This window comes from Pelmatolapia mariae, linkage group LG20 (assembly GCF_036321145.2).
Source record: "Pelmatolapia mariae isolate MD_Pm_ZW linkage group LG20, Pm_UMD_F_2, whole genome shotgun sequence".
In the NCBI taxonomy this organism is placed as follows: Eukaryota; Metazoa; Chordata; class Actinopteri; order Cichliformes; family Cichlidae; genus Pelmatolapia; species Pelmatolapia mariae.
In genome coordinates, this window is record NC_086244.1 from 6,802,409 (window position 1) to 7,090,034 (window position 287,626).

General features: G+C 40.1%; 15 protein-coding genes and 1 non-coding gene across 27 annotated transcripts in view; 9 read left to right on the plus strand and 7 right to left on the minus strand.

Annotated features, from left to right (window-relative positions):
- The first annotated feature begins 263 nt into the window (after window positions 1-263).
- marchf9 (membrane-associated ring finger (C3HC4) 9) lies at window positions 264-24,188 on the plus strand. The gene is made up of 4 exons (XM_063465337.1): window positions 264-2,108; window positions 17,006-17,161; window positions 19,787-19,979; window positions 22,613-24,188. The coding sequence occupies exons 1-4, from the start codon at window positions 1,749-1,751 to the stop codon at window positions 22,942-22,944; spliced, it is 1,041 nt and encodes a 346-aa protein (XP_063321407.1). The 5' UTR covers window positions 264-1,748; the 3' UTR covers window positions 22,945-24,188.
- Window positions 24,189-31,753: 7,565 nt separating this feature from the next.
- LOC134618355 (natural resistance-associated macrophage protein 2-like) lies at window positions 31,754-58,560 on the plus strand. The gene is made up of 16 exons (XM_063463721.1): window positions 31,754-32,061; window positions 33,291-33,380; window positions 37,585-37,739; window positions 37,842-37,964; window positions 42,223-42,342; window positions 43,634-43,740; window positions 43,868-43,938; window positions 44,022-44,089; window positions 46,153-46,308; window positions 46,396-46,554; window positions 46,661-46,747; window positions 49,140-49,259; window positions 49,538-49,687; window positions 53,477-53,550; window positions 54,993-55,146; window positions 56,766-58,560. Exons 1-16 carry the CDS (start codon window positions 32,040-32,042, stop codon window positions 56,871-56,873), a joined length of 1,764 nt encoding a protein of 587 aa, XP_063319791.1. The 5' UTR covers window positions 31,754-32,039; the 3' UTR covers window positions 56,874-58,560.
- Window positions 58,561-62,969: 4,409 nt separating this feature from the next.
- ctdsp2 (CTD (carboxy-terminal domain, RNA polymerase II, polypeptide A) small phosphatase 2) lies at window positions 62,970-72,713 on the plus strand. Its single transcript, XM_063464218.1, has 7 exons — window positions 62,970-63,842; window positions 66,793-66,971; window positions 68,191-68,292; window positions 68,663-68,719; window positions 69,896-69,988; window positions 70,323-70,508; window positions 70,898-72,713. Exons 1-7 carry the CDS (start codon window positions 63,782-63,784, stop codon window positions 71,021-71,023), a joined length of 804 nt encoding a protein of 267 aa, XP_063320288.1. The 5' UTR covers window positions 62,970-63,781; the 3' UTR covers window positions 71,024-72,713.
- Window positions 72,714-73,781: 1,068 nt separating this feature from the next.
- tegt (testis enhanced gene transcript (BAX inhibitor 1)) lies at window positions 73,782-86,303 on the plus strand. Its single transcript, XM_063463902.1, has 10 exons — window positions 73,782-73,910; window positions 76,168-76,276; window positions 76,382-76,490; window positions 80,542-80,662; window positions 80,750-80,798; window positions 80,948-81,045; window positions 82,785-82,864; window positions 82,960-83,060; window positions 84,032-84,107; window positions 85,306-86,303. The coding sequence occupies exons 2-10, from the start codon at window positions 76,221-76,223 to the stop codon at window positions 85,327-85,329; spliced, it is 714 nt and encodes a 237-aa protein (XP_063319972.1). The 5' UTR covers window positions 73,782-73,910; window positions 76,168-76,220; the 3' UTR covers window positions 85,330-86,303.
- Window positions 86,304-89,039: 2,736 nt separating this feature from the next.
- On the minus strand, window positions 89,040-147,981 carry nckap5l (NCK-associated protein 5-like). 8 transcript variants are annotated; one of them, XM_063463577.1, is made up of 14 exons: window positions 121,934-121,948; window positions 121,401-121,444; window positions 118,772-118,857; window positions 104,003-104,143; window positions 102,469-102,537; window positions 102,348-102,386; window positions 102,130-102,249; window positions 99,542-99,634; window positions 96,472-99,305; window positions 95,481-95,610; window positions 95,177-95,249; window positions 93,728-94,009; window positions 93,083-93,234; window positions 89,040-90,278 (listed from the first exon to the last, which is right to left on the minus strand). In XM_063463577.1, the coding sequence occupies exons 4-14, from the start codon at window positions 104,141-104,143 to the stop codon at window positions 90,018-90,020; spliced, it is 4,194 nt and encodes a 1,397-aa protein (XP_063319647.1). In that variant the 5' UTR covers window positions 118,772-118,857; window positions 121,401-121,444; window positions 121,934-121,948; the 3' UTR covers window positions 89,040-90,017. The 8 variants fall into 8 exon arrangements, with proteins under 8 accessions (XP_063319647.1, XP_063319646.1, XP_063319649.1 ...); XM_063463576.1 differs by lacking the exons at window positions 121,401-121,444; window positions 121,934-121,948 and adding an exon at window positions 147,870-147,981; XM_063463579.1 differs by lacking the exons at window positions 121,401-121,444; window positions 121,934-121,948 and adding an exon at window positions 147,955-147,974.
- Window positions 147,982-148,757: 776 nt separating this feature from the next.
- On the minus strand, window positions 148,758-163,392 carry kansl2 (KAT8 regulatory NSL complex subunit 2). Of its 2 annotated transcripts, none has more exons than XM_063464812.2 (10): window positions 163,289-163,392; window positions 161,649-161,906; window positions 161,303-161,475; window positions 160,639-160,753; window positions 156,645-156,808; window positions 156,400-156,563; window positions 156,144-156,240; window positions 154,340-154,593; window positions 151,424-151,677; window positions 148,758-149,787 (listed from the first exon to the last, which is right to left on the minus strand). In XM_063464812.2, the coding sequence occupies exons 2-9, from the start codon at window positions 161,897-161,899 to the stop codon at window positions 151,441-151,443; spliced, it is 1,455 nt and encodes a 484-aa protein (XP_063320882.1). In that variant the 5' UTR covers window positions 161,900-161,906; window positions 163,289-163,392; the 3' UTR covers window positions 148,758-149,787; window positions 151,424-151,440. The 2 variants fall into 2 exon arrangements, with proteins under 2 accessions (XP_063320882.1, XP_063320881.1); XM_063464811.1 differs by having other exon boundaries at window positions 148,762-149,787; window positions 151,474-151,677.
- Window positions 155,186-155,321, minus strand: LOC134619629 (small nucleolar RNA SNORA2/SNORA34 family). The gene has a single exon (XR_010092033.1). It is a non-coding gene; the product is annotated as a small nucleolar RNA SNORA2/SNORA34 family (small nucleolar RNA).
- A 542-nt stretch (window positions 163,393-163,934) lies between the features above and the next one.
- ccnt1 (cyclin T1) lies at window positions 163,935-170,302 on the minus strand. 3 transcript variants are annotated; one of them, XM_063464625.1, is made up of 9 exons: window positions 170,105-170,302; window positions 169,334-169,415; window positions 169,119-169,247; window positions 168,621-168,681; window positions 168,023-168,085; window positions 167,884-167,929; window positions 167,519-167,682; window positions 167,363-167,433; window positions 163,935-167,277 (listed from the first exon to the last, which is right to left on the minus strand). In XM_063464625.1, exons 1-9 carry the CDS (start codon window positions 170,275-170,277, stop codon window positions 165,967-165,969), a joined length of 2,100 nt encoding a protein of 699 aa, XP_063320695.1. In that variant the 5' UTR covers window positions 170,278-170,302; the 3' UTR covers window positions 163,935-165,966. The 3 variants fall into 3 exon arrangements, with proteins under 3 accessions (XP_063320695.1, XP_063320694.1, XP_063320693.1); XM_063464624.1 differs by having other exon boundaries at window positions 167,884-167,938; XM_063464623.1 differs by having other exon boundaries at window positions 167,884-168,085.
- Window positions 170,303-176,863: 6,561 nt separating this feature from the next.
- sarnp (SAP domain containing ribonucleoprotein) lies at window positions 176,864-186,515 on the minus strand. Its single transcript, XM_063463949.1, has 11 exons — window positions 186,441-186,515; window positions 184,545-184,644; window positions 182,854-182,897; window positions 182,682-182,752; window positions 182,374-182,425; window positions 182,030-182,103; window positions 181,497-181,531; window positions 180,028-180,053; window positions 179,858-179,926; window positions 177,808-177,894; window positions 176,864-177,696 (listed from the first exon to the last, which is right to left on the minus strand). Exons 1-11 carry the CDS (start codon window positions 186,471-186,473, stop codon window positions 177,655-177,657), a joined length of 633 nt encoding a protein of 210 aa, XP_063320019.1. The 5' UTR covers window positions 186,474-186,515; the 3' UTR covers window positions 176,864-177,654.
- A 6,004-nt stretch (window positions 186,516-192,519) lies between these two features.
- Window positions 192,520-205,492, plus strand: pmelb (premelanosome protein b). The gene is made up of 12 exons (XM_063463903.1): window positions 192,520-192,610; window positions 194,499-194,594; window positions 194,762-194,908; window positions 195,146-195,274; window positions 195,787-195,948; window positions 196,249-196,581; window positions 198,561-198,788; window positions 201,807-201,944; window positions 202,102-202,204; window positions 203,390-203,595; window positions 203,696-203,786; window positions 205,084-205,492. The coding sequence occupies exons 1-12, from the start codon at window positions 192,550-192,552 to the stop codon at window positions 205,244-205,246; spliced, it is 1,857 nt and encodes a 618-aa protein (XP_063319973.1). The 5' UTR covers window positions 192,520-192,549; the 3' UTR covers window positions 205,247-205,492.
- Window positions 205,493-206,053: 561 nt separating this feature from the next.
- On the minus strand, window positions 206,054-208,983 carry tuba1c (tubulin, alpha 1c). The gene is made up of 4 exons (XM_063465314.1): window positions 208,853-208,983; window positions 207,519-207,741; window positions 207,284-207,432; window positions 206,054-207,180 (listed from the first exon to the last, which is right to left on the minus strand). Exons 1-4 carry the CDS (start codon window positions 208,853-208,855, stop codon window positions 206,200-206,202), a joined length of 1,356 nt encoding a protein of 451 aa, XP_063321384.1. The 5' UTR covers window positions 208,856-208,983; the 3' UTR covers window positions 206,054-206,199.
- Window positions 208,984-213,906: 4,923 nt separating this feature from the next.
- On the plus strand, window positions 213,907-216,969 carry LOC134619478 (tubulin alpha-1A chain). The gene is made up of 4 exons (XM_063465313.1): window positions 213,907-214,020; window positions 215,275-215,497; window positions 215,584-215,732; window positions 215,829-216,969. The coding sequence occupies exons 1-4, from the start codon at window positions 214,018-214,020 to the stop codon at window positions 216,807-216,809; spliced, it is 1,356 nt and encodes a 451-aa protein (XP_063321383.1). The 5' UTR covers window positions 213,907-214,017; the 3' UTR covers window positions 216,810-216,969.
- Window positions 216,970-222,618: 5,649 nt separating this feature from the next.
- Window positions 222,619-225,043, plus strand: LOC134619019 (tubulin alpha-1C chain-like). The gene is made up of 4 exons (XM_063464703.1): window positions 222,619-222,725; window positions 223,446-223,668; window positions 223,755-223,903; window positions 224,007-225,043. The coding sequence occupies exons 1-4, from the start codon at window positions 222,723-222,725 to the stop codon at window positions 224,979-224,981; spliced, it is 1,350 nt and encodes a 449-aa protein (XP_063320773.1). The 5' UTR covers window positions 222,619-222,722; the 3' UTR covers window positions 224,982-225,043.
- Window positions 225,044-230,533: 5,490 nt separating this feature from the next.
- LOC134619359 (tubulin alpha-1C chain-like) lies at window positions 230,534-232,060 on the plus strand. Its single transcript, XM_063465149.2, has 3 exons — window positions 230,534-230,751; window positions 230,838-230,986; window positions 231,086-232,060. Exons 1-3 carry the CDS (start codon window positions 230,631-230,633, stop codon window positions 232,058-232,060), a joined length of 1,245 nt encoding a protein of 414 aa, XP_063321219.1. The 5' UTR covers window positions 230,534-230,630.
- Window positions 232,061-233,287: 1,227 nt separating this feature from the next.
- On the minus strand, window positions 233,288-260,449 carry jph2 (junctophilin 2). Of its 2 annotated transcripts, none has more exons than XM_063463978.1 (6): window positions 259,599-260,449; window positions 255,167-255,983; window positions 241,706-241,824; window positions 238,523-239,466; window positions 234,983-235,083; window positions 233,288-234,898 (listed from the first exon to the last, which is right to left on the minus strand). In XM_063463978.1, the coding sequence occupies exons 1-5, from the start codon at window positions 259,975-259,977 to the stop codon at window positions 235,003-235,005; spliced, it is 2,340 nt and encodes a 779-aa protein (XP_063320048.1). In that variant the 5' UTR covers window positions 259,978-260,449; the 3' UTR covers window positions 233,288-234,898; window positions 234,983-235,002. The 2 variants fall into 2 exon arrangements, with proteins under 2 accessions (XP_063320048.1, XP_063320049.1); XM_063463979.1 differs by having other exon boundaries at window positions 233,288-234,908.
- A 6,152-nt stretch (window positions 260,450-266,601) lies between these two features.
- gdap1l1 (ganglioside induced differentiation associated protein 1-like 1) overlaps window positions 266,602-287,626 on the plus strand; it is a 24,346-nt gene continuing 3,321 nt past the window's right edge. Inside the window, exons 1-3 of the mRNA XM_063463624.1 lie at window positions 266,602-267,098; window positions 276,094-276,286; window positions 283,390-283,563. Coding sequence (XP_063319694.1) covers window positions 266,919-267,098; window positions 276,094-276,286; window positions 283,390-283,563 — 547 coding nt within the window. The 5' untranslated portion in view covers window positions 266,602-266,918. The remainder of the gene's footprint in view (window positions 267,099-276,093; window positions 276,287-283,389; window positions 283,564-287,626) is intronic.

The window sequence follows — 287,626 nt, forward strand, 5'->3', positions numbered from 1 at the left end:
AATATGTCCGGAAAAGTGTCCACTGGGGTTAGGGTTACCTAAAACAAAGATACAAATTACTCTAAACAAGTAACGAAACACCTTCGTTACATCCTGCACCTCCTTTAAACTGAGTTTTTCTTCCAAGCTGCTTATTTAAAAAGCTTCCTCTGAACTTGTAGGGTTAACCTTTGCTAGAGTTTTAGTCGGGTGTCCCCAGCAGAGGGGTCCTGGTGCGGGTTTGTACTTCGCGGGCTCCCGGCGCATGTGGCCGCAGCGCGCACGTCAGCAGAGGGAGATCAGCACCCTGGACAGCGGCGCCTGGTCAATAATAAAGCAGCCAGAGCTCCTTCCCTGCCCAGCCGCTGGGAGCACGGGGAGAGGCGTTTCAACCATCGGGAAACGGACGGATGGCTGGAGGAAAAGCAGCGACGTGTTTACGGGATGACAGTCTTTTATTTTTTTCCGCCTCTCTCCCTGTTCCGGAAGTAGCTGCTGCGTTGGTTCAATCTCCAAGCCGACCATTTCGAGGAGGAAAATCAGCGCCAGCAGTATCATCACCACCATCTATCTGATCCAATAATCAATGCCATTACTGCCGTGTAATTGCTGTCGGAAACGAAGACATCTTCACGCGTCTTCCCCGTCTCTCTCTCTAATTAGAAAAATCGCAGGGTGCCTTTATTATTCTGCCTCTCTGGCATTTCAGCGTTGCCTCCCGTGTTCTGGGCTTGCAATGAAATGCTGATGGACATCGAGCGAAGATGGGAAGCACGGGGCTTTCGGGTGTTTTTGTGCTGCCGTGTTTCCAGCTAGGCTGCTGAGAGAGACAAGGGGGAAAGAGAGACGGAAAGAAGAAATGCAAATGCACAGGATTGTGTTTTTGATGTCGACGTGGATTGTCGGGGTGAATGGCACGGATTCTTCGTGGATCAAGCCGGGGCTTTACAAAAAGGAGATGAAATAGAGAGAAAAGGGAGAAAAAAAGGGGGGACCATGATCTGACGCTTGGGATGCTACAGTGAGAGGGACAAAAAAAGACATTATAATCACATCCAGATCAAACTTCCATTTCATCTTCCGCACCCTAATTTTTCTTCTTTTCTATTTTTATTGGATTATGATTCTTGACAAGAGTCTCAGATGTGGCTGTGTGGATGGCATGTCGTTGTATTTTACATCCCATCTTCTATTTCCTGGCTCTGTGTTGCTCTCTCCTCCACTCGTCCACTCTCTCGCGGTCTTCTGCTTCGGGTAGCAAAAAAACATGTAGGCTGTTTTTTTCTTTCTTTCTTTCTTTCGTTCTTTCTTTCTTTGCCGCGAGCCTCGGTGCGTGTGGGAAAACAAAACCAAACAAAGCAAAACAACAACAACAATAACAAAAGGTGTATTTGAGAGCGCAGGAAAATGGACCGTGGAAATCAAAAACCGTGCAAGTTGTAATGTTTTCTGGGGTGCGGTGGAAGACGCAGATAGACGGCGTTTGCTGAGTTGTTTGAGTAATGAATATTGAAAGAGTGTGTCGGCCAGCTGAAAGGGAAAATCTTTCATCCGCATTGGCTTAGACACACATGCCATCAGTGGGGCGAGAGCCTTTATCTCCTCTCTGGATTTTCCAATTAGCAGTTGTGGCATCGTAGAAAATACTACAGTAACCATGAACATATCGGATGTATGAATAATAATAATAATAGTAATAATAATAATAACAATAACAGAGGGAGAGGAGGGGAGACAAAAACACTTAATTTATTTATTTCGGATTCTTTATGTGGCCAAACATGTTCAAGTATCGAATCCGCATGTTTTTTAATGAACTGAAAGTCCTGGTGTTTATGCGATCCGATTCAAGACAGTCCAGCTCAGACACAGATAGACGGTCCAACACTAACACCAACACCACCATGCGAGGTCTGGGGATGGGCGGCTGCGGCTGGCCGCCTTTCGTCGACTGCCATTCCCGGGACGACGAGGAGGAGTACTACGGCAGCGACCCGCGGCCCCGGAGCCTGGCGTTTGAGGAGAAGGAGCCCAAGCTGCAAGTGGGCCTGGACGCCGTGTCCCTGGCCAGCACCGCCAGCAGCCTGCGGACCCCCCAGTGCCGGATCTGCTTCCAAGGCCCAGAGCAGGTAGCAAAAAAAACAAACAAAAAAAAAAAGAAAAAAACAGAGTGAGGTTCCTGATGCTGATGCCACGTCCTACGTGGACGGCGGGCGGGCAGGCAGCGTGTTTGTTTCACATTTCACACTGCTGTGGATGAGCCTTTGTGGGGCTGTGGAGAGCTATTTCACCATGCATGAATTGTTCCAGATCAGGAGGGGATTTAGGAAGTTGCTCCTTTTTTTTCCAAGTGTAATCTGCCATTTTGATATTTGTGTATAAATATATATATATATATGTATATATATATATATATATATATATATATATATATATATATATATATATGGAGTCTCTACTATTACCATCCTGTCCTACATTTGTATCTCTCCCACCCACCTTCCCCTCCAATACATCCTTTGGAAAAAGATCATCTAAGATGAGGCCAAATCATTTTTTTTTCTTTTAAGTTTTATTTTTATAGCCTAAAAATCCCAAATTCGCCTCAAGACATTTTTACAGTCTGTGCATCCAAGCACACTCTCAGTCCTCCCAGCTTCAAATTAGAGGCGACTATTGTCCTTCTTCTCTCCCCCCCCCCCCCCCTCCCTTTTTTTTTTTGGAAGGATGATTGCTCAGTGATCTGGTTATCTAAATAACACTGTTTTCATAAGTAAGCTAATCAGAAAGGCAGCAGTTCCCACACATCTGAAATCCGGCCAGCATAGCAACAAAGAAAGTTAGCCAATTAGGCCTGCAGGATGACAAACAGAGTGAGAGGCACTGAATATGCATGAGTCACAATCATTTTGTAAATGTAAATCAACTGTCCCCCGTCCGCATGTGTCACAGAACACGATGATCAACTATTGATCTTGTGATGATCACAGTTCCTGGTCAGACAATGGTGTCGGCTGTGATGAATTTGTCACACGTTTTCTATTATTGCTTCTATTTTTCTCCTCCTACTTTCTAGTTCTTGAGCCCAAACAAAACAATAAGTAGTGCGTAGCTTTGGTCTGTGGCCAAATGTTGGTCTCACCAGATGTGTGGAAACCTGTGCCGGCTGGATCAGCAGGTAGTCCCGAAGCCTGAGATAATTAGAAACCCTGTAAATCCTGTAGGAGCACAGATGGATATTACCATTTAGTCACTTCCCTAAGATAGGCGTATAGTGTTATTACAGCCCATGTGCTAATTTATGACATCTGCCTGAGAGTTTGTATTGTGAGAGCCACAGGACTGAGTATAAATCACTTCAGCCTTGTTTTGGATACAAGGCAATTTGATGTTACAGACAGGGATCGACCCCAGGTTGTTGTCTTGCCCACTCAAACATCTTCCTTTAATAAAAGGTTCATGTTTTGGGCTCTGGGCTCTCCGGCAAGGTGACTCATCGTGCAGCATGGCTCTGAGCTGCCTCTTTTAGCTCCAGACAAAGAGCAAGCAAACAAAGCACTGAGGGAAAACCCTGAACTACACTACTACATCAGCTCCTCATGCTCATATTTGCTTTTATTTTGCCTCCACAGCACTCAGCTTTCTACTCAAAGGGAAAGTGCCTCATACCTCCATGGGTGCAAGGTGTGTGTGTGTGGGGGGGGGGGGGAGCTCACGTTTGCCATTTCATTGTTATTTCATTATTCAAGCAGGTCACAACAGGGGCCGGGGATCATGTCGCTGTCAGCGGGCCAATTACCTACAGACATAATCACCTTCCTCTGTGGGTTGCATTGAGCACGAATCCTTATTAACTGTCTGTCAAAGGCGTCAGCGGGCGCCGCGGTACAGTCGCTCAGCCACTGATTCCACTTAACGCAGTCTGGATTCACAAAAGTCGTCGCAAAAGGGCTTGTGGGGAATTACTGGCTTGTTGGTGTAAGAGGAGGTGGTGGAGGTGGGTGTTGGTAATCACCCCGGCCTGCCCTTTACTCTGGTAGTGCTCGGTGGCGTGTTTCCACAGGCACACTCAGTCAGGAGCTCGGGGGGGGGGGGGTACTTCCACACCTAAATCTTTTTGTCTAAAGGTTGCAGCTGAGGAGGAAGACCATTTTCTTAGTCATGAAGTGACACACCAAATTAACACCTTCGTGCTCTGTGAAGTGGCCTCGAGGTACAAATGCATGACAGCTCATCCGAGCAGGAGGAGTGTGTGTTTGTGTGGGTGTATTTGTGTGTGTAGCAGGCTGCCTTTATGTTTGTTGGCCCTCTTGTTGTTATGAGGGTAAATCTAGCTAAGTATTAGTGTTAACAAATCCCATGAAAACAAAAACAATCAGCTCATCTGAATTAAAATCATTGTCTGTTTTTCTTAAATGTTCTGCACTCTAGAGCGCCGCTGTTGCTCATTAAAATCATAAATCTTCAAAGTTAATGACAAATGAAGTCCAAAAATGCTCTCCAGACACACGTCTCATCTGACGCCTACTTTGGCAGGAGGTAATCTGGCTGCTGTTGTGGTTCGGTTACGTTTAGGCACAAAGATGACCTGGTTTTTGGAAGAGAAAGGCTGTGGTCGAGGTTAATATTATAAATAAACTATCACACATTTCCTTATTTTCCATCAGGCGTATGCGGCTGCTTATACTCAATTCAGACCGTTTGTTTCTACTCTTCACTCTCTGTGATGTGAGCAATGTTGCTAATATGAACCTGAACTTGGGCAGTCAATCAGAAGAAGGCTGGCTTGAAGGAAGAAGACCTTAAAGACATCACAGCCCAGGAAACATGTTTGTGTGGGGCCCACAGTGGGTGAACTGGGTGGTTGTGCAGGCAGAATTAAACCCACACCTACCCCACACAGGCCCAGAATGGGTGTACCCACACAGGGCCCACAGCATGGGTTTTCTGTGGCCTGCCCACTGTGGGCTACGAGGGAAGAGGCTGTACTGAGGTCCAGTATGAGATAAATAAGGATTATTCTGAACTGTGAATCATGCAAAGCTACCCTAAACGTAATGCTTATGGAGCTATAATTGAGCATTATCCACCTTAAAGTCAATGACAGATTAATGTCTTAGTTCTGGATGGATGGATGGATGGATGGTTGGATGGATGGATGGATGGATGGATGGTTGGATGGTTGGATGGATGGATGGATGGATGGATGGATGGTTGGATGGATGGTTGGATGGATGGATGGATGGATGGATGGATGGATTACCACATTAATCTAATCTAGGTTGCACTTTAAAAGAACAGTTCATGCCCCAAATTAAATGTACACATGTCCCCTCTGGCCTTCAGTGATGTTTATCCATCTCGTTTATTTTGGTGTAGGTTGCCCAGTTTTGGAGATATCAGCTGTAGAGACATCTGCCTTAGTCTTTAATATAAATGTATTAAATGGCACTGGCCTTGTGATGCTCAAGGGCTAAAAACATGCATTTGAAAATCTGTGCTTCTGTGCCTCTTTTAAAAAACAACCTAGTTAAGTGTAGTTTACAATATGCTGTATAAAAAGAGGGAGGTGTAATATGCTAAAGCTTAAGCTTACACATCTTTTAGGCAATAATTTGTATTCTTGCCATTTAATTCAGTTCTTTGCTGTCATTTATTTACATTTATGGGCATTTTATTTGTTGTCGCTGCTCGTCTGAACTATTTTCTACATACCAGAGGAAGTGGACAGCTGGCTAAGGTGAGGGGGGCCGCCATTAATATTTATATCCTGTCCCGCACATGCATGACCCTCTCGTTGCAGGTAGATGGAAGATTCAGTCTGCTTGGTGGGTGTAGATCTGTAGAAACATACATAAAACCGAACAGAACGAGGTTTGTGGATTTTTGTTTTTTAATACCGGGGACCTTAGAGACATTACAGCTGAGTTTTTCATTTTTATTTTGTAATTTTTTCATTTTCCATGCTTTGAGCAGCACAATGCGAGTGCCATTTAGTTCCATTATATTGAAAAAAAGGCAGGCATCTAGTTCAGCAGACGGAAAATAGTAGGTTTGTGGACTGTTTTGAGTAACGGGGTCGTGCTTTCTGGAAAAAGACATTAGTGCTGCGTTTTTCCGTTTTTATTATTATTAGTTGTAGTAGCATTATTAGTAATAGTAGCAGCACTTTGAGCACCACAAGCCAAGAGCCATTAGCTTCATTACAATAAAAAAGAATAGACATCTACACCAGCATCTGCAAAACTGAGCAAGTCCCACCAAAATAAAAGAGATGCACAAACAGCACTAACAGAGGGGAAACATTTAAATGTAAAATTTTGGTAGTAAATGACCTTTTTACCCCTTAAAATGAATTTTTCTTAAACTATTTATTTGTTGGAGGCTGTTGCGCAGCACAAAACGATTCAGCGTGTCTTTTTCTTTTACAGATGACAGAAAATGCAATAAAGTGCCGTTTTATTGGGTGCACATTCTCGCAACAAAATAAGAAGCTATAGCTGCTCTGGTGTCGTCATCTTAAAGCGGTTTAAGCTCTTTGAATCGTGAGATATGGCGCTTTTCATATCAGGTATGGACAGGTTGTCAAGTTTGATCCTTTAAAAACATAAATCTGGCAAATTTTCAGTTAAGGAGTTCATGAGCCACACTGTTGTAGTGGGTGACATGTTCCCTTATTACCATGAACACACAGTTTATTCTGAATCAGTGCCACACACACCTCCTGTCCTAAATACTCGCTAGAGCACCTAATTTGTATTAATCCACTGCTGAAATAGTCCCTAAGAAATTGACTATTTCTTACTGTTGACGTAAGGTTTACGTAAAACTACAGCGCCCACGTGTTTGAAATAATACTGAGCTTTGTATTTTTTTAAAAAGAAACAACATATTTTGGGATCCATTTCTAATTATTTATGTCACGGATTCAGTGCCACAGACAGGTGTTAGTGCTTTGGTTCTTTTGACTATGACAGCACATGGCAGTGCTTTAGAGTCGGTGTCTTTGTGTGCTCAAGCATAGTCTATCACTACATGTTCTGTTTATTTATTTTGGTGTGAGTTCATCCTGCTGGTCCAGATGTGACCTTTTATGTCTCGTTCGGTGTTTTTTACACTGTGTGCTGCCTTCAGGTGCAGGGGGCTGACTCACAAAAGCAGAATATCCTTCAAATAGAAAGCAGGCTTTTCCAAATAAAACAGGGTGTTCAGTACAAAACTATTAATGTAAAAACATATCTCATTAAATAACCTTAACAGCTTATTATTAGTGATATTATCTGTGATGACCTTGGAACCAATTATAGTGATTTTATTTGGATGTTTTTGTTTTTACATGCAGTTGTTTATTCCCCTTAAAATCAGCTATGTGTTCATTCATTATTAGACTTCTGCACGTGACAAACATCCTTTGCAGCCTCACTTTGGTTTCTCCAAACTAAATTCACTCATCTATGTCCTCTGACCCTTGGCAATATTTGCGAACATCAAGCGAGTTTGAGTGTTGAACCTGATTTTGGGCTGAATTCAGGTGACACTTCAGGTGAATGCAAACAACACCAGCCTTTGATTAAAAAGTATGGTTTCTGATTCTTCAGTATTTGAGGGGCCTCATAAAATGAGTCACTTTCTCCTTTAGACAAAACTTGCGATCATTACCTGTATCACAGTTTCTGCTAAAACATCCCTGAGGGAAAGGTCTGAAATGATAATCAGAGCTTTTAAAGGTCTTTGTTTTTAGTTTGCTCTAGTTGATCATGACATTAACTTTCTCCGTCCGGCCTCGTAGCGCAGACACACACAGAGACTCAACGACGGCTTTGACATTTTACAAATGTTTGCTTTCATATTGTTTTTCTTTTATTTAGCTCCTTGTATATTTCTGACCTTCTCTGTGTTATCTTTATAATGTCAGCAGCCAAGTTATTTTAAAGTTTATGAGTGGCATGTGGCTCATCTGCCGAACTCAATCTTTATGCAGCGGGACACTTTTATTATAAGTGGGAAGGTCAAACGAGCCAGATGGGGAAACGACAGAGTGCAGACGGACAGAAATAAAAAAAAATGAAGTGTTATTTGTATAAGCGCAGCTCTCTGGTGCATAAAACCTGTAGTGATGAAACAGGTAGTACTCTGCCAAGTCTGTGAACAGATTCATGTTTCTGAGTCACCGTTTGGAAATGAAAGATTTTTATTAAGTTTACACACAAAAATGAACCTTCTTTATGGGCAGCACAAAAAAAGAAAGAAAAAATGACTAAATACTACTTTATCAGGTTAGTGAGTGAAATTTTTTCAGAAAAATTAATTTTTTCCAGAGAAAAAAAACACATTCTGTCATCTAGGTGCCAGAAATTCAAATTCCTCATTAATACCCGACTGTTTTTTGGTTTTTTGTGCTTCCTACCAATTCCCGTGAACAGTCGTTAACATGAAAGAGCTGAAAATACAGAAGTATGTTGCAAGACATCAAATGTTACCACTTTGGTGTCTCACTGGAGAGCTTTGCCTCCAGTTTTAAATCCAAGGATTTTATATCAACATGATCTAACTTCTTTTTTTCAGTTTGTAGGGTTTAAAGTTTGAGTTTGATTTTTAGGGAAAAAAATCAATCCAGGTAAATTTCACTGTCTAAACTTTCAGGCACTGATGCCAAAGGATACCTGGGATGAGAATCCATTGAAAAGACATTTCTACTGGGCCTTACTGACCAGTACTTTGCCGCAACACACTCACTGGGGCAAACCTGTTGTAGTTTGTCTGTAAGTGTAAAGCCTGAAGCCAAAAAAGATGGATTCTCACTTAGTTGTGATCTCATAATTCAAAATGTTTTGCTCTGTTTTGCAGTGTAGCATCTCACTCGTAGTATTTGTACATGTGGCTGAAATATTATCTATCTTGTTTGGGAGTCATTGTTAATTGGTCTTTTGTGCTCTCTTGGGTCTGAGGTCATGTTTTCGACCTGTGTTAAGTGTTTGAACCTTCAGCCAAGGGCACATTTCAGCTCAAAACTTTTAATTGTAATTACATTTTTTAAATGAAAATATTAATTTATTTCAATTTAACTTGATACAGATACACAATCCTGTCCAAACAACTCATCAAATAAAAAATTAAGAGATAGTTGCACTCAGTAAAATCAGTGATAGCCTACCATGAATGATCAGCTTACTTTAGCTTAGCTTAGTGCAGCACTAAGCTTGGAAGTAAGAGAAAGACAAAATTCACATATAAGTCAAAACTGTACTAGTTAACACATTAAATTCCATTTGATATCTCTCACTTTGGTTTTAATAGGAGTTATTAATGTTCCTTAAAAAAATGTGGAACCCCACCCACCCTCTGAATGTAGTCGTATTTAATCAGGAGACAAAACTATTACCTTGAAGGATGCTTATTATATTAATTTCCAGCTCCGTATTAGGCTAAAGTAGCTTGTGCATGATTCACAGTTGAAAAAAATCCTTGTTTATCTTATGTTGGGTCTTGGTGACTCAGTTAATCCTCTGTCTGAAACAAGCTGTTTTAGCTCCTCCCTCTTTAGGCCGGCTTTCTTCTGATTGGTTCATTAACAGAAGATTTGAACAGCTTCTGTATAAATAGCCAGAATTTTGACTGCAATAAAGACCATTTTTGCAAAAACCCTCTGTAGGATTCAATGCAAACGTTCTCCACAAGGTGGCAGCAATTTACCAGTAAGTTTCAGTATCATTGTTTTACACCAGACAGCTTTTGTCTTGTCTGAAATTCTGGTGGTTGATGGCTTCTTAGAGTAGTGGTTTATATATTTCCTTGGCAATTTAAAGACAGTTGGTTCAGTTCCTGTGTAAAAGGCCCTATTATACCTCGCAAACGGCACCGTACGACACTACTGACAGCAAATTGAAGCCACATGCGCTGTTGCAAGCTGCCATTTGTGTTGGTCTTGCATCTCTTGATTTGTGTGACCTCAAGTGTTGTGGTGCTGTTGCCACAAGTGCGTGATTGTGCTGGTTTTTACTATCATACAGAAGACTTTGTTGAAAAAAAAGATCTTGTTTTGACTTCTTCGGAAGTGAACCAACACTTTTCCACTTCCCAACTGGGAATATCACTACCCGCTCTGGCCAGTCTTTTTGAGAAGGCCTAAAAGTAGCTACTCTGATCTTCGGGCTGTGATAATGAGCCATCTGAATGCGATGGTAATGTTGGGGTGTGCCATGTTGGACTTGGAACAGATTGGACACTCCACCATCTAGTGGTTCAAGGTGGTATTATGTGAGAGTACAGCCCAGCACTACCTCAGCTTCAGTTAATATCTCTCCATTCTTGGCCAAAACGCCACAGTTGATGTTTCTTCACATGCCGTCGATAGTTTCAGTTAATTTTGAAAGGTTTTAGTGTTTTTTTAGCTTAGGTGTTTTTTGTTGTTTACCTTTAGAAATATCTGCTCTCTGATATTCTGTCATATAGAGCCAAGAGTAAATGAGCCCATGTCTTACATTTCGGTCCATCGATCTGACAGTAGGTGTGTTTGGTGTTTTCCAGCTTCGTTTATGTTCACTCTGAGGTGTAGTTTGTTGTGAGGTTAAACTCAGAGTTTTTGTGAATCGGCGTCAGGCTTCAGTGGCTCCTCTCTCCTTCACCTTGCTGCCCTTGAAGCCTCACCGCTCCCCGCTGCTGTTGCAGAGTGCTAACATGGCCCTTCACCAACTGGGCCCCGGATCAAGCTGTGCCCATTCATTGATTTACTAATGATTCGCAGTGATACTCCCCCCTCACCATCTCCATCTCTGCTGCCTTTGCTTCAGTCGAGGCACACGGGCAAGATGAAAACGTGCCATCGAATGCTGAGTTGCCTGACAAAATGGATGTTTGATGATGAACGGTGGTGACAGCCTGAACGCGCTCATCCTTAATGTGGTGAGCATGCCAACAGGCTTCAGGTGCTGCTGCGGTGCTGAAGAGACAGTTGGTCCATAAGCCACTCAAGCCTGCATCTTATGGACTCTATGAATATCATTAGGAGGTGAAGGGATGGGCAGAAAAGTGTCAGTTTTATTTTTGCTGACAGGAGAGGAGTGTGACTTTTGGGGGGAATTATTATTATTATTATTTTATTTTATTTCAGCCTTCCAATGGTTTGAAATAAACTGTGGCTTTGGGGGAAGTCTGCTTTCACTCACCAGGAGGCTTTATTTCAAATCCCCCTGCTGAAACACAACATTTAATTTGCATGAAAGGGAAGGAGAGTTTATTAAGGTCCCCTTTTAATTTAGAGGAAAAAGAGAAAAAGCTGAGCGCTCAGTGAATTTCTTGCTTCATAAGTAAGTTGTTTCATTACACGCTGAAATCTTGCTTTTGTGGTGGGCATAAATGAAAATGTGCACAGCAGAGAGAAAAGAAATGGTATGGTGTAACTAAGTCCATTTTTAAATCACATATTTTTTTTATTTTACACAATGGCTACAAAACCAAAAATAAAAACACTGGGATGAAAAGAAAAGCAACATATTGCTCCTTGTGTTCAACAAACAGCGATACGCATTCTCAAAAGAGAGAAAAAGGACAAACAGAGACAAACTCAATTCAATAAATGCAACAACAAATAACGCACAGCTGAAAAGAAATAACTGTAAGGACTGACTTCTGGTTAGACAAACATCCCCTACAAATTTTTTTTTTTTTTTAAGTTGCCAAACCTTTTTGATCACCTTGTTTTCCAGGAAGATGTTCCTAACATATTTTTAGGAAATGTGTTAGTGAAAAGCACTATTTATCTGTCGGGTTTTGGTTCTTTTACAAATTATATATATACATAGTTCGAAAAGCAGAGAACACAAAGGACTTACAAAATAATAATTTGGAAAAAAATCAAACAGATTCCAGATTTGAAAAAATCCAAAATAACGTGAGTTCTCTTTCAACAATTTTTTAAAAATATAATGTTGAGGTTTGGACTGCTGGTTGCACAAAACATCCATCTATAATTCAGGTTAGGGTGGAGCCTATCCTAGCCGTCAGTGAGTAAGAGGCGGGGACTGGTCGTCTGTGTATTTGCTTGGTTGGTTGCTCCTCCCACAAAACCAGGATTTGGGCATCCAGCTTATGTCCCTAAAACTTCACCTGATCTTGATTTTGACACCATGAGGTTGCCTGGCAACCACCTATCCACAGGCTAAAATGATCTGTTTGCCTGTAGCACCTTATAAAAGAATCGTTTCTGGGGGGGGTTCCATTACAGTAACGTATATTTTATTTTCAAAAACCTTCAGTTACAGCATACATGATAAATTATGATGCAATCAGCCAGGCAACTGCCTAGCTGCAGGCTAGAATGACCTGTTTTTTGCCTTTATGAACCTACACCCCCTCATGCAACCATGTTAAGATCTTAATTTCACAACCAACTGCACAAACAGGCGTAACAGTGTTGCTTGGGCATGTACTAGTTAACCTGACAAATGCCTTTCGACAGTTCATGTGCAGGGTTAATGCTGTGTAGAGGCACATTTATACCTAAATAACACAATTTTCCATAAATCTAACAAGTAAATTTTAGTGCCTAAACCTGAGGCACTGGTGCCGAAGGACGCCTGTAATGAAAACGTGTTGAAATAACAATTTTAACTGAGACCTTGTGGAGAAGTAGTTCCCCATATGTGGCCTCAAGTGCAAAGCTTAAAGGCTAGAAAGATGTATCCTCAAGACTGAGATCTCATCAATGTGTCAGAACTATTTACAAACTGTGGTAATGTCTCACTAGGGGTGTTTGATGTCAATCTAGGACATCCTTAAACTTTTCTCTCCCAAAAAGAACCTCACAACCCAGAATTTTCAGCATTTTCAGTTGATATTTTAAATATCAGCACAATCACTCCAGAAAATTTCTGTTCGCTTAGCAAGATCACATTTTTTCATTTTAGTTTCACTTAATGTTTCTACTGGTTGTTTCACATCCTGCCTACACCTGAGACCAACACACAGTTTGAGTTTTTTTCAGTGATGCACAACCAAATAATCTAAAGTTTCAGAAAACAACAACTTAATGTTAAGAATGACTATTAACACTCCTGAACTACAGAAGCCAAGGAACTGCTTGCCCTTATTTATAAAAGAGAAACTATTTTGCACATTTCCAGATTCATAATTTTATTCTTGATCTCCAGTAAGGGAGCTTTGCATGATTCACTTTTTTCATTTATTTTATATTTACTATATATTAAAAAGAAGAAAATAAATGACTGTACTTTGCTCCTCTTAAACAGAAACCTCTGAAAACATTTATGCTTTTTTCCCTTTGCACTGGTGAGGTGGTGGGCATGTAAAATGCTCAGAATATGCTATTTTTGCAGTGCACTTCATTTTCTGTATCTTTATCATCATGGTTCATGCATAAAATCGGGCTGTTATTGATGTATGATTCATGCAGGAGGGTGATTCATCATTCATTCACTATAATAAAGATAACAACGTGCACGCTACTCTTTCCAAGTTTGCTTTTCCTACCTACCTTTTTTAAAAGAAAATAATATAGTAAACTGAAGTGAGAAGCACAGCACTCTGGAAAACAAAGGTGCACTTATTTTGAGTCTGGGTTAGAATGGTCTCTTCTGTTCTATCAGCAGTAAAGTTTACTACGATTAAACCTGAGACAAGCAGCCTCTATATTCTCATCGCTCTTCATACCTCTGTGGAGAAAGATGTACAACAGAGGCACCTTTGTCTATTCTTAGTAATATAATTAATGATGTAATTTGATTATCTAAACAGATAACGATGTTTATTTTTTACATCACTGTTGACCAAACTGGCAATTAAATGTTGGGTTATTCTGTTAAAACATGAGAAATGGTTCTGGTGGAATAATAGCAGTTACTGATGTGAGTACATGTTTAGACCTTGAACTGGCGTCACTGTCGCTTGCGATGGCTGGTCAGACTTCAGGCAAAGTCAAAAAAAATAAAAAATAAATTATGTAACCTCAGCTGAAGAGGAGTGAGTTATCCTGACCTGTTTGAAAAGACAATTTATGTGAATTTAATACGTTGCACCAATGTCAAAGAGTGCTATTTACTTTCTGTTGAATGCACTTTAGTTTAACAACCCCCTTTAGGAAGAGAACAATGATTACATGATGTGATGTGGTTAGAGACACTGGTTTTATTAATGCTCATTCGCAAACAGTTTCTTATTGATATAGTAGACTTTATGTTCTTGCTCTAAACTAGTGATTGAGCCCATAAAGTCATCAATAAAGTGTTTATTGAGGCCACAGAGACATTAGAGAAGCCAATGTTGCCCCTTGGAATCCATTAAGAAAAATGCAGGCTTAAGGCAATTCTCTGGTTGCGTCACTTTTCAGATCTTCTGTACTGTTTATGTTCTTTGGACTTTCCATTGCAAATGAGTTCCTTACATAGAAAAACCATTCATTCATCCATTTTCTGCTGCTTATACGGTTCTGAGTTGCGTGGGCAGCTGTCTGAGCAGAGATGCCCCGACCTCCCCCTCTGCAGCCACCACCTCCAGCTCTTCCAGGAGGACAGCCAGGCATTCCCAAACCAGCCGAGAGATGTAATCTCTCCATCATGTCTTGGGTCTGCCCCGAGGCACAAAACACCTCGCCTGGGAGGTGCCCAAGAGGCATCCTAATCAGATGCCCAAACCATCTCAGCTGGCTCCTTTTGATGTGAACGAGTAGCAGCTCAACAATGAGTCCCTCCCAAATGGCCGAGATCCTCACTCTGTCTCTAAGGCTTAGCCCAGACACCCTTCAGGGGAAGCTTATTTCCACCACTTGCATCCACAGTCTTGTTCGTGTTGGCTTGTTTGAAGGTGGCGGACCCTCCACCGCACAGATGGTTCAGACTGGACACAATCACTCCAAATCCTTATAAAAACATCACACAACCATGTAACCTCCTCCGACTTGTGTATCGATTGGGACAAATGGTTAATTTGTGTTGAATAGATTAGTTCAGTGAAGTGTTAGTGTGTGGAGGGGGGGTTTCTAGCATGTGGCCTACGTAGCTCTGGGCTATGCACGCCTTCTTTGTTTCCTGACTGTTATTCCTAAAAGCCCACCCTGATATAGAAAGCTAAAACCGTCCTCGGCTTTCATGTGTGACATGAGTCATAAAGACACGTTTTCATTTTATACGGAGATGATTCATGTCACTCTATCAAGATTTTAATTTTCCCTTCAAACAAACCAAAAATTAGCTGATGGGATGAATAATAATCACAAACTGATGGTTTGGTGTTTTTAACTTACACATGAACAGTTTATCCAACTACACACACATAAAACCTTGTTGGCACTTTAAATGTAAAAAAAAAGTGTGCTTTTTAAAAATATGTATTAATTCATTCATAAAAACAAAGCTAAAACAGGTAATGTACAAGTTTAGGAGTGACGATCAACAATTCAGAGAAAATGGTATATTTTTTCCTTAATTATACTGTGGACCTATTCAAATACAGTCTCTTTATGTAATTTAAATATTTATCTATTTATATAAAAACTTCAACTTGAGTTGAAATGTCACTCAGCTTTTCCGAAATCACAGCAAAGCAAGTTTGAAAAACAGAGTAAAATTAGTGTTTCTTTGTTGCCATTTTCTTTGTTTGAACTTTTATATTTAATATTGTTGACGACATACCAATCATCTCTTCTGCACCACAACATATGAGTCAATGTGCGAAATCCTCCTCCGTCCAAACAATAACCACAAACATTAGAATTTTTTTTTTTTTTTCAAAGTCCAGACTGTTTTGTGTGGGCTCCAGCAATCTGTAGCGCTCGCTGTGTGACTGGAATATTTGAATATTTGATTGAAGGGATGAGTATTTGTTTGCTATTCGTTTTTCAGTTTCACTTCTAACGTGCACGTTTCTAAAATAAAAGATAAGAAATACTTTATACAGTGTTTGTGACATACATGTATTCTAGAGAGCACTGTTAAAATTAATGTGCTTAAATGTTTTAAGTGCAGAAAACTTACATTTATTTATAGTTTATCTGTTGTAGATAAAAAAAAAAATATTCAAAGCATATTATCCAAACAACTCACTGTGAAGGTTTCCAACTTTGAAGTCATGAATTTATGAATTCATAAAAACTGGGCAACCCTGAGATTAAAGTAAGGAAGTTAAGAGAAAAATATTATTATTATTATTATTTATTTATTTATTTATTTGATTGTAACTTGTGCATTTATAAGGAAAACAATTCCAAGAGGAACTCTAATGGTTTTCCTTATTTTCTGTATTATAAGCATATATAGTTTTGATGGTGGATCCTCATATTAAACAGATCAGACTTTAGACTGTTTTTTCTACTCTTGGCTCTCTATGATGTCAAAGAGAGTCATTACAGACATGGAAGCCCCGCCCACTTTGTATTTAAACGTTTTGTTTACCAGGATCAGCCAGTCAGAAGAAAGTTGGCTTAAATGAGGAGCTAACACAGCTTGTTTTAAACAGATGGTAAATGGTAAATGGCCTGTACTTGTATAGCGCTTTACTTAGTCCCTATGGACCCCAAAGCACTTTACACTACATTCAGTCATTCACCCATTCACACACACATTCACATACTGGTGATGGCAAGCTACATTGTAGCCACAGGTGCCCTAGGGCGCACTGACAGAGGCGAGGTGAACTGAGGGCCTGCACTGAAGCCCAGTGTAAGACACATAAGGATTACTTCGAACAGTAAATCATGCAAAGCTACACTAGTCCAGAATTTAAGTATGGAGCCAGAAAGGAGCAGAATGTTGCAAATTAATGAGGAAAGTTACGGTTGTTGGCAAAGAAAGTCTCTTCACTCTGCAGTTTTGGATAATCTTCATTGCACCAAAGCTGCACTGCAGTTTGTTTTGTTTGGCTTTAAATGTATTTTTTTTTCTTGTTTTTAACTCCTCCCCAAGCTTCACCTCCACGTCTTTGCTCTATATAATCTCAAATAGCTTTAATAGGTACACAGCTGTGCTGAATAAGATGAGAAAACATTTTGATGTATTTATTTCTTTGTGTCCTGCAGGGTGAGCTGTTGAGCCCCTGCCGCTGTGACGGTTCTGTGCGCTGCACCCATCAGCCCTGCCTCATCCGCTGGATCAGCGAGAGAGGCTCCTGGAGCTGCGAGCTCTGCTACTTCAAGTACCAAGTCCTGGCCATCAGCACCAAGAACCCACTGCAGGTAAACACGAGGGGAGTCTGCAGCACAAACACGCTGAAGTCTGGGAAAAAAACAAAGCCTCACACCCCTTGCTGTGATTATTACTGTTGCACAATTTGATCTAAAAACACTGATAGTGAGTCTGTCCAGATGACTCACAGTGACTGCACAAACAAACCAGCACAGCGTGGATCTGTCCAACGTGCTTTTTGACTAAGATTCAAAGTATTGGATAAACAGCCACATAAACAAGATGATGATGGCGTGTGAATATGGAAATGATGACAAAATGCTCTCTCCTCTCTGAGGTGCTAGCTCCTAAAACACATGAGCGATGGAGGCAGGAAGATTTAATGACGTGGAAAGAGGAGCTGCTGCTGTCAGCTAACCTTTCATAATAAAATATACAAACGCTGCTGCAGCAGACCCAACACTCTTTTGCCTGAACAAATCTCTCAGCCGTCGCTGTGGTGTGAGGACTGTTTGCCATATTGTGCTGACACATTTTCCCTCTGCGTCACTGTCCGTCTGCCCTCCTTTTCAGAGGCAGCCAATCGCTCTAAAACCTATTGAAAAGATGCCATGTGTGTGTTGGTGTGTGTGTTAACTTGTCAAATGTGAGGATTTTTCTCTCTCTGGTGAGATGTAATGTAGAAGATTGGTGCAGTGTGACTAAGTATGCACAACTTGCAGGTACTCTTGCATGTCCACGCTGTGCTGCTTTATTCTGACACTCCAGTGTTGCACTTTCAGCTTCACAAGACTTAATAGACTTAAACTGCTTTGTAAACAGATTACAGGGGAAATCGTGTGATAACGCTAAGGCTCTGTGTTTTTTTGTTTTGGTCCCTCTGCTCGTTCTTTTCATGTTCGTGCTTTCTTGGTTTCCCCAGTGTTTCCTTGTTTTTGTCTCCCTCTGATCTTCTTCCCTTGTCTTTATTGTTTCCGCTTCCTGTTTTGTTATGTTTTGGTAATTGCTTTTCCTCGGGTGTCTCCTGTGCATTTACTTCCTGTGTCTGTGGCTTTCCTCCTTTGTGATGGTCTGCCCTGTCTTTATTGTTTCCACTTGTGTCTTGTCGTGTGTGTGTGTGTGTGTGTGTGTGTGTGTGTGTGTGTGTGTGTGTGTGTGTGTGGTCCTGGTTTCCCCTCTCTTCCTGTTGAGTTGTCCTTTCTTTGTTTCTTTGCATCTCAGTTGAGTTTAGTCTTCTGGGTTCTTTCTTCTTCTTCTTCCTCTTTTGTTATTTTATTTCCTTTTTGTGACCTAATACTTGGTGTCCTCCATTTAGGTCTTATATCCAGCAACCCATTTAACAGATAAGCTTTAAAGCTATAATTCAGTGTGTCTTTCTTTGCTTTTGAGCCCTTATAACAGCAGTAAGTACTTCTGCAGGAGCCATGGGACATATAATTTCAAAAAGGAGGCAAACTATTATTTTATTAAAAGTGTATAGCCACAGAAGGAATATAAACACACCAATCAAGACTCTAAATTAGTGTGAGAGTGATCTTTATTAAATTTATTAACCTCTACTATCTATTGAATCTGCTAATCTTATAACCCGTGAATTTAATAATAAAATAAGACCGGCAAAGGAAAAGCGAAGGTCGATAAAATGAGTAAAAAGTCATAGGTGAAGACAAACACGATGAACCACAGAAACAGAAAAAGGAGAATTCTGGATTCTAGAAAAAGCCGAACTTGTGAAAAAATGACAGCAAACGTGAAGTAAAGCTTAGAGGGAGTGAAGACAAAAATAAATGCTTATAAATTCATAGATGACAAAATTAAACGAGTCCCTGTTGTTTTTATTCATTTATTTATTTAGTTTTAAATCTAATTAAAACCTGTTGACTTAGTTTTTTCTTATTCCTGTATAAATATATATATATATATATTGTTACTATGGTGAATATTAGTTTTTCAGATAATGGGGGTCTGTTGGCATATTTCCATATCCCTTCAACAGCTGGTTCAGGCACACAGTTTTGCTGCGAGCACACACATGACACCCATCTAATGTTCAAACCTTTTGTTTGTGAGGGGCAGCCAATCACAGGCAGGTTTGCTTAAAGGGAAAGGAAGGGAACAAATCATATTCTGTTTCGGACAGAATATGATTTGGGGGGATTAACATGGATTATTTTGATCTTTGAATCATGTAAATCTATTCTATTAGAGTCAGAGATATAAATTCAGTTCAATTCACTTTTACTTATATAGCACCAAATCAAAACAAGAGTTGCCTCAAGGAACTTTATATCGTAATGTAAAGACTCTACAACAATACAAAGAAAACAGAGAAAACCCCAACAGACCCCCTATGAGCAAGCGCTTTAGCGACAGTGGGAAGGAAAACCTCTGTTTTAACAGGAAGAAACCTCCTGCAGAACCAGGCTCAGGGAGGAGCGGCCATCTAACTTCAGTTAGTCTCTGTACTGGGTTTTAATCGGGGGGGGGGGGGGTTATGTTATCACATCATTTTTGTTCACACTTAGGTTTGACATTTAGTTAATCATATAGTTATAAAAGCCATAGCCTTTATTCTGAGTGCAGGAGTATGTTTACACTGTTCCTCTGGTACTTTTGTTCCTGTAAATGACCTGATTTTTTTCCCCACCACTGATTTAAAGTGTTTTCTCCTTCAGTGGCAGGCCATCTCTCTGACCGTCATTGAGAAGGTGCAGATAGCAGCCATTATTCTGGGTTCCCTGTTCCTCATCGCCAGCATTTCCTGGCTCATCTGGTCCTCCCTCAGCCCCTCAGCCAAGTGGCAACGTCAGGACCTGCTCTTCCAAATCTGCTACGGCATGTACGGCTTCATGGATATCGTCTGCATAGGTAAAAAGACAAAGAGACACAAGACTGACACACAAACATAAGATGCTTTCTTAAGTGAACGTTTGGGAAGTGATATAGTTGTTTCTGTCATGTAGCACACAGCAGGAAATAGTCAGCTTCAGATGTGTTTGCACTACTGGAAATTATTTAGGTGAAGAAGCTGCAGGAGGCTGTACACATGAGATCAAAGAAATCGGGTCATTACTCAAAAAAGTCATGCATTACACATATTCTTTACTTTTTTAAATGCAATGCATTATTTTACTTGTTATATCAATTTTCATTACTTCACAGCAGCTTTGTGATTGCCAGAAAAGAATAAAACACCAACATTTTAATCTGCACACATAACTGCTTGAATCCCTCTTAAAAAGGACATTGTCAAGATTAGAGCACGGGAGGACCCAAATCATGACTTAGGAAGCAGAAAGTAAAAAAAAAAAAAAAAGCAACTACAACACAAACTAAGAAGGTCGATGCATGAGATAGGAAGTACAGGTGCAGGGAAAGATGGACCTGAGAGGTAAACGGATGATCTCACAAAGAACAAAGACTACATATACTTACACAAAGAGCTGATAGTAGAACAAAACACAGATGGGAACAATTAAAGGGAAGACAAACAAGAAAGAGGAAAGAAAGAAAACCTACAACAGGAAGTAACCAAAATAAAATGACTAACACTGATCGGTGAACCCAGAATGCAGGATGACATGGAGAAACGCAAAAGTAACATAAGAAAAACAACAAATATTATAATGACCATGACAAACATATAGGAAGTCTTTCTGAGGTTTTCAAACACTTGTTCATGGCTAGCTTTGTGCCAGCATCAAGCATATGCAAGTGCTTGTAGAGGTTTGATTTGTTCTCAGCAGATTCAGGACATCTTGACAGTCTGATCACAGCTGATCTCAGGATCGATAGATGAGCCGGGAGATGAGGACTCTGCGGTGACCACAAGGGTCACAGCGAGTGGGTGTACACTGTTAAGTTTAGTTAGGTGAGAAAAAGGGGAATTAGAGCCAAAAGAAAATTGCTACAGGCTAAACGGGCAGCGAAGCAACAAATTGAAAAGAGGGCGTCCACTGACCCCGAGACCCTCTGCGATCCAGGCCCTTCAGGGATTTAGAAAAACTCCTTCTGGACATAAAGCTGTGTGATCTGTCTAAACTATTATATAGAACATGTGAACATCAGTGTCATTTCAGTGTTCGGTGAATGTTGTTAAATTAAAAAAAAAGACTTTTGACATGCTCTAATTTTGCCAGCCACCTATCCCACATGTCATGTCTGTATCACAGAGATTAAATTTATTGAAATGATATTCATGATACCGATGCTCAAATAATGCTAAACAAAATTAATATTTAAGGTAGTCTTAGATTTAGATCGTGACACTTGGAGTGGATGTAACATTTATTTCGTTGTAGTTTTTAATCCTGTTTTTTTCCTGATCAAAGCGGCATTTAATTTCCTCTTTTAAATTTGTCAGAAGGTTCAATAAACACTCCAGTTTCAAAAGAATTAGAATTTTATGCCAATTATTAAATGGTTCAGGCTTCACGTGGTTAAGAGAGTTTACATGTGTTTTTTAGCACTACAAATATTGTGTGGATTAATGACGAGAGCTCAAAAACACTGTTAAATTGAATGAATTTAAAAAGTGTCAAATTTCATCCCATCCCTGTGTACTTCGAGGGGCTGTAATTCTGAAAATATTCATAGTATGAAGGTGAAATTTTCCATGGCTTGATTAAACATTTCATATTGTTGGTTGATTAACATTAGGTTGAATCATCCTTATTAAGAGGGAGCATATTCAGTTTGTCCAACTAAGATAAATATATAATATTAAGAGTGCAAGGTCAGATTTAGTGGCTTTCTGATGCACTCTGTCACTATAGTCCGTTATTGGTAAGTTGATAAAGGTTACAAACCGGCTAATGTCCAATTCTCACACCCCACCTCCATCTGGTAAATCCTAGAAAAGTTCAAGGCTGGGAATTGACTCTGTTTTTGGAGCCAGCCTCGGTGCAGGTGTGAAAATGTCACACAGGAGTCGTCGACTGCAGGAGCTGAAAACATGAAAAGATGTAGATCGAAGGCTTAGGCTGCATTATGCAACATCAAGAAGAGCAAAGAAAAACAGGATGCACTGTGCAATGACAAAAATATTAATAAACATAAGTTGGATTATGCAAGGACAAACTAGCGCGGGGATGAAAGCTTGTATTCGGCTCACATTTTTCTGGCTTTTAAGGTCATGCACAATTACAACACTAAGCAGGCAGATGGTGCATAGGTAGGAGATAACAACTACACTAAAAGCCAAACAAATTTTTGATGATGTTGCAGACTACAAGAGACTGTTTTTTGGGGGGTTTTTTGGAGCGACTGGCTTGATTGTTCTTGTGTAACTGCGAGCTGCCCGCCTAAGACAACAGTGAGAACAGATGGCATCAGATATCTGTACTGTGATTACTGCCAACTGTCTATTCTCAACCACAGATGAGATGGAAAGTTTCTACCTGTGGTGCTGATGCAGCTCCAGGCTACCTTTCATGAAATATCTCCTGCCTCCATGCACTGTCCTTCACCCTGCCTCTTCTTCTGCTTTCTTCCCCACCCAGGCCTAATCATCCACGAGGGATCGTCGGTGTATCGAATCTTCAAGCGATGGCAGGCTGTCAATCAGCAGTGGAAAGTACTGAACTATGAGAAATCGAAGGACTTGGGCGACCCGGTGAGTTCGAGCGGTAAGACGGGCGCTCGAGGCTCTCGCGGTAACCCTCACGGTCTGGCCAGCAGCAGCAGCGGGCGACCGAGCAGGAGGCTAAGAACTATTCTGAACCACCACTGTGGATACACCATCTTGCACATCCTGAGCCAGCTGAGGCCCAACGACCCGCGGATCAGCGCTGCCGCCAACCGGGAGGTGGTGATGAGGGTCACCACCGTATGAGCGGCACGACAGGATGAGACCCCGTCTTTTGTGTCCCGATGTAAATGAGAGGAGGGACTTGATGTTGAATACTAAAGACTAAGTAACAGGAGCCCCGTGAGGAGCTGAGTGATGCCCGGAGCATCAACAGACAGCACACACGAGGGTTTCTCCTCTTGTTTCATACAACAAAAGAAAGCCAGATGCTCCTTTTCAATAATTAAAGAACTGATGAAAATACAGGATGAAAAAGCATTAAAAGACATCAAACGTGAAACATGTGAACAGGCTTTACAAACCTGATCCAAGATGACGAGACGTTTTTTCCAGTTCAATATCAGGATGCACAGAAGCATTTTTTTTCTTTCTGTTTTTAATCCTCTTGGTTTGATTTGTATCTCTTCTTCTTCTTGTTTTTTTTTTTTTTTTACTCACTTTGATTTTGTACGGATGTATGATTTTAGAGGAAATCATGTAACTCCATACATGCCAAGCATTTCCAGACAGCTATGTATAATGATCTTAAAAAAATTTCTACAAGCTAAACCGATGCTGGTAAACAGACCGAAAACTGAAACTAAACAAACATGTGGGCTCCACAGAGGTGACAACAGGACAATAAGTCATAATGAGTAAAAAAAAAAAAAAAAGAAAAATGAAAAAAAAGAAACAAAAAATTAAAAAAATAAATAAAGAAATCAGTAAGATTTCAGTTACACTTTTAACCTTTCTGCAATAAAGATACGTATGTACATTTCACAGGGAATTTTGCATGGGTATATAATTTTATTCTTGATCACATTACATAAGCACATGACAAAATTTGCTCTATTTCGAATGGTGCTTGCCAAAATAAACACATAAACATCCAATTTCATTGCACCAACTTTTTGTCAGCAGGACAAATGGCAGTGTGTTACAGCTCTTTCAGCTAAAATACAGTTTGTTGCTGCTGTGTGCTGATTCAGATTTGATAATAAGTTAAATTATTGGATTAAAAAAACGGGGATCAGATGATCTCTTACTTCTCAGTCTCACTCAGTCTCTTATTTACCCAACCTGTAGCGTAACGCATGGTTTGGTTGAGTGTGTCATTGTTTTTCTGGTGTGGAAATGTAGTGATGTGCTGGAAATAAAGCGGGACATCCTTCATTTAGAAATTTTTTTTTAAAACTTGATTAACCCTATTTACAGGGGATCAAGTCTGTTTTATTTCTCTCTTTTTCTGTCATATATCTATATACTGTTACTATGGTGAATATTCATATTAAACATGACCAAAGTTTCAAATAATGAGGTCAGCTCATGTGCAAATAATTTCTGTGATTTAAAAGCTCAGACTTCACACTGATCTAAACACTGAATTTCAGGATGTTTTTTCCAACTCTTGGCTCTGTATGATGTCAGAGAAAGAGAGCGTCCCTAACATGGTCATCTCAGACCATTTAACAGGTGACCAATCAGAAGAAAGTTGACTTAATGCAATAATTTTCAGCTTCTTCTCCTAACTTGTTCTTGCCATCAGTGAAGTAAAGGTGTGAAGGAGAATTTATCAGGGGTTAAGAAAAACCCTCTTTATCACACATTCACACTTAGAACCGACTCCTTGTTTCATGAAGGAACCAACAGTGAAAATATCAGTTACAAAAGCTAGACATTTTAAAGGCAAAGCATCATAGAGCCCATATAATGTAATACATCTTATTTTATTTATCTTGTTTTACCTGCTTTTAGAGATGACACAGTTTAACTCCTTCACTCTTCCTTGATTCAGTTTAATGCGAAGCTATAAATCTAATTTTGTCTCATGCGTCACTTATCCCAGCTTCCCCAAAGTAAACACTAATTCACGAAAGGCTGCAATGCAGCAACAGATAACTAATGCAAAGTGAACCTTAAATGCATTTTGATCAATGAATGTAGATCATCATGTGGATTTGGAGAATTTATATAAATCATAGTGTCGTGGTCTCCTAACAAGTGATAAATAGACTTATGCAGCACCTTTAGCTGAGCACTCATAGCTAAATCAAATTCACCGATTTTCTGATTGGTAGCCCCACAACGAGCGAATGATCCCCAGTTTGGTTCTGGGAGGAGACACAAATCCCCTGGTGGTTGTGTCATGAAGGGCATCTGGTGTAAAAATCTGCCAAATCAAACATGCGGAGCGACCCGCTGCGGTGACCCCTGGTGAATAAGGGAGCAGCCCAAAGTAGCTCGGCTATTTAAATCTGTGAGCTTCGTGCGAGGCGGCTCGTCGATAAGCAGCAGATTTTGTTCCAGCAGTGTGATTTTCAGAGTTCAGCTGCGAGTTTAACAGGCTGCTGTTGACAACATTTCAGCAGATTATGGCATGAAATGAAAAACACACTTATAATAACATTTACATGATATTCGCCTCTTTGCCAGTCTTCCTGATCATCTTCATGAACAGTCAGATGGTCGGTCGCTGTGAATAACAGGATGGCATTTCCTCCTCTCTTCTCATAAAGGATGATTAAATCTATCGTCTTTTGAGGGAGGGGAGACAGGAAGCACTGAAGCTCATTTCTTCAGTATTTGGAGACTTCAAAAGGCTCTTATTGTGGCCCCCATGCAGATACTTCAATGCCATTTCACTTAGAAACCTTAGTATTCAAACACACCCCCAATATAGGATGAATAAGGACTAAAAGACTAAAAGGATAAAAATAACATGTTGCAAATGTTGGAGTGTAGTGTACTATTGTAGTTTAAGACTGGTTTGTAAAGCAGACTATTCAGCAAAAGGTGAGAAACAAACTGCATGACTAAGCAACTCCACCAGGAACATAACAGACCATGCAACAAAGCAAAGAGGAGGGCAGGACTATCAGTGTATATAACAAGTGAATATCAACACAGACAGGAAGTGAAACCCAGAGAAAACTATCAAAGAAAACAGGAAACAACCCTACAGAACACTAATAGAGGAAACAGGGGAGGCAATAATAAAAAACTCAAGACAGGAAGCAAAATGAAATGATGAGTCAGTGCAAAGAATTTCACAGCAACAACCAAGATATTTTAAAATAAGAAAAAGAAAAAGAAATGTAAGTCCAACAGTGCGTCTCAGATTTTAAGAAATTCTGCTGTAGAAAAGGAAAGTAGTCTGTCAGACTCTTTGGGTATAAATTGTAAAAGATAAATGTGTAAAATGGCAAAAAAAAAAAAGTTCTGTTAGGTGATTGTGCAGACTGTCCTGTGACTATAAAATATATTTTTTGTTAATTCACAGAATATATCCTTATTTTATTTTTTAGCACTTTTGTAAAAAACAAATTTCCATAGCAGTCGAAAATGTAGTGAAAAAAACAGGAGATTTCTGTCATTTAACTGTTTATCTGCTACTTATGATTTATGTTGGTGCATTACAAATGGCTGCAAAAATACAGTTAAAAGTCTAAAATCTACGTCCTCCTTCACATTTTCCAAAGCCGCCCAGTGGGCCAGACTGGAGTCTTTGTCTGGCAGATTCTGGCCCCCGGGCCTTATTTTTGACACCCTTGGGCTGGAGTCTATGCATACCATCTGAGAGGGTCTGTAAAAAGGAATGGCACTGGCATGAATAATGGGACTGGCTGACTGAAAGCAGCGAGTCGTAGTTTGTATTCCTTACTTGTGATGAGTTAGAGCAATGAGAAGAAGAGCCAGAGGGCAGGCTCGGTTCCAGGAGAGACAAATAGACGGCAACCAGAGAAGATGGATTTCAGTGGAGGGTGCAGGGCTGCGAGCATGGATCTCCACGAGGCAAGGCAGGTAAGTCTTACAGGTAGGTAAACAGTTTCCTTAAACACGACACAGAACAAGAGACTGGAGTTACACGGTGAGAACAGAAGTCATCAATGGGAGCCAAATTACCGCGATAGTGACATAGAAAAACGTTAAACACGAGTCCAAACATAACGAGCCTCAGCGGCCATGGCAGCATAAATGTTCCCCTTTACATTTCAGTTAAAGACCTACAGCAGCCTCATCCAGCCTCACAGGGAACAATCTACTCAAGACCTAAGAACCAAGACCTCATCCAATCCATACCAACCTGTTTCACAAGCTTCAATATCATAGCTTTTCCTACTTTTGGTCATTTAATAAGAATTAATTGAGCCTGGTGTTAAAGAAAAGTAGTTGATCTTTAATTTTGCCCTTGCCCAAGGATGACAACTCAACAGCTGTGCAGGAAGTTTGATAAAGAACCAGCAGAACAAAACTTTAGCTGAAACCTTCTGCCATGCAGCTGGTGGTGCATAAAATTTAAGCCTCTGTTCTCTGTCTTTGAATCCATAATTTTTGTTAATATTTACATTCAAACATCAAAGTGATGAAGCTAATTACTTTATTTTACAACAGAAATAGTCTTGTGGCAAATCAACACACAGTCTTTACACTCGGTAAGGATAAAGGCTGCTCAGTCTTCGACTACCAGTGAAACTGACTTCCTTCAGCTTCAGATTCCCTTTTTGTAGACATTCTGTGTCAGCTAGTCCACAGTTACAGGTGCTGTAGAGCTGCACCTGTGTGTTTAGTTCTAGCTATAAATGGATGAGGCAAAACTTTACACTGACACGAGAGCCAGTTTAAAAACTGCAAAGGACCAGATCTGGCACAGTGTGAGATTAATAAGGATCTTTATTGAACTTTGAGTCATGCAAAGCTGAATTCTGTCTGGTATGATCATTATTTCTGATACATCACTTTTTGCTGAACTGAAACTGAGATTTTGTTAGAACAGGTTCAATAATATCAGTGTTTAATAACTCGGGGTTTTAAGGCTTTTATTTAGCCTCTAATTCCTTTTTGATTAGATGGATGTAAAAAAAAAAAAAAAAAAGTCAATTTTGCAGGAGTTTTTAAAATCTCGCTCACAGATTTGTTGTATTAATAACTGCGTCTGATTCACAGAACCCAGGGTTGTTCAGCTTGGCCTCACAGCTGTTACTGACTAAATCTGACTCTATCTATAAGCTTTTTTATTTTTAAAAAATATCCTTACACTTAAAGGATGACTAAAAGTCTTTCTGTAAGAGCCAAGAAGATCACAGTTAATGTCATAGTTGGTTAAAAAGCTTATTCCTCGAAGAGCAGGGTTCCAAGGTCCTTGAAGCTACAACTAGCTTCCTTCTGCTTTAAATTCAACAATAATAATCATCATCATCACCATCATGATCATATTGGTCACAATTTTCTAAGTAAGCCATTAATCTTAAATCATAACCTTGGAAAAGCTGGGCATCTTATTACTTTCTATAAGTCTATAAAAGAAACATTACCAGTATTGTGGCGACTGTGCTGGGAGCTCTCTGCCTGAGGTTAAAGTATTAACAGGCCAAACATACACAAAAACAGCTAAAAGTATATTTTCATGAGTATTTATGCAGGATTATCTGCACAGACATGTCCGGTGAAGTAATGAGGGCTTCATTAGACGTTCTTTTGTGCCCTGAAGTATGATGCAATACTGGGTTTTACTTAAGAGTTTACATATCCTTAAACTAAAACATCAAACCAGAGCACAACAGTCCCAGCAGACGTCATCCTGAATCAGCTGACAGCCCAGCTGACTCTAAGCATCTATTTAATGAATCGCACACATGCCCTGCTGCTGCTGCACACCTGCAAGCCGCTTTGCAAACCACTTCCATGAGCTCATAACACATATTTCAACACAAACACGTGACCCAGTCATAAAACAAGTCGAGAAATTTGTACCAAAGCCTCCACATGTGTGCTGACAAATGTCGTCAGCTGATCAGTAAACATCTCCTGCACAGTTATTTTAATGTTGTAAGTGAATTGACTAAAACTAAACTAGACTAAAATATCAACACTTTGTTTTATTTTTATTTATTTTATTTATATATATATATATTTTACATTTAATAAACTATAATAGCCTCGACAGGGGCAAATAACAATAATAAAATAAATAATAGGTTCTCTGTGCCAGCGTTGATGTTATTAGTAATTCTTTTTCCCAGCTCTAGTCACTCAGTTTGTCTGTTGTTAAAAAGAACGATGAATCCGGAGTTTCAGAATATAAAACCAGCAGATGAAGCTGATGTTTGATGTTCAAACGTGGAGAGCACCGTGTAACTGAGGCGTCAGTAAAATAAAAGCTCAGCACAGTGAAACATCAGTGCAGTGAGCTCTCAGCAGAGTGGCGCTTCCGGAGTGTAAATCAGTCAGCATTTGTCGCCACCTAGTGGCTGTTCTTATTGTTGTAACTCGATCCAGAGAATGGCTCAAGTCGTTCTTGGACATAAAAACAAATCACAGCTCTTGCTGCTGCTAGAGGGCGTACAGACACCTGCAGCAGGAGGTGACTGCACTCTTTAAAGGTATCCTTGCAACAAGATATCTGATAAGTACAATAATTATGGCTTTGGATTAAATATGTTCATTTTACAAAGCAAACATCTCGATTTTTAATTTTTGCATGAAAGCAATCCTGTTAAATTCACATTACATGTAAATACTGCAACAGCAGCATACCATAATTAAAGGGTTGAGAGCATGGCATCTTTTGTATTTTTTGTTAATAAGTTCAGCATTTTAAAAATTAAAATACAAAATAAACACACATCTTGTCTCCAGCTTCCAGTATGTTTGGACTCTTAGTGTTTTAGAAACCTTATTCAAACCTTTTCACCTGTCTACCTGTCTGAGTAGTTTTATTTCTCAGCTTCGCTCATATTCTTTTTTCACATGTTCTCTTTTTAGTTTATGTGTTTAGGATATTATAGCACAGATTTATAGTGTCACATAACCTTTTAGTGTTTAATGGGATTTGTTGTTTCCTGTTGTATAAAGCTACATAATCACAGGAACTTGTTGTCATGTGCAAGGAAAGATAATTATAGCCCCTAAGTGTCCTCATTAAACTGCACTGTTGATGCAAGCTGCAATTAAATCGTTGTTTGGTCAACAAGACACCAATCTGCAACAGGATTAACAAGGATTTAGAAACATTCTTCTCTTCCACATCCATTTCTTTGTCTTGTCTAATTTTAAATCGAATAATTTTGCACCACAGTGGGTTTAATTAACTGTAAAGCAAACAAAAGACATGTTTTATTGTACTGTGTGAGTACTTGTGGTTAATTTGCACTATTTAAAGTTATAACAAGAGCAAAACACACACAAGTTTGGTATCTTAACCCTGGCTCACAGTGCTTTTAGATTCATTGTCTCACTTTTAACAAGCCAGTACATTTAGCACATTGTTGCTCCTAATAATGACTTCATTATTGATTGATTTGCTAGTTAAACAGCAGTGATAAGTGGCTTGTTTTGCCCACTCTGGTTTCTGGACGGTTTCCGGGTTATAAATTAAGTTTAAAATGAATTATTAATAAGCTAGTGCCCCCAATAAGGACCTGACTCACACTAAGTGTCTTGAAAGATGATTACAGGTTAGTATTAAATGACTAAAAGCTAAATTCTTTAGAGAAATGTATCTAAAGCTACAATTTTACCTGATTAAAAGTAAAAGTAAGTTTCTCGTGGACTCAGACGTGTGTCAACCTCGTTATGGAGGTTGTGGGAACGGCTGCATTAGGTTCCTTTAATTAATGTTTTCATGGTCTTCTGTCAGTGTCTGTATTGCTAATCCAGGCAGTATGGAAATGTGTTGATGTGCTGTGTATTTGTATAGCTGTCATTATTAATTAACCATACTCAGTTATTTTACAAAGCCAATGTCGAGACTCTGAATAAAACCAATAATGTGACATCTTTGTGTATTATAAATTTTACATTTTGGAACATTTAACCAAATGTTAGTGAGTTTGTATGCATAGATTTGAGCCTGTATGTATGATTTTTACCCTGCGTTGGTTAGAGATAATCCAAACTAATTCAGAGTTGTGGACACAATTCTTGTTTTGTTTTTTGTTTTTTAAGCCATTACAGATATATGCTTTATCCTGGGGAGGAGGGAATCAAGGAACTCATTAAAATCCCAATAATATCCATGCTCATGATAAGTGGATGTAAACCTCTGATTACAACTGTAGCATTGCTCTTATTTTTTTATTCAGGTTTTATTCAGGTTTTTAATTGCGCTTATTTTTTTATTCAGGTTTTTAAATGTTAACGTTATACTTAAGTTGTCAGAGATCAATAAAAAGCTGTCAGATAATACAAATATATACAGCGTCCCTAAAAGAACATGAGGTGTGGCGTGAAAGTGAAATTCCTTTCCTTTTTTATTCAGACAGTGAGACACGAGTAAAGCTTTAAATTCACACTATTTATTTCTTTATTTTGCATAATAAGCAGTTAAAGTCTGTCTATTCTAATGAAAGCTAAAATGTGCACAGAAAATTACCATATACGTACAGAGATGTGGTTATTCTTTTACAAAACCAGCTATGTAAGTCAGGCTATAAAGATACATATATTTTTGAATACAAAAAAATAGGTTTTCGTGTAAATTTCGCAGATAAAAAGTTAATAATTGCGTTTAACGTCCAAAGTTTGAAGCGGTAAAGTGAATAATTTCACTTCCCTGTAATTTGAGAGCACTCTAGTCTGTTTATGTACCTGTCACTACCTCATGTGGACTATAGTTTGAAAATTGCAGCTCGGAACGTTTGATGTGACTTTTATTTTGAATTGAAGCCAGCACAAAAAAAAAAAAAAAAAGCTGACGCGTGGATTTCAGCTTCACTCCCACCTGGACGAGTGTGAAAATTAATGTTTCATTAAAATATTAACCAGGTCGTTCGCTTTATTTTGAAATCTCCTGCACAAGATCTCATTTCCTGCTGTTCCGCTCAGGGTGTTCGGGCAAACCTGGTCACGTGTTAGAAAGTGGCAAGAGGACGGGATCATTTATCAAAGTTTAAGGTTATATGTGTGACTTTGTCCTCAGGGAGATTCCCCTTCCTCCTCCTCCTTCTCTTTACCTGCACGATAAGTCAACACCTTCACTCGGGGGGAGGATGTCCAACCTGCCGGATATTCCTGCTCCGCGTAAATTCCACTGGATCCAAGAAGGAAGCGAGGAGACGTTTAGCGGCTTGGAGTTCAGAAGTTTAGTTCTGGTTTCGTCCGATGAGAAGATTTAAGTGTTAAAGACACAAAAAAGAAACATGTTTTCTTTCCTGCGCTCAGGTGAGTTTTCCCTTTGGATTGTTTCCTCGTGCAGCACAGGTGATGATGCCTGTCTGGAGATCTACACAGACACAAATTATAGGATATTATAGCACAGATTTATCGTGTCACAGAGTTCATATTAACCTTGTCGTGTTTATTGGGTTTATCGTTTCCTGTTGTATAAAGTTACACTATCACAGGAACTTGTTGTCACGAGCAGGGCAGGTAATTATACCCCCTTAACTGCCCTCATTAAATTTACAGTATTGATGCAAGCTGCAGTCAAATCAGTAAAGTAACCCGTGTGTTATGTTATAAAATTCTAAATGACTCTATAATAAAGGTAATTCTCCATCTGTGGAAGTTTAATTGTACCAATATTATTTAGAAATGTGTGATGAGCGCTGTAACAGAAAATATGTCCGTAAAATACTGATACTTATAAATGTGTGATTACAGGCTTCTTTTCTGATGTGATTTCAAATAAAATGCTTAATCATTTAAAAAGCATGCTGTTATGAATAAAAACTGTAAATATTGAGCTGAATGAGCGACAAAAACAATGTTACATTGTTTTTGGGGGGCTCAGGCTTTTATTAGAGGTACACAGTGGGTGTCTGCATCTGTAAGCCTGTAAGACTGGAAAGTGTCTGATTGAGAGAAGCTTCATTTTTCAGCATGACAGTGATCCCAAACACACTGTCAGTGCAGTAAAGTCATACCTGCACAGAACAGTATAGAGTGGAAGTCTATCAGTCATGGATTAGCCTCCCCAGAGCCTGGAGCCTGACATTACGGAAGCATTATAGGGACATCTGGACAGAGGACAGAAGAAAAAATGAGCCAACATCCAAAGTAGAGCTTCGAAAGTCCTTCAAGAAGCCTAAAGAACTTACCCCGAAGACTGGTCACACCAAATATCGACTTTCAAGCGTGTTAGAATTGTACAAACTCTGTTTTTATCTTATATTGCACATGTTTCAATAAATCTTTGCACCTTTTTCACATTTTGCAAGCAAAATTTAAAAAATGAGGTGTGACTCAAGACTTTTGCACAGCACCGCACATGTCTTTTGAAGTATTAGAATACATAATACATTCGCATATGAGAGAACTGAGTGGAGGCCCGACTACACATTTTTACATAGTTTCTCATAGTTTTCTGTGTGTGAAGGATTTGATTCTGTGTATGTACTCTGATTACATAAATCACTTTAATCCCAGTATAATTGCCTGTTTGCTTCCAGGCAGAAACCCCGCTCCTGAGCAGATCCACATTTCCTCGCTACCTCCCAGTATTCCCACAGATCAGGAGCCAGAGCAAGCTGAAGGACAAGGTGAGGATGTTTATCCTGTACACAGCATTTTTTTAAGGACTCATCACATTTTTATGAAATACATGAAACCTTTCAGCCAGACTTACTCAGCAACATGGAGCGCTACAGGAAGCGGTTACAGCGTGGTGACAACAAAACACAAATCTGCTCCATGTCGGGGGAAGTGAAGCATCAGCTCCTCTTTTCCCCTAAAAGCAGAACAAACTGTTGACTTTTATCGTATTATTAATTCATCTCTGTTCAACCAAGACTCGAACTTTGCTTTCCCTTTCCAGGCGTTAACAGCGTGCCTCCAAATAGATTTCTCAACAAATTTGTGTACAAGAGAATTAATTAGAGTCCTCTGATTTTTTTATTTTGCATCTTTTTTCAATTAAAATCTCAAGACTATTAAATTACTAGCTTGCTGTATTTCTGTCTCCTTTTGGAGACTCATTTCATAGCTGACCAGGGGTATGGTGGTGCATCTACCAAAGACATGCATCTTAGGTTACCTGATTCTAAATTGGACGTAGGTGTAAATGATGGTTGTCTCTTTGTGCTGTGGAAACCTCTCCTAGATATACCTTTCCTCTTCAGCATGAGATCTGGGATAGGCTCAAACACTCCTGAATAAGCTTAGGAAAAAGGGATGGATGCCTGTATTAGACCACTGATTTCCATAGACTGTATATAAAGATGGGCATAGCCACTGTGACAGTGGTTAGTGGTTCCTGTTATGAAGCACGGAGCTTAACATGTCTGCCATCTGTCGTATTTTGAAAGAAGACGTAACAAGCGAGGGTGGGGTGGATCTGACTGCGACTGACGGCCTGACAGGTTTATCCTCCTTCTTGACTTGAATGGTGACCACAAATTGTCTAAATAACTTTCAAGCAAATGACCAAACACATGAAGTCACCAGTAAAGTATTTACTGAGGTCTGTGTGACCTTTGTTTTCCCCACAGGCATCTATACAACTTAAAGGCTTTTTGCACCCTGCTGGACATTAAAAAGAATACATGTTTAAGGCACCTTCAGATTAGCTTCCCTTTTATTGAACTTTATCTTCGATACTTTGCACACACTCAGCCCCCAGTCCTTCGTGCTGCACCCAGATGGTGGGAATTATGAGACTGTACCAAATCAACAACCCCGACTGACAGCAGGAAGGAAATATGATCACTTTTTTCCTGTGGCACAGACCGCAACTAAACACCGGTGCAGACGACCGTCCACCTAAAGAAGAGAGAGAGTCGGTACAGACCAAAGTGACAGCTCCCTGTCTTCTGGCTCCAGCTGGACTGAGGATGTCAACAGCCTTCAGCTCAAGTGTGTCACCCGTCTGGAAAAGCTGGTTAAAGCTAGCACGATCCCAGGCTAAAGAGACAAACTGCAAACCAAATGTCTGTTCTGAGAGACACCTGGTCTGCTCAGTGTCTCGTGAGGCCGTGAAGGCAAGATGTTCACCGGTTGAGTGGGGACACTTGTCAGATGTCAGGCTAGCTCTGTCAGCGCAGAGGTGCGCACTTTAAAGACGTGAATTAAAACAGTGCTGAATTATGCTAAATATATGTTAGACATAGACAATAACCGGTCCTTGTTTTAAAAACAAGATTTTTTGTAAGGAAAAAGTTGAAAACTTCTGTTTTCTTTACCATTGGAGAAAATTTGTTACAGTTTATAACTAAAAGTTTGTTTGCAAACTCAAGCGGAGCGTCCTAAGTTAAAGTAGACTTAAATCATATATGATGGTCTATGGACCAGTTATGGGCCTGGGGCAGTTTTTCGCCCATGATCTCTATGTTAAAAGAAGAAGACCGTGAACCGAGGATATATCAGCAGACGTACGTTTTTTATTTGTTTTTGTAAAGGTGTGCCTTGAAATTTTGGCTTGCCCTTTGGTGTGCCCTGGGCAAGAACATTTTGAGAAAACTGCTGGATTGGAAGTCTTTAAAAAGTACAAAAAAAATAAAGATGTTGTGATGTGATCAAAAGCTCCTGAGCGGTGATTGTTGGTCACCTGCTGATTGAAGGTAAAGAGAGAAAAACCTGAATCTGAGTGTTTCTTCTGCTTGACTCAGAGAAGTTCCTCAGGCCGTGAAACGCTGCACTGCATTCGTAGTGAATGCACTTCTCAAAGGGCATTTCCACTCATAAACATATATTGGCTGTTGCTTATTTTGGGCTGGACAGTATTGCTTAAAATGCCATCAGGATACACGTCTAAATATCATTCAATATAAATATTTATAGTGATAAATGTCAGCATGTTGTTGATTTTTTTCCTGGCAGTTTCCTGCAGAGGATTAGGCTGATGCTGGTCGACTCGTCAGGATCGGTAATGTTCCACTCGCTGCTGTTACAGGATGTGACAAAGTTTCAGTTTATGCTGTTCTGATGTTTGTCACATTGGAAAAAGCCCCGAAAAACCTCTCCTGAAGTAATGACAAGTTCTTATGAATTATAAGCTCAAAATTGACCAGCTCTTTGCTGAATATTTGAGTTTTTGTTCTTATTTTATTTATTTTAAAACATGATAATTACTTTATACTTTTCTCTTTGATGTTTGAGCTTCACTGTGCACAAGGATTCAGGCAGAAAACTCAGGATCTTCTGCCGAAAGCTTTTCTGAGCTCAAACAAAATTTTACTTTAAGCTGCAAAGCTGTGAGCAGGATTTATGTCACGGCTGGTCTTGGAAGTCACTCCTGGTCCAACGGGCAACTTAAACTGGGTTAATGTGTTTTAGAAGCATTAAGACACTTTAACTTTACACGGTGTTCTTGATATGAAGAAGAAGAAGTTCTGAATGTCGTGTTCTAACTCAAAGTATTCGTCCTCAGCCATAATTGCATCTCATCTGCTCAGATAAGACTGACGCAGCTCATGTTCCTGATAGCAGAGACATTGCTGGCTCAGATTAAACCAGGAGAAACCTGCTGTAAACAAAAGCCTTCACATGACCCGGAGCCCTGAAGGCTTCAAATAACAGGAGGAGCAGGGAGGAGGCATAACCCATCACGTGTTCTGGCTGAAAAGTGAAAAGGCAGAAAGTCATTTTGCTAGAAAGTTGAAAATAGTTCTACAAAAAAAAAAGCAGCAGACTAAGAAGTAAATGTCAGAACGGATTATTTTATCACGAGTTTTATCATTTTTATTGCTTAATTGATGAAAGGATGTTATTAAACAAACTAGAAAGCCCAGGATGGATATCCAGCACGGTGACGCGTCCAACATCAGTTAAATTTGGATTTTCAACCAAGACCAGACATTTAGAAAAGACAGTCAGTTAGCCATATTTTTTTTAATATTAAAAACTTTACACCATTGCGTTCTCTCTACATGTGAAGCATTGTCTCATGGAGTGTTGCATGATGAGCTTATTTGTTTAAGCCTCTAAACCTACTGTTTCCACCTGCTAAGTCAACACAGTGATGCACTGTAACTCCGATGCCTCTGAGCAAGAGATGCCCGTCCTTAAAGTTTGCAGAAGTGTGGAGGAGACGAATCGGCACTTTCCAAGCAGATTTAGACACACGTAATTTATTCTTTGTCTTTTCGTTGACCTTAAAACCCTTTAACCATGTTTGGGATGAGCTGTGTGGAGATCACAGTGACAGTGGAAATGTAGACCTGAGCCTAAACCAAAGACTCTAATGTGGACTTTCCAGCTCATAAAGTCATGTTTTTAAAGGATTTTAAATAAGTGTTTGCTGGGTGTGAAATTACTGTTTAAAGCAGAGTATTTTTTTATTGTATCTTCAGTTATGTGTTTGGGGCCCTGTAATCTCAGCAGACACATGGTTATAGTTAATAGATGTTTGGATGGACGATAGACTTTATCTGTTTAACTCGACCTGTTTACGTTTATCCGGAGGGATTTACAGAAAACGCAGAGGAAACAGAATAAAAGAAAGGAGACAAAACACACGGTTCATCTGACTGAACGTGGCAGCATTATTACCTGCACCTCTGACAGCAGTTAAACTTTGGTTTATATGAAAGTTTAAAACAAAACTGCATTCTCAACAAGCTAAAAGATAAACATGGAGCACATTATGTTATTAAGCTTCGCATAAGCTTCGCATTTTTATGTATATATCAGTTGTTTTCCTACCCGTCTGCCCGCCTAACATGCTGTTTGTGTGTTGTTGACCTGTGTAAAGTTCACTTTCCTACTTTCTTACGATGCTCCTGTCATTATGTTGGTGTTAAATTTCAGCGGATGACGTGGTTGAAGAGAAAGGGGTGATCCAGACCACATACACTCACAGAGTGCACTCCACACCCTCGGTCTTCCTCCAGAATCACAATGATGAGCCTGTTTCCAGCACTTACTTTGATGAGAAAGTCCCTGTCCCTGAGGAGGACGGCGAGGTAAATCAACCCTGGATTACATATGCAAACCTGTGTTAATGTCCCCTATAAATCAAGATTTGATGTTATTAGTGGTGCAACTTTTGTTTCCCCCTGCCACAGAGGTGGATAAGTCTCCGTAAGCTCTGGGCCTTCACCGGCCCGGGGTTTCTGATGAGCATAGCCTACCTGGATCCAGGTAACATCGAGTCTGACCTGCAGTCAGGTGCCAAAGCTGGCTTCAAGGTAACTGAGATCATGCTGGGTTTGTGTTTTGGTTGATTAAGAGTTAGCTTATGTCAGAGAAAGTTAAACTGAGGTCATTTTTATTAGCAATTAATTATTTGGTAATTAACACATTTTCAACTATACTTCACAAATTATTTTGTACAAGCAGCAGTTTAATGTCCCCAAATATCTAAATTATAACAACACAGGACCAAGAAAGGCAACAAATTCAAAAAACGTTGATTACTTGGGTACTAAAATTAAATCCTAATTTTCTGAAAGTTGGAGCATTTTGTCAGATATAACAGAAATGCAGCCTTAGTTAAAAAACAAAGTTAAACATATCTAATATTTACAGTGGGAACCTTTTGTTTTAAAATATCTGCTCATTTTAATTTTTTTGCCAGCAGCAAACTTCAATAAAGTTGAGACAGGGGCTGCTTCACCTCTTCTTCACACTCTGTTAGTGTTATTGAAAGCATGAGTTTCTATCATTTTGAAATAAAAAGTATCTTCCTATTCTTGCTTGAGGTAAAATTTGATTTGCTCGACAGTTTCTGGCCTTGTTTATTGTTTAGTCTTTTACTGTCCTCCAAATGTTTTCAGTGGGTAACAGGTCTGAGTGAGTGTACTGCAAATACAGACTGATGGGTCGCATGGTTTGCTTTTTTAACCTGGCTATATCACCATGGTAACCTATGCTGAACACATCAACTGGTCCAGAGCAGGTTACGTTCGGATTTCGGTTTAAAATTGTCTGGAAGTGCCACATGTTCACTAATTCTTTTCTCTAAATATCTTTTTAACATTTAATCTGTTGAGAAGTGCCTCACAAAGTTAGACCAGCGCCAACTGTGCGTCACATGTATGGATGAGGAATGTGCATAAATATGATTTTCAGCTTGGTCCTAATCAGATGCCCAGTGTTGGAGTTGTAGCAAACACAACAGGCATTAGATTAAAAAAGAATCACTGTGTTTGTAGGCTGTTTATCACCAAGGTGATTTAGTCAATGAAATTCACTCCACACTCATCCGACAACTAAACCAAAGTGATTTTCTCCATCATCGCGCTTTGGGCCAAGTCAAATTTAAAGTTTCTAACTTTGCAGCTGTCGTGTTAGAAATAAACAGCAGCACTGCAGTGAAAGCTTGAGTATTCACGATATTAGTTGCAGATTTATTTGCAGCGCCAGTAGCATGTTTAACCTCTCATATTATTTATAAATTTCTATCTCTTCTTCTGGTGTAGGCAGCAATGAAATAGGTAGCACTCAATGACAACATTTTGTGCAGAAGAAGACTTTAATGACGTGCGGTGTTTCCACTTTTCTGTGAGCGTGCACAGTGACACTGCCTTTGTCTTTCCAAGCTAACACAAAGAATGTCTGGCTATGTTGAACTTCCTTGCAAGAGTGTTAGCAAGCCTGTTTAGCGCTCAGACTCGGATTATGGAGCATTGCTGCTGGTAAATGTGCAGAACAGACAAAGCCTTTACCTAAATCATCATGTGTTGCTCTGCAACCTGCAGATACCTTTCAGCATTAATGGTTCCTCCAGTTATGTCATTTGTTCTTTTGCATTTCAGCAATATTTCTTGAAAGACAAGTCAAACTCACTGTGCTTGAAACTGGCTGTAAATTCACCAGTCCCACAGCACTGCAGGTCAAAGTTTAACAAAGGTGTCCTTTGCCCTTAAACAGGTGGAAACATTCCTGAACTCGGGAGTCGCATCATTTAAACTGAGTGAATGTTTATTGAGACTGGTGTAAGAGTGACTGGGCCCTAAGCCTTAATCCTGACCATCAGTCCGGAGGTATGCAGGGCTTTTCAAGGTTTTGAGCTGCAGCCAATCACAGCGACAAGGCTGCAGCACAGTCACAGAAAAGCAATGCTCAGAAGTCTCGTACCGGCTCAGTAATGGGAGGATTAATTATCGTTAATTAAGACAAAGTTAATGTGTTTAACACTTTTCAACAACAATAAAATTCACATTGCTTCTCATAAAATAACATTAAAAAGCTTTGAGTAAAACTTGTAAATGCAACATAAGACTGTGTAAAAGCACATTAGAAAGAAATTGGTTCAAGAATTATTTGGTTTTAATAAAAGGCAGTGGCAAACAAAAAGTCTTCAGTCTTAGTTTACCAGAACACAGTTACTCCTGGTCTCTGTGAGTTTGTTCCAGACATGTGGAGCAAAAAACCTGAAAGCTGCTGCTTCTATGTTTAGTTTTATCTCTGAGGACAGAAAGCAGACCTGTACTGGGAGACCTGAGGGGTCAATACGCAGCAGATCAGACATGTAAAACATGCTGGTTTATAAACCGTTCTGTGCTTTATAAACCAGCAGCAGCAGTCTTTTCAAACAAACATTGAACACATGTGCTGACAAGAAGTGTTAATTGATTTAATTCAGATAAAGCAATCAAAATATGTTTGTGTGACAGAAAAAAAAGAAAGAAAAGCATAGACAGATTATATTCAGAGTTCTAAAATGAAATAAGAATATAGATGAAGAGTAAAGCATCATCTCCGTCATGGGGGAGGCAGAGGGAGTGCGAGACATGTGAATAGAACTGCATTTCCTTTATCGTTTTTAGGTTTTCCACCAAAGAAAGAAGTATGTCGCAACAGGGGAAGTAGAAGCAGATGGTAAAACAGGGGTACGGGACTCGTGAAAGTTCGCGTCAGGTTAATGTGGCCGCAAAACAACAGTCTCTTATCACAGAAAACCCGCTCACACTGACTGAAAAGCAGAGGCGCTTCATAAAATGCAAAGGTTTGGGCTTAGATGTACTTTATTTATCCCAAAAGGTTGATAACTTCCTTTGTTACAGCAGATAAAACATTGACACAACCAGTAACAACATATAAAAATAGCTCAATAACAGACAGTAGTGCCAAAAAATAGAATTACTTTTAAGTAAAATAAAGTTGACTATAATCTAAAAGAAATGTATATAAGCTGCATCGCTCCAAAAATTAAGTGGGCCCTTGATCATCGGTGTAACACAAAGTCAGTCAGGGCTATTAGTTTGTGCAGTCAGGAAGATAAACCACTGTGAATCAGTTTCACCTGCAGGTACAGTGGAGAGGCAGGACAACCCACCATTCACCAACCCAAACCATTCCCTTTATGGGGGTTGATTCACAGTGGTTTATGCTTCCTAACTGAAGTTTAACCGACTTGGTGCTGAACTGTGATGATCGAGCGTTTTTTTTGAGCAGTGTAAAATGGCTCAATAAAATATAATAAAAGTGTAAAATGGCTCAATAACACACAATAAAACAAAAATAAAGCGGAAATTCTAAAAATAGGATACTTAAGGTAGTAGAAGGAAAGGTATAAGGTTTAGTTTTACAGATAGATTTGAGTAAGCGTAATAGTTAAAAACAGTCTTGGGAATAAATTAATGTCAGTGCTGTCACAAAGACAAAACAAACGTGGTTTTATGTGTGTCTGTGTGCAGGGCGTGCATAACAAAGCAGAACTTTCAGAGCATGTTCACACCTATAGTTCGTTTACTCTGGTCTGAATCAGTCGATGAGTTTGTAAACTTGTTGCTTTTCCTTGTGGTTTAGTTTGTTTTCACACAGAGAAAAATCCAAATGAACTCCAAGCGAACCGAAATGAGTCACGAACAAACCACATAAGAATATTCGGTCCGCTTATCAGCCAGATGTGTCTGGGGCGGGAACAACAAAAGTAAATACAGGAAGCAGGTGCTGTGTTCTGGACTATCAGAGAACACGGAGAATTTATGTTTGTTTCACAGCTAGCTGCTAGCCTGTACAGATCCTTGCACGTCTACCTTGCTGCATCTCTGGATGGTAGTTGGTTCAGATCAAGGTCGCATCAAGTTCGTGTGGAACCGTACCAAGACCCGAGGCGATCTCAGTACGGTTGTTTTGGTGTGCGATTGTTGTGTTCACATCTGCACAAACGAACCGCACCAAGAGGGAAAACAAACCAGTTTGATTTAAACTGATGAAACACGGCAGCTGTGAAAACAGCCTTAGACAAAAGATGAGAACCACTCATTCAAACAACCTCAAACTACACGTACTCGAGCAACAACTCGCTGGGTTTCAAGTTGATCGAAGGGCAAATAACAGACAGAAGGACATGCAGAGATTTCATTATTTACTGGTGGTGTTTTAAGCCACTTCCTGGCTTCAGTTTCTTTTCAGATCTTAGGGCAGCTTCACAATCATGTTACCTATCAGCTCACAGGTTCTGATTAACTGTTCGGCTCTCTGCCCTCGTCCTTTCAGCTGCTCTGGGTGCTGCTGGGTGCCACCATCGTCGGCCTGCTACTGCAGAGGCTGGCGGCTCGGCTAGGCGTGGTCACCGGGATGCACCTGGCTGAAGTCTGCAACCGCCAGTACCACACTGTGAGATACGTTTGCCGTTATTTTTCTATTTTCCGTTGTTGTTGTTGTTGCTGCTTCTGCGCTCTCTGTTCTCATCACAGTTCTAAAACACAAGCAGGATGAAGTCTGACTGAGAGGCTGTGAGCAGAAGCAGTCTTAGTTTACTGAAACTGCCTCCTTGCATTACAAGCACTGCTGTTACAGTAGCTGTAATCCTTGGATTATGCGTCTCAAAACATTAAATCAAACCAGCGTGAGCCGGTGACACTTACAAAACAGTGACAGCATGAATTATTCATGTGGATATATTTTTAAATCCAGCTTATAAGAAATATTTGCATCTGTAAAACATGAAGAGAGAAAATAACTGTTACAAATGTGCCTCTGTTTGCTCTCTTTCTGTCCTCTCAGGCTACACTACCCACTGTTGGAAACATTTTTTAAGCTTCAGTAGGGAAACGTATGCAGAGAGCTGCATGAATGAATTGACTTCTTATCTTTGAATCTGTTAACTTTTCTGTTTCATGAGTTTAGAGGACTAGCGACACAGTTGAAAATGCAAATGCTTTGACTGCCGGCTTGGTTTATTAATTGATTTATTGAATGATGAAAAGCTGAAAAGAAGTCACGGAAAATTAATTTGTGCCTATAAGTCAAAGGTAAATTAAGGCTGTGTCCTCAAGCAGAAATGCATGAACACCTTCTGCCATCGTAAATTCACTTTATATGTTCCTGAAAAGGTTTAAGGCACAACCTGTCCCGGATGGGATGGGAGAAGAGCGGACAGAGAAGGCTTCTGTCCTACTTCAAAGTCCTTGAATTGTGGTGTGACCTATGATTGTTGCACCTCCACGTCGACATGCCTTAAACCAATAATTCTCATTGTGCAGCTTCAGCTTTTCTGTCCTCTGTTCCTCACACCTCGCTCACATTTTTGCAGAGAAGAACTTAGACATAAAAGTAGGCCTTCATTTATCCACGTGAACAGCGTGACGGCAATGACCAACTGAAGCAGCAGAGGGCGAAATGTCCTGACTTTTATTGTCAGGAGATTGCTGGATACTAATTCAATAAAAGTCCAGTAAATACGGCACCATTCATGCTGTTTAGTGCTTTACAGGTGATGGACAAGCTGATAAGACAGCTGAATTCCCAAACACTGTGCGACCAACACACACAAGAAGTAAAAAGCAGTAGTTGTGCCATAGAGTAAAAATCTCCAACAATAAAAGGTTTCCTCACATGCCGGATGTGTTGCAAACTGAATTTTATGTCAGCTCAGACCTTTGTAAACACTGCCTGACTCTGATAGGTGCCTCGTATCATCCTGTGGGTGATGGTGGAGCTGGCGATCATCGGCTCAGACATGCAGGAGGTCATCGGCTGCGCCATCGCTTTCAACCTCCTCTCCTCTGGCAGGTGGTGTAAACAGACTAAGCATCAGTTTAATGGCCACTGGGACTCAGTCGCAGTTTGATGATTGCCATAAAATGAGTCGATTACTTCCTTGGCGATGATCTTTTCCGTTGTTTGTGTTTATCCACAGGATCCCCTTATGGGGGGGTGTCCTCATCACCATCACTGACACGTTTGTCTTCCTCTTCTTGGACAAGTACGGTAGGTTGGAATAATCACTTTCAAACTGTACGTCGGCATATCAGCAATAAATGAAGCACGCCGCTTATTTTTTTTCTCTGCAGGTCTGAGAAAGCTGGAAGCCTTTTTTGGTTTCCTCATTACAATCATGGGGATCACATTTGGATATGAGGTATAAACACTTACACACGATTATCTGGAAATGAGTTTGGGGGTGGGGGGGTCTCTCAATCAGCGGGTCACAACATGTCAGTGGGGAAAAAGTAAGCAAAATATTTTTAATACTACCTGGAAGTCCCTGGATCTGAAATGATGTCTGAATCTCAACCGGAGATTTTTTTTAAGGATATCAAGACAATAGACCTCATTCAATAATATGTGTTCAGAAATGTTCTTACCCCTGTGCAATCACACTCATTCTGAACTGTGGGCTTGTGCCCACTGTGTGAAATCTGCTTATCGCCACTCCTCCATGTCTCTGTATAAATAAACACATTAACTTGAGATGAAACTGAGAAAGTGGTGACTGTGTCGTAAGAGAGAAGTCTGCACAGTAAAGGCAAACGAAGCAAGAGAAGGTCCCACAGAAGACACGGAAACAGTGGTGTCTGAGGAGGAAACTGGAAAAGATGTCGCCCTCCGAATTGTTTCCACAGAAGTGGCAGTGGATCCAAAAAAATGTAATAAAGCGAGGCTGCAGCGGAAATAATGAAGGTTAATGTAAGAAAAAGAAGAAAACAGGTAGAAGACATGGAGCAGCTCATAAGAAGAAAAGAAACTCATGGCAGGTTTTGAAGTACATGCATATTCTCCAGCATCTGTGGCACGGTGCCGAAAATTACAATAAGAAGTGATGCGATCCAAAGATGGGGGTAATTTTAATGATGAGAAGAAATAAGATATCGCGTACAAGAATATGTGTTTTAAAAATGTTCAGATCTTCTAATTCGGTGCCCTTTTGTCTTAGGCCGCTTTGAAAATCTTTTAATAATAACCCAAAAAATAAATTATAATAAATAATTATTATTAGTAGAAGTACTAGCAGTAGAAATAACTTGTGCACATTTTGCAATGTGTTGTATGAATTAAATCGCAGATTTGTGTGTGACATGTTCATGTCTACAGAGATTTGTGAACAAGTGTTTATTTTTGTAAAAATGTGAAATGTCTGATTTTTTTTCCCTTCGTCACAACGATAAAGAATCCTTCTGAAAAATTCCTTCAGATCGATTTCAAAAGTTAGCTGAAGTTAGAGTAAAATTTTAGGTCCTGGATTTTTGGCGTTTGGTGGTGAGATGGCACATTTGAACCTATTCTATCAGCGGCAATTTGGGCTTTGAAGTTGAGTGACTTTAAATCTACACTCACTTCTGATTACAAGCTCTGGGTAGTGACTGAGAGAATGAGATTGCGGATACAAACGGTGGAAATGAGCTTTCTCCAAAGGGTGGTCGAGAGAGGGAAATCAGTCAGACTGAAAGTAGAGCCACTGCTGCCAACATCGAAAGGAGCCAGCTGAGGTGTTCCACACGTCCTTCTAGTAGGAGGTAGGAGGGAAAGGCTCAGGACGCGCGAGAGCGATTATGTCTCTCAGCTGGCTGGGAATGCCTCACTGTTCCCCTGGATGAGCTGGAGGAGGTCCGGGCTTCTCTACCCAGTGGCAGAAGAGGAATTGATGGATGGACTTTCGACTTCCATCGATTATTAAAACAAGAAAATAGAGATATTTATCAAAATGATCATGATTATGATTTTTTTGGCATAATCAGTAGTCGTAGTGGGAAATATTGTTTTGGTCAAATGTCACAACATCCCTGACACCTCGACAAGATGACAGACTCCAGGAAATACAAGAGAAAGGCAGTAATCCCATAGACAAGACACGAACGGAAAGACAGGGAAACACTGGGAATACTAGGAACAGAAGAATGTGGGAAACTCAACAAAAGAGGAACCAAAGTTATATAAATACCAAAAGAAAAACTGGGACCACAACACATGAGCTTCAGGTTGTTAAGACTTCACTGAAAACCACAAATGTCGCATTGAAATCTTTTGATCATCGTGTTAAGATTTTTCCTCTAAACATCACATGAATGTTTGTACCAAGCTTGTAATCTGCCACCCAACACAGGTGGTGCAAAATCACCAAGTGTCTCTGGTCTCTTCAGGTTCGTCCTAATTTATATCTTCTAAATGATTTGCTTTTGAAATCACTCTTTGCTTCCTTTTCAGTATGTAACAGTGGGTCCAGACCAAGGCCAGCTGCTGAAGGGGATGTTTGTGCCGTACTGCGAGGGCTGCGGACCCGTCCAGCTGGGTCAGGCCGTCGGCATCGTGGGCGCCGTCATCATGCCTCACAACATTTACCTCCACTCTGCTCTCGTCAAGGTCAGACAGTATTGAAGTCCCTGCATAATCAGCTGTGTGAAACTTGCTTCGGCATCATCAGTGAGTTTCCAAATCTCTCTCTCTCAGTCTCGAGAAGTGGATCGGTCAAACAAAAAAGAGGTAAAAGAGGCCAACAAATACTTCTTCATCGAGTCGACCGTCGCGCTGTTTGTCTCTTTCCTCATCAATGTGTTTGTGGTGGCCGTCTTTGCTGAGGCTTTCTATCAGCGCACAAATGAAGAGGTGGTAAGTATCTCTGCAGCTGCTTTATGATCTAATAAAAGTTCAGAGTCGAGATGGAAATTCAACAGTCTGTTTTGCTTTCCTCCCTCCCCCCGTTTTCTTTTTTCAGTTCAATGTCTGTAATCAAACAGGCAGTCCACATTTAGACCTGTTCCCTCTGAATAATGAAACTCTCACGGTGGACATCTACAAAGGGGTAAGCTTTTATGCTTTTTACTGAAAAACATGATAAGAAAAGTCTGTGCCCATTTAAATGTATAACAAAACAAATATGATTCGACTCTTATTGGTGTTTACAAATAAACAGGTAAAGATACTGTTGAATGCATGCCTCTCAGCATATTTGCTCATACCACATGTTTAAATTGAGTGCGATTATAAAGTAATAAGACTCAAACTACAGTGGTCCCCCGTTTATAGCGGTAGTTATGTTAAACTGATTTTTTTTTACAATTATTATAGATGTTTTATGGCTGTAAAACCCCTCACTACACATTTTATACACTTTTCTCTGACAGGCTCGAACATTTCCACACTTTTCTCTATGGTTTAAACACTCTAAAAGTTCAAACCTTCGTAGAAAAATAAGTCCAGTATTATAGAATGAAACCAAAGTGACCCGCGGTTGCCTTTGATGGTGCAAAACATTTCATCGAAGTTTTTGTTTGTTGGAGAAAACTTACAAACATACAGTACCTCACTTCAGAGTCACATTGGTAGCGATCGAAGATTTAAGTAAATTTGACAAGCTGAACGCATTCTGATTGAATGACAATCAAAATCAGAAATACTTTATTAATCCAGAAGGAAATGGTCTACAGCCAATCAGAATACAGAACACAATGCGCTGTAAAAAAAAAAAAAAAAAAAGCATGCAAAATTGCACAAAAAAGGTCCGCAAAACAGCGAGACCGCGAAAGGTGAACCACGTTATAGCGAAGGACCACTGTGTACCAAAACTTCACCTAATTTAAAGATTTTTAAGGTCATCTCCTTGTGCATCTCTGAAATGCTATTTTTTTTATGCTTCATGGAATTCCCGTTGAGATCAGTGATGAACATCAGTTAAAAACGAAGTCTGTGCAAAGATGTGAATTGATGCAAACTCAGACCAGGTGACACATTTAGAGGCAAACACGTGTCTGCAAGCTTTGATCCACACAAAATGAGAACTTGTTTTTTTCCTTCAGAACTGGCATCAATTAAAAAAGCTGCTGGGAACGCACTTTAAGATTTTGGCCCATATTCACATGATAGTGTTACACAGTTGATGCAAATCGTCCGTTTAACCACATCTATTCGATTGACATCTACCATCCGAATGTTGCAGCAGAAATAAAGAACACTTTTCTCCTATTGCCCAGTTTTGCTGAGCCTCTGTGAATTGGAGCCTGTTGCCTTCTCTTAGCAGACAGGAGTGGCACTGGTATGGTCTTTTGCATTCAGAGATGCTCTTCTGCATGCTTTGGTTGTAACTTGAGTTGCTTTAGCAAGGATTTTCCCCCCAAGAACAGCTGCTTCCTAGATATTTTTCTCTTTTTCAGGCCACTTTCTATAAACACTAGAGATGGTTGTTAATTATTTATATCACAACGTGTTTAGCAGCTAGTTGTCTTTACCATTCCTGAATGTATTGATCTGCTAACATTTAATTAACTCATTAGAGCTTTGCCTTAATAAGCAGTTGAACTGGTGTATCTAATGAAGTGACCGTATGTAGTGGAATTACAAGAAAAGGAGTGAACGAACTTAAGGGAAAATATTTGTGGCTTTTTTCAGAAACTGTGTGGACACGTTTGGTCTGAGCATACTTATACTTGCATATGCATGTGTGATTTCACCACAGAGCTTTAAATTGCACAAAGAGCTATCATCAGCTTCTGTGTCAAATTGACTCAGAGCGCTTGCTGGGGATCATCACTGATCTCCAGCTACCGCCCAGAAAACGAACAGAAAAGCTCAGGGTCATTTCTTATTTTTAAATTTAAAGGCTCATTCATGCGTGTGTTGCTACATCAGATTATCTATCCAACCAATCACTCATTTATTTGCTGATTATCCAGCTACGGTCGGTCCATCACATTCTATTACCATATATTATGTCGTTTTCCACACTGTTATGAAATATTCCTGTAATAAATCAAAGACACCCATCAGTACAGCTCATTGGGCTACACTGTAGGGAATAAAGGATTCCTATGCCGTAATTAAAAACAGAAGTTATCCGTGAATTCACAGAAAAAAAATCTTTTTCACTATTTAAAAAAAAAAAAGTGGTGTGTTTGACGCCCCTGCTTGCAAACAGAACTCGGGGTGTTTGTAGCCTCCGTGTAGTTTATTCAGTAAAACTTAAAAGCACACAAACAGGTCAAATTTGGAGCACATGATGACAGGATTGTATTTTATATAATATTTCTGAGATCATCTGGATTCAAGCCCTGCAGGAAACGGTGACAATGACATTAACATGCATTTATTCTTAACTCCCTCTCTGGTTTTAGTGGCAGCAAAGTGGGCCTGCGCTGGTTTTGCAGAGCATGTTTTCTGTTTTTTATCCACTGTCATCTGTGTTTGCGTGTCTGTAACAGGGAGTGGTGCTCGGCTGTTTCTTTGGCCCAGCTGCTCTCTACATATGGGCCGTGGGGATCCTTGCAGCTGGTCAGAGCTCCACCATGACTGGAACATACTCCGGCCAGTTTGTCATGGAGGTCAGTGAGAAAGGAAGAACCAGATGTGAACAAAAACCACATGTAAAGCTCAAACAGTGGAAATGTCAGCGCTAACTCTTTCCCTTTAACGCAAATATGTTCTCCCATTCTTTCTTTACTTGAGCCCTTTATTTGGCCTGTTCAAAAGCTCCTGCATGTAATTTACTTATTTACTTATAATCACGTACAGCTGCAGTCGGTTTGCTTCACTAAATCTTTTGTAAACAAGCCCCGTTTTCTTGTAAATGTCACCGACTGATTTGTTCTCCTTCCCTCAGGGCTTCTTAAACTTGCGCTGGTCACGTTTCGCTCGGGTGTTGCTGACCCGCTCGCTTGCCATCACGCCCACCCTGCTCGTGGCCATCTTCCAGGACGTGCAGCACCTGACGGGCATGAATGACTTCCTGAACGTGCTGCAGAGCATGCAGGTCAGACAGAGGTTAAAACCAGTTCAGCTTCATTCAACCATCTGCCAACAGCACCACTTTTCTTTTAGGCTTATTTATCTTTGTAGTGCTGTTCTTATTAAGTGCATTAAGGTCATTAACGTAACTTAAATGCACAAGCAAGCAGGGCTGGTTTTCAGGTTTTGGATCAAGTTCTAGGTTGGTAAAATCAAAACAGGCTGTACTCTTATCGTTAAATGATAAGATAAGACTACCTAAGTGGCAATAAGAATGCCTCGTTGGAAAAAAGAAACAGGGTTGACCCAGTTGCTTCAGACGTAATCATGCAGTATGAAAGAATTTATTGTCTGTACTGAATAAAATGTTGCCAGACTGGGTCCAGTTGCTTCAGAAATATTGAATACATAGCACAAATGAGTTGCAAAACATCTTTGTTACTTAATTTGTGTGTAATTAATGTTCCTGCATACTTAATATACACTGATTCACAGTCCCCAAGGAAAGCAGGCAAACCTTAGGTCCAGGCATTCATGTGGATATTACTTTGATACATAATAACTACTTTATTTTCTTTAAAGGAACCCATTCTGTTCTATTTCAGCTCTGTATAATTATCCCCAGAGTCTACTACAGTAGCTTTAAGCAGCTTAAGCATCTCTCCCTTTAACCTGACTTCCTTCTGATTGGCTGCACCACACAAACAAAAGGTTTGAGCGGTAGATGGACGAGTTTCTGTATTCCTGAGATGACCATGTTAGGGATATTCGCTCCCAGATTCATCATACTGATCCAAGACAAAAAAACCTGTCTGAAACAGTTTATGCCTAATTCTGTGGAGAATCTTTGTAGAGCCTAGGATGTAACTTATGTAAGGGCCCAGTGTCATTGCCCACATGTATGCTTCTCTAGTGTGGTGCATACGTGTTAATCACAGTGCCTGTCCCGAACGTTCAAATGCAGTGGCAGCCGACAGGAAAAAAAGGAAAAGCTGAGATTTTTTTTTCCCTCGTGGGTCTCTGCTCTTTGTTGTGGTCACTCTTTTTTCAGGGGCAAACATATTTGTCCCTCTAGTTTTTGCACTTCTTTCTAAAAAGAAGTGTACAGTTTCATCAATCTTCCTCTGGGAATTTTCTGGCATTTGTGAGTCCTTATATATTATATTGATGCTATGATTATTATTCCTTATACTGAGGCGGTGATTGTTATTCTCTCACTGATAAATTCAAAAACAGCTTTACTCATCGTGGTTTGTGCTGCTCAGTGTGTGAAAACAGTTAAATGTAAATAATGATCATTAATCTTTATTGCTTAAAAACAGTAATATATCATCTGGACATTTTCAGTGGGAGAAACATTTCATCACTCCCACTGAAATTGCTCCATCCAGATGGATCGGCTTTCTGGGATTTCCTTACCTGGATGAGTGAGCGTGCATTAGGACAGATGCATGCTCAGATAAGCTAAGCAAGACAAAAATTGCAGGGGAAAAATTCAGCTGTACCACTGTCTGCATAGTGGGATTGGTCATGTGTAGAACTACATCTTAAAACTGATAAATGAACATAAAAGAGCTTAAAGGCATTAAGCCTCTTCAATTGAAATCACTGTGCATCACTGCAGATTAATTTATACATGAGGTTTCTTGAAGGTGTTGACTGCAGCAGCTACAAACACTGCAGCTATGCATCATTATAGCCTATCATTATAACAGCAAGTGTCCTGCAAACAGGTGTAAAGAAGCATTTTCACTCTTTCCATAACTAGGAAGGGAAAATGTTTGCTTGTGCATACATCGTACAGTTAATTTACTCCTCCATTCCCTCAACTTTACAAGCGCCTAGAATCAAACGAACACCACATCCCTTTGAAATGATAAGTTTGGACACTTATTCCTTCAAGACATTAATACTGAACACATTAAAACCGTGCAATAGCTATTGATAAGGAAAGATTTGTTGGCTGTCAAACAAACTCTGTCAGCTGGGTTTTGGTCAGATGGCTGCAGAGGTCAGCTCACTCCATCACTCTATTTCTTGGTCAAGCAGCTCTTACGGTGCTGCTGGAAAAACAAATTATGGCCCCACTGAGCATGAACCACATGGGATGGCGTGTCGCTGTGGGATGTTGTGGTAGCCGTGCTGTTCGAGGGTTGCCTTGAATTCTCAATAAATCACCAACCGTGTCTCAAGCTTCACAGTGGGAACCACACATGCAGATAACATCCATTCACCTTGACTGTGCCTCACAAAGACACAGAGCTCACATCTGGATTCATCCAGATGTCTAATATTTGTTCCTCCAAGCTTTCTTCTTCTTCTTGGTCTTCCTAAGTCTTGGTTTCTTTGCAGCATTTCTATCATAAAGGAATCATCAGTGCTCTGATGTGAGCTCTAGTCTGAATTATTGATTTCCATTGCTCAAACTTCCAAACTCAACAAGAGAAAATTCCGAGATTTTTTTTAAGCAATGACCATTGCTTAAAAAACTGTTGTTTGTTTTTAATCAAAAACATTTACAACCTCATGAAGCTGTTTAAGAATGTAATGATACTGTGTAAAGTTAAATAAATCTAGTTGTGCCATTTAAGACCACTAAAATCTTCAGTTTTGCTCTACATTGCACAAAATAATGAAAAACCTTTAAATAAGTAGGGATTTTGAAAATATTTTAACAGTAATACTTTACATGATTAATCAGTATGATTAATACAGCTTTAGTTAGTTATTTGCTGTTAACTAACAAATAGTTGATAACTAGTAATATCTCCAGAATTTATGTAAAACTTTCACCACCAGGGGGCAGCAGTTTAGCAGGAAATGTGTTTCATTCCTCTTTGAAGTCACTAATATAAAGCCAGGGACACCTCCACCTCGCTGTTTCTCCTGTGCATGCAAAGTGTTGTAGGACAGTCACCCCGGTGTAAACCACACCTGCTTAAAACCACAAGTTCCTTTCCTAAAGCTAACATAACTGTCTCCTTGGAAGCGGCCTCACTGTGTGGAGTTTACTTGCTTTCTCCAGGTATTACAGCGTCCTCACACAATCCAAAGACATGCATGGGGTTGAGTTAATTGATATAATTCTAAATTTAGTTGTATATCTCTGTGTCAGCCCCTGCAGCAGAAATAAATAAATAAGAAGATCTTTGTAAAATCTCAAAATACACAATTATTTAAAAAGGTAAATCAAGATTACATTCATTTGCAGCACCATCTTGTGATTCAGACTGGTATTACATCAAAGACCAGCTCTAGTTCATCTTCAGTAGATATCACTTCAACACAATGCATTTGAGATGTTTGTTTTTTCACATGCTCCAGTGTTTGGTGACAGGTAATGTGTAGTGTAAAGCCTAAAATAACCAGGCCAAAGCCAATCAACTAAATAACACGCTGCTATGTGAATGGACGGAGTAAGACTGAGAGTTAAATGCTGCCAGTTTCATTGATTAGCTCTGCCAACAAGGAGCCTGCAAGACGACACAGAGGGACAAACAAAGGAAAACATCTGCCAATGAACTCCAACACTTCAAGTGTCCATAAAAACAGGAAAGCAGCTAAATAAGTATCAGAATAGTAAAATGTATCCTTTTTTCACTGATTTGAACTTCCTCATTTCATTACCTGAGTATTCTACCTAAACTTTACTACAAGTACAAGCAGACATAGAGGTAGCTAAAAGGGGAAAAATTTACAAAATCACTCCAGATGTGCCAAAAGACTTCCCTCTGCACCTCCCAGTGGACGAAGAGGTTAACAGTTGGTGTGATCATTTAGTGTAACACTTCATCTTCTTCTTCTTCTCTCCCAGCTGCCATTCGCCCTCATTCCCATCCTCACGTTTACCAGTTTGCCATCTCTCATGAACGAGTTTGCCAATGGACTGTAAGTAAATCAAATCAAACCTGCTTGTTTTTATTATAACCCTGTTCTGTAAACAAAGCAAAATACAAATCATTTATAGCTCATATTTAAATGAAAAGTGATGACACTGAGAAATTGTGGGGGGTTTTTTGTTTTGTTTTTTAACCTCCTAAGACCTGAACTCTTCCACGACATGCATTTTTAATTTCTCTTTGATATTTGGACATATTGGGGCCTGTAGAATGTAAAAACAAAGAATTACCAGATTTTTTTTTTTTACCTTATTTTTGTTTTTAAGAAAAATAAGAGCCACATATGAGGATATTCGTTTAAAGTTTTGATAGAAAAGTAGCAGTATAATGTCCTCGTAAGTGGATATCAGGCCCATGTAGAGCAAAATTGAGTATTTTGGTCTAAATAACCCAAAATGTGATGTCCACATATGTGGACGGCAGGTCCTAGGAGGTTAAAATATAAGCTTCTTTTGAATTTGATACCAGCAACACCCTTGAATGGTAGCAACAAAAGACTGGAAAAAATGAGTAAAAAAAAATGTGATGAATCATCTGAGAACAAATGCAGTTAATTAGTAACATAAGTATAAAATTACACAGAGAGTACCCCAGAGAGGAGGACTTTAGAAGCAAAAATGAGAAGGGGTTCAACACTGTGAGAGATTACAAGGGCAATTTGTTTAATAATTTGGAAATAATGTTCTTCAACATCAAATTGAAAAGAAATAGAGGAATTCATCATCTCAGAGAAATCTCTGTATACAAGGGAAAAGTTTTAAAAGAGATGCTATGAGGCAGTTAAAATCTTTGCATGGGCTCAGGAACACTTGGGAAACCCTCAGTGGTGCATCCACAAATATAAAGTTAAATATCCACCATGCAGGCAAAAAGACAGATCTAAATGCCATCAAGAAACGCCTGTTCAGGGCTCATTTAAGAGGCACTGTGGCCAAGTAGAGAGCCTGACCATCCTGTGTCAAAGTTGGTATCTGCGCATGGAAAATTTGCATATCTTTAAAGGCACCATCAGTGCTTAATGATGTGCGTGGGTTTTGGAGCAACATAAGCTGCCCTGCAAGTCTTTGCCAAACCATGTTCTGCACGTTTCCAGACATGCCAAGCACGAGGACATAAAAAATATGACAAAGGAAGTGCTGAGCAGCTGAAATTTTATACCAGACAAGAATCTGAAAATATTTTGTTTTCAAATATAAAGCAGAAAGTCTCCTTAGTTTCCAAACTGAGATGAAACAAGAGTAAAACCTTACCATTGTCCCGACTTTTTTTTTTTTTTTCCAACTGGGGCATCGGTTTTTCAAAAATCCATAACATCTATTATTTTCATCAGCTGATATGTTGTTTTTGTGCCTTTTTAGCGTTAACCCATCATCTGAGCTTTTATTGGAGCGGGCCTGCCTTTAAACTTCACCCGTTCTTATCTTTTTGCAGGGTATTTAAGATAGGAGGCGGAGTGGTGATCTTGATCGTGTGTGCCATCAACATGTACTTCGTCGTAATCTACGTGAGCACGCTGGGCAGCGTGTGGCTGTACGTGCTGTCGGCTCTCCTGTCCATAGCATACCTGGTGTTTGTGGGATACTTGGTAGGTAACAGCAGGTTGTATGGGAGCTGTTCTTGGCAGAGTATAAATTTGTTTTACTGAGTGAACATTAACTTCTTGGGCATTTAATAGTCAAAGCGTGTTTTCACAAATCTACAGAGAATTATCTCTGAGCTCCCAACTTAGCTTAAAATTATTAAAAAGGAATTCCAGCTTTAGAGTGATTTTGGAGCAACTTTGAACAAAAAAAGGGACCAAAACTTTTACCTCAGTGAGGAGGTGTGGCTGTGGGTATAATGGACCTTTAACTTTTTACATGCCAGAGCCCATTGATGACACGCATATAAAGGCACAATGCAATTTCTGCAGTTAAGCATTGTTATTACAGTGGCATGTTTAAATTGAGTTAAATTAGTTAACTAACCAGCCAATCAAAATGTTGATCATGAGAGAGATACATGAGAATTGCTCTTTGGGTCCATCTTTCACTTTTTTCATCAGCAACTGTACAAAATATAGGAAAAGAAACACTCAAAGGCAGCTAAGATAACTTTTAATTTGTAATGTCCTCTTGTATAAATGAACACTATGAATCAATCACCACATCTTAACCCTGTAACACTGTGTCGTATTTTTAATTTTTGTGTCAAGAAATTGCTCGAAAATGCCAGATATTGTCACATTTGCCAGTTTGGGTCTGTTCTGGGACCTCTCGCATACACGGTGGGAAGAGCAGCACATAACAAAGCAAGATCATTGACAACAGATTTGAGGTTGTTTAAGTCAGAAAGGTCAAATCAAAGAATTGGAGTGGAGGTGTGTTGTAAAGTGGTGTGCAGATACAGGCCAGAGCTATAGCATGACCAGGTGGATGCAAGGATTTCAGCTGACGAGATTTGGAGTTTGGGGCGGAAATGCCACAAATTTGCTGCTTCTAGCCTCATGGCCATCAGTGTTCGCTGTTTTTTTTAACACAAAAAATTATTTTAAGATGTCAGTTTACTAAATAATATCTACTATATCATACTAAGCTTTTTAGACCATTAAAAAGTGATTGTCTGACTAAGTTGTCAGTTGTATGTCGCTCTTGTATGTTTGGGTAATTTTGCTCCTTTTGCATTGCATTCTTTAAATTAAAGTTATGCAGCCACTTTGAGAAGTATTCAGGTCCCTTCACTTTATTAACATTTCTTTTGTTTCAAGTAATAATAAACAAAATAAAAATATTTTATTTTTTTAAATGTTAGAAAGTCTCCGCTCCACTGAGCAGTACATAAACAGCACTGTTTAGCCAGGACTTTGCAGAAGCAGCTGCAGCTTTAAATCTTTTTGCGAGAGTGTCTGCAGGATTTGGACACCTGGATCTGGGCAGTTTTCTTTCCAGCAGATCCTCTTGAACTTTTCAAGGCTGGATGGGAAAGCATCTCTGGACTGCCGTCTTCATCTCCGCAGATGTTCTGTGAGGTTTAAATCTGGTCTTTGGCTAGTCCACTCAAGGACAGTCTTAGACATGTCCTGAAGGCTCTCCAGCGGGTCTGAATGCTTTCTCAAGTGATGCATAACTTGAACAAATTCATTCTGTAAACCTTTTTTTTTTTTTTCCTGTGTGTGTGTGTGTGTGTGCTTTTTTTTTTTTAAATCTGTCTTTTTTTGTGCTGCAGGTGTGGTTATGTCTGATCGCTCTGGGGGTGTCCTGGCTCGATCCGAGCACCAGGAGAGGGAACGACACGACCATCCTGATCCAGCGGCAGCCCGAGTTTGACTCATGACATTCGCGTCAAAGGTGCATCTGTGGACAACCTGACTGACTGTGTTTAGCGTCAGATGAAGTCTTCTTTAGTCCCAAGTTATTTATACGAGACGTTTGTTGACTTTCAGATGAACTTTGACGTTTGGTTGGTGCTGTACAGATTTTTTTTTAGTAATGAAGAAACAAATTTATTTGTCACTGTAACTTTATTAAAAGGTAACATACTGATTGAGAAAAGCTTAGGTGAGTTTTAAAGATTGACAGGTTTACAGACGTCTGATGTTTATAATCATTTTTTTGAAGGACTTAATATGACAGAAAACATGTCAAGACTTTTTTAAGAAACCAAACAGACTGAATCCGAGGTGCACCGAGTCCCTGTGAAGAAGATTTACAAATGATACCCAGGCTTTTAAAATCAGTGGTTTCATGTTCAGGAGGGAGTTTTAAAGTTTTAAAGACAAATTCATGTCTTCAACAATGCCTTTCAACAACAAGGCAGTGACGTGCTGGATTTCAGCAGACATATTTTATTTTTACAGCTCACTATCACACATTTGCTCAAGAAGCTTCAGAATCTCAGCAGCATACAGTATCTTCTGACATGCAGCAGAGATAAGAAGAAACTTCCCCAAATGCAGGAAGTCGCTAAAAAAAAAGAGGTCAGGAAGAGCCGCCGAGGAAGGATCCAGGATGTTATGCTCAGAAAAGCAACAGTGCAGATTTCCAATGTGAACAACTGAGATGATAAAATTAGACCTTAAACGTCTGAAGAAACTGAATTTATCGGAAAGGTGTTAAGACGTGATGAAAAAAAGAAATATAAAAATAAATGAAGTAACAAAATCAGCTAAAAAATGCATTAATATAATTAATAACGTGTAAGTTATTAATAAACGGACTCAATTTTTTTTCTTAAACGGCACTAGAAGTGTGCAAAAACAAAGTTTTTCTGCAAGTTCATTTACAAACACTAAAGATTGCTTCAATCCAAGAAATACAGTAAACAAACGGAGGATCTGAGATTAAATCTCCGAGGAATATGTGTTTTACAGGCCAGCAGTAGTATTTTGAAACAGGACCATTTAAAACCCTCTGAGACATTTTGGGTTTTTTTTTTACATTTTTTGTATTTTGAGCTAATTGAATTCAAACTGCAGTTTCTCTTTCAGCCACAGGGAGGTGTTGCAGGCTTCAGGAGAGACTTCTCATTTACAGTAAACATTTCACTACCACAGCTTACAGCATAACACATTAAAGGACATGCAGCCTTACATCATGCCCATGTGCAGTCACCAAAAGCAGCGTTACTGTGTGAGACAAAACGAATGCTGAGCGCTGAGACTCGCTGCTGCTGCACATGCCTGTGGTGGTATGTCAGAAGAGTTGCAACTTATTGTGCAACTGCGAACCAAACACTGCTTGTTTCACTGTTTGAATTCCAGTGCTGAAGTGCTTCGGCTTTGCGAGCTGAGCTGAGGCGGATGAACAGGTTTTTCTTTGCATTGTGGCGGGGAACTTTTTTTTTTCTCTCTCTCTCTCTCTCTCCCTCTCTCCCTGTCATGGAGGCAGACTTATGTAAGAGGGGAGAGTCTTCCCACCGCCCCTCTCTGTTTTTGTTTTTCTCAATGAGCCAATGTCTCCCTGCCTAGGCCTCACAGCCTGTCCAGTAGGCCCCTTTCCTGGAAACATAGCCTAGCAGAGGCCACTCAGGGGCAGGCCTGTGAGGTGGGAGGGTGGGGTGGGGGGGCTCTTCCAGCAAATCACATGATTTGACCCTACAGTCATAGCTCTACATGAGGCTCAGATGCTGCAAGCACATTTCAGCAGCCAGTTTGTCATCAGCATGATTGGATGCGGCTTTAATGCATGGCAGAGTGCATGAGGCTGTAAGTAGACTCCGTGCATCCCCAGGTGTGACATTTTTGAAGTAGAATCACAACATCTAAAGGACAGTGTGTGTGTGTGTGTGTGTGTGTGTGTGTGTGTTCTTTAAAGACAGTTATGTCATTTATTTTTATGTTGTTGGCCTTAATGCCAAAAAAAACTTGATGAACAGTTTTGCAGAGATTAAAAAATATATATTTTAGTATTTGATTATGCTCACCATGATATTTAAAAATGTAATATTGATAGAGTGTCAATAATGCACATGTGATAATAACTGTTTTTTGTGTGCCATTTCCACAGCGATGGTTACAGACTCTCCTTTTGAAGTCTTTTCACTTATTTTAAGTTAAAGTTATTTGCCATAGTTATTAACATTGTAGCTATTCTTCTCTATATATATATTGCAATAATATTGATTCAGTCTGACAATAATTGTTAATTGAAAATCCAATATTGTGACAGCCCTACTTGATGGAAATTCAGTAATGTGTTTCATCCAATTTAAAGCTGATGCATCGAGCTTCTTTATTGTGTGTTTGTCTTGTATATTTCCAGTTATGTTGCTGTTAGAGCAGTGGTTCTCATTCTCAAAGTGGGGTCTGGGTTCGTAGCCATGAAGCAGTCTTTGCCTTCCCAGTAGATACATCTCTGGTGTTAAACCAAAATCATTAAGTTCTAATGCTGAAAACCTGCATGTAAAAAAGATCAAACTTACACAAAACTTCACAGTTTCATCAATTTATCTCAACTGTTTTAGACAATATTAGAACACAGTTGATGTTACTAAAATAATCATTTGCTTTGAATTAGTTAATTGACCTTCATTATATAATAAAGAACACAAAGATGTGAACATTTACACCATCCAAACAAATATCTTGTGCCCTTTACTCCCACTCATTTCAAATATGAGCCAGCAGAAGCTCTGATATGTTGTGACACATTATGCCACGTGTCTGACGTAGAAAGGCTAAAAATAATTCCCACGTAGTAATTTAAATACTAGGAGGATTAAAAGGGGGTTCTGGGAAATGTTTCCAAGAACCCCCTGGTCCCAGGCCCCCAAAAGTTTGAGAACCAGTGTGTTAGAGGTTAAAAAGTCACTAATTGATTTTTTGTTTTTGGACAAATCTTTTGAATACCCTCGTTATGGTAGAAAGCGCCGTAGTGTTTTTATCACTGTGGCTCACCAGAACTCGCTGTTTTAATGAGTTTCAATTATTAAAATCATTAACTGTGTTATTGAATTGTAAACAAAAAGCTCCACGGGGGGGGGAGAAAATGCAATAAACACTAACATGGCTTCACATGTTGATTTTAAAAAGACTTTTGTTTTGCGATTTAACTTTGATGCACGGGTGCACTTATTGCTCTTAAGTGGTTGCGCTTTGGTCCCGTTAGAGCACTGGAAGATGGGCGGAGGGTTACGCCTGCAGCACCCCCTGAACCCTCAGCCCTTTTAACAGCTGCTGACCCCTCTGCTCTTTTGCTGTCTTGGAGAGGAATACCAGAAGATGAGGGCAGCAGAACGCAGGCACTGATAATGAATTTCAAGTTGATTTAGTAAACAGTGGCATCAGCTTTAAACCGCATGACATTTTCCAGCTGTGCGGCCCGTACTTGTTTTGTATATATTTTTACACCGAGCTGTCAGTGCTGCCTTAAAATGTCCCACACCAGGAATGCAAACAGCGGGGCCATTCTTGTTTATGTCTTGCATTGTGGCCGCTGTGGGCACTGGCTGAGCTCGCGGTATAATGGGCCCACATGTGTTTGGAATGGACCGTCTCAGCTGTGTAGTTATTCCTTTTATTAACAAGCTGCTTCACCGTTTCTTCCTACAGGTTTACGGTCTGTGCCGCGTTCAGTGTGCTTTACATGTGTGTTTCGTGCGGTTAAATATAGCAGATATGTGCTGTTGCTTAATTTCACACCATATTTGCTTACTGTATGCTGCAGGGGAGAGGATCACTTTGATTTACTCAGAGGTCTTTGAGCTTTCAGAGGATGAGGAGGAGGCACTCTGCAGAACCTCCACGCTGTAAATATAAATATCTGGGGACCCGATGGTTGACCACATTGCCTAACATCATGTCAAACCCACTTCTGTTTATTTGAGCAAGGTCAAACAAATGTGTTTTAGTTCCAGCTGCTCAGAAAATCGCTATACTCGGTGTAGTGAAAATGATTATATAACACACAGGATTTGTCTGCAGTTCAGTGCAACTTATTCAAATGAAAAACAACTACAACCACAACTGTTTGTGATCCCCCCCCCCCCCGCCTCCCCCCCCCTCCCTCCCTGATGAATAAGTGGATGTAAAGACAGATAGCTTTATTAAATGCCACGCTGCGCGACTTTATTCCTATATGATGCAACCATCCTGCAATGTTTATGAGCAGCAGCCTCATGCTAAAGTACAGTAACTGCAGCACAGTCTGGGTGCGTTATTGCGCAAATGTTCAGTGATTGCCATAACACAGTGGCTCCCAGGGCTGGAGCCGCACCCCCTCCCCTCCCTCCCTCCACCCCTCCACCCAAGCAGTTTTAGGCAAAAAAAACAAGTTTCATTTTAGTAGGAAGTGAAATGAAAGAGAAAAATGAAAGGAGCTTGGGTCATTGGTTTCACTCTGCCCTCTCTTACCTCCGTACATGAAGCTCTCCCATGTACTCCCGCATGGGGTTATATCTCTACCAGCAAAGCCTTACACGTCTCCATGAAGGAAAAGGTGAAAAGCTCTTCCTGTCACATGGATTAAAGGTGATTATTTCAACTTTTAAAGGAATCTTGTACAATTGTAAAATACTTGTTTTTGAAAAGCGACGCTTGAATCTTCATACAGCCAGGGTTCTTTAAAAACTCTTATGTGCTCACGTTTTACTACTGCTACAAACACAAATTCCCTGTGTATTTGTTTAGTGTTTATCACTTTTATGTCCTTCAGTGAGCCCAGTGCTGAGCTCTTCCTACTCTTTTTCTTCTAATCAGAGGTTATGACATTGGAAAAACCAGGAATTTAGGGAGGTAAAGTAAAAGTTAAGCCAGAGGAAAATGCAAATTAGAGGCAGAAATCCAAGTATTAAAAACACTAAAAATAATGATAAAGCAGTATTTGCGGAGGTGCTGGTGGGTGTGTTTATTATTCTGGGCTATAATTTAAAAAAAGGTAGATGGTCATCTGGTTTAGAGGAATCATTATCTTTTAAAATTCACGGTAAGAGACTGATGAGAAGCCTGGAAGTTAAGTTAGCTCATGCTCGTTTCTCAGGCAGAAACCTATCTTTTGGCAGCAGATTGAAGGTTGTGCACCAGTCCCTGACTCTGCAGATGCCAGCACTCTTAAGCCCTTTGATGTCACCCATCATTGTACCCTCTACAAGAACCATTCAAATAGAAAAATACTTTTTTTTTCTCCCCCCCATTTACAAAGTAATTCTTGTATATATTATCACTTTTAAGGTTTTTAAAGTTTGGGTTAGAGTGCACAGCTATCCATTACCTTAGATATCTCACTAGTGAATAAAAACTGCATTTTCTTGTGACTGTTATTATTATGCGGTCTTGGGTGAGACAAGTATGTCATTGTATGTTTAAGCTTATGTTTTGTGATGTTTTATAAAAATGAATGCTCCTGCTTTTCCTTTTGTGTCACCTTGTTCTTGATTTTTTTTATTATAATTATTCTATATCTTACATATATGTGTGTTTGAATGTAGAAATACATTTCTGCATATATTCACAGCCTTATCTTTACAGACTGCTAGTATCAGAACTGTGCAAAGCCACTTTTAAACACTGATCTGCTCTTTATTTTATCAAATCAAATCAAATCAAATTATTTATATATATATATATATATATATATATATATATGAATAAATAAAACCTTTATTCGGCATTTCTTTAATGTACATTTTATCTCTGTGTCCTTTTCTTGGTTGTATTTCTATCTCTGAGAGATGCCAAACAACATTTCAGAGTACCTGAGCATAGTTACACTATAGATGATTTATATTTTATGTAATTTACATTGATTTCCCCCTGACTAAATAAAGGTTTCTATAATTACTTGGACATAATCACAATTTCAGCCACCTCTGATTTAGTTTTAATTAGAAGAATGCACGTGAACAAACAACAAAATAAATAAATAGCGTCCCTAGTGTTTAGTTTAATAATGAGTGTATATTTTTATTCCTCGTACACTCGCATGTTTCTTGATTAAGTTGTGTTCATCAGCATTCGTTTATTTATTTGTTAATAATTCACAAACAACGTGATCTCATTTGTTGTACGAGCAGCGCTGGAATGTGTTCGCTGCGGCGCGTGCTGGCCGGGGAGGAATGCCTTGACCACGCCCCCCTCCTCCCTGGCGTCCAATCAGGGCGCGGGGACCGTTTCAAGGCGCCCGCGGAGTCCCAACCGTAGAAAAACAAAACCCGGGATAACAACAAAACTCTCGTTTTACACCCAACTACGAACCAGAATTCGTTTTTCCGCGCTAGATCTTCCGTACGCGATCGATTCTCGCTGTTTTCCGTCGCTCCTAGTGGCCTCTCGGGCGATGTTGTTTATCTGTAGTAACGGGGGGCTTGAAACCGCCCTCCCTTGCCCCATTTCCTCGGTTGTTTTCCTTCTCTCGCCTGGATTCTCCATGTTGTTGCTGCAAAAGTGAGGACTCTCAAAAGAGAGGGGGGCTTCTTGGCGATATTACCAGCAATACAGTCGGCACATTCGAGAAGACGGGCCGCACGGAGTCTCAAATAGCGTCCGAAGAACATATCCAAGTGCCTTGCCCCCTCCCCAGGCGGACCCTCCGAGGGAAGAAGAAGAAGAAGAAGAGGCGGCGGACGGGAGAATAATAAAGAAAGCCAGGAACAAGATAAATCCTACTCCCATCGAGGATCGTAACTGAGGCGGATGACAAGTTAACTCGGCGAATAATAACGTCAGCTTGTCAATAAAACCCAATGAGGGATGCCCATCAGTACTCGGGGACAGGATTTGAGGATTTTGAGGGCTCCGTGATTGTCAGATGGAAAGTTCTGTTATCACCCAAGTGCAAAAAGAAGACGTCCAAGTGTCACCGAAAACAGGTGAGATTGGGTGTTGTTTACATCCCAAATATTCACAGTACTCTCTTTTATGTGTACTATTTTCTTATAAGTGATTAGTGCGGTAAGAAATCGCGTAGTGCGCCCATTTATTTGACAGTTGCGCGCTGCGGACGCGCGGTACGAGAGGCGTATTGCCCTTTTTTGACATCCACCACCGAGCAGAGCTCTGTAATCTTTACATCTTATCGCTGGAAAACACAAAGAGATCGTGCCGAAAGCTACCTTAATGTGTATATTCTGTTTTGCCACAAACCTGTTGTTTTCCTCCACGAATCGGCTGCTGTTGAATTTGGAAATAAAACCGTGAATGTGAATAAGTCCCTGTGTTTGTTTTTGTATCGGGGGCCAGATCACCGTGTAGTTCAATCTCCGTCACTATAGCTGAATTAATGCATCGGACGTAGGCTCAGGTACAAGTTCACAGTCTCCATTACGCACCGAGCTTAGTAGCTATTGTTGATCCAGTTTTTGCCTCTCTTTTTCTTTGGCAGTGCGTGTGCTCTTGTTGTGCAAACCCATCTTTCTGGTGTATTTTTTACCCCCCCAAGTTGTTCTCGGTGTTGTTGCCATGCCCAGCTTTTCCAAAATAAAAAACGAGCTGCTGTATTTATATCTATCGGGTTCCAGCTCGTTTGGCAACATCCCATATCCTTCTACTACTACCACCAACACCAGGTCGAGAGAACACGGGGAGCCCTGCCTGACTGTCACCACAGGCAACACTTACAGCTCGGTGTTTTTCAATCTTCACAAACTACTCTTCGCGTTTTTTTTAATTGACCATGGTGGTCACATATCCGTGCGCCGTCTGTGGCTTCACGAAATAACGCTGCGCTGCTCTTTTTTTATTTATTTATTTTTAATCTTATCGTTTCATTTGACAAAACAGCCCGAGTGGGATTTGTATTACACCATGCTGTATATTACAGACCAAGAGGTCTATTATACAGCAGGATTGTATAGAAATACCCGGTGCCGCGGTATTGACAGCGGAATGCACAAACACACCCCTCTGCACACGCCCGTTGTAGCGCCGTTTCAAAGATTTCGTTGTTTGCACACTTTCCTTGCGCTTGAAAGAGGCTTTGCTCGTTGATTCAGCCTCTTGGTTGTAGTTATTACAGGTCTGTGGTGCTCCAGGTCATGTGTTGGTTTTACAAAATAATTCTTCAGCATTATTCTTATTATTATTGTCATTTTGCATTGCGTGTTTTGTGAGATTAAGGGATGTTTTGGATTTTGGATCCGTGTGTGTGTGTGTGCGCCACTCATAAAGCTCTAAAAGATTAATCTCCTTCTTCTCATCTCTCCATCCTTTTACATGCAGAGGAGATCTAATGTATGCTGTTATGTCACACACGGCCAATAATGTCTTCCTGTGGAAATCAATAGGCTGATTTGCATGGCAGGATGCACATTCGTGGGCTATAAATAATGGAGGTTGTAATTTTTCCCAGTGAAAATGCTGTGTGCAGAATTACCAAATCAAGATCCAGTGTCCTTTGTCTCCTAAACATGGAGTTGTGTAACATGCTTGTTGTTGTCTGCATTATGTCTTCAGAGTGTAGAAGTAATAAATATGTAAATCTCTGAGTATGCAGTTGTTTGTCACTCTTTTCCACACTTCCTCTTTCTAGCAGGGACTAGAGAGTGTTTATGAACTATTTTGATGGGTAAAAATTCTGCAAGTCCTCACATGAAATGCACTGGAGGGGAATCGCAGGGATGTTTTTCCTCCCTTTTCTTACACTGGCGGTGGCACAAGTCTTGTTTGAGGCTGGGACGCTGGTGGTCACGGTGGCTGATCAAAGACCTGCACAGAGCACTGAGGTGTGACTGCCTGTCCGGCTCGCTGGCTGCCTGACTGCCCGACCAGCTGCCTGTCTGGCTGTTCTGGCTCGCTTCAGGCAGCCCCGAAAGGTCCCCGAGTTTAAAATGGTTGGAATGTTTTCTGTCTGTCGAAAGGTACTGCTGAAAAGTGTGGGTTTTCCCGCCCTCTGTGATTATATAACATGTACCAGCCATTTCCAGCAGCAGCAACAACAGCAGCAGCGGCAGAGGCATTAAAAACAGATTTCATGTGGAGGCTGTGCCATCCCTGTGGACAGATGGATGGTACCTTCAGGAATTAGAGAAACTCAATCTGTGTGTCACAAGCAGCTCCTGCCTAATTATCTTTTATGGATGGAGAGGAAAAAACAAACAAGAAAACATTTCAATGTGTTTGCATCAAGATTTTATTTTGGTATAAGAAAAAAGATTAGATAACACGTATCTTACCCAAGTTATGGGCTGTAATTCAGGCCTCCACTTACCATGTTTCCCATGTTGACGACACACAGTTTCATAAGATAAGATAACCTTTATTAGTCCCACACGTGGGAAATTTGTTTTGTCAGTGTCCGACATTACTTTTTTTACCAGTAGAGATGGAAATTTTACTAGCCCAACCCCAAAAAAGCAAAATTAGTTATTGCTAGTTTTTAATCTAAATTTGCAAAATAATTAATAAATAAAACTTTAAAATAAATGTTTTGTAGCAAAGGGCACTCCCCTCTTTAAACACACTCACAGGGATGCTTTTTGTCATCTTTTAAGTTTACAAGAAATCTTTGCAAACGAACAGGCAGCCTTCATTTTATCTTCCTCTGGATGTAGTTGTGCCATCGCTGCGTAAAACACATCACGTTAAAACTATCTTTGTGGACATTTTAATGTAAAAACACCAACTGGAAGAAAAAAGTCCCCCTAGTGAGGGTTCATTTTAGCCAATTTGTTTCACAGGTGAACTCAATTTGTGGAAATGCAGTAGCTGGCCAATCAGCTTGCTCCACATACCTTTTTATTGGTCCACAAACATTGGAAGCACTGGTTCTGTTGAGTGCTGCTGTTTCCTCATGAAGCGTGTTTGTGTCTCTGTTCCCGGCAGGCCAGGTGAGCCGGTCTGCCCTGAAACAGCCGCGGAGTTGCAACATCTTCAAAGCGCTCTTCTGTTGCCTCCAAGCTCAGGATGGCCCCAAATTACCAGCACTGCCGCCGCCACCACCGCCGCCATCACCCTCCCAGCAGGGATTGCTGGAGTCACAGGAAAATGGGATGGTTGTCAAGGTAACAGTATTCGCATTTCAGAGATATTTCCGCACAGCTGAAATCAATTTCAAGACCTTAGCTTCAGCCCCTGCCTTTATTTTTGTTTATTGAAGATCTTACTTCCTTGTTGCACCCACCCACACACAGACACACACACACACTGCTTGCCATAAAAGAGGTGTGTGTGAATAGTTTAGCCATCTGTACGGATAAACTTAACACGCTGTTGTAAAACTGCACTTATTGTTGTCGTCTTTTTACAACTAAAACCACCACTGCACCTGCTCTGAACGTCTTGAAAGCTAACCGCAACTGTCTGTGGATATGGAATCACTTTGATGTTCTCGCTTTATCCCCCCACCCCCCAAAGGAAGATAAGAAATGAGAGAGTGACTATCAGTCCTTTAGGCAGGCATGAGCAGGCAGAGAATCGGTGTATTGTGTTCCTCATAATTGCTGAGGTGGAGGGAAAAAAAATAAAGCTCAGAGCGCTTGCTGCACACTGCTGGCCACGCTGGTGAGCGCTGTCAGCTTGATTAGGGCTTCACCACCATGTTAGGGGTATTTTAATGAGATGCCATGTTTGTTCATGTTGAGGAGTGTCCTCCAGCATCAGGAGCAAACAGGAAGCAGCATCTGTAGGACCCTGGTTATTGTCTGGCAGGCTCCTACTGATATGAAACCAAATTAAACATTTGGCACCTCTAGCTTTGTTTCATTTGGTTTCTTTTGTTTAGTTGAACGAAATTGCTTTAGCAGTCACCCCCACCCCCTCCCCAGCAGTCTTTCCTCGATCTTAATTTGCCATCCGTAATAGATAAGCCATTTCTGTTATGTAATAAAATTAATAATTAATTTCACTTTGCCTCTACTCATGAAGAGGCTGGAATGAAACAAAACTGTGTGGGGGGGACTGGCTATCTGAAAATGAGTTTGAATCAAGGTTATTGTTTTCCCCTGCAGGTGAATTCCTGTTGAGTTTGACAAGATGCATTGGAGAAATACTGCAAAAAAGACACACATGCTAATCATAAAGCTATACCACACAGAGGCTGTTACAGTAAATTCTTAAACTTCCACACATGCATGCCTTAACAAAAACCAGTCTAATCTAATTTCCCAGAGGTAAAAATCCAGACCAAGCTTTCAGGTTTTCCATGTAATTCAATGCCCTGTTGGCTACTTTGTGTTTCTCAAGTGTAATGATGAATATGACAGTCTACATGCATTTCTTTAGCTATCTGAACCAAACCTGCTGCCTGAGGTAACGGCCCAGGACCAAGGGAAGATATGCGTGGTCATAGACCTGGATGAGACCCTGGTGCACAGCTCATTCAAGGTACCGCTAACATCGCCCCAACATCTTTATTTCAGCATGTTTACCCATGTCAGTTGGTGATTTGATGTTTCAGCTTTTCCTTCCTGCAGAAATGACAGTTGTATTTGGGTAACATTGATTAAATGACCGCCTGTTTATTGGGCGTGTTTCTGCTGCGATTCTTTGTTTCTCTTACAAAAGTCGTCGCATGTGTTTGAGGAACATCAAAGCGAGTCATATTCTATTTGTGTAGGCTATGTGCTGTGATTTATGGCAGCGATGAAGAGTCTGGTTCTTGCTGTTCAGCTGTTATGTAATGCCATGTGAATGTACACAGCGTGGCTCATGTGAATGAGCATGCCAACCATCTCCCTCTGTGTTCTCCCTCCAGCCTATTAGTAATGCAGACTTCATCGTGCCTGTGGAGATAGAGGGGACCACACACCAGGTAAACTACTCAGTACGAGTGCGTTTTCTGTAAGGGGGGGGGTGGGTGGGTGGGTATGTATGTTGATGTGTTTGCAGTGGTTGCTGAGCTGAAAAGGGATGGGTCAGTTAGGGTTTTTTCTTTTTTTAAAGATGGTTTAACGGAGCCCTCTAGTGGCCAGATTTTGAATAAGACTGCACAAGTCAAAGTGGATGCATCGGCAGGAAAATGAGTCATTTCAGCTAAAATGTCATTAATAATTGATACAGTGCCTCTGCAAGGACGATTTTGAAATAAATGTACAAGTATAGCATTGTGTTGAACTTTGGGGCACAGGGTCTTAAAGTTGGACGTGTGGAAATATAATTAACTAAGAAATGTGATTCGAGCGACCCCATGTGATGGTGAGGAATCCTGTGGGCCTCTGCCTGGTTCAAGTAATCCAGGATAGGCTGGTTAACCCTGCACGGCCTATTCTTGATTACTTGTTTCAGGAACTGGCCATTAACAGCTGACGGCTGGAAATGAATCGTGCAGATGAACGAACAAACATGGAAATCAATATTAAACCTTCACACTTTACAGACTAGTTGATCTTGCAACTGCAAGATAATGGACACGGCACAAAATCTCTTTCAAAAGTGATAGATGCACTTTCTTTTTTGTTTTATTTAAATTGTATGTTGTGTACTTTTATTTCCACTTGAACACTTACAAGATCCCAAAGTAAGCCACCAGTTTAAGAAGTTGGTGCTGCTCTAATCTTAATAATTATCTGTAGTGTCTGGAAGACTAATAACTACTTTCTCTTTAAAGTGTTCTCCATGTATTGGATATCTTTAGGATTGGCATATTTCTCCTTCATCTTGTGCTAAGTCTGCATTTGTTTCAGCTTCCTGTCTTGATAGTGTATTGTTTAAAGGTGACAGCTTCCTTATCCTGTTTTCCCCAGTTTTAAAAACTGGCATGAAATCAAGCTGAGGCATAATTATTTTTATAAGACTTAACATATTCTAAGCTCTACTTTACAAAAAAGCCTTCTCCTAGACCTCTTGAGCACTAAATTTTTTTTTTTATACACTTTAAGCTTCATTGGCAATATTTGGTTGTTGTGACTGAATTAAAATCACACACTCATTTGGTTAAATGACAGTCGTGTTTGCTGAGCTGTTCACCAACTGCTTGCTTCCCTTTCAGGTGTATGTGCTGAAGAGGCCGTATGTGGACGAGTTCCTGCAGAGAATGGGCGAATTGTTTGAATGTGTGCTGTTTACAGCCAGTCTCGCTAAGGTACTTCACATCAGATACCGACAGTGATCCTGAAATTAGATGCCTGAATAAAACATGAAGATCTTTGTTTAGCTGATGTCTGATCTATCAGATCTGCTTTCTCACCTTTTTAGTTCCCTCTCTTACTCTAACGTGCTGGTAGACACCTTAGTGAACACCCTCCATGCTTAAAGGAATAGATGGGTGTCAGTTTATACACAACTCAGCTTAAATTTTAAGTTAGTCTTAGTGCCAGCTGTGTCCCAGCTTAATATTCTGTAGCAGCTTGGGAAAGCTTAGCCCAGCCTTGTACATCCCTGCTATTCCCTCACCTGCTACCCAATCCTCCCACCAGTACGCAGACCCAGTGACGGACCTGCTGGACCAGGGAGGAGTATTCCGGACCCGGTTGTTTCGGGAATCTTGTGTATTCCACCAGGGCTGCTATGTCAAGGATTTAAGCCGCCTAGGCAGAGACCTCCACAAAACCCTCATCCTGGACAACTCTCCTGCCTCCTACATCTTTCACCCAAATAATGCTGTGAGTTTAGACCAGTCTCTGTAAATCTGGTGCACTGTTACTGCCTTTCATAAAGGACTTGGTTGGTTGTATGTGTCAAATTAAGCTGACTGAGGGCCTGAGAACTTGAGCCACAGAAGTGAATTTGCCTTATTTGATAAATCAAGCCAGGAACATAACCAAATTATGAATTTGTCTGTACTAGGAAAATGTTTTCCTGACCACTATGATGATGTAAAACCACCAAACTAAACACTTGTCTTTAGATTTCTTTTTCCTGAAACAAAAGGTAAAAATTTAAGTTATCATAGGTTGCTGTTAACGAAAGGTTGACTTGGCTTTGTGTTTACTTGGTGCACGCTTAGCTAGGCTAGATGCACCTTATATAATCGAGTGTTTCTTTCCCCCAGATTCCGGTGATGTCGTGGTTTGACGACGTGGATGACGCTGAGCTGCTCAACCTTCTTCCTGTGTTTGAAGATCTTAGCCAAGCTGATAACGTTTACACCCGGCTGGACCAGCTTCGTGGACATTAACTTTCAACAGACCTGCTCGACTCCAACGGGAGCTCCAGCTCTAAAGTTGACTAAAATAGCCACGTGTATTCAGAACATAGACATAAGTTTCCAGACTGTTCTCTTTGCCTGCGCACAAAATCCTTCTGTTTAGAAAACTGCATTGGTATGAGGTCAAGGAAATTCTAAGCCTGGGGAAAGATTCTTGGCTCAACTGAAAGTATATGTCACAAAGTGAGGCCTTTCCTCTGATCCACAATGCTGACAATAATCACAAATCACTACTCTTAAGCACCACGACAGAGCTGCAAACAACAACAAAAAAAAAAAAACACCAAAGCACTCCCATCACAATCACTCCAGTTGGTATGAATTTCAAAGGGGTTCTTTTGCCAAAGCAGAAGCCTGCCTGTCCTGACTTGACTTTTGGACATTGTTTTTGTTAATTGTGCCTTTTATGGAACAACAAAAACACCTTTTTTTAATTAAAAAAAAAAAAAAAGATTTTATACTTTTCATTTTAATAGGCTGTTTTATAAGGAAATCTATTTTTAAACGGTCAGCACGGTTCCTCTATGCAACCCAGTTCTGTGATCACATGGACAGTACCTCTTGCGTTGCCAGTCAAGCAGACATTACTGTAGCCTTATTTAACTATAAATGGGTGTCAAAACAAGTGTATTTTTAGTCATTTGTATCATGAAAGTGGTTTCTACATAACATGCAATATAAATCCTAAGTGGTCAAATTGACATTTGATACTATTGGTTATAAAGTTGGGTAAATGGGGTGAAATCTCGTCTTTGATCCTTTTGAAAACAGACACTGGAATTTTTTTTTTAATTTTTTTCATAGGACACGTTTATTTCTAAATGCCACCGTTTTAAGTCATGGTTTAATAGTTCATTTGTTACTATATTCTTCTATTGCTCAGTGGCAAACAACTTGCACTTCTTTTATATTGACAGTGCTGTAAGTAAAAGCTGTGCCTTTTGAAATTGGGACAGAGAATGGTGTTTTGCCTGAACAGAGATTTGTAGGCATACACACTGATGTGTCATGCTGAGCGTGAGAAAACACTGTCAGGAGCAAGTGTAATGCCAGGGGCTGCGGTACTTGCAGTGCAACACTTGAAAATATCAAATTTGATATATTTGGGTTTGTTTTTTGTTTTTTTAAATGTGTCTTTTTCTATATTTATTGGCCAAAAACTTGTGTCCAGTACTTCATAATGCTCAGCCTTGTGTATTGTAATCCGTTTGCCTGTTTTGAGGCTGGCCTTGTGTTTAACTGTTTTATCTGTGCCTAAATAATGCACGTTTTGCTGTCAGAATTAACTATACAAAACCTTACAGTTAAATCGGCGGATGTAAACCGGAGATTCAGTCATTCAAGCAAACATACATTTGAAATCCAGTACAACAGAGATTTTGAAAGGTTACGTTTTTTGGGGGGGTTGAATGGTTTCTTTTTTTTTTTCTATGATGTTTTATGTCTGCATGTCAACTAGTGAAACATGACAATGAGAATATTGAAACCAGTTGTGATGACCAAAAGTATTTGTTTAAAGTCACAATTTGTCTTTGTATGAGAATAAATCCAGAACTTAATTTTTCTCTACCTGGTCTGACCAAAACTCTAAAAGACTGGGTGCTACCAATTTTTATTTTCAAATAAGTTTTACTTTCAAATAAAAATTGGTTCTATTTTACTATCTTTGTGTATGTGTGTTTTATGCCATGTTACAAAGAAAATCACTGTAGTGTATTAAATATCTGATTAAGTTTTTACTTCTAATGAAAGGAAAAATTAGATGTTTGTACAGTATATAGTATTTTTATGACCAACTTTACTAAGGTGCTGTTTTTAGGGAAACATTTGGGAACCAAATTACTCTTTTTGTCTTTTTTTTTTTAGCTTCATTTCAGAGCAGAGAATAATTTGTTTACTCATTTAGAGTTCTAAAAAACTACCATCGTACAATTCGCACTTAAAAAGAAATAACATAATAAAGATGATATAGGCTTTTGTGAACTATTTAATTTATGATTTTTCTTAAATGGATAGCGCCTCCAGAAAGAATTTAAAGCTTAATTGGGAACTAATTTACACGTCAAAACATTTCATTGACCAAAAATGATATTTAGTGGAAGCTACTTCAAGTATTAAATGTAATAAATATTTAAGATGTAACCATAAAGAAACACATTTTTTGCACGTTTTTCTTTTCTTTTGCAGAGCTTAACAATTAAGTAAATTATACAGTACAAAGTGTTATATTTTTGTCATTATAAACTATTATTGCATAGGCTAGTTTTGGTATAATGACTAAAACATAAGTGAAAATATTTCACATGTTGCATGCAGTTGCACCATTCGTCATGACTGATATCTCGGTCATATCATCGAACTTATATTTACACTCTTATATCCTGCTTTTATTTCGGTTTGATTAGAAACCGTTGAGACGGTTAAGTGGTTTCTTTACAGCGTTTATTTTGTGATCAAACAAATGTTGTTTTTATAGCACTAAAGACGCTTTGCTGATGATATCAGTTACATTTTTGTGTCGGCCATTTTAGGTGCGCCGGTGACATTCTTCGATGACACACCAGGAAGTGGAGCATAATATAAATGTTATTCGAAAGTGAAGAGAAAATAACTTGTAACGTTTAATGTTTTTGAAAAAAAAATTCATAATTACAAACAGCTAGTTGGCTCATTAAATCGCACTAGATAGCCGGTGATATGTCGTACTTTCGACCTCGCTGCGCGTGACTGGACTACAATCTTCTGGGCGTTTCCATGGTGACATCAGCAGGCTGCCGTGAGCTGACACGTACGGTTTTGTTTTAGAAAAAAAACTTAACTGTAAAGCAGAGAAAAGGAAACAGCTCGTAAGAGAGAGGTAAGTAATATGCAGGTACAAATGCAACCGTTTTGTGCTTATACCGGTGTGTCGCGTTAACTGGGGCTGAAAATAACCGAAGAAAGAAGGAGACGTCGAACTGTGTCGTTAGCTCGCCAGGCTTCTTGTTATTTGACGCGTACTGGCTAGCAGCGTTAGCTATTAATACATTCCCAGGCGTCTGCTTTTTGGCTGTCTGGTGCTCAACTATCGTGTCGAATGGCTTATTCTCATATTTATGTAAGAACAAGTAGTTCAAGCAGTCACCATGCTTCCCGAATCGGAGGCATGGCGACTACTAAACAGGTTGTTAGCATGTTTGTGTGCTAGTTATGGTACAAAGCTTGACATTTAAAGCTAACCTGTTGTGTAACTTCATCAAAGTAGACTACGCACTTCTAATCTTCTGCGTGAATTTCCTTAATAATGAAAGTAAGAATCACGTTATTTTCATAGCTTAGACTCCCAGTTGCTAAATTAAAGGTTTAGATTTGCTGAAAACTAAAGCGTATGGGGTTCGTAGAAAGGCCCTCGTCATTGTTCTAATGTTACTATTCATGTTATAGTGATAACGAAATCGTCCTATGTATGAAATTTTAGTGTGAGAAGCTTGTATAGCTGTTGAAAGTGCTGCGATGTAAAGGTACATACCTCACTCTGAGTTGCTCAGTCACTTTCATTGAAACTTTGAGTTGTTTCTGTACAACTTTAGACACCGACAACAGCTTCACGGTACACAGCTCTTTTCAAAAGCAAATTACTTTCGTGAAACTGAAAAAAATTATGCTTTTGCACCAATGCATTACACGCAAGCAACCATTTCAATAGAGATATTAAGTTTTATTAAATTAATAAGTTGGCAATACTTAAAAATGCTAATTTGTTGGTTCAAAAAGTTAGGGTAAGCTTTATTTAAGAATGTTGTGCTGTGCTATCTTATACTGATTGTGCATTACTAAAGAGAGAGAAAACACATGAACTTAAGTGTATGAGAATGTAAACATAAAGCAATATTCTGAAGTACTTTTTAATTTTAAAGGATCTTCACGAAACCTTAGTTTAGCAAATTAAACTTATAACTACTAAAACTACTAGAAGAAAATATAAATATGGATATCTGAAGTATTTTTTTAGAAAAGTAAGAGAAATTGTACACAACATATATCTCTCACTTTGTTTTGAGACTGATCAGGTTTTTGTCATGTATCCTATACACTGCACAGTTTGACAGATTTAACATTTTTAAATTTAATTTTACTTGATAGGTGTGATGCACTTTAACACAGTTCCTACACAGAGCATGAAACTGATGTTGAAACTGCAGTTTAGCTATCTCAGCTTTTTTTTTTAGCATATCTGTGCCCCATACACCACAGTTACAGTTAGACTGATTGCACCATTCATGTAGATTACTGCAAAATAACATTTACAGTAGCCTGTAAATGCAGTAAGAGTACATCAAGTGAAACTTGGGAAATGCATGAAATAAGGAAAGGATGGATAAAATGCATTAAAATCTGAGACTAAAATGTACTTTATCCAATAAACTGATCATAATTATGAATAAAAAATGTAACAGTATCACAACTGAAATAATAATGGATAAATTAACCCATGTGAGTCACATTATTTAGAAATATTAAAATTATGTAGTCATTTAAACAAGAGTGCACAATTGTTGGCATTCTTGTGCTTTTACGGTGTAGTAGTAGTTTTGTGTATGAAGGCCCAAGAAGATTGCATTCAAGTTTTTAATTAAAAGAAGAACAAAATGTGGTATTCTGCACCTAAAAATACATTTAAAACTGATCTCAGTACATGCATTCTTAATTTCCTCAAAAAACAAAAGTGCACCTACACAATTGAGCTAAATCTCCCAATCCTTATAGATTTCGGAATAACACATCGCATGCTGTGTTGCCTTGTTGTAGGCAGCGAGAAAAGTACTGGGGTGCTGTGTCTGAGTGTGAAGAAGTAAGTTGCGTTATAAATTTAGAAACTGAGTGTAAAGAGGAGAAGGGTTTGGCACACTTGGTGAATATTTTGGCTGCAAGTGTTAGTGGCATCAGTAATCACCGTTACTGTTTAAACGTTCAGAGCAAACTGCAGAGATATACCCAGTTTCTTTCCACTAATCATTAACAAATGGTTGCACTTGTACTACCTGCTCCAGGCTTACAGTCATCATGATAGAGGAGTTTTTACTCTTACTGTTTTAAGTGGAGCAGAGGTTTAATTTACGTTCATATCTGTTAAGAGGAGACAGCGTTTCATCAGAAGTCTCATCAGATCTCAGTCCCTGATTTCACCATGAACGTGTTTGACCGCAGCATCAACATTGATGCCCTCTTCAAGTTCTCCCAAATGTACGTAAGCAATTTATGTGATAATAAAACGGTCGTCATGGTCTGTTTTTTAACTTGCCTTTTCATCACTGATGCCTCGTTCATGTATTATCCCTCTTCCTGCAGATCTCATTCCACCCAGGTGCACTTGAAGAATGTGTACTCAAGCTTGGCAGTTTGTATGTTTGTGGCCGCTGCCGGCTCCTACGTCCATGTCGTCACACGCCTCTTTCAGGTAAGCATAACGAGATGCAGCTTGGCCTAGCTGTACATGTACCTGTAGATGGTCTCCTACAGCAAAGTTTGTTTTATCCTCCTATGCTAATATAATTTTACTAACATAAATTTTACCTATCTAGGATCTGAAACTATCAATCTCAGATATTCAGTATATCACTATGCAATATCTGTTACATGTCAGATTAATGAAAAATATATTTGGTTACAGCTAAATAGAAGGGTACTCTGTCTTTATGTAAAACAAAGGAAATAAAGTAGTCCTAGTTTACAGTACTGACAGCACTTTTATTTTTTAAATATTTTTTTTTATAAATGTTGCCTTATAAAGGTCTGCAGCACTTCATTATATGGATGCTGATCTCCACAGTGACCCTAAATCAAACACAGTCACACAGCTAAGGTGGTAAGTTAGTCCAACAAAGACCAGCTAAACTTTCATTACTGATATTTATTTATTTCATGTGTTCATTATTATTATTATTATTGATGACAAGCTCACAATTTGTTGCACAAATTTCTCTGGGGATGTTCTGCTGTTCTTCGGGCACATTTAAAGCTCTCTTTTTTTGTTGTTGTTTTTTTTTTTTTTTTTTTGTTCTCTGTTTCTCTTTAAAACACCCCAAAGGTGTTTGCTACTGGATTTGAGTGAGGTAACATTCGTCCATTCTGCTACTGTCTACTTCCTTTGTTAGTTGTCTGCTGCCAGGCAGGCAACTTGTCACCCAGTATTTTTGGTATTTCTAACAGGCATACCTGTAACCATCTATAAATTCAGACTTTTCCAATACTCCTCAGGCTTCTTTTTATATTCATTGCATTTTTTAAATTCTTGGATGTCATCTAAAGCAGCGGTCACCAACTTTTTTTGCGTCCGACAACATTTTCACGGACCGGCCTTTAAGGTGTCGCGGATAAATACAACAAAATAAAACCAGTATCGGTACAAAACAACGGGTTGGGGATCGCTGATCTAAAGAGATTAACATTATGCAGTCACTTTCGTGCACTGTCATAGAAAGTTTTTTTTTTTTTCCCCTCTGATAATCCTCCTGCCAAGCCTGAAGCACAAGGGTCAGATTGTGCAAGTACTCGGTCAGTGACATTGTGGTAGTAGGAAAGACATCAGAGCTCTTGATTAGTGGCCTATTCTGTACCTTGTGATTACTGCTTCAGCTATGTTCTTACTGATTTCTAGTTGTTAACAGAAATTCATGTGTCCCTTTTACCTCTTTTATGAAGAGCTTGCAATCAAGTTTCAATTCCTCAAAGTTCTTTCACATGTGGAGCTGTGATGCAGACAGCCCATGTGTCCAAACCTAGAAAGTTCTGGAACAACCTATTTCATAATCATATTTATTCATTAAGGCTGATTGAGCCCATGATTTTCAGTCAGTTTTGTTTCAATAATCAACAATTTTCTAACTTGTGGGAAGTAATCATAGGTGTAGCCTATTTTGAAGCCTGTATTTCCAGTGTAGTGTGTCTCTCCCTTCACCCTGGATCATGGAGTGGTGTTGGATGACTTTGCGTGATGAGTCTTTCCTTCATCAAAAACAAGCGGCCATGATAGGTACTGATGTGGGCATAACAGAAAGCTACAAATATTTATGTTCTGGCATCAAACTGGTTTAAATGCAGTGAAGATGTTTCAATAGTCCGTCAGAGAGGAAATTCAGTTCCCTCGACTGAGTTAGTAACTCTTTTTATAGAACTATAAAAGAAGTATTTAGAAGTATATAAATCTGTATTTTAGTTTTTGCATTACTGCTTGGTTCACAAACCTAAATCTGTCAAAACAATCATCACTCAGTAAAAAAGAAAAATGGACGTGGCAGTCTCATGAAAACGAGCAAGATCTCAGGTACGACTCAGGCCAAGTTTGTCATTTATAACAGGCACGTCTTCAGAAGGTCTCATACCCAATAGGAATGTCTCAACCATCCACGCTCACACAGGAAGCGGCTTCAAGCAGCCACAGGCAAAATAACCACTGACAATGCAAAGTAGCCGGGTCCCAGGTGAGGTGAGGAATTGAAGCCACTGCTATTAAGAGCACCAGGATTGTAGTGATTTTTTCCCCCCCATTTCCATTCCCTTATTTTGTGAATTCGTGTTGCAAAACAAATTTCCACAAGGAAAGTAAATCTGACCAAAAGGCCTGCGTTTGCATTGTTTTTGGCAGACCTGAGGGAAAGTTATGGAAATCCAGCCTGCTCGGATACTATGGAGCCCAAAAAGCCAGCTGATTGGATGGTTTGAGCAGAAAAAAGGAAGCACAGTTCAACACAAAGAGGACGTTTGGGGGGGAAAATACATCAGACATAAATTAAATAAGTGGGCCAATTTAAAAAGACAAACAGTGACTGCAGTGGACAGTTTTCATTGTTTAAACACTTGGTTTCACTTCGCGAAAAAGTTCTTTCGCTATTATGTCTTCTGTCCACAGCATGACCAAGAATAGCCCACATTACTGGTTGTTCCACATATTTTTATGCCCTCCAAGTCACAGTACACAACTACAATATGTACAATATGTACAACCAACACACTAACATACCAGACATCTTAAGCATGACATCTTTGTTTTTGATTATTCATTTAACTTTACAAGTAACTTCACAAGTTTTGATGCAGTTTCAACCAGTCTGTCATTTAACTGATTATTGCACAGAGATGTACTCACTTGTGTAGTGATTTTACTAGACAGAATAACACCAAATACTGACAGCTTTTCTTCAGCAAGTCTGCTGCTGAGGTGGCTTGTTTGAGATGTAGTTTTCTACTAATAAGATTTTTGTTCTGCTCTTTCTTTGTTTTGATTTGGTTTGTTTTTTCCATTACATTTGAAATTCAGGTAGTTTCCAGAGTAAGTTTGACAGTTTCGGTTTTGTTTTTAATGTTTGAAAAGTTTTACTTTCGATTGTGTTTGTCAAGGGGAAGATTTTATAGCTTCAGAATGAATAAAACGGGACAAACAGATCACATTTTCAAAGTCTCAATAGGTAGACAAGGCTTCTCAAAGTGACAAATACTAAGACTAAAGAAATTTCCTTTATATTTATGTTTTATTAAGTCAGTAAGAACACAATAGTCTTTGTTTGTTTGTTTGTTTGTTTTTTTATCAGGTTTTTATTCCAGTTCAGTTACCTAAAATACTTCTTAAAGCTTGATTTAACTATAATAACCTTGATCCTGACCTTATTCTCACGGTAGCAGATTATGGTTGTTTACACCATCATGTGCTGCTGTAGATGATGGTGTAAACAACAGGTGGTATTTACTGTCTAACAGATCTTTTTCTCCCCTTAAGGTTTAAATACTGTGAGAAACCTTGGTTGTATTTGTTTTTTTTGTGTTTTTTGTTGTTGTGTTTTGTTTTGTTTTTTCCTCTTTGTGAAGTATAGAAGGTCATCGATGGTCATTTACAGTGAGCATTATCACCACTAAGCCACTCAGCACATACTTTGAAGCTTAGTCACCTCTATCCCATGTTTGATGTGATAACAACAACAGCTTTTAGAAGAAAATGGGAGGAAAAAAAGTCTCACCATTCATCAGCCATCTTAGATTAAGTCTGAGCAGGGCTTTTAAGCCACCATTTAAGTTAATTGGGACAGCCAATTTTATTTTCAGTTATTACTGGGAGTCACAAGTCAAATCCAATTTAAAGAGGTAAGTGTCCCTGTAGTTATTTGGTAGCAAGACTTGCGACGTAAAGACTGAAAGACGTAGGTGACAAATTAATTTGGAAGGAGCGCAGACATTTAAAACCATTGGCAATAACCATGAAAGAAAATCATGTACACATGAAGAGACACCATAGAGCAAATGGCCATAACAGAAGCATTTATTGCGCATCACAACTCTGCAGGTGCATTTCAGATAATGCTCGTACAATGGGTCAAAGTACATGTCTGTAATTTGAATCTGAATTTTTATATATGTAGTTTATTAACACCTTGTAGCTTTTTTTTTTTTTTTTTAATGTGAGTATTGTCTTGGCCACAGTACTGGTGCCTGTGTTTACCCTGTACCCCTGTTTTTAGGGTGGTGTGCTGTCTGTGCTTGGATCCCTGGGGTTGATGTTCTGGCTTGCCATGACCCCCCACAACCCTGAGACAGAGAAGAAGAGAGTGGCTATCCTCGCAGGATTTGCCTTCCTCACAGGTAAGTTCACAATGTGTTACTGTTTGTGTGATCAGAGGTGAACGGTCTGTAATCATGCAAAAGCCTAACACAGTGTTTACTCACCAGGTGTTGGCCTTGGACCCACACTGGACTTTGTCATCTCTGTCAATCCGAGGTAAGTGACAGATTAAACTTTAATGTCTGCTAACAGCTCAGTGAATGAAAGTTAGTCACATCAATCTGAACCGCTTTATGCAGCTCTAAACAAACCAAAGAGTCAATAAAGAACATATTATTTATTTGTCCTGGTATTCTTCTCCTCAGTATCATTGTGACTGCCTTCATGGGAACCTCTGTGATTTTCATCTGCTTCACTCTCAGCGCCCTCTACGCCAAACGCAGGAGTTACCTTTTCCTTGGAGGTAATTGTGCTATCTGCCACCCATAACTAAGACAGTTTACATCAGTTTTTGTCCATAAGACAGATTATAATTATTGTAAACTCAGGGTTCATGCTGTAGTTTGTGGATCCAAAAACAGATTTAAAAAAAGATCCCTCTGTATGTTTCATTTAGTCACAAATTAATTCACAAGTTTAAGTATTCGAGTTAAAAACAGCCCAGTGAAAGATAGTTGTTTTTGTTTTTTAATATTCACAAATATACTTGAGAAATAATAAAAAAGCAAAACCAAAGCACAAAAAATACAACTATCATTTTAGGTGGTTTTATTTAATTTTTTTTATATTTAGTCATCTGATATTAGAAAGTGTAAACAAATACTAGATGATACAAAATCCACAAACTCTATACCTGGTAGCTACTGAATGAGCTCAGGCAGAAACAGTGCTTATATATTCCTGGCATACCTTCTTCTCATTACTGCTAAATACCCTCCAAAAATTGTATTTATTTATTTATTTTTAAATCAGCCAATTAAATACAAATGAAACTTCTCAAATGATATTCGCTGGCCTGATCTGGAAAAACCTTTGTACAAGATCTCCAGTTTACTCTCCCCCCCATCCTCCACCCCCCTAAGAACACCATTTGCATTATTTTGAAATACACCAAATTGTTAAAGTGACAAAACTGACGGACTGAGCAGTCAGGAAAATAAAAGCAATCAACCCAGCCTAAATTTATTACAGTTTTAGGCTATGTCTACACTAGCCCAGATAAATTTGAAAACGTTGTATACGTCTGAAAACGCTCCGCGTCCACACTATTGTTTTCATTCGCTTTCACAGAGTTGTTCATCCACATTGAAACGGTCAAAAATTAAAATCTTTAATACGGCTGTCACAATTGAGAGCAAACAAAACAACTGCTGTGTAATGCCCTCCGATATCTTAGTTTAATTGGTCACATGACTGCATCACATGATTAAAATGTGTCATCGTTTTCGAAAAGGCTCCATTTGAAAACGGCGTTTTCAAATGTATCCGCTTTAGAGTGCGTTTTCAAAACGCTCCGTTTTCCTTGACCCCAAACACCGTCTCAGTGTGGACGGGAGGCCAAAACGGAGAGAAAAAGATGCGTTTTCAAGCTAAAACGTATTAGTGTGGACATGGCTTTAATTTCAGTTCAGTTTTGGCTTCCAGTGATTGTGAAAATCAAATCTTCAGGAAAAAACTGAAAGCAGTGAACTTTCCCTAAGAGCACAAATTCACTCACTCGTCAGTGCAGCTGAAACCAAAGTGAGTAAAAGTGCAATAAGAAAGTCTGTCTGGAGCTGATAAAATTTACAGGTTCACTTACAGAAATCTTGTAGGTGTGTTTGTCTCTAGATTTCTCACCTGGGCCACTTTCAGCTTTCCATCCTTTTCAAACTGTTGGAGCATTTACCTCTATAATCCAGAAATCTCTGAGCTCCTGTACATCTGTATTGTTAGCAGTAAAGACTAACATGATTGTACAACAGTGACAACATTGAGCATAAACTAGGTTTTAGACAGGCTTTACACCCAAAACACCCTAATCTGGGCTTAAAACTCTACCAGATGAGGCTGTCGCCCCCTCGCCTGATTTTTGTTTTTGTTCAATTTGCTTTTTCTTTTAAATTATATCTGAAGCTCAACAGAATCCTAAAAGGGTCTGTTTAAGTTCAGGAACTGTGTGATGTTTAAGTTACTTAAGCATATTAACATTTGTCTCCTCAGGCACACTCATGTCCGGCCTTTCCCTCTTGTTCCTGATGTCTCTGATGAACATGTTCTTTGGATCTATGGTTCTGTTTAAGGTAAGTGAACCAAACAGGGCCATCCACCCTCTGCTAGAAGTTTGATCAGCTGTAAGTGAAAATGTGCCGTTTAACATCTTTATCTTCTCTGACAGGCACACATGTACCTGGGGCTGCTCATCATGTGCGGCTTTGTCCTGTTTGACACTCAGCTCATCATCGAGAAAGCAGAAAACGGGGACAAGGACTACGTCTGGTGAGGAAATGTGCTCACTGCTACCAAAGTTCCCATGAGCCCTTTATCTGCTGGCCTACATTTCCTTATAACCAAATGCTGTGCAAATGCATCATCCCACAGTGAGGCATATAACTGAGCATCAGTTCTCATAAAAATAATTTGATGCACCACATTGTATTATCAGACTGAGCTGGCAGCTCGTTCTACTTGATGATGTTCTTCAGTCGGTCTAACTTTATCTCGACTCACTGGTTTCTGTAGCAGAGAGGGAGATTCTCAGTTAGTAGACAACAGTATATTTGACGATGACCCTGAGGCCACGACCAGTTCTGATAAAAGACAGCATAACACTTATTTGGGTAACTGGTGTGTTGAACAACCTGTTATATTTAGTGACAAGAGTTGTGCCTGTGGCAGCTGATTAACTGTGACCACAGCCCTCTCTGAGAGGGTGGAATTTGTTTTTTGGCTGTGCTGACGGAGCTGTTTTGAAGAAACATCATTTGAGGTACTCCATCTTCAGGAGTTTAAGCTGGACTGTTGGATTGGTGATGGATCAGATGTGTAATGTGAAGAGCTGAGCCGGAAGGCAAAGCTTTGGCTTTATTGATCCATCTTGGTAAATCACCTGGCTCACATTTAGACCAGTTCGAGTCATTGCAAAGACTTTGGGTGTAATCACGCTGCCGAAAATGCTGCTTTGTGTTCGCTTTGCATTCATTTTCCAAAAGATTGATGGAGTTTCCTCAGCTTGATAATGGCGATAATGTCCCCCCCCCCCCCCCGCACTGTTCTCCTGCAGTTCATCAGAGCGATTTCTTTTTCAACCAAGAAACCGCCGTATCATGTTATGAGGCCACATATTGATCTACTCGGTGCTGAAGATTATTTGATCGGCCTGGGCCTAGAAAAGCTGCATACTGTATGAAAACGCCCAATATGTTTTTACAGTTCAAAAACCACCTCTGAATATCTGTTTTTATTTTCAGGCACTGTGTGGACTTGTTTCTTGATTTCATCACCATCTTCAGGAAACTGATGGTCATCCTTGCCATGAACGATAAGGTACTGATATTATATGACTGCAAAATACTGTCTTTGAACATTTCCAGGAATGTCTAGTGATGGTTTGTTGTAATAACAAAAGTTGTTTGTGTACATTTTAACAGTTAAAAATACGTAAGGGAGTTTCCCTGCCGGTCTAGTCTATTGCTCTAAAGCTATAAAGAACTACAAAAGCACTTTAGTTGTTTTGACTCAGTCCCAAATATACCATCTTGCTGCTGTACAAAGTCATTAGAGCAACAAATGTGTAGTCTTCAGTGATGTAAATGGTCTCCATCTTGACTAAAATCATCACTGCTCAGCTGGTTTCACGAACTTATTTATAAGACCATTTTTGTGAGCTGTTAATACAGAACTTAAACATAAACTGACTTCAGGCTGAAATCCAGTGAAGTATAAAAAGGCTTATTGTTTTTGGGGGGCCTTTTCATGCTTAACAGTAACAGAAATATAAAATATGTTTCATATTTATTTAAAAAAAATGCTGATGTTCTAAAAGCCAGTTCACTAAAGTCACACAAAGAGCACATTTTCTTATTTGGCCCTCATGAATTTGAGCTATGCAAATATTTGTGGTTTCATTTGCTGAGGTTTTGAGATATCTGAGAAAGCACCACAGTACAATGACAGGAAATTTTATTAGTGGTCCACAAAAACAGTGAAAACTGAAAGTTAGCATTGTGGATTTTCACAAACGGGGTCACAGAGATCTAAGCGTTCGTAGTGTTAACGTTTTAATATCAGGAAAAGTTTGTTTTAAAGCTTTTTTTTTTTTTTTTTAGTATTCTTAATTTTAACTTCAGACAGAAGGTACTTGCTACTTTTAATTTCAGTTAAGTACATCCTTGGACCGTTTTCATTTTGCTTTATACTCCAGACACCTGTCTAATAAACTCTTGAAAAAAATTTTTCTGCATTAAGATTTAAGCACGCACTCATGAAGAAAATCATGTAATGAAGAACTAAATGCCATACTTGTAGCTGTAACTGTAATTTAAAACTGGGACGTCTGATTGTATCTGAGTGATGACGATACTCGGAGACAGGTAACTGAAAATGTTCGGCATCTTCCGTGTGATCAGTGTGGCTCGATATCCTGAGGCTGAAGTGAGACTCTCTGTTTCATAATACATAACTACAGCACTCACAGCAACAGCTCGACCAAACTAACTGTCCCGGTTTGTGTTTTTGTTTTCAGGACAAGAAGAAGGAGAAGAAGTAAAGAGTCTTTGAGTAGCAGGAAAATAAAAACAATCAGAAAAGGCACAATTTGCAACGCACTTGGTGCTTTTCACTTTCTGTCTTCATTTTGAAATTTAACTCCTATGTGGTCTTACATTGTTGAAAATTCTTTGATTTATCATATACTTTTTTCTGAACTTACAAGAAGGGTTGAATGTAAGTTTATGGTACAGTAGTGCTCGTCACATCCTGGCTGTGAATGAATACTTTAACGCTGCAGTGATAACGCTTGGCCTGTAGAGGGGAGCGTTGCCCTATGATGGCTCCCAGAAGCTGAGCGGCACCTAATGAGGATTTTTTCATATTTACTTGTTCTTTAGTGCCATAAATTAACATGATAGGCTCCTTTTTATAGTGGGTCACGTGAGCTTCTGAAACTGATAATTGTAATATTTTATGTAATTTCATTATTTATAGTTTTCCTTGGATCTCTTAAGTGAAATGTTGCCACATATGGTCCCATGGTTTTTGACAGCAGCTCCTCCTTTTCAGAAATTTTCCTCTGATTTGTTTTGTTCCCACGTTTTTTGGTTTTGGGTAAGAGTGAAGAGTGCTAACACTGATTAAAACCCCAGAAGCCTGTCAGACTTGTTATGATCTACACTGAACTCATTCAGAGGGACTTTCAGCCACTTGCTGGTTTGGATTTTGGATTTTGGCCTCATTGAGGAGGAAGAATTGCTGCCATCTGTCCTTTTCTCTTTCATTTTGTTCCTTCAACTTGGATTGACGGGCGAATGATTCAGACCGCTCCCCTTGTAAATCTGTTGTCTAGACAATAGTTTGCCAGATGATGATGTTAACCTGAAAATTTGGCATCAGTATAATTCCCTTTTTCCTATTTTTTTTCCTTTTTTTCTTTTCAAAGTGTATACTGTGAAAAATTTATTTTATTGATGTAAAACTGAAACTAATAATTTGATACATTTGCTCAAATAAATGTGTTGAACGTACTGAGACAAAGTGATTGTGTCTTTATTACAGGCCTCTGTGGTTGTACTCTAATCTATGTAATCTGTACCTGATGTGTTATGGATGTGGGGGCATCTGTGGCTCAGGAGGTAGAGCAGGCCGTCTACTACTCAGATCCCTGTGTCAAAGTATTCTTGGGCAAAATACTGAACCTCGAGTTACCCCTGATGCATCCACCAGAGTGTGTGTGTTTATGGGAATGCTGGGGAAAGCACTGAAGCATAGAAAACAGCAGTTTAGCTTTTAGAAAATATAAGATTTGGCTTTGAAAATTGTTACTCCAAAGCTTTGAATCCCCCCTCCCTAAAGGACTTTTCTACTCAGAAAAAAAAAACAAAAACAAAAAAAAAAAAAAAAAAAAACACTTTATACAGCCTACCTCTTTCTATCTACCATCCACACTCTGGTGGGCACACCAGAGGAGAGCTTGGGGTTAGTTTTTTTTGTTCAAGGGTGTTTGGCATACAGACTGGAATCAAACCAGCAACCTTCTAATCAGTAGGTGACCTGCTCTACCATCTGCGCTACAGCCAATCTGTGAAGCAGAAAGGTTTTGGTGTCCTGAATCTCTCAGTAATAGCACAAGAAACAGCTTTTCATCACTCATAATAAAACTGTAGCTTTTGTATCTTACATGATGTGGTACTGATTATTTATTAATATGTTTTTTTTATTGTGTTATGCATTTGCAAATGTGCATATGAGAATAATGATAATGGAGGGCTCACTAACAGCAGAACAAATGTACTGACAGGTGCACATAAACTGAACTTCACAGTTTCCTGCACAGTCTGGATACTTTAAAATTGATTTAACATGGTTTATGAATTTTAGAGGTTGTTGTTTTTTTGTTTGTTTTTAAAGGCCTCTTCTTGATGTACCCCCAATTCTTCAGCTAAGTAAAAAGTGTCAACTCCCCAGAGGTTTTATTACAATAAAAATTCTCTCTTTTTAAACGCTCAGTAGTTTTGAAGCTCAAATGTTTTTATAATTAATGCTTCAAATATTCAAATATGTCATTTTTCAAATAAAAAATTCTAATTCTAATTTTTTATTATATTTGCATAAAATATTCAGAAATAAATCATTGCCTTGATGGGAACTATAACATTTGTCCTCAAGCCTGTAAGATGTTAGAGAGATGTTAGGCCCTTTATTCTCAGTAAGATTATATCTCACCCTAAGGGGACAGTTTAATTCAAAGAATGTAATTTACATATTTTTCCTCTGCCCTGTAGTGCTGTTTAGCTGTTTATCCATCTAGATTGCTTTGGTGTGACTTACCCAGTTTTGGAGATGTCTGCCTTTTCTTGAGTATAATTTAAATAAATAGTGTTTTCTTTTTGGGGTTCACAGTGTTAAAAATACATTTGAAAGTCAGCAAAAATGTCCAAAATTATTACCCACTTACTGAAAGAAATCTACAAACATTGTTGTGAGCCATGTCATGGAAAATTTTAGTGTTAGCTGTATGGTTCACTAACATGGGAGGATGTACACAGTAGAAAAGATTCCTGGAAGAAACCCGTCGCTTTATCCGTGAGACATAAACATAGTCAAAACATGCGACAGTCACGTGCTGTAAGCAAAATGTACTTTTTTGCATCATTGTTGAATTCTTGGTCAGTGTTGCAGTTACTTCATGAATGTAATCCCTGTGAGCAAAAGGGTCAGGCTGGCTGTAAACAGTTGAGACAGTTTTTTGTACTTTTGGCTCTGTATGATGTCAGTGAGAGTGGGAATTCCTAGTAAGACTATCTGAGGCCCAGAAACCCCATTGACCTGCTGTCAAACATGTCTTCATTGGTCTGATTTTGAAGCCTTAAAATGAATGTTCTCACCGTTACAGTCTTTGTGTTTGGAAACTGGATGCGGTGAATAAGAGGTTGATCTGACTAACTCATAGGTGAACAATTTGTCAATCACAAGTCGTTGATTCAGTTCATTGTCCTGTTGTATGACCCCGTTTGGGCCACGGTTTATTTGTCAGACGGAGAAGAGCATGGCTGACTCGATGACCGCAAGGTGCTGTCCTGTGTCTGCAAAACAGGCCAAAATCATTACCCTCCTCCCACCGTGCAACAGTTAGTATGAGCTGTTTGTGCTACTGTGCTGTGTATGACTCTGTGCATCATTGCCAAACATCTCCACTCCAAAGTATTGTGATTTACTCAAATGCAGCTTTTCAAAGCTAAAGCGTGCTGCCATGCTCTTTTTAGGCTGACGGGGCTTTCCCGTAGCTATCCTTCCAAACAAGCCGTACTTGTTCAGTCTTTTTCTAATTGTCTTGTCATAAACTTTAAAAATGAACACGTTAATTGTGGCCTGTAGAGTCTGAGAAGCAGCTCTTCAGTTTTTTGCAGTTTTGTCTAAATATGGCACTTGGAGAGCGTTTGCTGTGACGTCCACTTCTGGCACGATTGTGGCAACATGTCAACACAAACCTGAATGCTACAGATGAGAAAAACTGCTAGAACTTCTGCTTTCATAGAAGTGCTCACACTCACTGATGATCAGTGAATTTGATTAGCAGAACCTGGCTGGTAATTATCCTCTATAGAAACAGTAAGGGGGTAATTAGTTTTTCACAGGACTCCGCCGAGCCCTACAAAACCTCTTTTTCACAACTGTGCAAATAACACTGCAGATGCACTTTCAATCCAAGTCTGTGAGCTACTACAACCTCATATAATTACTAAAAAAAGACTCAGACAAAACTAAATCAAAACATTTTAATTAGAAAGTTGAAAAACGGCAGTAGGTACATAGGACCTCTATTTTTGCTAGGGAACAAACGGCAATAGAGATGATGAAACACAAAATATGAAGATAACCTACTAAGCGAGGAAATTGCAGTTTTCACAGAAAGATTACAAAAAAAGATGACTGCAAATGATGAACATTTAAAATAAATAAATAATAGAAATACATATTCATTGAATAGTGTAGCCATTTCTCTTATCTATGTTATTATTGCTGGTATATATTACCTTTAAATGTATTATGATTTCAAAACAAACATACTCTGACAACCTTCCTTGGCCGCAAAACAATATCAACATGATCAATAAAATCGTTTATACATTTAAAATCGTGATGCATGAGTTTAGCAATTAAGAGTCACAGACATGAACATTCATTTTTTTTAAAGGCGCTCCATGTTTTTTGTGGGGTTTTTTCTATTTTTTTTAATACATTATGCGGTGAAATGATGCCAAGAATAGAATGGATGTATTGATACAGTACAGTACGCCATCTGCTGAACCCCTCGCCAATTTTTTCTGACGTACGGGACGAAGCTCCGTCTACGAGGATGAGAGAAACGAAAGAGAGGTCACCGAACGACAACTGAGAGTGACAACTTTTTGTGCTGCTCATTAGCTTGGCCATGCGTTTTGTTGTCCTGTACACATGATTTAAAGAGAAGTGTCCACAGTTGAGTCTGATCGTGAAAAAGTGAACAACCTATACGATTTGGGTGGCTTTTGGCTTCACGTTTATTGGAAATCCTGAGGAGATCAATCCATCTTTCCAGTTACAACAGCTGATGAGACGTCAACAGTTTTTTCTTCGCGGATGTCGACAGGAAGCAGTCTTCTTTTCCTCAGCAGCATCTCAGTGCAGCCATCAACCAGGAGACGCGTCCTCCCCGTCGTCCTCCTCCTCCTCCCTCTCCTCCTCCCGTCCTTGGCTGCTTCATCCTTGGCTGCCGCAGGATGACAGACTGTCGTACAGAGAATCGCTCAGAGACTCTGGAGTCTCCAGGACCTGAGGGCGACTTGGGGATAGGGCTTCCTCTGGCCGCTCCCTGAGCAGCTCCAGCCCGGCCTCCCGGCTCATCTCGGGGACGCTGGGTGTGCGCGTCTTTCCCCGGCGGCTCATGCCCGACTGGGCGGGGACAGGCAGGCTGCCTGGATCAACCACCCGGCTGGAGGAGGGGCCGCTGGCCTTCGTGCTCTGAAAGGAAGCAGAAGGGTGGGAAACATTTAAGGTCATGTGCTGTCGTCTTATGTAACGCCTTCAGGTGACACCAAAAAAGTGGGTTACAGGATTCATCCAACTGTAAATTTTTAATATTCAGCTGATGAATAATTTGTAAAGGGAGAATGTGGCTCTGTGTTTTTTTTTTACATTATGTAAGATGTAAGTGCAGATTTAAAAATGTATCCCTTCTTTTACTGCCTGCAAAGGATTTCAGCCTGTAAGTGACCCAGATAAGTCTTTTTCTCATGCTCTTGCTAAGCACTTTTCATTAAGTACAGAATAATATTCTCATTAAACACTCATTAACGAAAGCATAATAACCTTCAAAGCTTTCTCTGGTTGTTCTTCCTAAGGACTAGTCTCTAGTCTCTACATTCTTATTCTTCAGTTTCTTAGTCAAAGCTGGGATTGGTAGTTTGAGTTTCACTGCAGATGAAAAATTGATCTTCTTTGAGTTGTCTTGATCAGCGGCGGATAAGAGCTTGTGTCCACAGGAAGTGTTTTTTGCACAATTTTCTATAAAAAGCTCAGCGTCAGTGACACATGGAGTCCTCAGCTTTTATCTTTCCCCAGTTTATGCCGTCAGTGAAATAGTTTTGGAACGGTGCTACACTTGTTAACGTCACTTCTCTTTCACCTGCTGATCGAAATCAAGGCAGGCTGGGACTTGAAACACCGTCACCTAAGGCTGTCACGATATTCAGGTTGTCATGTTACAAATACGCACTTGACAATACGGTAAAGAATCCAGTGGCAGGACAGTTACAGTTAGACTGCTGTTTATAGCAGGTATTTTAACAGCAGCAGCATTTCTATAAAATGCAAACAGAAATCAGTTTCCCACAACGCCCGCCCCCAAAAAAACAACCCTCAGTATATTAGACTGTTAGTCATACAGGCGCAGTTAAACAGTCATTACTTTGCTGAGTTGTTGTCTCCTCTTGTTGCTCCTCACCTTTTGTGTGCGTTCCAAACATTTGGGTAAACAGTAGCTCCTCTGTGGAACTGTGCTACTGAGCCGTGCACCTTGACTCACAGGAGCCTATTCAGGTTTGTGGATGGTCTGATTGAGTCACTGCAGTTTAGTGCAGTCATGTAGGCTTAGAGACCAGTTATTAGGGGGGAAATGTGTGTGGTGAGTAGTTGTGGAGAATTGCAACTATGGTAGCAGAATCAACTCATAGTATCAATAATAATGCTTAATAATATCAATATAATAATATCAGTATATCAATGTAACCTTGTCAGGTCAGTTACCTCTGAGAAACTTCTGGTCTCTAGGAAAAAATTACTATTCCCCAACTGGTTGACAAGGGGTTACTGGCTGTCATGTATTGTGTCAAAAACCTCATTATGATTGCTTTTGTTGCTAGCAGATTGCCACAGTCATTGTAGTGTGTATAGAAGATGCCAACTTGTCTGCAAACACTTCTAATTTCTCACTAAGTGGTTGTGAGACTGTGTGACACAAACCAGAAACTCAAAGCAAAAGCGGCGTCTTTGGTTTAATCGGTAAGGTACAGCTTTTAATTTGAAGGTGAACAGTCTCCCTTTCTTGTTAGCGTTGCAGTGAGTAGTTAGATACGGTTTGCAGACAAGTCGATGTCTTTCATGAGGATGGGTAACCGCAGCAATCTGCTAGCAACCAAAGCAATCACAAGGTTTTTGTGCAACACTTCTTTGCGACATTTTTCCCTAGAAAGGGGATCGCCTGTGACTGGGGCCTTGTGCGGGATGATAGTAAAGTAATAAAGTTATATGGATAAAATAAAGCTCATAATGATGTTTACTGACAGGAAATAAAAGAACAAAAAACTGCTAATGATATATCACATTATTATTGATAATGTGAATTTTCTTTGCTACAATAATTATAAATTGAAATTAGTGAAATTAATTAAATTAATTTCCAAAGCACTTCCAGGCCCAAAAGTCAGTCGTGGTGGTAGAGGATCGTGGTCGTTACTGACGAGCCAGTTATTTATGATCTACGAACAAAAGCATTTTCTTCATGTGTTGCTTGAATTGAATGTTGCTTCTAACCCTGCAGAGGTGTTCCAAAAACCGGAACTGATATAACTGGCAAAAGATTGAAATTTCTTCACCACAGTAAAAACAGGAAACGATTTCAAACTCCTGACACGTGCACAGCTGCTCTCAAGACACTGCAGGTAGAAGCGAGAAAAAAGTGTTGATTAATTTGATGGCAGAAGAGATTTCTGCGTCGCAAACCAACCAACAGTATAACCTCTTGATTGATCAGCCAAACAGCAGAAGTGCCGTGCCTAACCTTTCCCGTAAAGTGAAATGTCGTTGTGTTTTCTCCTTTGTTGTTGTCTATGCCCCTCAGGGCCACTGTAGTTCTGTAACCTAGCAACAACAAGTGCTCTGAAAATGAGGTCATGGATGCTTCCACTGCAAAAAATAAATAAAAAAATGTCGCTGTGGACTCAGAACCAGACTCTTGTGCAGATGTGATGTGCGCACCAAAACAGAAAAATTAGCTCATCGGTCAGGAGTTTTTCTGACTCAGGAAGGGCTTTTTGTTGGTTTCTGTGGATGGTGTTAAACATACAGTAAAGGCGGTGATTCCCCATGACCTTAGCTCTCAGAAATCTTTGCATTCTTCTGCTATTTCTCACCATTAGTTAATGAAATACGTCCATTATGCCTGAGTACATCAGCAGCTCTTTCTGTGCCACAAAAGAGTCCTCACAACTTCGTTTGAAGACGATAAAAGGTGCATTTGAATAACAGTAAAACCACAGTATGCCTACCCCTCTGAATGGTGATCCAAATGATACCGCCTCCTCCTCTTCCTCCTCCACTGCCAGGTACACCTCCGCAGGTCCTGCTGGAGTCTTCAGGTTGGGGAAAGTCCAAGTCTTGGAGCGAGGCGAAAACATGTTCCCTCCATGTGCCTCTTTGTCTGCAGATGGAACAAATAAAGATGAGTTTGTGTTTCTTGTGCCGAGGATTTTCTCCCGTGGGTTATTACGGAAGTGAATTTAAGAGCACAAGTACTTGTCGAAATTCCCAACATGAGGAAGGTTAAAACTGTTTAAGTGTAAGGCTAAAATGGTTACTACAAAAGGGAATAAATGTGTTTTGTAACCATGCTACTGGAGCTTCATGGCTTTGCAGAGAAAAGGTTTGACCCAAAATGAACCAGCTAAACATTTAAGAGGGATATTGGTGGTTTCTGGAGGATAAAAGTTGTTCTATTCTTTAATACTGTTTCCTTTATAATTCTATATTTCTTAGTGTCCTCTTTATGCTTTTATTTACACTCATACCATCCTAAAACACATGAACGTAGGGCTGGGAATCGGCGTAACAGATCCCATTTAAGTAACACTGTCCAACAACCTGACCTCTTCCATCTGTTATTGTTATGTCTAAGTGGGGCAGAGTGTTGACACCTTCGCGGATGACGCCGGCTGAGCCTCTTCCCTCCAACACGGACCCGTACTGAATGGTGGGAATCAGCTGCTTGTGTGGAGCGTAGCAGTCCTCCTGTGATGTCAGCTCTCTGTCCAGGGTGCGAGCTCGCCGTCCGGCTCTCCCTGGGGAGCCACCGCCGGAGTGGTGCTCGGCTCCGCCCTTCGTCTTAGACAGGCCCCGTGCAGCTGCACCGCTGCTGCAGTCGGGCAGAGGGAACGTACCGATGCCGCTGTCCAGGGTGTACGTGGAAGCACCGGAGCCTGCGGAGGAAAAACACGGGGGAGGGAGATTCAGCAAATCTGAATTAATGAACTGCTTGCATAATTTAAGAATTTAGAAGAAAAAAAAAAGAAAAAAACTTCACAAAGCAAATAAGTAAATTGGTGGCGTCCTCATTTATTTGATCTTTTACTGCAGCCTCAGAATGAGCTCCCCTCAGGGGTGTGCCCTGTTTGTTCACCTTTGATGTGCTAACAAAGGTGTGAGGCAGTTTATTTCCCCTCAGCGTTTCAGTCACGCCCTCATGGAGCATCGCTGATTCTCAGTGCCTGAACGTGTGATCATTTACGCAAATAATACCGCAAAAATACCGAAAGTCCTTAAGGAAAAGTGTGTAATTATTATCTACAAAAAACATGCTTAAATTATAAAAAATAAAAGTACTCAGTGAAAAGTACAGATATTAAATGATTGTGGATTAATAAATTATCTACTGTGGTTTAGAGAGATACCTGTTTCACAGGGGTATTGAAGTTGATCGTAAAATGATATGTCTAATCGCCATATTTCTTTTTTTTAATACTCAAGTTTTCAATGCAATCATCAGCTGCCCTATCCTGTCCTCAGAGAAGGAGAAAGCAACAAACACAGTCCATTTACTGTGAATGTGAAGCCCGGATGACACGAAAAGATAAACAAAATTAATTGACCGTTGAAAGGTGCTAGTTCAAATTCTTTTATTTTGAAAGTCTCTGGACGTGCAGGAGACTACTGTGTAAGTCTTCAATATCCTTCAGCTGGTGTAGAGGATCCCCATTCACCTCTAATGGGACAATATTTATAATTTTTTATTGCATCCTGTTGGTGTGAAGCTAAGCTAGGCCACTGCACACAAGCAAAGTATTTGGTTCTAAAGTAAATGGCAACTTTATATTAAAAGTGCAATATTTTCTCTCTAAAATGTATCAGGGTAGATATATGAAAGATTAAGTAGCAGAAATACTCAAAATAGTTTCACTTTTCATCTGAATGTACACATAGTTTATATTGTTCTCACTTTTCTTTCTTTTTTGCTTTTAATTTACCTACTTCCCTTCCTCTCTGTGAAAATCTTATTAACCTTACTTCCCTGTGACTTCCACATAAGTCTATTTTGATCCTCCACAAAGCCCGCAAACCTTTTTAGACTCCCGGCAGACTTATCTTACCTGCAAAGTGTTGAGAGTGAACTGAATCTGCGAGGTTTTCATCTGATGTGATCTTGCCGATTCTTTCTGATCCCTGCATGAAAGAACAACAGAGATGCAGAGAGAGCGGTGACTGTGCGGAAATCTTCAAATCTCAATGTAGGAGACAAGTCTAACAAATTAGATGCCAGGTTTAGACTTGAAAGTCGGTTCAGTGTAAACAGATTCAACTCGATGAAAGAGAGCTCTGTTTTTAATGTCCTCCCTCGGGTTTCTTTTAAACTCTGTTAGTCTCTGAACTGCAGATTAATAAGTAAAGAAATACCTTCTCCATGTCGTCGTGACTGGTGGTGTGACTGATGATGTCGCTCTGCTGGGTGAACACCGGCTTCGACGTCTTACAGTCGAACGACAGCCGTCGCTGGGGCACGCTGATCATCTCCTTTCCGTCCACTCTACATTTAGAGTCAGAATTGGCTTTATTGGCCAAGTGTTTGCACACATACAAGGAAGTGGGTTCTAGCTGTACATGGTTTACACAGCTTGAATCGCAAGGATTTGTTTGTTTGTTTTTTAAACCACACACAGGCTGATTAAAAAAAAAAAAATGAAGATGTCTTTGATTCCTTTATTTAGACATTGAAGATGTTTTACATAAAAAGCGGCATTCATGTGATATTTGGTGTAGGAGAGGAAGAGCTGTCACTGCTGGAAAACAGTGGGAAAGATTCATGATATATCTCAGTGGAAAGTTTCCTGTTTTCTTCCTGCATTAATTATGGATTTTAAAACTTATTTAATTAATGACCGTCATCAGCATGCAGGAGGACACTTGCACTGTCTGTTTTAATAAATCGATTACTTGTGAATTTCATCATTTATTAGGCAGAAGACTGGGCTACCTTTCATTCATTATTCAAGGTATGTGGTATTAATGAAAGTTAATAAATAAAAGGGACAAGGGGAGCTGGTCAGATTATTACTGATTAACTTTTTTTTGAAAGACTAACATTAAATAAAATCTCCCAGCACTCAGTGCAAGTTGTCGTATTTCAGCAGTTTCTTTTTTTAAAGGATGTTTACAGTGATCTTAATCCCTGGATATATATACATATGCAAAAAGCTGCTCCAGGCTGGTGCTTGTGATAAGTATCCAAATGCTACTTGGCTTCTACAGAAAATAATTCTTGAGTTGAGACCAACATCTAGAATTGATTTTGCATGTACTAAAAGTGGCTTACATCTCTGCCAGGAAGAAAGAAGAAGTGTACTTTCTTAAAATATTACATCTCTGATGTCCTTTCTTGAGTCCTCACCTGTTTAGCAGCTGTTGCATGAAGTTGTCAGAGCGCGCTCCCCTGTACATGACCGCCAGCTGTCCCTGAGCTTGATCCATCACCACCTCACACGAGTGACCCCTGCCTGATCTCTCCACATAGGCCCGCTCCTCCTCCAGGGCTCTCCTCAGCCCCTCAGCCTTCTCCATCAGAGTCGAGATGTTCAGACCTTCCACGCCTTCTTTACACCTGGAGGCCATTTTCACAGAGTCCCTGCCGACCGAGGGAATGTTTATCTTCCACTCCTTCTTCTCCTCCTTTGCTTTAGTGCCGTCGGTCTTGCGGCTCAGCGCGGGGAGTTTGCTCTTCTTCAGGCCAAACCAGCTCGCGATGCCGTTGGAGGCCTTCTGCTTGACCTCTCCGCCCTGCCCTCCTCTGTCCTGTTCCTGAAGCTTCAGCACGTTCTCCTCGATGCCCTTCATCACCTTCTGCTCGATGGCGGATTGCGGGGTGGGGACCGGCAGCGACGGCTTCTCCACCTCAGACGCCGGAGGTCTCGGAGGAGGAGGCGGGAGGCTGTCTCCGTACATTGGATTCTTTTTCCCTTTCCCGCTGATCTTGGTCCTCTCCTCTGACTTGGACGAGTAACGCGGGGCCTCTGCGGACTTGCCCCCTCTGTGGACGGACGGGCCTTGGCAAGGTTTGGACGGTGACTTTGGAGGGATTTTGTTGGGGCTGTTGCTACTGTGAGGAGCGATGCTGGCTTTAACGTTGTAGGCCAGATTCAGGGAGCCAGGACACTTGATGTTGTTGCGTAGTACCTGGGGAGCATCTGTGTTGGGTGACGGCAGGCCCATTTTACTCTTCGGTCCCTCTGGCTTGGTCACACAGAGTTCTTGTTTAACCACTGCAGGACCAGAAGATTTTACTGGCTGCTCATAGAGCTGAGATGACCCCGGATACTTCAAACCACCACCGCTACCTTTAGGCTTACTATCTGAAGAGTCTGTGAACTTTGAATGTCTCTGTTCCTCTTTATGGATCTCTGCGGTCTTGCCTCTTTCTTCTCCGTAGGTGCCTTCATTCACCGCATCGGCGGGCCTGAGGCCGCCTTGTAAATCCTCCGAGCTCCTCAGCTTGCCGAGCGCAGCCAGTCTGTCTTTGAAAGCGTGGTGACTCGAGTCAGCCTGAGATCTCGCCGCCCCAGCTGTAGGCCTCTTGGGAATGGACGAGGAGTCACTCCTCCTGGTTGGAGGTGCAGGCGGACCCTGAGTGACCTCAGAGCTCGCCATGTTCACCTCCCTTGTGTGCCCATCCTGCTTCTCTCTGGTTTGTGAGTAGTTAGTTTTGCTCTGAGCTTTGCTGAGGGCAGAGGAGTTGGGTAGGCTGTGATGATTAACCCACACAGGGCTGTCTGAATCCTCTTCATCATCTGATGTAGACTCTGATGTCGATGAGGACGACTGCTTTCGCTGAGGCGCGGGATTCAGGACGCTTTCTGGTAGCGATTTAACAAGCTTCCTCTCACCAGCGTTTGCCTTAGTTTGAGATGGAAGAGTGGTTCTTTTCTCGTGACCCTGGGTTGGTTCCTCCTCTTTAGAGCCGATGGACATGTCACAGACATTTTCATAATGAGGGACCCTCTGAGAAACTTTGGGTGAGGAGGAGGGAGCGCCGATCTTTGAGCCCGCAGTGGGTTTAGGTGCAGACAGGCTGCTATAGCTTATTTCCTTAGCGGGTGGGGAGCAGGTGTCTTCGGGCTGTGGAGGGGAAGTTGGTGCCGAGTGTGTGGCGGGGTACGACTCGGACCGGGCGGGTGGAGGAGGGGGCTGCCTGCACCTCTCAGTGGTGGTGGCTCTGCGTGTGGGAACAGGCGAGTGGTAAACCTCGTAGTTATTGGTGCGGCAGGGGATCCTGGAGTTGCGAGTGAGCTGAGGACTCAGGCGGACAGAAGAGGTGGGAGCCTGCGACTTCTCCCCCATCGAGGGAATCTTTAAGAACTTGAGCAGTTTGGATGGGGAGTTGATGGCAGCGGCTTTAACGTCACTGAGACAGGAGGGACTGGGGCTGACGGATGCACTGGCTCTTACACAGGAAGCCTCCGGATCTGTGCCGTCTTTCTCAGGGACGGCTGAGGGCTCATCACCAAATGAGAGCGCCAAACCATTGGGAACGCCATCGCTTGTATCCAAGTCACAGTGGGCCTCCTGTGCAGAACTAGGCAGGTGGGAGGTGGCACAGAAACCAGTGAGCTCTTCAGAGGTACTAGCGTTTAGCTCCGAGTTATCCTGCTCTCCTTCCAGATTCTGACTGGCTGCTTCTGCGATGGATGAGTGGGCGGCGGCGCCCGCTGGTTGCTGGTTGGCTTCATTCTTGGTGCTCTGTTTAGACTCTGCCGCTCTGGTCTTACTGTGACATTCACTCATAGCAGCTGCAGGAACTATATGGCTCTGGGTGGCTTTTGAAGGACTACAGACATGGTTGCATGGCTTTGGAGGGCTCTCTGGGCTCCTCTTGCAGTGTAAACAGCAGGTGTTCCCTCCCTCACACTTCACTGCTCCGTCACCATTCACATGCTGGTGTGTGTCTGTGTCCGAGCAGGAGCAGTGGCAGTGTGTGTGGTGGGATTTGCACTGCAGCGGGAGGGGGTCCGCAGAAGCCAAAACAGCCTCTGTGGACATGAGCACCTGGCTGTAGTCGCAGAAAGACAAGCTCGTCGTGGATGGGTGGAACTTGAGGGGGTCCGTCTCCTCCATCTTGCGCAGGACCTCCAGGATGTGTGCTTTCTTCTTGAAGAAGGGAGACAGGGCCTCCATGTTGGCGGCGGGGCCACGAGGGCCCGGCGAGGCATGTTGTGTGCGGTAGCCATTTCCCTGTGGACAGACACAGATTACCATCAGTATACAGTTCACCGAGAGAGCCAAACAGCTTAATTCATCGGGACCTTTGAGTGCATGCGTACAGGAAAGAGTGCGAGGGAGATTAGAAGTGGAGTCTTTTTTTAAAGCACAATAGTTGAAAGCAAAGCAAATGTCAGAGCGGTTCAAACATCACACGCAGATGGGGATTTTTGTCTGATTCAGAGGCTCTTATGGTTTGTAACAGTCACCTTGGCTTGTGCTTCAGTCTGTGCCGGCTCCACCTGTTTGGCCGAGTCATTGTGCAGCTGTGCATTGTAGTCTGGGAGCGGTCCCGCCTGAACCTGTAACAGGAGATTCATGAGGCAATTATGATGAGACTGTATACGCTACAGGCTATTATATACACAGACGACTGAGAGCTACATTGTCCTGGCATCGGCAGAAACTATTTAGAGTACAGGTGAAAAGAGCGAGCTCCGTACAGGCTCACTGGCGTTGGAAAAAAATGAAAAATCAGCAGCTTCAGTGCTGCACTAACACACAGGTTCTTAACATATACTGAGACATTATTGGATACCTTGCATTAAAAAACCCCAATAAAATATAATCAATTATTAAATTCCGTTATTAAGCAGTTAAAGTAGTTCAAATGAGCGCCGCTGTGACAGTTTGCAGACAAATTGCAAACTGACTGAGTCTGCAGTACTGCCTGTTAAGGCTGGTAGAGAAAAGAAAGAAAAGAAATCAAAGTAAAGATATAATTTAAGAACCACACTGAGGAAAGAATGAAGTGCAGGCAAAGAACAGACGTGTTAGAATGACGAGTGAAAAATTCTGACTTTATTCATTATGGATTTGCAATGTGAGAAGCACTGAGAGGGTGGCAAGTGGGGGATAAATATGGAACAAATGCAAAGACGTGTGCCTTTTCTTGACGATAATGGAGCTAAAAAGCACTCGGCGAGTGGCGTTCAGACCACTAAAAATATACTCCGCAACAGTGTCTTTCCAGAAATAATGACCTGGGCTTATAAAAAACTAAACTAAACAATACAAAACTCACTGTGTCTAGGTTTCTAAAGGAACTATTTTCCTTCTATCAAAATAACATCTGCCAACTTTATCGCTGAAGGAAGCGCATTGCTGCTCATCCACCAGCAACAGTGCAACAGGATGTAGGTATCGAGTGCATTTCCCTCAGCTGAGCTGTATTATTAGCTACATGGGTGCTTGTTTTGGTTGGCAAATGGAGACAATAGAAAGAAAAATGAAAGTGTTCACAACAAGGTCTTTTTGATAGATCAGATCATCATAACAAAAAGCATGCATGCTTTTTAACCTCCTAGGACCTGGCGTCCACATATGTGGACATCACATTTTGGGTTATTTAGACCAAAATACTCAATTTTGCTCTACAAGGGCCTGATATCCACTTACGAGGACATTATACTGCTACTGTTCTATCGAAATTTTAAACGAATATTCTCATATGTGGCTCTCATTTTTCTTAGAAATAAAAATTAAGTTTAAAAAAAATCTGGTAATTCTTCGTGTTTACATTCATCAGGTCCCAATCAGCCCAAATATCAAAGAGAAATTAAAAATGCATGCTGTGGAAGAGTTCAGGTCTTAGGAGATTAAATAAATGTATTTTTTGTGCTTTGCTAAACCATCAGCAAAATGCCATTTAGTTCCATTATATTCAAAAGAAAGCAGACATTAAATCTCCACAACTGGCAAACTCATAAAAACGTACTGGATAAAATCCAGTTCAACTGATTCAGGTGTTTGCTTTGTGATTTTACTTCACACACCGTCAATAGTGACACGAACACAGAACCATAACCTTTTCTATGGTTACACGAGGGACATTTGCTTCACTGCAATCTTCTTTTAAGGTGGACCTTTAATGTTTTCCAGGTCTATATTATTATTATTGGACTCTTACACTTCAAGATAATCTTCATTTATTTCATACTGAGCCTTTGGTGCACCTGCTCAACTCATCCTCTGTCTGAAACGAGCCATTTTATCTCCTCTCCCTTTAAGCCAACATTCTCAAACACAAGTCTGAACAATAGGTGGATGTTTAGCCAGAGCTCTGTGCCCGAGATGACCATATCAGGGATTGTATTTCTCACCGACATCATACAGAAAAGAGGAGAAAAAAATGTCTGAAACAGGGAATTACTTGTTGGAATTACTTGTAGATACAATGACCTCATAATTTTCATGTATAAACAGAATATATGAAATGTATACATGACAGAAAATTAGGAACAGTGATGCTTTATAATAGTGTGTGTCGTGACAAATACGTAACACGGGAAGTATGTATATAGAAACACAATGGAGGGTTTCTGTTACAGTCTTTGGTAAAAATGTCTTTTGTTTTCCAACTGATGCAACAATCTGTGCCGCCTGGAAATCCTGCGGCTGTAAAGGTGACTTTAGAGATGGTCCGGCTCAAAGACTCAGTCCTCTATTTTATGTTTACCAGCAGCTCCAAACACAGCAAGTTATGAGTATAGGAGTGGCTGAAGAAAAAAAGATTTTCTTTAGTGTTCTGCAAGTTCTGCACTGGGAATCTGATGCTTTCATACTGGTGGACTGCAGAGATGGCTCTGCACACAGACTCGTGCCTGTAGCTCATTTAATTTGCAATATGCACACCAGCAGAAACAGAACCATCAGTGCACTCACAGCCTGCCGGCTAAGCTTTGTGCAGCCTGCAGCAGAAATAAAGTGCAGCTACAGAGATCTCATAAACTCGGTTATTTCTAGTTACATATTCAGTATTTTTTTGTCCAAATAGAGAAGAAACTGAGTTAGTTACCTGGTAGTGAGCGGTGGGGTGGTTGGGTAGTTTCTGCTGAAAAAGCTCACACAGCGCTCGGTTCTGTCTCTCCAGGTCAAACACCAACATCTTCAGCTTGATGCACTCCTCCCTCAGATCCTGTTCACAGACACAGAGCAGTGAGACATGATGGACAGAGCTGAGTCTATAATCTAAGATAAATCAAACCTAAATATAGAAATTTAGCCTTAAATTACCTTTTGATTCAGCAGAGCTTGGACCACATGGTTGGCAACCTGATAATGTGAGAAAGCATTTACATGAGTTTACGTTTCGTGAGTGACTTTGCAGATTTTATAACTTTCATTGTGGACTCACCTCATCCAAGCATCTCTCGTAAGCTTCTCTCTGACTCTCATTGGCCAGCACGAGAGCTGAATTTTCTGCCTGCGAAGCAAATGATGAATAAAACATGTAAACATGAAAAAAACATTCAAAGATCCCAGTATATGCTTAGTACCCAGCAGACACCAAAACTACCACTGCAGTCCAGTGCAGTAATTTCCCACATATAACATTACAAAGCAAAAAACAGCTGCTGTAACATAAAACACAATTTAGATGTTTTCATTATCATCCAACCAGAAAAACCTGTTAGAAGCAAAGCCTTTAGGAGCCATTTGACATTTGGTGTAATGAGCTTATTACCAAGACTCAAACAGAAGAGGCCTGAGGAAGTTACTGATTCCAGTCAAGAAACAGTATGCAAGATTAGGCACAGTAAAATGTCAATTGGCTGTTTTCACACTGTTTTTTGTGGCTTAAAGTCCCAATGAAAAGCAAATATATATCTTCAAGTTTTAAACGCGTGTGTCTGCGTTCATTCTGCTAATAATGCTCCAGAAACCAAAATATTAGAATTAAATCATTTTGGTCAAACATAGTTAGATTCTTTTATTTGGGAGAAAACAGGAAGTCTGGGTAAAGCCACTGGTTTGTCCGCTGGCTTAACTGAGCAGGATACTAATGAGCACGCTCTACAGTGCGTTAGTTGATGGGTGGCTCCCAGATGCTTTATCATAAAAAGCACGATTTCATCTGGCAAAGCAAAGAACCAAAAACAAACAAACCTGTCTGCACTAACACAGGTGCTTTTGCCACATATTACCTTCCCACCGAGCCAATTACATCTCAACAATTTATTTTAAAATCCACCCACGTATTCCATTTTCACATGTAAATATGTCACATCGATAAACATATAAGGCAAGCTTCCTTGAAGCAGCCTGCTAATCCCCAACAAAAAGATTTTGTTAGCTTTAAGGAGAGCTAGGTGGTGACTAGCTTCCGCAATTCCAGTCAAAGCTAACCAGTTGCTACCTGTAGAGTTATACTGGAGTGTGCAATGTGCTCATCTATCAGCAAGAAATTGAATAACTAACTTTTTCCTTTAGAACATTAGCAAAGAAGTATAAACTTAAATCAATATCAATAAATCATTGCAGTCTTTGTGAGCAGTTTCTTTCCTTTGATATCACCACCTTTAGGTTTATTTTTAGATTTTAAATTTAAATTTGAAGCCTTCACAAAGTCAAAATTCAACATCTGGGTTTATGTGGCCAGAGCTGTGCACCCAAAACGACCGCTTGAATTGTCTCTTATGGAAGGCCCAGATTGTGTAGTCTGAAATAATACCAACATCAATGACAATTTATTGCCTGCAGTTGCTTTTGTATGTAAGAAATCTCCACAGAACTAACGGGAAACTGCAGACAAACGTGTGTCACTGCCACTGGTGGAGGTGGTTTGAGTTGTCAATGATCCAAAGGCAGTAAATAAAGTAACGACAGGTCTTTCGGAAAGAGGACGGCGAGCTCAGCTGTATTTAAAAGCACGTCTTTCGTTTCCTCACCTCCAGCTCTCTCAGTCGGTCCATGAGCTCGCTGCTGTTGTCCTCCAGGTAAGACTCCACGTCTCCCTCCTCGCCCTCCTCGTCCGAACCGAAATCCTCGTCGCACAGTCTCTGTTCTGTCTCATCAGACATTGTTTTCATCTGCAAGAAATGAAGTTTGTTACCACATTACGATTAACCTGAAAGCATGAGACCAAAAACGTCAGTCGCTCGGTGGGGCGTCTACATACGGTTCATCTTATTTGTGGAGAAATCACACAGTGTAGACCAAAATAAGCCATAATGAGGCACCAGCAAGATTGATCCCATCCTGTGTTTTCAGAAATGGAAATATTAAAGTTTGCAGCTCTGAGCTGTCAGAAAATACAGAAAAAAATAAATAAAATGACAAACTGACAGTTGTGATGTTAACTGGCAATCTCTCAGGTGATGATGTGGAGTAATTTGAAAGCAATGAAACAGAGAGTGTTCGATTTACATATATTTTTTTTAAACTAAAGAGTAGTGAAGTAACTGAAGCACTTCTTTTGACTAACAATCCGAACACAGACCAACTCAACAACTTCTGCCCAGCAATAAATACTAAAAATAACCCTTATCGTCCGATTTGTTGTATGTATGGTGAATAAAAAGGAAACAAAAAAAGAAACCATGAAATTGTCACGTCTGACACACTGCTGTTAATCAATCAGTCATTTCGTATTGTCTCAGTTCCTGCTGCCTGCGTCTTATTTGTGCTGTTGCTGTAAACTCCACCCGGCTGGCTCTCCAAGCAAACCAAAACAAACACCGGGGATACCAGTAAACTGCACCGAGGCCTGTTTCACATCAGACCCTGTTTTCATCTCCAGGAGTGACGTTAACGTTATTACCACCATTAAACTCTGTCTGTACTCTGACAGCAGCAGCGTCTCGTTTCAACACCACTTCAGAGTGAAGCCCTCTACACTCCGCGTGTGAGCAGCCTGTTACTGCCTCCGCATCGCAGTACCTACTACATATCGAGGATCGCTCCACAAATACATTAATCCATGGATCCTGCGTTGTTTCAGACACTCTGGACAGAGATAAGCCTTTGTGTCCATATTGCACTGCTTCAGTAAATCCACAGATCGACGTGCAGCTCCACGCTGAGCGCACCGGCTGCCCGAGTCTGCGAGCATGGCACACTGCGGGGCATATGGCTGAGCACCAGTCCATCAGGCACGGCTCCAGGTGTGTCGCAGAGTCACAGAGAGAGAGAGACACAGGAAGTAGGTGTGACAAAGTGGACCCAGATCCAAAAGCCACATCTTAAAGAGTCATTAGAGCGGATGAAACAAGGCTGATTCTGTGGCTGGAGGCCAATCAGGACCTGGCACACTTTCCTGTCTTCCTGACATGGACAGGTGACACACAAACAAACCGCCGTGTGCACTTAACGCATGCAGAGAGGCTCTAATATTCAGGGCACAGCGTCCAACCTCAGTTCTGTTTCCTGAAACACATTTTGAGCCTGAAAACCTGAAGTTGGCATGTAAGGTCGTATTATTTGAAATCTTTCTTTATTATTCAACCAAAACAGTTCAGGTAATATTCACTGTGCTGTCAAGTGCAGTCCATCTGCACTCGAAAAGCTATCAAAACCACTTCATCCTCACTGTTATACAGGGTGACGCCTTTGCTCTCTACCATGAGCCTTATATACACCTTCCTGCTGCCATAAATACTCACCAGAGAAACAAATCTGGATTAATCCAAGGCTGAAAATAGTCCCAAAGAAACACACGATTCACTCCTGATGACTGTGGTTAGGTAAAAGCTATGTCCTTCCACTCCTTTATTAGTGTTTTTAACACAAAGTTACACCTGGCCTGATTCTTCCTTTTAAATCAGTTTTCAATATATATATATACTAACTTATTGGAAGTTACATTTCTACTTTTTAATGCACGGGTACAATACACAATCTGTTCTTTTCCAATTATTCTAAATATTCTTGACTATTTAAACATCTTTCAGCATCCTGCTCTGTTTGCACACTACAACCTGGGTTTGCCACTTATGTGTACTTTAATTTTAATAACTGTACAGTACTCTGTTTTGGTAATTATTGTCCATGATGTAAATATGTAAAAAATATGTGTGTTTCTGTTCTATGCCCTGTGTTCTGTTCTGTTTGTATATGTGTTTTTTTGCTGCTGTTACAACCAAATTTCCCCGTGTGGGACAATTAAAGGATTATTCTATTCTATTCTATTCTATTCTATTCTATTCTAGTTTTGGTTGCCTGGTTTTTCACCTGCTAAATGCAGCAGAGTATCACCAACTAGCTGATAAAGTGACAACTGCCATTTTTTGAAAAAACAAAACATCTGTTAAATCTAAACTGCAACGTCGAGGGCTGAGAAATGAAGCCAGTGCAAGAGTGCAAATGCAGTTCCTCTCATGGCCACTTGAGTGGACCTCAGACTTCCACCGTAGCCTCCATCCTCTATCCAGACCTCTGCAAACTAACACGGCAGTGGCCAAAATCTAAAGTTTGAGACTAGGATTCACCATCTATGGCCTGCTGAGGTAATACAATGATAATGATTAGCCTAAGCTAATGATGAAAGTATTGCAAAGCTTATAAATTTTAAGGATTAACAACCAGTGTTGGTGGCGACATTCCCAGAAAAGCCATCATAGATGCAAACGGAACATTTTCTTCTGCTGCTATCGAAACCCGAGTTGATGCTCATTATAAAGTAGCCACAGGAAATGCGAGGTGCTCGTCAGCAGTGAGCTTACAGCCATCAGTGAATCAGTCTGAGATTTTTGCATTAGTAACAGTCAGGGAAGGAGCCACGGTGAGCTGTTAGATGAAGAGCTCCAGGCAACTGCTGCACGCCTCCAGCTTCGCAGCACTGCACCCTCCTGTTGACAGACTCATGCCGAGTGCAGCATCGTCAAAAAGTGACGGAAAGAGAAAAATTATTACCAAACTTCTTTATTAAAGTGAAAATAATTTAACTTTAGACACCTGCAGTTTGCTGTTCCCACCAGTGACTGAGATGAAGTATTTCCTTGTTTGTGATGAGTAAAAAAAAAGGACGTGGATGGGGTGTAACTTTTTAGTTTTTAAATTTAAAGAGAGGGTATCCCTTTCAATATTCTATAAAATGTGTGTTTGTCACTACAATATTAACAAGGGAAAAATGGGGGACTTTTATTTTGGAAGAAAATGCTATAAAGCTCCAGTTGGTTGCTATAAAGCTGGATTGGTTATCAGTGACAAACAGTGCTCTGCTTTGCAGCAGAGAAACTCATGCAACATGAAGGAAACAGCAAAGGGTCAGCAGTTTAGAGAAATTTAAGCTGCTATATCAACAACTTCTATTTGTATAACTGCAAAAGTTTTCCACTTAACCACAAACTGAGGTCGAGTGAGTTAATGTGGCTGAAAAGATACAAAAACGACCGTTTGTCCCTCTCTCACTTCTTCTTTCATTATATTTGGTTTGACACTTGCTGGGAAGCTTTTACTACACTTACACTAACACGTCGTTATGTTGTCAACTCAGTTATTTTTATTATTGCACTTCACTCGTCTCTTGTCAGCTTCACGTCACACACACAGTGTGTGTGAGGAGCAGCAAAAGGAGGTGCACTCAGACGGAGAGCCGGTAAACAGCAGCAGCATGCAATAATGACCTACACTGAGCTTAAAGGAGACTAGAGTGAAGAATTTAAAGTGAATAACATGAACCTCTAAATACCATCCATCCAGCCCATAAGCAGAGAAGCCCAGTCACCTCCTCCAGTTCCTGTAGCCTCCGCCCAGTAGGACACGCCTGCAACACCTCACCCATGAGGTGCCCAGGAGGTGCCCAGGAGATGCTTGAACCACCTCAGATTGCTGGTTTCTATATGAAGGAGTAGTGGCTCCACTCCTTACCAAATGACTTAACTTCTCACCTCATCTCTAAGGATGAAGCCCACCGACCTTCGGAGAAAGCTAAAATTCGCCGTTTGTGTCAGCGATCTCGTTCTTTTTGGTCATCGCTCGGAGCTCGAGGCCATAGGTGAGGTTAGAGAGGTAGACTGACCTTTAAATCAACAGCTTTACTTTCACACACACACCTCTCTGGACAAGCAGACTGGTATAGCCATCCTCTCTTCCTCCCTAACTCATGAAAAAGATACTTAGACTCCTCCATGTGGTGCAGCAAAGCATCCCTGACCCGGAGTAGCCACTCCACCCTTTCCTAGCTGAGAACAATGGCCTCAGACTTGAAGGTGGTCATGGGAAAAAGCTGTATCGCTGCATTATAAAATAAACGATGAGAAGCCGAAGTCATTTAAAAAAAAAAAACAAACAAACAAACAAAAAAAAACACGCTGAGAATCTGTGAGCTATTTCACAAACGTGTCATCATGTTACTGGTGGATTAGAGCCGTATATTGAGACATTGCAGAGATGTTTGTGGACACCAACTCCAATGTCAAGTGCCAAAAAATGCATCATTTTAATGTCACATTATTGGCCCAAGTATTGAAGTACAACAAGCCTTAAATATGAACTCAACAAATGCACAGAGAATTAAAAGCACTGATTGGAAATGTTCAGTAGCTTCTAATAGTTTAAAAACATAAAAAATAAAAACTCAGCAGAGACCCACCAGGCCTCGTGTAACAGGAGCTGTTTGCAAAGCGTTTACAGGAAGATTATTGAACATCGCTGGGCTGTGAACGCCGACTGACAAACCTGAGCAGCACCATCCAAAGTGTAGGCTGCTTATTGAGCCGCGATCGACTCCACGCGGCCGAATCTACACGTATAATGGAGGGATGATCAATGAACCCCATCTAAGAACGGAAGCAGATATTAGTATCGTTCCTGCATCCAAGGTCAAACGGATGGCTGAGTGGTTATAAATACCAGATCTTCTCTTCACTAATGCACATCAAAGCTCCGGGCAGCAGGATGGAGAAGCATGCACACATCCCTCTGTGTGTGTGTGTGTTTGCGAACATTCACATGGAAATTACAGCGTGCACCAAAAGACAACAAAAGTGATTCTAAATATAACACGAAAATGTGGTTTTGCCTTGGCTGCTGTGGTTTTTCTTTTGAAGTGCACAGATAACGTCACAAGCCTCTCTGGAAAAAAAAGAAAAAAAAAGCCACCAGCAAAGAAGCATCTGTTAGAACAAGTTGCGCTCATTTTTTATCCATTTCTGAATCACCCATGAGATTCTCACACTATTTGCACTGCCTTTCCATCATTATATTATACCTGGTGTATAAAAAAAAAGGCAAAAAGGCTCTGAAATTTTCGATAATCTGCCCATTATGTCAATCCTAATCCCTCAGCAGCAGTTTTCAAACTTACGGCATTCAGCTTCTTGGGACATAAAACAGCAAATCTTCACATCGACAAGCAGCCAGGCTGAGGTTCGATGACCGAATAATTGATTAATAATCAATTTTTTTCCTCAGCAAATATATTTTGTGTTTATTGACTAATTGGCTATAGACTGTACAGAGAGATTATTTACCATAAAGCTAAACACAGAAGCAGCTTTTCCCTAACTTCTGTGCAAAAGTCTCGACCCACCTTCCATTTCATCATATTTTCCTAAGATAATGGGAAACAGGTGCAGGTGACTTATTGAAATATGTGCAAACATACATGGAACTATAGTGTTTAAGGTTTGTACAGTTCTAACAAGCCTAAAACTCAATATTCAGCACAGTCTGACCTCTTTTAGGCAGTTTTCTTGTACTTTAAATAGTTTCCAGGCTTTTTTAAAAGACATTCAAAGCTTTTCTTTGCTTTTTCATCTGCTTTTGTTCAGTGCTCTGTCAGGATGATCCCACACTGCTTCAGTAATGTTGAGGTCCGGGCTCTGGGGAGGCCAATTCACGACTGACAGTCATCCACTGTGTGCTCTTCTATCCAGGTTATTGCCAATCAGACACTTTTTCAAATGTTATTGCACGGTGTAACAAAGTCTGAGGGAGCTTTTACTTTTCTCTGTTCATAAAGTAGAAAAACAACAACAAGTAGAACAATGGTGTTGGGGATTTAGACAGAATCTCTAACACCTCTAGCTGGCATGCATCCCCACGGCTGTAAATGCTGTTGTAGCTCTGTAACTGTAACCTGGATCCACTGTTACAATGGTAGATTCTCATATTAGACATGAAGAAACTTGAATTCTGCTCTAACGCTAATGCCGGTTCAAAATACACGATATCAGCCCATCTAATCTGGACCACATAGGGCGTCTGAGACTGGAACAAAAAGTTTATCATCTCATCTTGCACACTGTGTCATAATGGACAAAAAAAATGATGCTGCAACTGATACGCCTCATAAAGTGTGACAAAACAAAAATACCACAAAGTCTTTCCACAACAGCTCACTCACTGTCGTGACGCTGACCGCTTTTTCTGTGTACGACTGCAAACATCACAAAAGCAGAAGGCGGCTGGTGTAGATGTTGTAGTTTGATGCAGCTATGAAACTAAATTGACCACTGATGTCAGACACGCTGCGTCAGCTGCCATTATCTGTTTACATTCTTTGTTTTAAAAAAAAGAAGCAAACTTTAACTCTTTTTCCCCATAAAGACGAAATTTGACGACCTTTATATTCAATACACATGCGGTCTGATGACCTTCAGAATAAGTTCTGGGATTTTCCAGTTTAGCCCCAGTAAACTGTTTAGGCAGAGATAACTCTCTCTAATAATCGCAGTCATTTTGTTCTGGAAGCAGGCCTGAAATCTGACAAACTATTCAGCTCAGAAAAGAGAAACATTTTACCCGTGGCAGGCATCCAAGGTGGAAAATAGTTAAACTATCAGCCATCATTTAATGACAATTTGGCTTCTATTTTTTTTTAATTTCTGCATTTTTAATCAATGACTAGCAGATAAACAAAGTCCCAGCATTTTGGCTAATGTGTTCACGTCATTTAAAAAAAAGTATCCTTACTAACCGACCTCTTTTAATGCAGTTTTTGAACACACTCAAAAATATCTGGACTACAAAGCGGGATCATATTTCTCCCACATTAGCTTCCCTTCCTTGGCTCCCTGTTAAGAATTGAATTTAAAATCCTTCTTCTCACATACAAAGTCCTGAAGGATCAAACCTCCATCACATCTTAAAAACCTTTTAGTATCATGTTATCCCAGCAGAGTGCTTCGCTCACAGACTGCAGGCTTACTTGCGGTTCTTAGAGTTTCTAAAAGTAGAATGGGAGGCAGAGCCTCCAGCTTTCAGGCTCCTCTCCTGTGGAACCAGTTTGGGAGACAGAAACACTCTCTGCTTTAAAGATCAGATTTAAAACTTCCCTTTTTGATAAAACTTATAGTTAGACCAGGATCAGAAGCATTTCTTAGTTATGCTGCTATAGGATAAAGCTGCTGGGGGGTTTCCCATGATGCCCATTTTCTCTCCACTCCCCTTTCTTTTCACTATTAATGTCTTTAAACACCATCACTCCATGATGCTAACTTTTGGCTTCTTGTTTGTGTTTTCTCCCTTTCTCTCTATGCTCTACATTTTTCTTCCTTCTTGCCAAGCACAAGTTTTCTTTCTCATATTGTAGGCATTTACTGTGCAATTTTAAGGGGGTTTCAGCACGACTACACAAAAACTACTAAAGCCAAAAGGTGGGCAAAGGAAGAATTTGTTACATTTTGAACCAGATCTGCAGCACTGACCTTGGCAGATGATGCACTCACCGACTGCTTTTCTGTTTCATTCATCTGCAGATAAATTGTTTCATCTGCAAAGTGTCTCAAAACTGTGGAATATTTCAGCTGTAGCTGCCTTGTTTTGTCCAACTAACAATCCATAACCCAAAGAAATGCAGTTAGCAGATCATCAATGAAAAGGAAAAGCATCAAAAGCTTCGCAGCTATTCATTTTCGGTCTCGGTGTTGATTTATATCTAAAGTAAGCCACATATTCATTGCCCTGTTGTTGGTACTACAGAGATAAACTTGCTGTAACATCTTTGGGAAACAGAGAGGGGGGAGGTGAACTAACAGGCAGGGAGTGAGGGAAGGAGGGAGTGAGGGAGGGAGGCTACTTCTGGCTGCTTTCTAAACTGCGGTATTGTCACGATGGGGGTGGTATAAGAGGCTGTGACTGGCCTGAAAGTGCACACAGAGGCTCATTGACAGGGCGGAGGAGAGGAGGCTCGGTGGGTCCCGGCGGGGCTGCAGCAGTGCCAGCAAGCTCCTTCCACAGACTCACAGCCGCTGGTGCTGTCAGAGAGAAACCACGAGGGGAATGCAAACAGAGTCGATGCTGCTGCTCTGCTCAGCTCTTTTTTTTTTTAATCCACCTACTACTGAGCGAGGCAATATTCTGAGCACATTTTTATTCATCACAGAGCAATTGACGATAAAAACAAATGTCCTTGCGACGGCATATTCTGATAGGATACTGATGCGACAAGGTCAATGTGGGATGTTCATTTATTCACATCTGAACAGCCTGATCGCTGAATTTATTCTCAGGTGCAAAGAAAAAGACTTAAAGGGATATTCCACTGATTTAAACATGTATTTAACCATCACAGTGGGGAAACTACACAGACTGAGAAATTTAAAAATAATGGAGTTATATCAGCTTCAGGTTGAGATTTTAATTTAGCCATTAGCCCTGTAAGGTGGGGATCATACTCTGCTGCGGACACCGTGGATGAGAAGTCAAGCCTGCTGTAGCCGACTGCAGTGCAGCATTTCTGTGGATGACTCTGTGGAGTCACACATGTCAGCACAGAGCCTCAGTCCTACCCTTCACCAAGATCCGAGCATACTTGTGCACGCAGAAAGTCTAAAACACTTTTATGGTCTAATTATTCTTGCATCCCTTCACAGGCTTCCAGTGAAATTCAGAATCAACTTTTAAATTCTGTTACCAACATATAAAGCTCTACATGGACAGGCCTTTACCAGAACAGCCGGCCTCGCCAATCCTCTGATGTGTGTATGTGTGCATGTCGGGATGAATGCCTGACTGTATGGTCGATTGTGCCTAAATTTTCAGAAGCACTTTGTAACTCTGTGTTCTGAAAAGTGCTACACAAAAAAAGTTGTTATCATTATTATCTGCAATAAAAATGTGCTTCTTTGCTTTTTTAAAATTGCCACGTCCTGGTAATCAGGCGATAAACTTAAATTATTAATTAAACTCCCTGATGCTAAACAGTTTACAAAAAAGAAATCTTTCGCCAAAACACAGAATTACAGTTATGATTGGTTCTCAGCATCCTTCAGCTGGAGGTGTGCCATTTGACAAGAGCGGGCATCCACACTTTCACTCAGTGTGTGTATCTTAATGGAGGATCCACCACATTAAAGGTGCTTTTAAATGAAGTAGACTTATGTGGAAAAGAGTTAAAAGTCCCCCCAACACCAAGTCTGCACCAGTGTGAACTCATAAAGCATCTCATCCACTATCCAAACCTTCTGTTTACCAGGGCCAGCCAATCAAAAGGACGGGCTCTAAGAGATAATGAACTGAGAGGCTACACCAGTATACAGTGGCTTGCAAAAGTATTCGGCCCCCTTGAACTTTTCCACATTTTGTCACATTACAGCCACAAACATGAATCAATTTTATTGAAATTCCACGTGAAAGACCAATACAAAGTGGTGTACACGTGAGAAGTGGAACGAAAATCATACATGATTCCAAACATTTTTTACAAATAAATAACTGAAAAGTGGGGTGTGCGTAATTATTCAGCCCCCTGAGTCAATACTTTGTAGAACCACCTTTTGCTGCAATTACAGCTGCCAGTCTTTTAGGGCATGTCTCTACCAGCTTTGCACATCTAGAGACTGAAATCCTTGTCCATTCTTATTTGCAAAACAGCTCCACAACTGCCCTGTGACGGCCTCAGAGGTTGTCTAAGAGAATATTGGGAGCAACAACACCATGAAGTCCAAAGAACACACCAGACAGGTCAGGGATAAAGTTATTGAGAAATTTAAAGCAGGCTTAGGCTACAAAAAGATTTCCCAAGCCTTGAACATCCCACGGAGCACTGTTCAAGCGATCATTCAGAAATGGAAGGAGTATGGCACAACTGTAAACCTACCAAGACAAGGCCGTCCACCTAAACTCACAGGCCGAACAAGGAGAGCGCTGATCAGAAATGCAGCCAAGAAGCCCATGGTGACTCTGGACGAGCTGTAGAGATCTACAGCTCAGATGGGAGAATCTGTCCATAGGACAACTATTAGTCGTGCACTGCACAAAGTTGGCCTTTATGGAAGAGTGGCAAGAAGAAAGCCATTGTTAACAGCAAACCATAAGAAGTCCCGTTTGCAGTTTGCCACAAGCCATGTGGGGGACACAGCAAACATGTGGAAGAAGGTGCTCTGGTCAGATGAGACCAAAATGGAACTTTTTGGCCAAAATGCAAAACGCTATGTGTGGTGGAAAACTAACACGGCACATCACTCTGAACACACCATCCCCACTGTCAAATATGGTGGTGGCAGCATCATGCTCTGGGGGTGCTTCTCTTCAGCAGGGACAGGGAAGCTGGTCAGAGTTGATGGGAAGATGGATGGAGCCAAATACAGGGCAATCTTGGAAGAAAACCTCTTGGAGTCTGCAAAAGACTTGAGACTGGGGCGGAGGTTCACCTTTCAGCAGGACAACGACCCTAAACATAAAGCCAGGGCAACAATGGAATGGTTTAAAACAAAACATATCCATGTGTTAGAATAGCCCAGTCAAAGTCCAGATCTAAATCCAATGCAGAATCTGTGGCAAGATCTGAAAACTGCTGTTCACAAACGCTGTCCATCTAATCTGACTGAGCTGGAGCTGTTTTGCAAAGAAGAATGGGCAAGGATTTCAGTCTCTAGATGTGCAAAGCTGGTAGAGACATACCCTAAAAGACTGGCAGCTGTAATTGCAGCAAAAGGTGGTTCTACAAAGTATTGACTCAGGGGGCTGAATAATTACGCACACCCCACTTTGCAGTTATTTATTTGTAAAAAATGTTTGGAATCATGTATGATTTTCATTCCACTTCTCACGTGTACACCACTTTGTATTGGTCTTTCACGTGGAATTCCAATAAAATTGATTCATGTTTGTGGCTGTAATGTGACAAAATGTGGAAAAGTTCAAGGGGGCCGAATACTTTTGCAAGCCACTGTAACATAAATAAGGAACTGAACTGGGAATCCCAACAAGCTTATCAGGTATCAGAAACAGATACAGTTTTGAAATAATCGGTCAAAGTATCAGCAGGTTAACCGATAACAAAAATAACAGTTAGGAGAAGGATGTGATGAGTTGCAGTGAATGTAATATTCACTTGTTCCTTTATGCATGAGCAGTAACAAACATCACAGTCACTGTGCACAATATTTGCATTGAGTGGGCAATTGAGTGATCAGGTGACCCTGAACCACTCCTTAGTTACCCTGCGACATGCTCAGGCTGCTGCAGGACTTCCACGATGCACTGAGAAGCTTTCTATGCATCTGTTATTTCCGATTTTATAATCTTTGCATCTTCATGCTCCCTGCACCTTTCAACTCTGGAGCTGTATGTTTCTGATCAACTCCAACCGATAAGACTAGTGCTGTGCAACTCATCATGGCCTCCAACCATGCATGTCACTGTATCCTACATGATAACTGGACAAATATGTCCAATACCAATAATATCACAATAACTCTATAAAGTCTGTTAAAATCATCCATACATTTATTTTTATTTATTTTTAAAACAATACTGGCAACTTTAACTTGTATGAAGACATATTCCTGCAGAACACAGATCAGAGAGCTACAAATCACAGGGCACCGTAACAGCATCTCAGAGGAACCGACGTTAGCCTGAACACTCTGTAAGCAGAGGAGCAGCAGCAAGAGGAGACAACAAAACGGTAATTAAATTAAGAATTAAATTAAGAATAAAATCTTCAACAGTCTCCAGAGCGTCACTCAACAACATAACAGCAGCCTGACTGCACCTGCATGAGTGACTCGGTCTGAGCTGAAGTGTTGTGGGAAAGTGAATCTCTCCAACTGCGAGATAGGATCCAGCCAAAAGAGAAAAGAGCCTAAACTGTGCTGCTGCTGCTGCTGCTGCTGCACGAATTCAAACCACAGTTATCATCAATACCTTTATATACTTCTGTACTTCCAACCAGATTATCAAGATAATCAAGTTTAAAAAATCATCTGTCATTTTTCTCTTTTTCTTCTTTTTATCTGAAGTCAGGTCACAGTGGCAGCAGCTAAACTGGGTATTGCACACATGCTTTCTCCTAGCTACACTTTCCAGTTTCTCCTGTGGGATCCCGAGTTTCTCCCAGGCCAGATGAGGCACATAATCTCTCCAGTGGGTCCTGGATCTACTCTGAAGTCTCCTCCTAGTTTGGCATGCCTGAAAAACCTCCAGGTAGACATCCAGGAATCCTTTGGACATGAAGGAACAGCGACTCTACTCAGAGCTGCCCCTAGGTGTCTGAGCCCAGGCACCCTGCAGGGGAAACCCATTTGACCTCGTTCTTTTGGTCAGCGCACAGCTCACAGGGCTGGCTGAGGCAGATTTGCCTTAGCGTGAACCAAGACGACTGAAAGAGACTTTGGTCATCAAGAAAATTAAACCCTGCTGGGAAACGTTTTAGCTTCGAGGAGTCTGGAGAGGAAGTTCAACAAATGCACGAAGTTGCAAAAGCTGAGGTAGTATGATGAGGATTTTTTTTTTTTTTAAAAAGGAGCAGCCCCAGCTGAAACCAAAGGTTGTCTTCACTGGCTCTGTTTGAGGTTTCTTCCTGTTAACAGGTTTTCTCCCCGTTGCCACCGACAGCTGCTTCGGTTTCATTCTACACTACTTTAAGGTTTTGGCCTTGCTGTGTAAATTCCTAAAATAAACTCGGCCGAAAAAAGTCTTGGTTGTTTTTTTATGTCTATAGAAATAAGGAAGCAAACAAGAGGACACGAGCAAGGATGCACGCATAAAGAAGGGATGAGAAAAAAGAGCAAACAGATAAGAGTGAAGGTCAAAGTGAGCACAAAGTGTTTTGTTTTTGTAAATGCACCCTTCTGGAAAACACAGCCACTCAATCAGACATCGCTAAGTGTAAACAAAGGGCAGCGAGGCGCCGCGTTCGCAGCTAAAAGCTCCAATCAGTGAAGAAAACAGGCAGGATCATGTGTTAGCCTCTGAGCCAAGCGGGCATGTGGTGCTTTTGTTCCTCCTAAAATGACTCAAGCGGATACCTGCGTATGAAAAATGTGAGCTGCGGGGACACTGCTGCACATTCATCAGCAAACAAATAAAGTGCAACTTGACACCAGAGGAATACTAACATGTCTTCTGTTGGAAATAAATAGCTGTGGTGTCCTTTAAACAAATCAGCCAGCAGCGACTGCTGCAAAGGACGGATTAACTTTTCATGGGTGTAAAGCATTGACACAGAAACTACCAACAAGCCTGATGACTAACAAGCAGGGAGACGGAGGAAATGAAACAGAGAAGTAGCACCGAAACCGAGTCAGAGATACATTCTTTTAAAGCTCAGACAATAAAAGAACTGAAGCAAAGGACAGAAAGGAAAGTTAATCTGCAGATACACTCATGATCACCTATTTTTTAATTGAAGATGCAGAACTTTCTTTGTGTTTGCTCCTTCTTAAATGTGAGCATGTGCTATAAAATCTATTAGGGTTATATAATTAATATTTACATATAGAGTATACACATATAGGTTTGAGACTTAGTGATTAGTAACATTTTCATATCAATAGGATGTGGACTTTTGGTTAAACACTGCAAAAAACCTAATTTCCTCACTTATCTGGTTAATGAGGCACATGGATGGTTACAGCTCCTTAAACGTGAGGATGTGGTGCTATTCTCCTTATATTAGATTTACAGTTACTGTATGTGGAATAGTTTGTGGTTTGGTTTCGAGATTTTGTGCACGAAACACCAAAACAAAAAATCAAGAACTCAACAGGTAGCAAATTAATACCGAGCAGAAGATTTTCAGCCCATTTAAAAACAAATATGAACATAACGCAGTTTAGATTGGCTTCATTGCATGACATCTAAAAAAAAAAAAATTAATGCCAGCTGAGTTTTCATTTAAATTTGTTATATGACTATTTTGCATCTTTATTCCGATACTTCCTGCCACGTTGCTAGCTGATTTGAATACGCGCTCCGACACCATCGTAGGACTGGACACGTGCCAAGGAGTTGGAGGGAAACATTAACAGTGAGTCACATTTTCCCTTTCCCCCCCTTTTTCTTTCACAGTAACATCTTCACAATAATGTGCTGTGGGTCTGAGAAAATTGCTAAACTAGCACAGTCTAATCTGAGTAGTCTAACACAGGGTTAACCCAGCTGTGTACTCTGGGATTTTGAGTGAGTATGAGATTTAAATTTAATGGTACACATCAAAGGGTCTGATTAATAGTGAGGAAGTAAAACAGATGGCTTTCTTGTGTGGAAGAAACTGTAATCAACTAAACTGTGGGTGTCACGCTGCAAGTGTGCATTCAAAAGTGCCTTTATTTGACATTGTATAACTAAAAGAATAACTGGCAACATTTAAGACGACATCCGGGCTATTTTCTGCAAATATGAATGAGCGTGTGCCTTGGAATTTCTCATTTTATATGTGACATTTTATAAGCTCAACAATGAATCAATTTGTACACAATAGTAAATAATAATTATTAGCCTTCAGGAAAAGAAAAGAAAAATCACAACATTATGAATCATGTACTCACCTGCGGGGTCAGCTCTTGTAATGATCCTTGAAGAGGAGTCAGTCTCCCATCAGGCACCTCTGTCTCCCAACAACAAAACCACGGAGCTGAGGGCGAGAAAACCGGGACATGTTTTAAAACATAACAGCACCAAGGCTGAAAATCTCCTCGGCACAATGCATGAGCGGAGTCCCAGGAGGACACGCAGAAGGATATCTGAATCTTGGATTAGATCGCGGTATTTAATGGAGAACATCAAGTCTCTGTATTTCTCTCATTTCATAATTTGATACACATTTGTGAAGATATGAAAAGAAAGGTGCAGTTTTAACCCCCCATCAAACAATGGGGAAGAATCCTGGATTCAGATCAAGCCTTTTTTGGAATAATCCTGCTAACAAAGACAAACCAACCAATCACAGAGGCTCCTCGGTGGAGGTAATAAACCCCCGGCCTCATCTTTCCCCCTCCCATCCTCCTCCTCTCTGCATCTTAAATCATAAGAAGAAACCGCAAAATCTGCCCGTGTGTAACCAGATCTCAAAAAGTTTGATAGCTGGAGTTTAAGATGGGGTTTGAGGCCAATGTCACCTCTGCGATGGGCCGCGGGGAAAGGCCGCAGCCTTCCTCGGCTCCACAAGCGAACAGGAAACCGAGAGGAGAGGAAGATGCTCCATTTGCCCTCGGGAGACACTGGCACTCGGCAGACGCCAGCCATGCAAAGACCACAAGCCCCCGCTCCTCTATCTCGCCCTCTTTCCTCAATCTCGTCTTTCCTTTCATCTCTGAGTCATTGTAAAGTGTAATGAAAGAAAGATGGATGAATAATTCAGTAGACAGCATTTAAGAACTCCCCTTTTATGTCTTTCTGAGAATGCAGGACAGTGCCACACAAAGATTTCCTTTAAAGTTTCAGCCTAATGTGGGATTCCCCCATTAATCGAGTTCCCCGTTAATTATGCTCGCTTTCTACAAAGGTTTACAGCGTAAGTGGGGCGCCGCGTCTGCAGTAGGGTCTCCTCAGCCAGTGTCTTTTTTTTTGTCTCGTCAACACAGATATGTTTGGGCGCCGAACTGCAGTATTAACTCTTCATTTCCAAACATGCTCTATAAGGTACCGGTGCCTGATCCTGTTAGATCTTGTCAAACTGAAATGGGATTAGAGGTGTTGAGCATCTGCCCACTCAATCTGGGGTTTTAATAGAGCAAGAGCAGATCCGCTGTTCTGGCCTCGGTATGCCAGGTGCTGAGAAACGGAGACCACAAAGTGGCCAGCAGATCGAGAAAAAGCCCAAAACAAGACTCTTACTTTCAAATCTTTTTTTTTTTTAAATGTGGGATGATAAAAAATTTGAAATATTCAAGGAGGCAAATTTAGGTTTTCAAAGTGGTTTGGTGGGATGCTGGGGATGAGGATGAGGCGATTCATGGAATGAGGGCAGGGATAGGGGGAGAAAATTCAAAGGCGACTCAGCCAAAGCAGAGCGAAGAAATGCACAAAAGCTTCTTAAATCATGTCAGTCTCACTCTTGGGGATTTGGCATAGGCAAGGCCATCTGAGGATACGTCAAACACCACCCTTTCCATCTGCCAATCTGTAAAGGCAAAGACTGAAGTTCTCGCTGTGTACGCAAAGTGTGTAGGCGGGATATGTAAACAATGTGACAAAAACCTCAATCCTCACATGCTGGAATTAAGCAAGACTCGGGAATGGCTGAATCTCTCCCAAAAAATGTAGGCCAGAGTCGGTTTTTTTCCTAATTTTCTGCAGACGCACAGTGGTCGGTATCATTAATACAGATGCAGCTAAATATCAAAGTGGAATTGAGATGTGCGTGAGACAGAATCAGGCTGGCGGGTTCCCTCGGCACTGCTTCCTGTCTGATGTTTGGCTACATGAACCGAGACGAATCGCACACAAGCAATATTTGGGATGAGGAGCGAGAGGAGGTGGGGGAAGGGATGGATGAGGAGAAGGAGGAGGAGGAGAAGGAGGAGGAGGAGGAAGGGAGCTCCCTTCCCAAAAGAGGTCTGAGAGATTGGAAGTGAGCCATGCAGGTCTGAGAGCAATCACACAAAACGCAGGGATCCTTCTTAAATCTGTGCCAGCCAACCTCCACACCCATGGAGGAAGCACATCAAGGGTCCCTTCATCCTCCTGATATCACACATTCAGGCAGCATTCAGGCAGCACACCATCCACCACCTCCACCCACCCTCGTGCACGTTTGGCAGATTTATGGCACTTTGTTAGCGGGAACCAAAACAGGATTTGGAGCTGGTTCAGCCAAACATTTAAATAAAAAGGACACAGAGTGTTAACAGTGCTCAGCCTGCTGCTGTCATAAAATGTAAGCTAACCCACGGATATTAATGCTAACCTAAACAACTCACACACACATATGCACACAGGGAAATGAGCCCTCCTTTAGCAGTCATCTCGTTCCTATTCACGTCAAGTCAACACCACAAAACACGAGTCCCCTCGCTGTCATTTCAGGGAGAAAAATCTGCTTCACTTGGTCACAGAAACAACATCCCAACAGGCAGACAGAGCGCCGGGCGCTGAAGACCATGTCAGCTGTAAAAACTGCATCACCAATACAAATTTACCCCCTCCTCCCAAAGTACACATTTTGGGTCATCTCACCTTTCTCCTTCTGCCTTTTCTGTCATCCAGTCATCTGAGAGCTCCTCACACCAGAATGAAACGTAAGGCACGAGAAGCAAAGAGGGAAAAAAGACATGAAAAGAGGCCACAACCTTACATTTCTGCTTTCCGGCCGCCGAGGAGATTACGTCCCCCCCCTCCCGCACCACCTCCTGTTAAAAGTGCCGTCACTTTGCGAGCGTGGCGAGGAAGCCGGTTTCCTCTATGCTACAGCTAGAAAAGGCCTGTCCTTGGGCATGAGCATTGTGTATGTGTCTGTGCTGTCTGCAGAGGCTGCCATGTCTCCCATTGTTCCAGGGCGAGTGAGGCAGGCTTCCTACCCCAACAGACCCTGCCTACTACAACAGCTGTAGACCAGCCCCCACCTCCCAGTTGCTCTCCTTCTCCCCTCCTCCTACAACTCCTGCCTGTGCTGCTGCTGCTGCTGCTGCTGCTAAACATTAACCCCACAGCTGCCGGCTTTGGTCATAAAGAGGAGGAGAAGAGGGGGTTGGTTTCACAGGAGACCCTACCTTGTACGGACAAAGGGACGTAACAGGGAGAGGATATCCGACATCCCGGCCGAACTGACAGCAGCTCTGCACAGAGCCATTAAGTGCCCTAGAAAGAAAACAGGCTCTGCACTAAGAGGATTGTCCTCTTTCACATTGGCAGTACGTGTTGGACAGAGTCCTGTGCGACGGCACAGAGGGAAAGAAAAGTCACTGGAAATCAGGAGGAATCAGGAGGCTCCAGCTTATGATTACTTTCATTAGAAATTATAGTCTCAATTATTCTCCGCTGTGGCTTAGAGAAAATGGAGCAAACACAGCATTACAGAGTTATCAGAGCCCAAATTATGTGCCGAGATGAGGTGACGGGAGGTTTTTTATTTCTACATATTGTATCTAAAAGATGGGCTTCTTCTGCTATTCGAATGCAGCTCGTTTCTGGACTTTAAAGTTAGAACTGACCGCAGTTAGTTGAAAGGATGTGTACTATGTTACCAGTTAATCCTATCACGCTTGTTTAAACATACAGGTGTAACAATCAGACACATCTACAAAGTCAGTGCTCAGTAAGACACCAATACGCAGCTAGGATTTCACTCACAGGAAGTGAAGCCCAAACTACTTGGATACAGAAAAAGATGCAAACACAGTGGAGAGGTCCAATTCAGGGACTTCAGTTCATGGAGGTGAGACCTAGCAGGCAGCGGGTTCAGTTCAATTCAATTTTATTTATATGGCACCAAATCACAACAACAGTCATCTCAACGTGCTTTATAGTTTAAGCTAAAGACCCTATAATAATAATACAGAACCCCCCCCCAAACTCCGATTACCCTCTATGGGCAAGCACTCGGTGACAGTGAGAAGGACGTCACACTCAAACTAACAATGTTCCACTGTTTACACACACTCCTGCCTTCTTGGATTATGACATCACGGTTAGTGTGGCTAAGTTATAAGTCAAACTTGTGGCGTTCCAGCCAAAAATTCCAACTTTGGGATTTCCTACTTCCCAGTTCATATGGAATCCACCATAACCTTTGACAGTACCCAAAAGGATGGGTTATTGAATAAACACAAATGAAAAAAGCTCAGCGGGTTAAAGAGATAAACCCATGTGGCACAAGGCTGTCGCCCTGGGTTTGATTCTGTCCTCGGTCATTTGCTGCACGTCTTCCTCCTCTTCTCTCTCCCACCTTTCCTGTCTACTCTCAAACTGCCCTTTCATAATAAAGTCTAAAAAGCACAAAAAATATATATGTGAAAAAATAATAATGATAAAAGAGGGGGAAACGATCCACAAATGGCAAAACTGCTTTTTAAAACTGTGAATTTGGATATCTTAACATGGTGAGTCTATAGGGATCGACCGGCCATTAGAGCCAACCAAGTGCCTGTTAGAGGAACTGCAGCTCCTCTAACAGACAGTGTTGCCTTGACATTTCAGTCTCTGAGCCATTTTTTTCAGTACACGCACAATATTTGAAGTGTGGGAGGAAACCTGAGCATCAGCAGGAAGAAAATGCACTACATTCAGGTGTTAGAACACATTCTGTGTCATCAATATTTCCTCATTTGACAGCTCTAATCTGCCCCACTCAGCAGATTTATAAACACACACACACACACACTCTCTCTGTGTCTCTGTTTCCATGCTTGCTTGTTTATTGTTCATCAGTCCTGGAAGTTGCCACTTGTGACCGACCAAAAGAAGAAAGGTTGCACTGATGTTGGTTTAGCCGCAAATAAAATGGAACCTATCGACTTTAGTAGCCGATGTTTATGTGTTGTGTAACATCCGTTTTGTGTTGGCTCGGAGACACTGGGGTGAACCCATGATTTAATAACGGCATCCAGAATTTCACAATCTGTTGATCCCCAAAAAGCAGAGAAAAATGGGGTCCGCTAGCATTACAGCTCATCTGATGTGGATGGCATCACCGTTTGCATCCGGTCACACTGTCACAAGCCTCTCGTATGGGTGGATGAACATATCCTTTTTCTTTTTTGAGTAACTGGGATTGTTGGGGCGAGACACTTTGCTGAGTACTTCAAATAAATTTGTGTTAGCACCTCAAAGTAAGAAAGTACAGTTTATGTTACGTGAAGATATTTGTTACACTTGGACCCGAGGGGACTCTAGCAGACTCATCGATGCGGATATATAATCCCGGGTTTAATGACTAGCCTGGATGATTTACTGCTCCAAGTTCAGCCTGACCCTAGCTCAAAACCAGTCATAGTGGTTGTTTCTTTATCTTCTGTTGATAGCTTTAGTTAAACTTTCAAAGGTTTTAACCTTTTTTCCCCTTTTTTGTTTTAAACACAGGAAGAATTAAAGTTTCCTGAAAAAGGTCTTTAAAGTCTCTCTTTTCTCCAACCCACCATGTAAGAGTCAAATTAAAAATGATACAAGTAAACTAAACTGCAAAATTTCATAAGCGAGTCTTTCTTTTTTTTTGGAAAGCCTCTGATAATTACTTATTAATAAAATATGCTGCTTTATTTTCTCAGTACAACAGTCCCAAATCCAAATGGGTGACACATTTCAAAAGTATGGATGAGAAAATGTTTGGGGGTTTTTTTTGGTTTTAAATAACTGAAACAGTTATTAGTTCCAGATTAATCGCTTCAATCGATTAATGAGTTAACAGTGTGGCTGTTGTGCAGCAATTTTTGTGAATGAGGGTCACGGCTTCCACAATCAGTGTCTTGTGTGAACCGGTCAGCGCCGCGGCAGGTTTCTCGGCACAGCGTCTCCGTGTGGTTTCTCTCCCCAGGTTTTCACCCGGTGTGACTCAGCTGCTGTCCTTATTAACGAGGCCACATCATCCTCACATACCAGACACAATAAACCAAGTCTGATGACAAAATGACTGGGAGCCACGGCAACAGCGAGAGGAAGAAAACACGGGTTTCATGAGCAGAATGTGGGAGGATAATATAATAAAGCAATAATGGATGGCAACACATCCTTGCAGCATCCCTGCCTCCGTAAACAACTCTTTAAATCGCAGATGTGTAGGTTCTGATTTAAAGTAATAATATGACCCTAATTAACCAGACAAAAAAAGACACCTAACCCAAATTGACTTTGCCCCACACCAGACATCCTATAGTGGAAATCAAATGCCCCGGGGCACTTACAATTGTATTCAGATCTCAACAAAACACCCGAGCCCATTTGGCAAGTATAGAGCTGCCCCAGATTCAGTTCCTGGGAAATGAGACGGTTTGTTTTTCCAAGATTAATGCTGACACTCATGAATCCCATATGGAAAAATCACGGGAACCCCCAAAGACAAAAATGCTGCTTTATCAACTCAAATGAGCTGTTTGTCTGCGGAAAATTGCACAGGTCATCATCGAGAATCAACCACAACAAAGAAAAAAAACACACGACAGACGCCGAGCCTCACATCAAAAATCACCCAGATCAAAAGAGCTTGTGTCCACTGAGGATTTATCCTCTTATTGCTGACACATATGGCCGTCCTGCCCAGTCTGTACTCACCGCCAAGCCTCTAATCTGTGTCCACCTAGTGGCTGAAAACTTTAAAGAAGCCGTCTTAATCATCCCACCACCACGTGAACAATTAAACCACTTCTGCTAAACTCCCAGGGTTCTTGAAGGGCATTACATTCATTCACAATTCACATTACACTGCGGTACAGACAAAAATAGTGTTTCTGTTTACTTTCAGCTCCTCTGGAGGGACTAAACTCTTAGCACTAAAAAAATGCACTTAGGGTACAGAAACGCCACCTCTCTAATGGTTAAAAAGCTGTAAACCAGCACCAAAATGACAGTCACAAACCAAAAGCCACCACTCTCTTAACCAATAAAAACTGTTTGATGTGTGTATTCTTCATGTGTGGCCTTCAATCCGGCACTCAGTCATCAAAGCCTTAAAAACCCATGCTATAATCATTGAAGAGCTGCAATAAAAACATGTAATCTGCATTTATTTTGATCAATTCTTAACTTTTTAACTGTAGTTTTGAAAGCAACAACCAGAATATCTTTATATTGTTGTTTGGAGAAAGCAAGAAGTTTGAGGAAGACCTTGTATGTTTTTGTACCATTTAAAAATTACATTAATCTACTAAATAATCAGAAGAGCAAAGAAGTAAACGGTTTGTGTCACTTTGTGATTGCCTAATGTCCTTCAAAAGGATGAGATAAGAGCCATCTGAGTCTATCTAATCAAGCTGGTTTGTTCCTCTTTGTGTTAAAGGGACAGTTCACCCCAAAATCTCTTTTTGCTTTGCCAAACTACACCCGCCAATCACAGCACTTTGCAGAAGGAAGCGATCATTCTGTGATGAGACTGCGAGTCACAGCATGACAGGATGTAAGCTCGCTGCACGCTTCTTTTTGTTGGCGGATGCAGACAGAAAAAAATAGTCCCTACATGTTACTGCTCATGAGGTTTGTGGATTTTGTGAGTAAGCGGATCATAATTTTAATAAAGAGAAATTGAGCAGTATTTAGTTGCATTACGTTAAAACGACTAAACTAGGCAATGCACGCGATACAGATCAATAAACAGCAGTAGAGCTGGCAGGAAAAAAAACATCTGAATTTTATTTTCGGGTAAGCTGTCTCTTTAAAAACTTTTACTGATGCTCGGTGAGGAATCTGCTATTTTTAAATCTTCCATTATTTTCAAATTTAAATTTAAAGAGCTTAGAAGAAGTGCTACAAGTAGGAAAAAGTAAAAGTATGGAAAAACATTTTTAAACTTGGCTGTGGTGGAAAACTTGGTGAAGTAAAGCAAATAGTGACAATGTGCAATAGAAAGAAACCTGTTAAATGAATCATGAAAACCAAAGGAGAGAAGTGCAGCTCTGTGCGGGACATCAAGATACTCAAAGCTTCATCAAATTCAGATGATTTTTCTCATTTTTTCATCATAAAAGGTGATTCATTACACCATCTCAATCTTTTCTTCTCCTTTCAAACTGCATCCAGTGAGAGAATTGGCAAAACAATTCCTCCAATATGCCTCTAACAGTAGGGAATCCATTTCTTTCATCTTCTTTTGCCCATTTTTATAAGACTTGTGAGACAACCGGATAAAAATTGGAAAAAAAAAAATCATGGACACACAAAGGGAGACTTAACTTTAAAAGGCTCTAACCCAATGCTCTGCTTTGTCGCCTCAGCAGGTGGAGAACTTGCGTGGTGTTGCGGTTAGCCAGAAGTGTGGACCTAAAGCTTGAAGATCATCTAAAGAGCAGAACAGTCCTGTCACTAGAGGAGTTTGAGTATGTCCAGCCACAGGAAGAGAAACAGCAGCCCCACCAGTGAGTAAGCTGGTATACTTGACAGGAAGGACTGCATCTAGATGGCTAGAAATGACTGGACTTTCAAAATAAAAGCAAGGCATGAACTGATAAATGTGCAGGTAAATTTGGCACATGCCCACCATCATGGAGCAACTTAAGCCTTAAGATATTTTTAATGTGTAGAGATACTTTTCATCAGCAGCTGTGAGAGTGCTGCAGTCATGCTACCTGTGGAGGTCTGACAGAGCAGTGTTAGCACTACCGTATCGAGCTCAGAGGGAAGTCGGGTACCCTCTTTGATATCTCCGGTGGAGGAAAAAGGAGCGTGATAGGAAATCACAGTCAAATTTTTCCAAACATGCAGTTACGACTACTTGATGCTTCATGTTGCCGACTGAACGACCGTTTTTGCAAATGTTTGAGAAGGCAACTTTAAATGAAGGCAACACAGAGGCGCCTCAACAGGCACTCAAATATAGCTGAACATAAGATATACAGATGTTTTTTTAAACATACTAATGTTAGTAATCCCTTCTTTTTTTCTTGAACGATTCAGATGCTTCCCCTTTCACACTAAGGGTTTCAGGGTTTCTGTATCAGCACTGTTTTATTAATATACTTGATAATAATGCGTCTTTGTGGCACCTGAGCACAAAACAACCTAAGCTTGTCAACCCGCAGCGCAGCGCATCAGCAGTTAACATGTCACTTGAAAAAGCTGAATGAAGGGCTGTCAGGGGTTTGTCATAACGCTGCTGTGTCAGGCATTAACACACACACAGACATCTGTATGGGATGAATGGGACATTGAGGGAGTAGCTTCCCTTCTAAGAGGGTCAAAGACTGAGAGCGCCGACATGACCTGAATGAGGGCTGGTCACATGTTACCCCGAAGCTAACACAAGGGAATGAGGATAACTCACAACATAAAAGGCCTATTGTAACCCCCCTCCGCCATCCACTCTACCCCTCGAGTGAGGATCTTCAGCAGCAGCTCAGAGAAACTCAGTGGTACCAAAAACAGAGCCAAAGGGTGATAGAAATGCATCTTAATGGAAGGAAACTCGAGGGGAAGAACATCTCCTGGAGGCATGCCGGCAACAGTCATGTGACCGACTTCAAATTCAATGCAAACAACACATGAGACGTGACCTGTGACAGTGTCACGGCGCCGTCTGACACCTCTGTCTCAAACACGCCGTTCGCACACTTGCAGCTCTTCATGTGCAGATTACATAAGATGACACAGGAAACCCCCCAACCCCCAAAACAAAGGACAGCAGCAAACAAACCATCCAGACAGGAAGTGAAACAAACGGTCGACTAATCAATGATCCACAGAAACATTTAGGGCATCAGCTAATGATTATTGCTTTAATTACTTAATCTGACAGTTGCTCTCTACACGTTCATAGTTTGAGCTTATAACTGTTGAAATGTCATCAAATGTTTTGTTTTCTCCAGGAAAGACTGAGAGAATTCATTGCAAGAACAAAGAAGAGCAGCTGATGAGATCATTTGGTTTTTATTTGCTCACAAATTACAATTTTGTGCCACCAACACATTTAATCATGATATTTGAATATTAACCACACTATTTTCCAGCATAAAGACTCTTTTGAGCGATAACTGAACAAAAGTTGTCTGTTAAAAGGAAACTTTTTTTTTTCCAAAGCAGAAACATGAAACACTTCCTCATTTTAAGTTGTCACTTGAGAGGATTTGCTGCATGTTTCTAAAACGCAAATATTTTGGACTGTTGGTGGGGAAAAACAAGTGATTTAAACCTTCTTTTATATAACACCAAAATGTGTCTTTAAAGTTTAATCGGAACAAATAATTTTTTCATGCTTTTATACCCTCGGTTTCAGCCCAGTTACAGCCTGAGCTTTTATGTTGGTGCTGATGACGCCCCTCTCAGAACAGTGCAGTCCCTTTCCTTTTGGTCCCCAGGCCACAAATGAAGCTAAGAACCTCTGGTGACTTATCATAACTCTTTGAGTTTGGCGGAGCTCTCTAATAACTGTCAGTTGCTAACAAAAAACTTACACATTGGAACCAGAATCCGAGCCAGAAGACAGAGATACTAATGCAGAAGTATCTACAGTGAGATCTGGTGACCGACGAGGCCATTTTGAGTATAATGAACTCATTCTGCCTTCAAATCAGTTTGTGATGGTCCTGCTGGAAGCAGCCATCAGGAGATGGGCACACTGTGGTGAGAACGGGAATATTCAGGTAGGCTGTGGCACGTAAATAAAGTTCAGTTTGTACTAAGGACGGGACGGATCCATGTTTTCATGCTGTTTCTTACGGTGGCCCTGAGAGGCCAAATGGACTGCAACTTAAGAAAACACCAGCAATGAGAAAAATGCTGCAAAAGCACACAAATAATAATAATAATGGATTGCATTTTTAAAGCCCTTTTCGAGACCCTCAAAGCGCTTTACAATTCCACTATTCATTCACTCTCACATTCACACACTGGTGGAGGCAAGCTACAGTTGTAGCTACAGCTGCCCTGGGGCAGACTGACAGAAGCGAGGCTACCATATCGCGCCATCGGCCCATCACCAGTAGGCAGTAGGTGAAGTGTCTTGCCCAAGGACTCAACGACCGAGACTGTCCGAGCCGGGGCTCGAACCAGCAACCTTCCAATTACAAGACAAACTGCCAACTCCTGAGCCACGATCGCCCCAAAACACAACGGAAATAAGGCAACTGGCACAAGGGAAGGGAACCCGTCGGGTTATTGTCTCCCCAGAGACACTTCCCTTGTGCTTTTGGAAATCTGTTTTTTCCTATTTCTGTTTTCGTTATTCCTATTTCCTTTGTTGTTTTTCCTATTTCCTTTGTGTTTTGTGTGCTTTTGCAGCGTTTTTCTTATTGCCAGTGTTTTCTTAAGTTGCAGTCCGTTTGGCTTCTCAGGGCCACCGTAGTTTCTGCCAAATTCTGACCCAAAGATCAAAATGTTGCAGCAGGAACAAGAGACTCATCAGACCAGGAAACATTTTCCTGATCTTCTATTGGTGTGCGTTGTAAACCGTGGCCTCAGTTTCCTGTTCTTAGCTGATAAGAATGGCCTCGTGTGAGATCCTCTGCTGCTGTAGTCCATCTGCTGCAAGGTTCGACATATTGTTCCTTCATAGGTGCTCTTCTGCGTACTGTGGTTGTAACAAGTGGTTTTATGGATTAACTGTTGCCTTCCTATCAGCTCCAAGCAGTCTGACCATTATCCTCTAACCTCTGACATCAACATGGCATTTTTTTCAAGGAAAATCAGCAGGTTCTGAAATATTCAGACCAACAACTATGGCACACTCAAAGTCACTGAAATCACTTTGATGCCCAGTTTGAACTTCAGCGGGTCGTCTCAACCACATCAACATGCCTAAATGCATTAAATGCTGCCATGTGATTTAAAGACTGTGTTAACAAGCAGTTGAACGAGTCTGTCTGAGCCACAACAAGCTCATTTAATGAGTGGATAATACTTATTTAATCAAGAGCCTCATTAAATTGTACAGTCCATAATTTACTTGTGTACTCTTTGAAAACACAACCAAAAATGCTCATTTATTTTAATAATAATTACACACTTAGCCCTTTTTCAAGCACAGTGTTACAGTGTTTCACAATTTGGATATTTAAACATTTAAACTGTGTGGCTTTCCAAATGTACAGCTATAGCTCAAAAGTAGGGGGTGGGAATTCTTCACATGGGAAGCGTGTCTTCCTACCAGTAACGGGAGGTTTGGTGTACTTTATCGTAGTCGAGATCTTTGAGAGTAAGCAGTGCCTACTGTTGTGACATCACAATGTTATTGAATTCCTGACTGCTGAAATATGAGGCGTGCATTTGTTCCATTGAATGAGTGTTTAAAAAGTTTCACTGTGCTTATAAAGCCACCAGATCTTTTTGATAATAAAAAATCCACGGAAATCTCCCTTCCTATAAAATCAAACCTGTAAATATTTTACCTGTGAAGTTTAAAGAAAAAGTAGTTGAGACTGTTCTCCATTTTGCCATTTACTAGTCCAAAAACAGCTAGATAAAAACATCTTTGCTAAAAAAGCAAAGATGGCATAATTTGTTGGTTCTAACTTTTTTGTTAAGATGACATTTGGTTGTGTAACTGATACCACGGTTCCTGCGGAGAGACTTTTCTTCCTTTACTCAGATTTCTCAGATTTTAAACCAACTGATTGTTTTTGGACTGTTGGTTAAAACAAGCAGTTTCAAGACATCGCCGTGGGCTCTGCTAAATCCTGATTTTCCTTCATGTTCTATTAGATTCATTGAGAAAACATCTGGCACATTTTTTTAGCAGATGGTCCATCACTGCCATTTGTGGTCGGGCAAAAAGAAGCAACTGTCTGAATAAGAGCTGTAAATCAGAGCCGTGGGGTACAAACGCCCATTGAGAGGCAGACAGTTTAATGTAATGTGCGCAGCCCCAAGTGAGGATGGAGTGCTAATCCACCGACATGAAATGTGACACCGGGATGTGCGGAGTCTACAGCTGGGGCTATAAAAAAAACCTTAGTGTTAATTTGCATGAAGCTTCGGCTTAGTCGGACCTCATTAGGAAGTCAGGAGTTGTAACCGGCGAGCCATCATCACCGGCTGGCTCTGGTCTGCCTGGCTGATGGTGCTTAGCTGTGCAGCAGAAATGGCTTACACAGAGCACAGAGTCAGCGGCATCAATCAGTCAGCAACTCTCTATGGAAACAGCTTCAGTAATTTTAAGATCAAACAAAGTAAAATATTCTCTATTTAAGCTTCTCATACGCAAAAATGTGATGCTTTTCTTGGTTAACTAAAAATCGTGCTTTTGAGACAAAATCTAGAAAGCAAGCTGTAAAAGACGCATTTTCTACATGTAATAAAAGAGAGAAATAATTATGCGTATTTAAGGGATGCATTACACCAAGCTGCTGCCAATCAGTGAAACAGGGCGACAGGCCCTAGACCAGACTATCTTTGCATAATTCAAACTTTAAAATAATCCCCGTTCATCTTAAACTGGGCCTTGCTAGAGCTACTCACTTCATCTTCTGCCTGAAACAAGGCGTTTCAGCTCCTCTCGCTTTAGGACAACTTTTTTCTGATTGGCTGCCCCTTATTGGAAACTTTCACCATGTTTAATATCTTCATCCAACACTGAAACAATATAGGAGGTGAGACTGCTCCTACACGATGTAAAAACTGGAAAAAATTTGGCTGCTCCATTGACATTTGGAAGGAGTGTCGGGGAAATCCTTTTTTCTCAGTGCATCAAGCTCCATTAGCACTGGGCACAGGACCACCCACAGTGTGTCAAATGGTAAGCCTTCAAATCGATTTTAACATTTGGGAAGTGGATGAAGGTGCAGGTAGCCAAATATGATGTGATGGTGGTCCCGGTATAAGTTTCAGGTCTACAGTGAAATCGTAGAGCTTACAGCGTAGCGCTGGGTTTATACTCAGCTGCAGACACCACAAGGGAGTTCTTCGTTCCTGTTATAGATATTTGAAATCTGACTAAGGGGGCTTTAAGCGTGCATTGTAGTTTTGTGTGTCTGCAGAAATGTCTGAGTGGTTATAAAACATTAAAAAAATCTGATCCATCTGATGATGAAATTTACATCATCCAGACCCAGGCAGGTTCGTGGACACGGAAATGATAGCACACATTTAAGCGTTCAGAAGTTCCAGAGAGCAAACTAAAAATAGCATCAAGTCAGGAAGCTGCCTTAACATGTCCAACAACAGGACTGTAAACATGAGATTATCCAAATTTTAATCAGAGAAGGTTTGTCGCATTTATTTTTTGATCACTCCTCATATATAAGACAGAAAATAAAGAAAAGGACACAAGAATCTCCCAAATATTCCCTTAAATATGCCTCCACCAAAGCAATGTGCAGGTTTATTTGCCCTGTTGAAAATAATTTTAATATACATAATCTTTAAGAAACATAATTGTGGCTACAATGATTTTTAGTTATACTTTCCTATATTCATTCTCTTTCTCTTGATGAAAACCCTTTTTTTTAAAGTAGTGCTGTCAGCGTCAATCTAATTAAAATGACGTTAACGTCACAACCGCATTAACGCGGCTAATCTCCGTTAGCATGTTAATGCGGATCGCCCCGTGCGTGGGGCTGCAACGTGTTAGCGCGGTTAGCTTGTTAACGCGTTAGCAACGGCGCTAACGCGTTAACAAGCTTGTGACGTTAACATCATTTTAATTAGATTAATGCTGCAGCACTACTTTAAAAATATGAAACACTGTAACATCTGCCTTTGCAAGAACAGCTCTTTATAGCATTATTATCAGTTTGACCTTCAGATCAATCTATTGACAAAACTAAGCAGACAAAAGCCTTTTTTTTATCAGTATTAAAAGCCAGTCAGTAGTAATGTGTTTCAGCTTCTCCAATGCCTTCTCACTTTTAATGAGATCAATGATTACCTTTGCATTTTTAACTTGTTCTTTAAGCAACCGTAATTGTAACAGTTTGCTTTTTTTAAGCTTTTAAAGACCAAATCATGAATATATAACCATCAGAATAATCAATTAAAAGAAAATGTTCTGGTGCAGCCTCGTTTCCCTGTGTAAACTTTAAAGCAGCTTAGTCTCATTCCAGACGGTGACCTTAATAAATCGCTCACATGTGAAAAGATTCAAAGTATGCTCCGCAGTCCATTTCTGCGATCATAAAAGCCCGGTAATGAAAACCATTTGTTGTGGCCCCTGTAAAGGCAGGTTTCGTACCGCTGTAAATACTCCGCAGAGAGGTGCCGTCCTCTGCCAACCAGACGACGAGCTCTGCAGCCAGAGGAACGGCTGCACTTCGTCCACCGCTGCACCACATTTCCATGTGTGTCAGCAAACGCCTTTACTACAGGTCTTCGGTGACTCATTTTCACATCAAACTGCTGAACCCTGACATGCCTGGAAAAAATGTGAAGCTAGAACAAGACATGCTGCTGACGCCAGACGAGCCGATCCAGGACAAAGGCTGCTACAGTGTCCAGTTTAGAGAGCTGCAACGAGGCCACTCTGAAACAGGTGAAACCAGCTCTGGCACAAAGATTAGCGACTTATCCAGCTAAATTTTGGATTAAGTCAGGATTTAGCAAGTCACCTATGTGTGCCATTCCACCACAGGAGCTTTTACGTAAAAGCTTCGAGAAATATCCACGTCTACACTCAGCCAGCTTTTTGTATTGGCATCCATATTACAAGGCCAAAAACAGGTAACTCCTCTTACTGAGTCAAAGACCAAATTTACATCAAGGTAGTTACATTAGTAAAAGTTGCTTCCCCTCAGTTTTTAACCTGTGTTTTCTTTTACTTTACTAAAAACAGCCAAACCTTCTTTCTGATTTTCCAGCAAACAAACCACAGATCAAAATGTTTTACCCCCAGAAGCTTCGGGAACTTTTAGCACTCTGGTGTTTTCCACTTTAGAAGGTTTTCAGCTTGTAGTTTTGACCAACAAGGAGAATATTCAGAGGTAACTTGGATAATCTTTATACTGATTTTGCTGTTTTTAGATTAGATTTGCTTTTTCATTGTATTTTTTAAAAGGAACTCTGTACTGTCATTACATATGTATTACATGTGAAAAAGGAAAACGCTGAATGGTGCTCAGAACAGATTCTCACCACAATTTCTGGATATAATTTGTGAAAATAAGAAATTTCCACAGATTGGTGGAAGCCTGACACATGAATGATGAATTCCCATCGCATTATTCTAAATACTGAATATCTTTTACCTCTTTCTATTGACAAATACAACACTTTGGTCAGAGCCACTGAATTTGTCTTAAGGCAGGCTCTTGACCGTGTTAAAAATGCACATAAAAGCTCTATAAAATGCAGTAATCATGTCAGCTATTTACAACATATTAGTCTGTTCCAGTTGTTTGGGTTCATCTTACATATTTCACGTCGCTCTACGTAAGGTCTTCCTGCTGCAGTATCTATATATCCTCATGGGGATCATCATTTCATCCCCTACCATATTAAATACTCTATCTGATGCTGCAGTTGGGGATTAGCTTGTAATTAACTACTCCGCCTCATTTCAAACAGAGATAGCAGTCATCCAGACGTTTAGCTCGGTGAAGGCTGATAACCCAAAGAAGATCCAGAGTGCGAAAAAACAAACAAACAGCAACACCAGAGAAAAGATGGAGCGCAAGATGGACATTTTCTGCAAATTTGGCCACATCTGCTTGCCAGCCGCAGCAGCTCAAACTCAACCAGGATTCAGCCTTAGTAATCATCATCATCATCATCATCATCCACATCCTTTTCCCAAGTTCTGGCCAGGAAGAAGACCTATTTATGGTACAGACTATATGGAGGGTTACATATGGAGGGAGAGCTTTGTTTGAGCTCCAAAGGGGGAAAAAAAGTGCTCTATATGTCTCTGACAAGCAATCTCGATGGGAAGATGTTTTTAAAGCTGTACGACTGGAGCTGATGGGCGAGGTTTTTGAAACAGGAAGCTCATGAGATTCTGAAAACACTGAAGCTGCAGAAGCGGCTCGCCAAGCACCTTGTGGGAGGCGAGCGGAGGGAAGGGGGGAGAGGGATTGAAGGAGTAAGGTGGGGGTGCATAAATCTCCTCAATAACAACTTATTTTAAGACAAATGAAAATAAACTGCAGCAGTGCACAAAGACACACTGTTCAAGGCAGGCTGAATTAAAAAGAAAATCTCCCTCTGTCGCTATTCTTTAACCGCAGAGTCATCACGGGTCACGACTCCAAGTGTAAATCTGAGAGAGGAATCTTACAAGATTGTTCCTCCGTCCAAAATTAAACAAAATGTGGCCATTTAATCCTCTTGTTTTTTGGCAAGGCAGGACGTGGTGGGGACCCGGTTAGCTCGCGAATTGATTAAAACTTCATTCCAAGCCATATTTTCTCTGGCCGGACGGATGAATCGAATGTTTGTTACAGCTGCGGCGGCTAAAGTGGTGTTTTGCCAGCTTCGATGTTTGCACGACCGCAGATTCCTCTGTAGGGTGGCCTCTGCATTTGGTGGGAGCTCTATTAGCATTCCTCGAGCACGTTCAATCATGCATATTTTAGAGGCCACATTTGACACAGCAGGCTCCGGTGCAGTTTGCGCGAAGATGGAGAACACGAGGTCAGGGCCTCAGGCTGGCTGCTTGTGACTCATTTGGCTGATATTCTCTGTGATGTGCACACAAATAATCAGAATAAGCTTTGTGTTGAGGTGGCGGGGGTTCAGGGGGGAGTAAACAAAGGGCTGTGGGGGAAACAATGCAGGCGGAGATAACTCCTTTGATGTGAGTGTTTGCGCTGTGAGCGTGGAAACAGTTGGGATGAGGATGATGATGCCTTGCAGAGCTCCCCGTCAGTCCCGCCTCCTGCTGTGAGCTCCGTCTTACTGCGCCGACTCTGTGGGGCAGCTGATGAATATTTGCTATGCTAATGCAGGAGTGCCTTTGGTGTATAACCATGGTAACCACACTACCTGCATGCATCAGACAGTGGGGTGATAAATGGCTGAACTGACAGCTGATAAGGAGCAAGGCCCAGCCCCAGCCCAGCCTATCTTCAAAGCACGAAGAGGAGGTGGGGGGGATACCGAGGAGATAGGACGACTGCAGGAGGCTCTGACCTGTCTGCAAACCCCTACCAGACTTCAAATCGATTAAATTATTGTCCCGTTGCTCTTTCCTCCCACTTAAAGCTGCGAACAACCACCTAATAAACTGATATTTCACAGCCTGACTGACCTTGAATGTCTGAAAGGTCTGTTGAACCACATGTTATCTACCAAAGTCATGTCAGCTCTGAGGCGCTGAAAGGATTAGTTCGTTAACGCTCAAACAACCGAGATATTTTAGTGACTTTTAGAAAAAAATAAATCACAGTATGGTCACTTCTGACAATTTAATGGCTGCACTGTTGTTCATCATGTTATTCCATTTCCACTACCCGTGGCAGATATGCAGAATTATAGTTATTAATGGTTTTAAATCTTTTTTTAATGCAAAATCTTCATCATTTGAGTTGTTTTTTCATTATCGGTTTGGTCATTAAGTATCTGCCTCAAGGCTTCTGAGGCAGTAAATCTCGCTGCTCTAGTTCTGTTAGCTGTAAAACATGATAATGCAGAGATCCACACGTTTCTGTGTCACACCTTCTTGCATCTGTTTCTCAGATTTATAAGACACATATTATTTATTAATGCAATTTGCTCCAATCTCTTCCACAACCTCAGTCTAACTTTTCAGTCTTCTTTAACATAACCTCATTTTTATTTACTTTGTTTTACAATTAGTGTTTCATATATAAAAGTTTTGCACTTTCTCACAGTATAAGACCGTCACTATGCACCCGGGATGCTTTTACTTTAACCGTGTTGTTTATTTATTGCGGGCTGTTTTATTTTCACGCTTCATCCCACTGCTGTAACGCAACATTGATCTCACAAGTGAAAATAAAGAGTCTATCTATTAGAAAAGTAGAAGAAAATGCACACCTCAATCTGTAAGGATGCAGAATCTCATACACACACACACACACACACACCTTCATACACCAAGTGACTTTTTGCGCAATACTCAGTCTTTCGCACATTTCTATTGCACTGTTGTGTCTGCACTGTATTGTTCCTGTATCGTTCTGTTCTGTCTGGTGTTGCACTGTCTTTGTTTTGGGGGTTTTTGCAATTTCTGCGCATTGCACTTTATGTAGTCCTGTGTTGATTGTCTGTTATATGTCATACGTAGCATAGGTCTTGGAGGAACGTTGTCTCGCTTCACTGTGTTCTGTACCACTGCACATGGTTGGAATGACAATAAAGCCACTTGATTTGATTGGCAGAAACTGCATTTTTCTGCCCCCTTGATCAACAAAAATATTTTATATACTTAAGTAAATGGGATCCCAACTAGAAATAGTATTTTAAAGAATGACTTCATTAGGATTCTGGTGATTTTTCAGCAGTTGGCTCTATATATAATCACACTAGCATGTATAAATACACAGCTGGGGTCACTCAGTCACTTGAAGGTTTGTACTGCAGATTAGCCAATCAGGAACTGTGTTGCTGTATCCTGTATCAGACACAGGAAATCTTTTATACCTCGTGCAATAATTTTGTACAACACGACACATCTGTCGAGCAGAGGATCCACTGTAAACTCAGCCCGGCTCTGTTTGGCACACGTTGTGTCTGACATTGTGATCCAGTTGTTTTTTTTAACATTTACATGAATACATTTTTAGTTCCATTTTCTCTCATTTTAATTGTTTGACTTTATAGATTAGTAGTGATCACCAAATTCGGAAAGTCCTGACAAACAACGATCAAAAAATTTTCTGCAACCCAACAAACTTTAATACCATCTTTACTTCCAGCTTTACTTCCTCTCCCCGATGGCCACTCACTACATTTGTAAGACAACCTCTGGATCACAAATAAGTCAGAAAATGAAGAATTATGTTGAACCGTTCTCTGTCTTTTAAAAAGAGCTTATTTTTCTTTGTTTATTGTAAACTACTCCTAAAGCTGACCTGCACTTCCTCCTTGCCTCACCAGGCGAGATCCTATTATAGTTTTTCGTGTTATTAGTTATGTTTACAGTATAATATAGTTTTTTTATCTATTGGTTGTTCAGCCAAAATGTAAACAAAAACAAACAAACACATTTCTTTGTTTTTGGTTAACTCGTGTTTGGTGATGTCACTTTTAACCTTGAAAATTGGAAGGAACATTTTTCCTCAACTTTTTTCTCCAACCTTTTAAACACCAGAAAAAAAGCATTACCTTCTCAGGATCCAGTACTGTCATTTTGTCAGTAGCTGAGGTGGCCAGGAGGAATGTTCAACCAGGAGGAGACTCTGAGGCATACCCAGGACACCCCGGGGACTTAATTTCTCCATCTCAGCTAGTTTGGGAATGTCTCTGTATCCTCTGGGGGGCCACAGGGGGTGGCTGGGGAAAGTGAGGTCTCAGCTGCTGCGACCCAGATAAGGCACAAAAGAAAATAGATGGATGGGGGCCTTTTGGAGTCAGTCCCTTGATACCAAGATATATCGGTCCTCTTTTAAACAGCATCAAAGTTTGCATTCTGTGGTCGAAGGCTGGATGGGTGGTGGTGGTGGTGGTGGAGTCAATTTGTTAGCCTCCAGATGACAGTTTTTATCCCAGCAGGGACTTTGTTGCGGTTTGTTTTCACTCACTTCCTGCTTTTACTTTCACTCGCAGCTTTGTCAAGACAAACACAGATTGTGTTTTGGGTTCAAATACACACTTTCACAACATTAATGTTACATATAGGAATGAGTCATGTCCAGTGATTTTAAATGTAATGCCAAGCGGTCCTTTACAAGCTATGTGCTGAGTAGAAAGTGACATCTGATGCTTGTTTTATGTTTGAGCAGGGTTAGCATGAAGGCAGTCTGTGGGCCCGTGTACCTGCAGACAGCGGCTATTGTTAGATTGGGACTCTGTCCCAATCTAACGTGGCTGTAATCGGAAGGTTGCCGGTTCGAGCCCCGGCTCGGACAGTCTCGGTCGTTGTGTCCTTGGGCAAGACACTTCACCCATTGCCTACTGGTGGTGGTCAGAGGGCCCGGTGGCGCCAGTGTCCGGCAGCCTCGCCTCTGTCAGTGCGCCCCAGGGCAGCTATGGCTACAATGTAGTTTGCCATCACCAGTGTGTCAATGGGTGAATGACTGAATGTAGTGTAAAGCCCTTAGGGACTAAGTAAAGCGCTATACAAATACTGGCCATTTACCATTTACAAATATGCGGTACCACCGGTCTGTGGGCTACAAGCGGGAGTAGCCCACAGACAGGTTGTGTCACATGTTGGTCTGTCAGTCAGCCGTGGAGAAGAGCAAAGTTATCAGATACAAAGATCTGAAGTGAAACAGGGTGTTAAAAACAATTTAGTGTCGGCAGACGCTGTCTGTTCTTTTCATGCTTAATGTTTTTGTCACACTTGTCCCATTCCTGGTGAACGCGGCTGTCACACCCTTCCCTGTTTTGGTCCACTCGTCAACCAGTCGGCATTCGAGGGCCGTATACTTAATCCATGTCCAGCGACATGCCGTTGGGATTTTGGAGGACTGCATGGAAACTCATTTGCGGTGGGTGAAAATCTCTCTCAGTTTGCTGTCCAAACGGAAACGCGTACGCAGATGGATACATTTGTGGGGCGATAAATTACGCTTAAGCCGTGCTATAACCCCGAACACCAAAGGACACCGTGTGTGTGTGTGTATCTGCAAGACTCCATTAGTTTTGACAAAACAGCAGTATTTGACATGGGCTAAAAATAAAAAGGTCATATAATTAATCATTCTTGGTGGCTTTACTGCTTGTGCTGAACTTTGAAATCATGAGTAATATTTCTCTTTATAAGTGATCCTTTAATCTCTAGACTACTTTTTGAATTATGAATTGGTAACAGTTTCCCTGGTCTGCTGTGTTTTTATAGGGATTTTTAACCGTAGCTCAGTTGCCATAAGGCACTGGCCTGCCATCAGACACACACTGGCTTGCAGTGACCTGCCCAAAGAACACTTTAGAGGACAATCTGCTGCCACCAGAACCACAAACTCCTTCAAGAGGACGTCTTCAAATGTTTGTCTGACAAATATTTAATTTAGCCTTAATTGAAAATACAAAAAAGCACCAACTCTTCACACCACTGAAACCACTTAAAGCTATTAATAAACAACAAGAAATCCAGACATAGTTACCAGTTGTCAAACCAGAAAGTTCAGTTCCCTCCAAAAATCACAGTACCCAGTCTCAAATGATAAACTTTGTTCTTCAAACTAAATCTGTAGTTTTCTGGTTTCTGTTCCTAGTTTTTTTTTTTTACAGTATGAAATCTTTTGATGAATTATATCTGAGCAGGTTTTAGTTGCGAGACAGTAAAGTCCATGTGGAGAGCAAAGGAGGGTCTGAATGTGACAAAAGTGCAGTTTTGAAACAATCTAATGTCTGGCAGGCTTCTTTAATTTATCTGCTTCAGTAAACAACGACTAGAGGTTGGAAAGCCTAAAAAATAAGTCAGTCACAGTTAGATCAACCTTAACTGCAGCTTCAGCTAAAAACTTAGGCACTCTTTTGGATTCAGAAAAGCATCAGGCAGTGGCCCAAATCACAGACAAATGGGTGCCAACATGGTGGTTGCCTCCATCTTTTATATGCTCTTACCCCCAGAGGCTAAGCTGATGGGTTGCCAGATTATCAAAGTAGCTGCTGATGCAATAATTAACATTTTATTAGTCGCTTACAGTTTGCAGTAAAAAACAAAACAAAACACACATTTGACTCCCTTTCTTGTTGCTTTACTCATTTATCGAAATTGTTGCCGATTAATTTTCTGTCCATAAATGAACAGTTTGGGTCGCCTAATCGTTTCATCTCAGCTTAATCCCAGCGGATTGCAACCGCTAATAAAGTTTTTAATAACTGAAACCAGTTACTAGAACCAGCAGCCAAATTAAACACTTACTCCATGCCACGTTTCCCCCTCTGCAATAAAGCCTGAACAACGTATGTGGCGTCTGCGCGAGGCCGGCTGCAACAAGCTGTGGCACACAAAGGCGTGCAGAACATCTGTGGACAATTAGAGGCGAACAGAGCGGGCGAGCACTTATACTGCCCATTACACTTGAATAAGTCACTGGCTTGGCTTCTCATGATGTAATGCGGCTATCTCAAAGTTGCATCGGGATGGAGCGCTCGCAAAACTTCAATCGAGCTCAAACACAGGCACACAAACCGTAAATGTGATCTTGCGAGCGCAGAGTGGAACCACATTTCTCCGCACAGCAGCCCCATAATACTCTCATGCTCTGAGGTCATTTTATCAGGAAGAACTGCTCGGTGCGCTGCATGTCCCTCACCAAATATTGTTCCAAATGTGACACATTCAGGCCTTCTTGTTCTGAAATCCTCCCAGCCTCGTGTTTAAATTCTTCCAGTTACGTGACTCAAACAAACACATGCCAGTAATTCCACCCAGTTAGCAAAGGTAGACTTCACATTTACAGCTCTGCACGCCTCGCTGCTGTGGTGTGATATAAATCCATCTTCCACACAAACAGAGAGGTGGTTTGCTCACTGTTGTGCAGATGTTTTCCCAAACATCTGCTGAAGTTTCTCTGAGCTCACTTTAAATCTGTACTTAAGATCCTGTGATCCTGCAAGTAGGCCTTTTTGGCATCGGCAGGCAATTATGGTGCAATCTTCAAATTAAAGCAGCAAGAATAGACTTTGCTTGAAAGCAAGAGGCATGATGTATCCTGCAGTTACATTTTTATGATAAATATGTGTATATTTATTGATTTTTAAAGATTTACTTACTATAATGAGACTTATGTTTAGCACCTAAGCTAAACAAATGGAAAATCCATACTGGGAGTTCTCTAATGGTGCTTCAGATGACACAGTGATGACCTGAAACTACAGAAATCTAATACTGTGTTGTAGGGATGGTCATGATTTTTTAAATATTTGACTATTTATTAAATAATAATAATAACAAAAAGCAAACAAGTGGTTACTGACTGTTGCTTTCTGTTGTAATTAGCAGCATCTATAAGTAGTAAATGGGCTTGTACAGTCAGTGGGGGCAGTAATGGACCTCGATGTCAAACCATTAAACATTTGAAGGTGCAGAGAGATTAGATGCTACTCTACAAATCTGTAAAGTCAAAGACGACCGCTGTCAGAAAGTTCTGAAAAACAAACATAAATGTGATCCAGTGTAAACTTCACCAGGTAAAACCTGCAAATAAACCTACAGAAAACGCTCCTTAGACATCCAGATGTTCATGCTGTTTTCACGTACAGTAGAGGTCCAATCAGAACGCCAACTTCAACCATGAAATGTTGATCTGATTATTCCAGTGAATGAATAAAATCCATGCAACAACATCTAACTGACAACTAATAGTGTTAATAAATGTTGGTGAACTCTTTTCCACATACAGCATTACCAAAGCTTTTATTTTGGAAATATTTTTCAAACAAGACTAGATGTCAATCACAACTATGTGCTTTCATATGAGAGGGACTCTATTGAAATGTACCAAATATGAAAAAAATGCCTTTGCTTGTAATGCCCTCGGTCCATTGAGGGACCGGGGACCTCTGGGAGTCTTCTCTGGTGCCTGGCATGGCGACGCTGGCAGATGACTCTTTGCATCATGGTTTGGGCTTGTCTCATCCTGCAGATACTTGATTCGATTGTTATCTAGAGAATTTGGAGGCTTCGGGTTCTTTGTTGTGTTCCTCGAGGCGTTTCTGTCTTTTCTGTTGGTCTTGGCAAGCTTCTGCAGGTGTGGTTGGTTTGCCAAAGCTTACAGTACATGGCTAGTAGACGTTGATAGATTGTACATGAAAGATGGATGTTTTAAATCTGTATTCCTCGTGATGACCTGCAGGGGGCAACTGTTCCGGTTGCAAAAAGATGTCTATGAGAAAATGAGCCCTTCTGCTGCCTTCTATGACCTCAGTAAACACTTTCCTGATGGATTTCATGAAGTCTGTTCCCCATTAGAGTCAGAAAGGACTCGAATGTGATGTTATATGTTATGACATGATAATACTTATAAGCACGCAGAGTCCCACTCCACCCTTTGCTTGTCACTTTCGATTTCAAAATATCGATACGGTGACAGTCAAAATGCTCAAGTCAAGGTTTCAAGATGGAGCTTCACTAAGCAATGGTTGACGTCACCGTGGCAACATACAGTTTATGTACAAGTCAAAGTAACCTTGCAATTAATGAAAGATTTCCCAGCACCGCACTGCAGATGTTCTAAAGTTCACAAAGAGCTCTTAGAAATACATCTTTAGAGTATCAAAAGGTTTAACTGAGTGACCTCAAATCCTTGTCTCAAACAATTTTTCTGGGAACTAATCAGTCACTGTGTTTAAAATATGATGTAATGGTTTCTAGGTCCTTTGTGCCATGCGGTCAGAGCGGATTTCTTACATGATATATGGTGTTTGTCTGCAACTGCCAAAAACAACAAACTACATCATTACAAAAGCAGACAATCTGGACGAGGAACTGAGCGTACGTCATTTCTTCTCAAAGCAAAAATCAGGTAAAAGCAGCCTGCAAACACTAAAAGATTCATCGAGCGTTTCATTGCAGATCTTCAGTGAAACTTTAATATTTTACAGCCTGAATTCCAGCCATCTCTGCAAGCCTATAATTCAGCAGGGTTCAAACAATGCTTGCGTCCTCATTTCTTCTGACCTAAAGCTTGGTCCTTCTTCAGAAAACGATGAGACAAAGGAAACAGCATGAGCGTATATCTGGCCTTGAACCAACAGGCACAGATCATTAAAATGGATGTTTTTCCTCCAACAATGAGGACTCTTTAATAGCTACACAGCAATTTCTAAAATGTTTTAACTCTCGTGTAATCGCAGAACGGCCCTACAACTTGTTAAGATTGCTGGCACATGTTTTATAACCTATAAAATTCCCCACAAGGTGAAAACAAACAAGAAACAATCCACCCCATTCAGAAAATGTGGAAGGTATCACAGTTAGTAAAACGCAGCTTTGTTAACATGAACCAGCAGATGGTGATAAGTTGTTGTTGTGCTGGGTGACATGGATGCATGCAATCTGTTGCTTTCACTGATGAGTTGAACTATCAGAACTTAAACAGGAGAAAAACATTATGAAAAGATATTTTAATAGCCAGCAGAGAAAAGGTCCAAAATTCTCTAGTTTGTGCTTTACTTTGTCTTTTGTGATTGCAACTGAAAATCTGATGTGAATAATCCAATGACATCACATCAGGCTTTAGGAAATCTTAATAGGAATCTCAAAAATAAATCAAGAAATCACTGCATGTCTGTTTGTTTTCCACGAATCTCAATAGTAAAGACTTTCCTGGTCTTAGTCGCTAGTTTCTAGTCTTAAAGAACAACATGATGTTCATATTATAAATTATGGTTCCCATTATAGCCAAAAAGAGCACTAAAAGTAGCCCCAATGTATGTATCATGTCTAGTTCCATAAAGCTAAAACAGTGACAGCCAAAACTCGAAGCTTCACCGATACATCCGATAAAGTCCAGGTGTCCCACTGGGGCATTATCCACTGATTTCATATTAGCTGCATTCACATATCTACCAACTATTGATAAAATACCAGAATTTCACTCACCTAAATCGAATCACAAACTTCTTGGATGTTTTGCATCACAGTGAGCTCCAATGTATGTGAGCACAAACCTAGCAGACACCAGTCATCTCCAAGGAGCCACGCCCCAGACTCCAGTATCCATACAGGTAAGTTATAAAACAGTTCACCCCATGGTGTTGCTACGAAGTGCGAAAAACTGTCCATAGAGACCAACTTTATTTCTTCTATAAGGTTTTAACATGAGAGCATTTTTGAGTGGCAGCTTCAAATAGTGATTTCAGGAACTGCAGTCACTGGCACTCCACAAGTTGCCGTTAGAGTGGCAACAACCTTGTGAAGAGGGAGGAAGTTGTACTGACCAGCTGGTTGCACAGAGGCCACCTGGTGGCTTTGTAGACAACATTTCGACAGATGGAGACACTTGTGATTTTTGCTGATTTGTCACAGTTAATTCCTGTACTATCACTAAAAGACTGCATGCAACTGAAACTTGTCCCCATTCCATCCAAAAAATGAGCTTTATTTAAGATGGCGACTGACTGCGAGGGGCCGCTGACCTGGTCCCCATCTTTGGAGCAACCATTTCAAAGGCAGCAAGATCGTGCCGCGGTCTCTAACCACTGTTATCCCTACTGTAACTGTAGTATAGATTACACGGAAGCTACGTCCAGCTTTAACATATAGTCTGAGTTTATAAATGAGCCTTGAGTGACAGTGACAGCTACTGTTGCTAGTTATACGTCATTTCTAATATTTTCTAAATAAAACTGTTGTAATGAAAATAAACCCTGCACTGGTTTAATGCCATGTTGATGAAAATCAGTTTGTTGACAGTTGGATTATGAAAGCCAACAAGGGCACTGATATTTTCCAGATGACTAGATTAGGTTTCCTTTTAAAAGTTGTAAACAGACAAAGAAACAAAGACAAAAAGCATCAGCGTTCTTCTTATCTATAGCCTAACAAGGCCTGACCAGCCATCCTACAAAATGATCAAAAAGTTTTCACCAAATCTGCAAAATCAAATGCAGATTCATGAAGGTTCCCTTCGACTTCTGCTTTGTGAATGTCATGTATAATTCAGAAAGCAGCAGGCAAACATCAAACGTCAGAAGATCTGATGAAAATATGGCATTTCTGTTTGTTTCATGTGTTAATTAGAGAAAGGTTATCCACCCCTGCGTGACTTTTCATATCTTCATCAGTTTATGACCTGCTTGGTTGCATTTTCTTTTTATCAGCACAACTACCAACTATTGCAATGTTTAACCTGTTTTAAATGCACTTATTCCGAAAATGATCACTTTTAATTCCTCAAAACATTTTCAGACTTCTCCTAGACAAGCAGATCTGCGAGGATTAGTTGACTGATTACAATCACTGAAATGTGGGGATTGTCTTTTTTCCCCCTGGTGTAAAATGAATGATTTAATTATTTTTTAATTAGACACAGCGAGTCCTGAACTTTGGGTAAGTGTTTAAAAATGATAAAATGACCTGTGGAACACAAAGATATCTCCCTATTAAAGACTGACTGCTTGGCATTGCGCATCCTGTTGTTAAGCGGGACTCTGGTGGTTTTCCAAACTCATCATATTCATACATGCACACATATCAATTCAGACTGGAGGTCAGCGCAGACCAGCTGAAGTTAAATTCCTCTAGCCTGCACGGTGAAAGTCACATTTTTAGAGGAATTGGAGCTCAATTCGGCTGGTAAAATAATCAAACCAACACCTCTCCTCCTTAAAAATGATCTGAACTTCACATGATATAAAAAGGGTGGCTCATCCCTCCTCGCATCCATGCTGCAGACACATTAATTCATTCACGAACATCACTGTGAGGCTGATTTATTCTTGATTTAAACCCTCTGGTTTGTGCAGCGTCAGGCTCCACTCACAGCCTGGATCTCTGACAAAGCCCACACTAATGAAGCGCAGTTTATTCCCATCATAAACTGCCTTTTCTCTGCATCGCTGCGAGATGACAAATAAAAAACGAGACGCACTTACAGGACTCGGATGACAGTTCCTTTTCCATGTTCCCTTTTCAGGTTTTCGAGGCTCAAACGGCGACAGGGTGTATTTCAGCTCCCGCGTAACGCAGCTGAACCAAACCGGATCTGAGCTTGGAAAAGCCTCCAGGTTTTTCCTTCTTTTTTTGACCCCTTTTCTTGGGGACAGGCCCTTCAAACCCAAACCCTGCGCCGAAATGGGTCCCCTCCGCTACGGGTAAGCGCGCTGTTACGCCCTTGCGTTTCTCCCACAAACGGAGAAAACGCAGGAAAAACGCCGCAGCGTTTAAGGCTGAAGCAGCCCGCAGCAGCAAATCAACATTTTCAGCTGTGAATCGGCGCAACCTTTACATTCCCAGTGATGTTAAAACAATGAAGCGCATGCAAACGGATCAGTGTCGGTATTCCTGCGAATCCATCGGCCAGCCGAGCATTTCAGCACATGAAACGGCGTTTTTCAAAAACTCACCTCATTTGGATGGAAACTGCCGCTGTGTTGCCATGTCCGGTAAAGATAAAAATATACAATTTTTTCTTTTCTTTAAAATCTCTACCTTGTGCTCATTTTTGCGGCGGTGTCCTGCTCCCCCCGCAGCGGCCGCTCTCCTCCTCTGCCTCGCCGTTTAAGTGTTTGGGTTGGAGGAAAAGTGATGTCATTGTATGAAATTTCATTACCCGCCCCACTTTTTTTTTCTTTCTTTCGGAGGCTGTCCCACGTTGCCAAACATAACTTCACCATATACTTAAAAAATCTGCCCCGTATGTGTGGTTTGCCGTGCCTTAAAATACTCCTGCAGGCACCACCAATATGGACACGACCAAGAAATCCATCAGAAAATAATTTGTGGTTGAAAAGGTGACATTTTTAAAGTTAACACACAAACAGCTGAAAACCTGATACAGCACTCAGGCTTTAAGGCAATTTAACCCAAACAACTAGAAATAATACAACCGCATGACAAACAGAGGTAGGGTGAGTGTATGGAGCTAAAACTGGACTAGAGGCCTCAAACAGCTATTTTTCTGAAGGTGACCTCAGGCTTAAGTGCAAATCTGGACTCGTCTATGTGGAACTGAAACGTGCTCGAACACTTTAAATACAGCCTGTGTTTACTGGTGTTTGAATGGAGGTGCAGAGGAAAAGAACAGCTGGAGAATAAACAAACACGGGTGTGAAATGAAGACTTCAGCTCCAAATTTTCCTCATATACACTTGACAAACATGCACTAAACTGCACCAAATCTTTAGTACTAACAGAGGGAGTAAATTACAGAATCCTTCCAAAGCCAGATGAAGGTTTCTTAACAATGTGTGAAAGCACAAACTACATCTGTTAAAAGTTTGTTGTTGATCATAAGCATAAAACAAGTTTTATAACCATATATTGTCTTTATTCATTTAAGGTTCCTTTTTCTCCCGCAGTAACAGCTGAAGCTATAAACTGCTTTTCTGCAGGAATCATCTTTAAATTTAAGCAGTGAAGCATTTGCAGATCAGCACACGTGTCTTGTACTTTTTATTTATTTGTAACTACAACCAATGAAAATGTGGGAGGTAAATGTGGGTGATGAAAAGGTTTGCTGTCCCACATAAAATGAGATGACTGGTTGTCCCCGAACTTGCTCAAACAAACTGAAACGCAAAACCACCTTAGCAGACATAATAAAAATTACATCAAGTATTTTTGTAAATACTGGCTACAAGGGCATATGCAACAACAGAATGTGTTAAAGTGTAATAATGGGAGAAAGTTTCCAGTTGCTTTGAAGTTTTATGGAAATGTGTTTTCTGCTGCAGTGGTGGAAAACATGCCCATCAGAAACAAAGTTACCTAAAACCCCGTTTCTTTCCTCATCTTTATTTCAAACCAGGCAGTAAGAGCAGAAACAGTGAGGCACATCACAATGTTTATAACTGAAACTGCACAGTGTAACAGTTTACCCTAAACTTCAGTTTTCTCCCTGCATTCCTCTAACATGTCCAGCTGACATTTCTGATCCAAACGTTTCCCTCTCAGCTGACCTTTCCTTGCACCTTCACACGACTCACCTGAAACGGCCTCACACTGGGCGACGTCTCATCTCAGGCTGGATTTTCTATATTATGAAACCAGGAGTCTAGTTCCCCACATGAAGTACAATATGCTGAAAGGTTATTATGGAATTTCTGCCCATTGATTCCAAAAACATGTCGCCTACTCCAGCTTTCAGCCTCAGTAGGAGCCTCTGAGTACTTTAGTACCTAATGTGGGCTGTATTATAAACAAGTAGCAGTGACAGTTCTTTGAAATGCTGGTTCATCTGGGAGTGTCGGCTGCAGCAGAGTCGATGTCTTGGAGCGAATTGTCGGTCGTGTCTTCCTCACCTTCGACTGCCTCTGACACCACCTGAGTGGAAGAACAAAGATAAAGCACATTTACTGCTAGTTCAGATCATCTGTTTGTGTAAAGGGCCGACAGCATGGTATAAAAGCTTCTTTTCAAAGGGTTCAGTGATTCTCTTAACCCCACTGAACATCTCACTTCATATTTTTTTTTTTTTTTTTACACCACAGCTCTCAAAGTTTTGATGACAGAGTGCAAAATCTAGAGTGACAGACTGAGGGGCAGAGAAGAAATACAACATCAAATAAAATAACCAAAACCTAATAATTAAAACTCAAACTTCCCTGGCAGCACAGGACAACCTGCAGAGAGGCTGTTACATTCCTAACCTGATGCATGTGGAAATATTATAAATGCTGCTCTTATTTTCAAACATGTCTATGACAGACTGAGTAGTCAGTCTGACATGAGTTAAGGTCTGAAATTTTGTGTTTTAAAATTTAAGTGTTAGAAAAAAGGTTTTAGTTAAGAGGATTTAATTTAGTCCAGCTGAAAGCGCATTTGTGTTGATGGAAAAAGCACAAATCTCACTGCCTCCACCGTATGCAGATAAGTTGAGCTTAGGCATGTAGTGACTGCACAAAGGCCTATTTTGTAGCAGGAGAAACCCAGCTGCAGGTAAAGCCTGTAATGAGTCTATTCCAAGGACTGTAATTGTTCTGCCTCTATATAGTTTATTCTTTAGTGAGATGGCAGCTATAATTCTTGAATATATTTGCTCTCAGGAAATGTTAGAGGGTACTACTGGAAAATTTGCTATTGGTGTTGTCCTGGACTGCTGCATCTTAGTATGTAAAGTAAATGTTATGGTCTGTGGGCCACTTTGTGAACCACAGCTTTACAGACTGAATGTGACCAGCAGAGGTCTAATGGTCCCTGCAGACCAACATGTACATGTTGTGGCAGTCTATAGCCACTTGGGGGCAGTCACAAATACGCTTGTTTATTGCATGTTTGTTTATACGAAGTTTATTTTTTGTGGTGAATGCCCCCCCCCCCCTTTTCTTAACTGAGGCAAGATTTTATGGATATATTTTTATTTTTTTAAGACTTCTGAATTTCTCTCTCTTTCTTTTGAAGAGAATACAGCTATGACACAACACATGCCAAAGAATACACCTGTAATCATGATTATTTGTTGTTTGTATCATTTGTATTTGTTCAAAGGTGTTCATAAATTAAGTCAAATCATGTCAATTAATAAAAAATCTTAGCACAAGAACAGTGTTTTTCTTCAACACTGTTCACTCATATAAAGACAATGGACATAAAACAGGTTAATTTCATAAAGGAGACTGCATCCTCAATAAAAGCTCCTAAAGGTAGGTCTGAGATAGAGAACAAATAAATAAATAAATTAATTAATTAATTAATTAATAAAATAAAATCAACCCTAACCTTTTTTGAGTTTCATTTAGCCATTCTTATATTTTGCTTTTTTTTACGTTATTGTATTTTTGCACAACTCTGTTGCTTGTGAAGCTCGCACACAAGAATTTCACTCTCATGTACTGTACCAGTGTACCTGCACATGTGACGTGACAATAAAAGTGATTTGATTTGATTTCATTCTTTTTTCCTGTGATCAACCTGAAAATGTTTTCAACAGTACAGTTTGAATTGAGTGCATCAATGTTACCTGCCACAATAAGATATTCACGACGACAAAATCCCTGATTGAGAGTTAACCTGGTTGTTCATGATGGCGTCCACATCTCTCTCTGAGAGTTCCTGCCCTGAGGTGTCAAGGTCCTGGTCTGGGTCCTCGCCAGTCAGGATGTCCATCGGGGCCTCAGCTATGGCTCTGATGGTTTGATCCTCCAGGGCCAGGGCTGTGTCAAACTGCAGAGGGGACGGAGGACCCTGCATACCGTCCCCTTCCACATCCAGGTCCTGCAAAACAGAGATGCCCAACATCTTAACACCAACATTGCTATTGGAGCCATTTTTGATGGTGTGTATTTTTTTTTTTTTTTAAGCTTGCCTTCATAGCCATTTGTTTCATTTGACTCAACCTGAGATCAATCTTAATGGATCTGTTAACAGAAGGAAGCTTATATGTCCTATTATATGCAGACAAACAGTGCCTATGTTGGTAATAACACACAAACGGCCCATTCAAAGTGAGGAAAAACCTGATTGGGCAAACCGTACCAACATTTGGGCCGTAAGGCTGCATTTAAGATGCTGCTTTACTGAATCATTGTAACCTGCTGCACATGCAACAGTCTGTCCACTTGCAGCCTCTGCCCCACTTGAGCCAGACTCCCTCTCCTTTAAAGGGTTAAAATCCAGAACATATAATTAAATATAATTAATATTTGAAATTAGTGCTGGGCGATATGGAAAAAATATTTATCACGATATGAATTATTTTATATCACGATAACGATATATATCACGATATACCACCTGACCTGTGGTGATCTGGAAAGTATGCAGTCTGTAAACAGCGAGTGGAGAGGGTGCAGTCTTTGTTTTGAGTTACTGTAAAGTATGTCGCAAATCCGGGTGCATGTAAAGCAGCACCATGTTGCAAAACCACAAGACAGTTTCTTTGCGAAAAATATCATTTTTTTATACTTTATTTTCTCTTGCATAAAGTTCAGAGTATGTATAGCGAGAAGACAACACTAATATATTTGCACAGGCTATTTAACCCTTTAAGACCTACCATAGAACCAAGTCCGCCAGAGCTTATCTTTACATTTATTTATTTTGAGTGTCTTCATAGTTTTATTTTTGAGATACACAAATTTTTATATATAAATGAAAATAAATAAATGCAAATTTGCAAAAAAACAGCATGTGCATCAAAATAAACTATTTCCAACAGTGTAATTTGACTTCTAAGCATCCCAGAAACGATACAGAAGAGCATAAAGTCAAACATGACTTTTAAAAACACCAACAGACTTTGAAGCTTAAAAAACTACATTTTCCGCGAAAGTGACGTCACTTCCGGTTTCGGAAAGGTAATGGTGGACATGCGATAGTTGCGCTGACTTATATTCCAACTAGGAAGTGTTATGAACAGCTGATCGAATCGGCAAAGCGTGTTTCTGGAATATTATGTTTTTGTTGCTGCAAGTCTGGAATATTATGTTTTTGTTGCTGGAAGTGCTTTTTATGCAATTTTTGCAAAGCTATATGTGGAAGAAAACCGTGACTTAGGACAAGCTAATGGAATAAGATGTAAGTACAACCCCTACGGTTTCATATGCAAAAAAAAAAAACATTATTGCGCTACCTTACGTGGTTACAGTTCTACAGGGATTTAAAAATAGTTAGGGAAAACGGAGTGTGCCTGCTCTGACCGGTTGTAAAGGGTTAATGATATATTTTATGTAATAATTTGTAAAAGTCGGGTTAGAAACGATAGAAACGATAGAAGACAAATGGCACGATAGACACTTTTCTATCGTCCACACGATATATATCGTCATATCGCCCAGCACTATTTGAAATGTATATTTCAGACTGAAGTAGTTCTATAAGAGTCATTAAAGTGGAAGAAATATTCCTATGTAATATTTTTACAGCATTTTTTTGGAGGGGTGATATTTTTTTGTCATTAGGGTAAAATGTGTTAGGATTTTTTAAGGATCTTCCAAGGGTTAAAACTCATAAAAATGTTTCCTACCATAAAGCAACTTACTTCTCAGCTTTAAAAAAAAAAAACAACTTTTTAAAAATTATTAAACAGATATTGTCCCATTGATAATTTGTGGGCTCGCACGGTGACACAGTGGTTAGCACTCTGTCCTGAGTTAAATTCCAATATCAGGCCAGGGAGGTGTCTGTGTGGAGTTTGCATGTTCTCCCCGTGTTTGCGTGGGTTCCCTTTGGATTCCTCCCACAGCCCAAAGACATGCAGTTAGTGGGGTGATTCTTAATTGCCCATAGATACAGACAACCATTTGCTTATGTGGTAGCCCTGCGACAGACTGGTGACCTGTCCTGGATGTACCCTGCCTCTTGCCAAAATTTTAATTTTTTAGAGTGATCACACTTGTCAATTTGCAGGTCATCAGTGACACTGTCACACAATTACGTCCGTATACGCTTGGCATTATGGTGTTACCAAACCCTGCAAGATTCCCCTGAAAGATCAGTCGGCACTCAGAGAAGAGTACAGGTGTCATCACACAGAGATGATAAAGAAAACATAACTGGGTAACTTCAGTTGTTAAAATAACTTGCTCAAATAAAAGCCTTTCGTCTGCTGCAATTTGTAACTTTCTGTAGCTTTTGTTGTTTGTACTTTTCTGCTCAGTAATGCCTTTAAAATAATTGTGAAGACCAGCAACCTCAGGAAACAGGAAACCGAAAAATACTCTACTCCAGGACACAAAGTACAAAAAACAGAGGCCATGGTCAGCCATACTACAGCAGCATGACTCGGCACACTATCCCCTGCTGTGGTGGAAACTTTACAACAGCTTGTGGAAAAATGCAGTCAGACTCATACTCAGCTTTCACAAGAGGAATTATGTGGAACGTGATATGTGTATTAAAGAGAAGAGGTTGGTAGGTGACTGTCATTTCTACGTACATCGCTGAACTCGAGAGGGAGGTTCTCTGTGGGCTGAAGCTCTGCCGCACTCAGGTACATGTCTTTGCTCATAGGGGTGAACTCCTCCTGTGGCGGAGCCTCCTGCTCGGGCTGGTACATGGGCGGAGGCAGGGTGAGGTGCAGCGGGCAGCGGGGGTCGTCTGACTGACCCATGTGCACAGTACGATCACATGGAACATCTTTTAACCCCGGACACATTTTAAAAAGGACCTGGTTGCTGTCCTGGTAGATATCTGAGCATGTGGCTGTCAAGGAAAATTAGATGATCAAAAAGAAAAAAAGAAAAGAGAGAGAATACCAAAAAACGAATTAAAGGGGAAGAGTTGCAGAGAATTAATGCCAAGCTGCACTGATGCTTTTCTGGAGGCCCTCTGTTGTCCAACACTTGCACTTATTTCTAATTGGCTTTCAAATGTCACCCATCAGCATCCAGCATCTACAGTCGGCCCATTTTCATTCTCTAACACCATTTCATTGTAAGTATATGGCAGTGAGACAACTGCCTTCAAAAATCACGGTTTGTATTCATCTGAATTTCTCAAATCTTGTGCCTGATTAAAAAAAACAAAAAAGAAATATCTTAGAAATCTTTAGAAAGCTTGATAAACATCCTTGTTGCATTAAAGTGATGCCTTCATGGTTTTGTAGAGCATGTTAATGATAAAATTCTGATGTCTGGGCTCAGCTTAAACTAAACTGGTTATTGGAAGAACACAAAATTCTTAATACTCAATAAAGGAAATATGTTATTCTCACACAGCGAGAACTAAAATGCAAGACTGAAAAACATGAAACGTTACGCTACTCAAAGTAGGTTAAGAAAGATTTTGTTCCTTCCAACTGAATTGATTAGCTCCTTTGTAATTCTGGGAAACAAATCAACAGACCACAGGAAGGTGTTTATCTAGGCTCCCGTTGAAACGAACAGCTACTACAAGCTGCTGGTCTTGATTGGGGCCAAGGGGAGGAGGGCGGAAATGAGAAACGTAACTGAAGAGTGTAGAAATCAGCAGAGAGCCAGAGCAGATCAGTCTACATCTGGCTCATTCATTCAACAGAACAGAGCCTTAAAACACACTCCATTTAAACTTAGTCAAAGCTAACACCTGTTAGCTTTGACTAACAGCTTACCTTTGTCTCATCAAACCTTTCCTGGTGCATTATGAGGAGCCGAATAAGATCAGCCTAGTGTTAATGTCCAGCACAGAAATAATACAAGCAGAAATTAAGCAAAGAGAGTCTCATTTCATGACACATCTTCAAACACAGCTCCTCTTTTCACTGTGGAGCATCTCTGCACTCAACTCTTTATCTCTGGTAATCATTCTTGAATGAAGCCACAAAGCCACTCCCAGCTGTTAAGAGAATATTACACTAGCTAGCATCACCCAATATGGCCTTTGGCATTAAATTTTGTATCTGAGTAGTTACTAGTATAACAACAATAGCAATAGCTTATTTCACCAATCATATAAAATTGTGTGTTACAATGTTTGCCCTGTTAAATTTGGCTGTGCATCATTTAACATGATCTTATATTAATGTACATTGTTCGTTTGATTAATTGTGAGTGGGAAATGTGTACAGTTGGTACAGTCCCCCTCTCCATACACTATATATTTTACATTTAAACCCACCGATTGGCAATAGAGGGCAGTCTGTTCACCGCTGTTAAACTGGTTTTGAAAAATTCATATCATACGTGATACTATGATGAGTATTCCACCCATCATCTTTCATTCAGTGATTATTTAGTCACACTATTAAAGCCATCAGAGGATACGTGAGACACAGTGTCGGGCCATAGGCAGGCAGGGATTGGTACATCGGGTTCCCTCCATGAAGGAGATGCATTTTTCACTCACTGTTCTTGTGTGTGGCTACAACAGAAATAACAAACAAACATTAGATAATGAAGTGAAACGTAATCATAGACAGTTGACGTTTTTTAATTATCCCTCTATGACACGACTGCCAGAGAATATAAGTAAAGAAAATGTACAGATTTCTTTAAACTCAGTATCAATTCAAGTTAGCACCTGAGGGCCTCCTTCTGTCACAGCCTGCCTCCTTTCCCTCAGCTGCCGATGCAGCAGGGCCTCCACCCCGTAACGGCGGCGGTATCGACGCAGTGCTTTAAGCTTCTTCAGGTTCTCCCTCTCCTTCATGGAAAGACCTTCAGGCCCTGTCAGGAGGCTGGTACCTGTCATCAACATTAAAAGGTTTGTGTCACTCAGAATTAAGAGGAGTGAGCAGTAAAAGCATAAATTTGTCCTATGATTACCTATAGCTTCATGCTCCATTTTGCGGTTGTGCAGGTATCTGCGCTTCTTCTCTTTCAGCAGGTGCTGCAGGCGTTTGAACTGATCGATATAGAGGGACTGGAGTCTGATAAGTTTTTCTCGAGTGATTAGCGCCACTTCTTCTGCAGTGTACACTCCTGCGTGTCTGCCAAAACATAGCATTGAAAATCTAACTTCCATTGAGTTTCAAAACATTAAACTACTCAGTGTCTAACAACTTAAGACTAAGATAAGTAATTTTTAAATTAACATACAACATTATGTTGTGCCATTGGATGATGTGCTCAGGTATTAAGTTATTAAGTCAGAGTGATCACTAACAGCTTGTCAATAAACACGATTCGAACCTTTGTAGGTTCGCATATTAACTACTTTTTTTTTTTTTTAATTTTGTCACTTTTTTAGCAAAAAGAAGAATGAAAAAAGCAAAAGCAAATCAAACTCTGTTAAGAATTTTTATGTTATATCAAAGACAACCAACTAATTTAATCATTATTTATATAGGGTTGGCAAATATTTGACCGGGGGGGCAGAACTTGCCCCTTACTAGGTGTGTGAAAATTGTAGAAAATTCAAAATTTTCAACAAATAACACTTCGAACCCACAAGACATTTATTCATTTCAATTCGACAGGGATGACTTATTTAATTTTACTTATAATTCAAAAACAAAGCATGAAATTGATGTGCTGCACAATAATTGTTGCCAGTTACCAACCCTTGTCAATAGTTGTGCTTTGAAGTAGGGCTGCCACGATTAGTTGACTAGTCACGATTACGTCGACTATCAAAATCGTCGACGACTGATTTAATAGTCGACGCGTCGTTTGAAGCTTTGTAAGACCACAAAAGCCGCAGGAATAAGTAGCAGGATTTAAGAGTGTAATAACGGACTGAAACAGAAGATGGCAGCACTGCATGTACAAGGATGCCAGCTGCCGTTAAACCCCGAAGAAGAAGAAGTAGCTCTATCCCAGAATTCATAGCGCAGCCCAGCTCAGTTTCCAACAATGGCGGCAGCTAGTTAGTTTTAATATTACTCTTATTATTCTTTCTGGGTCACAAAATAAACGTTTAACATATTTTCAGGCGAGAATGTAGCTGTGTAAACCTCAAATATCTGCTCAGTTTATCAAGACACCACATATTTTCAAAAGCACTCCGAAGTTTTCGGAGACGTCTGTTACCCACTAGCTCGATAGCGAGCCGGGGGCAAGGCTCACTAGAGCCTGTGAGAACACCGGACTCCGGCAAATCGTTTTCAAACCCACCGCCGTCTTTCGCTACTCAGGTTAAACGTGATATATAAGTCACTTAGATAACTTAAAAATGTTATTGTTTGGCTTTTTTTAGTATTTTATTTGTTCCTGAGTAAATCGGTTTGGCTGAGATTAAAGTTATAGTTTTTACACAGCTGAATAAACGTCAAGCAGACAACTGATTATCAGAAGTGTGAGATGCTCGAGAATATACTCCGGTGTCCTGTTATATTTTAGATAGCAAGGAGCAGACGGCTGAGTTTATTAAACTCCACCGAAACAATCTGCAAATTTCATTAAAATTTAATAAACTATCATCTTGTCTTTATTTTTAGTTAGCACATACCTGAAACACTTAAAGCTGTAAGCTAATGATAGTTATATAAGAGCAGATGCATGCTGGTGCAATAAGCTGTACGTTTTACGTCCAATGGATGCATGATCTGATTAGTCGACTAATCGCAAAAATAATCGGTGACTAGTCGACTATCAAAATAATCGTTTGTGGCAGCCCTAATTTGAAGTAAACAAAAATGAGCTTGACGCCCCAGTTTAAAAGATACCAATTCAAGGCTTTCGATCATTACAGAATGGGATGTATATCTATGCCGTGTATACTTTACTTCACTTCATATTGCCTGAAGTGAAATCTTAAACTCGTGCTTTACTTCAAGCTGCCACAACCTGTTCTTAAGCATGTCCAATACCAGAAGCCTGGGGAACATCTTTAAAATAAAAGGCTACAAAGCACTCCATATTTTCTTAAAGTGATTACACTTTTAACTCTGTAGCTCACATTCCAGTGAAACTGCTTTTTAATTCAGATAAGAGCTAAGGCTACGTCTACACTAATCCCTAATCACCATAAATTGAAAAACGCGTTTTCGTCTAAAAATGCTGCGCGTCCACACCACCGTTTTCATCCACACTGAAAACGCTACGTTCCTATAGAGATTGAAAATGTGACGTCATTGAGGGGTAAAACCGCAAAGGATTGTGGGAACCCAAGGCAAGAGGTACTAGCGCACGCAGGCTTTCAATTGAAATAAGTTACACAGCGATAAAAAGAAACAAAAAATGGCAAGAAGCTGTTGCATTGTTAATTGCAATAGCCGGTCGCATGACAGTCTCGGGAAGCCGACGGGTAAAGAGATCGGTTGTTATCGGATTACGTCGTTAAGGAGAAATTGTTCAAGCCATGTTTCCGAAGTAAAAAGAGGCGACGGATGGCCTGGATTGCAGCCATTCAAAGACCAAATATAACGTCCAGAACACTCCAGCTCACAGGTTAGTCTGCTCCAAGCATTCCCACAAAGGTCAGTGTTTTGTAGGAGTTAATACGTCATTTTTCATATTTAATTAGTGACGTAGGTTACAAGCAAGTCTGGTGCTAAACAGAAATTGTCGCGCTATGCTCCTTTGTTTATTGTGCATAAATAGTGAATTGTCCTGACACAATATTGCGTTTATTACCACGGTACATTGACAAAAACATATACTTTTATTCACAGGGTAAAACAGTTGTTTTGTATCACTAATTGTCCAGTGCGATTACAGCATACAATATTATTGTCACTGCTACATTTCTGTGATGCGTACCTGAAGTCATTTCCACTACTAATTAATTACTGTTGAGCTCAAAGGTTATATTAATAAACGGTGAATGAGTGTGTATTTATGAGGACGATTTGTGAGACTGGTAAACTTATGATACGTATGATGGTCTTTCGTTCTACACGGTGCATTTCAAGGTCCTGCACCCATCTGTCAGTAAACTGTACCTGGGCTTGTTGCAGTGACCTGAAGTTAAACTTCATGAGTGTATGCACTCACTCCAAGAACCATATAATTATAAATATGATCGTGGTGAAAGTGGGCAGCACACTAACGTCTTTTGTCTACTCTGTGTGCTCGTAAGGGTCTGACCCTTTCACTCCTTTGATTTTTTTCCTCGTATCTTTTCTTTGCCTTTTCGTCGAGTCTGTCTTTGTACGGACCGCCGTTGTTCTCCTTCGTTTTGTACAATCCTTTTTTGTGTGGCAAAGAAAAACCAAGAAGGTATTGGAACCGGAGAATGAACGTTTTGCGGTGCTTCAAATGCTTGCATTTGATGCGGTACTTGGATTGTTTTGCCTTGGGTTACCGGCATGCAATGCGCGAAAGTCACGTGGTCTGTCAATCTCTATACTGCGCATGCGTGAAAAGTAAGACAATTGAACTGCGTCATTTCCGTCTGCCATTTCTTTATTTTCCAGCTCTTTGAAAAGTCGCAGCAAAATGTTGAGGAAAGGTGTCGAGTTTTATCTGGCGCTATCTGGAGCATGTACAGACTGATATTAATCTTTAATAGGGCTGTCAAAATTGAGAGCTAACAAAACAACTGCTGCACAATGTCATCCGTCTTCTTAGTTGAACTGGTCACGTGACTGCATCATATGACTAAAATGCATCATTGTTTTCGAAATCCTCCTTTTTCGCTATCCACACTGTGACGCGCATACGGCGTTATCAAATTTATCCACTTTGGAGAGTGTTTTCAAACCAAAAACGCCGTCTCAGTGTGGACGGAAGGCCAAAACGGAGAGAAAAAGACGCATTTTCAAGCAAAAACGTGTAAGTGTGGACATGGCCTAAGCCTTCTATCTTGAACTACAGATTCTTATTCAAACTACATAACTACACAATATGGGTTGAGACGAAAATCTTAAGAGCTTACTTCAGAGGATCCTCGTGATCACTATCGACGCTGTCAGCCTCGCTGTCCGGATCTCCTCTCCACGTCTGGTCCAATACCAACGGCCCCTGCTCTTCCTCACTCAGACTGTCCTCATCTAGCAAGAGGGAGGAATTAGTGGTATTTTTATCTGACAGTTTAGGTCATGTTTAACATCACCCACACAAACGTGTGCATTCAAGAGTCCTCTGACACTCTTAACATCATTGATGCTAGTTATTTCTCTTGCTACAATTTAAATACGACTTGTTTGGTAATAGGCACTGCTAAAAATGATACAATTTCATAGATAATGTTCATTACTTTTTCTTGACATTTAGCTATGACGGAAATTAAATGACAAGGGAAAAAAATCTAATAAAGCAAAATAACTCTTTCACTGTGACCATTACAGACACACGTTTGCAAAGAGATGGATGTCCTTAGTTTGAACTTAGTGTATTCGTACAACAGGAAATGAATCAGTATTTTACAACATTTGAAGAACAACTAATGAATGAAAGCTACAAACTTTTTAATCTTTTCACAAGCGTACCAAATAACTCAACCAATAAAACTAATAAAACAACAAACAGTCTGTACAACTACGTGAGCTTAACCCACATGCACCCAAATTACTATTTCCAAGTCAAAAAGTGGCCATTACCTAGAATGCGGCTGGCTTCAGAGCGTCCTCCATCAAGGCTGTGTGACTCTGCTCGGCTGTACCCACTAAGTTGAGACAGCAGGGCCTCTGGTGACGGACCAGAAGACGCCTTTCTCATTTGAGCTCGAAGAGCCATGGCATTCCTGCGAGCGTGCTCTGCACAGAAAGTCACTCTACAGAACAGACATTCAAATTGAAATTAGGAGGCTGCGTGGTACTGATGAGTTTATTTACATTCCCCCTTCTCTTGGGATTAAGTTCCCATTAATGAGATTCACAGCAGATAATGATGAGATTTAATTTGTTCTTAACGATTGTTAATGGCTGATTTGGACGTTCCACCCACCCGTCTTTCCTCTCCGCCTTTGGTGCGGCATTGGGACACCGCTTCCCGTTCTTGGCAGAGACGTAGCTGCACTGTTTGTAAGGCGCATTCTTGTCCTCCAAGATGTGTTTGATGCAGAAGTCCAAGCCTTCAAGTCGTGGGTGAGAGCAGGGCCGCTGGGTGAAGGAGCAGGCCTGTGGCTCCTGAGGTCGGGGTGTCTGGGTCACCCGGTTCCGACTTGAGGGCAAAACGTGAATTCGTATCCTGTTCATTTCAAGTCTGCGTGTAAATTTAATAACAAAAATAAATAAATTTTTTCTGTTCACACCAAATGTTTGTATGGCTGCATGCATGAATAACTGCAAGAATTCCCATAAAAACATTTGTTTGAATGTTGGAATAATGTTGGCCTCTTTAATATATTTTTATTCAAACTACTATTTTTGGTGACCAACAGGCTGGTATTTCAGAAACTGCTGATCTAGAGATCAAAGATGGATCACACAGATCCAACTCTAGGGTTTATAGAGAACAGTATGAAAAAGAGAAAACGTCTAGTGAGCAGCAACATGTCAATAGAAAGAAATTAGAAGAGGATGGTCAGACTGCACTGAGCCGATAGGAAGGCAACAGAAACTCAGATAACCACTTATTTAATCAAGGTATGCAGAAGACCACAGCATGTCAAATCTTAAACCAGATGGGCTATAGTAGCAGAAGACTGGATGATGATACTCCTGTAAGCTAAAGCGAGCAGGAAGGTATTGGAAAAGCAATGTCTGGTCAATTTAATATAAATTGAAAGGCCAGGATCTGATGTAAACAACATGAAGCTCCATCCTATGCTGTATGACCAGTTCAGGCTGGTGGTGCCGGTTTAATGGTCGTTCTACCCACACTTTGTTAAAATCCCACAGCATACCCGATTCTGACAATGCTCAACCCTTTATGACCAGAACACTCATCTTCTGATGGCGGCTTCCAGCAGGAAAACATACCGTGTCAGAAAGGTTTAAACTGGTTTTCTGAACAATCACACTGTACTTAAATGGCCAGGATAGATACGCGTGGCTTTTCGCCTTTTGATCCCAAATATAACCAAAATAGAAAAAAAAAGTATACTGAAAATATGCACATAAGGTGTCATAGACCAAATCACTATGAGTACTTAAATCTAAATAAAGCTGTATAAAATAAAACAATGTCTTTATTTTATTGGTTTACTGACGTTTAATTGGGCGATGTCAGTTGGTCGTTATTAACTTCAGTAAAAGCTTATAAATGTTACGCATACAACCTAAAGGCAAATGTAAACGTAATAAAGAGTAATAAGGGCCGCATTAATGTAAGAGCGAACGGCTTTTTCTTTTAACTCAGATATAAATCGAGGAGACAAACTCCTCTCTGCGTTAATGGATAAACTCTAACCGGGCGCCACACCGAGCTTCAGCCCGCCTCTCCTTACTGCGTCACTTTAACAGTTAAGACGGCAGTCGCCATCTTTGATCAATCGCTGCTAACGGCAGCTAAATGCTAATTTTCCCATTTTGCAGCGAAGATAGCACGTCGGTGCCAAAACATTGCCGTATTCCTACATAACGCCAACGTGATTGTATGCCAGAATATGAACATATCGCTAATTTCTATTTGCGGCCCCCTACCTTTGTCTCGGACATCCGAGCTAGTGTGAGCTCCCGAAGAACACTGTTACGTCGATTTTCCTGCATTCCCTGTTAACTGCCACAGCCACCGCTTACGATAAGTAACCCCGCCCACCTAGAGATCCGATTAGCCAGAGCGCCGGAGTGAAGTAGCCCATTGGCCAATCCAGTTGTCATTCAAAGTGGCATCCACCCAATGTATCTACACTTTTATCATAGACCAGGGCCTCGAACTCTTTAGAACACAACTTGACCTCAAGAGGGCTACACTTGTAATACCACTGGATAATATCCCCTATCTTTTAAAAATAGAAGAAAAGAACAGTATATTTTGAAAACATTCAAATGTAAAACTTTGACACACCATGCATTTACAAAATGATGATATATCAAGTAGAGTAAGTGCAATTCCATCAGTTGCTCTACAATGCCTGTATTACCCCTCAAACATAATTTTTTTTTGCTAAATATAATGGGTAAAACTGGATCTTCTTTCAGGGCAGATCAAGCTCCTGGACCACATTTGACACCCCTGGCATAGATTAACATTAACATTATTTGTAGAGTTTGAGGTTCACCTATGAAATGCAATGTTATTGATGAGCCAAAAAGCAGCACTTTCTTAAAATATTTTTATTGACTTTGAGAATAAAGCAACCACATTATATCAAAAAAAGAACAGTGTTCACATATTTTAAACTGGAAAAAAAAATCTCAAAACTTTTTCTTTTTCAGACCTGAGTGTCACTGAAAACACCAAGACATGAAAACATGAAATTTATTGTAGCTATATGATTTTTGCATTGTTAGGTTGCATGAGTGTCGTCCGTTTTTTCTTACATATGGGTTTTAATATGAAATGTGTCCTTTTTGTGGCTTGTTCACAACAAAATGGTAATACTTAAAATGGAAGCTTTGCCCAGATTAAACAAAATGTTTCAAAAACAGTGGCAATTTCACACCAGAAAATCTATTAGTCTAACCATTATACACGTAACACTTTGTCAATTGCATTGTAGGCAAACCTACTGAGATAAATATTCAGTGCATTTACTGTTTCCCTGTTACAACCAAGAATAATAAAACCTCTGCTGCATGAGCAAGAAGCTTCTCTTTTCAAGCACATTTTCAAATATATGAAGGGGGTAAAATATACAGCTGGACGGCTGATTTGCTGTGCTACATTACTGTAAAATAAGAGCACTAATCCTAAACAATTAAAAGTTTTATGAATAGGCAATAACCTGTTTAACTTGCCAACAAAATCTGGGTATTGGCCTTCATGCTCAAGAAGTGGAGGTATATAAATAACCTGCTGGTCACATATGATTCTGTACAACCACAGAAAACATGCAAACATGTTTTTATGATGAATGATGGCATGTGGGCAGATAATAAAACAAACCAAAGTTAAATATCCACCAATTTAGTTTAGAGGAATGCACTCGAAAGACAAGTTTAACATGATTAAATCAGACCAGAGTGAAGTGACAGCTACACTAGGGTTTACACTTTTAAAACATCCCCACAATTAGATAAAAACAGATGAGCTATCAACTTTTATACTGTGTTAAAACTCTGTATACTGTGCTTAATAGGGTCTAGCAAATCTGGGAAAAAGTTTTTCCTGACATAATTTCTTGTCTTCTGAAAATTATACATTTCCATATATGATGCTTATTTCTTTGTCTTTGCATTTACCTGTGATCACCCTAAAAAATGAACTCCTGAGGAAACACAATAAGGAAAGACAAATAGTCTAGACAGATGCTCTTTTTGTTGGCATTTCCTTCATTGTGACCAAAGCGCACAGATGTTTCAACCGTTTGTGAACAGATGAATGTTCTTGCTATGAACTTAGTGTATCCATTCAAGAACCAAATATGAATATTTTACAACCATTTAAAACAATGACTGCAAGACTTAAAAACTTAAAGTGAAAAGTATAAGCTTTTCCTAATTTACATCCTTTTTTTTTTTTTTGCAAATTTGCAAATATAAAGATTCCAATGTTTGTTTTAAACATTTTTTTTTTTACATTTTTTTCATCAAATCACCAAATAGCACAGCAAATATAACATATACATAAGGGATGAAGCCATTTTTATGGCTCACAGAAAAAATAAAAATAAAAAAGGGAAAAATAAAATAAAGTAAAAAATATATCGAAAAGATGGCTTTGGAGACATGCACTCTAACTAGGCTGTACAGTCTTAAAGAAATGACCATCTGTTCCAAAAGAACAGAGGTTTAACCCTAAAAAAAGGTAGAAAAAGGGGAACTTTTTTCTTTTTTAAAATCATTTGATCAATAAATAACACCCTATAAAAACATTATAAAAAGAATCAGTAAGAAGACCAACCAGGTATGTCATGGAAATTTTTCCAAACACATTGACATCCTCTAATTCCCGTCTTCGTGTCACATATCATTTGAATTTTTCAAAAAGAAAAAACAAAACACTATCTACACTTTCCCATGATTCTTTTTGTCTCACATTTTGCAAGTCCCATTATTGCCCCACGAGTACGCCATAAAATCCTTTGTTACCCCCAGTACATTTCTCTGCTGTCACACTGAAGACTATAAAATGTTGGGTGGCTGGAAAATATCATACAACACTTTATGTAACAAGATGTCAAGTAAAATGTACATAATGTGGTTTCCTGATTAGAAACTTATTTGGGCAAAGGTGGCAGTGGGGGAGGCGGCTCCGTGGGCAGGGGAGGGGGCCTAGGGTTGTTTCCTCTGGAGCTGCTCGAGTACCGATAATCACCATACTGAGATCTGTAGTCAAACATAGACTGCTGGGACGGCTGCACGCCCTGTGCACTCAGCAGTGAGTTTAGCATCTCAAAAGTGTCCTGGTACTCATTGGACTGGGCTCCGCCAGCTGAACTGTGACCATTAGTGTCAGTTTTGTCGCTTTTGGAATGCGAATAGCTTCCTTGGTGGTGGGGGAGGCCCAGAGATGGAAGAATGTCAGAACCGTGCCCCAAAATTTGTCCGGAGGAGGAAGACAGGGGAGGTAACTGGTAGGGATTCCTAGACTTGCTCACTTTGGAGGGTGGGTGAGATCCTGCTGAAGGATCTTGGGAGTGTGTCCTCTTGCGTGAGGCAGACGAGGATGAGGACGAGGATGAGGAGCTTGTTCTAGAGGAGTCACTTGGTACTTTTTTGCTGCTTCCCAGCGTGCCGCTGGAACTAGATGAATGTTTGTGTGAAGAAGAAAGTGAGGCACTACTGGAAGAGGAATGGTGGTGGTGAGAGTGATGATAATGGTGGTGGTGGTTAGAACGCTCCCTGTGCTTGTCCCTGCTTTTGCCATCCTCTCCTGAAGTCCCCCTTTGCTTGTCAGGCACTCGGATTTTGACTTTGATGTCTGGATCCTGGCCTCGACCACTGCTGCTGTGTCCACTGCTTCCTCCTGATCCTCCAGCAACTGGGAAGCGCATTTTTAGAGAGTCATGCCTCTCCTTCTCCAAGGGGATTTTAAGAATAATGGGTGATGGGTTGGACATGTCAGAGGAAGCACTGGGTGGATGATGGTGATGCTGCTGCTTCTCCTTCCTCTGTTGCTGGCCAATGAGGGCCTGAGCTGCATTGGCATAATCTCTCTTTACGCTGGCCTCCATGTTCTCCAACTTTCTCTTTTGGGCAGCCAGGACGTCAGCATTCTTGGCACGGTACTCACTCAGCGACACCTTAGCTGGGGCGTGGACCTCATGGTTAGGCTGCTGCTGTGGTTGCTGTGACTGCTGCTCAGATCCACCTTGACCTTTACCACTCCAAGTCTGAGCACTGCCAGAAGCATTTGTGTCCTTGTCGCCCACTGATGAGGAAGAGGAGGCAGAAGGTGGAGCAGAGAGGCTCATCAGGCCTGCCACAGTACTCTCTGATGAAGCCATGGAAATCATGCTGATCATGGTGTCCCTCTGGTCACCCTCCTCCTGGACTTTTGGCTTGGCTTTTGGTGTCTGTCCGCCAGCCTGGAAGAAGAAAAAAGTAAGTCAATGTCCACACTGAATCGGGAATTTTTAATAACAAAAAGGAGCAGCTAAATTTGTGTTGTACCTTCCAGTTGCGAATTCGCTTCAGTCGGCTGGGTGTTTTCTCCAGGATTTGCAGGAACTCGTGTGTAAGTTCTGGAAGAGGGAAAAAAAAAGAGAGTCAAATCAGCCCTTTTATTATCTATACATTTTTTTCTTAAAGAGCATTTATTGCACATACCGTCCAGCAGCTCAAGGGTAACTGTAGGGTCGACATACTCCCACCAGTGTTTGCCATCTGTAGACACGGGGATCTCCCAGTTGGACCATTTGCAGGCGAGGTGGATGCACACACAGGCTACAACAGGCGGACTATACTGCAGGCAGAACGTTGTCAAGTGCAGGCTATATGGCATGATACGTCCAAGAAAAAAGCAAACAGGGAAAGAGAAAACAGAAAATCAGCGTATTGAGCTTTAACAAACCACACACAAACTTTGGTGAAAACCTAGCATTCACATAAGAAAGACACAACCTTGTGTGCGTGTGTGTGCGCGTGTGTGAGAGAGACAGAGAGAGAGAACTATGGGTGAACTCTGAGCATACCTGTTGGTGGCCATAAAGTATGATGTTTGGGCCAAATCCTTGCTTGCTGGAACAACAGCAGAACAAAGAGAGAAAAAATTTATAGACACAGCAAAAACTTGAAGATAAAATTGAGCAAAACCAAAAAAATGATGCTCACCCCTGACAAGCTGAGTGCATTTGACAACATGTGTATGAGGATGATCGATGGTGATTTCAAAAGCTGTAATAGAAAGAGAAGAAAATGTAGGTAGACATTAATAAAAGAAATGCAAAATCAATTTATACTTATAATCCATATGGAATACAAATCCACTTCCCACTGGCAAAGATAACATTAACAAAGCCGCTGAAAACCAGAAAATTAGCATCGTGTTAAAAATCAAGTGGTGGGGAGTCACAGTTGAGTGGAGTGTCACTTTTCATGGGAAAACATCCTGGACAACATGAAAATGTCAACACCTGAATATGAAAAAAAAAATTAATGGCATGTAAGAAGGGGAAAAAAGTTGTTTTGAGGCTCCCTCTTTAAATGTCTTAAAAATACACAGGTGAAAAAGGTAAAATGTCAAAAGTTAGGGCTGATAAAAATGAAAAAGCTGAAACAGGAAATGTAAAAGTGGTGCTTCAGTTGTGAAGCATAAATATCACTTCCAGTGCTGCTTACTGCAAACTGTGAATTGAAATAAAACATGTTAACTATTCTTGTTCTCTGGGGGGGGGAATTCAAGGGACCCAGTTCTTCCTTCCAAACTTACCCAAGGTCTGGAGAATTATGCTCTCAAGAATGACCAGGTCTTGGGCTTGTTGCAGGTAGGCCTGAGGTTGAGAGGACAGGCACGTTACTCACTGGGAGGCCGCCAATTGTTGAAAAACAAGAGCAACTGTACACGTTATGTGGCTGAGAATTTCTGATCATTTGTCTGAAAGGCTTTCTGGCATACATGTTTGTTGAAGAAGCCTCAGATATAAGTGATGAAAAGTGAAAGCTACATAGCAAGTACAGATGCTCGAGTTTTACAACTGCTAGACATCACATTGCCTGCATGACTCAAAACCTACACAGGCTAAGGTGTATTTTGCCTTTTACTCTCTCAACCCATGTAATCAAGCAGCCTTAACAGCTCAGAACAAATACGTGACAGAGTAAATGTTCTCAGATTACATGCAAGACGATTGCCATTTGCCTTACTGTAAGAATTTTTTTTTCTGCTTCAAAAAAAACCTCCCTCGGACAATTGCAGTACAATACTTACATCACTGCGAACATCTGGTGGAGTCTCCTGAGGACTGAGGCAGGCATGGGCCACCTTGATGACATGCTCCAGCTTTCGAGGCTGCTCCTCTACCTTTGCTGCCAGGAACAGAGCAGCGGGTGCGATGACCTGGAACGGGGCAGTGGAGATTTAAAAAGTTGATTCACATTAAGTACAACCATTTCCATGATTCAAGTAAGAAAAGCACTACTTACATTTCTGTGAAATCTGGTGAAGGACTGGATCATGTAGAAGCGATGCATGTACACAATGGCTGTATTAATTGTAAGTTGAGAGCTGATACATGGCAATTAAGGAAAAAGGTAAACAGTGGGAGCAAATTACATAACATCTGTAATGACTGCATACTTTGAAAATGGTCTGGAATCGTCAGTATACGTGTGAAATAAAATAATTATAAAATAGTTATAAGGATAACTATAGGTTTAATACTGCTAATTAGGTATAAAATATAATGTAGATAAGCCTGTTATGGTATCAGCCACAGAATAACAAAGTTAAACAACACTTTAGCCACAGGCTAGCTGGGATAAGACTCTTGATAACACACAAAGCGATGTTTTCTAAAAGTAACACATCTAAAACACTTTTTCTGAAACATTCTACATTACTATATGTCTAAAGGTGGCCCACTGTCCTTCTAATTTGCGTTTATTCGTTGATATTTACCGGTGGTGAAGCTAACGCTAACATGCTAACGTCCTGGAGGCCGCCGACTACACAGGCCTCTGCGGCCCAAGGGTTAGCCCACTACGCCGCTATCGCGCAACGCTTGTAAGCTCACGTACACCTCGTAAAACCAAATTCCAAAGCGTTAAGCAGATGTGGAAGACAAAAACAAACGTAAAACCGTCGAACAAAAGACAACAACAAACTAACAAACACCAGCCACACTCCTTCTCCGAGCCGGCTCGGGAGAGAAGCTAAAGTTAGAGAGCTAACAAGAGCTCACGACAAAAGGATACACATTGAGCCGCTGTCCCATGTCCTGGAGCAGGTTCGCCGCCTGTTGTCTGTATGAGAGCTCCTTGTCGGGATCAAGTCCAGCTCGCCGAGATGGGCTGTTGTCGATCTGCTGCCGGGTGAAGTACCATTTGTTGCTACTGCTTGCGGGGAGAGACCGAAACGAAGCCGCCATCACTGAGAAGGACGAGAGTTTAAAATTTCTGCGCGTCACAGGAACACACGTCACGCCGGGCGCCGACGTCAGCGAGCTACGGTACAGCAGAGGTCTCCAAAGCGCAGAGGGGTCTCAAAACTTAACTTAAAGTTCTTAAAGTCTCATACAATAACGATCTCTCTTGTTATTACACTGTAATAGTCAAAAGCGAAACCTCCGGTAAGCTAGCTACAGCCTCTGTGCTCCATACACCGCACAGCCCCAGAGGTGAATCTCCTTGTCCTGCATCAGTACACACCCACTTTTCTTCCAAGGTACTGACTAAAAGTGCGCATACCTTTACTCATGGTACTACCTTACCACAAGCCCCTTCCCAAACCCCGCCCCCTAGCTGTAAACGTCAAGTAGGAATGGAATCTAATAACAATGTGAAACACAGTCTAAATCAAAATTTTAAAAGTGCTGCATTAATAAACTTGCTATTATCACTGATTTCACAAAACGAGTGCATTAGGCACCTAGGCCCGCCCCCATGGGTGAGAAGTTTAAGCCCACCATCTGGCACATAAGAGGAGAAGACAAGTTGCAACAAATAGCTGAAGTAGGAAGTCTAATATTAAAGTTCTCAGTAAGAATCTTCAACTGAAACTTTAAAGTCAGAGATCCCCCACCAACCCCAACCTAACAGTCCGAGATTGGCAGTGTACATAAGGGTAGTAAAACTGTAAAACCTTTAATCTGTACAGTACAGCATTGACTAGGCTCTATCCTTCAGTGTGTTGCAACTATATTATCTATGCCTTGCTAAGCAGTAAAAGAATCAGGTTTATCCTTGATTTTCAGACTTTAATAAAATGTAAAATGCCCAACTCTGGAGTCACGTTACTCCCAGTTTTGACATTTGACTTCCAAGCCATATGGGACACAGCAAGTCCTTTACTGCATTTGAACTTGCTTAACATACAAGACCAGTGCATTGGTGGGCTTGATGTCTCGATGCATGGTTGGTCATCCAAGCATGCATCAAGGTAATGCCAAAAAGTTGATTCTGAAAATACATCCTGATGAACAGAATGAACTTACTGAGATTTCCCTACCTGCATAATTGCGCATACATTAAGACAATTTAACTAACTCTGGCAAGGACTCCCTAAAGCTCCCACTCAAATTGATCCCCAAGTTTTGAAACATCTGTCCTGACCAGAGTGTGCTATACTGGCAAAGTTCTCTATTATCAAACTTATAATTGTAATTGAACTCAAATCTACAGACACACAATCCCAGTTTCTCCTGGAAGACTCCACACAGCACATCATTTCACCCCAGTACAGGAGAATTTTAAGGCCAATACTGCAGGACATGTGGCAACAAAATCCTTAAGGCCCAGTCAAGCAGGCCTGGAGAACAATAAAACACCCTCTGCCGATTACCAGTTGTTAGGGATAAATGTGTATTCCCCAGCACGTACTATTTTAGTTGGAGGCCACAAGGAGGGGAGTGCATGGGGGGGGGGCTTTACTTGCTTTTGAAAACACGCTAACGCTGGCCAATAAATGTTGGCCAGTTATATGATTAGCCACGCTAAACTCGTCCCGACAGCCATGCTGTCCCAGATTTCTTTTTTCTGGGATTTTCCCTTCAGCACTAAAGACTTCTGCAGTACAAAAATCTGTGTATATGAGATGATGCTGTAGGAGGAATAACAATCTAGTTAATCACCTGACTTGATTAACACTTGATATGATCAAGGCAAATGAGGCAAAAGAGGTTGATCATCTTCCTTGATTAATATGATTAACTACCCTTTAATGGATGATGAGTGAAACTTCTCCTGAATAGGTGCTCAAAAGCTAAACGATACCATATCAGTCCTCCTCAATTTAATCAAAGTTTGCACAACAAAGCAATGATTGTGCTGAGCGATCGATGTTTCAGGAACTGGGTAACCCCTTCTGAGATGAGAGCACCAGTCATGTTCAGCATGACACAAAGGACGTCGTGGGCAATGGCGGACCTAGCCTGATTGGCGCCCTGGGCGAACACTCCCTCTGCCCCCCCCCCCCCCCCCCCCCCCCCACACACACACACACACACAAAACATATTAAGGATTGTACATTAACATAAAACTGTTGTTGGAACCATACTGAATTTCACCAGAGAAACATACACACAGACACACACACATATATGAAGAGAGAGAGAGAGAAAGTATGCATAGTATGCAAACGTTTACCAAAAATGCCATTCTAATTCGTCATACAATGAGAATAGGACAAATCAACTATTGACAATGACTAATTAATATTGTGCTAAACACAGTCCAAAAGATTTAGTAAGCTACATCAGTGTCTACTTTTTAATATCATAGCCAAGTGACACTTCACTATCCCTACTAATTGATGTTATCTTGTTGTATCTCTGTTGTGGTCAGTGCTATCTTCTATGCTGTTGCATGCTGGGGCAGCAGGTTGAGGGTCACAGATGCCAACAGACTAAATAAACTATTACACAAGGCCAGTAATGTTGTGGGGATGGAGCTGGACTCCGTTAGGGTGGTGTCTGAGAGGCAGATGTTGTCCAAGATAAAGACAGTGTTGTATAATACCTCCCACCCACTCCATGACATGCTGGCTAGTCACAGGAGCACGTTCAGTGAGAGACTGAGATTACCAAAAAGCACCACTGACCGACAGGAAATCATTCCTGCCTGTGGCCATCTCCCTGTACAACTCCTCCATCTAACACACTGTAAACCCTGCAATAGTTACACCCTTTTTACACGCGCTCTTTTCTACTCTGGAATATTCTTGTCAATTTTCTTGATATTTATTTATAATCACCTCTGTTAATCCTTGATATTTAGAACTGAGTGATCTGTATATATTAGTGCTATTTCTTAAATGTGTAAAATCTGTAACATAATGTATTGTTTGGAGTTTAGTCTGTTACTGTTACTATTTTTACCATTTCTTCTTGGAGCAACTGTAACCCACATAATTTCCTTAGGGATTAATAAAGTATTCTGAATATGATACTGATTGTTTCAGGATACATGACCTGCCATTATCCAATGACACATCTGCTTTCCGGTATCTTTTGCTCATTTCTCCTCCTCTTCTTTTCTCTTTTTTCTAAACTGAGCACCTGATGGCTTTGAACTTTTCTTGCCCATCTTCCATTGGTTTTAATTTTGCACTCCAGTATGAACACCCATCCCCCAACCCGAGGTTCACCACAACATAACCTAATAGACCTACGCCACAGATTGGCGGTGTATTTCTGTTAACCTAACCCTACCTCGGTTAGGTTAACAAGACCCGGTGGATTCTTATAAGATTATCATTAGTATCCATAATTACAGGGTTATTGTAATAACCTTGTAATGCCATGGTAATGTTGAAATATTGTAAATGTGTGTGTTTTTTTATGACAAACAAGCCATCTTGTTAGATGGCTACAGGAGTTTTGGTTAGAGCATGTGTATTATTTTTAACTGAAAGAATGATAAAAATCTAATAAGCAAGATTTCACAGTTTTTGACATATCTAGTAAGATACAGTTTATGTGTCTACCTGAGCACTAGCCATCTGGAACAAGTCACAAGCAACACTTCATCTGGAAATGAGTGCCATTAATCAAGCAGCCTACTCCCCATCAAACACTGAGAACACTGCATGCTCACTGACTATACAGTTAACAAATAGGCATATTCTGTATAACCCTCCTTTCTGACTCTTAGAAGGATCATAATTTACATTTGATTGTGATTGTTCCTGCTGTAAGTGTGTCTTTCCTATTCTTCAGTCATCTGAGATCGGATTAGTAATGAAAGTCTCTCAGTTTATGTATTTCACTCATTTATTACCCATCACTATAACAGTGATATAAAGGTTAGACCAGTAATAGAGAAAAAGTGACCATTTATAGTAGTAGTTATTTATATTCTACTTATATTTATACTATATAGCCTCTGGAGGCTGATTATTGATCACTGGTGTCAAAGTCAATTATTATAAATTACAATAAAACAACTAACTTAACCCCTTTCTTACACCCCTTGTGCAGTTGATGTTTCTTAAATCATTGCAAACAGACAAATTTCTCAAAAAAATATCAAAGAAGTGTCCAATAAACTGTGGGAGTCACTATTGAGTACCATTTTAAAGTGGGACTGCCTTTTCTAACACAAAAATTAGAAATCATTTTTGAAATTACATTAACTGTAAAAAAAAAAAAAAAAAAAAAAAAAAAATATATATATATATATATATACCCACATCTTTATGTGTGTGTGTGAGTACATATGTTTTAAGGGGTCACATAACAATTTTATTGCACACCACTATTTTGGAGCACATGGATACAAAAAAAGGTTTTATAAAAAAATCCCAAATTGAACCATTAAATGATGTAGATCAGGTTCCATTACAGTGTGTTCAGTCAGTGGTGAAAGATAAAATCGCTCCGTTTTTAATTTAAAATTAAATCTGGCAATTAGGCCAATATTCTCAAGGATTTCACCTTAATATAAAAGGTGAAAAGGTCAATTTTAACATGTCAAAAACAAACCCCATATTTCCTGTTGAGAGGTCATCTGCAGCGTACCACTTTATTTTCTTTCTTTTTATTTTTTGTACCCACTTCTCTGCCAATATCCAGGCAGGGAATGCTGGGACCTCTTCATCCTTTTCATTTTTCTTTCATTTAGCTAGTAGGAGCTTTCACAGTGAAACAGATGTGCTTGGTGACAGACTTAAAAGCCATGCAGGTGTCAAATAATTGACACGTTGTATTGTCACAGAGTAGTAATGGTGAAAGCCCACTTCTGATTGTATTGTATTTGGGTGGTTGAGGCTGTCTCTGTCCCGCAGCAGTTTTTGCTCCATATCAATACAGAGTTGTTCAGACTGATCACCCTCATTGTGTCATGAAACGTCAAGCGGGAGCGGCCTCTTTCTGTAGGTGTGAGGGGGGGTTTCAGTTGGTTAGGGCACATTAGCAGGCGTGATGAGGTGATCATCAGGAAGTTTAAAATACAGATAACTGAGAATGGACATGATTTTTAACAGTGAGCACTAATTTACACAACAAAACGTATCAGTGAACCGCAGATATTGAACTGTTATTTTAAAAGTACATGCTATGAAAGTGTTAACGTTGACCTTGTTCATACTTTTTCTTCTCCTTTTGGTTTGTCGTCTGTAAACAGTTCGAAATGCAGCAGTAAAGCTTCTTGCTGGTTTTAGGGTCGAATCATTCCAATCACAGTTCTCTGCAGTGGCTTTCTGTATGTTTTATAATTGATTTTCAGATTTTTCCGATCACTTTTAAAACTTTTCTTGATTTGTTTGCAAAATACAGCAGAAATGTTGCCCAAATGAGCCTTCGTGTTGTTAAAAATTGTTGATTTCCTTCAAATGTCTGTAAAAATATCTTTTTAAAATCTTCCTTTTTGTTTTTTTATTGTGACTTATTGGGTTTCACTCATCTGGGTATTGATTTTTCGTCATTCCTGTTACAACTGCTTTACTGCTTTTGTTTTTCAGACAGTGTTTATGTTGTTATTTGAGGTTTTACAGTACAACTAAAAACTCTAGAATGTGTTACTGCAGCAACATTTTATCAAAATGGGACAGAAATATTTTTTTTTCATACTGCATCAATTGTAAGCTAGATGTTTCAAACCATTTTCCCTATCATAACATTGTTTGATATTATGGGAAGAAAGAAAATAAAGGATCAAAATGACCCAAACTTCACTGAAACCAAACTTTTAATGAGTAAAGAATTGATCCTTTGCTAATTAAACCTCTCTGGAGCTGTTTTACATTAAAACGAGCTCAGAATGACTGTTTCATTTGTAAGATATCTACATAGTCTGTTTTTAGACTGTAATATGACTAATCACTTAATGTTAGATGAAAAAAAAATAGTCCCTGTAAAGCAGCAGCAGAATGTGCTTGATACAGGAAAGCATACTTGCAAAAAATGTTAAAACAGGAAAAACTCAAGAGACAAACTCAAACTGCTCCTGTAATTCTTACTTGAAAGGTTGTGGTAAATTATTATTACTTGCATTTTGTAGTGCAACCAAAACTCACGAATGTTTTACTTTAGCAAAATTGAAATTAAATACTTTATATCACCCGCGCGTTTAGCACTCAGACAAGGACTGTCGGCTGCTTTCTACGATGTGTGTCAGACACCCCCTTTGGTGAAGCTATCTGACTCCAATCCCTGTGCTTCATCAGTGCCCACCAGGGGGTAATTACACTCACAAAGCTCTTTGTCATTTGAATCAATACTCCAGATACACATTTGCCTTGTTCTGTTATCTCTGTGAAATATGTAGATAAACCTTACAATCATACAACTTCTAACTGGGGTCTCTAACTGGCCTGACTCTGGGTCAAAAATAACATTTCTTAATGTTCACACACTTGGAGAGAAATATGAACACACAACTCCAGCCATATTTAAAGATAATAAACAACTGAGGAAAATACAAACTACACGTCGACAGAATGTGTTCTTTAGTACTAAAATGGTCCACACTGATGATCAAACTCCAGTAACAAGAGTGATGAGACAAGGACGCAGGTATCAAAAAATTGAAAACAATTTATTTTAAATCACAAAATGTTATAAAATGGACAGATAACTGAAGCAGTGTATCAGTGATGCCCCCGTCCCCCTCCAAAAAAACAATCAGACTATCTGATCAATCAAAAGTACAGTTAAACACACAGTGAGAACAAATTACAGTCAGTAATCTTCCTTTTCCTATTTCTACTGTAAACTACTAGATGTTTCAATCGGTTATCACTTCCAAAACAGGTTTCATCATAACTGGAACAGTCTACAAAAACATGTTTATATAAAAAGCATCAATTTTTTTCTTTCACTAATGGAAAACTTTATGCAACGGCTTCAGAACAAAACATTTCAACCACGTCGATGGTTTCATTTGTAAAATGATTGTATTGATTTCACTGAGCAGTTTATCTTAAGATTATATGACGAGTAATTAACCATCTTTTAATGTAAAGTAGCTGCTTGTTGCTGTATTTGCTTGATATACATTAGAAAAATGGACTGTAATGCAGTTGAAACGATGAGCAAAAATCTTAAAACTGAGAAACTTCTGCGTTGTTTACAAGCTCCTGTTTGCACCCCTTCAATTCTGTCATTACAAAAAAATCCAAATATGTGCTTTTCAACTACTTTAAATGTTACAGCTGCCCCATTTGTAATTCTTATTTGCATTTAATTGTACTTTTGATTTTAACAAAGCCCATTCCGGTTCTCATCCTCAGGAATCTCTGATGTACAGTCACAAAAAACCCTTAAAAAAACAACAACAAAAAACCAAAAACCCCTACTTCACACTTTATTTACACTTTTCCAAATCTTTCCGCACGTTTCATCTTCTTTGCCTGCAGAGACAAAAAGAAAGAAAAGATTAATCAGCCTCTTTATTTCATTCACTGTGGTTAAATTACATGGCATTGTGATAAAATATGAATCACACAAAACCAAAATCGTACCTCGATGTCGTCTGCACCAACTGAGCCCGCGCTTGTTAGGACTCCAAACCGCTCCTTCCTCTTCTTAAGCTTCTCATCCTCCTCAATCTGAAAAGTCAGTATAATAATATAGTATTACTTAATATTAGCACAGATTCTCAAGGAAAAGTAAACAAAAACTAAATAAAAGGGCAAACAATAAAGACAAGAAAAAAAGAATCAGAACAACATTTAACCTCCTAAACCCGAACTCTTTCATGGCATGCTTTTTTAATTTCTCTTTGCTATTTGGGCTGATTCGGACCAGATGACTGTAAAAACAAAGAATTATCTGATTTTTTCTTTTCTTTTTTTTTTTTATCCGATTTTTGTTTCTGAGAAAAATGAGATCCACATAAGAGGACATTTGTTTTAAATTTTGATAGAACAGTGGCAGCATAATGTTCTCGTAAGTGGATATCAGGCCCTTGTAGAGCAAAATTTAGTAATTTGGTCTAGACAACCCAAAATGTGATGTCCACATATGTGGACTTCAGGTCCTAGGAGGTTAAAGAGGGTTAATAAATAAAGAAAAAACAAGTACTATTAGGGCTGTTCGATATAATGACATATATTTTATGACGATATGAAAACGTCTATCATTTCATATCACGCTATCGTTTGTTTTGTGGTGTCACAAAATAAACTGTTTACAGCAATATTTTTTCATTGTTTTGATGGTCACTGTAGAATTTCTTAAAGTTCTCTCTTTCTCTTATATTTAATATAACCACACTACGGATGGACAAGCGATTGTTTTTATGCATTGTCGTTAGCAACAACGATGGTAAAACCATCGCGTGCACATAAACCTTTCACAATAAAGCTGAAGATCCTGTTGAGATTTTTCAAAATAAACTGAATCACGTGAAATATTATGCAGAGTGTTTACGGGTGAGAAGCTAAAAAGAGCCGTCAGGTGCTAAAAAATAAAGCTTAGAACAGGCTTTTCCCTGCAGCACGCCGTGTAATAAATACAAAGAAAATTGCGTCCGTTTCAACTTATGTAATGCTCAACTCCAGGTACACGACGCCCAGCTGAAAACACTTCACGCAAGTCGGGTTGCACCAGATTCACAGAATTTACAGAAAATGTAAAATTTTTGTGATATATATATCTATATATATATATAGATATATATATAGTTGTCGGGACGACAAATGTCTTATATCGGGAAATGAGATTTTGGTCATATCGCACAGCCCTAAGTACTATTCTAGAGTAACTTAAAACCTGCAAAGAGCAGTTTATGTCCTTCAGGAATTATCTGATGATAACAGATTTATTCATCAGACTTAACGGCAGATTTAACTACAGCAGTTTGAGCATAACCTCAAATGTTAGGCTTTTAACAAAGAAGAAATCGTGGTGGGGGACTCCTCCGTTTGACAGAATCGAGTTGGTGTCAAAGATAAGATTCAGAAGGTAAAAAAAGTTAAAAATCATCTGTAGTCCATCCATTGTGGTTCCTGAACCATTAAAATAAAAAAAATCAAAGCTTTGTAACACCTCGTTAAAGATGTAGCATACACAAGCTTTTTATAGACAAGCCACAGCTAATAGTTATACAGCTTCTCAGCGGTCTAATAATCTGTGAGTGACAGAAAAGACTTTAGGAGGCAAAACAAGAAACTTTGAAATGTCACTTTGATCTGTAGACTTGAGCATTTTCCACCTGTGGTAAATACTGGCTCAAGTATCGTGAGGTTTTAAAAATGTTATTTTGTGTCAATAATGGCTTTTCTTCATATAAAAACAGCACGAAAGGCATTGAACTATGAAAAAAAAACATGCAAAAAAGAGGCATGAAAATGCAATAATTAAAATAAAGTACAAAAATATAATGACGATGATTTTTCTTCCAACTTTAAACAGATCATCTGCAAAATAAATACATAGAGCAAACTTTACAGGAAATGTAAATTTTTTATTTTGATTTATTGATTCATTTTAATTTCAGGCTTTTTAATGTCCAGCATGAACCCCGATTCATTAGTTTATATACCACACACAAAAAACACTAGAGCTCACCTTTTGAGAAATAGATGAGACGTTCATGCCAAATCTTTCTGCCCTCTTCTTCAGCTGATCAACGTTCACCTTTAACAGAGACAAACATGATGATTCAGCGTCCTTTTTGAGTCAGATGGAACAATAAAGAAATAAATGATCAGAAAAAATAATTTTACTTTGACACTTACCGCAGCTTTACTGTTTACAACAACACCTGTTTGGAAGACAGAAAGTAGAAAACTGTGAGAAAAACCATAATAAACACTGAAATACTTGTAATAACACTATTACTAATACTAATACTACTAATATTGTTGTTAAGGGGTTGGATGCGGCTGATTACAACTGATTAAATCTGTGTTTAGCAATTTTAGTTTAGCACTATTAACTTTTATTGGCTGAACATGAAGTCTCACTTTAAATGAAAACTACTGCAGTAACAATTTCCCAGAAAAAAAACCCAAAAACGTATTTTCCATTTATTTTTAAATTAGTTACATACAGAAATACATTTAAAAAGGTAGTATTGTTCACCATATCTGCACTCATTGCTCTCCACAGGCTACATATGAGTATGAAATGATCAAAAAGTTCTAGGTAACATCTCATGGGGGAAAAAAATTTTCCCAAACAACATTACCTGATTGACTGATCTCCAGTTGAACATCATCTTCTCAAACACGTCCACATGGCTTTCAGCATAACTGTTATTTTTAGATTGCACCATGGAAGTTCCTTTCTGACCAATTTAACTGCTCTGTGATTTAACCTGTCTTGTTCTGTCTTGCATATTACTTGATATTTTTCACTTTTCATGCTGCTTCTGCACTGTGAGTCCTTCAACCACTGTAACAGATCCAGTGCGTAGAGCAGAGGCACAAATCAAGTGGTCAGAATGAGACCTCCATAGAATGATTTCAAAATAAGCTACTGAAAGCTATTTGGAGGTGTGAGAGAAGCTGACATGAAGGAGATGATCTGCTCATTTAAATCAAGCAGATACACAAAAAAACCCCACAATGTTACAGAAAATATTTGTTATATGATATGTTAATGTATTTTACATGAGCTATCACTAACGCGTTGTATTTAATTAAAGGTGAAACAGACTCATTGCCCCATCTTGTGGTTTAAATTGGTACAACAGGAAAGTCCCACCCAACCCTAGTTGAACTTAAGTTGATATCTCTTAAACACAAAATAAATTGTTTGGTTTTTTTGGTTGTTTTAAATTTAGTTGATAGTTTTGATGAATTCTGGGAAATTTTAAATTCTTCTTGACAGAATTCATTTATAACAAATAACATTAATTATAAAATTCTTCTTTTATAAAAAATAGATTTTTTCTAGCAGTAGTATAAGTTAGTACTATCATGTTATTATTATTATTGCACTACAATAATACAGGCATGTATAAAGGTTTACAAAGGCTTATGTTTCTTCTCTATAGTAGATCAGAAAATAAAACATTTTGTAATGTCATCATATAAAATAAATAAATTATGAATAAAATACAAAGACTCAATTAAAAAAAACAAACTATTAATATATAGGACCTGACGTCAAATATTTTGACACATGCCTACGAAGTCAGTCCTTAGCCTCGATACATTTCTTATAAAAAAAAACATTTGTTTAGTAAAGAGTGACAACAGACCTGGAGAGGGACTTGAAGTAGCAGGTAAGCCAAACCTAGAATATAGGAGAACACGTTTCAGTTTTAACACAGATTTACTGAAACATAAATCCGCTTCATGAGCTACATGGGTGCTACTCGAGAAGTCATGACCATCATTTCTGTCATGTATGATGATGTTTCATTCATCTAAGTGATTGCTAACTCAGGGAGGAGTCGCATAAGCTATGCCATTTTTAAGTTATCACATTTTATTGATACAATAAATGTCAATAAAATAAAAACAATATAAAATGATAAACAAATTGAAATAACTCAAAAAGACAAAACATCAAAAAACTAAAATTTAAAAGAGCCTATGAGGAAAAATAAGATCACATCAATAAAATCTGGAGCATTTTTTAAGTACTGAAATAAAATAAAGTAACAGTGGAAAGATGCAATAAAGAGATAAAGATTTGATTCATCGTGTTCTCGGACAAAAAGCCAAATGCAGTGAGCACAGTTATTCTACTGTTATTTTGAAAGAAGAAATAATTGAGACAAGGCCTCACCTTGCTGCACGTATAGCCTTCTTGCTTTCAGATGAAGCCGGCAGGTTGAAACGTTCGGCTCTCTTCTGAAGTCTCTGCTCAACAAATTAGATAAAAAAACTGACATTACTGCTGTACATGAAGTAAAGTCTAAATTCTAAACTTTGTAATACTTCCTATTGAAATCTCTCTTACATTTACACCTATACATTTGATGTATTACCTTTGCTCATGAATCTATATGTTTTGTTCATATACTCCTAAAAATAGACCACTGAACTTTACTATGAGCTAAAATTCCCCTCTGACTCACATTTAACCTGATACATTTAAGTCATTAGTGGATGCAAACAGGTTGTACACACCTCGCTGGCAGATAATGGAGGAGTTATTTTCACCACCTTCTTCTCTGCAGGCCTGAAAGTAAAAAAGTAAAATTTCAAACGTCAAAAAGATGACGCGAATCATAAATTTTAGTTTCTGTTGGCTGCCTAGAAGTGGTAAGGACAAACATATGCTTCATAAATCTGAGAGTAACGTATACTTATTATTTGCTTAGTAAGAACATTTCTACACAGATATTACTGAATGAGACCCAAATGTCACACTGTCCAAAGCCAATAAGTGCTGAAGGAACAAAAAAAAAAAGTAAATTTAACGAAGATAAACTTACGGCTCAGGCTCGATCGTTTCAGAATCCTTGTCGTCTTTTACGTCGTTGGAACTCTCAACTTTAGTGAAGTCCTGAGATAAATAAATACATTTAAAAAAATTACTTCTCCACAATACAGTCTGAGAGGGGGACTTAAAGAGAGCATATTGTGGGAAACATTGTAAAAAATTACCACTGCATCCTCTGCAAGCACGTCATCTACATCCACATCTTCCTCTGTTGTTCAGAAAACAGAAGAAAAAAAAAAGAAAAAAAGAACGAACATATATAAATATACAGAATATTTAAAAACAAAACAAAACATGGAAAACACTTAAAATGCATCCGCATCATCTGTAGAAACAATTTATGTCACACCCATTACATGCACGTGTAACCACCTACAGGGGTTGTCGATCTGTGGGACCAGCACCAGAATACAGGAAGTGTGAATCGGCTCTTTGTTTAACTACCCCTAAACTGAACATATGAATATTACTCAGCAGGCAATGCAGAGTTTAAATGGAGTTGATGGATGAACTATACTCAGATTTTTACCATTACTGTTTCACAAAGTGCTAAAAAGGGAATTTAGATGTTAATTGGAGGATATTTTTTAAAGCAATATAGCAGGAGCAAAGCAAAAGCAGAATCTAATAATAAGAATCACAAAATATTAATCAATCACCTCAATTATACTTATCTAATTAACACACTCTGAGCTAATGTTGATTTTGTTCTAATCTTTGAAAGAGGAGAGATTGGAGAGGAGAACGGGAACATGCAGGCCTGAAGATGCACTTCTCCCTCCCATAAAGGTAGAATGTAAGGAAACATGTCCAGTAGAAAACAATCGAAGTCCAAATCTTCTTGAATTTATAATGTAATACGGCAAAAATGAGCAGAGAAAAAAAATCATGAAACCAATTTGTAGGTTCAAAGTGTTCGTGTGGTGGTGGCTCCTATGGCATTACTTGCTGCACTTTCTAACTGTGGACCCTCAGGACCGAATTTTAAGATGATGTGTTCTGCTCATTGCAAGAACTAGAGGAAAAACCACCCTGAATGTTCCTAGGTGCCTTCTTTTATACTCTCTTGGCTGTTTGCCTCCCCCCCTCTCTCTCCTCCTATCTGGACACCGAATCGCTGTCATTTATATATAATCACCTGATATCTAGCCATACCCTATCGTCTTCTCCATCTTCGACCTTTCAACCATTTTTAACTAAGAAAAAGTTACCTCACTTAAATCACTTCATTACATTTGATTCTTTTCCATGTTATACTTAAAATAATTTGTCAATAATTACACCATATATGAGCCTTCAGTCAAGTATGAATACAAGTCACTTAATGTTTCATTTATTCATGTAATTCTACTTCAATAAGATTTGTCTTTAGCACTTTCTCACACGAGCATTCATTTTAACATAATCCCTTTTTGATTCAAATACAGAAAAATGCTTTTTTTTACGCAATACAACTTTTTTTTTTTTTTACTAAATCATACATTTGAAAAGTCAGAGCGTTGCTCACCGTATACTCTGTTTATTATTAAGCAATTAATGAATGAACTATCAGCAAAATCAGGTATGATAATTATGATTCTGTGTTTAACTATTACAACACTTTACACCATTTCTTTTATTCAAAATCATTATACGTGCATTATTCATGTATAATATTGGGTTGGCAACAAGAATACAGATGATCTAGCAAATATGAAAAAGCTCTGTTTTAGCTAGCTAATTTCAGATATAAATGACTCTTCTCTCACATCTCACATTGGTGGATTTTAAGCCCTTTATTTAGGCAGGTAAATGAAATGTTTTGTGAATGCGTGCGAGTTAAATGAGTGACAGTATGAAAGGTATTGTTCCTCACCGTGTTCCTCCAGATAAGCCTGAAGTCGGGCGATGAGCTCCCCTTTGTTTCCCTTGGTCTCCAAACCTCGGGCATCGCATTCCTGCCTCAGTTCAGCAAGCTACAAATAAAAAACCAGAGTTAATTTACTTAAACCTGACATTTTTGGTCATTAATCCATCTAACACAGACCATTTACTATTTATGTACAGAGACCACTATTACTTCTGTTATGTGGATGTGACAAATTTGCAGGTCAAAGAATATGTAAGGGTCAGCAAAAGATAAATTTCATCATCAGTTGGTGAGCATCAGTCTTAGTGCAGACGTTTGTGTACCTGTCATTTTTTTGTGAGAAACTAGCCTACAGCGCAGCTACTACGAACGTGCCCTTCAGGCAGACTTTAAAGAAGTATAAAGAGGAATGAGTAATTTTCATTCTCCATGTCAGTAATGTAGAATAACCCTTTTTATGTGGACCGATCTTGCTTTCATTAGGGGGATGGGACTCAAGACCAGTTCTGTTGTAGAAAACAAGTCTTGGCTGGGGTGCATCACATTTATATATGACTGCCTGCACAAACAGCAGGTTAATAATTGCTGTGACAACTTTCTTCTTCTTCTTCTTAAAAAAAAAAATCCCAGAAAAACTACAGAAAGAAAACACCCCTAACTATTAGTTAGGATAGTCAAAAACAGATGCCCGCACACAAATATGAAAACGCAACAATCACACATGAAATTCATTGGATTGAATCCCATAAGAAGCCCATTTAGGTAACAAAATCAGTTGCTTTTTAAAGAAATTTCAGTACCAAATTACCCATCGATTTTTTCCCTCTAGCACCTTTTCAGTACCTTTAATGTAATGTAATGCACTCTGGTATGTTTTCTTTCTTTCTTTTCTTTTTTTTTTCCTGAAAGCTACTCTGCATTAGTTATCAGATAATCATTTTCCATCACTGCCCTTGGAGTTTGAATCAAATACACTATTTGGATTCCTCCATCAGCTGACGCATAGAGCATCTAAATGTGTGGACACAGATAACAAACAGACCCAGAACACACTCAGACAGAAAATCTTTACCTTCGTTCATTTATTATATTTTTACTAACTGGCCTCTTTAGTTTCATTTCCCCTCTTCCTGTCGCTCCCCTTGTGTGATGTGAGCTATTTTATTTATCCAATAATTTACGTTATTTCTTTGTTGTAAGTCGTGTTTAATGTTTCGGCTTCTGTGACTCAGGAATCTCCCAACATTTTGGGGACACATTAACTAAACTCCACAAACACACAGAGTTTACACATACTGCTCATTTTTATGTTGTGTGGCCTGAGATGGAGTCAAATTCCCGGCGTGAGTTATCCTTTCACTTATCGAGAGACGCCAAACAAGTGCGGACAGTTAAAAAACAAAGAATACATTTTTAAAATATAACCCTAAATTGCCTGTGAAGCATTTGATATAAGTTTGCATAGGGCAAATAGCCTGGCGGCAGCATTTTAGGACACTTGTGGATGTAAAATCAGAGACCGAGTAAACTGAGCTGCACTTTTAGCTAATGTTGGGCTAGCCTCGGCCAAATTAACTTGCTGTTAACGTTCTTACAGAAGGACAGAGACAGTAGGTGACTTTGTATATATACACGACAGTATTTGTTATTTTACATTAATTTCATATTTAATGTTTTATCTCTCTCCTTAGCCGATGTATTCTAACGTTAGCCCGCCGTTAGCTCTTTGAACACATGCCGGGTGTTCACCTTCTCAGCCGGACGTCATTTTGTTCTTCAAAACGGTTAATTAACGTAACCCCGACCTCCGGTCCTGCATCTAACTCCGGTTAAAAGCTATCTTTATCTTTAAAAACCGACCAAATGCGGGTTATAAAGTGCATATTTTAGGGAAATACCAACCTTAAGCTTCTGCAGCTCTATCACTTCGGCCATCTTTCTTTGTTGATATGTTTACTTCCTCCAATCAAACCGGAGTTGCTCTCCTTCTCAGCTCCTCCACTCTCACTCGGTTTGTCACAGCGCCGCCCACCGCTGCGGCTGACACCCTGCAGGCGTGTGCACGTACAGAGCCCACGGTGTGATGGTTGTATTATTGCAGGGTCTTATACCTTGCGGTATAAATCGCCTTGAGGCAGCTATTGCTGTAATTTAGCACTATATACATACAACCGAATTAATTGAACTTAATTGAAAACCAACTAAATACAACTCATTAGTGATACCTTTTTAGTAGCAGGTTAGACCCCCTTTTGCCCTCAAATCTGCCTTAAATCTTCAAACCAATTTTAATGCAAAGCTAACTGAACCTCGAGCTATATTAATGTAATATTAAAATAATTTTAGTAGATAGGAACACTAACATCCAAAGCAGGTGATTTCAGTCTAAATTTTAATCCTAATGAAGGTAACTCAGCTCAAACTGGTTAAGTAGAACATCAGCAGAGAAAAAATATGAAAATAAAAACAGCTCTATTTTCTGTTGCCTACACTGAAGAGGATGGCTTTGCCTCTAAAGAGGAAAAAGTGTAGGCAAGGGGTTAAAGCGGATTCAGCAGGCGGAGGAGCCCTAAAAGTCAGTTGACTGATTGAGGGCTAACCCTAACCCACTACTGAGAGTTCCACTAGATTTTCATAGTGTACAGGCTGTGATCAGCTGACCTCCTGCTCTTTGTGGATTTACACAACTGAATTCAACAAGATGTCAGCAGATGTCTCAAAAGTTCTCCTGGCTGACTTCCATCCTCTACACTGACAGTACACTGTTTATGCTGTCTTTATATTAGACAGTATAAAGTTGGTATGAAGGTGGAATTCCGTGAATGAATCTCAGGATCATGAGTTTAGCTTCAGATTCATCTCTGCTAAACTTGATGTAACCTAACTGACCATGAAACCACAGCCACTGTGCACCAGTCACACACTGTTCTTTACTTTAAATCCATCACAGTACAGATCCTGCACTAATCTACAGAGGATTTTCATGTCACCTTTAAATAACACAGTTAGTTTACCTCAGTTTGTTTAGCAGCATGTTTCTTAATATAAAAAATCATAATGTCACACGTACAGACCCAATAGTTGATTTAAAAACATGAGGACTTGCATGTAAGCTTTAAATGAGCAGTCCTTACCTTTGAATCTAACCTCTCTTCTTCCTCTCCTGTCCTGTCTTTCTTATTTTTCTCCATCTCTGAGTGAAGTTAGCTCTCTTTTGTTTCTCTCCCTGTGAAATACAGCAGCTGGACCTTTAGCTAGCAACACACTGTGAGACAAACTGCACACAAACAGTTTGTGTGTTTGGTGATGTTTGTTAAGGTGATAGAAATGAAATTTGAGTTTACTATTAGTCAGAATAATTAAATAAATAAAAACCCCTCACTATGGCACAAAGTCATATTTTTCATCTTTCTTCTGTTTTTATGCCACATCTCCTGGTAATTAATACACCAACAGAATTGCCTTTCACGTGTTACAGTTCAGGCTCAGATGTTTGATGTGTGAAGGCTCGCAGTGTCATAATATCTCCCCTCAAATGTGTTAAACCAAAACTAACAAGCCTATTTTGAAAATGTAAGGAGTAAAAGTAAAAAGCTGTCAGAAAAATAATCTAGTCAAGCAAAGCACAGATGCCTTAAAATTCTCCTTACAGTAACAAAGTATTTGTACTTTGTTCCTTCCGACATCTGTCTGGGCCTCTTTAAACTGTAAATCAGCAGAGGCACTAGATTCTTATTATTATAACATCTTATGAAAAGTGTTGATTTTCTGTCAGTTTCTTGGTCTTTGTGGCTGATTTTATTGCCCAACTGGCTTTCGGGAAAGATGAAGAAAGATGAAGGTGGATACTGAGACGGTTCATATTCTTGTTGCTAAGCAACAAGGCACCGAACATAACTCATCTGGCACCGTGTTGCAAATGCACGCAAGAGACAGTCCTCAAATCAAAAATGTGTTTAAGAAAGTCAGTCTCTGTTCACTGCTTAACTGTTCCAACCTGCATTTTGTTGCTTTTTTAAATTTTTAAGTAATTTTTGATTTTGATTGATTTATACATTTCTTTTCTTTATACCCTTCATGTTTTGTCTTTAATAAAGCAACAAATGCTGTTTTCGGTGTGTTAAGTGACAAGTAAGTGGAATAAAAGTGTAAATTTACACATGAAAACAAACTGAAGCCTTGTTTGGGTTATGATTTCTGCTTGGACCAGACCTCCAAACTGAGCAGTGAAGACATGGAATAAAAAAAACCTTCCCACCTTCTGGGAAGGTTTTGGTCTGACCAACCACCCCAGCCATGGGCTAAAGATGACAACCAATACAATTCTAAGAGATAATTTATTAGTAAAATGATCAAAAAAATGAAAGCATAAAACAGTCCAGTGTCGCAGTTGCAAAATGGATAAAACACACAATCCAAGGCCAGAGTCAGCGATGCCTCAAGTCAGTTGCATTTTACATGTCAACGACTTTAACAGGGATCAGCAGTTGTCCTCCAAGACCCACCACCCAGTAAGTAGAAGGCCAGTAATCACTCCAGCCTCAGTGACCCAACTCTGCCTTCAGGCTGCGGCTTATAGTAGGTCCTGGCCTGCACAGAGTCGTCTTAGATCTGGCCATATGACACACCTGCACAGAGAGACAAAATATCAAAGCAGCATTTGTAGTGTGGGCTATTCTTCGACTAGAGTATCAGTGCAATCAAATACACCTGCCTTCAATTAATCCAATCCCATCACAGCCACGGGCTCACAGCAAATGTGACACACAAAACCACTCCCAAACCAGTGCAACTTCCCACAACAAATATGGAGATGAATTAAAGGCAACATTGGTCCACCGTAGTGCACCTTCTTTCTCTGCCGACTTGAGACAGGCTTAAACTGACTCTGTGACAGAAGAAAAGATCTTCCTGTTGGAGTGGCAAAGCCTCCTAACCAGGTCAGTTTTAGAGTTTACACTGAATTTTGACACCAGGAAGTAAAATAAAAGCTTCAAAGCCAAAGCAACAAGTGAAGGTTCATTTTCTTGCAGTTAAATAAGAGGATTGGTCCAGTCTTATATTCATCTGTGATTTTTGCAGATAGCAACAACGTCCCACCATCAATCCCATTTTATGTAACTTGTAGAAACACAATTAAGGGTCCAGTCAAGGTTTTGTTTTGCAGGAGGTTATTTGTTGGTTTTTCATCCTCATTTCCAGTGTTCAGGAGAGGGTTTACATCTCGAATGAAATGTGTGTATAACAGTCTTGAAATCTGGTGTACATTAAGTAATATCAAAAAATCTCTAAAGACAGAACTCTTTCTCCACATCAGTTGGTTTGGATTAGTGTGTTATGCTGGGTTTGGAATCACAGCTTTAATTTTTTTAAAAATTTTAATTAATGTGGTTCTTACCCCTTAGTAACATTTTAGCAGCTCATCAACGAAATCTTTTTAATCTACCACTAATCTACTTTGTTATTTCTTTAAATTTTTGCATTATTTTATCATTATTTTCTTGTAAGGGGCAGTACATGTTGGAGATGAGGCCTGAGGGGTGTTACAGGGTTCACGTTCAGCAGATGAAAAAGGTCTGATCAGGATTTGCTGTGAATGCGGACATTGTTTGAAAAGAGGTTTAAAACGTGTGGCCGTTTGGCATATGATACGGAGACAATAAAACTTTGAGCAGAGTGACTTTAAAGTTGGTGGAAGGACAAAGCCGGATGAATTTAAGGAGTCACAAGCCCTTCAGTAATCCTCATTAAGGTTGCATTCCTCCCATTTCTTTCTGCAGGCCTCGCTTAGCATTGTGTGTGACCTATTGTTAGAATAAAATGTAAAAAAATAAAAACCCTCTCCATTGTGCATTTTGCATAACGTTTCAGATATTATGGTGTATCTCGGTGCCACAGTGAAGCATATAGCTGTTATAACTTCTACAGATTGAGAGCATTTTTAAAAATGCATTTATTTATGTTCAGTTTTTTATGATTTTGATTTGACAGCATTTCAGTGTAAATCAGTACATAATAGAGATGGATCAGGTGACTTTTGGAGAGATTTAGGAGCTTTAAAATTAATTTTAAGACCAACAGAATGCAGTTAGGATCCTCGTCTGTTCCTGGTGTATTGAACTCTGTTGAATCATTAAGTTGTCTTTTGTTATGCTGGCAGATGCTTTACATTAGATCGAAATACAACCAAAAACAAAAAAGTACAAAAAACAAATACAAAAAGCAGAAAACGTATAAAGGTTTGGATAATTACACAAGTAAACAGTTATAAACGTAATAATAATATTTGTGATATTTGAAAAAGTATATAACAAGTAATAATATTCATATGATAACACTTTAAGCTTTATCATATGAATTACTGTCAACAGTCCAGGATCAGTAACATGTAGCAGTTATTTTTGTACACTTTTGTGCTGTTATGGTTACAGAGTCTCTCTCTCTCTTCTTTCATACATTTTCATACAAAAAGGTAAAAGATTAAAACAAACAAACTATTAAACTGTTTAAAAAACAAACCAATAAACAAACTAACCTCACATCATGTACACTAGTCCGTTTAGCTTCACCCTCGTGATTTAAAGGGGATCCTGGTGTATCGTATGGCATTTCATACACACCAATAAATAATCTTATAACAAAGATTTTTATATATTTGTTCGTGTTAATAATGCTTCAGAATAACTACAATAAGTTTAATGTGATGCAAATATGCAGGTACTGACAGTAACCATTACATCTGAATACTATATACTTTATTTTATATCACAATGTTGTCAATAGTGCTGGAATCTCGGTGTGTAACTGATGTTTTTGAACTCTTTTTAACAGTTATGATCAAAGAGTCTCTTTATCTCTGCGTCCATATAAAAACAAACAATAAATAAATCAAATTAAAGATGGATTAGACTGAATATGTGTTTCTTTCAATCTGATGAATATGAACAGATTGAAAGCTTCAGACATGTTTGTTTAAATGTAAACTTTATTTTTAAATTAAAATCTGAAGTTACATGTTAATGCAGAAATATTTTAATTAAAAAGTTATTACAGTAACATAAACTAAATACTGAATCCAGGCTGAAAAATATTTTATTAGATGAAATTTAAAAAAAATGACCATAAATTACTACAAATTATATTATAAGGTTATAAAATCAATTAAAGTAAAATAAATACTGATATGGGAGTCAGTTACCTTCATAAAATGCAAACATTTGTAAAATAACATCAATTGTAATGTTGATGTCGAACTGAAAAGGAAAGATTTTCAAATGATAGAAACTGAACTGAAAGGAGGAAGTCGACTGAAAATTAACTGTAACTGAGCTGAACTGAAAAAACTAACAAAGCCACATTAGCATGGTAATAAAGATCACTAATGTTTATTACTTGGTAATAAAAATTTAAAAGAAAAAAAGTAAAATCAATGCAAAAATGCATTAAGTCCTTAGATGACATGTAGCTTGATGATACTTTAATGCCACTGTATCATTTTAGTATCTAGGTTGGCTAAACTGGAGCCTGAACTGAGTCTGAGTAATTAAGTACATAAATTATATGTTTTATATAGGTTTTAGAATCAAAATAAATACTAATGTCAGCTGTAAAAGTGTATTGTAAAAAGTGAAATGTTTTCCTCTTAAATGTAGCGTAGAATGCGATGTTAGTAGAGTAATGCAAAGTAGGCCTATGCAGAATTTGAGTGAAAATACTTACTAGACTTTCGTACTTGTGAACTTGTGAACCTATGTTAAATGTGGAATTAAACATTCCTTAAGTGATCGTGTGGCTCTTTCCCAGCTGGAGGTGTGACTGTAATCCCTGAGGCGAGCTTTGACTCTATGCACACAAGACCAGTCACTCCAGGCGCCCCGCACTCTGAGTGGAGGAGGAATCATGAGGAAGGAGGCGTTTCTGCTGCTAGTGCATCACGTGAGGTCAAACATCAGACCGTTTATAAAGCCAGTTTTCTGTCGCCTGCTGCTCACTAAAGGGATATTTCACAGAGATGATGTGGACGTCTGCTGTGCTTTTGGTGCTGCTGGCAGCAGCTTCACAAACTGTGGCAAGTGAGTAAAGAAAATGCTTTTTCATTTAAAAATGCTTTAAGCAGTAACAGGAAGATGCAGTCACGCATGATTTAGATTAGAAATCTTCAGATTTAAAGAGAGAGTTTTCAGTATTAGGATGAGATTTTTATTCAGCATCACAAACGTAAAGATGAACAAACAACCTGGAGAAAGCTTTAAAAATCAACTGTGTAAAAGTAGCTGAAGTATGAAGAAATATTAATAATCATAAATATGCCCAAGTTTCATACACTCTATTAATATTTAACTGGCATTTTACTGCCATACCGGAAGACAATTTTTATAATGTTGTGAGTTTTGGGTGTGTTAAAATGTTATTGTGTACTGTTATATGAATCTCTGCAAATAACTGAACCGTTCATTTAAAGTAGTAGAAGTAAAGTAGTAGCATTCTATTACTGAGATTGTTGATATGCAGAAAAAATAAAGTGATTAAAACATTACTGCATGTATTTTACACAGATTTAGTTACATTTTTATGGAATTCATCCACACAACAGTTTTAAATGTCCGAGTACCTTCAGAACCCCGAAGAATACAAATTTGATTTGATTTCTTTCATGTTATCCTTCATATTTGTTTTTTTTTTAACTAGAAAATTGCTCACTGTACAAAGAAAAAATAATACAATCTATTTATTTCTTGTTTCTAAGCCACAACTCTTTAGATTATTTTATGAAACCTCCGAGTTAAAATATGGGGTAAAAATTGAAACATTTAGATGTGGTATTACCATGAAACTTGTGTAGATGATTATTTACACTGAGAATCTTATTTTTATATTACAAGTTTTCTGAAATGCAAATGAAGAATTAGCTCTCTAAAATGGCTCTACTTTGCACACTTCCACAGAAATCTGTGAATATTTGATAAAAGCTTCTTCAGCATGTCTGTTTAATTTTGATCACAGGTTTCCTCAGAGACGGAATTTAAACTTAATGTTTTGTCACTTCACAAATAAGAAATGCAACCTGTGTAGTAACATAAAGAGTGACATGTATATGCAGAGCCACGGTGATAACACGTTACAATGTTGTGGTCTATAAGATGTGAGGCTACTTTTTCCCATGACCTCTTTACTCAACCATGCATGAAAGACATGACACATGAATAACACAGAGTTCAGTCTTTGCAGAACAAGAAGCCAAACACTCACTTTAAAGACATAAAGTAAATAAAAAAGAGCTGGGAGTTATCGATTGCTGTAATAATTCCTCTTGTCCAGCACCGGAAGAACTTTCTTGCTAAATGATGGGAAACAAAACCCAAAACTTGAATAAATAATAAAGTGGAGTGGCTGTCACTAAATTCTGTTTCAGCTCTGGACTAAACTTTTTACACATCTAACGCTCACTCTGGTCGTCAGGTTTTTGCCACGAACTGATTGAAAGAGGAATGTGATTGTTGTTAAATAACTGAGGCTAAATTCATAATTGGAGAGTCTTTATCTGCCAATAGGTTTAATCCAAACTCAACCCTGCATGTGACGCTGTTAATCACACACACTCAGCTGAGCATCACATGAGAGGGATTGAGATCAGAGGTCCATACTGCAAAAACCCCTCATTCATCTATTTATCCATCTTCAGCTACATTTTATAAATCAAATCATAGCTTCAGTAATAAATAAATAAATAACAACAGTGACTTTTGGGCTGCTGTAAGAACCAACAAAGAGGTTTGTGAGAACTATAAAAGTTAGTTTTAATCACTGGGACAACTCCCTTTAATGGCACCAGTTCTGTTTAATTACTACCAGATAACAGAGAATTACAAGACAGCTTTAAACCCACAATAACCAATGAAATCTTTAGTATGGAGGAGAGTTTGTGTTCTGTTTTAAATATATTTATTTCTGATATTTCAGAGCCCAAAAACCGCTTCACTCGTTACCCGTCATGGAACAGCAAGATGTACCCGATCTGGAAAGATGGAGACCCGCGATACAAAGACTCTTGGAAAGGTACATCAGTTGTAAACTATCTAATCTAAATCTAAATCTAAATCTAAATCTAAATCTATCTGTCTGTCTATCTTTAAAGATGTTTATTTTATTCATTTATTTGCCTTTTTATTGTCCTGAATGAAGTATTATACTGACAGATACTTTCATTTCTGTCTTTGGGACAGGTGGAAAAGTGACGTTTAATGTTGGAAATGATTCCCCAACTTTGACTGGAGCCAGAGTTACCTTCACTATTGACCTACAGTTTCCACGCAACCAAAAGGTGCTGCCTGATGGAGACGTGGTTTGGGCTGAAGACTGCGTAATCAACGGTAACGCATGCACGTTTGACCCTCAGTGACTTAATGCATTTATTTAATCAGTGCAATTAAAAGTGTTTTGCAGCGGTCAGTCCCCACAGGAAGAATAGTAATGAACTGTAATAACTTCCCACATTGCACCATCACTTATTTAACACCAGCATGTCAGGGGCTTAGTGCAAGGAATTGCAGTTTTTGCTGGCATGTCTGTGAAATCATAACTTATTAGAATTTCTCTTCTTGTTACAGGAACAAAGCATCTTGAGTCTGAGCCAGTATACCCAACACAGAACACAGACTGGGAGGCTGTGTTCCCTGATGGGACACCAGTGAAAAAAGACAAGAAACCCGCCTACGTGTTTGTGTGGAAGACCTGGGGTGAGAGGAGCTCACTTCTATTAATAAATGAGTAGATGAAGAACAAGATGAAATGCTTCTATGAGGAAAACAAGACAGTGGTGAGGTGTGCAGTGGGAGTGGCAGATGGGCTGAAGGTGGGGCTGTGATTACATTGTGATCTGTAGTGAGAATAGAGAACAAGTGGAGGAGAGCCTGGAGAAGTGGAGATGCTCTGGAGTGAAGAGGAATATATGTGGGTGAATTAGAGGGAAACAGCTGGAAAGGTAAACAAGGAGTAGAGGTAGTGAAGGCAGGTGAGTTTAAATACCTGGGTTTAAACATCCAAAGTAACAGACGATGCTAAAGAGAGGTGAAGAAACTTGAAGCTGAAACTTTTGTTTTCTTGTACTGAGATTTATTATGACTACTTATATGAATCATTTTAACTGTATATCTATATACATGTCAGAAAGCATTGAAAAGCACTACAGTTTCTCTTTAAATGGTCTGTTCAGTGTTATCTCACTGGGCTCCTGCTGCTCATTTGGCAGGTCAGTACTGGCAGGTGGCAGACGGGCCCTCCTCCTCCCTGACTATCGGCACAGATGACATCCCTCTGGGCTCCTACACCATGGACATCGTTATCTACCACTACCGCAGCAAAGAGAAGTTCATTCCTTTGGGATATGCCTCCACACAGTTCTCCATCACTGGTTAGTAACAGACAGAAAACAGAAACATAGCGTTCAGGTCAGGCAAAGGAACAAAATAGTGGAATTATAATTTAGTAGAAATATGCATGAAATAAAATAAGATTGCACTGCATGATAAGATGCTAACTGAAACATTCATCAAAAGCAGCATGGCGCATACATAATAAATCTGTTGCTTAATAAAGCCTAACATAAAGGAGTGAGGGGAAATATTTGCTCCCACGTTCTCTCATAAAGGTCATGAAATGCAAATCTGTTGCCCATTTATTTGTTAACATCATGCTTTGGCGTCCTCCTCAGATCAAATCCCCTTCGCTGTCTCTTTGGACCAAGTCAATGACATCGAGGCGGCCGACATGCGCTTCATCCAGAACAGGGCGATCGCCTTCACCATCACTCTCCACGACCCCAGCGAGTACCTCAGCAACGCAGACATCACCTTCAACTGGGACTTCGGGGATGCAAGCGGGGCCCTGATTTCCAGAGAGCTGACTGTCACTCACACCTACATCAGCTCGGGCTCATTCAAACCTAAAGTGGTGATCCAGGCGGTCATCCCGGACAAGGCCTGTGACCCACCAGTGGATACCCCAACCAAGACCCCTGGTCCACCTAACAGTCAGGGCACCACAGGTAACACACAGTTATTAAAGGATCATACAAATACATTCCACTTAATATATATGTAAAACCTGTGTCCTACAGACCGAACAGAGCACAGTGTGGTAATTCATCTAATACCCACACATATCTCATGCCATCAGAACAAGTGCTTTTTTAGAAAAAACAGCTTTTTTTTAGTCTTAACATAAATTGCTTTCCAAATTTGAGCATCAACTCTGGTCCATAATCACTGGAACACACAAAATACACTTTATGAGACTCATGAGGCACAAAGTCTGTATCAGAGGTTGATAAAGAGTCCTACTAGTAGCCACTGTAGCCGCTGTAGCCTGAGGTGTTTGACAAATGTGCATCTCCAAAGCAGGAAGAAAGCAATACATGGCAGAGCAGCAGCGACCTCAGTAATTACATAATGAGTTATCATTAACACAGATGGCAAATCCCAGTCTACCTTTCTCTGAGACAGGTGAGCTGTAATTCAGTCTTAGTTTCTTAGTTTGATTCAAGAGGCCGTCCTCAACAGTCCTGAACAGCTTCCATACAACCTTCAGATATTTGCTTTTGATTTTAGTCTTAGTGAGTCTGATTCATTTACTAACATGAAAAATATTTTTCTCATTATTCTCTAGATTTAGATTTTTTTCATTTTTTCTTTTCAAATGTCAAGTCAACACTGTATCAGTGTTATTATGCAAATAGATGATTACATTAACTCTCACTCACTGATGAATTCAACATTTGGAGTGAAAATTTGAATTAAATCATAATAAATAGCCAAAATAAAGTGAAATTTGCCAGATCCCACAGCGAGTCACTCCACATGTTTGCTTTGGCAAAGTTTTATGCTGGAGGCTCTTCCTGATACAACCTTGCCCAAAAGGATTTGTGTCTCTACCTGGAATTGAACCAGTGACCTTTGGCTTGCCAAAGTGAAAGTGTAGTTAAAATGTAAAGCACTACACTACATTTTATTTGTTTAATTCTCCTTATTTTACTTGGAAGTCCTATTGAGATAAAAATCTGTTTTACAAGAGAGATGCGGTCATGGTAGCAGTCATTCAGACTCACAGCATGTTAAAAATGTGACAAATACAACAGTGGTATTTACAAATACTCATAATAAAAATAATTTATGTTGCTTCCTTAAAATTCAGCAATAGATACAATAACATGTTTAAACTGAAATCTTTATGCAAAGTATACAATGTCTAAAAACTATCAACAAAACGTGAAAGAACAACCATAATGATTTTATATATAAAATAATAATGTGAGATATCAAATGAAGCTAAACTATGGCCAGGCTGTACCTTTATGTAATACCTATTTGAACCACAAGATGGTGCAGTTAGTTAATCATATCTTTCTTCAGGAGTTGAGTGGGAAAAATATCTTAAGCAAATGGGGCTGAAAAAGAGACCCCCCCCCCCCCCCCCCCCAAACAAAGCAAAACAAACAAACAAACAAAGAAAAAGTGCATCTAAAGCAGTTTAACACAGCAACTTGTAAAACGCTGCTCCCTGGTGACAGGAGCAGCAATAATCAGAAGTTAAGTTCAAGATGAGCACAAGTTTAAAATATTAAAGTTTACTGTGAGCAAATACAGGAAGTGATTGCAAAAAAATAGTTACATTATAATTATATATTGGTTATTAGTCATATAGGAAGCTGAGGCTTCACATGGAAGACAGTTTTAGTTTTATGCATTAAGCACCAATTCACAGCACTGGTTGTCAAAAAGTGTTTTATAATATAAGATAAAGAACTCCAGTGATCCACTATGAGTAAGAAAGTGGTGACGAAAGGGAGGAAGAACGATCTTTTTAGGGGAAGAGACCAACAAGGGAATGAGTCTGAGTGAAGGGCTGCCATCTGCTTTGACTGTTTCAGGAGTGAGGGGAAAGAGGAGAGAGAAATGCAGAGCAGACAGATAGATATGTGTGTAATACTGATCCTGTCTTCATGAACGTAAATAAATATGTTTGCAGTGAAAGCTCCTGTACTGGCGTCTGCTGGGCCTGTACTGGTTTCCACCAAGTCAGTTGGTGTAAATGTTAACACTGCTCCTTCGGACACGGAAGAGGACAACACCGAGTACGAGGCCTCCACTGCCCCCAACACTCAGCTGGCCCAGGAAACACCAACTGTGGAAAAGACTCCGTCTCCCATCAACCAGCTGCTAGCTCACAGAGAGGCGGGGAACAGGCTGACAGCAGGTGAGCAACACTTGCATGAAAATAGTCAAAAGTTTCCTGAAAGATAAATGTTTCAATCTTAGCCACACGTGAGGTCACACGTGCAGGATTCGTACACATAAAACTCACACAGACTTCTCATTAAAGCATTATGTACAGTTGTTTCATACACCTGGTCTCTCCATCATCCTCTTGTCCCTCAACCTCAAATCCAAATCTCAAACGGCAGTCTCTTCCTCTTGAGACGGAGTTCTTTGTTCCCACTGTGGTCAAGTGCTGCTCACAAGTGATCTGATTGGTCTGTTCGTTGGATTCTTTTGCTATATTGTAGCTAAAATTTTAGGGTCTTTTGTTGTGAACTGGTGATTCATTGCATTACATACATTAAAAATAAAATCTGAAATTGAACGGCCTGCTATTACTGAAACTTTAAAAACTCTGGCAGAGATATTAACGCTTATAAAAATGTATTTTAGCATACATTAAGAGTCTAAATGACATTGTTAGATGTAAAAACTTGTAACCTGCACTGGACTTCTGCATTTCACACCAGCAGTTATAGATTCAAAAAGATTATATGTGGATATAGATTTTAGATTCTAAATGTATAATGTTCAACATCAAGTCCAAACTAGACCGTCTGAACCGTCTGTCACTTTTCCTTTTTGTCAAGCCGCTGAATGACTTGAGAGTGACTCAGCAGTCACGCCTTACAGTCATACATCAGTTGAGATTCTTGTTTTGCACAAAGAGACAATTCATGGATTACTTCATGCACACCATGGACTGGCAGCAGCCACGTGCATGCCGCATGTGTCCATCTACAGACGTGGCTAGAGTGGATTAGAAAAATATTTGGGAATCTATTAAATATCTATTACTTTCAGATACTTTCCCTGTTAAATACTGGAGCTTATTAAAACAACAAAGCATCCTGTTAAAGGGCAAACATATCGGCAAGCGAACTGTCAGATGATCAGGATAAGATCATTGAGTGATTTCCTCAAATGTAAATGTTTTTTGAAACACCACCATTGTACACAGCAAGCTGAGCAAATTAAAACTACTCTGTTGGACTTTATCATCTTTACATGCGATTTGCATGCTGGCTTGGATGATCTCAGTTCATTTTTCCTTATTCCATGCGTTCTGATTATGAAGCTACAAAATGCACCAAACTAAGAGGCGACATGTTAAAGAAAATTTATTTAAAACGTGGGAAAAAAGTTGCTAGAGCTAAAACATCGTGAAGTAAGTAAGGAAATCCAGGAATAAACATGCACATAATCTTACTCCATAAATTTGATCTTACTAACCTAACAGCTGCCTGTCTCAGTCTTATCTCTATTCTGTGGTACAGTGTCACCTTTGAAAAAGTGACTTGTGGCTGCATAATTTAGATTATTCCCTTTAAATGTAAACAAAAATGTGTTTTAGTCCTCCTCAGTTTGGTACACTGCTGGCTGTAGAAGATAAATGTTCAGGGACATCAAAACACAACACAGCTCCTGTTGTTTTCTAAGGTTTTGTAAGAGTGGTAAGGCTCTAAATTTAATGTTATCTTTATTCAGTAAAATATGATTATTTTGTATTATCAAAGCTTCATCCCTGTAAGAAGCAGAAGGGACATTTCTCATTGCATTTACTTCCTCCATTCTAGCCCTTATTTGCAGGAAAAATGGTTAATTTATCATATTACTAAGACTGAAATGGCTAATTCAAACTGACTGGATGGATCACATCCTATGGCCTTCACAATAACCAGATCTCCACCCATGACGGATGATGGACTGGTTTGTTAGACAAATGGTCCATCACTTTGATCTAAACACCAAATGTTTCATGAAGAGTGAAGGAAAAAGGATCCAAATACCCAGCACAGACGCAGACAAATTTATTTAACAAATAAGCCTTTTATGTGCAGAATACAGAATAAAATACCAAAAGTGCTGGAGAAAATTACTGGGAGCACAACAAAGGACAGAGAAGACTGATAATGTATGAACACGAAACATGTAACAAGACACAGCTGAACTCAATCTGGATAACGAAAGTAAAACTAACTCAACACAAAACACTTTAATAACAAACTCCATGAAAACTGATCTAAGAACTAAGAAGGCTGAAAATACAAGAACATAAATAAATCAAGAAAAAGCATCAACACTAGAAGAATCTAAACAGACTAGACTAAACTAAAACATAATAAAAATACATCAAGGCACAGGGAAGGTAAAAAATAATTAAGGACAAGCTAACTCAATACAAAAGTAACCAGAACAGAACTCAAATTTTGAAGTAAACAAAGAGGAAAATCCAAAAACTCAAAGCCTTGGATTTGAGATCCAGGTCTGTGACATAATGAGGGAAAATTTTTTGGAAAAATCATTTTCATCCCTCTAGCAGTGTGTCAGAGTCGTGGAAAATCAATGCCAGGGAGCGCTGATGCTGTTCCAGCATCTTACTAACACATTTTATGTTGATTTATCCTTAAATTTGTCTGTAACTCTATATGGTTTCATTTATCAATTCCAAATCTTAAACAATGTCAGATCTGTCTTAAAAAATATATAAACAAAAAGAATACCAATACTAATTGGAAAATCATTATAAAACCAAATAATTTTGTACACACAGAGTCATTCATGAAATCACTGATTGTTGGCTTATTGTCAGCTAAATGTGATCACCATCACCAACAAAAAGTGGATACTGGTATTTTGCTTTTCAGTAAATAAAATCTGATGAAAATATTATAAAATCCAGCAACACTGTTTTTTTTGTTTTATTTTTAATCATGAAATATTCAAAAAAGGATATTTGGAGTCACCAAAGGCACAATAAAAATGTTTTATCTTTTGCATTTTCTTGCTTTTGCATCAGTTTGCGCTCCTGATGCAGTTGTAAAATTAAAGATGTTGCAAATCTTGTTTCACAGCAGCCAAAACAATTTGCAAAAGTTGCTGATGTGTCTTTGGTTCAAATTACAAATGCCAGTATGAATTGTTTGTGTAATAATTCTCTGGCTGTTCTCACCAGACACTAAGCGCACAGTCACACTCACGGGACAAGCTCCAGTTGTTGTGCTGGTTAAGAGGGATGCCGACAAAAAATCCTCTGATGACGACTGTGTGATATATCGTTATGGATCCTTCTGCACCAGCATAGAAATATTTGGTGAGTTTTATTTGTACCCTTTTCCTTAAATGTAAAAAACCACACACACACACACACGCACGCACGCACGCACACACACACACACACACACACACACACAGAGACGAATTAAAAGGTGATTATCAGTGAGATTATTTTTCTGTGTCTTTGTTTTCAGAGGGAATTGAAAAAGTAGAGATTGTACACATGGACAATACAGTGATGGCAACACCCAGGATGAACAAAAATGTTTTGGATGTCACCGTGACCTGCCTGGGAAGGTGAGTGGTCCTGCACCATGTTTTAAGCTGCCACAGAATAAATGAAAGCCTCTAAAGGAAATCTATTCATCTTATTACATTCACAGAGGTGGAACATTTCCAATAATAAGAACGGTTTATACACAGGCTCCTTTGTAAACAGGCTCCAGATGGCTCTAAGCGCTCAGCCTTCCTGATAACATTGACTGTCAAAGTGTTTCGTGTGTGAGTCTGAGGCCAAGGGGAGAGTAGCTGAATGTTTGTCTGCTTCCTCAGGAAGTTTTTAGGGGGATGATAACATAATCGTACAGATGATCTGCTAAGATATGAGCTCTGTCATACTGTAACCAATTCCAACTAATTGAATCAGGAGAAATGAATCCTTTTTTAACATTAAAATCTGTTTTCAGTGTCTATTTTTTATTATAGTCGATTGTAAATGGCTATAAAATAGAGAAATAATAATAACCATGTTAATTAGAAAGCAGCAGATTTTGATCTTATTCGCATAACAGAATGAATTATTTGCACTGTGTTATTATGTGGTGGAAATAACTATATCTAAGACACTATGGATTCACGACTGTCCCTGCTTATATGATTCCAAACAAGAAAGAAAATCCAGACATGCAGAAACAGTTTGACCATGTGAAGTCCAAGCTACTTTGTCCTGCTTACAGGTCTCCTGTTGTACCACAATATGAATGTGCTGAATAATTAATGTCTTCCATATGAGGCCTCAGCTTCCTATATGACTAATATGTGATTTTGGCCTTTATGTATGCCTTTAGTGATAAGAAATTAGGGGGGGAAAAAAAACATTATAACACTCATCAGTACCTACACTATTTCATTTTTTTTGTTTCCAATGCCCCCCCCCCCCCCCCCCCTTTACTTCAGTTCTTGGTTGTTATTATTATTATCAAACCTATTCAAGCCTTTGCTTTGTGAAAAGCATTTTGGCTTTGGAAGAAAGGTACAAGAAGAAAGTTGGCTCAAAGGGAATTGAAAGAAAGTTAAAGCGTTTAAGACAGGTCGTTTAAGACAGTTGAACCAGTATCTGATTAAGAACTGGTTATTTTGAACTCTGGGTAGCGCAAAGCTATTTAGTAGAGTCCAAGAATCAAAGCAAGAACCTCTAAATGAGTAAAATAGGCACACTTTAAAGTGTACAGTTTGATTTTACTCACTTTCTTTCTCCTGCAGCCTTCCCAAAGAGGTCTGCAGTGTGCTTTTGGATTCTGAGTGCTTGAGGCCAATTCACTCAGTGTGCAACATGGTGGAGCCATCAGAAGAGTGCCAGCTGGTACTCCACCACTTCCTCAATGACTCTGGTGTCTACTGCATCAATGTTTCCTTGACCAATGATGTCAGTTTAGCTGTAACAAGTGCCAAAGTCCACGTTGACATGGGTATGCAACATAACCCCCCATACAACAGTAACATGAATTGATTTGGTTTGACAGCATTTGATGTGTCTGCTTTGACCTGACAGTGTGATCCTTGTTTCAGGCTCTGGTTTGTCCTCGTCTGAAATTATCGCCATGCTGCTGGGTGTCCTGGTATTTGTTCTGGCAGTCGGAATAGTGGCATATTCTTACAAGTAAGAACTTCAACTTATTTCTAGATGGCTGTTTTCTTATTACCTCCACCAAGGAGGTTGTTTTTGGTAGTGATTGCATGTGTGTGTGAGTAAAAAGGTTTTCAAGGTCAACTTGATTGAACTTCATGATTTATTGGTTGAAAAATGGACAAAAAGCCTTATAACTTAGACTATTATTCTTACAAGTGTGCTCTGTACTGTCAGCTTTTAGAAAGTACTATATAGAGATTTAAAATATCATACCACACGTGACCTCTTTCCTCTGCTTCAAGGTCAAGAGATTGATGTGAAAGTCAGAGTGATAACAACGTTATATAGATCTGTTTAAAACTCTGTTTCTTACTGCTATTGTTTGTATTAATAACAAAAAGATATGTAGGGAATGATATATGGGGATTCAACATTTAGTAAAAGACACTGGTTATGATTTTATATGTATGTTACAGTAACATGTTATAACCATTTAAATACATATCAACTTGAACACGTGCAAAGTTTCTGAATAAATATTATTTTTTGCAAAACAAAACTTCAAAAATATTTATATAAAAATATAATATATACAACATATAATACTATTCCCTTAAAAGTAAATATTGCCCAGGGAGTGAGCTGCCTTTGTGAAGGGTTGTGCTCTTGAAGTGCTTCTTGTTTCATATACTTTAAGAGGAATACAGAGGAATAGGGTAAAAATAATATGCAGCCAACAGCTGACTTAGATATCATCATTAAGCTCGTTATGAAAGGTCAAAACAAAAACGAGAAATCAAAGTGTTTATTTGTAGCAGGCTGTAAACATGTCCAGTATTTTAACATTTCAGTCTGTGGGGACTGACTCGCTTGAGGAACCAGCCTAAAGCAGCCATAAGAGGAACTGTGGTTTTTCACATGAAGGTGACCACTTGTGCTACGTCACTGTGGTTACATCCATCTTTGATATACAGTCTTTGATGCACAAACATGACATGTTGGTAAAAAGACATACAAATCTGTAGGCCTTTACTTTGGGGCTGAACATGTAGCATAAAGAGGTTTTTTTATTGAGTTTTTCTTTGCTAAACAGAAACCTGCTGCAGCAAAAAAGACACCAAAAGTGTAATGAGAGTGAAAAACACAACATTACAGTCAGTGAACTTAAAATCGTTAAAAAGTTATGCAGAGTGGAGGTGATGTGCATATAAGAATTTGTTGGTTTACTAATGAAGGCAACCCTGTTAACATTATTATTTCATACTTTAACATGAATAAATCATAAATGCTTGAAAACAGCCTGTGAGTGTGCGTGTTTTCTCGACAGGCGCTTTAAGTCCTACCGTCCTCTGAAGGAAGATGTCACTGTGTCTGGAGGCTCACAGCTCCACGGGGCTCAAAGCACCTCTGGACCCTCGTCTTTCTGGAACATCCTGAACCGGCGAGGAGTCGTGGACAACTGCCCTCTGCTGCAGGACAAGCCGGTGTGAATCGTCACAGCCTCACACAGCTATATACAAGTGGTTATGCGTGTCACAAGCACCGGGGATGTTTTTTTAAATACTTTTTTTAAGCATCTGTTGAATTACAGACATCACTGATGTGTTATATTTAGGATGAAATCAAACAATTTCCCAGAATTATACCTTAGACATGCGCTGATCTTTTTTTTGTACCTACTTAAAGCAAGTGTGGTAGATATAAATGCTTAAATCTGGACAAAATTTGAATGTTTTTTCAATAAACATTACTTAAAAGAGTTGTTTTAAGTTGTCTTTCATTTATGTTGACTACACTGATGCTCTGCAGAGCTTATTGGGGGATTAAAGAAGTACTTCCCAATACCTTTCTGTACTCATGTAAAATCTGACCCTGCATTCCATCACATTCTAACTCTTCATTAGTAAAAAGTAGAAAAAAAGAATTACTATGTCGCAACCAGAGGACTGCACAATTAATTCATTTTATTTCTCATCACTGATAAATAACAGCCTTGAGATACTGATATATTCTTTCTAAATTATTGATGATTATTCACGCATGAATTAATGACACCAGGTAGAAAAAAGTACTGGGTTTCTGTTGAAGTAATTGAAATTGAAACCAATTAGTTGTCCAGCTTCTGATTATAATAGATATTGTTAATGTTTAAGAAAACAATATATATCTATGCATATATTCTGCCAAGCTTTGAGTTTTATATACCGAATCTTCAAAATTATAGCTCAAAATTTGGAGTTGCACCATTTTGTTGTTGTAAATATGTATTTGGGCTGAATAAACACAGGGCAAAGGACTTCACATCACAGAGGTTTTATTTAGAAGACAGCCAAACTTGACATTTTCAGGAGTTTTTAGTCTTAACAGCCAAACTGACAAACATTTCTGTTTGGAATGCATTCAAGAACACATTGCAATCAATTATTATCTGTTAATGCCTGTTTTAATACTCCTCTCCTTCCTCCTCTCCCTCGCCCTCAATGGAGTCGACTCCCACCTCCTCATAATCCTTCTCCAGAGCTGCCATGTCCTCTCTGGCCTCGGAGAACTCTCCCTCCTCCATACCCTCACCCACGTACCAGTGAACAAAGGCACGCTTAGCGTACATCAGATCGAACTTGTGGTCGAGCCGAGCCCAGGCCTCTGCAATAGCAGTGGTGTTGCTCAGCATGCACACAGCCCTCTGGACCTTGGCCAGATCTCCACCAGGAACCACAGTGGGGGGCTGGTAGTTGATGCCAACCTTGAAACCAGTGGGGCACCAGTCCACAAACTGGATCGTGCGTTTGGTTTTGATGGTGGCAATGGCAGCGTTGACATCTTTGGGCACCACATCACCACGGAACAGCAGGCAGCAGGCCATGTACTTGCCATGGCGAGGGTCACATTTCACCATCTGATTGGCTGGCTCAAAGCAGGCATTTGTGATCTCAGCCACTGAGAGCTGCTCGTGGTAAGCCTTCTCTGCAGAGATGACTGGAGCATAGGTGGCCAGGGGGAAGTGGATACGGGGGTATGGCACCAAGTTGGTCTGGAACTCTGTCAGATCAACATTGAGGGCACCATCAAAGCGGAGGGAAGCAGTGATGGAGGACACAATCTGACTGATCAGCCTGTTCAGGTTGGTGTAAGTAGGACGCTCGATATCAAGGTTCCTACGACAGATATCGTAGATGGCCTCATTATCTACCATGAAGGCACAGTCAGAGTGCTCTAGGGTGGTGTGGGTGGTCAGGATGGAGTTGTAGGGCTCCACCACAGCGGTGGACACCTGGGGAGCTGGGTAGATGGAGAACTCCAGCTTGGACTTCTTGCCATAATCGACAGACAGACGCTCCATCAGCAGGGAGGTGAAACCAGAGCCGGTGCCACCTCCAAAGCTGTGAAACACCAGGAAGCCCTGAAGACCAGTGCACTGATCAGCCTGAGGACGGAGAGGGAGAGATGACAACCAGGCATGAGTTACTTCATTCAATTATTTCATTTGTATATACACATTTTATACTAGCTGCTTTGAATTCACCCACCAGTTTGCGGATCCTGTCCAGAACCAGGTCAATGATCTCTTTGCCGATGGTGTAATGTCCACGGGCGTAGTTATTGGCAGCATCCTCCTTGCCTGTGATCAGCTGCTCAGGGTGGAACAGCTGACGGTAGGTACCAGTGCGTACCTCATCTATGCAAACAACATTACGTTAGTTTTCCTTTAAAGATGTTTTAATTTTCCTACATTATTGTTTAGCGAGCGGTGATGACACTTACCGATGACAGTGGGCTCCAGGTCCACAAAAACAGCTCTGGGGACGTGCTTTCCAGCTCCAGTCTCGCTGAAGAAGGTGTTGAAGGAATCGTCTCCTCCTCCGAGAGTCTTGTCACTGGGCATCTGTCCGTCCGGCTGGATCCCATGTTCCAGGCAGTAAAGCTCCCAGCAGGCATTGCCGATCTGGACACCAGCCTGACCAACGTGGATGGAGATACACTCACGCTGTGGAGAGAAAAGAAAAAGAAGGAAAAGGTCATCTATCTATATATAATTTGGATTTCATTCCACATTTTGTCACTGCTTTTACATGTAACCTCTCTCAAGACATGCATCTTAAAATTGGACACATTTAGTTGCTCCCTCTATCTGAGATGAGCAGTGCAGCAGGAGGTACCTCCCTGCAGCCCCCGCAGAGGCAGGACGCTCTCCTCTTCCCTCCAGTGTTTTTTGTCCTCTTGTCCTTTTATCCCTCTCTCTTACCTCTCCCCCTCTTTTGCAAGCAAAAGCACACATGCAAATTGATTTCCCTGTGCAAAGGCGCACAGCCTGGAATATTCCACTTGCTTCCATGTCTTGAGGATGCAAAATCACAGTGAAGAAAACATAAAATCAATCTAGCTAATTAGATCTATGTCTTTTTGTAATGCACGAAACCTTAATTTGGTCCTAATTAAATCATCATACAGGTCACATAGCCTTTACGAGAGTGTATGTTTATTGAATATTTCAGGATAAATATAAAAATAGAGGCATTTTGTTGTGTCAATTTATTTTCTTTAACCTTAAAATTAAATTAAATTAAAAACACATTTGCTGCTGCATCCTATGAATTAAAAATGATAGCTGCAATTTAATTTCTCCATCCATCCCCACCCAATCTGCCCCTCCCTGCCTTTAAACAGGGTCGTGCGTTTGTAAGGTGCCAGATTTATGATTTTTACGTGTTAAAATGACAAAAAAAGGTGAATATTTACATAAATAATGCTATTCATTTATATGAAAAGCAGCTCTACTGTCTTTATTGTCAGTCTAAACAACGCCACTCTGTGCATTGTTCTCATCTCTACACAATGCCAATCACATCGTGCCACTGCCGCAGACCAAATCTGTGCATCATCTCTGTAACACGATTTGTTTTCACGCTAAAATATATCTATATCAAGTGTTTCGGTAACAATCTAGCTATTCTATACGTTTATGTGTCTACTGAGTTTTAAAAATGGTTTTCTAGCGATGGGAAACCCGTTCAACAACCGAGACACCGGCGCCTGACTAACCTGAAATTCCACCTTACAAAAACGGTTTCAGAGAGGAACGAAGGGAAATATCTTACCATGATTCCGTCTGAGGCTCAAAGAGGAAGAGGAGAAGGAGAAAATGTGAAGAAAGAGGCTTTTTAAAAAAGGGTCTGTTTGCGTCGCGTGTTGTACCCAACGGGGTCGATGCAACAACTGCTGAATGGGAGGGCGGCGCTACCAGATTTATACAGGCAGGGCAGGGGATTTGCTCCTGTGCACAGAGGAAAAAAACGCGTTTACTACCACCGTTTGGTGGCTAATGCAGTTCTGACATAGCTTCTAAGTGTTTTTGCAATTAAATATGAGAAGTACAATATATTAATATTTTAGAAGCCAGCAATGAAATAAGATAAATATAAATATCGTGATTCTTACTAGTGGATATGTGGGTATGTTACGTTTTTTTGTTGGGGTGAAAAATATTCTCATACATTACATGACAAGAAAGACTGTCCACGAGCTCCTTGCAATGTAAATTTTAATAGCAGCAGCAGAAGAAGAAGTCTGAATTTCATTTCATTTTCACTGAATAAAGGGCTAATTCAAACAAAGCTCATTTATTATGCATAGAGGTTTGAGCATCTATTATTTAGGTGTGGCAAGCTGCAAATCAATACAAAGCTGTCCTCTTTGGTGAGATTTCGACTGTAAATATTTGTGGATTTTATTTTTTATTTTTCCACAAATGTAGTGCATTAATATTGATGCTTTTGCTGCATCCACCCCACTGGTGCTGGTATCATCCAGGCACCCATGTTGCAGGAGTCTGCCATGGTATCTGCCTGCCATGCCAGCTCCTCGGCTCTCCTCCCTCTTTGTCCTAGATTCTCTGCAATGATGTCATTCAGTGGGCCGATCACGTGGCTGCACGTCTGCCTGTGTGTCTGTTGTTCAGCAGCACCCAGTGTGGGTTGAGCTTCTTCTGGTTCTGTCCAGTTTGAGGAACTGAAATTGGCTGAACTGCAGTTTATGTGACATAATGGCTGTGTTAGAGAACCTAAATGCCACTAAGACTTAACAGTCTGCAGTTACAACATTAAAACCCGTCCCTTTAAGCTGTCTGAAAATCCAGTTAAGAATGGGAGTCACCTGAAAAGGCATGTAGCTTAATGCTTTTAAGTAAGGCTGAAAGAAAAAGGAAAAATCCTTGATGCAGTATAAACTAGTAGCCACCTAAATGTGGGTTCTCTCACTAATTATTCAGCAGGGCAGTGAGGATGTATGATTTACAGCCAGCCTTTAGTGGTTGCTACACTCAAAATGAACTGCAGGAGATGAAAGAGAAGGACAGGAAGCAGCAATGGCTGACAGCCAGGACTTCTTGAGAGAACATTCTCCACTCCCCTTCCTCCTCCTCCTCCTCAGCAGCTGTGAGACAGGGAGGGTCTAAGCAGCTGCTCACCAAGAGGAGAGAGGGAGGATGGGAATGCTGTAGAGATGGGAGTGGTCCTTCATGGCGTTGAAACTTACCGCAATGCATCCTGCAAACTGGGAATCTGATACCCGACAAAGTGACCGAGCATGTTTTCCATCTGTCACAGCAGAGCTCGCATGCTGATGGCTTCAACGCAGGTGCAGGCAGATCGACGACATGGATGTGTATTCATCCTCTAAGACAGAAACAGAGAAGCATTTCGAGCTTTTGTCTGTGTGAGGCTGTTAGGGCGGGGCATCGCCTCACAAGAAAACTGGACTGGAAGAAAATTAATAAATAAATATAAAATAAGAAAATCTGAAAAATAAAAGCGATAATAATTTAGCTGAGGATGTAGGCCAGATTTCTGATGTAGGTCAGTATATTGACTGCACATAAATCACAGCATCTCACATAAAGAAACACAGCTAACACACAATCCAAAATCACTGCGACAACTGCTGTCATTTAGTTTTTAGATCTAGATTGCATCCTTGAAATCTGCATTATAAAATATGCACAAAATATAAAATATAAATAATGTGTACGGTAAATGGAAATAGCAAATTTTTGTGGGTACATTAGGGATTGAAAAGTACGAAGGCAACAATAATTTGTTCAACCTCAGATCTGTGGCATTGTATATTGCAAAAATAAATAATATAATGCACTGGTTTCCAAATGTGACATTGTGAGACAACTATATTTGATTAATTAATTATTAATTTAGTGCAGGAGCACTCTGCATGCATTCTTTTCCTCACGCTGCTCACCAGTTCAAGCATTTCACCAACAGCTTCAGCTGGCCCGGGGATGTCAATGGCACTCAGCTGGAGCAGATCATCAATCAAGAAAAGTCGGTGCTAAATACATGGATGACACACTTGAAGTCAAAGAATTTAATCAGAGAACAACACCACAGATTGCTGAACTGTAATAAAGTGTTTGATAAGCACTGAGGTCTGTGCACAGTTACAGGAAGAATGATTTTGTTACCATTTAAACAACAACCTTGAATCAAACACTGCTTGAGCTTCAGTCACGGTGGATTGTTAATAGCTAACCCTTTACACCATTCTTGGTCACATAAATCCTGGAAACCACAAATCCACAAGTACCAAAGTCTAAGCACAACATCACAGCATAACGGAAATAACGATCACGGAACGACTAAATTAAGTATTTGAAGGTAAACATTAACAGTCCCATGAGGGTTTGTACTTCCCTGTACAGGAATGTTCTTTACTTAGAAAAACAAAATAGAAAAACTGAGTACTATTATGCTCCTGTGTATCTGGGCAAAATGTATGGACATCAGTATTATAAAAATGGTAAAGGTGTGTAAAGTTTTTACAGATGTCAAGTCTGAGGGTTTTCCCCATAGGCGTCTATGCGGAGTCCCCCCATGTAACCATTAAAAAGAACGCATGATTCACTTTTCAGACTTGGAAGCTATGTCCGTCTTTTATACAATCTGTATTTTACATACACTGTGTGGCAATACTCTTGCTCAAAAATTCCAGGTGGCATGCTTGGTCCAGATGTTAACCCACAAGAATCGCTGGTGCCCATCCCCAGCTTGGACAAACCGTGAGGGTTGCGTCACGAAGGGTCTCTGGCATAAAATCTTTCTTGCATCAAAAGTGTGGATGACATATAATATTGCTATATGATCAGCTATGTTGTTGTTGGAGATGATGGCACTGATGGAAGGACACAAGGCACAGCTGATGGTAGCAGAGCTATGAGAGGCAAGGTTGAGATGGTTTGGACATGTGCAGAGGAGCAGTAGTAAATATAATGGGAAAAGTTATGTTGAAGAGAGCTGTCTGGCAAGAGGAAATGGGGAAGACCAAAGAGAAGATTCAGGAATGTAGAGGGGTCAGTGTGAGAGGAGAGGATGCAAGGGGATAGGGTGTTTGCACATGCAGTTTATATTGAGCTATAAACAATATTAACTAAGCTATAAAATATAATATACAAGATCTAAGGTACGGGTAATATAATCATATATACTCAAAAGTGTTTAAGCAACCTTCAATTCAATAACCAGACTGTTCCATGTAAGCAGAGGATAAAATCAGGATGATCAAAGGTAAAAAAAAAACGTGGATTTTTTAATGCTGACACAACTGGTTTCTTGGGATCCTTTTTTAGATGATGAGAAAAGACAATAAAATCTATGCTCGTTTTCCATCTGCTGTTACTGTAAACACACATCTCTCGGGTCTGAGTCTCAAAATAAAGCAGCCCCTCGTTCAATGGGATACCACTTCTACCTCTGGGACAACTGTTGTCATAGAGTTTCATTTGTTGTTAGCAACCAAAGTGCTTAACTCCCTGCGAGTTGGCTCATGAAAACCAATTTATGGTCCGTTTCACTGAAATCTGAAGGTTTAAGAAACCAGAAGAGCCGCATTCACAGTCTTAAGAAAGAGTGGTGCTTTGGATGAAGTGCACCATGCATGGAATCAGTCAAGCCCCACCCTGACATCCACATTTTAAAATTTTCACTGGCTCGATAAGACAAGGATGCATGCACATGTAGGGAAGAAAAAGCCTGTTTCTTTACAGACCGAGGCGTGATGATAGATTTTAGGAAAAACGTGGCTTATATCCCACCACAGAGGCAGCTGCAGTGCAGGCCCTAATGCTACTATTTAAGCTGGACCACGTGATCACCAGATAAAGGCGGTCTATGTGGATACTGGTCTGTATCCAGGCAACTCCTTTATTCATTTCCTAGCAACCGTTAAATCTTGGGAGGGGGGCTGGGGGTTGGGCGTCGTTGGCCTACATGTCCCTCATACATGACTGGGCAGTTTGACCTCTTTTATCTGAAGAAGACTGGAAAACAAAGCCAAACGGCTGTTAATCTGGTCAATAAAACACCACATCTATCATGTAGAAGGCAGTAAATTTTGAACAGTACGTAAAAATCTGTATGCATGAAATCCTACAAAGGTCATATCAAAAATACATGTAACAGTGATGGTTTGATAATAACTAAAGTTTTTTTTTGTTGCCAGCCAATGTGGATGGGTGTTTAAACTCCTCTTTAGCTTAACTGCAAATACACATTTTATAATATAGCCTTAAGGAAAAGTAAGACACTAGAAGATCCATATATATCCGGTGAAAGGCTTGAAATTCACTCTGATGGTAACAAATTGGAGGGGCGATTTGAAGAAAGATGAGCTGATTGATTTTGTATTGGAAAATGTGAAATAAAATAAGATGTATTACGGATAAAACCTGATAAAATCAATTATAAATAAAAGTGAATACAGTTTTCAATATCAGATGCAGAGAATAGTCCACTTTTTAAGTGTTTTTGAATTTTATTACAAGCCTTCCTATTAGTTATTCTGTTTTTGTTTATTAGTTTTAGCATGAGGAGCGACATATGGAGAGTTTGTGTAGAGCAGCCCGGGTCTGTCTGGCACAAACATGCTGAAAATTACGCAGCATTTTTCCCATAATCAGAGGCGCCATGCTTGCAGCACAATACGGCAGGATAGTAGGGTGGGGTCTGCTGGGCGGTCCTTGTAGTGAGGAGAACCGCTTATCCAATCGAAAGCCGCGGAATGATTCGAAACGTCAGACTGACGGGAGATTAGCCAATAGGGCGCAGCAGCCACGGGCGCCGGGTCTTCCCTTGCATATATACCCCTGTCCATCCTCATGTGCGCCATTATCTCTTACATCGACCCCATAACAGTCGAATTGTAAGACTGCTTGTCGAGGAGCTTCTGCCAACCTCCACCGCGACTATAACATAACAAAATGGTAAGAACTTTTAAAAAAGCTTTGTTAACAGGCCATACTTGAGGCACACTTAAAAAAAAGAAAGAAGGTGGGTGTGATTTGTAAGTTGAGCTCTTACAAGGGAGGGTTGCTTTACCTTTAAATGAAAAGTGGGATTTAAAACTGTGTGGCTGATTTTGCTATATAGATATTCCATTTCTTGCAGTGTTTTAGTCCCAGCTTGAGATGGGGAGATGCTCTGACGCCTTTCAATTGGGGGACGTGGCGGGCAGACCGAACAAAAGAGGTTTTCAGGGGTGGACAGAGGGAATAATGGAGGCTTCAGTCCAGCCGGTGACTCTGCGGTGTTTTATTCTCTCACTGGCATGACTAAAGCCCCGGTCATCACTAGTCGTGACCGCGACGGGCTGTAAGGGTAATTCACGTCACTGGCAGGGAGAATGGCATTAAGCTGTATCAGCTTAAAAAGAATGCCTCACACCCACAGTAACCCAATCCTTAGGGAAAACTGGATGAAAATGCCCTGTCAGCGCGGCAAGCCATTAAAAATGCATGCGAGTAACGGACTCTCCCGGGCTGATAGTTACCGCACTGATGCACAGCCAGCCACCTAGCAGATGTACAGCCGGCCACCTAGTAGTATTTTCTGTTATAACGGTTTAGTTTCAGTGATGAGACTAAATCAGTGGCATTAACATATAGACAGACCTAACACTGAATTAAAATGATCAATTCTCTGATGGCAAAGATGGCGCTGGAAGCGTAACATGGGGCGGGGGGGGGGGGGGGGGGGGCGCAAAAACCGCATTTTGGGGCTAAACCGCAAACTTTTGAGCCATTTTTCCACATTTGACTGGTGGTTCAACGCATGCAGTTATTATGCTGTAAAATCAATACCCGTGGGCATTACCATTATGGCTGCCTTGCTTCCTTGACTAAACTTTTCTCCTTTAACGGCTCAACCTTTTCTAATATTCACGCTTCCCAACGAATTTCAACGGCCCCGACGTCATCGGTTGCCAGAGTGAAGGGTTTGTCGCATAGCAACGCGGTTCCAGACACAATCCAGTGCACCTGTTGGGCGGGAAAAAAATAAGAGTAGTTGTTGCTAAAAAAACAAGTTTGGATCAGTAAAAGTGACTCTCACCCAAAACAACTGAATGAAGAAAAACACTTTGAACAGTTTTGTACTTTTTTTGTTTGCACTACAAATGAATACATTTACAGCTAAATTACCCCCCCCCCCTTTATCGCTTTGTTTTCTTCTCTCCACAGCGTGAGTGTATCTCCATCCACGTTGGTCAGGCTGGTGTCCAGATCGGCAATGCCTGCTGGGAGCTTTACTGCCTGGAACATGGGATCCAGCCGGACGGACAGATGCCCAGTGACAAGACCATTGGAGGAGGAGACGATTCCTTCAACACCTTCTTCAGCGAGACTGGAGCTGGAAAGCACGTCCCCAGAGCTGTTTTTGTGGACCTGGAGCCCACTGTCATCGGTAAGTGTCATCACCACTCATTGAACAATAATGTAGGAAAATTAAAACATTTTTAAAGGAAAACTAACGTAATGTTGTTTGCATAGATGAGGTGCGCAGTGGTACCTACCGTCAGCTGTTCCACCCTGAGCAGCTGATCACAGGCAAGGAGGATGCTGCCAATAACTACGCCCGTGGACATTACACCATCGGCAAAGAGATCATTGACCTGGTTCTGGACAGGATCCGCAAACTGGTGGGCTAAATTTACAGCAGCTTGTTTCAACTTTATCTTCAGAAAGACAAATTAAATAAAATAATCACTGGTTGTTATCTCCTCTTCTGTCCTCAGGCTGATCAGTGCACTGGTCTTCAGGGCTTCCTGGTGTTCCACAGCTTTGGCGGTGGCACCGGCTCTGGTTTCACCTCCCTGCTGATGGAGCGTCTGTCTGTCGACTATGGCAAGAAGTCCAAGCTGGAGTTCTCCATCTACCCAGCTCCCCAGGTGTCCACCGCTGTGGTGGAGCCCTACAACTCCATCCTGACCACCCACACCACCCTAGAGCACTCTGACTGTGCCTTCATGGTAGATAACGAGGCCATCTACGATATCTGCCGTAGGAACCTCGATATCGAGCGTCCTACTTACACCAACCTGAACAGGCTGATCGGTCAGATTGTGTCCTCCATCACTGCTTCCCTCCGCTTTGATGGTGCCCTCAATGTTGATCTGACAGAGTTCCAGACCAACTTGGTGCCATACCCCCGTATCCACTTCCCCCTGGCCACCTATGCGCCAGTCATCTCTGCAGAGAAGGCTTACCACGAGCAGCTCTCAGTGGCTGAGATCACAAACGCCTGCTTTGAGCCAGCCAATCAGATGGTGAAATGTGACCCTCGCCACGGCAAGTACATGGCCTGCTGCCTTTTGTACCGTGGTGATGTGGTGCCCAAAGATGTCAACGCTGCCATTGCCACCATCAAAACCAAACGCACCATCCAGTTTGTGGACTGGTGCCCCACTGGTTTCAAGGTTGGCATCAACTACCAGCCCCCCACTGTGGTTCCTGGTGGAGATCTGGCCAAGGTCCAGAGGGCTGTGTGCATGCTGAGCAACACCACTGCTATTGCAGAGGCCTGGGCTCGGCTCGACCACAAGTTCGATCTGATGTACGCTAAGCGTGCCTTTGTTCACTGGTACGTGGGTGAGGGTATGGAGGAGGGAGAGTTCTCCGAGGCCAGAGAGGACATGGCAGCTCTGGAGAAGGATTATGAGGAGGTGGGAGTCGACTCCATTGAGGGTGAAGGAGAGGAGGAAGGAGAGGAGTATTGAAAGGGACCTGAAGGCATTAGTTAAAAAGGAAATATTTGACTAATATGTCTCCTTTAAAGCATTCCAAATACAAATGTTTTGTCATTTTGGCTGTTCAGTTCTAAACCCTTGGAAATGTCAAGTTTGGCTATGCTCTAAATAAAACCTCTGTGATGAAAAACTGTTTAACTGTTTGTCTTTTAAATATTCAGTGATATTCAAAACGATTTTTAAATATTCAGAAACTTTATGACATATTAGTCATGAGTAAGTAGCACAGAAATGTTTGAATCATGTAATTTAAGATGTTTAAAAGTCATGTTTTTAAACATGCATGTAAAAAGCTGATTAGTTTTCTCAATAGCGTTCAAATCTTTTTTCTTGTAATCGATACATAAATCCTACAGCCGTGTTTATAAATACTGTTCATAAATACATATTTTAAATATTAGTGTGAACCATTGCTTGAAGTTTCAATGTTTAAAGTCAAGCCAAGAAAATCAGTTTTCAGCAGGTGTTTAAAATTCACCTGCTGAATATCTGACTGATTCAGCCGACCTGAATGACAAAGGAAGACTCTTTCAAAGCTTAGGTACGACAACTGTAACAGCACTTGCCACAAACTTTAATACAAAAGCAGTAAATTTAGGTCGAGTAATGAATAATATCTTAAACTAACCACCTCCTATTACTAGTTTTGATTAAGTTTTTATATAAATAAATATGTTTATGTAAATATATAACTTGGCTGGGGCCCGCCTGCAGTACCTTTATGGTCCACCAGAGGGCCCCAGCCCACAGTTTAGGAATCCTTGCATTGTGACAAATCTTTTGACCGTAATGAGGATCCTGAGGTTTACAATGCGGTCTTCAAAATTAAGCTGTAAAATAGAGCACAATAGAGCCATGGTGTGAGACTGGAAGGAGACACAAACCCAGCCTGATAGTGTCACAGGGTTGTGTCAGGAAGTGCACCCGGTGTAAAGCTTGGGCTAAAGCCAATATGTGGATCCATCTGCTGTGACAACCTCATGGAAAATAAGGCTGCAGCCAAAAGTATTCCACTACAACTAAAATAAAAATACTGAACTGACAGCTGTAGTGAATTACTCTTCAGGTCTGGTAAGTCCACACAGGAACTATAAGATTAAACTATAAGAGGAACCTCAGATGGGAGGCACTCTCACCTGACCTCCTACTTTACTATTGTATCTAACGAAGCCAAGCAACGTCTTATCCTGACCTTATAAAAACATCTGGAGTTACAAAAGGTACAAAGTACATAAATAAGGTTAGGTGAACATTTTTTTTCCAGGATTTTTAGCCCCACAACCTCTGAAGTACAGGAGATATCCACATGAAATGTTCAGGGCTGAAAAACACATTTATGCTCTGTTACAAACTTCAACCAAATACATTTCACACCCACTCCAAGTGGCAAAATCTACAAACAAAATCTTATTTTTGCTCAGAATGATTTTCTATGACTACATTTAAGCATCCGTATCATAAGATATAGTTTCAATATTAAATTTGCGCCAATACCAATGCACTGCTTATGTTTAAAAGTAACAGAAGAAAGCAGTGGTGCCCTGGATGTTTTTGTCTATTTCTGATAATTTGCTTGAGAAAACGTCCGAGTACAATATGTGGGATTAATGGCTGGTCGCATTAAGTTATCATATAAAAGTTCTTCTTTTTACCTAAATTTTGATACCGGGTTTATCTTTTATAGTCTTGAAAAGGAAAGTTTTTCACAGGATTTTCTAGACCTGTAAAAAAAAACTGAGTAAGGGAATATGATTCAGTAACTCAGAGAAGCAGCTTTAGCAGCAATAACTTGGAAGTAATCATTTTCTGTATGACTCGATTGGTGTCTTGATTCAGTGTGGAGGAATTTTGGTCCACTCTTCTTTATTACAGTGCTTCGTTGGTAATTTAGGTTAGCAGGTATTTGTTATTGCACAGCTTTTTAAAAATCCCACCATAGCATTTCCAGTAGGTAGAGACCTTGACTTAAACTGGGCCACTGCAAAATCTGGATTCTTTTCTTCTTCAGCCATTCTCATATAGATTTGCTGCTGTGTTTGGGAACTTTGTTCTGCTGCATGACCCAGTTTCAGTCAAGCCTAGCTGTCAGACAGACGGCCTTACATCTGACTCTAGAATACTTTGATATACTGAGGAGCTCATGGGCGACTCAATGACTGCAAGGCGCTCAGGTCCTGTGGCTGCAAAAAAAGCCCAAATCATCACTCCTCCACTGCAATGCTGACAGTTAATATGAGGTGTTTGTGCTGATTTACTCTTTTTTTTACCAAATACGGTTGTGTGCATTGTAGCCAAACATCTCCACTTTGGTCTTGTTTGTCCAAAGGGCTGTTATAATTCAGATACTAACATAAGCTGTGATGTCGTGTTCTTTTTTAGAGACCATGGCAGCCCTTCCAAACAATCTGTAGTTGTTCAATCTTTGTGTACTGACATGAACTTTAACATTTAACATGTTAACTGAGGTCTGTAGAGTCTAAGATGTAAGGACTCTACAGATTACAGGCATTCCACAGTCAGGATGTGCGTAGTTTTCATACATTGGTTCTGCATTTTTGGCTCAATTTTTGTTAAATAAATGATGTATCGTTGTTCATCTGAGGTTGTATTTACCTGCTATTAAGACCTCGTCTTAACACCTGATATGTAAAGCCTCAAGCATGATTTATGGTCCTAGTAATGTGTCTGTCTGTGTACAGTGGATGAAAGGGGTTTTTACACACCACTAATGTGTTTCCAACTGCACATCACCGAATTGAGTGCTGAATGACTTACAAATGGGCCGGAATGGGGGAGGGAGCGACAGCGGACTGGGAAAGGATGAAGCATAAAACGAACGTTAAAGATAAAAAAATTAAAGCATGAAAAGTACAAACAGTGGCTGCGGTGGACAGTTTTCAATACTTATTTCCTCTTCAGATCCTTGCACGTTATCATGTTGCTGTTCTCAGCAGATGGCTGATGGACCAACAAACAAGAGTAGCCCACAGACCAGCTGTACCACATATTTTTCACACTGCCTCCATCGACAGCAAACACTCTCAGCATTCCATAACTACCTGCCTACCTGCCTTCACGCTATCACAGCTCAAGCACAAAACAAGCATTAGAACTTTCAAGGGTCTATTTTCTTTTTTGGCATGATTGCATTACAGACAAATTGTACATAAAGTAATTATTCTGATGAAAAAGGTTGCCCGTTAGTGTTATAGGGATTAATACTGATGTTAAGATGTCGAGCTCATTTTAAACAGTTTATATTCTGTTTTATCTACAGTGATTTATCATATTCTATAACATAACATGTTTGTAGTGGCTGTCCTGTGAGGAATACATACCTCCAAAACAGCTTTTAATGAGCTCAGAAAAACAGCTCAACTACTTGATTAAAGGATTAAAAAGCATAATAAAATATATCGATAAATAAAAATTACAGCTGAATTAAAAGGCTTGAGCACTGTGTGACATGGTTAACTGTCAGTATTCACAGGAGGATTACAAATATTAATGAAAACGTAAGTTCGAGATACTAATACTAATCTGAAAGTGTTTGTGGAGCCTTCAGCTGTTCAGTTTATTAAACAGCAAGAAGCGACTGTGCCACAAGATGGCAGTAAAATACAGGATAGACGCAAACAGGCCAGAGGTTTTATGACAGAAAGCTGCTTTCACTTTGGTACATTTTAATTTCTGCTTATTTTTTAATTTAACTGAACTGCTGAACTGAACTAACTGAACAAAGCACTGCTTACTTTGCTTTGCTTTGCTTGCTCTGACACAACGCCACTGCTGTAGCTGTGACTTCTTCTGGGTCAAAATAAAATTCTAGCCCTTTTTCACTTGCCTTTAAAATTTGAGATTTGTGGAATGGGGGTTGTAAATGTAATTGTAATTTTAAACAGAACTTAGATGTGATTTTCAGGCTTGAAAATTTTCACATCTTCTCCCTTTAAAAGTAATGAAGACTCACTGAAAAGGCAAAAATGCAACTTAGAAGACATCATCTTAAAATACCTAAATTTAGGCTTGGGACCTAAATATTCATATAGTATAAAAATATTTTGCATGCATTTCATTAAATATGCTAATAGTAAAAATATCAGCTCATTCCTAAAGTGGTCAGATGGGATTTATTTTAGTAGAGTTGTATAATGATTTTCAGTCTTTTAGGCTTGCTATCCTTGACAAAGAAGCAGTGTCTTGGAGTCATTTCAGATAGTAGTTTTCTCTAAACTCAGACATTTTTATTGAGTTTGCCAGTTTTTAAGCATGCTTTTTCTTCTTTTGTCTATCACTTGTCCAGTTCCTATAATTTTTTTACAAACACATTTGCTAAATATTTAGCTAACTCTATGGGAATCACCTGTTGGTGCAAAATACCATATTATATCTGTCTAAGTGGGTTATCATTGGCATTTTCTATAGATTCCCCCACTGAAACTGGAACAAATAATAAGTGAGTTACTTCAATATGCTTGAATCCTCACAGGTCAGTTTTAAGTGGGTTAATAAACAAACAGAAATTCCTCTGAAATTGATCAGGTATTTGTATTTGTTGTAACTGTTGCTCCCCTATTGGCCAACTGGATAAATAAAGGAAAATAAGGTACATGGACTGGACTGAATGTGAGTGAAAAAACAGCCAGTGCCCAAAGAAAAACTTTGAAAGACCTTCAGGAAAGTCTGGAGAATTATTGCTCAAGCTCTAGGAGAACTATTGTTAACTAAAAAAAAAAAACTACAAGAAGGAAACAAAGCATAAAGAAAAAAGAATGGCTCAAGACTTAATATAGACTTAATGTAATATTACCTTCCATGTTTACTTTTTGTGTAAGTCAGTATGTTTGTGTTTTTACTTTGCCAGGCTTCTGGTTTTGTGGAAAGAAGAAAAAGCTGCTGTTTTGAAATGTGCTCTATAAATAAATCTCGCTTGTGACTCTTTGGGCCCCGAGCACCAGGTTGGGAGACATAAATCAACATTGTTTAGAGGTACACAGATATTTAAAAACAAGCCCGCAGCACCAAAATGCATCAGGTCTGGTTAAGTAATAATGTCATATGTGATGACAAGTTTTTTTTTCTTACAAAAGGTTTTTTTTGTTTTAAATTTTGCTGATAATGATACTGCCCTTATTTTTGAGGGAGTCTATTGGAGTGGATTTCTAAGTGTCATTTTCTTTATTTGAATACTTCTCCCAACACTATATTGTGCTCATAATACTCACTGAATGTCATTTAACTAAATAAAGCAGGACTGTGGAACTCAAGGTATATCCCACCCTCCAAGATGCAAGTCTCACCATTCTGTAGCCGGGATGAATCTCCCCCAGGCACTTGTACATAAAACCGGCACGTATAGAATCACCTGTTATATTAAAAACCGCCTAAAAACTTAATTTGCTTCCAAATAGGGGTTAAAAAAGTTTTTTTCCTGGTGAAAACATGTCTTTTTCTCTGTTTACTTTAATTGCCATGTCTTTCTCTTACAATGTATCCTATAATATTTGGTAGATGCTGTAAAGTATGAGTGAAAACAGACAATAAAAACTTAAACGTGAAATCACTGGAGAAAAAAAAGCACACTTCCTGCCTGAAACACGCTGCTGGCAGCTGCGATTGCCTCACCTTCCTGAAAAGTTTGTGCCGTGTCAGGCTGAAAGTGACGCTTACAATCTAACCAATAGGAATAGGGCTCATGTGACGTGACCCAATCAGATTCAGCGGAGCGTTTCCGGCGTGTGAGCGAGTATAAAAGGCCCCGCCCAGACGGGACGCATCAGTTGCCTCTTACACGGGACTCATAAAGGCCTATTTGTGGGAGCTAACGTTTTTCTCGCTTCCTATTCCTCATTTTAATCCTGAAACTTATCAACATAAGGAAACATGGTGAGTGTTAAGTTTTATTGTCTTTTCCTACAATTAAGTTCAAACTGAAGTTATATCACGTGGTAGCCGGTAATTCAAATCAGCTGAAAGGGTCATTAAGTTCAGCCACTGTACTTTAATAGCTAGAAGAAGTTATCATTTCAGGCTGCTAACCAACCCCAGTGTTCAACAGACTTTTAGTGTATTTTTGGTGTAGCGTGACAGGGCACAACCCAAATTCAAGTTCAGCCCCGTCTGTCTGTTTCCGGCTTTTCATGCGCACATTGACCTAGTTGGCAAAGGTCAGCCTGCAGCATTCCTCTGATTAGCACCTCTCTGAAGAGGCCCGGCCTTTGTGAAATTGAAGCCACAGACTCGGCAAACAGAAGCAGCTCACTTAAAGCTTTATGGGTGGTTTTGTGTCTTTTGTTTGGTTTGATGTGAAAATGTTTGTTCTCGACACAAAAGATTTGCTTGTTGCTTTGCTTGATGTACATGTGATATTTCTAAAGGGCTCGGATGTTATCAGCCTCAGGGGAATATAATCATGACTGTGGCATCCCATTGCTAACAAAGAGCCTTATTAATTTTCTTCCTCATGTCTCACATTAGTTCCAGAGCAGACCTCAACATGTGATGAGTAGCTTTCAGCTACTATTGGGATTAAAAAAAAAAATAGAATGGATGCCAAATGAATGACTTTTTTTTTTTTTTTTCTTTTTTTTTCCCCTCTCTCCACAGCGTGAGTGTATCTCAGTGCACGTTGGTCAGGCTGGTGTCCAGATCGGCAATGCCTGCTGGGAGCTTTACTGCCTGGAACATGGGATCCAGCCGGACGGACAGATGCCCAGTGACAAGACCATTGGAGGAGGAGACGATTCCTTCAACACCTTCTTCAGCGAGACTGGAGCTGGAAAGCACGTCCCCAGAGCTGTTTTTGTGGACCTGGAGCCCACTGTCATCGGTAAGTGTCATCACCACTCATTGAACAATAATGTAGGAAAATTAAAACATTTTTAAAGGAAAACTAACGTAATGTTGTTTGCATAGATGAGGTGCGCAGTGGTACCTACCGTCAGCTGTTCCACCCTGAGCAGCTGATCACAGGCAAGGAGGATGCTGCCAATAACTACGCCCGTGGACATTACACCATCGGCAAAGAGATCATTGACCTGGTTCTGGACAGGATCCGCAAACTGGTGGGTGAATTCAAAGCAGCTAGTATAAAATGTGTATATACAAATGAAATAATTGAATGAAGTAACTCATGCCTGGTTGTCATCTCTTCCTCTCCGTCCTCAGGCTGATCAGTGCACTGGTCTTCAGGGCTTCCTGGTGTTCCACAGCTTCGGTGGTGGCACCGGCTCTGGTTTCACCTCCCTGCTGATGGAGCGTCTGTCTGTCGACTACGGCAAGAAGTCCAAGCTGGAGTTCTCCATCTACCCAGCTCCCCAGGTGTCCACCGCTGTGGTGGAGCCCTACAACTCCATCCTGACCACCCACACCACCCTAGAGCACTCTGACTGTGCCTTCATGGTAGATAACGAGGCCATCTACGATATCTGCCGTAGGAACCTCGATATCGAGCGTCCTAGTTACACCAACCTGAACAGGCTGATCAGTCAGATTGTGTCCTCCATCACTGCTTCCCTCCGCTTTGATGGTGCCCTCAATGTTGATCTGACAGAGTTCCAGACCAACTTGGTGCCATACCCCCGTATCCACTTCCCCCTGGCCACCTATGCGCCAGTCATCTCTGCAGAGAAGGCTTACCACGAGCAGCTAACTGTATCTGAGATCACAAATGCCTGCTTTGAGCCAGCCAATCAGATGGTGAAATGTGACCCTCGCCACGGCAAGTACATGGCCTGCTGCCTGCTGTTCCGTGGCGATGTGGTGCCCAAAGATGTCAATGCTGCCATTGCCGCCATCAAAACCAAGCGCACAATCCAGTTTGTGGACTGGTGCCCCACTGGTTTCAAGGTTGGCATCAACTACCAGCCCCCCACTGTGGTTCCTGGTGGAGATCTGGCCAAGGTCCAGAGGGCTGTGTGCATGCTGAGCAATACCACTGCTATTGCAGAGGCCTGGGCTCGGCTCGACCACAAGTTCGATCTGATGTACGCTAAGCGTGCCTTTGTTCACTGGTACGTGGGTGAGGGTATGGAGGAGGGAGAGTTCTCCGAGGCCAGAGAGGACATGGCAGCTCTGGAGAAGGATTATGAGGAGGTGGGAACTGATAGCTTGGGAGAGGATGATGAAGGAGAAGAGTATTAAATGACTTAACGTTCCTGTGCAATTTATTGCTATCATAAATAAAGTTTGTTCAATGACTGCAATTTGTCTTTTTTTTTTTTTCTTTTTAAAATACTATAAAGGGCACTGGATATCAAATTCTCAAATTTAGAATTTCAGTTATTAGATCTTAATCTAACTTGTGTGAAATCAAAGTGCTCACATGATGCTGTAATACTTTCTGGTACGCACCACTTTAGAAGCCAAAAATCTGCAAAGCCCATGCATCACACAAAGGATTGAGCCTTTATTTTAGGTCAGAACAATCATAATGTTAACCTTTCAAAATTGCCCACTTAATAAAGATCTCATAACTTGATTTCACATTTTTCATCTCATCAGCATCCATCTGTAGAGGCTCTACATCCCAAACCCTGCAAGACCCACTGTGGTTTAATATAATCTAACAGGTGTCTTGTGTGGTCACTAACAGTGTTTGAAAGTAAAACTGATGAAAGTCTAGTCACTTGGGGGCAGTGATGCTCCACAGATGTTCTTAATCAACATCTTGAAGCTGATCCACACTCATGTTGTTAGTGCTCCACTTGTTTTATCCATTTCAGTTCATGATTTGGAGGTGTTCATTTCCCAGTGAAGTACAGTGCTTCTCATTACTGAAGTGGCAATCCAGGCTTATGCCCACAAAAGTCACTGTGCACCTCAGCTGAGTTCTACCAATACACCTCAACTATAAGTTATGCCAGTTTCTACAGTTTTGTAATGAAACTTAAACAATCATGTAACTGATAAGTTGTTGCAGTGTGAGCTCAGTTTAATTACAGTTTACAGTGAATCGTGTTAACCACCATGACTGATGAGGACAATGAGCAGATGGGTCAGACTTTGTGAATTACCCCTCACATCTATAAAACAATAAATGTGCCATTCATCAGGTCGTACAGCTATTTTTAAAGCATGACCGTTTGAAAATTGCAAAACAAAATGGAAATGTGTCGAGGATACTGTGAGCACAGTCAAATGTTTTAGCGAGTGGTGTACTCTGGAAAAATGTCTCTCCCATTTGTCTCCAGCTTGGTCTCCGCATGTAATCTGAGACAGATATGTTTGCCCTCTCATAACTTTGCTTACATTTTTCTATGTGTATGCGTATAAGGTTTAAAATATGCATCTTTTTTATGATGATTATTTATTTTTAATGGAATAACAAAGTGACTTCAGCCAAATGCCCCCGTTCATATTGTCTGCTGCCACCTCTGCTCATACCTCCAGTATGCATAGGATGGATGAGAAATAAAAAACAGAAAAGCAGAAAACAGCCCAGATTTCAGAGACTCCAAGTAATAGAAAGGATTTAAAAGATGAATTGCAATGGCAATTTTAGCTTTATGGACTTTAATGTTTTTCTAATAAAATGGTGCATGATTTCCTTTTATACTGTCATGTATATCCCTCACACTGCAATATAAGTTTGTCAGGAACTGTAAGAGATGAAATATTGTCAAGTATAGAAAACTGAATGTCAGCAGCCTCATAGAACTTATTTCTTATTAAACCTGTGAAGTGGACGTGTAACGCCATCAAAAAGAGGCCTAAAGGCAGAATATGGGGTACCCATGATGTAGGTTATACAGTAATTGATTCATCATCATGCAGGAAATGTCATACTGTCAATAATGGCAACAGCACCCTGCCACCTGGCATTCCTTCCCCTCGGTTTACCCCTGCTTGACAAGAGGCCAAAATCTGATTCCACACTGTAGTCTTGATAAGTTAGATCGTCCACCAGCCAAGGACATCTGCGTTGAGAGAAGCCCTTCACGCAGGGGCAGTGCCAGAGCATATGCAGTGGGCGGGAACCCAACTTTCACAGGGGTGGATTTGGCTCACATCAATTTACTGTTTCAAGTCCATTATGTGCAAGAGGTTATTATAGGTACTAAAAGTGAAGTAAAAACTGAAACTAGGTGTTAGAAAAAGAATGAACTGAAACAAAAATACAAACTAAAAAGAAGGTTAACTAAAATGATAAAGCACTTACAAGATTAACTAAAATAAAATAAACACTAAATCTTATTTTTGGTCTTTGATGAGGTCAAATTTGTAAATCAGTTTATTGAGACAAGGATGTCTACATAACCTGAAAATGTTTATATACACATTAAAATATAAAGCTAACAGTGAAACTGAATATTTTCAATTAATAAAAATGAAACTGAATGACTCAATCCGCTGTGGAAACTAAAATCAATTGAAATAAAAATTAATACAAATAAAAGAAACATGTAACTCTGATGTTCAAAGCTATACTTGTAGTCACGTAACAGATCCATAAAAGAAAGGTTATAAACAAAGATGCAAAGCAGAAAAACCCGTTGGATTTACATTACATTTAAAACAGCAGGTCTACTGCAGGAGGCTTTAATAAACTTCTAATTTGGCCACATTTACAGGCTACACAACAAATTCAACTGAAGGATAAATAACTGACTTTAAACTATCTGACAAACAGATATTCTTAACTACAAGCATTCAAGTGGCTAAATTAATTCACCACATACTAGAAAAGTTGGAGTCACACTGCAGAATTTCTCACCCCATTTTTATTTATTTTTTGATTGTCTTGCCAGATCATAAAGCTGCATGAGCTGACGGATGACTGTTTTTACTATAGCTCCAAAGAGAGAGTGTAGGATCAGTGTCTTCAGTCATACTAGTGATCTTTATGACTGTATTAGCACTAAGCCTGAGCTTTGATATTTTTTACTGGAGTGACTTAGTGCAGATGTTTATTTTAAGTTCTTTCAACCGTAAAGCCTATTTATATAGTTTGGAAAGTGTATCGGTAACATTCAGATGATGGGGAACAAAGACCTTTTTAAACGTACCTGAAACAGCAAATGAGGTGATTTCCATAACCTGTTTTCTCACATCCTTGTTGCTGTTTTTCAACCTCATCTAGCTTCTTTTTCAGGCAATAACCCGATTACCCAATCTGCATCATTAGTACCATTAGTTCCAACCTCTTCACATAATCCTGAACAACAGCCACAATAGCAGTATTATTGCCCATCTTTAGTTTCACACATGCGTGCTGTAGGTATCTCTGTTAGAAGAGGAGTGAGAAGGTGGCTGAAGTCAGCCTGGAACAAAAAAATCTGCAAAATTTAAGGATTGGTGACCAATCAACTTCCAACATACTTTTCTCTAGCTCAAGGCTATTATTTAAAACCGCTCTGGATCAGAGCTTTTAGTTGAGGTTTGAGGTAGAGGTGCACACAAACCTGAGAATAGAAGTTCCAGATCCCACTATCAGGACTCCTTTTTTCCCGTTCCTGGCATCTCTTGGACAACTTAGTGCAAAACCTTCTGGTTGGACGAATCAGTGTTCTTTGCAAATAGGTGGCAAGTGACCAGATCCATTAAGCCCAGATGTTAGATCTTCATAATGTTTCTTTATAATTCTGAAGTCGATAAAAGCCAAATGTTCATATGAAAGTGTAACATATCCATTCTTCATATAATGAAAAAGGCCTAACAAGTTGTTAAAACCATTTTGTACTCCACAAATATGTAAGAAATCGTAAGAAAGCACCTGCAGAGATCTCCACCCTACCGTCTCGTCCATTTTAACCAATAGGCACAGGCCTCATGCGACATCAAACCAATCAGATCCAGCAGACCGTTTCCGGAGGCTCTGCGGTTATAAAAACCACCGTGTAGCTGGGGCTGGTCATTTATCTCTTACACAGGATTCATAAAAGCCTGTTTGTAGGAATTAACTAATTTCTCCTCCTTTTCCTCATTTCGGCTCTGAAACTTCTTGACTTCAGGGAACATGGTGAGTAAATTTTTTTTCTCTTATTAAGTGTCGATTTAATCAAAAATCATTACTGAAATAGTCAATAATCAGGTGGCAGACCGTTAACTGAGATTAGCCGGAAGTATCAGCAGGATTTAGTATAACCAATTTAATTTTTAAAAGGATAAATTTCACACTGTTAACCAGACTACGCTGTCCTGACTGTACTTTTGGTGCGATATGACAGGACACATCCAAAATTCAAGTTATTTGCTTGTGTCCGTTTCCGGTTTCTTGTGCGCGCACTGAGCCAGTTATCAACAGGTCATCCTGTTTTCAGGCTGAAGCATTCCCATGACTAACAACTCTTTGAAGGTTCCTGGCTTTTATGAACCTGCGGCCGCAGACTACAAACAAACCAACTCACTTGAAGCTTCATTGTTCTTCTTCTTCTCGTGTCTTTAATGTTTTTGGGTGTGTATGGGCTACTTTTTTGTAAAGAAGTCTTTAATCGTCTACAGCTGTGTTTGCTTTGCTGAACTCTGATGTGCACATGTTTGTTCTTGACACAAAAGATTGTCTTGTCCTGGCTCACATGCGACATATTTCTAAAGGGTTGTTAGTTCAGAGCGTAAAAGGCCTCAGGTGACCACATGAGTAGCGGACAGGCTATGGAGTATTTTCCCACAGCCACCAGTAAATTTGAGTAGCGATTTCGGACTATAAAAAGCGGCAATGAGCGGAAGAATTTTTAAGATCCCACACATCGGTCCCGAATCTGTCACCATCTCCTGTAGATTGCTCTCGCCACAGCGACCATAGCGCGCGGGTGCGCTCCCCAAATGCGCAAAAAGATGCGCACAAGCTGCCATCTATCCGTCTCTCTCCCGTGATCGATGTGATCTCTTTCTACCTGATAATTTATGACGAGAATGTTTCTGATGTAAGAGGGTCTAAAGAAAGTTAAAGCTGAGACAAAACCAAAAACTGATGTCACTACTGAAGAGTGAGAGACGGGAGGATGTACTGCAGACCATGTTCTCCAACCTTTGACTTCGTTGGTTCTACAAAACCTAAAGCCTGAGTCGGAGATGATTATCAGACAGTGGTTATGATCCTTCTGCAGGGTTTGTGAGCGCTTACACAACGGGCAAGTTTGGTGCATCATTTGACTCTTCTGCACCAAAATGGATCAGTTGAGCACCGACTTCTCAAATCAGATGCAAATGATAAAAAAAAAAAATAAAGCTGACTTTCCTGAATACAGGCAAATTTCTGTGACTGGTCCTTTGTTGGTAGGATGTGGTTCAGCAGGTTGCGTATAAAAGGTGTTACTTCAGAAGAAAAATGACATCAGTGATGCATTCAACTTCCCTTAAACCAAAACTCTAAACATAACCTGGCCTGACTTCCGCATAAGTTACCTTTGCGATGGAATTAGGTTAAGAGAGCTATGCAAGTGACAGTGAAAACTCTGACTTCAAGTTCAACTTGGCTCGCTAAAGCATTAACCGTGTTAAGAATTCTCTCAAGTGTGATTCATTTGTTGCAAGGGACAAATTACATAGCTTACTGATGGAACGATTAAATATTTTTAATGTTCTTTACTAAAATTCCAGTATTGCTGGAATCACAGTCCTAAATCATGAAGTCATATTCCCCCGGGTAACTTTACGTTAGTTGAAGAGCAGGTCTAACAATGTGATTTTTGGATAATAAGTCAAAAATGAGGTCACCAAATAAATGGCTTTTCCATCTCACTTCCACAGCGTGAGTGTATCTCAGTGCACGTTGGTCAGGCTGGTGTCCAGATCGGCAATGCCTGCTGGGAGCTTTACTGCCTGGAACATGGGATCCAGCCGGACGGACAGATGCCCAGTGACAAGACCATTGGAGGAGGAGACGATTCCTTCAACACCTTCTTCAGTGAGACTTGTTCTGGAAAGCACGTCCCCAGAGCTGTTTTTGTGGACCTGGAGCCCACTGTCATCGGTAAGTGTCATCAATGCTCACTGAACACTAATGTAGGAAAATTAAAACCTCTTTAAAGCAAAACTAACGTAATGTTGTTTGCATAGATGAGGTGCGCAGTGGTACCTACCGCCAGCTGTTCCACCCTGAGCAGCTGATCACAGGCAAGGAGGATGCTGCCAATAACTACGCCCGTGGACATTACACCATCGGCAAAGAGATCATTGACCTGGTTCTGGACAGGATCCGCAAACTGGTGGGTGAATTCAAAGCAGCTAGTATAAAATGTGTACAAATGAAATAATTGAACGAAGTAACTCATGCCTGGTTGTCATCTCTTCCTCTCTGTCCTCAGGCTGATCAGTGCACTGGTCTTCAGGGCTTCCTGGTGTTCCACAGCTTCGGCGGTGGCACCGGCTCTGGTTTCACCTCCCTGCTGATGGAGCGTCTGTCTGTCGACTACGGCAAGAAGTCCAAGCTGGAGTTCTCCATCTACCCAGCTCCCCAAGTGTCCACCGCTGTGGTGGAGCCCTACAACTCCATCCTGACCACCCACACCACCCTAGAGCACTCTGACTGTGCCTTCATGGTAGATAATGAGGCCATCTACGATATCTGCCGTAGGAACCTCGATATCGAGCGTCCTAGTTACACCAACCTGAACAGGCTGATCGGTCAGATTGTGTCCTCCATCACTGCTTCCCTCCGCTTTGATGGTGCCCTCAATGTTGATCTGACAGAGTTCCAGACCAACTTGGTGCCATACCCCCGTATCCACTTCCCCCTGGCCACCTATGCTCCAGTCATCTCTGCAGAGAAGGCTTACCACGAGCAGCTCTCAGTGGCTGAGATCACAAATACTTGCTTTGAGCCAGCCAATCAGATGGTGAAATGTGACCCTCGCCACGGCAAGTACATGGCCTGCTGCCTGCTGTTCCGTGGTGATGTGGTGCCCAAAGATGTCAATGCTGCCATTGCCGCCATCAAAACCAAGCGCACCATCCAGTTTGTGGACTGGTGCCCCACTGGTTTCAAGGTTGGCATCAACTACCAGCCCCCCACTGTGGTTCCTGGTGGAGATCTGGCCAAGGTCCAGAGGGCTGTGTGCATGCTGAGCAACACCACTGCTATTGCAGAGGCCTGGGCTCGGCTCGACCACAAGTTCGATCTGATGTACGCTAAGCGTGCCTTTGTTCACTGGTACGTGGGTGAGGGTATGGAGGAGGGAGAGTTCTCCGAGGCCAGAGAGGACATGGCAGCTCTGGAGAAGGATTATGAGGAGGTGGGCGCTGACAGCATGGTAGAGGACGATGAGGGAGAAGAGTATTAAGTGCTAGCATATTCCTTCTCTTAATCTCTACCATCTAGTTTCATAAAGTTTAATTGAACGCACCATTTGTGCTAATGAATTACAGGATAGTAGAATTTCTTTATAGTTTTCAGATTATTCAGTTTTAGCAAAAAACAAAATTCTGTCTTGGCTGGAATCAAATACCTTTATCCACTGTGTATTTTTAACATGACCTAATCTATCTTTACGGATGTTGCCAGCATGGGGACTCATACTCCTTTCTAGACACTTGAGGGCAGTGATGCTCCACACATGCTGAATCAACACCATGTTGAAGTGCTTGACACTTCAAACTATTGCAGGTACTTTACCTGACCTGACTTGCAGCATTAGAATGGTGATGTCACAATCAGGAGTGTGACAATTCTCCTTTGATTATGGCTCAATTCACACCTCAGTTTTGGCTCAGATCTTAAGATGGATTATTCAGTCTAGATTCTGTTCATGGTCTGGCATTCAACTATTTTTTAAATTTACCAAAACAGGTGTATTTATAGTTTTATAACAGAACATTGGGAAGAATACAGAAGTCTTTGGTATGAAAGGTGAAGACATCAGCAACCAGACAAAGAGAACCCACCAGAGAGGAGGAGAGGCTGTGTGTATGTGAGAGCACTTACATTACATAAAGCATTATCTTAGTGGAAACCTATTCTGTTTGATTAATTTTCCATTTAATATCACAGAATAAAAGACTTGGTTTGAGTTTTATTTGTCACTTTCCAGTCCAGTGCTCTGTAATCAGGAACTATATGTGAAAGGAATAACAAAAAAAAAAAATGAAAAAAAAAACAAGTCTTTATTACTGGCAGAACCCCCTCTATTCTGATGTTTGTCCATTTTCTCCATACCTGAACAATTTCCAAATAGATAGTACAATGATCTCTTGTGACTGTTTGATTTTTGGTGTAGATTTCAGGATTGTTACACCCATATTTACCATTCGGATGAGGTTTGACATGCCTGACTGAGAACCACCAAGGCCAAACGCTGCCTTGGTTTAAAATTGGGTGTGATATTCACTGTGGCGCAAGGGAGGGACAGAGGGTGTCTCATGCTGGCAGACAGGTGGTGTTTAAAAATACTTTCTTCTGCTGTTACTAGACTGGATTTCTTCAGGGTAATGATTGATGACTAGTAAGTTCAAAATCTCAAAGCTGACAGTGGGAGCTGTTACAGAATCATCAAAAATAAAAGATTCACAAGTGTAAAAGTTTTTATTTGACTTCACCTGTATTTCTGCTCCACATTTGCATTGACACTGGTATGAATCATTGAATGCATTGGTAGATTACAGGTAAACCACAATGGGGAATTTCTTAAACTGGTTTTTACTACTTTCAAAACAGTTTTATATGCTTGTAGACTTTTTCACTAGTGGTCTGTGTGTACATTTGCAAACTCAAAGGCAAAAAAAAAAACAAAAAAACTGCAGCTAAAACTCTGTTCCTTTGAAATCCTAACTGGGTTAAGAAAATAAAAGCACTCTTCTCAATATAAGACATGGAGTTAAGAATCTTTCTATTTTCCTCCATCTCACAAACATGAGGTAATCTGACTCATTTGGGAAACAAATTTTAGGATTACAACTTCAGATTGTACTAATGAGCCCTCCCCCAAAAATCCTACAACAGAATATTTTGAATGCTGTAAAGATGTGCACTTCAAAAAAGGTACAAAAACACAGATGCATACAAAGTGCTCTCATGTGTACAAAAGCTGATCTTACAACAGGCCCTGAAAATAAAGCAGTGGACAGTTTTCTACACTGACACATAAAATAATGAACCCAACCCACTCCCTGCTGCAAGATAATTATGTAGATCCAGCAACCTTACAACAACATACAGTGACAGTTTCAAATTAGATAAACTCCAGCCATCGTTTTCCTCTTGCAAAACTTACACAACTCTGTATTAAAGCTGCCTGGGTGCTAAACAGCATTGCACGACACCACAGGAACCTACGCAGCAGCAGCGGCACTCATAAGCTTCTTATTTTCCCTTCTCTATTTGGTTTATCAGCTTCCCCAAAGCAAAGCAGCAGAATGACAGGAAATGCACATAAATCCCAGTGAAAACTGAAAACTTCACAGTGTAGTACACCACAGTCTCAAAGATTTTGCAGAAACTCACAACGCTTTGAAAATGTTGCCAGTAAATAAAAACCTTTTTTTTGCAGTAGCACTCGGAGAGCTTCTTGATGAGACTCGACACACGCGAGAGCCCTACTCCTGACAGTAACAGTTATCACACCCAAACCCTTCACACATCTGCTGTAGTTTTTGTGTCTAAACAATCAAGTTCAAGGCATTATAGAGAGAATATTCAGTCTGGCGATTACAAACATATCTAGGTGGGTTTGTCTTATGTGCCTGATTCACTCTTGTGAGATCCAGATAGTCTGAATGCAAATTAAGTGTTTATTTAAAAGCCATATTGCAAAAATGTTGACACGCTCATGACACACTGTGAAAAAGTTGAATTCTTGAGTGCCACCCTTCTTTCCTCAGCATCATCACTGGGACATAACCTTCCATTCAGCCACCAAATTTTTATTTTTTATTTTTTCCTTTAAACAAATCATTCTTAGATGCACTGAACAGTGCCAGCCCTTCAATGTCCTTCAGTTTCTCTAACCTCTTGAAAGAGAGGAGCTTCGCAGAGCCTCACAAAGTCATATCAACAAAAACCATCCTAGGAGCTGCAGCGGTCTGCGTGAGGCTTCTGTTCCTCCTCAGTGTTGTCTTTGATCTCTGGTCTTTACTGAGGAGGAGGAGGAGGAGGAACGCCATCTCTCTCTGACACTGCCGTTAACCTGTAGCAAACTGATATTAGTGGATTCATGTTTGTTTTTACTGTATCGCCTCTTCTGAGTAAATTTTGATGGTGTGTTTATTACCTGAGGAGGTGGAAAATGTCTCATGACAAAATGTGAACGAAGAGAATGGCCAGGCCGATGTTGAGCAGGATTACCATGCAGATCATGATGGTGTTTGGGCCCTTAAAAAAAGGAAAAGAACTCAATGCAGAATAAGGACAGCAGATCCAGTCAAACCTGGAGATGAGTGAAAAATTAAAGGAAAAACCTAAACCTTAGCTCCAACAGTAAAGGGACCCAGTGGTCCTGTTATGTAGAAGGGTACATTATGGTGTCCTGATGGGAGGAACGGTTTCCAGGAGTAAAATGCCTCCATGGATGTGCAAGTTAACTTAAAATTATTCCAAATTACTTTTCTTTTTGCCATAAGTCAAAAGCTAAGGAAATATGAGACAAAAATAAAACAACAAATTCAGAAAATTCATAAATTCATACCAATTAAAACCTTAGAACTAAGCCTAACTTAATCACACAATTAAATACAAGGTCCAAAAGAGTGGTTTCGTGGATCAGCTTACCACATGAAAGGGGGACAATGAGTCATCAGAGAAATTAGTTTCTAAGTAGAGCTAAAAAAAATAAAATACTCAAAGAAATATTGATAATTGAACCCTTTATAATGCTGATAATAATGATTTGATTATTAAATAAGTCTTACAACTATGTTCTCTAAAGTTACAAATGATTCTGCAAAGATTTAAGAAACAGATGGAAACTTACTCAGTATTGAGGTGATAAACACCAACATGTAACATAAATGCTACTTAAAATGCAAAACTGCTGGAAATGTTTTGAAAAATTGTATCCTGGTGTCTAAGTGGGGGGGGGGGGGAGGAGGAAGTGGAGCCCCTGCCTCTTCTTCTACTGTCACTTGGAAAAATTTTAAGCGACATATACAACATTGAATAGCATGTCAGTTATTCATTATGATGATGCTACATGAACTTAAACTGTATAACACTGAGTGTACTGACTACAAATTAAAACTTAGATATGCAAATGTACATTTGATTTCCTTAAAAAAAAGTTGTCAGAAGATTCAGAAAACACTATAAAAATAGAATTTGATGGAAATTATTTCATGGTTCAGGCTTTACAGGATTAAGACTACATATTTATCCTGGAATAATATTGTGCCAGCTCAACCCAATGCCGTGGTGAAAATTGCATACTCTACCAAATCAGAGCTCCACTTTCAGTAATGCAGTCACCCGTTTTTGTACAATGGGACTCCATGAACATATGTGATGACATTTAAACCTGAGATAATTAGCTTCTGACATGAAATTGATAATGATACTTGGGATACTCATGAAGATTTTGACAGACTTTAGTTTCTTTCCCACAAAAAAGGAAAATGCCAACTAAATTCAGGGTCAAATGACAAACAGTGTTTGAGATCGCCCAGATAAAGGTCGTGGGTCAGCTTGTCTACTGGCTCATTTTACCCCACTCTCCCCTACAGACATTAAATCTGAACCCACTGAAGCCCTGTGGGAGATTTTGAATTTACGTATTACACAGCACTCCCCACCACCATTGAAACTTTCCCTGCGACAGTTAAAATAAAGTTGGTTATTTCATATGTTTCTGTGATAGATTCATGCTTAATTTAGTTCATTTATTTTTGAGATAAGATGATAAAAGTGTAACATTAATTAAAAAACATGTCTAAAATATGTGATTACAAAATATGGGTTTGTTAAATATGTAAAGTGCTGTAAGGTTTGTATGAGGTAGAGTTTGTAATGGTCACATGACCAGAGTTTGGTTGAGAGCACAACCATGGCATTGTGAAGCTAGCATGGATACATGGCTACAAATGCATCTACAGCCTCAACGTTAATGTTATTCTGCATGTGGTCCAAGAGGCACACACGGTATGGTTTCATGTATATTGTTTGTATAATGTTGCATACGTGTTCTACACTGGTAATAAGAGGACATTTTAGTGATATCCATTATTTTGCATTTTTTCTGTTCTGCTTGCACAAGACTGTTTATGGACACTGATATGAGAGACAGATAAGCTCAAAACATTTATGTTATAAACTTTGTGTTTCTTCAGTTTTCACGGTGTGTGAAGACAATAAGAGCGAGTGAGAGAGAGAGAAATAAATTTCCGAAGACATCAGTATGATGCGTGGCCATTCTTTGTTGGACCCCTGTAGTTACAACCATCAACACACCAAATGAGGCAAAATCCTCTGCATGAATGGTGTTTATAGTTTTCCAGTAGGCTGGAGAATCACAAAGACTCAGAGTGCTCTGAAACCTTTCTAATTGCATCTGATGGCCATAAACCTTATTAAGACACTTTATTTGGGTTTTTTTTCTTTAAGCTTCCTAATCTGCAGATGTTCATGTTGGGTTTTACCTTCTCAATGCAAAGAATTAATAAAGGATTATAAAAATTATTATTTATAGGAGACGTTTCACACACCCACGGTTGTACCCTAAACATATCTTGTACGCGAGTTCAAAATAAGACTGCAGGAGGAGCAAGACTGAAAAAGGGGTTTAACATCTAGAACAGCCTAGTTAAAGGGTAAGAAAATTGTCCTACCAGCACCTTTAAAGATCAGAAATTAACATCCCTTTGTGAGATTTAGGGGTGCAGATGGGAGCAATTTGCTAGCTTTTGTTAGCTCTAGGCTAGCCATTTCTTCCTGTTTCCTGTCTTTATGCTAAGCTATAATCAGCCTCCCACATTCCAGCTTCATATTGGCAGGTACATTGTGTACACTCTCTTCTACCTCCAGAATACAAAGCAAATTTAAGCATATTTCAATAAAAGTTGTTTTAATCCTAGTTTATAACAAATATTTACAATGTAAAAGTGAGCATTTCTTTGTCATGCATGCTATTCCTAAGTGTATTTTTTTAAAATTTATTCCCATCTAGCCAGCAGGGAAACTAAAATAAAGAAAATTGTTTGGACATAACAGATAATTATCGTCCACTGAGATTGGTAAATGTCATCTTATTTGGTGGAGGTTAGTACTGGCTGATACAGATGTTTGGCTGATATATTTATAGCCATAATTATAACTGTTAATGCTGATGCTTAGGGTACATGCTTAGCTAAAACTTTAAAACCAATGTAACACTAATACCTGAAATTGGCAGGCAATATAAAGCAAATGTACATTTAAAATAGAGAAAAAGGAGACATAGCATTCATTTACAACTATTTCCCCCTCCAATAAACCAGAACAGTAGTCTGGCCTTGCCCTTATACGGTAAATAACGTGACTGGATATGGTGTACACTTTTATTTGACTTTATTTGACTATGAAACTAGGACTTATGGCCATTAATGTCAGCAGTAATGCTAGTGTATATTTTTAAGGCTGTACTGAGCTAAATGCTAATATGAGCATCGGTAGGAATTACTCTCTGGGGACACTGAATGTGTGTGGAAAATTTCACAGTAATCCATCTGATAGCTGTTGACCAAAGTCTTGGACTGACAGACTGACACCACCATACATGTTGTGACAATATTGATGTAGCAAAAAATAATGAAGAGTGAGTCATTGTGTATATTTACTGCCTTACCTCCATGTCCAAAGACTCTGGGGTCACCTCGTTACTGAGGCTTGACAGGATGGGCTTGGGTCTGACTTCGGCTTTGGGTTCCACCTTCGCTGCCGGTCTGGCAACTACAGCTTTTGCTTCCACTGGCTTTGGTGCCATTTTAGGTTCAAGACTCGGAGCAGGTTTTGGAGCTGGAGCTGGGCTGGGTTGCCGTTTTGGTAGCGGTTTTGTTTCTGCTTTACTGGGAGGCCTGCTTGGTTCCCTGGACTCCACTTTGTTCTCAAATACAGGCGGCACTCTTTCTTTTGTTGGTGGTACTCTTTCGCTTTTTACTTCGGTGGCTTTAGACTCAGGAGTTACAGATTTGGAAGATGCTTTGGAAGGCGTTTTGGAGGGAGCTTTGGAGACGGGACGTGGTGCTTCTTCTTCTTCTTCTTCTTCATCTGGTGAGATGAGGCTATTCCTTACAGGGGCAGCAGGGGCTGTAGTGGCATCTGATGCTTTTGCCTCAGAGTCAAACTTCTGCAGTGGCTTGATCTCCATGTCAGAACCCTGCTCGTTCTTGTTGCTCTGGCGGCTCGGGGTACGAGATGGGCCACGACTGCTGGTGGCCCCTCCTCCTCCTTCAGATAAAGTTGAAGCAGGAGCTGAGGGAGTAGTGGGACGACTGCCTTGCTTGCCGTTGAGTTTACTACTTCCACCACTTTTACTGGTTTTGTCTTCATTCCAGCTACCTGGACTGAGGAGTTTGGGCTCTTCCTTGCTCATGATGCCTAGGCTTGGAGAAGGCGTGCGACCTGGGGATGAGCTAGGCATGAGGTTGTCCAGTTCATTCATAACCGGGCTTTCAGGTGGTGTAGGCAGTGGCTCCTCCTCAGCTAGCAGGGGTTCATGCATGATGGTCTCTGTGTTCTCACTGCCCTCCACAGCCACCTGTAACGCTCTCTTCTTCAGATACTCAGGACCTGAAAGCCAGTTCAAATACTTTTTAATCACTGGTTTCTACCATCAGTCATTATAAGTCAGAGGAATTATTATTTTTTCCACAATTTAAAATGTATAATAGATATAGAAAGTGAGCTTTCAAACACCTCCTACACAATCAGAAACTGACTAATGAAACTTGGCACACAGGTACATCTTAGACCTGTGTAGGTTCTTATCTAAAAAAACATGTGATGCCATCGTGTTGCCTACAACCATCTACCAACATTTATGCACCTACAATGCCTCATTAAAATAATATTATTTGAATTACATGACAATAACATGTAATTTATAGCCACAAACTTGAATTATGAATGATATATGATGCCATGTTGCCAAGGAACTACCTAACAATGGACCGAAATTAGAGATACTGTAGCATGGGCATGTACTAATCACGATAATTAGAATTAATGATCCATAAAAAGGCCATAGTATTTTTAACACTAACCTATAATGCCTCAATCCATTAGGGATTTACAAACATAAATGATTTATCATGTGAGAGTGTCATGACTTAAAGTTCAAAATAATCCTCTTTTGTTTTTAGTGGTTTCAGTCCTTCACCATCTGAAAGAAGCTGTTTTAGTGCCTCTCACTTTACCCAGCTTTATTCTGATTGGCTGCCATTCACAAACAGAATAATTGAGCAGCAGATGGGTGTGGCTACTGTGCTCACAGCCAGAGGTCATACTTCATGTTGCATAGCTCAGTATTGGGTTGAGTACAAAAGGAGTCTATAGCCCAGTGCTGAGGCCTGAACCTTTAGCTTACAGTGAGTTTATAGGTTAGAATAGTTTGACCTCACAAGGATAAGTTATTTTTGCAGGTAAATATATTTTTTTAGAAATATTCATTTATACTAATATCTTTCTGCTGTTTCATAATTATCATGGAGCACTGCTCTCTGTTTGATAAATTCCTGTTGGCTCGAAAATAGATAAAGGAGCTCAATTTAAAAACTGACATTTTTCCATTAAAAAAAGATTCCTTTGATTAAAATGTTAGCTCCAGTATTGCAGGGCTGAGAGGTCACAGATCGTCTTTATCAGTATCATCCCCTTAAACCTCCTGAGAGCACAGGAAGCAGCTACAGAGGATATTAGAGATCCATTCAGCTGCTGCATCCCCTTCCTAATAAGCTTTCGCTGCAGTAACCATTTTTCCATTAAACACAAATAGATTCTCCGTTTGCTCACATTTCAGAAAAAAATCCAAAAGAGAAAATTTGTCCCAAAATTAAATATACTAAAAACAATCAATATTTTTGATATTGTCAGACAATCCATACCTACAATGCACTGATACGCTTTCTCTTCATATTTGGTTTGAATTGAACAGCTGAACACTGTAGTTTTGACCAAATGTTACCAAAACAGAAGAAATTACCATTTGTTGGGAAACATTTTTTGTTGTGGATGAATACACACGCTGATGATGATTACCAGCTGTAGGACATGTATTATGTAAATATAAACTAAGTAATGTGTTTTAATAGCTGTGGCACAGAGGAATAAGCCTAATCAAATTTCTTCAAGAGCATATGTTTTTAATTAGATTTGCTAAAAATAAGAAAAGTATAGAATATCAAAAGTCCGATCCTTAAATTTGTGAAGTGTTTTGAAGCAGATGTTTCTCAGCCAGAGCCAGTCTAAACCAGACTTTTAGTGAAAGACTAGTCATTTAGAAAGTGAGAGACAAGTCATTTAGAAATTGGACGACTTTCTGTTTGCATCTGACTTCTTTAAGCTCTCTGCTGAGTGAGAGTGCAGGAGTGAAATGCAGGAGGCTCCCAAATAGCCCCTTTGCTTTTGTGTCAATGTGTGTGTCGACAGACTCGCAATGAAACCGATACGATCCCTTCGACCCAATAAGATGGTCCTTTTTTTAGACAGTTAAATGCGACTATCCCTGTGATGGGCCTCAGCAGAAGGATCTACTATCACAGGCTGTGAGGACAGAGACAAAGTAGAGAAGTAGCTCTGCTGCTGGGATTTTACATTTGTTGTTTCCTTCATACAGTATCATACATAAGTAGGTAAAAGAGTCAGAATTAGCTTTAGTGTGCATTCCCGTGATATCTAGTGAAACCCAGAGCTTGCATACAGCTGCAAAGTCCGTGAGTGACATTATGATGCCTTAAAAGGTGGCCCTTTTTGATGCTTTTTTAATTTTGCAGAATTTTTTCTAAAATGTGGTGTGGAGATGTCGACTAACCTGGCTGGTAGAAGGAAGGGGAGAGCTCTTTGGCCACCAGTCTGGCAATGCTGGACTCTCTGTTGGAGGCCTGGGCAGCCTGCTCAGCTGCATCTGCCTTGGCCTTGGCATGGGCTGTCCTGCAGTGGAAAGATGCAACACAAGTCACTCAGCCTTCTTTCATCTTCTCATTTCATTAATGGTCTGAATCATAATCTTTTTTTCCCCCCCTATATGCCAGCAATGAACATGCTGTTTTCAGAAAGCATCTGTTGTTCACTTCAGTGTGTTTTATAAATGACACAATCAGTACCACACTTAGCTTAGCTGTCGGGAGGAAGAGTGGGACATGAGTGTGTTTTCACCATCAAGAAAGCAAAGTCAGAGTGTCTCCCAAATAGAATAATGCTATTAATTTAAATGTGAAACTACAAAACCTGGTTTTGTCCCCACAAGAGGCAACAAAGTCCACTTGTTAACAGCTGTGAATTGGTGAATCAGAATATATAAATCAGAATGTATAAAACCATTCCTTTAATAGCAGGGCAGTTTCACAAATGTCAGTTTATACTGGTCTATAACGTTAAACCAGGCTTAATTTAACTAATAAAAAAATAATTAAAGCCAAAGAAGGAAAAAAGAGATTCCGCTGATATTACCATTTCATCAGCGACACCTCCACTGACGAATAACAGGGAAAGACAAAAACCAAAACACACAAAAACTGGTTATATTTTAAGAACAATACCAAAATCAATTTATTTTGAAGGCTAAGCTATAACTTGCTGATCACATTTCCCCTGGGCTCCATCATTAAATCATCAATCAGTTCATTGTGGACTCACTGTTTAGAAAGGCAAAAATGATATTTTAATTGTCCATCGTTTACGCTCCGAAACAAAAGGGAAATCCCTGCTATTTATCCTCCGTGTCACCTTTTTAAGTAGCTTTAAGCTTTTCTTGTGTGAGGAAACACAGCTGAGGGGTTGTCACTTTCTTGTTTAGCCTCTTTACAGCCACCAGTTATCAGTACGTAGTGCGCATGCGTCAACCAGCATGCAGCCTGTTTCAGTTCTACATAATTTTTCTGCTTTCTATTCATTTACGTCATACTATGCTGGTTTAATGGCTATGAGACATTGACCTCGACCTTCCTACACAAACACTCTCAGAGATGAGGGCCTTAAACAGAGTGACCAAAAATATCGCAGTACAGGGCTTGTTTATAGTATTCAATCATGGTCAAATGGATGCTGGGGTGGGCAGTCGCTGGTCATATGGCTCATAGTATTATTAGCTGTGGAGGAAAGGGGTTGTCCTGTTCTACCGTTTGCCTGGGACAGAAATAAATTACACTTTTGCCACCGTGAGTGAGACAATGAGTTATTGCTGGCAAGCTACTGAGGCCTCCATCACACAAATGTCTGTGTGGGTGACAGGCAGAAAGCACTGCGGCCTGACAGGCGTACATTTGTATATTTATAGTTGTTTTGCTGCACACTGGAAACATTTACTTATCATGCAACACTTTGCAATGCAGAGTTCATGAACTTTCACTCTGGATTTCCCCTTAAAAAAAAAGAAAAAAAGAATCACTGCAGAACAGGTAGCAACCAAGAAAACACACAAGACTAATTCCAGCTGCTAAACCTGAAATGCAGTCTTATTATACCACGAAAATAGGGCAGCACAATTTATTATTATTTTAATACCATTATGCTTCTCTACTCGTGTAAAGACTGTAGCCATGCTGAAGTTTTGTAGAATAAAAGCTGCTTAACTGGTTCAGTGGTTACCATCTCAGTTTAGCGTGTTAGCATGCTAATGTTAGCTCTTTAGCAGCAACCATGCGATATAGCTGTGTGTCAGGCATTTTGACTTTGCACATGTTTTATGATAACTACATTTAACCTAATTTCTACTGCACGATTCAGCTCAGTGTGACTTTACTCTCTGTGTGTTGGGTTTCTATTGTGGAAAGAAACTGGATTTTTTTTTGTAGCCTTAAGTGCTAAACCAATTTTTTGGAATATTTGGTCAGGGAAAATTATCAGTACAAAAGCCACTTGGGGAACGTTACATGGAAAATGAGCCCCAACACATTGCAAAAGAAACCAAACAGTTCCAAAAATCATATCCATCTCAATAAAAAAGTACACATATAATTCATTTAATCTGATACACCTCCTGCCTCTGTAAACATATAGTCAAATTTCAGCTAAGAAGCTCGAGGAACTTTTAATTAAACAATTAAAAACACCTGCTGATATACTGCCTCAAAACCATAAAGTAAAATGTATGGCAATCACAAAAGGATCAGTTAAAAGTTAAGAAAAAAAAATCTAATATTTTCATCATTAGTGATGAAAGATGATGATATTAAATGATGAATTGATGCTATATCCAAAAACTCAAGAGGTAAATGAGTTAAAAGCTGCTGCTGTTTGTCCCCAGTAACTGCAGGTACTGAGTGTGATTACTCTGTAAATACTCAACATGTTGTAACTTTACACTGAGATGAAAATAGCTCCTCTTAGGTGGGGAAGATGCTTCCACCAGGAACAATTAGAGGCTCCTGAGGTCCGGTGATTGATATAAATGAGCTCCACCTGTCCACACAGATTCAGCACCTACTCAGGAAGCTGTTTTTCTCAAAGTTATTCTAACAGCTGATCTTTAACAACATGCTTCCATAGCAATATCAACAATATCTAAACTTAGCACAAAAAGTAAGGAAACTTTGTTTTGGTCGATTACTTCTTTGTTGTAATAATGCTTCTTGGCAATAAATCTTGTACCACTGGAAAGCCTGTTTATTTCCCCTTAGATGATGCCACATTTGCGAGGAAAATGCTTTTGTGTGTTGAGAAGCAGAGTCAAGTATGTGGATTGTGCCCATGAAAAACTGAAAAAAATCCCCTCTGCCAATGCCAAACAGCTTATTCTGCTATCAGCTCTTGTTTGGTATCATTTATTTGACCGGATGATCAAAGTCTATGCGATCGTTGTTATGTTGGAGGATAGAATTTGGTCCAAGACTGTGGAGATATGGGATTACCCTTGGCTGCAGAGACTCATCTTGATATTTCTCTTCATTGAGATGCCTCTAAAGATGACAAGCCAGATTGTCAGCACCAGGGTACCAGAGGCTCAAAACAAGAGTCAATAGCAGAATAAGCTGTTTGGCTTATTCTGAGAAGATTTATAAAGTTTTTTTTAAAGGCACAACCCACATACTTAACTCTGCTGCTCAACCCATGAATGTATTTCCACTGGTATCAAATTTATTGCCAAGAAGCACTTTTGCAACAAAGAAATAACTGATCAACCAAAAATGTCCTTACTACTTAGTTGTTGTGCTAAGTTTATTTTTATAATTTAATTGATAAGTGTTAATGAACACAATATGCAGGCATGTTTATTATAAAAATATACTCTGAAAAGCCTCAACCATCTTCTCCCTTACCTAACAATATACTATTACAATTTAGTTCCTGACTGCCTGCAGACAGAGTGATGTGTGAGGTAGCAGACAAGATGGCAGCCATTCAGTGTGGACGGGTAAACTGCCAGTTGGAAGAGAAAGATGTCGACAGATGGCTTCTTCCTGGAAACTGTCTCTACCTTCCACCTCACAGTGGCTCAGTGTCTTCAGGAGTAGGAAGTAGGAATAGAGTTTCAACTGTTTGTTAACTGCGGAGGCTGCAGTTAGGGGCTTCATTCAGATAACACTGAATGTTTGGTCTGAATGTGGACCACATCTGCAGTTTTCCATTGGCCATAGTTGGCTTTGACTGATGGCATTAACTCAGGGGGAGTCCGGCTGCTTGATTTCACCTCTGATCCACCTAAATGGTCCAGATGTCTGATGTCTTGGACATCTGGCCCAAACAATAATGACTGTAACCCACATCAAGTCCAGCTCATATTATTACTATGATAGCTCGATGTGAGCTTGGGTAGATTAGTGGCTAACAGCTCTTTTCCTTAGAATTACCCTGGTGCCTCTAGGCATACAGAGCTGAGGCAATCAGCAGATTTGACACACCGGGCTCAGTTCAGTTCAGCTTCCTGCCTCTCTCTTGTTCTCCTTCCTGTTGGGAACTCCACAGTTTTCCCACTTAGTTTAGCTTATTACGAACAAAACATGGCATCTCACAATACTCACAGAACCACGTTTACACCACTGATATTACATCTGTACTACTTTTAACATAATAAATGGTTGAATTCAGCATGAAATACTGTGTTCTTTCCATTTCAGTTGTAGCATAGGAGACGGACATTACAGCCAGGAAGATCATTATGAAAGAAAAGGGTAATCTTAAAGTGACTGCATGTATCTTTTATATACAGTCTATGCTTAAATACAGTGGTTAAGTATGAAAACTCACTGTGCACTTTGTTAGAAAACACCTATGAGACCTACATTTTTTATAAAGTGCTATGCATGTAGCAGAGCTACTAGTAAGTACTAAAATGGCTAAAGGCAGCAGACAGATATAAACTGACCCCTGTAGCAGCCTCACATCCATTCACAGCTCACTGAGCGTGTCTGTCACTGAGTATTAGTGACCACACAACTCTCAGTACCATAAATTATGGTGAAATCTTTAGCACAAGCACAGGGTGAAAAGTAGGAACTTAGGCCTGCATGGTTAAATCCAGTTTAATCCTGTAAATTACCAGTCATATAATCAAAATAAATAGATTTGTTCAAATCACTGACTAAAATAATAATAACAAAAAAATAATAATAAACCAGACACTGGCATGAAGGATTAAAGCAGCCAAGCACTGAGCAGTGTTTTCCTGCTGGAACACTATATTTGTTTGGGGCTTTTGGTGTAATTATATATCTTCCAGTGTGGTTACAGTTGCTAAAAATTGTCTACCATAGCTCCTCATAGTGTCAGTGAATGGATGTTCTGATTGATAAATCCCACCTGTGACCTCAACAAACACTTAAATGAATAGTTTTCAAGGCTAACCAATGTGTTACGCCATGACATTAGTCAGTGAGAATACTTTAGCCTTCTTTCTGGCTCAAATCGAAGCCAAATTTTCAAAAATTAACCTTATGTTGTTTTCACCAAGAACAAAAACGATCAAGTCAGCCCATAACATTAAGATTAGTGAGGTCACAGATCAAAAGTTTTCTTGGGCTGTTTCTCTATAGGCTTATATACAAGTCTTTTTGAAACCAGAGGAGCTGCACCCTACTGTTTATTAGAAAACAAACCCCCACAAGTGTAAGAGAATTCTGCACTGAGTTCACTTCTCAGACACAGACAGCTTTTATATACAGTCTGCGAAGGAAGCATTCAGAGACTTCAGCTGCAGAAACAAAAGTACAGTAAAGGTCACTTTACACAAATGTACTCCAAAACTAACTGTGTGTACTTTTTTGAATTAAAAAAAAAAAAAAAAAAAAAAGAGGCACGTGCTAGTGTTAGTACATTAATATACTTTATTTTCTGTGCGTCATAACTCCCCACAGCTATGAGATCATAGATTAATGTACAACTTAAATCTGGCCTAACATATAAGTATAAATACAGTTCTTTAAATAAGTCCTGGTACTCTGCTGTTTTGTATTGTTTGTTTTTTGTCCCGCCACCATCGTCTTGGAGCCTGCTGATGGCGAGAGATATTCTGTCATTTTGGCATGTGCCACTGGATCTTTGTGGAGGGTCCTTTCCAACTCTGCAGCAACTATGTGTGCATACACGAGGGAGTATGCAAGAGTGATTAGCTGTTAAAAAAAGATGACAACATTTTTGAATATAATTGAATCTGTTGGCCAAAATATTCGCACATTAAGTGCTAATGGAAACCTCGTTATTGCAACATTGCTCAGAGGTCACGTCGCAAGAAATAGTAGAGAGCTCATCTATTTTTCTAATTACTGACCAGTTTCTTTTTCTATCAAATTAAATAAGTCACTTGTTAAAAAAAATAGCCCTCAAAGAGTCCTGAGCCGTAGTCTGAACTTTGTTTACAATTTTTATGACCAGTTGATCGCTCACCAGCACAAAATGCTAGTATCAGCAGTACAGTATGTAATCCAAGCCCCACAACCAAAGCTAGGTGTGGTACATATATACACTAACCCTTTATACCCAAGCACTTGCTTATGAGGTGTGCCATATTTATATCCATGGAGGCATTTGACACCACTGCTGACGCAAGATGGATCGAGATCTGTGATCTCGAACTGTTGGCGGCTCTTAGCGGAGCTAAGGCTCGCAGGAGGTGACAGAAAGAGAGAAAAACAGCAAGCAGATTACTGTTTTTGAGCACAGCTGTGTGGTGTATGGGTAAGTATTTGATTTCTGTCTGCAGGGAAAAAAAGAAGAATCTCTGTCTGGGTGTTTGTGACCAGATAGGAAAGACGGGGTCTGACAGCAGCAAGGGGGGAGGGGGACAATCAGCTGTTGCATTCCCCCGCGATTGTGATACAGCAAGAGTATGCCTGTCCATATTTAGTCAGGGCTCCTCCGTGACTACAAGGCCCCTGTGTGTGCGTCATTTACACCCTGTCCTGCCACACAGGTCCTCCTCCAGACGCCCAGCAGCCAGTCCACAAAGCAGAACAATGTCCACAGACTGTCTGAGTGTCAGCAAACACTTTGACTAACTGGGCTTGAAGAGGCCTGGTCTGGGATCGCATGCAGTGTCCTGGTTGTATGTGTATTTTTAAATCCAAGACATCACTGCCAAAGGATCATAGTGTGAGGAAACCACTGCCAGGAACAGATGTGTCATGTCTCCTCTGCTTATATAATATTGGATTTCAGTTTAATATCCAGCACTACAGAAAGGCTGTTTTGTTAGGACCAATGCAACAATATAAAAATACTCCAGTGCAAGAAAAACACAGATTTTAGAGGGTGCAAAGGACTTTAAAATGTCAAAAAGAGAATAAGAAAGATGTCATATTATTCCAGTGGCTGTCTACGTAGGATCAAAAGATAAGTTTGAGGTGCTGTGACATAGTTAAACTCTTAAAAATAAAGAGCATTCCATGCACTTTTGCAAGGAACTCCTCAGTCACTTACACCTGCTCCCCATCAGCCACGGCTGCTGCAGATAATGTGCACTGATACCAATCAGAATTTTAGACTACTGCAAACACAATGAATCCACTTTTTCAGTTCAATTCAAATTCAATTCAGTTTTATTCATGTAGCACCAAATCACAACAACAGATGCTTCAAGGCGCTTTATATTGTAAGGTAAAGCCTCTAAAATAATACATAGAAATCCCCAACAATCATACGACCCCCTATGAGCAAGTGCTTTGGCGACAGTGGGAAGGAAAAACTCCGGCAGAACCAGGCTCAGGGAGGGGTGGCTATCTGCTGCAACCAGTTAGGGGTGAAGAGGAGGAGGAGGGTAGGACAAAGACATGCTGTGGAAGAGAGATTAATAATAACTGATGATTAAATGCAGAGGAGGTGTATAAACACACACTGAGTGAGACAAAAAAGTGGAAGTCTGGAAGTCCCCAGCAGCCTAGAGTTATTGCAGCATAAATAAGGGATGATTCAGGATCACCTGATCCCACCCCAACTATATGCTTTAGCAAAAAGGAAAGTTTTAAGCCTAATCTTAAAAGTAGAGATGGTGTCCGTCTCCTGAATCCAAAGTGGAAGCTGGTCTACAGAAGAAGGGCATTTATAAACAATACTTTACATCTCCTCTGCCATTTGATTTAAATGTTTGGACGCTGAGTGTATAAACCACTGATATGTCAGTGGCATGTACATTGTTTTCTGCTACATCTTGCAATGCATTTTGTCCCACTTTGCAGGTACCAGACTGGCTGTTGATACTGATGTTGATGATGAATCCTCACCCAGTGAGTATTCACCATAAGGACACTGAATAGATGCATGTTTTGCATCACTGAAAAAGGATTGCCATTTATACAGTGCTTATTTGGTCTTACCAGACACTCAAAGTGGTTCAGACTGCACTCGTCAAGGAATTTAAAGTGCTGTGATATGGTTAAAGGAAAATCTCATGCTTGAGCTAGTTGCTGGTAACAAGCTCATTCAACAGAAACTTTTAAATATAAATGATTTATCAGCCCAAGCACATTAGCAAAAAGACTCCACGGTCACTTGGACCTGCTCAGAGTCAGCACTGGCCTCTGCTTTTAATGTGTGCCAGTAAAGAGGATTACAGCCAGAGCTATCTACTGCCCAACCCATGCCCATTTCATTTATTTATTTATCTTTTGGATTGTGCTTCCTACGCAAAAGAATTCCATCTGAAACTTGAATTGACAGAAGGAAAACATCTTTTTGTCGGTTGGAGTCTACTGCTTAGTTTGACCCAGTCTCACCTGGCCTGGACATAAAAAGGACTGACAGTTCTCAGTTCTGTGGATGGTGTTCGATGGAAAATAATGCTGCCCTTATTCTCTGTGGGTCCCACTAACTCTGCAGAAAACTCGCTAAACAAGAACTTGCACCAAACAGGGCTATTCAAAGTTCATTTTAAAAAGTGTAATTTCTCTTGAGACCTTTTAAGTGTTTGTTTTTACCACCTGGAATGACCATGGCTTATGCTTGCTACAAAAAAAGCTCTCCATCAGTGACATCTACGACCTAATTACAGTGCAATTCCACTTTATTAGATAATCTAATGTTTGGTGGAAATGGGAAGTAATCCTAAAGAAGACACTGTGTACACAAGGGACTGTATGAAAGAGTGATTAGATGACAGCATCTTTAAATATAATTGAATTTGCTGGCCAAAATACACACACATTAAGTGCTAATTGAAACCTCATTATTGCAACATTGCTCAGAGGTCACATAACAAGAAATAGTACAGAGAGCTCATCTGTTTTTCTAATTACTGACCCGTTATTTTATTCCCCTCAAATTAAACAAGACAGCCCTCAAAGAGTCCAGAGCTCCAGTCTGAACTTTGTTTACAACCAGTTTACAAAACTGTTTTTATGGACGGTTAATGAGCCAAAAATACTCAGAATCTTAAAGAGTTAATATGTAAATAGTAGAAGTCAATTTTAAACGTAAACAGTAACTCAAACTGCTAAGTAAATGTAATGAAAACAAAAGTTTGCCTGTAAAATGCGGTGCAGCTGAAATTTCAGCACTGACCTTCCAGCACTTTTTTAGGCTCTTCCTGATGACAGTCGTGTTAAATGTGAAATCTGCTTTTCTCTGTTCAGACTTGCCTCAGGTGATCCTAAAGCACTGACACAATGAGTAACTCTCATATACTGCTTATCTTTGCAGTACAATATTTAGATTTCAATCTGCAGGGACGGGGGTCTGCAGTCCATCAGTGCAAGTCTCACTGCTGTAAACACTCAGCCTATTTCAGGTCTTGAAGACGGCAAAAACACCACCGCCTTGTATGGTCAGACAATCTGAAGGTAGATATGTCTGTGCACACATGAATCACATATTAAAAAAGGATTTCCTGCGTTAATTTTAAATCAGATTGTGCTGCAATGTGTGAGAGAAAGGTTTAAATAAATCTATGAAACAAATCGGGGTAGCGATTAATCATGATAAGGACTTAAACATAATCACACTCATGCATTCTGTGCTCATCCAAAAGGTTTTTCACATAGTTAAAGGAATAGTTTGACACTATGGGAAATGCTGCTCTTATACTTGGCAGTTAAATATGAGGGCAAAGCCAGGAGCCACACAGATTCATATAAAGACTGCAAAGTGAATAAGAGGATAACCCACTGAGACATCACCCAGTGGTTCATGAACGTTCTCTTTTTGATTGTGTTTTGGAGCCAGACGGGCTTTTATTTGGAGGAGAGGGTGGAGTGTTATCAGCTATAACCTGTAGGCCTTTACATGCCATATACAGAAGGAAATGCCTGATTAGTGTAAGTAATCTCTCTACCGAATTTTGTGACTTTTGGAGTGTTTTTAATTAATTTATCTGACAGATAATACGGCTTGCTGTGGGGATGTTAGCAAAAACAGACCTTCCAAAAAAATTTGTGGCAGGCATCTTTGTCTGTGCATTGCAGCTGCACTGTTTACAGATGCAGCTTGGTAACCAAGCTTGGTACTGTTGGCTTAACTTAGTACTCCCACCTTTCTCATCTAAATACAACCAGCAGCCAAAAAACTAAAGTTCAGGCTTCAAAAGGCAAAGTGTAGAAACCACTGAGTGCTGGTGTCCATCTTTTATATGCAGTCATACAATTAAATACACCTTCTAATAGGATTCAGCAAAGCCCATTTCTGGCATCACAGGGGGTTATAATAGGGTCAGACTATGTTTGTGTGGGGCAGGTTACAAATGCTCAGAGGAATTTAGCATGTGAAGCACATTTCCTGTGTGAATATATTCCTTGCTAAATAAATACATTGTACATAAAAGGAAGTTGTTTCTTACTCTCATGTGGCCTCTTTTTTTATTTCACTAAACTGTTTTAACTGTTATTTCAGTTTCTTTTTTGATCAAGAAATCCTTTGGGTTTCAGCGGGGATGCATCTATCAACTGAAACATCTCTGAGCTGCAGGTTTCTTGTGAGACTAAAAAACAAAGAAAAACAAATTTTCTGATCTTTGTCATAGCTGAATTAGCCTTTTACTTGTTGTATTTTTTCATGGAAGCCTTCCCAAATTGGCATAGTTTGTTACTTGTAGTTTTCCACCTTGGAAAAGACATTGCCATGTTTTCCTGCAGGACTCCCAGGATGACAGTCCCTGGTGGTTTCCCCACAATCTCTCCATTAAAAATATTCAAATTTAGAAAACTAGACGCAACCAAAATGTGGAACATGATCATTGTAGAACAGGGGAACAAAGGGTAAAAATGCTGTGTTGTCTTGCATAAAATGATACTTCTGGCTACAAATACTCCAAAAGGTCACCTGTTTTACTTCCAGTCTTTGGGTGTAATAAACTAAAATCTGAAGGCTGCAGATTTAGTAGTATGAGGTCAGCATATTACCCAAAGGCACTTGGGCACGATGATGTGGAGTTTCAGAGTCAGGAATTTGAACCACTGGTCAAATAATTATTGGAAACCTCAAACTATTAAAATCAAAAATTCTGAATGACCCGACCTCTTACAATGACACACAAATATAAGATTACAGCATGTACATCCACACATGCTTTAGCGTTTTCACACCAGGAGGAGCATGGCTGTAAGGACCCTGGGATCCCAGCAGGGAGTCATTTCTGAGAAGTCATGTTCAAGGCCAACAGTGGTGAGCTGGAAACTGATACTGTAGAGCTGCTTGCTACATTCCAACTATTGTAAGATACATCAACATTTTGACAACTGCAGGGAGTAAAAGTGTCAGATTGTGAATCATCTGAGATTTTCGCTAAAAGGCCAGCATCGCCATTACTCAAATACCCTGCACGACTCCATGATAAGTACTCTTCTGTTCACAACTCAAATATCATGTTAATTATTCAGCTTTAGAGATTTTGGATTTGTTTCTCTTTCATGGGGATGATGAGACTTATGGGTTCCCCTGTTTCTAGTCTCTGTGTTAAGCCATAAGCAAACTCATTTAGAAAAATCCAGAGATCTTCTGCTCCTCAGTGATTCAACTAAATCCTCTGTTGACTACGATCTGGGCTTGCAGCAGGAAGCACATATAGAGATTTCAGATATGTATTCTCCTCCTAACGTTGAAATCTATCAGAAAGCTATCAGATATTCAGCCACTCCTGTAACTGAGTGCAGTGGAGCTCTAAAGGTCACTCCAGTCTCACTGTTTGAATATGTTGTACACAGTGCCAATTCAGGCAGATAAACTGAGCAACACACACTGAGAGGGAGAAAAGTTGTGCCTGTGAACTTTCCAGTTTCACCACAAAAAACTAAACAGATAACCAGAAGAACCCACATGAATTTTTAACAATGGGTTGTCGAGTTTGTGCTATAATACATTGATTAAAGGTATTTCTGTTATAGGTTTATTTGGACTTGCAGCCAAAGCCATGGATGATTAAAATGACAGATGAAGGCTCTAAATAAATGTTAGTAGTATGTGAACTGTTCCCTTCATTTGCCTTCACACAAACTGACCTTTAGCAAATCCTAGCATGATTTTAAGCCTTTTAACCATTAAATTTACATATAAGTCACAGGGCTAAGCACCTGTTATAAAACCAGTGCTGCTGAAAGGTTCGGAAGGCATTTCCTGGATCATAAAAGACTCTTTCAGCCATCTTAAAAAATAAATATCTCATCGGCTGTACTGCAAAGGTTGCCAAACAATTCAAAATTACACCCAGCATATCCTTATTTACATTACTGAAAATCATAGTAAAAAAGCAGGAAAAGAAAAACTGATTTATAAACTGATCTCAATTTAGGTCAAAATGATCACAAGCTGAAGAAAGAAAGGTGCAGTGTGATACATTGTGAAAAGTGTTCAACATGTAACAAACCTTTTTTCGTCTAGATGACTGGAAAATGTAATAATTCGGGAAATATCTTCAGAAAGCAATAAGTGGTGTCAGGGTTGCCAGGTTTGCATGGCAAAAACAGGTCAGTGCCTGATGAAAAGGTGGACACTGTAGCTAAGACAATTACAGCACATAGTGTGTTTGTGTTTATGTGGATTGCAGTTTGGGGGGGGGGGGGGGGGGTGCCTACATGCTTGTCTTTACTCACTTTTGTAGGATTTTTAAAATAATTGATTTTGTTTTTGATTTATTTATAGATATTTCTGTCTGAACCAGTGCAGTGAAAAAAAGATTGACATTTCAGTCTGCTGTGATTTATATTTGGTGATGTGGGCTCTCATTGCTCTTCCATGTGTATATCGGTAATGGACAAGCTAGTGAGAGCAGCAGAAGGACCCAAGGACAGAACAGAGTGGGCTTCAATCAAAAACAGATCAGATATTAAGTAAAAAACAACATGAAAAGAAGAGAAGGGGTGCAGGTGTAGTGCAAAGCAACATGCTTATGTGCAGCTACTGCAGGGAGGCTGAAGCACCCACATGGGATTTTCCAATTGGACGGCACTGATATCTGCTGATCTGCTGGGTTAGTGCCGAGTTTGACTGAGTTTGATCGGTCAAACTTTGACAAAAAATACACTTGTGCAAACACTTCAAAAGTAGCCAAATTCTACAAAAACAACAGACCTAGTGACCCTCAGTGGTATTTAATAGCTTTCTGGTTATGTTAAAGATCACTGGAGATTTTTCCAGCCATCCATTTTCTTGACAGCTTATCCTCACTGCAGGGGGCTGGAGCTGATCTTAGCTGCAACTGGGCAACAGGCTGGATATACCATAGATAAATTATAAGTCCTTTGTAAGGGAGACAACCACTCACACTCACATTCACACTTAAGGCTAATTTAGAATCACCATTTAACCTAAGAAGCATGCCAAAATCATAGTTTTGCTCTGCGGATAGAAAAAATACCCATAATAGACCAAATATGATTAAAAAAAAGGCATGAGAAGAATGATCTCTCTGGTTTCTTACCTGGAAGCAGCAATCTCTGCCTTCTGCTTGGCGATGGCTGCAGCCCTCTGAGCACCCTCCACCGCCCGCTCCACCTTCTGCTTGATCTTGGTTCCCTTCAGCTGGATCACCCTCTTCTTCATGGCTTTCACCAGCATGTTGTTCATGTACTTGCCTTCTTCCTTCCCTCCCTCAGCGAATGTGGTGCAGCCGTAGCCGTGTCTCTGGTTATTGAGCCACTCACCCTCGTACTTCAGCCCGCTGGACCTCTCGCTTATTCCATATCCTGAGCGCTTGTCATTCTTCCACTCGCCCATGTAGACCTCTGTGGTGGTGGCGTCAATGTCAGCCTCCACTGGGGGGAAATCCTCAGCTCCAGCCAGGCTCTCGTCCCCAATGCTGACTGTGGAGTTGGTGTCGCTGGCGTTGGAGCTGAGAGCTGAATCCGGCCTCAGGAAGCTGATCTTACTCTTCTGACTGGACAGCGATGTGCTTGAGTCGGACTTCTTCAGCTTACCCAGCAGGGAGCTCCTGCGAAATAGGCCCTTCTTCTTGTTTTTAACAGCCTCAGGGTCCACCTGGAGTGTGAGGGCGAAGCCTCCTCGAGACGGTCCCAGCTGGGTAGGAGTGGCGACGGGTGTCTCCTCACCTGAGGCATTGGTGGTGGTGATGATTGGGACGTCTTGCTGCAGGACGGTGCCGTTGCTGTGCTCGCTGCGAAGGGAGGTCAAGGAGGTACGAAGAGGGGAGCGGACAACTGCCGCCATGCCGTAGGGGACGCTCTGTCGAACACCATAGCCGTGCCGCATCCCACCAGTGAACTGACCCTGAAAAGTACCTGGAAACCATTAAGAAAAAAAAGAAAAAAAGATGTAAATATTTTGTTACTACACTGCAGATCTTGAGCACAAGGTATTTAACCCTAGAAACGTGGTTTCACCTTGATCAGGATGAAATCAACACCAAATCATCTACAGTGGGAAAGATTGCACTACATTTTCTATGGACATAGAAGACAGATCCCACTAACACTGGAAATCATAATGACACTTACAATCAGGTCAAAGACTTCCTGATCTTTGTTCTGAGAATGCTTTTAGATCTTAGAAGGAAGTTTTCATAGAACTTCAAGATTTTGAGATGCAGATTTTATTGACTTCCCCATCCTCGCACACTTTTATTTCTGATCAAGCAATTGCAAAACCACTGGAACTGCAAGAAGGTGGTTTGAACAGCTTACTATCATTAAGAACTTTGTCATAGACTTTGGGCAGAAAGCACAGGATTCTTTTGCTTTTATTTTGAAATGATTGCTGTTAAACATTCCAGTCACACGTGACGATGAGACAATCCAGTTAATCAAGACACAGTCGAGAAATTACCAAGAGGGAGAAGCCCTGTGACAGCGTGACTGATGGACGGACAGGGAGAGCAGCAGCATGTGCCGCCTGTTCTTTCTTTTTGTTTATTCTCTCCTGTAGCTTGTGATTCATCCTGTTTACTGTTTGTTGTCTCTCCTTTTCCGTCTTCTCTTTCCACTCACTCACCAGACATTTACAGTAGCTCCCTAATTCTGGGTGTGTATGAGGTCTCTTCCTGTTAAAATGGAGCACTTCCTCCCAGTCACTATCAAGTGCTTGCACACAGCGTGTTCATGTTGATCTTTCATTATAAAGCACCTCGAGATAGCTTGTGTGCTATGTAAATAGCACCTGCAAAAAAAGTATGATTTTTATTTGTTGTGCCGTCTGTATTTTGTGCTAATTACACAAAGGAGGAATGCACTGTGTTAAACCTACATTGTATCTTATACCCTATCCTGATGCTCACTATCTGAGAAATGTTACCTAACATCACAGCTATACAGACTTCAACACCTTCGATAAGTCTGTCTGTTAAGAATATGCGGTATAAACACATTATATTGATTAGCAGAAGGATAATGGCTCAGAAATAATTTAAGAGGCTGCAACTATCTCTAATTTGCTCATTACATTAATGCAAAAGCATGTGATGCTTTCATAGCTCCTGCAATAAATGTACTGACTCAAAGTCAGCTCTTAAGTTTTTGCTTCTTTCTGTGTCTTAGCAGAAGTTACTGTTCAGCAGTGGAAACACACCAGCTCACAGGATGCAAATGGCATCGCCCACTACAGCAGGGATTCAATGCATTACCATAAATTAAAGTGAAGATTGTGAAAATAGTAAACCTTAGCACCTTAGCTTCATTAGTATGTTAATAATGCCATTCTTAACATGTTAGCCTGTTTGAGTCCAGGCTCACAGAGCTGCTATCGCTCCTGGAGACTGTTGTTTAAACGTTCATTTCTGCCAAAATGTCATGGATATCTTTAGAGTGACACATCTCATTCAGTAATACCCTCGCTGACAAGTCATCTTAGTGTCTGTTCTCATGCTAAAATTGATGTGTGTGGATTACAGTGACAGCAAGGCCTCAGCCTGCAAGGCCAAGAGGGCACCAAGTATGTGGGCTATTATTAAATCCTGACATCTGGTGCTCTCACACCCACCCGCCTCCAACCACATCTTCCAACGCACCGCACCTCAAAGCTGATGAGTCAGCGGTTAAGGAGGGAAACCACTGCTGTTGTACAAACACAATTAATTTTATTTGTCTAACTCATTTTGTTAAGTAAGTGAGCTGACGGGCTAAGGAGAACCACCAGAAGCGTCCAGAGAAAGTGTACAAAAAAATGCACACACAAAGTTCAATAATAATGTTTCCTTCCTGATCCACTGTTAACACAGTGGCCGCATTCATAAGTTATATAAAAATGACATAATATACAACATATAACACTTGAGAGGACTAGTACTGCTGCACAACTGCTCACTTTACTACATGTTTTGTATGAGTAGTACTTTTACTTGTGTAAGACGTAGACTTGAGGGCATTTTTTTTTGTGTTTTTATTAATTTTGAGTACTTATTTTGCCACTGTGACGTGTAGTGTAACAAACTGGAAACATCCCTGTAGGGGTTTTTAGCTCCAACAAACTCTGAGCACCTCTTGACTGACAGCAGCAGGGTGGTGTTTTCTTCTTGTTACAGAGGCATCATTAAAGACCACCGAGTTCATCAGGCCGGTCTGTTTTGCACTCACGGATTTGTCTCCAACAATCTTGGCTGGAGTTTGCTTGCGATGTTGCAAGATTTACAAGTAGAACAATAGTAATAAAGTGCTGCACTTCAGGACTTCACAACATTTATTTTATAGCTATAGATAGCAGTTAAAACCATGAAGGTCATGATGTGTTCAATTCAGCTTTTAAAAGCACATTAAGAAGTTGAAACACCTAAACCTCACCAGTTGTTAAGTGCATCAGTAATCTCAGCAATACTGACTGAAAATCCTCAAACTAGTAACTTTCCTTATTGAGAGGCTCAGCCACATGATGACCTCTGACCCTACTGTGGTCTGCTGCTGCAGTTTTAATATATACAGTATATTTCTTAGTTACCATTAGCCATCTTGATTAATATTAAAATAATCTGAATACTCCTAACCCTGCAGATTCCTACAGCAGCAGCATTTTCTTTTTGTAGTAACTATGTACATTTAAATCGGTATTTTACTGAGTACAGTAACAAAAATACTCAAGTAAAGTCCTTCATTTATTTATTATTAGTTTTACTTAAAGATTCAGAAACCCGATTACCCTGCTGAGACATGAATCTGCAGTTTGACCACAAGCATTTGCTCATTTCAGTGCCATGTACTCGAGTACAAATAAGTACATGTACTCAAACATAGTTAAGTAGATGTACTTGAGCATGTGTACTTACTTGCTGTGTAAATGGTAATTTATTTGATTATTTCTATATTTAAGGAGTAATACGTTTATCAGCTCTAGCTTTAGAGGCACATTAGCATTTTCAATGACTATAAGTAACTCTTTTCTGTGGTAACTAAATACATTTACTCAAGTATTTCACAATGGGTTTGAGGTACTGTTTCTATATGTAAAGAGTTCTCCATTTAAAGAATCTGAATCGGCAGTTTTAATGTGCACGTCTTTCTTTAAATAGTAACAAAGTGCATATATGTGAATATTTCACTTTTTCACAGTTATAAGGTCCCCCCCCCCTTTTTTTTTTGCTGTATATTTGTTATCCTCCTGTATAGATTTTTATAGAGGTAATAATTTCGTTTTTCATTGCACTGTTTATATAGCAACTTTAGTGTTTTCTTACATTTATTTACGAATTAAAGTATCGAATCTATCATACAAGTCTTGTAAAGAAGTAGCCTTTACAGACTAATGATAATTATTAGATACATATGGCATACAAAATATGTGATATTCAATTAAAACAACGAATACTTCACATATCAAACTTCTAACAGCACATTATCGAAAAATATAAAAACATCAAAGCGATTTTTTTTCCACTTGTTGGTCCTTGTGGGCATATTTAATGCGACTCTCACCTCCATCCGCATACGTCTCTGTGCCATATCCATCCTGGAGCCCGTTATTCCATGTCCCCTCATACTTTGCTCCGCTGCCAACACTGATCCGGACGCCATATCTCCCTTTGAATCCATGAGTCCATTCCCCTTTGTAAATCCAGTGTCCTTTGGTTTCTACTCCCAGACCGTGACGCTTCCCCTGCGACCAGTATCCCTCGTAGGTGTTCCCGCTGGGCCAGGTGTAGACTCCCACCACCTCGAAGCCGTAGTTCCAGGAGCCCGAGAACTCGCCCTGCCCTTTGGGTCCGGTGCAGATGCCATGGCCGTGGGCTTTGCCCCCCTCCCAGCCTCCGCAGTAAGCTCCACCGTCATCAAACTCAAAGCGACCTCCACTCATTCCTCACCGCAGAAAAAACGCACAGAAAGTAAAGCTGAATTTTTTTTTGTGTTACCTGTCTAAAGAAAAGAGCTCCGTTAGTCTGACTTCACCTTCACCTGACATTAAAACTGGCAGGAGATACCCTCAGTGCTGAACTTGGTTTCTTCTTTGGAAGTTGGTTTGGGGATTTCTGAGCGTGTCCATGAAGCTCCGGGGCGCACTTCACACTTTATTCTGTTTTTCTCCCTTCTTTTCTCCGGATTACTCCACTGTCTTATTGGATTCGTCGATTAAGCTAATTAACTACCCACTCCACGGATTCCCTCCAGGATAAATTACCTCGTTGCAAATTTGGATCCAATTACCGGTTACTGAATCGGAATTGTTTCTGTATTTCTGTCTTGAAAAGCCAGGGATCTTACATGGCTTTACCAGGTGGCCACAGAGAAAAGCCCCTTTCCCCCTGTCCCTGCCACCCAGCTATCTCCCGACAGTCGCTGCTGTTGGAAATATTTTAGCAGACCTAACAAGGCGACCAATCCACACACACACCCTTCCAAAAATACAACCCAATCCTTACTCTGCTGCCTGCAAGGAGCCATGCCAGAGAGTCTTGCCACTTCGGGACAGGACTCTGCTCTCTATAGGTTTTACTGCTGCACACACACTGCCCAGATAATGCAGTTGGAGCGCAATTATTCTCTAATATCCTGTTAAGCTTCAGCAGAGAGATATATGAGCGCACATGCACCACTGTTGCATCCAATTCATCTTCCTGTATGACGGAAAAGCGCCTGTGTTTCTCGTGACATTAAGTCAAGTGCAATATTTCCAGTGCAAATTAGGCTTCAGCATGTGTCTCTGTGGTTTATTTCTCCAGAAATGTAGGCATGCATATAGATCCCTTTTGGTACCATGTGTGCTGCTAGTATGTTATATATTCCTGTTTTACTAGGAACAAGAATGTTTCTCTGTCTAGTTTCTTCTGCTTTCTGTGTCCCCCTGTCTCCATCTTGTCTGTTATTTTTTTGCAGTTTTTTTTCTTCAGTTTTTGAATGTTAGTTTTGCTGTATTATACTTCCTTTTTCCTCCTTTGTGGTTGTATCCCTCATCCTCATCAGTTTCACCTGTTGCCCACCTGACTGTCATCACTAATCACACTTATCTGCTACACTCACTGGCCCCTTTATTAGGTACAGCTTGCTAGTACAGGTTTGAGATGATTGGAGCTTTGTGATATGGTGCATTACCCTGCAGGAAGCAGCCATCAGAAGATGGGAATACTGTTTCCATTATGCCACTACCAACAACTTGACCTGTAAATACAAGGCAGGATGGAGCCGTGCTTTTATGTTGTTTATGGCAAATTCTGACCCTACCATTCAGGTGAGGTAACACAAATGTCATCAGGTTTGATTTTTTCAAATTGCTCTTGTATAATTTAGGTGAACCTGTGCGAAATAATGCCTATCTCCTTCAAGGTTTGACATGTTGTACATCAAAGATTCTCTTCTGTATATAATGAGTTGTTATTTGAGTTACTGGTACCTTCCTATCAGCTCAAAGGAGTCCGATCTCTGGCATCAATAAGGCATTTTCACACAGAGAATTGGTGCTCACAGGATATTTTATCTTCTTCAAACTGTTTTCTGCAAACCCTAGAGAGCACTGTGTGGTAAAATCCCAACAGGTCCTTAAATAATTAAACCAGCACCAGCAACTATCCAAAGTCACTGGAACCACCTTACCCATCCTGATGTTGAATTTGGACTTCAGCAGGTTGTCTTGGCCATGTCTATATTTTTATATGCATTCAGTGTAAATGCAGCCTTGTGGTTGGCTGATTAGTTATTTGGAGTAAAAAGCTGTTAAACAGGTGTGCCTAACAAAGTGGCCAGTGAGCATATATTCCTCTTTCCTTCTGTTTATGTCAGATTGTCTGTTTGTGCTCTGTGTGTTTACCTTGGATTTAATGTACCCCTTTTATGGATTCTTGCTTTAACTCTCAGGCTTTGTGTACTTTGTGAACAACCATGAATTATTTTTCTTAATTTTTTCCCAGTGTCTCTTATTTGGGTCCAAAATCTGAACCAACGTAACAACAGGAGAAAAACAAATCCAACATAAACACTCACACTTATGCCCCTTCCAATGAGACATCAGATCTGCATCAGTTATGTATCACTCTTCAGCCCTCTACTGGAGCGTTTTGGTAACAACAACGTATTTTGCTTGAAAACTTGAGTTGTCAAACTTGGGATGACTCTGTGCCAATTTCAGGAGCCAGCACAAGGAAGTATGCTGTGTTTGTAACTTGTCCCTTTGTAGCGAAAGTTCGTCTAAATCTGAGTCAGTTTATCACTGATTTATATTTCTGAAACATTAGTGAGGTGACATTTCTTGATCAGCTGCATCTATCAGTATTTAGCTTTAGTCAGCTTTGATTACTAAAACAGAACGGTTCAGTCTGAAGGGACGTGCTCCCTTGTTCTCATTCTGTTGTATCATATTACTTAATGAAGAAAATCTACCATGCAGACTGAATTGCTTGCTTATGGCGCCGGACAAAGTTATAGAGGTGCAGATTGTCTTGCAGACTGGACCTAAGAGCATTGGGCTTAAAATATCCTAAATCAAGTGAACCAATGGGTTTTGTAGAAGAGGAATATGTACTCAGCTATTTTACTTGAGTAACAGTGTTTGTGCATTCATGTTAAATATCCTATTACAAGGAAAGGGTTTGCACTTATACTCCTTTGCTTAAGATAAAAAAGGGTAGAAAAATGCCTGTCTAACATACATGTTAAGCTTTTGATAGCTTGACCTTGATATTAATCGATTGCCATTTTAAACTAGTGTTTTTGGTTTATTTTATTTATTTATTTTATTTAATTTTTACTAGTCTAATTAATCCAAAATTGGGCAGTGGGGTCTGTTTTTGTTGTTTCCAAAAGTCAGAACATGAATCTGTGATTTATAGGAAATTATTGTTACCCAATTTTACTGCTTAAAACTGCTTTCAAGTCTTGGTAAGAACAACATCTACTCTTTTTGTGTCTGAAATCTGAAAAATGTTAACTTCTATTATTTGAGGTAGCAAGTCAGAAAGAAAGAATCTGAGCAGGTGTCTTTAGCAGCTCATTGTCTCAGCTGCAGGCTCAGTCATTTACCAGTTGGTTCCCTCAGTCTTGAACAATTACTGAAATAAACCCACGTGAAAGGCCTAGAGGAGGAATCATATGTGGAATTTTTTTTTTTTTATTCTTTAAAAACATGTTTAGTTATACATGTTTAAACTGTAAAGTCTCAAGCTAATAGGTTTAGGGACAGGATTGCTTAGACTTTGTCAGATAAAAATTAAACTATATTCAAATGTGCATAAGTCTTCAGTCCTCACAGGGTGCATTTAGAAAGGCATCTGAGCTACAACAAACAAGTCATGAAAAGAACAAGGAGTCCTGTGAACAGATGGTAAGACCCCTGCAGAGCCCTGATTCTGGCTTCCTGGAGTCTGTCTGGGATTATACAGGAAACCAGCAGAGACTGAGACGGACTAAATCTCTGGTAAATTCTGGACTGGGCTGGCATTTCTATAGCACTATTGCTAGAGTACAAGCCATGTCCCCAGGATATGGAACAACCAGCCCAAACTATGTGCTAGGCTGCCAGTGAGAGCTGCTGTTTTAGAGATTACACTCAATCATTCACCTTATTTTACATGGTTACTCCAGTTTGTTTGCACCTAATTAATAAAAACATTTGCAAAAGTTCTCAAATTTTATTAGAATTTTTGCAGAGAACTGGCCTTTATAGTAAGCTGTTGCATTTATTGCATATGCGGTCAGTTTGGTAGAGCACATATTCATTACTATTATTATTATTTTAAATTACTATAACATCATACAGGAAAGTGTTTGTTGCTTTGCAAATTATTCTTTTTGTTGTGTCTAACGCTGAAATAAACACTGAATAGTATTTTTAAAAATCAGCACACTGACTTAAGGTAGACTTCTGCACATAAACAGAAGTCAACTGTTATTGGATATTACTAAAAAGACGAATATAGTTTACTGTGCTGCAGGATGTGTAACTTTTTTTTTTTTGTAAAACCAAGAATATATTTCTAATCTTGATGCTTATTAAGTCAAAAAGCAAAGGAATTATGTATTTATTTCCATGGTTGGGATTAGTTTCAATTAGTTGTGGTCAAACGTTTACATCCTCTCATGGATGTCATGGTTAGTTTGGCCTTTTAATTTGAACTCTTCTTTTTCCAGGTTTGAATCATCATACAGCATACTTCTTTTATGACTTTAAAAAAGCAAAAATTAGGTGGAAAAGTGTGAATTTGAAACTTTTTATAATTCACACAGGGTCAAAAGTATACATGCACACTCACTGATACTTAAATGTCCTTTAGAACGGGGGTCAAACACAAGGCCCGGGGGCCAGAATTGGCCCAGCAAAGACTCCAGTCCAGCTGACTGGGCAACTTTGGAAGGAAAATTTTTAACTGTTAGTTGGTATGTTTTAGTTTTACTACTGTTTTCTACCATTTATACTACACTACAGTAATGAAGTAACACATAAACATTCTCCTTTGTTTAAAAAAACAAAAAAAACAAAGTCCTGCTGACAGTTCTTTCATTTACTACAGCAGCATTTCTTTATCATTTCTTTATTTATTCTTATCTTAAGACTCGTAGATGAGTTAAACGGCTTTACACTGACAGAAAGTGGAGTTTCACTGGTCTGTATGTGGGGGTAAAAAAACTGATATATACGTGAGCTGTATGTGGCCCTTGATGTAAAAAGAGTTTGACATCCCTGCCTTAGGAAACTGCACCTCAGCTACATGCTTTGGTAGCCATCAACAAGCGTCTGGAATAATTCTAACTGGATATTTCACCACTCTTCTTGACACAATTGATAGAGCTCATTTAAATTGGTTGGTTTCCTGGCACAGGCCTGGCTTTTAAGCATAGTTCACAAATTTTCAATAGATTGTAATTACCAGAAAATTGGCCAGCACTAGTCAACCAAAGGGTTCACTTTGACCTGCAGGATGGCTTTGAAAAGCCTGAAAGCTATACTGAAGTCAATAATTACTTACTTTCATCCATTCATTTTCTTCTGCTTATCCTATTCAGAGTCGTAATGTGGCTGGAACCTGTCCCAACTTTCACGGTGGAAGAGGCAGGGTACAACCTGGACAGGTTGCCAGTCTGTCGCAGGGCTAACGCAAAGAGACAAACATTCATGCTCACACTCACACCTACAGCCAATTTAGAAATGCCAGTTAACTGAAGATGTACTGAGGGGGGATTCTGGAGTACCCACATAGAACCCACACAGGGACAGGGAAAACATGCAAAATGCACACAGAAAGGCCCCAGGGAGCCAGTGGGTTCAAACCCAGGATCTTCTTACTATGAAGTGACAGTGCTAACCACTATGCTGCCTAATTACTTCATTCTGTTTCCATAAAATGCATTTCTATTCTTGGTGTGTCGAGGCCAGTTTTATTCCACAGGAGACAAAATGGATGGAAATTGAAGTGTTTCTAGATCTAGGCACATTGTTTCATAAAGAAATAACACTGCTGTGTTTAATTACAAAACCCTCTGCATGTGAAGCTTTTGTGCTTTTTCACTTTGATCTGACTCACAAATGTGGGGAAAAAACAATTTGGAAATATTCTTGGAGCATGACTTATTTTATGCAAAAGATGAATCGCCCATTAAGTGAGGAAAAATATTAACAAGAAGTAATAACTTCTGTTGTTGTAGTAAGTTTTATCTTCTTATTGGACAGATGGTTTTAGATTAAAAAATAAATAAAATAAAATTAGGATCTGGTCAACGTATTTACTGTGAACTTCTACGTTACTTTTTCAAAAATGCTCGCTGTATATTTTAACAAAAACTGTCCTCACCAGTGTCCAGTTCTTTAAGTTGGGGTGTGTTGAAATATTTTGGGATGTATGTTGTTTTTATCTGGGCATTTAATTTTAGCTTTACCTCAGTTTACTTAGCAACTGCAAATAAGGTATTTTTAATGTCTTGACTGATGGAGGGGAAGATTGATTATCCCAGTGCGTCATCTTGTGGTGTAAATTGGTATTACATGAAAGTGCAGCACGGCTCTACTTCAACTTCAGTTGATAATTTTTATTTTTTTATTTTTTTCAAATTAAAACAAATGTTTTGGCTATTGTGTTACGTCCCTTGTTTCTTCACAGTTTGCCGATATCTCAGTTAATTTCGGAAGACTTTAAACGATTTTAGAGTCACGGGGAATTAGGCCCTACGTACCTTTTTAAGAGAGTAAATCAGGAGTTCGGAATATTAAAAGTTATTATGTAATCGTTTTACTGGTGTGGCTCGAGATTGAGCTGCACGTCACCCATGGACTAAAGTGAGTTTGACACCATGGCCTAGTCCAAATAGTTTCGCGGTAACGGAAAGAAAAGCACTTGAAGTCCTCTGATTATTTAATGAGCTGCTCTTATAGGCAGACTACGCTCCACACTATGGAAATTTGCGTGCGCACTGTGGCCCACAGCCTCCATTGTCCTTACAGGAGCCGATTGACCTTCCACTGAAGCGCTCCCTGCTAGGGGTTTCCACGGCGCATGTTTGTGCGTAACGCATCATGTGATGTAATACGGTTACCCATCGATTTAATTACAAGTGCAGCGGCATGCTCGAGTAAGTCGGTATTTGCATATGGATTAGGGTGTGCGTGTTTTTCCCTGGGAAGCGCGGAGCTGTCCCAAACTGATGGATGCTGTCGCTGCTGCCGCGTGAACCGGTGATGCTGCTGCGCTCGAGCCGCTGAGCTTTCTCTCTCTCTCTCGCTCGTTCGCTTGCTCGCTCTCTTTCCCTTTCACAAACACTCTCTCTCCATCCTCTCCCTCCTCCTCGCTCCTCTCCTCCACACGCACAAAACGCTCTGTCATGGCGTCTTCCAACCATGTTACCCCTACCAACTGTAGCTGGTGGCCCATCTCAGCCATGGATGAAGACGGCAAAATCACAGACGGGGAGGAGTGCGAAGAACCGGCGGCAGAGCCCAAACCCTTCAACAAAGACAGGCTCGTTTTGTACCACTGGACGCAATCTTTCACCTCCCAAAAGGTAAAAAAAAAAAAAAAAAAGAGCAGAGCTTGAAAATGGAGGTGGCTCCACGTCTCTTTGCATGACATGATGCTACAGCTTGGAGCTGCCTCTGTTTGTCTGCTGTGACCAAAGCGTGTTTGCATCAGTGCATGTTTGTCCTGCACATATACCTCCGGAATATGAATATCATCCTGCAGCTGGGCAGAGCTCCCGTTTGAGACGTCAACGCTGCAGCACGGGGGTCTCATTTCTTCGACAGAGAGTAGTGTGTTTGATCAATATTCTATCATTAGTCACCGCATAGATCACCTTTCACATCTTATCTGCTTCCATCCTCGATTGACGCGTTGGGGCTATTATCTGCCCATAATGCTAGTGAACGTGGTTAGGCTACTATGGGCTTTGACACATGACATCCTAAATAATTGATCAAAATGCTGTACAAAACAAACTCCAAAGGCCATCTCCCACCTTCTGCAGCTGAATCACACCATATGTTCTTATTTTCATGCCTTCCTTCAGTCTACCTGTGATTTATTAACATGCATGCTCCCACGAAATGAGCATGTGGTTATAAAATGTTGCAGTGAAGCCACACAAATAACTCTGAAAACATAAATGATTATCATATAGAGAATTCAGTACCATGAAGCTTTAAATTAAAGAGACACTCCAACAATTAAACATGAAACCGCTTTGCATTTAAAAATCATAGACTGTATGTAAAAGATGAACTCAGCCATCATGGTATGTTTTGTCCTCATTTTGAAAGCCACGCTTCAGTGTTGCTTAGGCTGGTCGTGCACCTCTCGTAACCCTGTGCGGGTGGCGCGGCTGGCATGGTTCGGTTGAAGACGTGAGTGTATCATCATGTCAGGTTTTACCATATTGCAATGACATATCAGTGCAAAAAGCTCAGATATTCTCAGATTATACAAAAATCCTACACCATTTTTAAAAAGATAAAACTTTCTTGAGAAAACTTCATTTTGACTTCTACTCCTTTGCTAGCACTGATGCGGCGGTTTTGTAATCGCGACACCTATTGTTCAGGAGAACACTGCAGTGAGTATGATGCACAGCACTGGTATAACTGTGAAACAGTTGTAGAGATGTCACTGTTGACTTGTGACACAACCAATCAACTTCACAGGTCCAATGCAAAGAAATCGTTATCATTTAATTAGTGCTAAACAACAGGCTAATAATATACTGGAATTTCACACACCAGAATTGAACCATAGACTTTCTGGACAGTAGGTAACATGCAGTATTTGTCAAATAGTGCATCTGTGATGCACCAATAGCATAAACATGGTAGAGAGGTTCAGTTCTGTCTATGGGGACTGACTCACTTTTAAAGCCAGCCTCATATGGACATTAGAAGAACTGTACTAATTAGACAACAATAGTGGTTTGGCCCACTAAGGAGGAGAATGGTACCAGTGCTACAGCTGTAAAACCATAATATTCACCTTTAGGCTCAAACTGTCTATGTGCTGGAAGAGGTTCAACCAATGTCAACTGGATATGCTCTGAAGTACAGTCATTACACTCAAAGGTGAATGCACAGCAGGGTGCATGGCCTCTGGACAATATAACCAACACACAGAAGCTATTTGCAAAGCGTTGTTTATTTTATGGAAAGGGTGCTTAAAGAGTTACTTTTCTCACTAGATAAAGCTGTAGCATAACAGATGGTGGTAATTAGACATTTTTAAAAGACTTTGAGATGTTGAGTGACAGGTGGTGCCTACCTGCCACTCAAAGGAGCCATTTAATGCTTAACTGCTACAATTTAAAGCAATTAATCTGATGTCATGAAGGGCAATTAGCTGTAGTCGTAAACTGCAATCTGTACCAGGCTGCAAATATGTTTATTTAAAGTGTATTTTAACATGGAAGTGGAGCTGGCCTAGGAGGCCACCAAAGCAAGACGTCGTGAGAGTTATTCAAGCTTGGACTTGGACACCAGATGATTTTGAATGATGTGGATACTTTTGTGTTTCATTACTCATTATTGCATATCTGTCACACAAATGTGCAAGAAAACCCCTTTTAGAGTTTTTATGATACTTGAAGTTTAATTTTGGATAACAAACAACTTCTTTCACATGTAAACAAACCGGAGGTGACAGCATGCAAACGCTGTAGAAAAGGTGAAGGTCACTACATAGTCACTTGTGATTGCATTTCTGTGTTAACACTATGAGGATATTGTTCAGTGCGAGATTTAATATGAGGACACAGAGAGGGAAAATGCTAAAAGAACAAGCGGAGCTTTCCCTTTCTACTATCATGCTGCTTTATAGGCCGTATCTATGAGATCCAGTAGTTTGAGATTTGACCCACATAAGTCATTAAACATTTGGATTGTGCTGCTCAACTTGTCACACCTGTAAATTGATGTAAATGAAAAGGTAAATTGCTAAACTGCCCCTTTAAAAAGTGGACTCAGCTATGAAATGGCAACTGGCATTTCATCCTTTGTCCTCATCAGCCACCATCTGTGCCTAATGTGTGCACATGGATTACATGACTATGACTAGTATCTTTGTACAGTCAGTAAGTTTTATGGATGAGTTGATGCACATAAAAGTAAAACTGCAACTATTTTTTTTTTTTTAAATTTTTAAATTATTCATTGGGAAAAATGAGCATTCTGATGACAACCCCTTACTGTCTGATAAATAGCGATGGCCATTTTCACTACAAGATTAATTTATTGTGAAAAATGCTTCAGTCTCTTAGGATTCTTTAAAAATTCAAGTCTCAAGATGTGATTCAACACATAGATCTACCTTTCTGTCATCATTGCATATTACTGAGGACGAAGTCAGAAATGTTGTTTAGAAACACTGTAGCACATCAGCTTTGAGTTCATGCTCAGTCTCAGGTTTGTACGTTAGTTATAAAGCTCAGGATCTCTGGCTCATGGCCACTCGAGTCTGAGCTGCTGATTGAGCTGATTGTCACTCAGCAGAGGGTAAACACCAAGCTCACTGTCATGATTATCGCCTCAGTCCTGGAGCTGGAGGAGCTGGAGTGACTCCTCGATCATGTGTGACTGTGCTGTCAGTGAACTCGCTGCCTCTTTCACAAGTAACACATGGGTTTCAGCTCAGATGCTGAAAGGAATTCGAGCAACAAACCTGCTAATGTTTACGTGTACGATGTTGTATTATTGTTATGTGAGCTGAAGCATGGGATGATGGGAAGGGCCTTTATGAGATTAAGAGGCCGCGCACCTGGTTATCTGCTCCACTAGAAGTTTACTGAAAATGTTACACATTAATATAACACCAGTGCCTGCAACACAATTGGTCAAAATCAGTTTGTTGCACCTTTGAAAGATGTGTTATATTTAGTCAATCTTTTGTGAATTGCCAAATATGTTTTTCCACTGTATGAAAAGACAGAAATGAATCCTTTCGTAAACACACTGGCAGTGCGAGACAGGCGAGCAGCCTTTGATAAAGGAGTCACATTTTCAGCTGATCAACATTTCTCTGTGCTGACTCCATTGTCGTCAATGTGCAGGGGATTATTTACAAGCTTGTGTATACCTCAGCAAGTTTATGAGGAAGGAGACAACGTACTGTCGAACTTCTCTTGCACCACACTTTAACTTTATTGTCTTACTTTAATACAGCTTCATATCTAGCTGTATTAACTTTGATCCTGTGGCCCTGCACTATAATTATCTACCTTACACCAGGGATGAATTTTGAGCACAACAAATATGGTAATGATAGATACAGAAAAGGCGCAGTGACACAGAGGCCAGATGCACAGATCAATACAGCTCTGGCAACCTCAGAGTCTGCAGGGTAGAAATTTACACCTTTAGTGATGAGGCTTTAACAAACTGCTGTTTTCTTTCAGTGTGGGGGGCAGTATATCATGACATCAGTGAGTATCTGGACACTTTCTTTGAAACCTTTGGCAGACACAATGCCATATTTTGCTGTGCTCTCTATTCAAGTGTAACTGTTACAACTAGGAAGCGAACACTGTCAAAGCTTATTTGATTTTATCTACCATGTTTGCTATATATACATTTTTCTTATGTTTTTTTATGGTATTGTTTATGTGTTACTGTAAGGTGACCTTGAGAGTCTGAAAGGCACCTATAAATAAAATGTATTATTATTATTATTATTATTATTATTATTATTATTATTGTCTGTTTACTACCATCAAACAGATAATCAGACGAAGGGAAACTGAAGCTATATGTACACATGATGTACTAAAATAGGATAATACAGGTGGGCAACAAGAAACAGCTAAATCTGATCAAGACAAATGACACAAAGGAAGTCAATCTAAATACAAGACATGAGAGACTTACAAAACAGGAAACAACTAAGCAGGGAATCACTAACAGAGATGACGACTTAAGAATCAAGTCAACACTCTTCTATTCAACTCAGTTTTATTTATACAGCGCCAAATCACAACAAAAGTTGTCTCGAGGTGCTTTATATTGTAAAGTAAAAACCCTACATAATACAGAGAAAGCAACAACAGTCAGACAGCTGTCTATGAGCTAGCACTTGGCGACATTGGGAAGGAAGAGCTTCCTTTTAAAAGCAAGAAACCTGCAGTATGACCAGGCTCAGGAACTGGGTGAGTGCTGAGGGAGAGGACAAAAAAGTTTAATAATAACTAATAACTAAATGCAAAGTGGTGAATAAACACACAGACTGAAAAGAGGTGAGTGAAGAAAAAACACTCAGTGCATCATGGGAAGCCCCCAGCATCCCAGGCCTATTGCAGTGTAAGTAAGGGAAGGTTCAGGGTCACCTGATCCAGCCTCGGCTCTAAGATTTCTTAAAAAGGAAAGTCTAATTGTATTTGGACTGTATTGATTTATTAGAAACTCTTTTATTTATTTATTTTTAGATAGATTAAAAGTTTAAGATAGTTTGCTTTCTTTGCATTTTAACCCTTTCATGCATGAATTATGACAACCTCAATCAGGATTTTTTATTTTTATTCGTCTTCAGGCATGAAAAAAGATTTTTGAACTTCATTTTTTTTAAACATGTACTTTTCAAAGACTTTTCAAAACGTATGTTGTCAGACAACATAAGTTTTGACTTATGAATTTGACAAACGAATAAATAATATACACTGTGTGTTGTGTTTATGTGCAAGTATACCATCAACACTGACACAAATACAAGAAAACAGCCTTTGAATAGCTGTGCACTGTAGTGACCACTATGCGTGAAAGGGATATAGGGAAGCATATAATTTAGTTGTGCTTTTGGCACAATAACAAAAAAAGATTCTAATTTTGATTCTGATATAAACACCAAACATAAACTCATGTTAAGGCTGTAATCAGACGTAAGGCTCAAGAGTAACAGTGAAACTTCCATGGAAGTTTATGTCTAGACCAGTTGTTGTAAACTTACATTACTCAAAGGTTTGTCTTGTGTTGGAGAGTACCTACCCCTGAAGTAGGAGCTAAAAGAAACACCAAACCTCATACGATACAAGAAACGTAAATAGTTCCTGCCAAAATAACACTAAAGATTTAAAAACAAACACAACAAAGCAAGTGCCACCTGGTTATAATGTGTTAAACGAAAGAAACTTTTCTTAAAACTTTTTAACTCACACACACGCGCGCGCGCACACACACACACACACACACACACACACACACACACACACACACACACACACACATGTCTGGTTTGCTATCCTCGTGGGGACAAAATGAATGCCTAACCCTAACCCTTACCCTAAACCTAACCATAACCTAATTGTAACCCTGACAGTAAAACCGCATTTTGAGTGTGAAAATTGCTTTCAACCCCGAGGGGACCTGGATTTTGGTCCCCACGGTGCAGAAAGTCCCCACCAGGATAGTAAAAGTCAGATTTTGGTCCCCACCAGGATAGTACGAACCCGTACACACACACACACACACACACACACACACACACACACACACACACACACACACACATGTCTGGTTTGCTATCATCGTGGGGACATCCCATTGACATAATGCTTTCCCTAGCCCCTTACCCTAACCCTAACCATTAAAAATGAATGCCTAACCCTAACCCTTACCCTAAACCTAACCATAACCTAATTGTAACCCTGACAGTAAAACCGCATTTTGAGTGTGAAAATTGCTTTCAACCCCGAGGGGACCTGAATTTTGGTCCCCACGGTGCAGAAAGTCCCCACCAGGATAGTAAAAGTCAGATTTTGGTCCCCACCAAGATAGTACGAACCCGTACACACATACACACACACACACACACACACACACACACACAGCTGGTCGAACTGGAGCTATTTAGTTATTTTTTGAAATCTCATCCTTGAGGGTTTTGATAGGATTAATGCAATGAGACAAAATATAAAAATATATAAAGGGAAATAAATTATTTTCTGGGATCTTTCTTTACCTGTTCCCAGTAGAATCCTCTGTTCTGGGACCAGGCCATATCATTTATTAAAATGCAAACTGCTGCCATTTTGAGAACGTCAAACTTGGCTTACTTGGCCTAGCCCTACTATGATTAAATTGGTTGCAGCTTTGCTTTATACATTTGATCAAGTTTGGTGCATTTCAGAATGATCAAGAACAGGTTTAGTAAAATAAATGTCAGAGTATCATTTCTGTAAGGCTGATTCCCCGCCCCCAATTTAAAGTTTGATTAGATGGATTATATCTCTTTATTACTCAGTCTGTCCTGATGGGGACAGACATCTCTCAACAGAGCCATAGAACCTCATGTTTGTTCAGTTTGGCTCGTTAGTTGTGGAGGTTTTACTGACAGAAGAAAGATAGGACTTAAGAACTTGAGGGAGGGATTTACTGAAACAATAGTAAGACCCGGAATTTGATAAAATGTAGTCCACTATGTTCAGCCAGACAGCTGCTGTTGTGTCTCCTGAATTAATGGGTACCAGACTACTTAATTTGTCCACTTTGTTTGTATAAGAGGGGTTTTTCACATTACAAAATACAGAAACCTAAAAACCTGTGACTTACCAACCAGTGACTTATCTATTTAAATACTGAGATTTTAAGGAAGATATGCTATGGCTAAATGGACCTGCAAAGGCTCACCAAGAAATCATATGCAGTCATAGTGTAAAGGTGCACATAAAATAATTAGCCTGTCTCTGGCTTATATGAGACACAGGGGTAGCACAGTTTTTACATGGTTATTGCTACATTCAAGAACCCAAAAAACTTCAGACAACACACATTTAGTGAAACTGAACAAAAGCTAAAACTGTGTAAAAATGCTATTTCTATGTTTTAGCTAATGTTTTTCACTCACCTGGTTCCTGACTCTGACTTCTCAGTTTTTTCCTTTAGTGTCTCACTTTCTCCTGCACCTTTCATTTTTGCCTCATGATCCATTTTGACTAGTATAACTATCATCTTTAGGAAGCAGGTAGATGTGTGTTTTCTGAGGTTGGCATTAATCTCAGTTGGGAATGGGCACTCAGACAGCTGTGGTCACTGTGGAAAAGCAGTCCCTGTTACTTTATTCGCGCTTTCTGGAATTTAGGTGGTGCATTTTTAAGCCTCAGTGTTAGCTGCTGTGATGTCAGTTGTAAGAGAGAGTGAAGTGCTACGCTGTCAACTAAAGCTAGCAAGCTTTGTTAGTAGGTTTCATCAATAAACTGTACAGGTGTGGTGCACAGACACAAAGGTAATAGTAACTGACAGGCTAATAAAATACCAGAAAGTGAGTTTTGAAGACTGAAACTGAGCTTGCAGTGCCTCTCAAGCAACAATCAGTAGTGTTGAAGGGGTAAATGGCTGCAAACATTCTTTTAGAGGGTGTAAAATAGTGTTAAATTTTAACATAGGATTCTATGGGCCCCAGGTGCCATCAGAAGAGCAGTTTTGCATTAATCACTGCGTCATTTCATGCTGCATTCCTCTAGCAAAATATTATATATAAAAATGTTATATCTGGCGCTAAGATGATACATGAAATTATAAGAGAAGGTGATGGAAACGCTAATAACTAAGATCTGATTAGTGCCACAACTAGACTTTTTTAATAATACATAGTGTGTTTAAAAAAAGTGTACTTAGATGTATTACGTAGCATCATATCTTTGCAGTACTAACTGCTTTTCGTCCCTAATAACAGCAAACATGCACATGAGACTAAGCTGCAGATGAAGTTCACTTATTGTATAGTTTAAGAGGAGTGAATTTTATGCTTCCCAAGCAGCTGAACCACTTGGCATCATTGCTAAGAAGTGACTAATAATATTATGTAACTCTCGATGCAACGGTGACTGTGTTATTGTGGGTATCAACCAGGGACAGCTCAGCAGTATAACACAGGGACCTGAAATATTTGGCGGTTTTATATAGAAGTCCCTGATTTAGTGTTTCTTTTCCACGCTGATGGAGATATAAAAGGCTTAGTTTTTTTTCTTTTTCTTTGACATTTCAGTTGCATGCATCGATTTGTTCCTGGTGTCCAAAACCACTGGTCCTGCTGTAATTACTATGCTTATGTTACTATATCCTTTAGGTTTATTTCATTACACCATGTCTGGCCGTGTTCAGCAAAATTCCCATTTTGTCGTTCCGCCAAATGTAGCACTTTATGCCCCAAGTGTCATCTTCTTTCATTAATCTTATTCCCAGTAATAGCTCTCCATGGACCTTGGCTTATCCTTCATGCCGTTAGTAATGTATCCTGATTGTCCTGGATTTCTTTTCTCAAACTCTAGCACCCTGTGTATCTCATTAGCTTGGCAGACCACACAAACAACCAGCTCTCTCTACAGTACAGCAATTTGTAATGTAATGAACTGAGCGGAAGCTATTAGTGACTTTAATTTTTACATTTTTTCAAAATTTGTTGTGCGTTTTTTTTTTTTTTTTTTTTTTTATTAAACCGAAAATGGATGAAATGTCCTCTTATTTTGTTTTCATAGTCTAGTAACAAATTGGAAATAGGGGGTGTGTTTGGACTAATCACGTCCTTTGTAATTTCAGGTACGGCTCGTCATTAATGAGAAAGGTCTGGTCTGTGAGGAGAGGGATGTGAGCTTGCCACTGCAGGAGCACAAGGAGCCCTGGTTCATGAGGCTGAACCTGGGCGAGGAGGTGCCCGTCTTCCTCCACGGAGACACCATCATTAGTGATTACAACCAGATTATAGATTACATGGAGAAAACCTTTGTGGGAGGTAGGACAATGCTGTCTTTCTTTTCTCTTGTTTAAAGATGGCAGAGTCATTTCTATTTGCATATTTTCATTATTTTCATTCATGCTTCACTAGAAAAGCGTTGCATAATTCATAGTTCAAAATAATCCCTATTTATCATGTATTATTTATCTGGTGCTTGGTCAGTTCTCCTGCTTACTGTTTGAAAAACACTGTTTTAGCTCCCTTTGCTCTCACTTTAAGACCGCTTTCTTTTTATTGGCTTCCCTTCATAAACAAAAACAAAAGATTTTGGCAGTAGGTTGGTTGGGCTTCTGTAGTCACTGCTAAAGCTTGAAGAAACATCCCCTCTCTCTGATGTCACACAGAGCTATGAGTAGAAAAAATGCTTTTTCTCTCAGTGATAATCACTTACAAAGACCTTGTTATTTAAAACTGGCCATATGAGCATCCACCATGATAACAGTAACTATATAATAAAGGAATAAGGAAAAGCTGAATAGGTCCCACTTAACTTACAAGCATCCTTTCTATAGCAGGAAAAATCATATTTACGCTGCACTGCAAAAACAAAGCAGTTCTTTTCATTTCCATATCTTCCTCATGGATCATTAATGGGTCCAGATGCTGTTTGTCTGGACATAGCTTTAGCCTCTCTATTTTATCTTGACATATTTATGCAGCCATCAAGTGCATGTTTGAGGCCCTTTTACAGAGATCTACTTTTTAAAGAGTCCACCAGAGAGAGAGTTGTTAACCAGTAAAACTCGTTATGTTTACTAGCTAATTGTACCAAGTTAGACTATAAAAATTGGTACTGTAGTATTCAAAGCCGGCTCATTGCATGTGTGCTGCACTCCTCGTTTTTGCGTTAGTCCACCTACACCAGACTAATTCCTCTCTCTAGCCCCCAGTCACCGCCTCGTGCTCTGCCAAAGGTTTGTGATCTGTAATCACCAATAAAGATGAAGATGAGTATTTTTAATTCTGATGTAAGCCACCTCTGTGAATTACCAGCTGCACAGGTTAAGTGGGTGTAAAAACTGAAGGCAGCAAAAATTCCAGCAGAAGTTTAACCTAGCAGACGGAGATTGATTACACCTGTGGCACCTCAATCAGTGCTGCCACACCACTAACTGCAGTACTAAGATGAATCTGGTATAAAAATTTGACCCAGTTTAGAGCTTTTACAAAACTATTCATAGAGGCCAAAACTGCTTTTTGTATCGATCTATAAACATATTTTAAAATGCTGTAAAGTCAGGCCTTTTAACATGAGAGTCTATTACGAAGAATTTGCATTTGGGGTCAACTTAAGGTGGACATTTTAGAATCTTTAACTTTTGGCACTTGTATGTTGGCTTCATTTTTCACTCCTAGAGGCTGTTTGTTTGTTATAAACACAACCCAACCAGTCGTGGCAGATGGTTGATACTCCCTGAGGTCTTCAGCTGGAGGTTTGTTCCTGTTAAAAGGGAGTTTTTCCTCCCTACTGTCACCGCCTGCTTGCTCATAGGAGGGTTGTCTGATTGTTGGGTTTTTTTCTGAATTATTGTAGGGTCTTTAACGTACAATAGAAAGCGCCTTGAGGCAATTGATGTTGTGATTTGGCACTATATAAAGAAAATGTAATAAAATTCACTTGAAATTAAAGCATATCGGTCCTATAAGGGGACGGGATTTTCAACACAGGGAATCTTCTTCTTCATCTCTCTCTTATATCTCTGTCTAGAGCTACAGAAAATTTGAGGCCTCATTCGCCCAGTTTGTGAAGCTGGAGTGACAAAGACTGTTGGAAGCCATTGGAGGCCATCTGTTTTCTTTGTGCAGACTGTGTCAGTGCATATTATAATGTGAAACTGTAACTCATTGCATCAACGTCTTTGCACCAATGTCACTGAGACGATCCTCGCTGATTAGATTAGACAAAATTGGAGTGACCCCTTGGGGAACATTTGTGGCACTCACAAACGAGACACAGATATAAACACAAGAGACATAATTTAATGATTGAAACAAAAGTCCATCAAAGCTATATTTAGTAAAGCAGCATCTGTAGCTATGAAGTTGTGATGGGTATGGAGGAACGTACGCTGTGAGGCAATGACTGAGATTCAGACTCTTGAGCTTGAAAAGGAGGCAACAGGATTTCTTTACGTGTTTGAAGACATTTTGAAAACATCTAAAAAGTTTCTTCAGTTCTAGAACAAGTGGCAGAGAGTCCCAGGTAATAAACCCTTAACGGGTGTCCTGACCCTCTTGGATAAGAGGTTAAATGTGTTCAAAAACCTAGAGAAGGGCAGTTGCTTTCTTTTTAGGCTCTCAAGACTGCCATGACCTCGATTACTGAGAGCCTACACAGACATTCAGGTTTAGCAAACATGCAGCTCAAAGAATAACCAAATGTTAAGAAGCATACACTGAATCCTGTTATCTGTGTTGTGCTGTAGTATCTGTAGGTGGCACGTTCTATAGGATTATCAGCTGAGAGATTATGTAACAATCTGGAAGCCTCAGATCAGAAAATGCCTGGGGACATAGGCCTGTAAATGAAAAACTCCAGGGCCTTCCTGTTTAGTTAGTGCTCACATGTCTAGAGCAGTGCCTAGAGCTTTAAATTCAACAGCAGAAGATCTGGTTCACTGCTTGCTCAGTAATAAAAGGCTAGAGTGCATAAGCTGACCCCAGGGTCTGATGATCTCATTCAGCTAACTTCATTTTAGTCTTTTGACAGTGTGCTAATAACTCGTTTTGGAGCACATTAGTCACAGAGATATAAAATCATTCATCAGTCTCCAGTTATACTCTAATAATTGAGTTACGCTGTTATTGTTGCATTTTTTGGTTTTGTTTATTTTGTCTACTGAATGTCAAACAAATCTGATGCATGTTTTATCCAGAAGCTTTCATCCACGAGTCAATTTGAGGGGATGAGTTACAGGCATGCTTTTTCTCTGCCTTTAAATCCCTAATGAATCCTGGCAACGTGGGCTGCAGCTGGTCTGCAAAGTGCAGATTTCTCAGAAACGGGAGGCATATGCAGTGTGGAGCAGTGCCAATGGTTTTACAGTGTTGTTGAGGCACAGCAAAGGGCAAAAGCTGTTTGCAAAAAGATGTCAATCATCGCCCAAGTTGTTCTTATATATTTGCCACGCTCATTGTGAACATACAGTCAGGTCCATAAATATTGGGACATCGACACAATTCTAACATTTTTGGCTCTATACACAACCACAATGGATTCCAAATGAAACGAACAAGACATGCTTTAACTGCAGACTGTCAGCTTTTATTTGAGGGTATTTACATCCAAATCAGGTAAACAGTATAGGAATTATGACAGCTTGTATATGTGCCTCCCACTTCTTAAGGGACCAAAAGTAATGGGACAATTGGCTTCTCAGCTGTTCCATGGCCAGGTGTGTGTTATTCCATCATTACCCCAATTACAATGAACAAATAAAAGGTCCAGAGTTCATTTCAAGTGTGCTGTTTGCTTTTTGAACCTGTTGCTGTCAACTGCCAGGATGAGATCCAAAGAGCTGTCACTACCAGTGAAGCAAGCCATCATTAGGCTGAAAAAACAAAACAAACCCATCAGAGAGATTGCAAAAACATCAGGCGTGGCCAAAACAACTGTTTAGAACATTCCCAAAAAGAAGGAACGCACTGGTGAGCTCAGCAACACCAAAAGACCCGGAAGACCACGGGACACAACTGTGGTGGATGACCAAAGAATCCTTTCCCTGGTGAAGAAAACAACCTTCACAACAGTTGGCCAGATCAAGAACACTCTCTAGGAGGCAGGTGTATGTGCGTCAGAGTCAACAATCAAGAGAAGACTCCACCAGTGTGAATACAGAGGGTTCACCACAAGATGTAAACCTTTGGTGAGCCCCAAAAACAGGCAGGCCAGATTAGAGTTTGCCAAACGACATCTGAAAAAGCCGTCGCAGTTCTGGAACAACATCCTATGGACAGATGAGACCAACATCAACTTGTACCAGAGTGATGGGAAGAGAAGAGTATGGAGAAGGAAAGGAACTGCTCATGATCCTAAGCATACCACCTCATCAGTGAAGCATTGTGGTGGAAGTGTCATGGCGTGGGCATGTATGGCTGCCAGTGGAACTTGTTCTCTTGTATTTATTGATGATGTGACTGCTGACAAAAGCAGCACAATGAATTCTGAAGTGTTTCGTGCAATATTATCTGCTCATATTCAGACAAATGCTTCAAAACTCATTGGACGGCGCTTCACAGCGCAGGTGGACAACAACCCAAAGCATACTGCAAAAGCAACCAAAGAGTTTTTGAAGGGAAAGAAGTGGACTGTTTTGCAATGGCCAAGTCAGTCACCTGACCTGAATCCGATTGAGCATGTATTTCACTTGCTGAAGACAAAACTGTAGGGAAAATGCCCCAAGAACAAGCAGGAACTGAAGACTGTTGCAGTAGAGGCCTGGCAGAGCATCACCAGGGATGAAACCCGGCGTCTGGTGATGTCTATGTGTTCCAGACTTCAGGCTGTGATTGACTGTAAAGGATTTGCAACCAAGTATTAAAAAATGAATGTTTGATTTATGGTTCTTATTCTGTCCCATTACTTTTGGTCCCTCAAGAAGTGGGAGGCACATTTGCAAACTGTTGTAATTCCTACACCGTTCACCTGATTTGGATGTAAATACCCTCAAATAAAAGCTGACAGTCTGCAGTTAAAGCATGTCTTGTTCGTTTCATTTGGAATCCATTGTGGTGGTGTATAGAGCCAAAAATGTTAGAATTGTGTAGATGTCCCAATATTTATGGACCTGACTGTATATCAACTCAGCCGGGAAGTTGCTTGACACTTTGCTGCTAATTTAATATTTCCATCACCAGTGCTGCAGCAGACCTCCTGCAGAGAACCACTGCAGGGCATGCCCAGGTCAGCATGCAGGTCCAGAGACTGATTACTCAGCTCTCTGGAGCTCAGCCATGTGCAGCTCCACCCTCCTTCATCGTCAAGCAGCCATCTGACTATCTCTGTTTTGTCAGCGATGCCTTCCCTGCATGTGGCTGGCTGTGACCCTGCAGAAAGATAAAAGCTCCCTCTGTTCTGCACTTTCAGTACCGAATCTCAGCAGCAGGTCATTATGTTGAACACCATCGCTCCCAGCCAAGCGCTGCGCTGTCAGACACGAGAATTAGGGCAGCAAAATGTAAAAGCCGGATCTCTCTGAGGTAGTAAAAGTTGTTGGAAGTGTTTTTTTATGTGTGTTAAGGTGCAAACAGACTGCAGAGTTCATCTTATTATTTTTTCAAACCCACGGTGTGCAGCATAGTTAGAATAAACTGGACCTACAGCCCAAAAATGATTAATTAAAACAAAAATGTATTTTGTTTTAATTAATCTAATGTTTGCAGGCCTTTCTGGATGTTTACAATAGCTATTAGGATAGACGACAAACATTTTAATATCATAACAGTCACAACAAAAAATAATCCACTCTTAAATTCTTTTAACAAAATATTTGGCACATGTTGACAGTCATGAAACAAAATCAACATGCCTCATGTGCTTCCCTGTCGCTGTGTGTGGAGGACCTGCCTGAGCTAAAATCACAAAAAGAGAAAACTCTCCAAACAACCCGACTCCTCTCTGGGTCACAAGTTATTTTGGAGTCTCTGGGCTCTTTTTTTAATCCTCCAGGTTGGTGTTTTTTTTGCCATCATCAACTTAGTGTTTTAAAACCGGATGTGAAAGAGAAAAACTACATACTCACAGGATACAATCATACAACAATCATAAGTGAGACTATTCCAGATGACTTTCATTTATGACTATTCTGTGAACAGAATTTATAAAGGGGAGTTAATGTTTCATTCATTTTGACCTGACAGTAGTGACCGAGAGAATATAGTTACCAGGAACTGGAACCAAGGTCTTTTTGCAAGCAGAGTCCATTAAAAAGTATGTAGGCTTAAAGCATCTCCAAGTTGTCTTGGATGGAGAAGGTACCTCCATCTTTTATATTGTCTTAGCAGCAAAGCCTTAATAAGCTGTTGGATAAAAACTTTATGAGAGTGAAATCCATCTTTTCTTAACTGTCTGCAAGAAAGTCTATAATAATTCACGATAATAATAACAAATGCAGCGTTTTTCTAGTCTGAGTAACGACAGGTAAGCAGAACAGATTGGGTCGGTAGGCGAATTTTAAAAAAAATTAATTTGTGTTTTTGTTCATCTGGAACTGGAATTTAATCTCATGGGGTTATACCATAGTCAAGTGTTTTCACTAAACAGAAATTCTCAGAGTGTTGTTGATCTCGTTGTTCCCTTCACCTGAAGGATGAACTGGTTAGATTTTGGTAATCAAGGTCACTGTGACCTCACCTCCAGCCCTAACATCTGTACCATTTTTGAAAGCTCAGTATGTCAGGAACACTTTTAGGGATTTTCTTTACATTTGGCACAAACATGTACTTGGGTCACATTACCACAGTTGCACTGTAAAATAAAAGTGGCTTTAATCGAATTGACTTGACCTTGAGAAGCAGAAAGAATTTACACATTTCGTGCCTGAACAGTAAACAATTATCCAAGTGGAATTTTTGTTAAATAAACCTCAGGAAGCTAAACACAGGTCATATTTATTCATCTAAGTTTTTTTCTGTGGTTTTTCTGAAGTTCACCTGCACTGCCAGGGGGTGACTGAATTAAGGAAAAGAATTTGGTGTACCGAGGCAAACATGTGTTTGTCCAAATACTTATGGACCTGAGTGTATAAGCCTGAACAGATATGGATGTAAACTAATTCCTAAAGGAATTCATCCACAGGTCTATAATTTTAGTTTCAGATTGTTTCAGTATGTCAGGCTTTGTCAAACGTGACCGGTGGTGTATTATAGTCCTCCACCTGTTACCAGGTTACCACGTTGTGTGTCTGACAGCTGAATCTGGCACAACTGTGTTATTCTGGGTTTGTGTGGTTGCTTAGAGACCTCAGGGGTTTTGGACAGATTAAGAAAAAGTCCACAGAATAATGCTCTGCAGCATGTAATTATGATTCACTACATTTTGTCCAGTTTGTGTTCCTGTAAAAATGTTTTCTCTTTTTCACCTTCTTGTCTTACTCACACAGACACAGTGGCTCAGCTGATCCCTGACGCAGACTCGCCTCTCTACGATCGTGTGCAGCAGTACCGTCAGCTACTGGATGGTCTGCCCATGGATGCGTACACACATGGCTGCATCCTTCATCCAGAGCTCACGACTGACTCTATGATCCCAAAGTACGCCACAGCAGAAATACGTAGTAAGTGAAGCCAGCTCACTGCACTGCGGAGGCACGAATGCTCGTATTTTAGCATCTTTGGGAATTACAAAATAGCTCGTGTTACTTAGAGAATGGTTTTTGGGTTGGTTTTTTTTTGCAAACATAGACTTGGTGTTAGGTCAATAGAAGAAATAAAGGATCCCTGTTAATTAAATGCATTTTTATTGTATTTCGAGATGTCTATAAACATTCCTATAGCCCTTGACAGTTAGATTGCCTCCCTGCTTTGTGAGTGCAGATTTGATTTTCTTGTGAATAACAAATTTATTCAGTGTTAGAAAAGTTCAGGTTCCTCCAATATTTAAAATGTAAGAAATAAGAAGCAAAGTTTCAAATTTTCAAGTAAGTTTTTTATTTCTGTTTTTGTTTTCACATCAGTTTTGATTCAGTTAATTTTAACAGATTAAGTAAATACCTTTACAAGACAGTTGATAGCTAGATCAGCTGTTTTCATGTGTGTTAAGTCAGCTGACCTTCTGCTGCTTCTGTAGCCTTTTATTTAAAGGACACACGAGAAACATACATCACAAAGACTGACCTGCGTTTAATTCACAACTGTGGAAGAGGTAAATCTCAAGCTACATCCTGAAAGTTCACAAAGAGATTTAAAATAAACGACCAAAAACAAACGGGAAAAAAGTGCAGATTTAATGAAATGTGCAAAAATAAATGGAAATATAGGATGTTGTTTGAGATAAAAACAACTCTATAACCGGAAAGTCAAAACATAACATGACCATCTTTATCTTCATTACGCTCTGACCTCTCTGAGGCAAGCTTTTGTGTAATGTCTTGAAGTAATCGTCAGGAACAGTTCTTCAGGCTTCCCGAAGGAGGTTCAAAGTTCTTCTTAGGAGCTTCCTTTTCTTCCAATCTCTGTCAAGATGATCCCCGTACTTCAGTAACTTTAATCTGAAAAGAAAACATTTATCAAATTTGACTAAAGGACAGACGCAGCTCGCTGTCCATTCAGGTCAGTTATGTGAAAAAGCCAAAATAGCTTTAACCGACCAAACCTTTGTTCCCCAAAAAAGGTACAATATGAAGACTGTCTGACCTCACGAAAAACTGAGCAAGACTTCAGGGTCTTTCCAGAAACAGGATGATTGGCAAATTTTAGCAACTGAATCCACTCGAGTGTGTGTACCACAAAGGCACACAGTGTCCATAGAATCGCAGTGTTCACTGACTCAGTTTAATTTAATGTGACAGAGGGCTCTGCTTTATTTCACAATGCATGTTCACACACGTTTAATATCTGAATAGATGCATGTGGGTCTGCAGGTGTGTGTGTGTCTGTGTGTGTGGTGAGTTAATGATATATTTTTGTCCCTTTTGTTATTTCTAAGATATTGCATTTGTTAATTAATACAGAGTTAGGGAAAAAAGGTCAAATTATTAAAAAAAAAAGGCTCCACAATAAAAGCAAAAATGCTTCCTTCTAGAGTTTGCATAGTCATTCATAAATTATATTTTGAAAAATTTATATTTAATAGACAATAGTATAGAATTGTGTTAACCCTATTGAAAGATAAGCCATCTACATTTAGACAGTATCCTAAAACAAATGCAAAATGTGTTAAACAAATACAGGAAAATTTGTATATTTAAACTCCCTGGCTGCTAAATTAGGTACATTGTGTTAGTACTGGGTTAGAAGGCATTTTGCCTTAAGGATAGCCTTAAGCGGTAAGCATTCAACAAGGTGCTAGAAACATTCTCTCACCCCAACCGGTCGCAGCAGATGGCCGCCCCTCCCTGAGCCTGGTTCTGCCGAAGGTTTCTTCCTGTTAGAGGGGAGTTTTTCCTTCCCACTGTCGCCAAAGTGCTTGCTCATAGGGGATCATGTGATTGTTGGGGTTTTTTGTGTATGTATTATTGTAGGGTCTACCTTACAATATCAAGGCCTTGAGGTGACTGTTGTTGTGATCTGGTGCTGTATAAATAGAATAGAATTGAATTGAATTGAACAGAATTGAAAACATTCTTTAGAGACTTTGGTCTGCATTGACATGATAGTATTAAGCAGTTGCTGTAGATGTCAACTGCACATTCATGATGTGAGTCCCCTGCTCCGTCACATCTCAAAGGTGCTCCATTGGACTGAGATCTGCTCACTCTGGAATACAGTTACCCTTATTATGAACTCATGAACTTACCTTAATATGCATGAAACCACTGCACTGTGTGTATACTCTTCTTATGAATGGATGGATATGGTCAGCAACAATACTCAGAAAGGCTTGGTATTTAAATTTGGTACTAAAGAGTCCAAAGTATACCAAGAAAATAACACCCATTACACCACCAGCAGCCTGAACTGCTAATACAAGGCAAGATGGATCTGTGTTTTCATGTTTACACCAAATTTTTACCCTATTGTCCAAATCTTGCAGCAAAAATCAAAACACACAAGGCCAGGAAACATTTTGCCAGTCCAATTGTCCAATTCTGGTGAGGCCATGTGAATTGTATCCTCAAATTCTTCTTCTTGGCTCACATGAGCAGGGCCAGGTGTGGTCTTCTGCTGCTGCTGCCCATCTGCTTCAAGGTTTGATACATTCTGTGTTCAGAGGTGGTCTTATGCATACCGTGGTGTTAACAAGTGGTTATTTGAGTTTCTTTTGCCTTCCTATCAGCTCAAAGTAGTCTTCGTAAACACCGGAGATGGTTGCATGGGAATATTTCAGTAGATCATTGGCACAACCATGCCATGTTCAAAGTCACTTAAAACACATTTCGTCTCCATTCTGATGCTCAGTTTGAACTTCAGCGGTGGTTTTGATGAGGAGTTAAACAGGGGTACCCACTGAAGTGGCTGGTGAGTGTATACTGGGCCCTCATTGGTGAAAAAAGTGTCCCATGTTTAGTCCCAAGTGCTCAACCCTCAGTTAAAGAAAGTTTTCTTGTGGATTGACAGGATGAAAGGTAGATGCTATTTTGGTTTTGTCATCTTTTTTGACTACTTCTTCTTTTAAAGATATAAAAACTTTTCAGTGCTTTTAACTCGCTATATTGAACACTGTCACACACTCAGCGTGACTCAGCTTCAGCTCTGGTACCAAAGAGACTCCTACGACGAAAACCACATGCATTTTGAATGCAAAGCAATTCATCTTCCTTACAGCATTTTCCACATCATTGGTAAAACAAATCCCAGGTTTTTATGTGCACAGCGTGATTAGCATACTGTGTAATTTGATGCTATTCAATACCAAAAACCCTTAACACAGCACTTTGTAGTGATGCCAGGTTTTTAACGGTAGATATTAGACCTCCCAGCCTGAACTGTGGTGCTCTTCACATCAGGTAATGGCCTTGTCATGTAAATCAGAGCAACAGGCTGGATGAGATATAAAAGAAAGTCTGCAGGAGAATTAATTATCCAGTGAAATCCTGACCAGTCTGTGATGGACCTGCAAAATCAACTTTATGGAGTATTTCATTGAACGCATCAGTGTTCTCTGTGTGGTAAACTTTGGTTTGGATGATTATGATTCAGACTGAAGGGACAGTTCAGACACAAACATTTTTATCTTTCTGGGTTCATCTTGTCATCATCATTCCAGCAGACTAATGGAAAATATGCAAAAAATAGGCCGCGTCACAGGTTTGCAGCTAAAGTAAAGACTGACAAAATATAAGAAGACTAAAAGATTCTGCATCCTGGCCAAGTTCTTCATCTTTATTATTAACAGTTCCCCAAAAAACACCAAACTCAGTAATGTGTCAGTCTGTCTTACGAATTTTTTCCATCTTCCCTGCCCCATTTGTGGGACTTAGCCCCAAACTAGTTGCTTAACTCTGAAGAAGTAAAACTTCAAAGGTTTGACTTTTATTTTGTAAAAACAAAATCTCAGAGCACAGTTGTGCACTGTTTTTGGCCAATGTTACACTAAATGTCATTACTAACTACACTTGTTAGTATTGTATGTGGATTTGGCTAAAAATATAAACTTCAGTGTCCAAGTACATAATACAATCACTGTGTTATTGCAGGGACTTTACCTTGCAATATCAAGTACATTGAAGCAACTGTTGT

Bases quoted from the DNA above. Each gene is read 5' to 3' on its own strand.
- sarnp (XM_063463949.1), bottom strand. From the start codon at position 186,473: ATGGCCGAAGTGATAGAGCTGCAGAAGCTTAAG. The intron at 182,753-182,853 runs GTAATTTTTTAC...TATTTATCTCAG, and splicing joins TGCTTGCAGAGGATGCAGTG to GACTTCACTAAAGTTGAGAG. The intron at 180,054-181,496 runs GTCTGTTGTCAC...TCTTCCAAACAG, and splicing joins TACTTCAAGTCCCTCTCCAG to GTGTTGTTGTAAACAGTAAA.
- nckap5l (XM_063463573.1), bottom strand. From the start codon at position 105,165: ATGCTCGCAGACTCGGGCAGCCGGTGCGCTCAGCGTGGAGCTGCACGT. The intron at 99,306-99,541 runs GTGACTGTTACA...GTCTGTCCACAG, and splicing joins AGACTGAAGCACAAGCCAAG to GGAAATGGCTACCGCACACA. The intron at 94,010-95,176 runs GTAAGATAAGTC...TTTCCTCCGCAG, and splicing joins TCACTCTCAACACTTTGCAG to GCTCCGGTGCTTCCACGTAC.
- tegt (XM_063463902.1), top strand. From the start codon at position 76,221: ATGAACGTGTTTGACCGCAGCATCAACATTGATGCCCTCTTCAAGTTC. The intron at 80,799-80,947 runs GTAAGTGACAGA...TCTTCTCCTCAG, and splicing joins GTCATCTCTGTCAATCCGAG to TATCATTGTGACTGCCTTCA. The intron at 82,865-82,959 runs GTAAGTGAACCA...CTTCTCTGACAG, and splicing joins GATCTATGGTTCTGTTTAAG to GCACACATGTACCTGGGGCT.
- LOC134619019 (XM_063464703.1), top strand. The intron at 223,669-223,754 runs GTAAGTGTCATC...TTGTTTGCATAG, and splicing joins CCTGGAGCCCACTGTCATCG to ATGAGGTGCGCAGTGGTACC. The intron at 223,904-224,006 runs GTGGGTGAATTC...CTCCGTCCTCAG, and splicing joins TGGACAGGATCCGCAAACTG to GCTGATCAGTGCACTGGTCT.
- LOC134619478 (XM_063465313.1), top strand. The intron at 215,498-215,583 runs GTAAGTGTCATC...TTGTTTGCATAG, and splicing joins CCTGGAGCCCACTGTCATCG to ATGAGGTGCGCAGTGGTACC. The intron at 215,733-215,828 runs GTGGGCTAAATT...TTCTGTCCTCAG, and splicing joins TGGACAGGATCCGCAAACTG to GCTGATCAGTGCACTGGTCT.
- LOC134619359 (XM_063465149.2), top strand. From the start codon at position 230,631: ATGCCCAGTGACAAGACCATTGGAGGAGGAGACGATTCCTTCAACACC. The intron at 230,752-230,837 runs GTAAGTGTCATC...TTGTTTGCATAG, and splicing joins CCTGGAGCCCACTGTCATCG to ATGAGGTGCGCAGTGGTACC. The intron at 230,987-231,085 runs GTGGGTGAATTC...CTCTGTCCTCAG, and splicing joins TGGACAGGATCCGCAAACTG to GCTGATCAGTGCACTGGTCT.
- pmelb (XM_063463903.1), top strand. From the start codon at position 192,550: ATGATGTGGACGTCTGCTGTGCTTTTGGTGCTGCTGGCAGCAGCTTCA. The intron at 192,611-194,498 runs GTGAGTAAAGAA...CTGATATTTCAG, and splicing joins AGCTTCACAAACTGTGGCAA to AGCCCAAAAACCGCTTCACT. The intron at 195,949-196,248 runs GTTAGTAACAGA...CGTCCTCCTCAG, and splicing joins CACACAGTTCTCCATCACTG to ATCAAATCCCCTTCGCTGTC.
- kansl2 (XM_063464811.1), bottom strand. From the start codon at position 161,899: ATGAACAGGATACGAATTCACGTTTTGCCCTCAAGTCGGAACCGGGTG. The intron at 156,564-156,644 runs GTAATCATAGGA...TGTTGATGACAG, and splicing joins AATGGAGCATGAAGCTATAG to GTACCAGCCTCCTGACAGGG. The intron at 151,678-154,339 runs GTACGTAGAAAT...TCTGTTTTGCAG, and splicing joins TCCCTCTCGAGTTCAGCGAT to GACCTGGATGTGGAAGGGGA.
- LOC134618355 (XM_063463721.1), top strand. From the start codon at position 32,040: ATGTTTTCTTTCCTGCGCTCAG. The intron at 37,965-42,222 runs GTAACTGAGATC...TCGTCCTTTCAG, and splicing joins GTGCCAAAGCTGGCTTCAAG to CTGCTCTGGGTGCTGCTGGG. The intron at 49,688-53,476 runs GTCAGACAGAGG...CTTCTCTCCCAG, and splicing joins ACGTGCTGCAGAGCATGCAG to CTGCCATTCGCCCTCATTCC.
- marchf9 (XM_063465337.1), top strand. From the start codon at position 1,749: ATGTGGCCAAACATGTTCAAGTATCGAATCCGCATGTTTTTTAATGAA. The intron at 2,109-17,005 runs GTAGCAAAAAAA...TGTGTCCTGCAG, and splicing joins GCTTCCAAGGCCCAGAGCAG to GGTGAGCTGTTGAGCCCCTG. The intron at 17,162-19,786 runs GTAAACACGAGG...TTTCTCCTTCAG, and splicing joins GCACCAAGAACCCACTGCAG to TGGCAGGCCATCTCTCTGAC.
- ccnt1 (XM_063464623.1), bottom strand. From the start codon at position 170,277: ATGGCGGCTTCGTTTCGGTCTCTCCCCGCAAGCAGTAGCAACAAATGG. The intron at 167,434-167,518 runs GTATGTGCAATA...TCCCTCTTCCAG, and splicing joins TACCCTTGAGCTGCTGGACG to AACTTACACACGAGTTCCTG. The intron at 167,278-167,362 runs GTACAACACAAA...TTCTTCTTCCAG, and splicing joins AGCGAATTCGCAACTGGAAG to GCTGGCGGACAGACACCAAA.
- ctdsp2 (XM_063464218.1), top strand. From the start codon at position 63,782: ATGGAAAGTTCTGTTATCACCCAAGTGCAAAAAGAAGACGTCCAAGTG. The intron at 66,972-68,190 runs GTAACAGTATTC...GCATTTCTTTAG, and splicing joins AAAATGGGATGGTTGTCAAG to CTATCTGAACCAAACCTGCT. The intron at 69,989-70,322 runs GTACTTCACATC...TCCTCCCACCAG, and splicing joins TTACAGCCAGTCTCGCTAAG to TACGCAGACCCAGTGACGGA.
- jph2 (XM_063463978.1), bottom strand. From the start codon at position 259,977: ATGAGTGGAGGTCGCTTTGAGTTTGATGACGGTGGAGCTTACTGCGGA. The intron at 255,984-259,598 runs GTGAGAGTCGCA...AATGGTTTCCAG, and splicing joins AGAGACGTATGCGGATGGAG to GTACTTTTCAGGGTCAGTTC. The intron at 239,467-241,705 runs GTTAGTCGACAT...ACTGGCTTTCAG, and splicing joins CCCTTCCTTCTACCAGCCAG to GTCCTGAGTATCTGAAGAAG.
- tuba1c (XM_063465314.1), bottom strand. The intron at 207,433-207,518 runs GTAAGTGTCATC...TTGTTTGCATAG, and splicing joins CCTGGAGCCCACTGTCATCG to ATGAGGTACGCACTGGTACC. The intron at 207,181-207,283 runs GTGGGTGAATTC...CTCCGTCCTCAG, and splicing joins TGGACAGGATCCGCAAACTG to GCTGATCAGTGCACTGGTCT.